At 36.6% G+C, this 256,133-nt stretch overlaps 1 protein-coding gene, 2 long non-coding RNA genes and 1 other non-coding gene across 5 annotated transcripts; 2 read left to right on the top strand and 2 right to left on the bottom strand.

The window, feature by feature from the left end:
* The first annotated feature begins 25,381 nt into the window (after positions 1-25,381).
* On the top strand, positions 25,382-39,561 carry LOC118646244. Its single transcript, XR_004963779.1, has 2 exons — positions 25,382-30,449; positions 37,714-39,561. It is a non-coding gene; the product is annotated as an uncharacterized LOC118646244 (long non-coding RNA).
* LOC118646243 lies at positions 39,092-84,956 on the bottom strand. Its single transcript, XR_004963778.1, has 3 exons — positions 84,446-84,956; positions 71,079-71,307; positions 39,092-40,075 (listed from the first exon to the last, which is right to left on the bottom strand). It is a non-coding gene; the product is annotated as an uncharacterized LOC118646243 (long non-coding RNA).
* A 139-nt stretch (positions 84,957-85,095) lies between these two features.
* On the top strand, positions 85,096-230,399 carry LOC105831833. 2 transcript variants are annotated; one of them, XM_012672262.3, is made up of 6 exons: positions 85,096-85,836; positions 163,542-163,750; positions 168,066-168,201; positions 180,054-180,187; positions 213,843-214,044; positions 216,633-216,806. In XM_012672262.3, exons 1-6 carry the CDS (start codon positions 85,782-85,784, stop codon positions 216,701-216,703), a joined length of 807 nt encoding a protein of 268 aa, XP_012527716.1. In that variant the 5' UTR covers positions 85,096-85,781; the 3' UTR covers positions 216,704-216,806. The 2 variants fall into 2 exon arrangements, with proteins under 2 accessions (XP_012527716.1, XP_012527715.1); XM_012672261.3 differs by lacking the exon at positions 216,633-216,806 and adding an exon at positions 224,714-230,399 and having other exon boundaries at positions 85,099-85,836.
* Positions 199,521-199,715, bottom strand: LOC114254477. Its single transcript, XR_003625862.1, has one exon. It is a non-coding gene; the product is annotated as a U2 spliceosomal RNA (small nuclear RNA).
* Positions 230,400-256,133: the final 25,734 nt, after the last annotated feature.

Raw genomic sequence — 256,133 nt, 5'->3', positions numbered from 1 at the left:
TGTATTAATAATTTGTACAGAAACTACTATACAGTAAAAATTATTTACTTGTTCTTAGTGCAAAAAGTTTTTCCTCTACAGGAAAAAATAGCTGTAATAATGTAAAGCACAATTTATCCCTTACATGTTTTTCCCATCTATTTACTAAACTTTATAATTAAACGTTATTTTTTGTTACAGCTAATTAACAGCTACTTGTTAAAATTATACTGTTTTATATTGCATATTTCTTAATGTTTTTATAGTTAATACAAGCTTGTTATTTGCTTGCTATCTATATAATTATCATTTTTAAGCATTTATAAATTAAATATTTATTAATAAAAGATATATAATTTGTTATGATAACAAAATATATGATGATAAAATATATTTAAAATATTTCGTAATAACACAGTCAAATCTCAACTTTAATATAACATTACTCTGACTATAGCTTTGGATGTGTTAGTATAGATGTGACATTTTCAGTTCTAACTTTCTAATTCCTTTAGGACCCTTATTTCTGGTAAACAATTTACCAGTTGATCTTCCATCCAATTGCCGGTATTAATTATTCCAGCAGCTTTCATGTCCATTATTCTCAGACAGAGAAACGGAGAATACATTTGCTGAGAAAGAGGAACAGAAAATGAGTACTAATAGAAGAATAAGAGAGAAGACTAGAGTTATTACTTCTCGGAGCATAGTACGATTTCAATAACGAGTCTTTACTACCCTACATTCTAATATAGCCAGACTACGATCAGAAAGACAAGCGCTTTTCCATAATATTCTAAGGTCTGTGACATATATCTTTACCAAGTTCATTTACGTTTTGTCCCCTTCAACCTGACTAGATTGTGTTTATTAATATCCTTTCAATTACGCTCGAGCAGGAAGAACGCGTTCAAGCAACTGGGATTATTTGAGATCCTTTTAGCAAAAGAAATCGTACGCTGAATATTGTCTTGAAACTATGAGTTTTGTATAATTTTCCACTTGTTTAAATGGAGAATAAGGAAGTATAATGAAGTAAATCATTTTCAGATGATAATCTTTAATTTAAATATAATGATTTAACACGCTGAAAATTTGTTTCATTTTTATATCTAATTAAAAATCAAAGAATTAATTAAGATAGAAAGAGATTATTATAAGATTTTATAATAACCCATTTGACAATAGATCTTTGTAATCTATGATCATTGTATTGCAGGTAGTCCTACTGTAATAATGCATATAATACAGAAAGATTATACTAGAAAAAATGCATAATTTTTAAAAAATATTTTAATTTTTATTATAGATTCTAATTATTAATAAAATCAGTAAGCATCTTAACAATCTATCTCTACATAGTAAAGTCAAATAAATGTCATATCTATTACTCCAAAAATAAAATATAATGACTACATGAATAGCATTTTCTTCTGACAATGAGTTCGAATTAAATAGGACTCTATTCCGAACAAAACACTTTCTCACACTAATACGAATGGCTTCTCGATATAACTTTCAATAAAAGTTTCGAGGATTATCCTCCGACTTAAGAACGTCGCCAAAGTTCTCCGTAATGCGAGCATATTGACTACGACGTATGAGAATAATCACATGAAAGTACAAGCGAATGAAAATCTGTCGTAACAATTTCACTGATTTATCGCAACTGGTTAACTTTTATATTGTAAGTCATGCTAATAAATATATATTTATGTACAAAATTTGATTTAATTCGTAATTCTGCTTTCTCATTTTGCTATTAAGTATTACAAACACGGTTTTACATGGTAAAGAAAAGATTAAACCTTTAAATTAATAAGAGAATTATGTTCGAACCAAAATATTCGATGTAATAATAGAACAATTCTGTAAAATCTTTTTAATTTTTAGAGTGTGTAATACTTTAAAATGTGACACTTACATCGTTACTTAAAAATGAACATCACATGTATAACATAAAATTTTATTTCTACTTTTTGTATTTTTACTGTATTTCTATTGTAAAAATTCCTTGTATTTTACCACGCAATCGTGACATATGCAGCCACGTGCGAATGCGTAAAGTATGCGTGTGATTCGATATAGCTGTGACAATACTGTTAGATGTTTGCATGGAGATTACACCAAGAAGAAGCAGAGAAAATACGAAGATACACCTCGTCCTCTTGCATCGCCCACGTAGACGTAATAAGATACTACCTTCTTATACACAGCGCGACATCACATAAGTAACGCTACGGGGAACACGTCGCTGCCGTGCGACGTTAAACGTTATAACCGTACTTTGTAACAATACTTCGTCGTAGGGATAATGGCGCTACGCTGCCGTACAAAGTTGTCCCGATTCTATGAGACGCAATCCACGTTCGAGCAATCTCGCAAGAATCTGTACGACGCGTTATCCAATGGCGAAGTGGTTACGGCGTTGTGCCTTATTCCCGTAAAGTTTCAGCGTTCTTTTATTATTTATAACGTTATATTGTTGCTACACAAAATAGGAAAGCAAATAGTATAACGCAAGGTAATCTCACGGACAGCAAAATGAAGACATATATCTGATGTAACATATGAAGAGAATAACACACTATTTTTAACGTTCGGTTGATATTTTACGCCTAACATTTTGTCTGCAATCTAGATCAAAATTAGCAAGATATATTTTTATTTTCAAATAACAAGCATCTATAATAATTTTATAACATTCGTTTCCTCTTTCTTTGACGTGTTAAAATAATATATTCTTGCAAATAAAAAATTATATTAACTTATAAAATATCAAATAAGGTAATCAAGTTTAATATAAAGTTAAAATTTGGAGTATTCTTGGAGCGAAAAATAGAAACTTAATTTTACTTTAAAAATCTATTTAAAAATATGTATAAATAAATAAAACAATAGAGTTATAACAAAAACAATTAAAAACAAGTAACGACAAAATAAATTTTTGGGAAAACAGCGATATTCCTGTTTTGTGTTTCAATGTACAAATGCGACAACAATGTTTGTGATTTCTGACAGTGACGAAAAACAATTTTTTAATAGTTAAAGACCAAAAGTATTCCGTTTAAACTTATCCGCACGTACGGTATAAGAAAGATAAAAAATTTCCTACGACTACTTCTGCGTTTTATGCTAAAATATACAAATGTAAAGGCAATGTTTATATTACTACGTTCAAATGCTTTGCTTTTAAATGGAACACATACTTCCCGACTGTGACTATTAGCAAACTATTATTTTTTTATAGTTAGGAATCACAGACATTATTATTACATTTAGACATTTAGATGCATTATTTCCTTAAGAATTTTATTTTTTATCACTTATTTACTGATTTTCAATTGATTTTTTTTTTGATTACACAACATCGTCGCGTGTATGTATTACTGTGAATATATATATATATATATATATATATATATATACTATAAACAAGATCTGCGTATGCGCGCGCGCGTGCAGTGGAATATTTTGAGCTCTTTGCGCTAGGAAATGGAACGTTTCCTTCTCTTGAAACGTTATATTGCAAACTTTACGTGAAAGCATATAATGTACTGCCAATTCAAGACATTTATTCCAAGTACGAAATCCCACTTTCTTGAAAACGTCACATCAATTGTCATATACGCACTTTATATGTATGCAAGATGTGCGTAGATTTACTTCGAAATTACTCGATACAAGCAAAAATTAATACAAACTGCTTTTATCAAATTCTTAATGCTGCTGTTTTTCTACATCCACTTATAATGCAAAATAAAAATTAATAATAACTTTTATTTTATTTTTTCTCTTCTAAATTTAATTAACACAAGAGAATCTTGTTATTCCTTCTTGGGACAACATTAAACACCAACATTAAAGCTCTTTCAAAGGAAAATACACACAAATGGCTTTTTATATAATGGTAGCACTTATTTGTGCGTTGTTGGCAAGCGACAGGATGAAATGTGCGAGTTCGCAAGGTTTTGAAGTCCCGGTACGGCAACCGTATAGCGGAAACGCTGTCGCCGAAAAACGATTGTGTTAACACTCAAAGCAGAGAAGAGGAACAAACGTTTATCATAAGTTATGACGTGCGAAGATTAGAATTTGTGAGATGCTAAAGATATTTCTATTCCCAATTTTAACGTGAGAGGAGAGGATGCTGAGAGAATGTGATTCAGAAACACGACAAAATTATTACAATTAGATTTCAACAGCTAAATATAATAAAATTGATCAATTGTGTATATGTGATAAAGAAATTGTTACAATCAGTTTACTAAAAAGATAATGAAGCTATATTAATATATTATTATTGCTTAAAATTATTTATTATATATTTTGAATTTACAATATGTGTATATATATTTTATAATGCAATATACATTTACCGCGAACTGAGTAATTAGTTGTCGAGTTAATTACAGTAAAGCATCAGCTCTTGAAGCACAAACTTCGAGACAAAGTTCTAAAGGAGTCACGTGAGGTCGACAGGACAAGTTAAGGAAACTATTCATCGCAACCGTTTAACCACGCGCGTGGAGAAACCGTCATAAATAATTATCAGCTTATTTAGCTATAGTAAAGACGCGAGAGAAAGAGAGAAAGAGAGAGAGAGAGAAAACATTTCTTGCAGCGTTGTGCGATCGCGCCGACATAGGCAAACGGTGTAACCTACTTGAAAAGTTCCGCGGTATAAGCAGGACCATTTTTCAAGTTTTCCATTGGGAGGGGTGTGCTCGAGCCGTAACATTTTGCAACTCGCAACTCGTGTGGCTCTTCAACTGTAAGCGAGATGGAGCGGGTAGAGGTGGCATCCCGGGGATGAACGAAACGCGTCGAAGCGTGAACGAGGAAATTGATGCGAGGTGAACACCGAGGAATATCGAAGCGGAGAAAAGTTTAAAGAATGCCGCGAGACAAAAAGGCAGCGGTCCAGAGTCCAGGTAGCGATTCGATAAGGGGCGAATCTCGAGGAGAAATTATTTTACCCACCAACACGTGAAGATGAAGTTACGCGAACACTCGGAACGAAGTTCTTCGTTGAAATCAAATTTAATTGATGGAGTGTAATGCTCACGTAAATGACTTGTGAGAGTACGTACTCAATTACACACTCTCTGTAAGAGCGCTACCTATTTCTGATTATTAATCGGAATCATTAACCGGATTTACGCAAAGTTTCATAAGAGAGTCATTTACCTACGAACTTGCGGCTAATTTCCAGTCATCCGTAAGGCGAAAGAGTGGATTCGTAACGTTAGTGTCTTGTCCCAGCACGTTAGCGTCGAACAGGTTTGCCGCGCTAAAATCGTGAGCCTGCTAATCCCGGATGAAAGTAAATCCGAAGTAGAAAGCGACATATTGACGGCATTAAATTTAACGAAAATAAGATGCTCTGCAACGGTGGTCTCAGACACGATGACGGCGACAGCGTTACAACATCACGACGCATCCAGATAGGTATCGGAAAATGTCTTGAGTGATGTCCCCGACGGTACCATACGTCATTTGAGACAATCTGCCGTAGCGAGGTTTCCTCATCCGTTACCTTCGATCCTGATTAGTTTTCAGCCTCTCGCGAGTATCGTCGTTGATCTACGTCGGTGCAGGCTTTGAACGGAGCTACGCAGGCTGAGATGGGTAGATCGCGTTCTATTCGCCGCAGTCAATAAATTATGGCTGTTCCAGAGAATACGTCCTTGTCCTTCGAACGTATATTGAATGGACTAGGCATAAGCTGCCAGTTCGTGCAGCTACGGATCGTAATCCATAAAAGATACTTCCACAAAGATCTCTTGGATTATCCCAGATATCTAAAATTATAACCTGCTTCTTATGCGATTGATTAAAGCATTAAAATATTTTTACCTTACACCATTTATTAATTCATTAGTTTACGATTTTATAAACTCTTTTTATACCATGTATTTTAAAAATAAAGTAAATAAATCTGCTAAAATTGTTAAGGAACCTCGGTAATAAAGATATGTTAAAAATAATATTCAAAAATTATGAAGAGTTACATTAATGCACAATTTGTAAGGTTTTTTATAAATATATTTAACTAACTCATTGTTTACACTCTGTTGCAGAAAAAATGCATCATTTTTATATAATGTTACTATGTCGCTTTTTTAATAGTGCTTGAAATTTATAATAGCTCGATGGTGTATGCGATCATGTTTGCTATCGCCTCTCTTTCCCCTCCCTCCGTCAAGTCCTCGTTAAACTCAAAGTTCAGCTTGCTAAATGTCATGCATTACATTTCCATTATTAAAACGTCGCTTCGCAAAAATAAATTGTGCGTTGCGTGTGTTCCGGAGACTGCGTTGAGTGTGCTCTCGGCCAAAATATCCGGGACGGACATTCAGGAAATGAATAAACGCACAATAGCTTGTGTCGGCGCAAAAAAGACGCGATCTGATTTATCGCGCGGCGCCCATTTTAAGCGTGTCCAGCGATACCGACGTCATTTAACATTTTGATTAATGCATAACGTTACATCTTTTTATCATTTACGAGGGCACATGCGAAAACGGCGATGTCATTCTGTTCGCGCGCTACCGAATGAAAATGTCAATCGGCACTGCTCGTCGAATGGAGTTCTGATGAAATTGCTCCGCGCGCGCGTGAGAAATTTATATTCCAGTCCTAGCAAAATGTGTCAGTGAGTAGCGGCAAAAACGGCAGACGTTATGCTAATCGCGGTAATTGGGTTCGGTTAAAATGAGGTAACTATTCTCGATAAATACATTAACATTTATACAATGAATCGCTACTTCCGTGATACATGAATCGCAGGTGTGCATATAATTATGATCGCGTACAGGTGCGAACAAAAACATTTCGAGGGAGGACAATACAATAAACTGCAACTGTCAGCGATTGATTTGTTTACAGTCAATGTGAGCATCTCGATTCTGGATGGTTTAGAATACACGGGCCGTGTAAATTTTATATGGTTTCAATTTATTTTCGTCATTTTGCAGCCGTATATCTAGTGACGAAACGCAATCCGCGTTGTAAATGGAAATATACAATAGGCATCCACTATTTGTTTCACTCAAACGAATGTCATTGAGAGCTCTTCTGACATTAACGTATATGGTGAACCACCGATAAATAAATGTTTATTGTACACGTTAACACTGAACTGGTTGCATGACTAATATAGGTGTACTTAACAGGTATGACACGAAACTGTTCAATTACTAATACACAAATGATAGTGACGCATAGAGAAAGCTTATAGAATTAACTAAATAGTTTGGAGTAACGTATAATACTTTTTATTTGAAATAAACAATTAAGTTGTTAAGAAACGTATAAGAAACCTATGACATATAAAAAAATTCTTTATAGCTATTAAATATTTCTTGCATAATTAATATAACATGAGACACTGTCAAATTTTATCATTTATATTAAATACATGTCGATACATATATTTTATTGTTATCTGTAATAAATAAAGAATATCTTATTTAAAATCTTAATGTTTGAACCGCATCTAAAGAAAATTTCTGCTCGACGATATTGTTACATAACGTTGTCTGGGTGTGAGCATTTATAATTCATTTATAAGTTTTTTATCGTATAGTAATTAATCACATATATGTGATAAAGTTTTTTATCACATAGTAATTAATGTAAATTGTAAGTATACTTTATTAACCGCTTATATATGATTATTTATTACGATCAAGTTTGTCCAAAATCTATAGTTTCCGTAGTAACATTATTTATCAAAGAGAACAAAAACAGGAATTCAAAAAGAATTTTATTATACGCATAAAATATTGTTTAAAAAAATTATTGCAAATTTTAAGTAAAATATATAAAATGTATACACTTAATATTTTACTAATTTTATAAAATAATATTATAATAAAAAGGAAAAAATGATTGAGAAGAATATGTTAATATATTTTAAAAAGATTCGCGAATATTAAACCGCCTCAACAATTAGCGAGTCCACTGTGGTTTTGATTATGTTCTACAGGAGAACTTCTATATTGGGCCGTAAAAGACCGCCAACGTAAACTGAGATAATGGGCAGACTTGGTCCACTTAAAGTGCCAGAACTTACGCGCGTTTGTGCGGACAAGTATTATGGCACGGCTCGTAACACTTGCAGCCAAAAGGTTCAAATATAATCCAATTTATACGTGTACCATATTACCATCGTCCCAATAGTATGATTGAGTAACAGGTAACGCAACGAGAGTACATATATTGTCATATGTGACTAGTGCACGGAAAGAACGAGAAAAGACGATAATATATTTTCAAATTTTCAATAATAGTTTACTAATCTTAATAATGAACTTGATAATAAGCTCACTAATAACTGCGTATAAAGTACAACACAGTTTTTTACAACAAATCTGCGTGTTCTCTATTTATAATGATTAAACAATTATATCATAATAAATTTTTCATGGAAGTACAAATTTGACCGATGAAAAATCGATAACGAGTGACATTTTGGCAGAAAAAGATGCGAAAATGCGAATACGATTGTTGGCTCGCATCCATTTTTATCGAAGGATACTGGAGCCAAAGATCGTATAAGAAATCACAGTCGCATCAGCAGAATTCAAAAACGAAAGTGGATGATTACTTCCGAAACATTGCGCTATTTTTTTAATCTTTCTTTTTACTCTCCAATTTCTGAGCTGAGTAATTTAAATTATTTTCTTACAAAAAATTGTGATTGTTAAATACGTTTACCGTATTATTGTCGTTAATTCTGTATATGTTATTTGCAGAAAAAGAAGACATTTTAATTTAAAAAAACCAATATATTTCTCGATTAACTTTTTATCGAAGAACATACAAATAATACGAATGAACGTGATGTCAGATTATCTTAGAAAAGTTTTTATATGAGAGGAATAACATTTAATTTTCTACAAAATTTTGGGGAAAAACAAATTAAAATTTAAGTCATATTTGATCGCAATCAAATTGATCTATATTTCATAATTATTTGAAAGAAACTTTTTTTATAATATATGACTCTAATATTTTTATAAGATCTGTTAGATTATTTTACGCTGGAGTGGAAAGAAAACGAGATAGAGCATAATGGTCACGCGTGGCACAAAAGCACGCTGAATCGCATAAAGGAATTTCCCTCACCGCTCTATTCGTCGAAAATACGCAATGTCTTTTATTCCTAAGTTTCACAATCGTGGAAGTTGCGCGAGAAACAGTCGAGTCTGCCAAAATTTAAAGTGGTTCCAAAACGCGGCATTGTACAAAACACAACGGGGCAATTCGCTTCCGCATGGGACCGACTGACTGTCTGCGACGCTAAAAAGGATAGTCCGCGATTCAACCGATTCGCCTCGACGTAGGAAGTCGATGCGCACTTTTTGCCAGTGAGAAACTTCTCTTCGTAAGTACTCGTTTTCTGAGTGATACGCAGAGCGTACTACATCTAACAAGTGACAGCTTCAATCCCCACTACGTGTGTGCCCACTACAGAGTTCTTCCTTTGAAACGCGAGTAAGTTTAAACCGGTGACAAAGGAAATACGAGAAAGGCCGAGTTTCAGAAAATATACGAGACTGCAATTTTTGATCGATACAACGTAAAAATAGCATGAGTCACTAGTTTTTATATTAATATAGTGCGCTCTTGAACACATAGTGCCAAAAATTGAAGATATACGTTGAAACAAAAACTCTACGTAATTATAAAAGCCATAAATGTATACCATCAAAAAAAGTACTTAAAAAAAGAATTCTCCTTTTTTACTTTAATATAATTATTCACACGCACGCTACATGATGATTAAAAAAATGTTTTATTGGTACTAGAAAATGGTTCTTAATACATCTACGTTTATAATTTGAATAAAATATATTAAAGCATTTTTTCTAGATTAAAAATTTTTTTTCAACTTTGACACTCTTTCATCATTTTGAAAATAAAGCACAACGTTAAAACATAACGTTTATAGAATTCTTTCTTCTTAAATAAGCCAAGCATTTTACTTTTTAATTAAAATATTTCTCAAATACTTTTGAAAAATTTTGGTGTTACTTATATATGGATCACACCCTATCAGTGTGTAATTTAAAATGTAATCTTTCAGTATCTTGAATTTAGAGGTATTAGTCGACTCCACGATTAAAAGTGTTGACATTCCTACTGTATTGAAATCTTTTGTTAATATTTTATTTTTAATATTTAATGACGATTTAAAAAAAGATTAATTGCTACTGACAATTGCATAACAATTTCTCAAAAAATGAAAAGCAAAAACTAAACGTAATTACAAGGTTACATTAATTTATCTACAAAAACAATCAGCTACGCGTATAGAAAAGATAAATAGAACGACTTTTTTCCTAAACTAGTTAGCTCGAGACATTGCTTTTCTTTACTAACCGCAGTCCGAGTTAATTTTCTCATTCACCTCGTCCGGCAATTACAATTCCATCTAGTTATTTTTCAGAGCCAGACATTCGCGCTGCTCCGCACGTTTGGGATCGCTTCGGGTACGACTTTAATTTGTTCGTTACATGGATAATTAGCAGAGGCAACGCGCCGTGACCAGGCTGAGCCAGAAATTTTGCAAACGTAATTATTTTAGCTAATGCCCCGGGTATTTTTTAAATAGCAGCACGTTCCTAATATCGAGTACATTAAGTCGTATATCTCGAAGAGCGAAAAACACCGCGAAAAATACATCAATTTGTCTAGCGGAATTTCGTGGTTGGCATCCCGTGAAAAGCATAAAACTGCACGGCGCTTACACAGTGGCAGCAGGAAGACGGCTGCTCCTCACGTTCCTAATAATAATAATAAGAGAGCTGGGCGAACGGGACGAACAAAAGTGCAGGAGGAAACGCGACCTACGTGGCACGTTGATGCTCGATCGTTACTTATGCTCGGCATTTTGCCAGTGGCAATGAAAAACATCTCGGAATAGCGTTACTTGCATCCAAGGAAAATGACGAGGCGCGGATGTGTATACGAATCGCTATTGTAGCTCGTAAGTTATTCGTGCACGCGTCATTCAGTACACAGTTCAGCACGATCGATCGTTGAATATGACCGCGCACATCCATAGGCGTCATTGTGCCGCCAATTGATTGCTCAAATCGATAAATTCCGACTGAGATTACTCGTTCGGCGTTACGGCCGAACTTTTCGTACAAGTGGATCGATTCGCGTATTATTATCGGCCAGTGAACGTTCCCATACGCTCCCGGAAACCGCACGTTGGACGTCGCCTGCCAAGTTGCAGATTCATTTGCGCTAGCAAAAAATCACGGAAATATTTCTCTCTCTCCTTGTCTATTCATACGCCACATTTGGACGCGGGCTGAATAAATCTGGTTTCTTTTTCGAGCAAACGATTTTTCAGCCAAACCGAACAATACGTGGGGTGCGATGGAAAAAAAAAACTGCCGCGTGCAATTGCGTAGCGATGAATTTCCGATTTATTCGTGGCTCTACCATTTTGATCTTTACATCACCGCTTGCATCGCTATTTGCGACGGAATACGTCGACATTCCTGTAGAACAAATATTATGTATGCATAGAGAAGTAGTCGAGACGTAGACGTGGAATCTATCAAAACAACATTTGTCGCGTATATATTCAGAAAAAATAATATTGACAATTCCCGAACGAAAGGCGTGGCCACAAATACCGAGTGGGTTAATGCCAGTTTTACGATTTCTGTACAAAAGACACGAATGTTTCATTGTGGCAGAAAGGGAATCGCACACCTAGCATGGGGATATGAACAACCGAACGACCAACATCACCGTCAAAGAAACATAAAACTCAGCCACGATGTCACTCGTTTAATGAGTTAGAGGAGGGCGAGGTCGGAATTTCGTGGGTGAGCATCCGTCGCCGTTTGCGGCCGCCACAGAGTCGATGCGCATACGGTACCTTTTTTTTGTCGATGGATCGTAAAAGCTTGGATATCACATAGAGCCGACCAACTGACCTGGATGTTCGGATAGTGTTGTAAAGGGATGTCACGTTTCGTTCATAATACGTGTCTTTTCCGCGATTTTTGTACGTTAAATTCTTCAACGTACAATTATACAGGCACCGTTTTATTACACACATACACACACACACACACTCACACACACACACACGCGCGCGCACGCAGAATATTTTATATATATCTGTATCTTAAATCAAATTTTCCAATAGAGAACATGTTGTTAGCACTTTGCGATAAATTATGCGAAAATAATATTGAGTGCTATGTGATACAACATCATGATGCTTGTACTGGTAGATACATCGGCTTTAAATCTTTCCATAAAACGCACGCATCGTTTACCGTGTAATTGGTGCCTCCTCTAATTTTATAAATGCATCAAATTATTAGTTAAATTTGCAAACTTCATCATCTACATTCAAAGTTGAGCAGTAATTTCATTATTGACGTGCTAGCTCAACGATGCTAATAATTGACTCGTGCTACATATTTGGTTTTTCTGTAATTTCTAAAATGTATAAAACAGATTTCGTTAAACGGAGATTTTACGAAGCACAGTGTACTTTGAACCTACGACGAAACTAAGCTAATAATATTTTCCGATGCTAAATTCAAACGGAATCGTGGAGCGTCAGACTCGTAAATAATTGTTTTCTACCGGTATAATTTACGTCTCGTCAAACATACAGCTGCGCGCTGTACAGTTATTTGTATTATGCGAAACATCAAATAGAATTTCTGTTTTAATTAATATCCAGTACACAAACAACTAAGAATTAATTATAAAATATTATGCAATGATCGGATAAATAAAATATCTCTAGTAATTAATTTTTGTAATTAATATATTGAACGGATAATAATCAATCGAAAATTAAGTTTCATTTTAGCAGAATTCAAAATTGACAAATCACTAAAGCATATTTTAAATCATAATTTAGTAGTAAAAGTAAAAATATTAGTGAAACAGTAAAAGAAGAATGTTTTAAAAACCACAATAAAATTATGCTAAAATTGATTAAAAATAAAATTAATAAATGCTATAAAATAATTAATTGTATGAGTAATGAATAAATGACATTGATTTATATAATAGTGACTTTTTTGCTTAAAAATTCTTTATTGGAAGAAATTATAAAATAATTGTTTTCAATAATCAGTGCAGTCTTATCCTGTACAAATACTTAACGCTTCTAATATGTTATCAAAATGAAAATAATATCTTTGAATTATCTTTATGTTACGATACATCAATCTCGATGAGGACATCGTTGCGACAGAAGTTCCTCTCTTTCGGGTTGAAACTGTGCCCGTAGAAATTCTGTGTTACGCAAGCGACGTCCATTAATGAAAATCGATTACCCATCAGGACTAGTGCTTACACCAACGCGCGTCAAAAGCGCGTGTACACACACCACCTCGTCGCACTAGCCGGCCTGTTGGCGGCGATGGCTGCAGGTTGCTCAGCTTATACACCTTGATTCCAGAGATTCAAGGGAACACATTAGCTCAACTAAAAGACGTGTACGTATCTCTGGATAAATGCGCTCGATTACTATTACGTAATTACAATGACGTTAATAACAAATGAGCATATTAATCCGAAATTAACGAGCAACGATAATGAATGTTAACCAGCGTATTTTAATCATTCGTTTATTACAAATAAATTATTATCAAGTATATTTACTTATTTTAATTCTTCATAATATAATTATGATAGTCTTCACATAGTTTAAATCTATTATTAATTAATTTATCATAAAGTTAATTATTTTGATTTCTGTAATGTACATAAATGCATCTACATACGTTATAAGCTTAAAATATTAAGAAAATTTTATAAAATATATAATTTATATTATACATATAACTATTTATTTGAATAAAGCATTTTTCTATCAGTATAGGAGATTGAAGAATTCTAATAATTGCTTATAGAATTATGGATGAAATTAACGTTAAAATATACTTCAAAATTTCAAAATGTGAGAAATGTCTTATAACAAGTGTCAGTTGTTGTACATTGAAATATCAGCGCCACTGCATAATTACAGGTCATTAAATAAATTTATGTTTTTAAATAAATTTTTTTAAATAAGAAAATTCTTGTACAGATAAAATCTATAAAACAGTATATACGTCATGTGTAGTGTGTATGTCATGTGTACAAGGATATACTTTTTTATGTACAAGTTATAACAAGTTTGCAGAGAAAGGCAGCATTTTTACTCAGTTTTTACTCAGTTGGCTAAATTCTTATTGGCAGGGTGAGTTTTCCCAGAAGGGTTACACGGTACGAAGGCGCGCTGAGCGGCAAGTTTCACATTGAGCTATAAAATTCTCTAGAACGGCGTAAGGGTGAGGGCGGAAAAATCAATTAGACTGCCTTCGACAGCCACGTCGCCATGATTCAAGAAACCGATAAATCTCGGCTCAGCGACATCAGCACCTCGACTGAAGTCTTGAGCATCTCGCGCTTCCACGTTCTTTTCCTTATCCTTTTCCTTTTCAACCTTGATTCTCAAGTGCAACGAGCATCTAATGAAGGTAAAATCGAGATACTTTATTGATGCTTCATAATTCTTAAACAAAAGGTAAGCCAAAATTAATTTGAAACAGACGAGAAAAGAAAAAAAAAAAAAAATTCATGTAAAATTTATTATATACATTATATACATTATAAACATATTTTTTAAGATAGCTTAGTACAAAAAAATGTTATAACTTCTCTTCTTTTGATATTGAATAATGTGAAAGACTATAATGATTGTAATGTTTTTTAAAAAACTTTTTCTTAATAATAAAAGAAAATCCTTTATTGTTTTTAAAATATAATTTTACATTTTTTTAATAGACTTTATTTAATGGGAATAATTCTTCAGAATTATAATTTTCAATAAATATTGTCAAGATTCAAATCTTATTTACAATTGTAAATCATTATATTTACCACAATCAATATATATCTAGTTCATTGCCAATAGTAGTTTATATATAAATGCGCTGTGTAGTGAATAATTCTTAAAAAGAATTTTAGGATCTTAGAATCGAATCTATAGAATCTATATAAATCGCAATCACAATGTCGGCGGCGACTTTACCTATACGTAGATATCGTCGGTGCACGACATAGTAGGTGCAGATAAGAAATTACTACCATATACCGAATTGAAAAGGTATCCCATGTTCCCTGAATGGATTCTTACCAAGAATATGTCACCATATTTCTCGTTCTCTGAGCGGTACCACGCGAAAACGGATAGATGCATTATAACGATTATAAAGAGGCAATTTACAAGCTATAGGTTTTTACAAAATTTTATTTTTTGCTATAAAAGTCTTATATATTTTAGTGTGTACGTTTGTATTTTATAAATGCATGTCCTTCCTGTTTTATATGTATATCCAAAAGTCTCTTCTTATACATTAAAAAATTATAATTTATTAATGTTACAAAAAGACGTTATTTAATTATGTTTGTATATTATCAAGTTTATTTTTAATTTAAAAATACGTAAAATATACCCGAATATATACAGTATTGATAATATTCAATATTATCTTCTACAAAGATTCTATCTTTCAAGAAGAAAAGTTAATAATTCAGAAAGCTTTCGAGTACTAATTGAAAGACAATTGTGGAGCACTTCGACTTCCTGACGTGGCTAGCATGAAGCAATTCTATTATAAGTCACAAACTCAGATAAAAGTAAAAATATATACCGACGGAATTATATCTTATGGAACTTGTAAGAACATGAGGTGAAACATTTTGTACCAAGAAAAGCAATCTTTCTCGTTATATATAAATTAGAACAATTTCCGTTATGCTTAATTTTTTTATTGTAGATAAAATGTATCTGTATTACACATAAAACACAAAGTAAATTTAATAAATAAATTGCTTCAGTTATGTATATAATAATAACTATATTTATATGTTATAGTTAATAATTAACTATATATAGAAACAATTTTTTTTATCAGAAATATATGTAAAATACTTTTATCTCTTATCTAATATACTTTGTTTAATTTTTAATAAAGAGTTTAAATAAATAAATATATTAATTATTGAAATAAATCTGAAAGTGAACTATATTTTTTAATTTCAATAAATATAGATTGTTCGAAAATAGTACTCTGAATTCAAAAAAAAATTGTGAACGAAGTTTCTATCAAGTTCAAAAACGAAAGTATAGCGAGTGTCTAGTGAGTGAACTTCCTACTTCATCTTTAGGGACTTTGTTTCGAAAGAGGAGACGGGAAAGCTAAGTAAAGGACCGATTAAATCAATATACCAGAAGTCTATGTTGCGTGCTTGAGTATGTTCTTCGTTCCTTCATTTTCATCGCTTTCACCTTTCATAGCTCTCCAGAGAAAAGGCACTAAGGATTAATTGCGTAACTTTGTTTTCATTACAGAAGATCTCATGTCGATGTCTCGCTTGGAAATATCAAAAATTATACAAAATAAAATAAACAATATGTCATGTATTGGTGACATTTTTTAATAAAATAAATGCAGCATCTAAATTATTCTTTGAATATTTATTATTGCTTTAATTGTGCTATCTGATTTAGGTACTATCTGATAGTTTTAACAAAATTATAATCGTAGATACAAATCGCTATTGCGATGCGGTTTTTACTTTTAACTTGATTATAAAGTATAGATAAAATTTTTACTCTTTCTATTAACTAATTAAAATAAAATTACTGAAAATACTGATTTATTAACAAAAAATTAAAAAATGTAATGTTTTAATGATATTAATTATTAAAAATAAAGTTTAAATGTATACAAATGTTATTAATTAGACAAAGTGCTTTTTGGTGCAAACATATATGTATATGAAATATTTTATGCTCTTTTCTCTTCCGTTTTCTTTCTCAATTGTTTTATTAAAATATACTTCATATATATTTTTCTACTTTGAACATGTGCTTACAATTACTTCATTTTATTCCGTGTGCCGAGGATTGCAGTCAATTTCGAAATAAGCTCGCACCCGCCACCTACTATCACGCATGAATCGGCAGCTAATAGTTTAATGCTTCCTCGATTTCGCGCTCCATCGTGCCTGTCTACCAGAGAGAAACCTAATGTAACTAAGGAAGTCTGGTAAAGTTTACGTTGCAGGTAAACCTTATGAAAATTCCTTTTAGAAATAGTTAGGTAGGTCGTTTTTTTCTTTTATTCTCATATTGTTTAAGAAAAGAGCAAAAAAATTACTTTTAAAACATATCAAGTATTAATCATCTAAATGTGGAATCTCAAAATGTAAATTGGATTTCAATTATGCAGGCTATTTCCATGTATGCATTTTAATAATAAGTTATATATACAAGTTTTCGAAGTTACATTAAATGATTAAATGTTAAAATTTCAAATTTAAAGACGGTAACTTTAATATAGCGCAAAATTCATAATAAACAGTTTGCATTAATTTTATTTCGTGCATCTTTATGTATTATGGTTTTTGCATTTGTTGAAGCAAATTAAAATTAGAATTACACATTTTTTTAAATAACATTGTAAATGTAACAAAATTTTACAATAAATATATTGTTTAATTTTTATTGTACAGGCAAGTAAATAATCTAAATAGTTAATTAATTAAATACTAAAGTAATTACTTTTATTGCTGTTTGTTCCTGACACTCGGTACATATAGTATTTAAATCCAAAAATGAGAAAACTGAATGTATGATGTATTGGAGAGTTGCAAGCTGACCGAGTTTTGTCAGATATAATTTTCCAATTTGTTTCAATAATGCAATTATTCTCTATATGTATTGCATTTATGCAGGAATTTACGCTGAAATGTTATATGATTTGATCCTTGTATTAAACATAAAAAAATGTCTGGCATTACAATAGTACGCGTCGTAGCAGCGTGCATATCTCGCTTTTTTCACTGCAAATAAATTTCATGGCACAGTCAGCAAGTTTCGCGTTAAGCATTTTTCCATTGTGGGCACCAAACGAAATAAAATACACGCAGCTTCATACAACATGCGGTTGTGCCGACTTATACTGTAACATGCCGTTTGCAAGTCAGAAATACATTCACAATATTCAGACAGGAGAAAAAAGGTCATTTAACCATAAAAAAGATAAAGCCACATGATAATGATTTTTATATAAAATTTGTATTTATAATAAACTTTTACAAATGATATCGAGAGATACATTACAAATATTATCGTTTATTGCGCGACGGATAATAATGAATGTACTATATAAAAATACATAAAATTATAAAGCGGCTTTTTCATGGGACGCTATTGACAAACTTATAAGTTTATCAGTATACAATTATCATTTTATACAATTTACTAACGATATACGAGATATATTGAAACTTAACATTTGCCATCAGACTCCAATTTGTCATGAATTAAAAACTCTTTGGTGTTCTTAAAATAAAATTATGTAAGTAATTGTCAATTTGTTGTATTTTTAAAATATATCAACATTAGGCTCTCTACTTGCAGTATAACTTTTTTGGAGCGAACAGAAAAGAATGCGGTTTCAGAGTTTCGGGACAATCATTTAATTAATTGAAGCGAGAAGTCCAATCGCACGCTAAAATCAAATAGGAGACATGTGAAACGGAAAGAGATGCGAATAAATTCGTTTCAGAGCAAGAGCGGTATGACAAATTTAGATCCGCTGAACGCATTCGTCATTCCATGCGATCGCTTTAATTACCCCGACAGTCGTTAATAAAAACCAACATGCACTCATCTATCAACTCTTTCCGTCTTTACTCACAAAACTAAACAACAAAGCGCTTTTTCAATTATTATTCGATTCGATGAACTTTGATTACTATATTTCGCAACGTTTTTAATTGCATGCATCGCAAGACACTTTCTTTTTTTCTTTCTTTCTATCTTTTTCTATCCTTGTGAGTTTTTTCTCTTATTCTATATTGTTTTATAATTTCAAAAAAATTTTAAATAATTTCTTATTTGTAAAAGTAGAGCAAAATTAAAATTAAAAAAGAAAGAGGAAATGCGACATATTTAAATTAATATTTAAATAATGTTTCTTTGATTTTTTTGTTGAATCTGCACAGCATTAAATATCTCGTAAATATAATAAGACTATTCAAAAAATTATATACAATTCTTTTTATGTGTTGCACTATGAAAGATTTTTCATAGAGAGAGAAAAGTATCCCGCTACAGGATTTTCAGATATTCCTAGACTTGAAAAGTTTACGTAAAACGTTTGTTAAATCATAGTAATTTACTACGTAAGATGTCGTCCAAGGAAGTCTATAAGTATTATCATAAAATATCGGCATCTGCTTTCGACCCGCCCTTGTCTGTGGTAATAGAGTATAATATGCTCATCCCTCTTTACATCGGCAATAAATCTGACCACCACATTTAATGACCCTCGTAATTTAATATATCTATCTAATTCTACGGGAGATCTACCAATTACCATGGGACAATACTCCACTTGGACGCATAAATCTCATCGATAATGCTAAAGGATAAAGCAAGACTTATCTGGCGATAACTCACTTCGTATTGTATTACGTTTCATGACGTATTCCGCTAATCTAATACCGCTAGTGTCGCCATATCGATAACTTTTGAACGCTCAAGCGTCCAAGATTTTCCAGAAATTTCTGAATCTTCGAAATTAATTGAAATATTATCATCCCGTTCTCAATTGCACTAGAAACTTTAGACTACTGATCCTTGCGAAGTCGATGAAACTATCGCTTCCAAACTCCAAGCAGCTGTAAGTCAAACCGGAAGGCGACGAATCGGATTGAGAGAGAAATAGGAAGTAGAAGCTCCTCGATAATTAGCCGTCCTACAGAGGAGCCACGTTTAGCGAGGCCGTGCCGTTTCTTAATTATATCTTTGATAATCGCCCGTGTTGCGTGACACCAAGGGCCGCAACAAAAGATAGAATTAATTAGGATAGTACGATCGTCGGTTCGGTGAAATCCCGCTGGCAACGGTCCAGTAAACAAGTAGGTATTGATTCAGATGGCGGAAATACGAGCGGGCGCGCATAGCTGGCGAAAGGGTGAGGAGGATCAAGGGTGGAACTCGGCTCGCATTAACCAGCTGTCGTGCGTATTTATCCGTAAATTTATATCTTCGCGCATATGTGCCGCCATTTAAACACAGTGGCCGGCGCGATGAAAGTTGAACGCGTGAAATACAACGGATGCGCCTCGCAATGTGTCAATTAGTATTCAATTTATGACTACCGCCGAGAGCAACGGGCCGCGCGGATTCCACCATCGTTGCCACTCCCGGTATTGCTGTTCGTTTGTCGACACCACGTCCGCAACCTGGGCCCTTCCGAAATAACGATAGACCAGAACAGTTACGCTCGAAATGAATATCGGCGACCGAACGCGATGAAAGGTAAATACAAGAATTCGGCGTGGCCTGTGTGTATCCTCATGTATTCAATGTATACGTCAATCTCGATGAACGACATATCCCAACAATGCGAATTTGACAACGCGTATACGATATTTGGTATAACGACGTTTCTTTTCAAAATGACGAATGCACTCTTCTTTTTATCTCACTTTTTACCTCATAATGTTTATAAGAGACAAGAGACAATACAAATACATAATTTGAATCTCTTGGGTTTATTCAATAAATTTACTTAAAAATTATGATTATTAAGGAAATAAAGACATAAGACAAATGATTGTGTTAAAATTTAAAATCAACAATATTGCATGTGTATTTTCGCGAAGTAGTAAGCGAGATAACATCTGAATTATAACGTTCCATTTTCTACTTTGAAAGTCGATCTTGTAGCGACTGTTCTGTACCAGCAGTATTCTACATTTTCAAACTTTCGCGTGCTACGTGCGAAAGTACGTCATAACGGTGCAAATTCCGACTGTAATCGTCTAGAAAACTGCCTCTACCTCGTTACAATAGAAATAAAAGCGATCGAGTTTTATTTAGGAATATGTGTAAAAAGTTCTCTATTATTCAACGAAAGGAAAAATTGCAGAGCAATAAAGATACGTCAACTTTATTTCATCTTGTTTTAGTAGATATCTGTATTAAATTTGTTAACGATATATAAGTGGTTAAACAAAGAGTGTACACAAAAAAGAAAAAGTTTTAAAATATACTAATATTAAGATTTTAAAAGTAAAAAAAAATTAAACAGTTTGAGGAAATTATAAATATTTTACACTAGTCTATATAATAATATAAAAATGTCAACATATGTAATTAAGAGATGTATGAAACATCAAAGGTAACTCATTTAAAGATATAATTCTCTCAGAATTTACACATTATACGTATTCTAAACTGAAATTATCTTTATTACATGGAAAAAACATCATAGTTAAACTAACAAGTTATATTTACTTAAACAAATTTTGATAGAGAAGTGAACAGAATTTCAGGTTATGATAATCAAATATTTTGATATGCAGCTAGAATTTTTAGATGTGATAACTATAAGGATTTAGTTAACACTTTCCGGTGGATCTACCAAACTTCTAATATACAGCAGTATGTAGCATTGTCACACATCAGATAATGTTTCATTTCTCATAATAAGAAAATTACACAGAGTGGAATATAAGGTGCAGCATTACGAGAAATTTTTTACTTATATTCTAATAAAATAATTCTTCTTGCGAGACCCTAAAATTAGGATTCAAAGACGAAAATAAATAAGAAATATGTTTCGACAGTTTTTAGTCTTGCACATAAAAATTAATTCGGGAATTTGATAATTCCTATAAGATTCTTATATTATTCTGATCCATACGTTTCAAACAGATATATGAATTTAATCTATCAGATTATCAATTAATAAAATTATATTTTTTCCAGAATCAAAATTTATGTAATTAAATTTATCTAATTATGTAAGCAAAATACAAGTAACCAAATTTGTCCGGTTATTTCGATGAAAATTATGGATTCACATTTCACCAAATCAGTTAGGTTATTACATCCATATTTCATATTAATATAACTAAATGTTTTCAGTGTATCTGTATATTTTTCTATTCAAAAGTAACAAATATATATTGAAGGGTAGCAAAATGCACACTAATATTTTTAGCAAATTTTTCTTCATGTAAATGTATTTAAAGAGTTTATTAATTTATACAGCTTACTGTCGGGATTAAACTAGTGTGCCTCTGCTATATCACAAGATCCATCTCTTTGTATCATTAAAAGTGCATTTAGAAAAGGATGTAGACTACGCACTCCGCAGGATTTCTTCCTGCCGCTAGGAGAGCATTTTCTTGGTGGCGCCCGGAATTGCTGTAGTGCGATGCGAGCTCATCCTGTACGACATCCTTCCATCCCCATCCTCTCGCCGTCTTAGACAGCGCGTTCACGCTCGGGGGGCTTTTCTTGCTCTCTGTAGAGGATACTCTGAGGACAATGTTGCCGACGTTAGTTCGTTTAAGAGAGTTTCTCGAGTTTGCGGGACCAGTTCGCAACGCTATACCAGCCGCGCTAAATTTCTCCAATGGCTCGCGACGTACACGCTCTACGTCTGCTCCGTATTTTCTGAAATTTTCTTCCTTTTAGCGACTTGGACTCTGACCAAACTTCATCCCCGTAGTCGGAGCACAGCCTAACTTCCGGCTCAAGGAGACGAATGATCCCGGCCTCGTTTCTACCGTCTGCCTCGCCACGATCAACCCATCCTTCCCCTGCTACACGAGCGACTCTCCTCCTCTACCATTTCCAGTCCGACTCTCGACTTCCGCCCTTCTGCTTTTTCACCCTTGGTCGGGTGACCCGCCGTCGTTTCTCTGTCCTCATACCCCTCCTTATCGAACCCCACCACCCTAGTCGAAGTTACTTATAAGTTATGTTTTCGAGTGAACTTTGCTGGCACCGCGGAATTTCGAAACTTTGATATTCAATAACTCTGCCTCCGCGCACGGAATCCTCATTTTTCGCTCTTTCAACGGAAAAAGGCCACGTCCGTTCGTACCGGCGTTTCCATCTTACTCCTTCATCCTACGTTCGCACAAACCCCCGCTCGGTCCGATTCTCACGGTTTCTACGACCATCACTGCCCCCCCCCCCCTCTCCAGTTTCTGACGTTAAGGCTGGATATCCAATCCTTGTGAGACGTTCTATCGCGCTTTCTCGGACACGAGCTCGCGAAGAAATTAAATTTCGTCGGAGTGAAATTCCATCCAGTCGAACGCCCGTTGCCGGGCATTGTGACTTGCTCTCGCCCTTCGTCAACATGGCGCACCGTCCACAATAGTTCGTCAGCATTCGCGGGCGCCGGGAGACCACGGCAAAAGACATTTTCTTTCTCCTTCCGTGAGCGAAGTAAGGAGTCCCACAATCGCGCGGTATTAGCGATGTAAAAGGTCCCGTTCGCCCCCGCGGAGTTTCCCATCGGAATGGAGGATAGTTTGGCGAACGTTTCGCGTCGCATTTATGATCAGTGGTAAACGCGAACAAACGTTAGAGGAAGGGCAGTACGTTATGACATACGGATCTGTCGCTTGACCGTTGTACTTCATCGAGTATCCTCGCCTTTACCCTCCAAAACGCACCTTCTACTTTCGCTTACGCGACTCTTCCTTTCTTTTATCGCATATACATTCAGTCTCATCAACTTCTACTATGTTTGATGATCACAAAGTAAGTTTTCGAAGGAAATAGTGAGATTAGACATAGTCATTGCAACGGCACCTCTCTTATCTTTTTCCAATAATTTTGTCAGCATTGGCGGTGAACACCGTTGAAGAATAATTGCTTTACCTGCGGCGAAGTAACTAATGGTATCTAAGAGTGATCGACCTCTTGAACGTTAATGAGTCTGAAACTTGCGGTACTATTACTTAGCGAAAAGGTACTTGCAAGGTTGCTGAGAACTGCAATCGGTCTTAGACTAATAATTCGATTTTTCCTTATTCCTCCTTTTTTTTATTTTTTTCCCATAAACATGAATAAATTTAAGCTAAACATGGGCCAAATTGCTTCCTATACGTTACAACTTCTTAACTCTTCCGAATATGTACTTTAATGGCTTTCGATTTTCTAATCATTTGTATCACGATCATTGTGATGCTTGATGCTGTGTAACAAATGAATTAGCTACTTGACTTGTCGAGAGTCAAAAAGGACCAAGGCGCACCCCTCACAAAACGACGAGGATTCACAGTTAATGACACAGAGGAAGATAGGTTGAGGTCGCAGTGGAATGGAATGTGAGAAAAGAGGAGGTAGACGGAGACCCCAATTATCCATGTAATCTCGACCTGCGAGACAGTACCTCCGAGATATAAGTTTCCTTTTTTTTCCTCAATGAGACGGGGTTAAATATAGGGCGGTAGTCCGCTCGTCTCGTGGGATGTTCCAAAAGAGAGCTGTATTAATGTTAAGTCTTATCGAATCGCGCTGCCTCTCCCTTTTTTATTCATTGTACCTCTTCCGTTCTTCTCTCTCGCACTCTTCATTTCTTCTCTTTTCTCGCGCTCTACTGTATCTCTTAGCATAGCAGATCCTACCGGAGAATTACCCTTTCTTCTTCATGAGACAAATCTGAGCCTTATCGATTTTCCTCTTCTGAACATAATTCAGAGTTAATTATCATAATGACTGTAACTAAAATCAAAGAATTAGTAATCTGTTCGAATAATGTAATTTCATACGTGTGGATCCAAGAACTATTATAAATTCAGGTATGCTTAAATATATTTTAAGATAAAAAGAGATTTTAGCACAAAAATAAATAAAAATTATAAGTTAAGAAAAACATAAAAGTAAAATTAGTAATTTATTTGCTAATATTAAATTTATTGCATTTAATTTATATTACAGCACAATAAATTGTCGCATTAATTAGCCTTTAATTGTATAATTGTTATATGTAATGCCTAAATGTTTATATTCCTATTTTGATTGCTGGACAAGATATATCATTTAGTAATTTAGATTAGTAAAATAATTACGTAAATATCCATTTAAGCAATAATGAAGTATAATAAGTTGCTTGCTACCTAATATAATGCAATGGGATTGTCGCACGGGTAATTTGACCGATTAATTCAAAACAGAATGTAACTAGGAATGCATAAACGTTGAATACATATTTTATATAAATTACAGTTAATACATGCAACGTTTGTTGTTATGAGCTCCAAGCTTTTCGTTAGTTTGTAATTCGTATAATAGCCCCGTTTTATTATTATAATTTATGCCGAACATTATAATCTAATATAATGTTACATATGTGTTTATTTACTGTAATTTCCAGATCAACCATACATTTTTTAACTTGCAAATTTTTTAATTTTGATTAAATTAAAGATTTTAATATTACGTAAATTATGCATCATATTTAATAGAATAAAAAGTGTAACATTCTTATTATAATACAAATATTATATACAAAAAATATGTTTTATACAAAATTCAATATGTGTGCGTATTAAAAAAAAACTTATAACTTTTACAACAGAAAACAAATTTTAATCTATTTGTTATTTACGTTCTGTAACAAGTGTGCATCGCATTCAGAGAGTGCAGATTTGCATTTTTTACACGTAGAAAAAATCGTGTATGGCAGTACAATTGAGAATAATGTTTTATAATATAAGTGATGTACGTTTCAGCATGTACATGTGACAATAAACGCAGGGTACAAAATTATGCAGCTGAGTCTCCTAAGGACATGAAGAAGGTGGATGACATTCATTTAAAGATTAAAAAAGATGGCTGTCAGAGAGAGCAGAGATTAAACCATGTAACTCTTCAAAGACTCCAAGTTACTTTGGCCTCATGATTTTAATTACACGCGGAAATGAGAAACGAAGAAGAATTGGACAGAGCGGACGGTATTGTAACTCACTGAGAGAAAGAGAGACGTCCCGCCGAGAAAAATACCTTTATTTATCGCGCTTAAGAGAGAAAGAATAGTGAAGTAAGTAAACAAGCGGAAAAACAGAATTAATAAGTTATAACAGAAAAGCACAAAGTATAAGGAATAGTACATGTATAAAAGTAAGATTTTATATTATTACATAGTTGCTCTGATAATCTTTATAGCTAAATTTAATTATTGAAATATTATTACACAACAATTATATTAATTCAAATATGCTACATTTTATTATTATTGTAATTAACTTATTAATTATCATACATTGTATAGTATATCTTTCTCTCAATAAATATGCTAAAATAATATATAATATATAATCGTATAATAAAATAAATTCATAGAAATGAATAATAGAATTTTACGGAGATACTTGATAACAGACCCCTTTTTTTAATATACATCTAATATATAATTAATTTTATACTTTTATATTAAAATATTTTATAAAGATTACACAATAAGTTTTATGTTGCAATAAAATATTAAATTCTATATTTACGAGATCTATGAATTAATTCACTTTCGGCAAGCAACTCGCAATACATTCTAGAACACTATTTCTCTTGCACGAAGCGTTTATTCAAATAATAGCGAATTGCCGCGCCATAAACTCTTGCCGCGGTGCGTTTCGTTACATTCCGCCGCATCCCGTCGTTCATCACCAAGCGTATGCCTACCTACCTAAATATAGGGAAGAAATTTTCCGTGCACATACATGCGAAATTAACTTCCGGTTGGGTCGAGCCGGAATTAATCACCCGCAGCGACAACGATTGGACTGCTCATAATTAAACTTTTCACTAAGAAGACAAACACCGTATTGGCTCCGATATGCTTAAAGAATCAGTGTTTCAGTATTATTGAATCGACGAAGGAAACGGACACAAGCACCAGAGTGATACGAAAGGTTCTCAATAGTCACGATTGTTCAGCGAGACAATCTAGCGATTGAATGAATTCGGTCAAATTAATTTTCAAACGATTGAAACAGATGGCAAATCTTATTAAGTGTTAAATGCAACTGGAAAAACGCGCGCGAGTGTATGTGTGTGTGTATGTGTGTGTATGTGTGTACACATAATACATATATGTTTTAAGAAAAACAACGATGAAGAAACAAAAAAAGAAGAAAGACGTACATACTTTCCCGCGCGATGTGAACTCGTCAAAGTGCCAAATCCCCGCGGATAGAGAGAGAGAGAGAGAGAGAGACCAAAGTCCCGTATACGCTGCGAATGTAGTCGATCAATGGGAACAACGCGTCGCGTTCGTCGACGACGTGATCGAGTCCTTCTTGGCTCCGTTTCCCTACCTTCATGTCCTCTCGAAATCGGCTGTCTCCTTGCGACGATGGTGGAAGGCAACCTCTCTCTCTTGATTTGCATATCCGTAGACTACCTACGATTCTATACCTACAACTCCTATATCGATACATCTCGATTCCGCGACGATGTCGCCGCTGATGTATCTATTTAAATTCATTGTTCACAAATTGACACATTTTTTAATTTCATAAATTTTATAAATAAATATGATCTTTATCTTAGAGAAATCAATAATGATAATCGAGATTGATACATTTATACTTCGAAATTCAATTCGAACCAATAATTTCAAACTATCCGATTTCGTAGAATTTAATGTAATATAATCTTGTTATAAATATACGAACATAAAAGTATGGCTTCTCACGTATTAATTAGCTTAATCATTTCTATAAATTCTTCAATTAATTAAATTAATTGTTCTCATATAAACCAGACATCAAACATTGCAAAATCTCGGATTTTTGATTGGTCAGTGATCAATCATGAATGTGCTCGTTATACTTCATCTGTCCTCCGATTGAATGATGTTTGCTGCGTCGACCAAAACATTAACAAAGCGCACGTTTCTTTCAGGCGATTCCAAAGAAGTATCAGACAGAAGTGAAACTTCAGTAGTTTTCAAATCGTGCTTCTCACTGCTGATATTGAACCGACGAAGAAATGTGTCCTGAGAGAAACGTGTTCTAATGTGCTGCGTATCATGACATACACCGTTCCATTAGATTCAAGCCATACTATTTAACAATCAATCACGAAACACTTAAACATAATGCTGTGTGCATGCAGAGCAGCTGTATTCATTTCTTTAAGTTAATAGCGCGCTATGTTTCCATTCACGCTGTAACTATTACATTCCTTTCCGCAATGTTTCTCGGTATCTTTACTTCCTTCTCACTTCCGATATCGTAACATGTTTTCCTTCATTCGAGTCTTTTCCCTATCTGAGAAAGCAACTTCGTTAGTTCGTCTAAAACGAGTGAAGGACACTGTCTACGTGAAACGTAATTTCCCAAGAAAATGGGGGAGAAAAGTGCCGAAAGTGAGATGAAAGATGCGGAGAATTTCCAGACTGTAGCATTTACGTATCTTACTTATGTATCTCGTCTTCGACAATACGGTTTAGGAATTTAAGTGCACTCCGCACTAAAACTCGCCACTCATGAATGCCGGTCGGTGCAACTAAGGGGAATGCAAATTGTTATGTAAAACACAATTTTCAGAGAACCCTCGTTCACATTGCGTTTTACATTAACTTAAAAGAGTGGTCTTGGAAAACTTTTGCTACAGGTAGAAAGACTAACGAATTACCGGCATGTTCAGCATAATATTATATGCTCCTGTGCTGCTTTTACATATTTAAAAATAGAAAAGAAGATAAAAAAATTAAACAGCCAATATTTGGAGAATGGCTAAGTATGACTAATAAATATCACATACCATGTAAATAATAATTTGCGCTAATCTTGTACCTTTTTATTTGAATTAACTGTATATTACATTGTATGAAGAAATGTCATATACATATCAATACATATAGTTTAAATTTGTTCATTATTAAATGACTTTTATTTTTCTTGTTCTAAAATCGATAACAATTTAATATTATAATTTATAATTGGGCATTAATAAGATATTTGTATATATTATTTTATAAATTTGTTTTGTCCATCAGTATCATGTTTATTAATCTCTGTAAGATCAATCTTGAATAATAAAATCTATTGAATGCCAGACAATCTATAATCGGATATCATTAATGCGTATAATAATTGATGTCATGAAATGAATAATTTATATTATGGAATGCAAGTTATATTTGTTTTATTATATGATACATATATATTATAATTAACAAGGAAATTAATACAGCAAAAGATAATATCTATTCAAATCTAATATAAATAGAAAATAATAGATGATTAAAAGATTAATTTTAAAATATATGTGAAATCTAAACAAAAAGAATATGAAATAATTTTCTTAATATATAAGCTTAATAAAATATACAATTAATAGAAAGAAGATATGCAAATACCTCACGTTTAGTCATAAATTCACATATAAGAGACAAAGGTGTGAATTAAATTAAAAACACACATAAATTAGAAGTGTCTATTGTACTGTATATCTTTGTTAAATCTATAAATCTTTGTTACAATATGAAAATCTTTAATATCGGAATTTTGAAGAGTAATTACACATCGGTGTTGAATCGTAATTACAATTTTAATTGGATTTTAACTAGTCACGAGAGACAAGATGCTTTCAAAGAGAAGAAAGATGACATAAATTCACTGTGCCACGCAGATATATAAAATATAATGGACTTTAAATACGATGAGATGCACTCTGTGATATCGGAAACAATAGAACTTTGGAAAGCTACGTGACAGTCCTTATATTTATACTATTTATATATTATTTCGAATTATGCGATAGATAGTATGATGGAATAAGAAACAGCATATATGATTTCAAATCCGATCAATATACCTCTTACTTCTTTGATAAATTACTATTACGAAGACGATATTTCATATACGTTAAATTTAAAAGGACATGGGAATATAAATATAAAAATTGCACAGATGTTGAAATCATCACACAAATTGTCCCTGTCACTTTTCCTTTCTCTAAATTCTTTCTCTTTTTGCTCTCGTAAATATCGTATTTTAATATACATTATACACACATTACTTCTTACTATCGCATTATACTTTCGCATTCAATTAACTTACACAGATTTAAGAAAACACGTGGCCATGTAGCAACCACGCGAATCTGGTGTCTCGGAAAAGTTGTCGAGAGAAATAACAATGCAAACCCGCGGCAGTAGATGCACATAGCAAGTGGCCGTACCGTTTTCCACAAGAGGAAAGCTCACTCTCTTTCTCTCTTTCTCTCTTGACTCAGACGGCTCAGAGGGCTCACCGGACCATTGTAAGAGCAACGAACCGACCAAACCGGGAGTAAAGACGCCAGGCGCCTACTTGCTACTGCGATCCCACCAATCATTTGTGCATTCAAGCAGCTACCCGGAAACCCAGTGGTTCCCCGTCGGTCCGCACGACCGATCTAATTCACCCGGCGGAGCAATCGAGCGATATTATTATTTCGGTGCCATCGCCGGAACATCGGGTCGACGCTTCGAGGAATGTAATCATTGGCCTGGGTGCTTTCTGCTTGAGACGAGAATGCGTGCCGTCGGCAAACAGAAAGCTTCGCCGAGTTGGCATTTTAGTCTTGCACGAGCGTCGCCTTGGTAAGTTGCTTCAAATTTTAGAAAATTGAAAGAATCAGTGAAACTCTTGTATCCATGTTCATAGCAAAAAAAATGTAATTAGAAAATATTAGACGCAAACAATTGCCTTGCGTTACTTTGAGGTCAAGATGTTAAAGTGAGAACTGATTATTTAATTCTAACATATTTGTATAAAAGTAACACGATACGACTCTTGTTTAATTCCCTCGCTATTACTTATCAAAAACATTTCGACATACCTTCGTATTGTATTTGTAACAAATTTCGTGCTGCTGTTGATGCCAAGTCACGAGTTACAAGAATACATGACCATATGACACTTGAACCTGACATACGTACGCGCACAACTAGACTCATACAATCCTATGACATGCCGTGTGCATAATGCACGCGAAGAGAAAGCCCAAGATGACGAATGAGTCGAGGTGAAGAACTGCAATCTTTCAGCAAGTAATGCATCACGCTGTAATAATTCATCGGGATAGCACTTACAAGCAAAATACGGAGCGACCTCATCGCTGTAATGCTAGAAAACGCAATGTTATTCACTGATCCGTTACTGTTACTATCTGAGAGACACCGCTATAGAAATGATTATATGTATGACTTGGGATAATCTTGAGATTTTAATGCAAAATTTCCATTATCATAATATTTAAAAAATAATTGAATGTCATTTAGAAGTTGAGAAAAGATGCCACAGAGGTCGACAGATTATATATCGACAAATGATATATAATCTGTAAAAAAAAAAGCTATTTTTTACAATAATTATGGAAAACAATTATTTCTTACGAAATAAATCATTTCTATCCATAGGCAGAAAAGAATAAATTATTACAAAAAAATAGCATTATATCCCAACATTTTACACGACAGACAAAGAATAACGTTGCAAATTTTAAATTAATGCTATTGATATTCATTTAAGAGATTATGAAATTATTTTCTTTTACAATTCAATATCCTCTATTGCATATTAAAAAATATTGTAAAACATACAAAGGATACTGTGGATTTTAAGTGTCATTTAAAATAAAATCAAGATAGTATTTGTTCAACTTGCTTTGATAAATTCAAATTTTTTTAAATTAAAGAAGATGGCTATTGTTATAAATACAAATTATTTAAATAAAACGTATAATTAACACAATTTATACAGAAAAATTATTAAAAAATGCTACTTTACTCGTCATAGCATCTTTTCTTCTAACTTACCTAATAACAAGTAATGAGCAACAACGTTTGTAGTAATTGTTTCTTTTTAATTAAACATATCTAAAAGGTACAAGCATAGTGATTTACCATTAATTTAAGATAACTTCTTACAATAATTATTCCGATACAAAAAAAAAACAAGAAATTATGAATAAACTTCTTAATCATAACATTTTTCTTCATCATAACTCGCGGTAATTTTGTACAAAAATCGCTCACGACGTTGAAACCTGAACGTCCATTTATATCCGTAAGCCGGCCTTTCACTACGTATTTTTTTTCTCGCAACATTTTCCATTTGCTTTCATTCGCTTTTCGCGTAATTAAAACCGCGTTCAAGCGCGTCGATCATGCAGCGCCGTTTGCGAGAGACGGCAAACATATCCAGACGCCGAAGCGTTCCAACGATTCCAGGCGTCCCGATTGCACGCCAGGCGTGTATGAATTAGATCGACGCGAATTCCCGGCTTCATTCTCGCGACGAATCCACCTCGTCGCCGTCCCCGCGTTCCCGCCGTTAGAAAGTGGAGCGGGGACTTTATTTTAATAATTGAGCGAACTGTCTATCGCTCGCCCCAACTTCTCGGCGCCCCAACCCGCCGACTTTACGACCTCTTCATCGTGGATTGTGGACGAGGACGAGGGAAGTCAACCGAGGGATAACCGCGCGTGGATCGATTTGCTCGATCGATCCATCCAGGTCTGGATCAGCCGACGTAACGCTGACAAATGTTGTCGCGCGAAAGTATTACCGGTGAATAGTGATAAATTCCCGCAAGTGCCGTCGTCGTGAGCGGCACTCAAAAGGTCGAGACTTCATTACGAAAGTTTAAACGTTAAAAGTTCGACCGACCAGTTCAGCCGCGCGATGATTTCCGTCGCTGGCACTTTGCGTCATCATTATGCGCGGATTTATTTGACAAATTTGTCGTGCTGTCGCCTACGTCGGTGGATGACGCTCTTTTAAGAGGCAACAGCAAGATATGACTAAATCGAGTAAAGACGCGCGCTCTCGTCCCATGCAGGAAAAGCATATTGCCTTACTAAAAATAACTGTGCCCCTCAATACACACCACACAAAACACAATGAAGCTGTTTGCAGGCGCGAGAAAATTAAATCCAATCAGCGAATTTTACAACTATACCTCCGATCGTTAATTCAGAATTCACATAGCAGAGTTCCACCGCAACGCATGTCGCTTTCCTGCCAGAAATTCGATTGTTTCAAAAATTTACAATATCACTGGGAGGAAAGATAATATACGGGTATGAGATTCTTTTAAAAGCTATCGTTTAATCTACGAAATTGTAAAATCGTTGCATAACTCGGGGCTATAAAATGGCAAAATATTTTATACGAGATAATTTGGCACTGCTATTTAATCGAATGTGTGAACACAATCTACATAACTTTAAAAATAGCAGAACAATATTAAAAAATAGCATTAAGTATCTTAACATATACGTGTGTTTACGGAAAATTTTTCCGTATTGATACAATTTTAAAACCGTTTTCGATTTTCTTCTATTTATATTGTCTTGTTTGTACATACGAAAAACGATTATTTGTTATAGGTTATTCGTTAGTGGTTCAAAGATTCAATTAAATTGTTTCCGAATAAAATTGCAAATTGATTTTTAATTTGTGACATGGGACAAAACAGTTAATTTAAACATTGATAAGTTTTATAATTTTATATATTTGACTATGTTAAATTAATTATTTATTTAGTTAAATTATTTATTTATATTTATTCTCAATTTTTAGATATTATATACCACATCCACAAGTCGTACTTTTGTTATCTCATTACATTATGATTGTACAGCTTTGCTCCAGATTACAATCAATTTCTTTTCTTTTTTTAATTATATGTCACAATGGTATACATTTATATTATACCTCAATTTCGTTGTCAAGCACTGAAGATGACTTAAAAGAAAGTCGAAACGTTTACAACACATGTATTCAGTTTAATTAAATTATAACACAACGGGAAATTATTAAATTGTCGTTGTTTTTGTGCACCGATAACCACGCTGAATTCTCATGGCTCTATTTTTTTGCACATTAAATTTTAAAATTGCAAAAAATGTTTGTTAAGATCAAAAAGTGTTGTATAGGCAAATTTACGCAAATAAACGCAAAAAATCGTGAAAGTCAATAGACAAGCCAAACATAACCATTACATAGATTAATGTAATTATTTATATTGATTTTTATCAATTATTTCAAGATAAATTAAAGTTAAATTCTCAATGTATTCAAAATGTATCATGATCGCGAATCATAATGATACGGGGAGAAAAAAAAACATTTATTTATTCTGTCTATTTACAATGAATAAATTATGGTATTTCTGAGCCGATAAACGGCAAACCTACTCCGTTATAACTGCCGAAAAATGACCGCTTTTTATACGTTTTATCCGCTATAAATAACGGCATACAAATACAAGAGAACTCATGTGCATGGACAATATATATAAATTTCCGAATCGGCTGTTCTACCATTGAAATTTCATGGATTTGTGGGATCTTTTCAATCATTCTTGTATAGTGTTAGCAGCCATGAAAGGGTCAGATATGTGCAATTCGTGTAACAGCGTTGGAATCGTTTAAATCGAGGACAGAGAACGGACAAGTCATGCTGGGCATTACAACTGTTCAATGGACAATAGCCATGTTTCCAGTGGTTACTATATGGATTCGCGGAATATCGTATAATTAACATTCGACCGCGTCATTAAGCCCAACACTGGGGCGTTTCAACCACCGCGAGGCGCTAAAGCGATGCTTTACGTTTACGACGGGCGTTGCATGTGTCGTGGCATGAAAGTTAACGACCTAACACATGATATTGCATGATCGGCTTACCGTAGTTTCGATATAAAGATAAATATATAAAATAGCATAACACAGCTTAAAAAGAAAAATTTTTAACACGTATATCGTCTATATTTATTTTTACCCGTGATGCACATAACACAATGTAAAGAGAATGCAGAATAAATATAAACCTTTCTTTTCTAATTGTATAACGAGGAAGAATTATTGAATATGTATATCACTTAAGTTATTTTTTTACCATATTTCCAGTTTGATGCTTGAAATAAACAATGAAAATATAAAGACATCAAAATAAAACTTAAATTTATTTTTGGCAATTGACACATTTTCATTTATCTGAATTATTAGTTTTACTAGTTATACATTAATATCATTTAATCAAATTGTAACGATACGAATTAATAAACTTTGAATTTTACTTTAATATTGATTTAATTATATTTGATTTAATTATTTATTTTATAATAATTGTAAATATGTAAATAATTTTATAATTCATATAAATGATTGTAAAATATTCTACAATGTATTTTTGTTTATAAAAATATCAAATCTTAAAATAAAATTGCATGATTATATTATTATCCTAATTAATACATAAATTTTTTTTCAAAAATTAACTTTAGTTATATTAACCTTTTTTAAATTTGTTAGCACACACTAAACAACATATAACTCTTTAAATTTGTGTCTATATTATTAATGTCTCATTTATTTTATATTATTGTCACTATATAATATTGATTATTAAATTAAATTACCTATTAAATGAAAATGTAAAATTAAGTATTAAAAATATTTAATTTTGACAAGTGATACGCATTCAACAATTCATTCCTACATTACATTTCCTACATCATACATAAAATCAGATTTGAATAAATTAATTGAACAATATTTTCTATGTATAATGTTACTGTAATTTATACATTCTGATAATGTTTCTCCATGGAAACTAGAATTAATTAACTCTGATCGTTTCTAATCATTTTGAAAATGACTATTTACTTGTACTACATTCGGAATTTGCAAAGCGGCTACACAATTCATTCATTATATCTATCTGCCTCTAAAATGTGCATTTACATATTTCGACTAGTTAATACCCAAAGGCCATTTTACCAAATGAAATTATACCACGATCTCGTGGAAAAGAGAAGGGAGAAGCGGGAGGGAGGGAAAAGGTCGGTTGTTGGTCGCAAAACATGCAATCTCGAGGTCAGACTGTAAATCTGCCGGAAAATTTCGAAATTGAAAGCTTATCGATTTTGCATGACATTGCCAGGAATTACACCGATGAAATCGCCCGACGTGGGGGCGACCCTAATGCATGCCCGTGCACACCAACGAGTGGCTTTTTCGTGCCGCTTGCGTATTGTTATCGCACCGCATAAAACGGCTGCGCGCGACTACTACTCGTCGTCGCTCGGATCCCAGGACTGACAAATGGGCCGCGAGTCACGCGGAATGACAAATCGAAGCTCCAGATTCCAACGGATGAGGCGAAATTACGCGCCGACCGACAGCTCCTTCCGGAACCGCGGCGCAATACTTCTCCGTCGGAGTAAGCCGTTTGGGCAGACGCGAAATTACTGCTATGGAATCTATCTTATCATTTTGTGCATACGTTGTTTCCCCACGACATATTACGCGCGCGCTAACCCAGGTAGCACAAACACTTTCTGCGAACATTCTATAAATATTTGTCAAGAATATTAAAATATTTTTAAAATGTTAAAAAATGTTTCATGAGTCTACACAGAAAATAAGAGCAAAATGTGTATCTTGTATATTTTATACACATATAATAAAAACAATTGTAATATATAAAATTGAAATTTATATATAATATATTTAAATATACGTGATATAATATTTATGAAACACACACACACACACACACACACATATGTATATACATATAAATTGTCAAATTATATTTTTATTATATATGTATAATAAGATATACTTTCATATTCTTATTTTTCAATTACTTCATTAATATATGTAAGATTTATGTAATGTTCCGTAAGAAAAATGTGAATATTACTTAAATATCAGAGTTACTGCAATAATTATCATACAAAATATTAACTTTTTATATACTATGTTCAATTGTTTACACATGGTATACACTGTATACACACAAAGCGACATTTATTGTTTAAAATTTTATACACGATTCCGTTTTCTATTTCCGAACATGCTCTCTCTAAAAATGCGCATTTTTAGGTCAACGAAAAAAAATATAAAATGTTTCAAAATGGAATTTTTTAATTTATTATTCATATATTCGTCACGTTTTTATTCGCACAATTTAATTTATTTTAAATACAAGATAGTTGAGTTATTTATCGTAAAATGCAGAAAATTATCTTATTACTGTTAACAAAAGTTGGACACAGGTATACTACATAGAGACCTATTTTTTAAACATAAGAGAATTTATTGAATTAATATTAAATCAAAGAGTAATTTTTTTTCTAAAAACAGTTACCAAAAAATTTTGGACAATACAAACAAATGTCAAGTATATTTAATTACAAAAAAAAAATATTTCTGAGGGTATTTTTAAAGAACTCGCATTTGAAATGACATAGGTAGATTGTTGAGAAGATCCCCGATAGTAATTAAAATGTTTCTAGTTTCTAATTCGCAATTTTTCTAATTTTCAATGTTTCAGAAGTTGCATTTATTCTGCCAATAAGCAGTGTATGTGCTGGCACATGCTAAAAGCATATCTTTTTATCCGTGTTCGCAATCCGCTCTTATCGGCTTTAACGGTATTTGATTTTATCCACACACAAATACAGCGTCACGTATTATTATATATTTTAAAATTAGTGTGTGCGTGTGGACACAGTTATTTATTATTTGTCCTTAAAAAACCCGTAAAATCGATTCCTACTAAATACATATATATCGTATAAATAATTTATCCATTTGCTCATTTACTAAGACTGTAACTATTGTCGGAAACTGTCAATTCCCTTTTTTTTTTAAAGAATGAAACACGTTTCCTTTGCCATAAATATCATTCCAGAGCCTTTGCTGCTTAACAACGCGTTAAAAATAAAACACGGAAATGCTCTCTGTTGTCGTCGTAATTCGTTGTCATGCATAAAACCTACGGAGCGTCGGCTTCCGTCGCCGAGCCCTCGGTTTTACCTCCTTACGCAATGAATCTTGGTTATAGGCTTAGGTTTTAAAGGGGCGAACCAGAGGTGTCGAGAATCACGGTGGTCGCCGCCGCGGTAAGCTGCGTCCACCGAGAAAGAGAAGAGCCACCGCGGGTGAAGGAGGAGGAGGGAGAGGAGCAGAAGAGAGACTGGAGAACAGCAGCTGTGAGAGCTTGCAGGAAAGCGGGGGAGGGAAGGAGAGGAGAGAGAGAGAGAGAGCAGCCTCAAAACGTGTCCCTTTCGGCTTCCGCTCGGATAGAGTCTCGGAACTCGGCAAGTAAGGTAGGTGGCCGAAGTAACTTATCGCCTAATAAATTCCAGCCATTAGACTGCGGGTAGTAATGGATGTACCATTTGCACCCTCCAGTACGCCTCGCGGTAGAGTAGATGGGTAGGTAACGACGCGCGCGGGAGGAAAAGCGGACCCGCTGCCACTGCCGCGCGCGCGAGCTGTGTCGCTTCGTGGCTGCCGGCTAGACGAATCCGTAATATCGATTTAAAGTTCGGCGCTACTCGAGCACGATGAGAACGGGGTCTGGCCGAGGACTCGATTAGGGATCGCGCTTACTTAATCCCGGCGTCATCCGGAATCGGACCGAAGAGATGACGGCGGAGTGTGCATGCTCATTCGCGCGATAAGAGCGGCGACTTGGGGAAATTTCCGGAAATTGTGGGGGACAACGATGAGAGTCGATCGTTTCCTATCTCTCATTCCGCCAGAAACCTGGTCCGCGATGAGTAAGTGACCGACGAGTCGATTAAGAACGCTATCATCAAATGTGACACGCAGTAGGCAACGGTAAGCACGGGAGATCGATTGCTTACTCGACACTAATAAAAAATATCGTCTTGATCTTACCAAGTTTAGAGGACACTCATCGATGTCGTCATAGGTCCCGATCGTAACTATGAAAGGCTCTTGAAAAAGTTACGCCACGAACGACCTTCGTAAAAGTATGATATAGATGAAAAAACTTCTCAGCTAATGATGCGATCTTCTTCGAATCCGGGTTGGGTTAAGAAGTGGAAAGTAGACGAGTATAGTCAGCCACGAACTTCGCGGATGATTTAGTTTAGGATTTGTGAACTTCCCAATGGATGCCGGTGGTTGTTAATTGCTATGTTTAATAAACTGTGTACTGAATACACTTTGAACTTCCAAACATATTAATCTGAAATTAATTTGTAGATTTAAATTCAGTTTGACTTGCTGATGCTGTTTAAACCATCAAATAAAGCGTAACACGTTTATCCGTTTTATTTTATCTTATAGCTTTATGCTTTCTTCTTTTTTGAGAAAAATTATTGGAAGCAAGCATTTTATTTTATTAGTACATATCATGTACAATTAGGAATTATTAAATTATGAGAAATCTTTTTTTTCTTTCTTTTTCCTGAAAAATATCGAGCTACGCACTGTGAGACATTTTGCAATTTCATCCGTCTTTCAAATAATATAATCATACAAATCAGTCCATTAAAATAGTATCATTAAAATAATGTAAATGGCGCAGCTTACAGGACAGTTTGAGCAAACCGTATAATAACGATACTACGCAATTAGCTTAATTAAAGTAAGGTTCTTTTGAAGGAACGGTCCTCTTGATAGGATATTATCAACGGGAACAATAGAAATATAGTAATGAGCGTAACACTTTGACAAGAGCCGCGCAATTTTGTGTAAATGAGCGTTTAATAATTGGCGTGTAATCGCAAATGCTGTTAAACGCGTGTTAGTAAATCCAGACGATCACAAACGACGACGTCTTTCCTCGCCTAACACCCGCGGATACGTTTGAGGTAACCTAACGGAATAGCGCCGGACAATGGGCCATTGAAACAGTAAAAGAGTGAAAAGAAAAAAAGAATTTTCAACGACAAGCGTTCTCACGCACGTGACCAAACCATTTTATGTTCGTTTCTACGGACTTTGGTTTTACTAGAATTTTCGATTCTTTGAAACGATCATACGACGGAATTTAACTATGATACCGGCATTGAAATTTATTTGTCTCTGTTACTTGCTGACTGGTTTAATATGTTTTTTGCAATGAAAAAATAAATTGCTCAGAATTCTCTTTAAAATCAATAAAAATATCAAGAATCTTTATATTTATAACTGTAATAAATATCGAAGTCCATAATTTACAAAAAAAGAAAAACTATATAAGTGAGCTTCTAACTTATTTGTGAATATGCACATAAATTGTACGTACGATAGCGTGATGGTCATTTGATTGGACAGTGATCTATATACCTTTAGGTCATGTTAATCGTGTTCGTCATGTTTTATTGTATCACTTGCCACTGATGGACCGTACAACCATTCCATCAATCTGTCCGAGCAATAGACAGCTTACGATCGTTCATTCGTAACGCCTAGAATAAAACAGTCGAACTTTCTGTGGAATCTTATCGTTTTTCGACCGTCTACACCAACGCTTCGCCAGTACCAAAAGGACTACACAAATTAATTTTTTATTGGGAAATTATGTTTTAACATAATTTCTTAATGTTTAAATTATTTGGGTAATCGCATCAATACTGATATTAATCATTGCTTTATATTTACTAAATTAAAAGTCGGCATTATATCATTAGGCTCCAGTAACGAAACAATGTTTTTGTCTTCAGGTTCCTTCGTATGACAATATCCACGCAATCCATTATTGCGACATTTAATCAACTAGCGCTGTATGACAAATACAAATAGTAACTACTGTACTCAGTACAATGGACAGTAGTTATGACGCATTGGCGGTTCCCGATTCAGTTGTTTGTTTACTGCCGCAAATCTACTACAATACAGAGTCGAAATAGCGCGCAATACTTTAAAGAACTATCCGATACACATGTAGAGACGTGTTCGCGTTAGGCTCTCCTCGCAGTATTTTCTCGTCGTACGTGCCAATAGCCGAACTCGTGTGTGGGCGTGCAAAATCGTCAGGGTATGCGCGTATACGTATGCACGAAGGGAATAGCGTACGTACATGTATACACACATAACGTCGAGTTGGATTTTACGGTACGGGTTTTACGGTTATATTTATTGCGCCTGGCTTCTACGGGAAACGCTCGCGGAACGCTTTCCCTGGGAGCGATCGCGACGTAAGTAGTCGATAAAGCAATTCTCAATGAGCGCGGGGAAACCCGCGTACAGCGGCGTTATATCCGCGCCTGCCGACGTGCAAAGCTCCTCCTAGGGGGAAGCCGGGAACCGGAAACAGGCGCGAGCTGCGCCGGCACCGGCGCGATTGGAAACACGACGAATAATTCCATTATGTCGTCGCGGCGGCGGCGACGACAACGACGGCATCGGCGACGACGACGACGACGACGACGACGACGACGACGACGACGACGACGACGACGACGACGACGACGACGACGACGGTAACGATAAGCCTCTTCTTCCCAATTTGTCGCGCGCAACGTTAAGGGGAAACGTCGCCCGCACTCCGTGGACTATCGTAAATCGTATCAGTGTCGATCGATTGCCTACCGCACGCGGATCCCCCAACCGCCGCGTTTTGTGTGCTTCGCGGAGCATTCTGCGCAAACATTCTACACAGCCCCCGTGGGGGTCCCCAGAGTTGTATAGCTTCGCGCACTTCGGAAGGCCGCCTGGCGCAACATCACGTTTCCTTTGTATGTGCCGGTTATGTACCGACCATTTGAACAACAATGGTCTATACGCGAGAACTATCTAAATTGTCATTTTGTACGTGACCGCGACGTAGACACGCAATAAAATGTAATCGCTTCACCCGCAGCTCACCGTGGACGCGTAGACGACGGACGAGCCAGGCGGACGAAATATATTTTGGAGCTACGTATCTCTGGACGCATCACTTTACTTTTTGAAGTTATCAGATTTATTTCTTTTTTAACAAAGTTTTTTACGGTGCTCACTTTTATATCTCGTAGTAAAAAAAAAAGAGGGTTTTGCCGATGTAGGTGGATTTCTAAGTGCCGCAACCAAAATTTATTGCAAATTTTTCTATATCTCGTTAGAATATGGATTGTCACATGTAGAGTTAGCAGCAAAGTTTTAGCAACATCTTCTGCAAAATTTAAATCCTATGTATTGCCAAGCAAATATGATTAGCTTTGACATGGATAGGCGCCCAGGAAAACTTTCTTTCTGTGTTTCACAGTTCAGATATATAAATTCTGCCTCCGTGATTTATTAATTAAGTGTAACACATAAGCAACATCACAGCATTTGCTGTATCATTTATCTATCTCTATATTTCTCACACTCGGATGACTTTTGCTGTAATTGCAACATCACTTTTCAGTGCGCTTTGTTATATATTGTTGGGATACGTGTCCGTATCATTACATGAAGCGTAGACTGATACATTTTAAATCATTTCAGCGTTGGTTTGCAGCAAAGTTCTTTATCGAAGGCGGAACCGCTGAAATAATTGGAATATCGCGCGGGCTAATAAAAGCAGTTTCCGACGCCCTTTATCCCGGGTCCTTGCCGATGGTTCACAATCGCCGGAATGTAGGGCGATCGTTAGAATTTATAGTTGCGTAAATCACTAAGCGGGTTATCCAAAGAAACGGACGTTTGCGATGCGCACAGACGCGGCGGTATGCCGCTACGAAAAATTTAAAATATCTCTGACATTACAGATCATTCCTCTCACTCTCTTCTCTTTTATCCCTCCGTTATCCTAGCACTGATATATGACAATTTATATAACCTTTGTATTTTTTTTTTATATATCAGATTCTAACGTACCAACTTTCTATCCATGGTGACGTTAATAGAATTCACATCGTCACAAATATCAGTCTTTTGGCTATTATCGCTTACACGTTTATCATATCAATTATCGTAATTCTTAATTCTTTACGTATTACAAACTCTAAATTTTTATTTAATCAAAATTACATATAATATTCTTTCTGGCAAAGTTTATATTATAGATCTGGCAAACTTCAATATTAATTAATTCTATACGTTTGTCTTGATTTTAATTTTCACAAGAAAAGAACTTATTTGCTACTATTAAATAAACTTTCTATAATATCTAAGATAATATTAAAATTGAATAAATTTATTTAGTAACAAATTATTATAAGAGAGGTTAAATTTGTACATTCAAATGACTTATTGCTACGTTTTTTTGTCATAGTTTCTTCCAGCTGTATAGCATTCAAATCGAAACTATATCAACGTGTAAAATCTGGTTTAAATTTTATCGCCAGTGCGGATAGAGGCAGCACGGTAATTCGCTGCCAAGTATCTCGTAGCAGTAGTTGGGCTGATACAGCGGTAATTTCGTAATTTGTACGCCTCTCGTGTGAGCCGCGCGCGTGTTCGCTTCGAAAATCAAGGGAAACCACCAGGGATCACCTGTGTGTCCCAGTTTCTATTCTCTCGGTCCGGTAAGCTCTTCGTGGCTCCACCACAGAGTTCCTGAAAGCGCAGGCACCTCGAAGACTCGCCGCCCCTTCGAGCTGGATAAGTGGGTATTAGGCGAGTCGAGGGGCGAACAATAACGCGGATCGGTTAACTTAATAATGGACATTAGGGCGTTATATCGGAGGACGAGGGGACGAGGTTGAAACTTGCCCGCCGTGATGTGGGTGATTTGCTTCGAAGATTTTCCCGAAAGCACTTCGAGAAGTCGAGCTTCTCTGAGACCACGAAGACCTAATGGCTCCCGCAGGTGTAGTGAACCATTTGCAACTATCTTCAAATTTACAGAATGCTTGACAAAGAACTGTCATCTCCATTTAATACGCAAATATCACAGCGTATGAATAATTGATGGAGGATTATGTCGTTCATGCTTTGTTAAAAAATTATAATTTAAAAAAGATTGCAATATAAATATGAATTTAATTCTATATTTTCAACTTTATCGCATGGGTTTCCGACTTTCCACACAAAGTGAGCTTTATCCTCATTTCCTCTGCTTACGGGGCGAAACAACGTCCACGCTTGTATTGTTCCACTCAGAAGAGTGACCTTGATAACGTATGTAAAGGCCATTGACCTTTGAAAGGGTTGACCTTTTATATGAATATTTGCCGTATATTTTTAAACAGAATTATTTTATCAAGTAAATATTGTTTTAAGTACGTGCAAAATTGGATTTGGCATTTTGCATGAAATGAAAACCATTTCACTGTACTCGATCGCACAGATTATTTGACGAATTTGCCGAATTACATTGTGCCTGCTAATGCACATGTGCAATTTAATATCTCTGCTATCACTTTTATTGAAAAATCACTCTAAAACACTCTTCCTTTAGATAAAATGAGAATTTCTTGTACCTATCGTTAAAAAATGCTAATTAAATTTTTAAATGTTTTTAAAACTTTTTATATTAAAACGAGAAAATTATATATATATATATATACACACATGTCTAATTTTAACCATTAACACACTAAAAACATGTATAACATTAATTATATTAACCTTTATAGTATAATGTGAAAGATAGTACTTTAATATAGTATTCGATCACTTTTTAAATTATGTAAAGTGGTTTAAAAAAGTTTAAAAAATTCATACTTTTACGTTTCTAGAACAAATGTTTGTTGCACTTTATTTTATTAAAAAAAAAAAATAAAGTAGTGTAATTTAATTATCTTTCAAATTTTGAGAAATTTTCATGGAACTTAATTAGACATATATTTATGTTTTTGTACTATAAGAGTTAAATTTGTAAAAAAGCTTATTGATTCTAATATATCCTTCTAAAGTAAAATAATTATTATATCTGTAAAATAATTATTATATTCTTTTTAAAAGATAACTTTTTACCGATGCATAAAAAGAAAAATCTGATAATTGCCCAATATAATTCACGTCATAATTACAAGCAACAACATGTAACACGACCCGAAGGACCGCAGTTTATTACGTGTCAGCAGTATATAATTGTTGCGAGATGAACAGAGGATTGGTTTACGTGGCGAGTGGCAAAATCAATGGGATACGTCGAAGCGCGTGTGCGGGGCCTCGCACGATTCACGAGATAAAACCAGCATAATTAACGCGGCGTCGGCGCGTCGGTGATAACGCAATCCGTGGTACCCATTGACGAAGCGGAACGGACCGGGTGGAAGGAACGCAATCAGCTTAATTCAAGTTTCATTAATATAATGCGTGCGGGCTCGCATCGGCCCTCATAATGAGGTAAGTGCGCGCTGCGGTAGTCACGCGACACGCGTCGCCCCGTTGTACATTTGGTCGCGTGACAGGCAGACAGTCCCTGATAAACCGGAAGCCGGGTTTCAGACGGGGCGAGCTGCTTTGCATGCCAGCGATAACGCTTTTTGCCCATTAACGTGATTAAACGTCGCGCAAGATTGCCGCACGGTCTTTTTCAAACTCCGCTCCCCCGTCGAGGGATGACGATGAAGTCGCACCCTCTCCCACCCCCCCTGCGTCGACGCGTTGCGTAAAACGTCGGTCCAATGACAGAGAAATATATATTCTTTGCTCCAACGTTAAAAGGTTAATGTCATACCCTCGCTCCGTTTAATTACAGTACACACTAACGTATCCCCGTGTACGCGACGTACACGCGATTTAGATTTTCATCTGTGATTGCGCATTATGACGATGTCGCTAAAATATTTAAGACTTGCCTCGTGTAATAATTGATGTGGTCGTCCAGATGCATTATGCGTTCTCATTTTCTTTGTATTATTTAAAATAGTAAAGCCTAGGAAAATGAAAACATAACGAAGGAAGATATTATATGATGTACTAATGCGTCTAAGACGTTTCTTTGTTATTCAGATTTTAAAACATATTTCCATAATTATGTCTTATACAAAAATTATGATAAAATTACCCCAGGTATAAGAAATTAATCAGAAGGGATGTTTATGCCCTAAAAGTGTCTGCATGTCGTACTCTTTGACATGCAGGTGTTTATTAATAACAAACTTGCGTTGTGACACATAGGAAATGACATTACTCGTTTGTCAAAACACTATAAAATATCACGGAAATTATAGTAGCGTATATTGTGGAATGTAATATTTTATTATGGCTATTGAGATACATCTGTATAAAATTAACAATTAGTTTTCATGTATTTTAATAGCAAATTCGCATCAAGTGTATGTATCAAGTATCCTGATATCGACATAAATCTGTAGAAGCAATCACAAATTCTGTACGTAATAATAAGTATGATTTCTGCGACAGAAATAAATGTATGTGTTCCAAAAATTCAATGTAAATTATGTATGAGTAAGATATGGTTGGGTTAAATATTAACGGCAAACGATTTTTCAGATATTTACGTTATCTCGACAGTTCTGACAGCAGACCGATAAGGCGCACTTATAGGCGCGCCAAGTCCGTAAATGATTGAATGAACTAGATAATTTTGATAACGTTTGTGCGTGTCGAGAACCATACAATTGAACAATGTCCTCAAATATTGACGTTCGCCTATTTTATGTAAAACTGATAGCTGAAATCCTATTTTGTTTCCTTTGATAAGTGTCACAGATTCGAAGAAAATCCCTCACGTCGACATTGATAAAATTAGATTCAACGCTCCGTGAGAGTAGATTATAAAATTCGATGTTAATCTTTTGATAATCCTGTGTAATATGTGGTACAATTATCACCCTGAACCCTGTCACCTCTGTCTGATCTCCTCCGTCAATGTCCGCCACGCTGACGAAAAGGGATGTCGACCCCGTGATAGGCTTAGGAGCTGACCGTTCACGATAAGCACATCCCCATGCACGGCGCCTTGCCCTTGCGGAGTCGTCCCAGGACTCCGTTCTAGAAATTTCATTTCCTGGATATATCTCCGGAGACAGATCGATCGTTCCGGAAATCCCCGTACAAGCTGCGAGAGATTCACTTTGACACGTCTAGCGGAATCGGTGTGGACCGCGTGAACCTTTATCCCTTTCCTTATAACCGCTCCCGATTTCAATCCCGAGAGCTCCTTTTCCTCACGTGTTATTCTCAGAAAAGGGACGGCGCGCGAAAAGGATGAAACACCGTGAAAATCGCACTTTATACTTATTTATCGAATTGTCAGGAAATACTAACATTTAAAAAATCCTACGTGATCATATACAAAATAAAAAACGAACAGATTTAATCATTTTTAATGATTGTCTTAATATGTGTATTTGACATTTAAAAAACTGTAAGTATATGCAAAGAAATTAAATTAAATGTTAAAAAGAAGTGATGTTTTTTAAAACAATATTTAATTATTAAAAAAAAAATTATATAATACATTTGAATTGCTTGAATTATTTTCTTAATTCATTGATACGGTGAGTAAGATTTGCAAATATTTAACATAATAATTCATTAATGCTACAGAGCTTTATGAAGATGCAATTTACATCAATTCACGAAATTCTTCGCTGCTATTGTTCCCGCCAAGTCGGGACAAGGGTTCCCTAGAGTGTCCTTTCCACTCTTCCGCCATTTCCACCCACAGTAGATGTTTGTGGTTTGTTAGAAAGACGTAACAAATAAGGTAATCTTCCACACATATAGTCGGCTTGTTCAGGCTGGGTGCCGCGTTGACTCTAAAATAGCGCAGTCGGAAACCCTCCTTTTCCGTTTTATTCCTCTTTCATCCGTGAAGGAAGGACAAAGAAAGAGAGAGAGAGAGAGATTGTCGAGAAAAAAGAAAAAATTTTGCTTGGAAGGCTTCCGAGGCTATCTTTACAGTAGTATATGTATGTACATGCATATAGAATAAATCGCACACGTATATAGAATAGCGTGGGTGTGTATGTTTATCTCTGTACATGTATATGAAAAAGAAAAAGCACATGACATGGTGGCTAAAAGATGGAATCGTGGCCGTGAATGAAAGTGTGACTTTTAAGACTACCTTTTCGATAGTATGTATAATATGTATGTTGTACATACGTGTCTAGGATAAAGTAGACGTATAGGACTAGGATATGTATGTGAATGAAGAGCAGAAGAAAAACACACAATATGAAAATCGATAAAAGTATGATTGCTATTATAAATGAGAACTGAGTTCTGTGGCAATTTCTATGACGATGTGCGCGCGCGCGCGCGCGCGCGTGTGCGTGTGTGTCATATGTACATCCAATTATAATACATCGAAGAATATACGTGAATAAATAACATGGATGTGAAAAAAACGATGTAAGAGCTCACGCAAAACAGCGACTGAGGAATGGAACGTGGAAAGGAAGGAAGATGTACGAGACACGAAGGAGAAATGAAAATGAAAAGAGGAAAGAGACGAAACTGCAGAAGATGTAGGAAAAGAAGCGGCTTCACGCATGCAAGACGGTGGCTTTACGTGGCTGGAAAGCATAAGACATCCGACGGCTGTATTTTGAATTTCTTCATTATTGGTTCGTGTACGCGTCAAATTATAAGCGAAGTTGTTTATGCGGGAATATAAGTGCGCACTTTTATTAAATTCAAATACGTCTTCATGCTTGAATTATCGTCTAATAAAAGTTGTGCTCGAAAGAAAAATTATTTTCTATTTATTCAACAGTCATAAGATTAACGTTTTATTCACGATTTTCTCAACGTTCCGCTTTTTTCTTCTCCATTTCTGAAGAGAATATTTAGATATTATATTTCCATATTTCTCTCACAATTTATATATTTATTTATATTTGTTTCATTTTAAACTGTTGCTTTATGATAGTAAACAGAGCAATAATTACAATGTACAAAGAAAAAAACCTGTATGGTTATATTAATTTGAAAGCAAAATGTTAAGATTTAGTAAAAACATGTAGAAAACACGCGTATTTATTTAATACAAGCTTATCATTATTGTGATAAACAATTATTTTCATTCTGCTTTTTTTAAATTAATGTATTTATCAGAATTGTGTAATAAATAAAATGAAATTGCATTTCTAAATATTAATAAAAATTACAAAGAAAATTATTTATATTATAATTTGTGCACTATTGCATACGAAGATAATATAAGGTAATTAATATTTTTAATATTTACATTAAGTAATTTTTTAGTATATAATAATAAATAATTATAAACAGATTAAAAAAATTAAAATACAAATAAAAGATAATAGTACACTTTGATTTTATTATTCTAAAAATAGCTATTACATTAACAACTACATTTATATATTTTATAAAAGAACTGTGACATTAAATCAATAAATTCACTACCTAGATTTTGCAAAAAAAAGTATAAATGTAATAACTTGTATTGCTTGTTATATATGAAAATTTCTTTAATAATAATTCAATTGTTAAAAGAATTTTTTATAATTACGACGAAATACATCATATTTCAAATCTGATAAATTTATTATATTTAATACAGAATTATTAATACGAAAGATAGCTTTCTAAATATTACTTTTCTTTCATAATAATTTAACGAACTGACGGTTACGAGCTTGACAGACATTTCTTAAGATGCCTCATCAAAGCTCAACGAAGATATTGAGTTTCAAAACGTTACAGGCTACCGCACCACAGAAAGTAATTTCATCGTTTGCTCTTAAATTAATTACGGAACTAAAATTTTCGCGGAACCTTTGAATCTACTCGTTAACCACTCGTCCCACATAAACGCTAAATCTTAAATGTTTAAAAAAAGGCTTGAAACTTGACAGATTAAAATAGCAATATAATCAATACTTTCTGAGAAATAAAATCTGTAATTTTTTTATGTTACAAAATAAAATAAAAAATTATTTTACCATATAATAAAAAACTATTAACCGTTAATTATTCTTACTCCCATATACCCTCATAAATGTAAAGTTTGCAAGTTATAAAGTTTACAAATTTAATTTAAAAAATTCTGTCTTAATGTCTATTTAAATTCAAAGTAACGATTTTATCTATATTATTGAACAAGCGGCAAAATAAACATTTCACCATCAATGTGTGCCGTATAAAGTTTCAACGCATATTATTGGACAATACCGGCAATTTCTCTGCGACATTTTCATTCAAGCAAATTAATAATATGCACAAATACATTTGCGCGCGGAATCGGTCCTCAAAACATGGACGCGGAAATCTCATCGAAATTCTCACGTATACATTTGTTTTAGTCACATTTTGTACGCACATATGTACGTATATGTATTCAACCTATACACAAGTGAGAATTATTGATCGAAAAATAATCGCACGTTCAACGATTCGTGCATACTAGCCTCGAAACAATTATTTCGTTATGCCTTTGTGCGCTTTGTAAACAGTCGTTAGAAATCCCGCAGTCAAGCCCGCTATGTGCGAATTTCCTCGCTGAAGTGAGAACACAGCGGGACCGAATGGTGAGATGTCCCCAAGTGTGTAACGCTATCCCCCTGAACTAATGTGTCTATACATGGGTCGAGTGCCAGACAAGTCTCGGTTATCATCCTTTGCTAAAGAGGGTCGATGCGGTGTCTGCGGTATCACGAATTTAAGCGGGAACCCTGTATTTCGACAACGTTTCCGTCAAACATAGTGTCACGCGGGAACTAAAGTTGAGAACAAGATATATGAACTCTAAACCATTACGTTTATATGCCGATTTCTTTTACGAAAAGATAACAGTTTGGTGTCTGCAAAATTATTTTGTCTCCTTCAAATAATAATGCATTTTGATTGAAAATAAATTAAGTTTTGATCCGCAAAAACTGAAACATGACTTTCTTTATTGAAAATTGTACTGATATTTAAATCTTTATTTCGAATTTATCTTAATGGTATTCTATATAAGTATTCGCATTAGTATTTTATATTAGTATCATTCGACAAATACGAAGACATGCAAATTTGTTTGCTTTCTTAAGCACAATTAAAAGAACAAGTAAAAACAAAGATCGGCATACTAAATACTTGAATTTGTCAGACTATTCACTCTTCTTCAGTTTATAAGATGAAACAGTTTATAGTATAATTACATTATTTCATAGGATATTGCATTAAACAGCGCTCATGACAATCTTCATAGTTATACATAATATAATTGCGTAGCTCGTTGAAACGGCGTGTGTCACGCGAGGTAAACGCCACATTGCACTGTGTGGGTTGCTTGCTCTGTAAAATTAAATTTTCTGCATGGGCTAGAATAAACTCCTAGCAAGTACCAAGTCTTGTCAATAATGTTTTGAGAGAATTAATATTTACCATGTATTTACCTTAAAAATAAATAAACATCTGTTTTGTGAAACACTTTAATCGAGAATAAGTTACCTTACGGGTGAAAATTATTTGTAGAGAGGTGTGTGAGAGAAAGAGAGAGAGAGAGAGAGAGAGAGAGAGAGAGAGAGAGAGAGAGAGAGAGGGAGAGAGAGAGAGAACACAAGATATTTTACGAGCAGTGAAAAATATTGTTTCAGCTACCCGCTATAATGGAAGAATTTTTCGCTCGCGTAAAAAATTTTCTTCATTAAGATACACTAACACACTAATACTTTAATATTAATGTAACAAGGTACTTCGTAAATTTTTACTCGATAAAGTAATATATTTTATGCATAGTTGCTTGCCCCTAGAACGCAACCTCAAGGATTCGATAGTTTAGATTTATCGAAAAGCGATCGGTCCGACGCTTAACCATAGGCGTGATGCCGAGCAGCGGGTGATGCCCGGTTGATGAGAATTTTTATTGAAATTTTGTAAGGCAGCACATCCAGAGCGCTCCTGAATTGATCCCCGCGTGTGCCTTATAATCCCGAATCGCACCGAAAAATTGTATTTCCATCCGCCATGTGCCGCGCGGCCCTCTGCTAGCGCGCTCAACTTCGCCGAGACTCTCATTTCCATACAAGAATACGAGTCACAATATACATATTTCACGCGAGGAATTCCGACATCGGCACCGGTAAGCCGATACTGCCGAGTGAGTGAATGTATTCAAATGGTTGCATTGACTAGAGATGCAATTCTCACTTGTGTGGCGTAAAAGAAAAAAAGTGACGCTAGTAAATATGCCCCAAGTTTCACGAACAAAAATTTCGGATATATGACAATATAAATTGTACATATAAAGATATAATTTTATCACGACGTGACATTTATAATAGCTACCTAATGTATACTTAATGCTACATTTTTGAAAATATAGTTAATTATATTTAACTCATTAACTAAAATTATATACTTGCGACTAGTTTCCGCGGAAGTGTAAAGTTCGAAAGGGAGTTCATGAAAGATATATCTCGATGGTTTAAGATATTATTATTGATTATTATTATTTATATAGAAGTAATCGTAGGGATTATAAGCCTTCGCTTGATATCCATTTTTGAATAATTTTGAAGAGTTAACTTTAACAGCTAAGAATTTAATTTGATTATTAAAGAGTTTAATCTCACTGAGTGATGAAAATAGATTTATATAAGTAACTCAATGCAAATTTATTCAGAGATATTTTTTATAGCGTACTAATTTTACTTAATCTTTAAGTTAAGAATTACTATCATGTTTAAACATACGTGTCTAGAACTTGAAGCGTAAATTCATCAACAGAATCAGCAACAAACTTTTAAGAAGTCGACAATGTACCAATCGCAGTTAAATCAGGGTCCATTTTCCAAGTGGAAGTTCCGATTCACTTCAATTGAAACTACCGTGAAGAACCATTTCGATCAGAAAGTTCTAACTGCTCTTCAGTAGATCGCAGAAACATTGACATCGTTAGGCAATGACTTCCGCGTCCACCGTAGTTCGAAAATCGTTAACTCAGAGGAATTTACGAACGAATCGCGCGAGCTGCCGTGAAACCGACACGCTTCTTCTGTTTCTGACGATGACTTTCGTTTCTCTATGATGCGAGTTTACCTCCCCCAGCAAAAACTTGCACGAAACTTTGGTGACGTCTTAAATCACTCAAATTGTCTATCAAGAAAGCGCGTCTCAAACTTAGTTAAAAGCAAAACTTTGTATAAATTTATAATATCAGGACGTGTTTTTTGGTTAAACACTATATAAGATCTGTAATTATTTAATAGCAGGCTGAGCTCTTATTTTAATTAAAAAGATGTTACAACTATATAGAAGAATAGACTATATTAAAATTAAATAAAAAGATTACTTTACTAAGAAAATTATATTTTGTTTATTAAATAAAGCATATTTACCTTTATTTACGCTACAAAAAAAAATATATATATATGGATGTCTACAAAGTATCTATCTACATTGCTTAATAAATAACTAAATAACAGATTCTTTTTACATCCTATTTTCTTGAAAAAATCTTTTCCCTCTTGCATAATTTATTATTACAATCTATAATTTACGTCAAGCAAGCTGTAATTAGAACAGTCCCTCCCCCCTAATAATGCGCAATTCAATTATCAGAGAGTAACTGATACCCCGCGGTAGCGGGTACTTCGTTTCACCATGATAATATACAATTCAGGCAGTTCCCCACCAGAAAACGAAGAGCGAGCGTGTCCACTCTTTCGATTATCTCCGGAAATAATTAGCGCGGTCGATCAGCGGCGTCCGCTCACCGGGCGAGAAACAAGTAAACCTATAAAAATACCATTAACCGGGTGGCGCAAGTGCAACGGTTCGCACACTGCGACTGGGAAAATGAGACGCTGGCAAAAAAGGGGTGGAGACGGACGGTCGTGAAAGAGGATGGACGGGAACAAGATAGGAGTGGAGAAAGGAGAGGATAGAAGGTAAAGGGGCAAGGTCCGTTAATGAATTTCGAAGCTGGGAAGCGCTCCGTTCCCTATATCCTGGAGACTCTCATTACGTGAGAAGCTTTAAGAATTCCTGGTACTCGTAATTCACTGCGATTCTGGAAGGCCGAAAGGTTGCTGGAACAGTGGCGTATCCGCGACGCCATTAGAATGCTCGTTCGCCCTCCCAATGTCTTCCCAAGCACGGTGATAATCCACTAATTCAACGTGCAAAGCGATGTCGTTCGGGTTCGTTCTCGCTTTATCGAGCTGGCGAATTCTCGCGTATCCGCGCCTTCACAATGAACGCGCCTGGATAATTTCGAAACAATGAACTTTATAAGGGTTTTAAAGTATCCCTTTTTTCCTAGGATACGAAAATTGGAATGCGAGCGATTAAGCGAAACTTCGTGATTCGCTGAATTGACGCATTAGTCAAGTATTGACGGCCACATAATTTATGTAAATTTATGTAAATTAATCAATTAAATTTTTCCCCGCAAAGAATGAGCCGATTGTCAAAAGTGCGAATCTTTGTTAATAGAAATTATATATTTAATTTATTTCTCGGATTTATTTCACCCTTTCATATCTAAAATGTAACTATAAATCGTCATTTCATCAAAATTGGGAATATAATAATTATTGACAAAAATGTACTGATTATTATGCATCATTAGCGTATTAATTTTTTATTGATTTCAAAACAGAAAACAAGATTTGTAATATTATAATTTAAATTTAAAATGGAAAATACTTTATATATTTGCAATTTAAATTATTATATATTATATAAATATTTTTATTGCTTGAGACATATATTCGGTGCATGACAAATAAGTTAAGCAAATGTAGAACAAAGCTGCAACTTTCACTTACAATATGAGCGTATTTAAACAATGTCCTCGTAAAATAGCCCATCAACTTGCATTTATGTTCAATCGCCAAGATGCACTTTATGCATATACATGTAATTGTATATTACAATATTACACCCCGTAGATAATGCAATGATAATTTCGGCACGCGCATCACGGTGTCACTGGGAGATAAAGCGATCACACTCGCAAACGAGCCGCGAAATTTCGTTTCACGTTTGGCCTGTCGCGATCTAAACGCAGAGCGATTTGTACGCATACGCAGGGTGCGGGAAGACAATACGTGCTGTGCACGATGCGCCAATTCTCATGCGAGTGAACGACAATCGAACGCTTCGTAAAAGTGCCAGGAACTCATAACGAAGCACCGATTGTAAGGTAAATATTATTCCGGAACTCCGTTCGATCTTCCACTTCGTCCCTTTCCTATCTACGCGCAAGCGAATGGGAATATTTCTATAGGTATGCAACTCAACCCATCATTGTTGATCATACATGTATGCAAACTGGCGCGTTTATATGTACTCGTGCTGCTTTCATAATTTTAATGCACGTAAATAGACTCCACCGTTCGACGGACATACCTCATTGCCGTAAGTCTTTGCGTTAAAATTGCATCTCTTGCCATGGCAACGTCTACATATACGAAAATACGCGAAAAAAATTGCATTTATATATGCGAAGAAATTAAGTATTGTTATGTAGAAAATTATTCGAAGTCAACCTTTGTTATAATATGTTAGCGATAAGAACAATAAGAAAATTTGATGAAAACTAAAAATTTCTAAGGTGACAAATAATAATTGTAATCAAAGTAACAATTAAAATAGTCACGCACCGCTCAAATAAGTTCTCAGTATTTTAGTTAGATTATAATACATATAAAATTCTTGCTTCCAATTGATATAATAAAATTGTTCACTACTTAGAATGAAAACTACTAATGATATACGATTTCCAATAAAGAGGGATACGTGTATATAAGAGATAGGTACACGTATATTTCTACCGCAATATACGGCAATGAATTAAAACAGGTTCAAACATTTCTACTCCGACCGAAACCAAATAAAGTAGTTTGAGTATTTACGTAGCAAACACTTCTTTTCTGAGGATCTTGTTGCTTTCTACAATAGAAATGTCCATACGATATTCTCTATGTTCTTGGGTTTCCTTTATTTTCACGATCTTCTCCTTTTCGCTGTCATTTATATGTGAATGCGTTAAAGTCGACGGAGTCACAACTCTGTCGCGAGTCCAATTTTAGTCATAAAAGAAGTTCTTCCTGAAGCATATAATAAACATTGTCCTTATCTTCCTTCCTGTTTCCCTCTGCCTTTATTTCCTGTTTTTTCTCCCTTTTTATCTGTATCTCTTTCCTGTTCCCTTCATAAATAATGTCCTAACGTTGCATCTTTTCGGAAAGAGAGAGAAGAAGAAAGGGATAGAAACATAAAAATAAGCTGAATATTTAGTGAACAAATACATCTACGCCCGTTGTGGTTTATGAATGTCGGCTGACATGATTCCTCTCAAGAATTCTGCTGCCTCTCCCTTTTCTGCCCCGGGCACCGGTGAGAACGGTCGAATGGACGTGCTCGGCCCCGATTCGTTATTAGGACGATAATTGATGTCTCCGAGAGAAGGAAATTTCTTGGGCATCTCTACCCTTTTGGTTTATGGAGACTGCTGTTAGAATAAACGATGCCCCGTGAATCCCACAACACGCAAACGTGAGTTGTTTATTAAGATAACTTATGCTTATATCTAGTATATTATTATGGAAGGAAACGCTATATTGATACATTTTCACGTTGGAAAGTAGTTACACTTTTTACTCTTAGCTCTCTTTTCTTAATAAAAATAATAATAGTTTTTAAACTTGTAAAAAATTATTGTTGTTACTTTATTGTATGAAAGGTGTACGTATCACATGAAATTAATTTATTCTGTAAAAATATTGGTCTACATTGGCCAAAGATATTTTAAATCGAATTTTATGTTTTATATTATAAAACTGAACAGAACATACATAACTACAAATGAATATCGCGAAAAAACATTACAATATCTGTCTCGGATTTTTTTCTTCCACGGAAAGTTATTATTATTTAACTGCGCGTTTCAAGAAATGCGCTCTTGCATGAATTTTATAGGTAAATGTAAAGTATTTTTCTCTAAGGGATAAGAAATCTTTAAGATGTACGATAAAACTGGAAATTGGCTTGAAAATTCGATTGTGGGCTTAAAACATACTATATTGGAAAACATCGATTTATAAAAATTGCATAAAAATGAAGTGAGTATGGGTCATATTTTCCAATACTCTTTTCTTGAAGAGATTTTTTATTTATTTTACGCTACTTTTAGAGCTAAATTGATTGTATATATTATAAGAGATACATTATTGTAACTTGTTCATTTATGTACAAAAAATATTGTATATAATTTTTTAAATTATATATCTATAACATGTACAAAGAAGATATGAAAATCTTGCGTGTATATTTAAAAAAGCTTATATTTAACAATGTGACACGCACACATACCAAATTTTTAAAATAAATTTTTTATTTAATCTATAAAATTTTAGGGAAATTAAATTTTTTCGAAGATGTTTTGCATTAAAAAAATTTGTTTACAGAATGTTTTTTTAGAATAAATATTCAAATTGACATGTTTGGTATTGCAACTAACATATTACTACATTATTATCAACTTTTTTCTGATAGCTATTGAGAAAGTAATGTAATTAATTTAATGTATAATTAGTAATGCGATCGCATTTCAGAAGTTGAAGGAAGTAAAGCGATGCGAAGATCGTATTTCGCGTACCATCGCGTTATTATTCTATCTCGTAATCAGTCGCTATTCTACCTTGAAATATGCACACGCAGATATCCACGGCCTTGTATCTGCGATCAGTTAGAAGCTGTTGCGATAGCGAATTCAGTATTTAGCATATCCTCAACCGATGAATATTCCGGTATGTTGTAATGGAGTATACACGCGACGGGGCTTCATCCTCTCTTATTATAGCTACAGTGCTATGCCGTTTTCACCCCCGCTATCCGCGGGATTTACTAATACCGATCCTAGACACCGCGCTAGATATTCCGTACATTTCAATTCGCGTAATTATCGCTTTTGAATGTGCGTCGCACAAGCCTCGGCGAAGTTCCTACTTACGCGAATTATTACGAAGCTTTTGCGTCTCATATGTTACTACATTCGCATATTCCAATCCGCATATTTCGTATCGACAATTCCATATGCGAGAAATTACGCATTAGCCGGTGGTGCATTTACACAACTTGCAGTAACTTGCCGTACTTAAGGCTGCATACATACATTTCGATATCCAATAGTAGCTTGATTTTGATGTAAGTATATTTAAAAGATTTTCCGAAAAAGATACGGGATTATAATAAAATAAAAGCAGCATTAATATCTTTGTCGAATTAAAATATTTAAAACACACACACACACACACACACACATAGATTTAACCAATAGTGTGTGTGTGATCTCATGATTGATCGCAAATTCAACACGAGTTCGTGCGAGAAGCGCACTTCTCATCGTGACACGGGCGAAAATCTCCCGGTCCACTTTGTCCGAAAGAGCAGCCTCCGACTCGGAAGCAACAAATTGCCTCGTCTAACATAACAAACAGGTTGCGGAGCCGGCGTGTCGGGGTGTTACTGTCGCCATGGGACAAAAAATTATCACTTCAAGTAGCAATTCCACAACTGCACTGCATCATGTCATATATATATATATATATATATATATATATATATATAGAGAGAGAGAGAGAGAGAGAGAGGGGGGGGGGACATACAGAGACATAATACACGTACGATGTGACGGAACATTGGTGTGCTCGCGTTTGCCAGCGACATGTGTATTGTATCTCGTGGACCGACTCGATGCGCGTTGCACGTCAGCAATGGCCATTTGTCGTCGGAGGGAGAGGGGGCTTGGAACGGACGATTCGCTTAACATCGAGTCAACAGCAGATAAAACCAGGATCGATTGACATCGTATAAATGGCCGATCGGAGTTCAATCTCGCGTAACCTCACATTAGCTTTTTGCTTCTAACGAAGGGTAACCGTCCTATCTTCTCAGGAAGGCGCGCCGCGTCCTCTCGGTCGCGAGCTCATTTATTTTTTCTTCTTTCCCGTTCTCCCGGTTTCTCTTTGAGGGCGCTAAAAAGAAGGGCGAGGGAGGAATCGCTGAGCACAATCACAGAGTTTTGCTGAAAAGGAAAGGCACGCCGACGTCTACAACGAGAAAAGGAACGACGTCGAGAGTTACGATCATTACAAACAGTATACCATAAATATTCAAGGCAAGAAGCGTCATCGAAAAATCGAGAGACGGAACGTTCCTGCTTCTCAAGAGGCAAAAGCTCGGTCTTTCCCGACTGAACCCATGAATAATGAAAGAGAGCGACTTGTTTCGATAAACGCTTACTTTCTTCAGTGAGGATAATTTTTTAAGACTCAGATGGCGAGAACAAAACTTAAGAATTGTTTTTTAAAGTAAAGCTTGTTCCTCGCAACGGAATTCTTGATTTTGAAAAATAAAAGTTTATGACTGAAACTACTCCCAAGATGAGCAATCTAATCGCCAACACTCTATTTCCTAATAAGGCAAACGCGACATTTGTTTGTTCTGAATCGTTAAATTCTTAATCATGTTGTTTTATCGTTGTGATAAATTATATACATTAATGAGAAAGTCATAGAAAAGATTATCATAGATATATTTCAACTAAAAAGAATAACACGAAGCATATGCACAAATGACAATATTATGTCGTATGACTAGCTTGTCAAATAACTCACACATTCCGGTAATGTGTCAATTATTGAAATCTGAATATATATCTACATTTAACTAGTGCATACAACAAATGCGTTATGTATACACAGAAATCCATAATATTTAATCAGTATAAAAATATCTTTTTCGCATATATCCTTTAACATTATTCGACAAAACGCAATTTGCAATCAATAGAAAACAATTCGAAACAAAAATTTTTAACTGAATCTTTAAACCCAGCTACTTCTGGCTATTCTCCGTAGATATTATAGAAATAATAAATTGTTATATCGTAAATGAGACTCAGTCTCGAGATATCACAAAAGCTCGTAGAAAGCACCCTTTCTCGGTAGAAGCCGACTGGATGACGCGATAAAAGGAATAAAAGAGACTATCAGCTTTAGCCTTATCCTTTCTTCAAAGTAGTACGCGATACAGCGGTCTGTCTTTATTACTAAAAGAAAAACACATCCGTGATGACCTGTGAATACGAAGTATTTTATCGCGATCTGTTAGTAAAACTGCTTAACTTGTTTCATACAGATAGCGTAGGATCCACGGTGTAGACGAAGCGGAACACATACGGCGTAACAAATTCCGCACTCGTTTCAACCACTTGCGATTGCTGAAAGGACGGCGAAGATGCCACGGAAGTGACACTCCCGTCCTTGTTTTATCTCTCGTATGGTTACGTAGCTATTTCCGCGTGCGCGAGACGCTGTCTACTTCCAACTAGGAGTTGTATGCGCGTATCGCATTTATGTTGAGAATAGGATACAGCTTTCTCGAAAAACGACGTTCGAAATAACATCTTGGCACGAGTGCGAACGCTTGAAAATCGACTTACGATTGAGAGCTACACGATTTCTTCACGCTTACGTAAGAAAGCCATACTTTATAGTTAGCCGCACGGGGTATCTTCTCGAAAATCAAAACAAGCGCTTGATAAAAAACCAAGAATACATATTATTTCATATTATTTTATATTAGCATGTCCCTTATACGATACTTTAATAATGTAAAATAGCAATTTAATTAGAGCGGAAAATTTCAATATAAAAATTACAAACGCACTGATTTTCGAATAAACAACTAAAATTTACCTTTCTTGTGGCCTTTTTATATGACAGTTTACAAGTTGGCAAGTAGATTAGTAGTAATGACAAATTGCTTATAGGTAAATTTCTTTTAAATTTCGTATAAATTTCTTTTGAACATTTTTAATTGAAATAGAAATTAATCATTATTTTAGACGACACTAACGAGAAAGAATCTATAAAGAAAATGTTTGACAGTTTACATTAATTCGTAACGCAAGCAACGGAATATGTAGAGTATATTCATTTTAGTAGCGCGTTAAATATCTTATAGTGATGTGAAATAGCTACTAGAACTTGGAGTCCTTTGCGGTACATACGTAGCGTGTCGTTGGGTAAACATGGTCACCGCGTTAACCATTCGCACGGCAAACTTCAAACGGACCGGCAGCGTTACCGTACGTATTATTATTATTCCTCGAAACACGATCGCGACGAGTGCCAAGAGAAAACGCAATTATTTCCTTCGAACAGTTAACGATTATCGTTCCTCGTGATTAATTCCCACGGATAACAATTCGTAAGCGCAATTCGAGGCGACGGGTACTTATCGAAGCAGACATTTCGCGCAATTTATCCGTTTGAGGTAGAAATCCGAAGCAATAGAGAATGAGAACTGTAATCTACAGTTTGTAATCTACAGTCGTAATATCCACGGGCGGTAGTTATTGCTTTAGCGACACTCGAATTCGAATTTATCCCGCGTCGAAACGTATCATGCTTCGGATATTTCGCCGATTTAACCCTCCATTGTCATCCATTGTGCGAGGCAAACTTTCGGTTTACATTTTTTTTTTAATTGCACAGATGTAACACAGAAATTGACTCTAAAACTTCTGGCTTTTTATTCACAACTTTCTAGAGTATTTGTTGATATTGTTTTCTCAATTTCGTTTCGTTTTTCGTTAAGGACTTGAAAGTGTTAACGTGTGATGTATCTCAGCGCGGTACTCATGGCGAGAACAAATACGTGCAATCAACGCGACTCGCGCTGTTATCCAACTTTACCGATTCACTGCAATAGATCGATGAATCGGTCGATACTTCACCCTTTTACAAGACTGTATTTACGCTACACAGACTGTGTTTTTTTTTTACTATTTTTATTTCTTCTATTAATCTATTTTTTCTTTGTTTTTTTTATTTTCCCTTTTTTCCCTATATTTCTCTCTCTCTCTCTCTCTCTCTCTCTCTCTCTCTCTCTCTCTCTCTATATATATATATATATATATATATATATATATATATATATATATATATAAGTATAATTCAGCAAACTATGTAGCAACGTCACACTAATACGCATACGAGAGCACTATGTCTATCGTTCTCGCGTTTATGTGTCTATTGTTCTCAACTTCAAAACACAAAGTGTAAGATTCGTCATGATTCAAATAACGATAAGCCGTTCATTAACTTGTCTTAAGATATATAAAGAACAAAGTATAAGGTATATATTTATTTTGCGCTGCATATATAAATATTCCGTAGCAACGGTGACGATTGATATTGAAATACCGACGCAAAGCTCATCATGTTTACGCAAGATCACCAACCTGCCATTCGTACGCCTAGACTTCGAGTAGCATCACATTACCCCTTGAGACCCGACCGCGACAAGTGGCTAAGAGAATACGCGATTATTCCCTACGAGCATTTATCAATTATTAGCTCGTGCTTTAATTAACTGCTCGTAAACATATCGTGACAGATTTGTCGAAGCAAATGTCTGATGAGAATTCGTAATGGAAATCGAACCGATGGGAGATGGGGCTTGCAAATTATTTCATTACAGTGTACAGTATCATTTTACAATTATACAATATTCGTGAAGTAATCATTTCTTATAAATTTCGATTTAATATTATATATCTTGTATCGTACATTAGGTTTTTCCTGTTTGTAAATGTTTTTATACAAATTGGACAACACATAAAAGAACAGAAATTTTCGAATTGTATGTGCAATCCAAGTAATGGAAAATTGTGACATATTTCTGCTTTAATAATACATACATTTTTTAATAATACATATATTTCGCGTTATTTGTACTCAAAATGTTGCGCATGCATTCTGATTATTCTGATTATGTATTTCCGACCGATTTGATCACGTTTTAATTAATCATTAATTTGATTTTATTAATTATTATCACATTATACACGAGAAAAAATGATTGCGATTATCATAATTTAACTATAATTCATAGTCATTTTTTATGTTATATATTTATAATTGTTTTAACCATGCAAATTAGTTATTATTATTACATAAATAATAAGCAAATATTAAAAAATAATGATATTTATTATAATTATAATTTATTGTATTAATAACATATTAATAATTAACAAGAAAAATTTTTTTTATTTATTGGTTTATAATACTAAAGATTTGGTGTATTTATTTTCGTCGGAAAAGGGAATAGACTTTAAATTGATTTCAAAATATCTACTTGCCTTTTTTTCGATACATCGTTTTGGGCAAAGGTTGTACATGTCAAACATGATAGAAAAAGTTCAGATGGGAGCGATTGACGAATTTCAATTTCAGCATGTTGATTCCGTTACATAGCCAGGGAATGAAAACGCGTGGGTACGTTACCACGATATCGCGTCCAACCAGATGGACGCATCGATGAGAGAAGAGAATCAAATTTGTGATAGGAAAAGTAGCTTTCTCTACGATAATATTTTAGCGTTCTTTTTCTCTTTATTCTTACTCGGCAAACTTTTCCGTCATCCCACTGCAAAGACTTTAATGCTCTCAGTATTAGGAGGAATATCACTTGGTGACCCTCGGCAAGGATGAGCGTGCGCGAAATCGAGAACGTGTGATCGAATGAAGACGCTAAGCAGATCAAATAAAATATGGAATACGCTTCCGCATTTTCTCTATTCCATTTTCTTATTTCCGTGCTCGTTTAAAACTCTAGGTTCTTTCTTCCCCTTTCTTATCTTATTCAAGATTTAGATTTCATACTCAAAATTGAAGACGTGACAAGTAAATACTGTAGGGTCACATTTTTTAAAAACCTTTTTCCTTATTGAAAATTTTTTAATCCAGAAATACACAATATATTTATACTAGTTCAATGTGTTTCTGAAATTACATGAAATATTAAAATTAATGTTAATTTTAATTATTAAAATTATATAACTTATATTTGAAATCATTTTTAATTAATATAATTTACCTCGGTACACTTCACAAAATATAAGATGCATTATTCACATTATTTTCCCGTATGTAACGTACCATTATTTTTAAAAATGAATCATAACCTTTTAGCTGGTAACGCGCTACAATACTTTAATTAACGTGTGTCTTCTTTTTAAAGAAGCTGCGATAGTATAATAATGGCTAAAAGCATTACATGGCTTCGCTTGGAACATAGTTTGCTGCAAAAGCCCGTCAAAAAATAGAATGACAATGTGTTCCTTGCATTAATGTCTAACAAAATAATCTCATTATATTCGAACAAAAAGGTGCTATTATTATTGTATGACCGATAATCTTTTTTACTTACGAAAATATAATGCTATACAACTCATTATTTTCAACACGTTATGCTCTAAAACATTTTGCCTGAATATATTTATCTGAAACACACGATAAATGAATTAAATGATTCTGTTTTTATAAATAATATTTACTCTCTCATTACATTTCTTCTTAATTTTAACGAAATATTATTTATTTTATTTATCTATAAAAGAATAGCTTGCATACATTAAGAAACCATTAACGAATACTCTACTCTACATATCAATATGTCGGAAGGAACGCAAAATTACTATTTATTTCTAAAGCTGAGGGACAAGAAATCTTTCCTGATATTAAAAGAATTTTATATCCCATTAATTTATATTCACATTTGCTGTGTCATATTATAATTTTTCATGAATTGTATAGTGAGGTAAAAAGAAAACATTGATGATTTTGTATTAGCTTTTAAATTATTACTAAGAAAATAGAGTGTGTTATACACATGAGAAAATGCCGATACAAAACCAAACACGGATCATTTACGTTCGAGATATTCTCACATTTCCTGATGGCATTAGTTAAATTTCTTTAATGTGTAATGCGTAATTTATATGAAATATATGCACAAAATTGAAGCTTTACCTAACTTGTCAGAGGACGTTTTTAACGAGTCACCATGCAAATCATACATATCGTTCACCCGGCTACGCGCTGCCATTTGGAAGTTTGCCGCCTCTCGTTAAATATTTCGGCGGCTGTCGAAAAAACGCCGCTTTGAGAAAGTTGAAGTAAACGACGTGGAGTGAGGTCGCTTTGGGGTTACAAGCAAAACGGATGGAAAAAGTTTCGCTTCAGAGCTGAGCGTCTGATTAACGGGAAATATGTCGCGGTTGCGAATCGTCGTTAGGAACGAAAACCAATTAAACGTGGAAGGTAGACTTTACCTAATTTGTCACTTTATGAAAGAGATAGAGAGGAATGCATTGAAGGCTTTGAATTATAATCTATATAAAGACTATTTTAATTATGTCTAATTAATTAAAGATAATAAATGCTTTATCACAATTCATCAGTTAACATTGTATTACATGAAACGTATCCAGCATAAATCTATTATATATCAAATCTATCAAGAGATAAGGTAGGATTTTGTGTCTCCATTTAATTTTGGATGTATCTTCAAAGATAGAATTATCGATAATGTAAAAATAGCATCGTGCATTGTTTAATTTTAATCGCAGATGAAGTATTTATAAATCACAGATTTAATTGTATCAGATATCTTTTATAGCAAAAATATTTTAATAAACTAGAAATTTATGACTTCCGCTGTTTACATTACGCTCTTGAAAGTATAGATACACGACATTATAAATATGGAAGCTTAATAACAGTAAAATTAACATTTATAATGGTTAAAAAGAATTATGTAACTTTTTTGAATATTTATGTAAATTATTTATAATAAAATGAGTTATAGAAAATTACAGAAAGGCACTGAAACGGATAAAAAATGAATTGAATAAATATGCGAATAGAAATGAATATAGCAATCCGTTGAACAGATCGCCGTATCTTTTTCAAAATTTGCTAATTAATTGATCTAATATAATTAATGCAAAAAGTTGTTTATCATTTTGTTGAAAATAATAAAATGATTTCATTTATTAAAATTTTCCCTATCGATCATAGTATGTCATTTTAATTGTCTTATCTTCTCTCCCATACGGATGATGAACGATGACAGTAAAGTTCATCCTAAACTATGTCCAAAACTGAAAGTAGGTGATAGCTTCTTGACAACTCAATAAGAACACATTAATCATTAAATATTCTATATCACTGATCAAATTCGGTTTCACACAGTTAACAAGTTCGAAATGTTACTTTAAGTAAGGAATACGTATCTCACAATTGATTATTTCGTTACTAGATGATACAAGGAATTAAATAACATAAGTACCATTAAAAAATTAATTACACAATTGTCATTTATATAATAATTCCTGTTTCACATTTTAATTAATTATAGTAATAAAATATTTTATATCGTGAATTCTTACAAAAACTAAATAATCTTGGTATCGTTACATGTCCGGTTATTGGGACATCTACCTTACAGACATATCAACAAATGCATGAGAGCATGATGTGTTTCGTGTACATGACGACAGACACTCAACACGATAATAGCGGGGGATCTTTGAATAATTAAACTTTGCGTCTCGGCAAACTCTAGATGCTTTCACTGCGTATGAACATCTCTTTACAGTGCCAAAGTTAGACGACGAATGCTCAAAGTCAGTTGTCGTCAAAGAGGCTCTCGCCCGTCTGCACAACGGAAGTAAGAACGGAAAAGTCTTTCGGGGCAAAAGGCGAGGTCGTGTTTACATATTCATGCGATAACGACACGCATCGCTGCGATCATTTATACGCGCGTTTACGGCGTGGCATCGCCCGAGGAGGGAGAGTCCGCGCATAAAATTCTGCAAAATCCCGCGCGTTACACGCGTGTGACCGCGTAATTAAAAGAGCGCATTGTGCGGCGTTATGCGGAAAATTGCCAAGAAAAATATTACTTTATCATTGAAATATCTGTTAAGCATACGGCGCCCTCCGACCTTTTTTACTCTCCCTCGCGGCGGCGAAAAGGCTTTATTTGATTCCTCCCGGCACCGCCGGGCTTAACAGCGCCATTGAATTTCTGTCCTTCCATAAAGCAATCGCACGAATGGTTATCTGCAGAAAAATATTGCGCGGCATAGTGTATTGCATTAGCGCGACTATAAACGTCTATTCGGATCCGCGCGGCAGTTCGAGTTAGAATTATTGCTTAAAACACAAACACTGTTACGATAAACCTCTTCCTTTATAACGCGAGCTCGTTTGTTTGCTCAGCTGTTACAAGGCAACTTCGAAAATTAAAAGATGCTCAACTAACGATAATCGAGTCGCGAGTGCATCGGTGTTTCGTATTGTCGCCATAGCGTCGACTACATCCGCGTAAGTGCCCACAGGTGCGCGCGGCCGTCGGAACGGGAGAAGTTGGCCGACAGGTAGATTGCATAGGGGCAATTTTGCGAATCCGGCAATAAAACGCGGGTGAACGTATCTCGCCGTTCGCGTAGCGCGCGATTATTATTTGCATCGGGCTTAAATACAAACCGGTGGCCAGCACGAAAATGGCATTGTTTGCAACGCGACGCGCAAATCGGCTCTCATTTAGAATTTCCATTATGTCACATTATTCCACCGAATAAATAGCTGCGACTGCGCGGAGCACACAGGTGAGGCACTTCAATACGCGATATTCCACTCTAATATATCGCGCGGCGTAATTACGTAAATGTCAATTACGATGGGTGTATTTAGCGCAGTTGTCGCTAGACTTTTGTCAAAATGATGTTTAATTAGTCCATAGGTGATGCTTTTGGTTGATCATATGGCACTATTGATATTGATTGTTTATGCTAGTTAGGGTAATTCGTAAATCACGCGCGTAGTGTGCCAGAAAAGAGATGCATCGGTTACGAGCTGTCATCATTTAATTTACCACGCAATGTGTTTACCTTACATTTAGAAATAATTAGCGCAAAACCTGTATAAACAAGACAATAACCGTTTACAATGCAGTAAAATAAAAATATACTTTCTATTAAGTAAAGTTGAACAAATCCACAAAATTGAAAACATGACATTTTGCAAATTTCACATAAAATTAAACAAAAGAAAAGCTTTTTTCGTTGTAATCTGTAACGCATGAGTTTTTTTTTACGAGATAAAAAAATGCAAAAATTGTCTCTTTAATGATTTGGAATATGACATTTTCAAATAATGTCCTTTATTTCTTTGACATTGACTTTGATTATATTTCGCTTAAAAAATTGTACGGTAATAATAGATGTTACCGTGGAACCGTTTGTAACGTACGTTATAAATAAAAAAAAGGATAAACATTCGAACGCAAATCGAAGCTTTATACCACAGCTACGTTGCGCATCTCTCGATCTTCGTTACATACATTTTATGCGGACAATCGATTCGCAGTAGACTTTCCATTAGATGCGCGAGATATTTTCACGAGTGCACGGAGAGGTATGTTAAAAGATTTATTTTCGAAAAAAAAAAAAAAGGATTACAACCGTCCGCAGAAAAAAAACCCCGTAGCGTCACCTGAGCCACGCGAGAAAATCGATAGCGCTATGTTAACAGAATAACGTTGCGAATCGTTGACGAAAGACTTCGCGCCGTTTCGAAGTACAGAAAACGCTGACAAAGCAGGACAAAACGGATCACGTCGGTTCACTTTTGAAACTCGAGCGTGGCTTTCACTCAAGTGACCCTCGCGCATCGAGAAGCCCGCAGGCATCGGGTGACGTCCCGAAACGGCATTTTCGCCTTTAAACGACACAAACCGCGTGCTAGTTGGAAGTCGACCGGTGTTAATTTCAAATGTGTTCATATATTTCGGCCTTTCGCTTCACAGTCCATAATTAGTCGGAACTATTTACGAGCGCCGACATTTAAAGCACGGCAACTGGGCCACTTGGTGCAAAAGTTATTCAAATCTACTGCGCAGTGAAAATTGAAACGTACACAATAAACTTACACAATACAATACTCGATACATTCGATAGCTTTTAATTTTAATGTACAATACTCTATGGCCCATATTCTCAACTCATTTTCATCGACAAATATGTTTTTAATCCTAGAATGGTATCGCTACTAAATAATATATATAGGTATTGACACGTAAATTTTACATTCGAGGAAATATGCCTCTCTTAATTAATGTAATACAATTTTCACACATTTCACATTTTTATTGATAAAATATTTATACTCCAGAGCTTTATAAATACAAGGGACCTAATTATTAACATTTAACATGGCAGGGTAGACTCTCTGCTTACTAGCATGGTATAGTTTAGCTCAGAAATGGCGCTTCTTAGAATGAATTAGGGTTGGTGAAGAAATAGAATATGAGGGTTGTATGTAAAATTTACATACATTACTATTCTAGGATTAAGTACATATTTACGTTATATATACATTGAGAAAAAAAGTTGTTAATTTGACTAAATTTTTCAACTGGGTTAATTTTTTTTAATTCAAATATTTATGTATTTCAGTCAAGTATATAAATATATAAATATTTGAATTCAAGTCAAGTACTTGATGTATTTGAATTAAATAAATAATACTTTAACTGAAACGATTTTATCCAGTTGAAAAATTTATTTAAGTTAACATTTTTTTCTCAGTGTACTATAATATAAATCTCAAAAATAAATGTACGCATTCATCGATAAAGGTGAGTTGAGAACATGGACCTATGAAGAGAGACATAGACTTATAAAATTCCTACAAATTTTTTTTTTCCGAGACCACTTCATTTATCAACGTATTATAGTAATGCACACATGCACGAGATAGTTTATATCCCGCAGTTTGTTATGTTGTTATTGTAGACATAGAGACATTTTCATTAACAAGGTCCAACTGGATGCATGAAAAGGCTAATGCGTGAAAGAGAGTCTCATCAGATCTAACGCAAATGAGCACGACGCGTCGCGAACAAAGCGGCTGACCATAACGATGTCATTGTGCAGCGCGTCTCTATGACGCGTGTACAACACCTCGTTGCAGATTCGGGTGCGGAAAAAATCAACGGAAATCTCATTTCGTACGTCGAGAACGCTTCGCATCGCGCGGAGTGTGTACCTAAACGAGACCCGCGCGAAATCCTTCGGGAACAGCGTGACTCGGATGCACCGATCCCGCGTCGTTCTTTACCCTTGGTGAGTCGAAACGAAGTTTACCGAGTGGTCCCCGAAACTTCGAAAGCCTCTTCGAGGTTTTCCCGTATCGAGCGAATACGCGAATTCTCCGCTTTCGGAGGAAAAACGTCTGAGTGGCACGCGATTACGTGCGCACCAAACGATCCTCATCGACTCCGCGCGAAAATGAGACGTCTCAAGTAACCGATAAATGAGAGTAATTTCAGATCTGAGCAGCTGCAAGTCAGCGCACAAAAAAATGTTCGATTGTCGTTCATCTTCTAACGCTGTCAATAAGAATAAAAAATTTTAAGTAACGTTAAATTAAAGTAACGTTAAATCTAATTTTCTCTTTAAAAATCTATATATTTAATAATTAGCTATTTGGCATTTAATTAACGCGAATAAATAAGGGGAGCTTGTTTCTGTGTATAGTTAGTAGCAGAGAGAAAACAAATACGAAGAAATATATTAATTATATAATTATATTAGTATATACATAATGTATATTTAAAATTCGAGATACAAAAATTACGAAGAATTCTGTAGCCTTATAAATATAATATAAAAAGTGTTATCACTTTCTCTCCCAGTTTTGTAGTATTTTAACATATATTTCTTTTATTATAATCCGGATTAGTAAATTATATATGTGCAACTACAAATTAGGTAATCCTCCGCGTAATCAGCCGGGACAGCGTCGCGGTTTCCACATGACTAAGAGTTTAACTCCCCTGATAGGAGTTAGTTAAGATAGAGAACCTGAATATCGCCAACCTAAGATCTGGCGTAAACGTATCTAAGTTATAAATTATGTAGGGAAATCTGAGTAATCTGCTGCATATTTTAGATACGCTACTGTGATATTCATATGCAAAGTTTATCTTTATTTGTATGTACATTTGTGTGTATGAAAAAATGCGTATTCTGACCAAAAGAGGAACATAATATGTAGCTTTTTGCAAAATTTATCTGGATAATTAGATGTCAACGTTATTAAAAGTTCTGTTCTATAAAAGAAGCACCTTTATGTGTGTGTATGTGTGCGCATAGAATGAACGGTAATTGAATGTTTAGGACTCAATTACGGCGGTCTCCCTTTACGGTGTAGGAAAATTTAATGGGTACATATTTCAATTTATATAGCCTGCAAATGTGCAGAACGACGTAACTGAAAGTTAGCACGCTATTAATGCGATAATAATCATTCTTGCACGCAATTAATTGCATAAATGTTATTCTTGTAACTGACTTTAAGATAAAATGTAAAATATATTCCAAATATTTTTATAATCATGTGCATGTTTTGTTAGACTTCTGAAGATGTCTACAAATATGCATATTGCGAAATAAAATATATCACCCTCTAAAGCGGAATTAACGTATTATTTACTGAGAGATGGCAATCACTGATGATCACAGTTTAGATATAACAAATACAAATTATTAAGATTTTGCCGATTCCAATTTAAAAAATATACTTACGGTGAATATATTACATAGATAATGTTAGTATGACTATCTTTCTTATGATATAAATAAAAATATTAATATTACAATAAACTTTCCGATGTATACATAAATAATGATATAAATTATGTATACAAGTTAGTGAACTGATATATAATATAAACAGATAAGTTTTATTTTCTTACCCGTTCCTTTGTAAAATAAACGTTGATGGCTTCAGAGATTCATATTCTCAGCAATCTGTGTATTCCTTCTCATAACGTCCGAGAGCTCTTTGAGAGCGGAGTATGTGGAATTTGTGCTGATTACAGATGTGCGTTTGACCGGTGTTAAATATCCGCTGTATGTGCACATTTCAAAGCAAGGCATATAATTAATATGCTTATATCCGTGGGCTGCGCAAACAAATTTTGTCTGAAAGAATAAATATAATTATTTGATTGAGTCTTTAATCTGAAATCATCATCCTTATAAATTAATAGTATGTACATATACTTGCAGAGACATTTAATATTGATTATTAAATACTTTACAAATTAACTTAAAAATGTATATAGATTATTTAGTCTCGTTTAGCTAATTTCTTTTTAAGAAAAAATTTAATTTACTATAATAAAATAGATACTGAAAAATAGCAAAGTGTAGTCATTAAATATTTTGTTGAAAAGAATTTACATTAACTCAAAGATTTTATTAAATTTTTTTAATATAATGGTTTGGTATTTTTAACGTTTTTGCATATTTACTGTATCTTGTAATTAAAAAATTTTTTTTAATTACTATCAATTTATAATTGATAGTATATTTATATGGCAAAATTTAGAAAAAAATAAGTTAGCTAACTTTAACAATAAAAGTGATAAATGCATTAGAAGTTGCACTGTCACGTCACAGATTTTTATTATTTTTATTTTATATACTTTCTATAGTCAATTAAACTAAGTAAAGACCAAAGTTCGACGTTTCTGTCAATACTTTTTGCCGAAGTGAAAGTTGGAAAAAGTGAAGAAAATGCTTCGAAATTTAGTTGGAGCACGAATAACTTGGAACTGATTTCAGCTAACACTCAAGCGTCCTTTCATAATTCTTAAGAGCATCATTAAAGCAATACATTAAAATTTTTTTCTTACTCGTAATTTTCCGTTATAAACTCGCTTTTAACATGTACACAATTTTTAATTACATACATTGCAATATAAAAATTTAAAAAAGAAGAATAAGAAAACGTTATTAATATTTACCAATTATTACACGTTATTAAAACGTTATAAATATTTATAAAATAGTAATTTATTCAGAATAGTTGGTATAAGTAATAATGAAGTAATAATATTGTGAAAAATCATATATTTAACGTAGGAAAAAACCAAGTAAAAAGATACTATTTAATTGAAAATAAAAATAGGTGTCGAAAGAAACAAAATACAAAACGATACGTCGTTAATATTATAAAATATTTTCAACGATGAGATACGTATATAGTAATTTTCTGGCACACTGTCAAAAACGTTTTATCTCAGTGAGCCTCTCGAGACTCGCGACGGAGGCCCTAATAGTCACAAAATGCTGCGCATTTGCGGGTGTGCGGCAAACGACGAAAAAATCGATCGAAATCTTATTTCGAAAGCGCCCTCATTTCATGAAAATACGTGTATTAGAGTCCGCTGCGAGTCCACTGGGAATATTGTGATTCGGATTCAACGATCTCGCACACTTTTTCCGTACGTGTGTGACGAAATGAAGTTTGCGGAACAGTCCCCCCAGACTTTCAGACTCTCGCAGCTTCCAGCGTACGCTCGTGGGACGCTTCACGGTTTCCCGTTGTAAGGAAAACCGCCGGGCTAGCTACATTCGGGCGGAAGGAGCGATCCAAATAAATGTCGACTTAACTTCGACGTAAAATCGAAATCCCAAAGTTGAGGCACCCTGGGAGTGATTGCGATAGTACATTTCCGGCATCTCCGAGCGTATCGAATAGCGCTACGTGGGTGACGAGGTTCAAAGAACTTTCGCACACGGATAGTCAATGAGTTCATGAATCGAAGATTCAAACACGTCTAACATAAAATACAAACTTTAAGAAACACGAAACAACACAATCAGATGTAATATTAGTAAGATACAATAAAATGCTGGCGTTACTTGATTTTACAGTGTTAATAGAAAGATTCATGAAGTTGTTTGCGCATAAAATTTCGTACTAGAAGGAAATTAAAAATTAATAATTTAATCTTTGAAATGCTTCGTATTCTTAACAATGGCATATGTAAATTTTAAACGGTTTAGAAATGTATGATATAAAAGTTAAAAAATTGTATAAAAGTACTTTGCATTCTTTTTCTGCAATAATATTACCGATTGACAGCAAAAATTTCCTATTTAATAGAATATTCCACAAGATGAGATTGCATTGCATTAGCAGTAGACGTAACTTCGCAGCGAATAAGCTTATAGTACCTCATAATACCGAAGAAAGTCATTCGTTAACTCTAGTTTCGATATTCATGAGATTCCTGTTGCTCGTTGATTAGTTTTTCCGTCACTGGACGGTTCTGAAAGCTTTCTTTACTTTTTCGTAAAGTTACTCCCGCTGGTGCAACTTCCGTTTTATGACTAATAAAAATGAAGTAAGACTTTTAATTATTTTTCTTATTAATTAGCACGGTAATGAATATTATTACGTATTATGAATACGAATATTCATTATGTTATATTTATCTCTCTTACGCTAGAGAAAAATATTAACGCAAAACTTATCATCACGCTGCTCCTTTGTGCGGCTAAGAGTATAATTTTTAACGTGTGGAAATTGAATCGGTAAGGAGGATTCTAGCGTAATAAATACTTTGTAAGCTATCCGGCACAAAAACAATGCGATTTGAGTTATCTTTGTGTAAGTCATTCCGCAAGTAAATGTAAGGAAAGCAAGCGAAACAAGGAAAGCGACCGTGACGAGCGAACGGAACGAGAGAAAATGAAGTAAAAGGGTTTATGACCAACGTTATTCCTCGTTCCTCCTCCCCATTTACAGAGCGGCAGCAAATTGGCCGGGCATTTTGTCGGCTTGCCGCAGAATGTACGGCTCCGCCGACGCATTTCAGTCCCTCGGCAGGGTACCTTCGACACGCGGGAGGGCCGCCGCGTCTCCGTGGTGCCCTGCCAAATTGAAAAAATTACACTTTCGCGACCACGTTTCGACGGTGGGCGGCACGGCGACGGAAATGAGAGTGAAGAGCTTGAAATTGATGTAACGGCGGTGGCTCGAAACGACTCGCGTTTCGTTGCGTCTAGTTGCTTTATAGCTCGTAAAACAAAAAAAAAGAGAGAGAGAGAGGGAGAGCCGACGCACCGACCCCGCAGTGCGCGGACTTCCCATGAGAATGAATGCATCAGCAGCACGGCACGTAGGAAGGAAACAGGATGGGTTAATTGTACGTAGTGGTCTCCATCGTAATTACCCAACGTGACTGTGTCGGCAATTGATGAGTGTCGGAAAAATAGGATGAGCACGGAATGTCGTAACAAAAGGATAGCAAATAGTGCACGGGTAGAACGGGTATCGGAGTAAATAAATATGTGCTATTGATTCTCGGATAACGAAGCGCACAAAGTGGCAAAGCAAAATGATTTTCATACATAGCGCGAAAAGATCGCGCGTGACCGATACAACGCGATAATATCTGATTTTCCCGCTTGTTTTTCGCGACACGAAGTTTTTTGTGCGCGCGCGCGCAAAAATCATAAAAAACACGATGTAATACGCGACCCTTTTATCCATTTACATCACCCGTAAGTTGATTATGTTTTATTTAACAACGCCGCGCGACAATTTCGCGTCTGAGAGGAACGGTGGCATAAAAAAAAAAAAAAAAAACGAGGATTTGGCGCATCGCCCGTAAAAATTTGTTCCTGTAAAATCTAATCTGGCTTCGAACAGTTTGGATGGTTGAAAACATTTTCCGCCATATAGGAGGGAATGATAACGAATAAGGTACGCTTTTTGCGGCACCTGCTGCACTACGTTCGAAACATCCGGCGCGAGTTACGTTAGTCATGCCCCTTTTTTTTTTCACCCCGAGAGTAATGGAAAGTCAATCGTTACGTCACGGCTGAATCGCGAAACTCTTTCGTGCCGCCGATTCCTTCGAACGTTTCGCGAACAGTAATCGATAAAAAAAAAAACGTGGCCTCTTTTAAGAAGAACAGGCAGATTGATCGGTATGGTATCGGACTATCGAGTCGATGCAAGGGTAATGAGAATTTGCAATGAATGATTCAACTGCCCGATTAGAGATGTTTCCCCTCGATAAGAAATTTTCCATTAACTACTTTATTTGATGAATTATATAATTCCATTTCCGGCATTTAACTTGTTGAAATTTAATGGTGTAATCTACGCAGAATTTGTTACTGTACATTATCAATTATAGCACAAATAAGATGTTACAGAAATATGCTAAATATAAAGAAAAAAAATATGCGCTATTTTTCTGTTGAAAATTATGAAAAATCGATAAATTATTGTACGTAATAGTATAATATTTGCATTATCGTGCATTAATTGCGCGAAATTTTTTCTGTATTAATTACTTTAGTGTTTTTAAACGTTAGTAATTGTCGGCGAAAAAGGAAAAGCTGTTTTTAAGAAGAATATACTGTGCAGCACAAATCCAAGTATCGATTCGATGCGAGAATAATGAGAATTGGTAACAAAAAAATTAAATGCCCGGCTTAAAGATGTTTTCTATCGTTAACGAACTTTCCATTAACTCTTTTAAGTATGTAATTAATTATGTAAGATTCATTTATTCGGCATTTACTGAACTTCTTCTAAGTTAACAGTGTGTTGGTGAAAGAAGAATCCGTAATTGAAAGAAACTGCGATAGTTCTACTATATATCAAATACATAGATAATAGACAATCTTAGAAATACATTCAACTGAATAAAATGATAAGTAAACCGTACATTTCAATGCCAGCCGTGTCGCGAATTAAAACTTACTAAGAATCTTGCAGAATTTTCCACTCAGAATTATTATTCGCATAAATAACGAAACTCTGATTATTAGTCGTCATCAACGTTTCTGTTGTAAAGTAAAATGATAAGACGCTATTTAATAATATTTCCTTTTGTGCTCTCTCTCTCTCTCTCCCTCTCTCTCTCTCTCTCTCTCTCTCTCTCTCTTCCTACTATCCTGTTATTATTATGTACATTCCTTGTGCATTATATCCCAATTGATTCTATTTTGCTTTGTTTTCAAACAGTAGAAACTCTTATTTTAATGCATACTGCGTTTATCTCCATCGGTGAGTAACCGTTTTTGTAGAAGCTCTGTCGGAGCATCGCGATAACTGGAGAAATTATCCCCAGGCGCCAAGCTAGCCAAGCTTTTCGAACGCCGCCGTTTCGGCCGTGTTTCAGATTCAGTCCTGGATAAAGTGTCCATTCATTCTCGCGAAACCAGCTCCGGGAAATACGTAAGGGATGAAAAAAAAAGGAGGGAATAGCGAGAGAGAAACACATCTGCGCGCGTGAGTAGCGATCGCAAAAGGTCCATAGTTCCTTATCGGCGTGCGTGTCCTTTTGATATTTCTAGGATAGGAGGTTTCTCTCTCCTGTGGCCGATATTTACGGAGCAAAACGACGAATTCATGATACATTTCCTGATTTTTATCGTCGATCGCAATTTACGAGATAGAGAAAATGAGAACGGGTAATTTTCACGTTATGGACCCGACAACGTAAACAGTAAGCTCTCCGCGAGCGTCGTCGTCACGGGTACGTTTACATGACCAATGTACACATCGTACACACGTGGAATACACGGCGACCGACAAATATAATCTTGACCTCTTTCTGCATTCTCAACATTACGCCATGGTTATTTATCTAGAATCCACAATCCGAACTGAATCCAGAAACACCGGGAAATTCTGAAGATAACTTGGAAAAATCCAGAAACGCGAGACACCTGGGATTTGAGCTACCAAGTTGGGGAGAATCCAACCTTTTATCCTACGAGATCAACGTAGTCCGCTATAATATCTTGTTGCGTGAATTTTTCATATATAACCGCAATTACATGATATCTCTATGTCGTAAGAAGTAAATCTTCTTCTTCAACATATGCTTATTGCTTATGCAAACTTCCACAAAGTTTTATCATGTTTTACGTATTTGTCTGTATGCATACATATTTAAAAATAATTTTGTTGGACTATCAAAATAATTGTTAGTGTTGTTCAAGCATGATATGAACAAAATAACTTTTTACTAACCAAAAACAAAAATAGGAAATTTTCAAATGTTCTAGAATGTTTCCTCCGACAGTTCTAGTGTAAAAAAATAGCTTTTCGTTAGTCGTTACATTTCGAATAAAGAATTTGATTATTAAATCTCTCCCAAATGCAGGAAATTAATATTCTTTACGTTCTCTCTTGACCACGCAAAGATTGGACGTGCGTATTAACCGATCCACCATCAATTCGGTTTCAGTACGAGAACATCGACGCGAGAGCAAAACGCATGAAATGCACTTTGCATTATGAACACCAAGAAATTGTTCTTATACGCCGAGAGCATTGATCTCCGCGGCAGATATAGCAAACGGCAATAGCGTAATGGGCTGTTGATTTAAGGACGCAATTAAGTAAAGTGGAGGGCCCCCGCAGGAGCTAAATGTTTCCAGTAAGTGTTCCGGGTGTTTTCGCGCGTACGCTAATTATCCTCCTCCCGCGGCCCACATTTCTTTTTTTTTTTTTATCGCGCCGACGGCTCGGATCGATTCTCGAACGAGCGTTTCACGAATGCGTTTCCATCCGCGCGCGGTGTTCCGCAGCATATGACGGGCAGCTTTCCTGCGGGCTATACACTTTTCCGCTTCGAGAGAACGACGTAGGGATTTCTCGCCCTGGTTATACTCATTTTATCGGCGGCATCGACCGAGCGAGCATCAAGTTTCCCTATTATTACTCGTCCGATTTAAACGCGAGAAAGTATACGTCGACGAAGGAGAGAGACGGAGAGCTCGAAACGGCCGACAGGCAGTCAAAAGAACGGATAAGAAACGACGGGGTTAAAGCGGGGTCGCAAATGGGGATGGCGGACGGTCGTCCGAAGCCTTTTTTCCGGTTTATACGTAGATATGTGGAGGCAGCAACACGTCGCTCGTTGTACGCCGCGAATACCGGCCTTGCGCGATTAATCACTGCCATCCGCGCGCATGGTCCGACACGGGAAAAGGTACATGAAAGCTGCGTAGGGAGAAAGTCGGGTCGCGAAGAAAAGTAAAAGAACGAAGATGGGGAGATGGGAGACAGGAGGACGTGGTAGGAGCAGCCGGGCTTGAGTGTGTTTCGACTCCTGTTTCTGTACTGTTCTGTCGCTTCGAGCGAGAGATGCTTCATTGTCGAACGGGACTACGGGCGTATTTTCGCGTCGATCGATCGATCCGATACACCGTGGGCATTTATCGGTTTGTCAAGAGATAGAGAGAGAGAAAGAGAGAGAGAGAGAGAGAGAGAGAGAGAGAGAGAGAGAAAGAGAGAAAAACATAGAAAACTACGTCGTTCAAGTTGTCTCTCAATTGTTCCTTTATAGTCGTGTCGTTTTATATCAAGTAGTTTAACTTACGACTAAACCTACAGTCCACGACCATGAGATGCGCGAAATTTACGCCACTGAAGAAGGGAGATAAAGTCCTTCGTTTATTAACGTAATGATAAGAGAAAGAACGTATGAGAGAAAATCGAGAGAGAGAGAGAGAGAGAGAGAGACAGAGGAAGAAACAGCGTGGAAGGCGACTGACTGTAAAAGCGTGACGAAACAATTTTCGGAATGAGACGCGAGACGATAAATCGCCGCTGCGGCGCGCAAGGGAAGACCATAGCGAGAAAACGGTCTCCTCGAGCATTTGTTATTCTGGTGTCGTGCGCGCAGTATGTCTATAAAGCTGCGTACGTCGGGCTTGAAACGCCACTTTCAAAACTGTCGTCACGACTTCCGCCCCCTCCCCCCTTAACGTCAGAAATTTGCACGCGGCCGTCGCGACGCTTTCGATGTCTCCCCTTTTTGCTTAGGAACTCGAGTTTTCGGGCCGTCGTTAAACGGTGCTGAAGAATCGTCCGTTGTACTTTTTCCAGATATGATGTACGACGCGATAAGAAATTCTCTACGCTCGATAAATCGTCTTTAGAGATCGAGCTGGAAATATTTTATTATCGCAAATGTTTTAAAGGGTGAAAACAGTCCACTTTGTCAAGACGTCAATTTTTTAATATTTTCCTTTTTATTCTATTAATTTTGGAATTATTGATATCTTTCGTTCATGTGTTATAATTAATACATTTAATTATATAAAATTTATAAAATTTATAAAATCCGCTTATATTTATTTTGGGAAATATTGATTTACACATTATTATATGAAGTTTTTTTTTCTCGTATGTAAAGCAGAATATTTTAAATATTAATAACAGAATATACATCGACATATGAAAACACAACTAATTGAAAGGTCAAGCCTTATTTGATTGTAACTGAATCTTGTGTGATTTTATATATTTTTAAATTCATCAAATTTTCGATCTTGAAACACAGTTAAGCTGAATAAGAACAGTAATATTTCGATATTAAATTAATTAACTTAATAATAATGATGCGTGCTAAAACAAGCATTTGTTTACCGCAAATAAATGTAAAGAATTGTTTCGCGAAAAATAAATTTTTAAAAAATTGCATAGTTGTAATTAACTAGGAAAGAAAAATCGGGAATACGTCGACAACCCTGTCTGCCGAATTAGTTGTTTGCTCTGATTATTCGTCCTGCTAATATTTTTTCTAAAACAAAATATAGAAATAATGCATCGTGTTATTCTCTTTTTTTCCCCCGTGAGCGAGATTGCGGATGAAGATGACGGACGCACGTCCAATATTTACTCTCGCAGAAACGTAACCGTTTAAACCGCATATTTTTAATCCAACCGGGGAAACTCCCGAGTGAACTTAGTCGAGCTTTTTTTTTCCGTCGGCGCATACCGTGTTTATCAATTCTCCATAAACAGCAAAGTTTTCCGCCGGTTCCCTTGTGGCATTTGGCGAAGTTTGGCGAAAGATCTCGCGGCCGCGATACAATCTCTTTCGCGTCGCGCCGCCGCCGCCGTTCGCGGCGCGGCGTCGAGGGCAAAACAAAACGTCGGCTGAAAGCCAGGCGTTCATAAAATACATCGCGCGTAAAAGGGCGGACGCGGGAGGCCGGGGGAGAAGGGGAAAAACAAAAGCTTCGATGGCCGCAGAAGAGTGCGTGTGGCACGTCATCCAATATTTCTGACGGGACGATGTGCGTTGCGGTTTTTTGCATATCTTTCCTCTCCTCCGACCGACTCCATTTCCGATATCTCTCTCGGCGCGGTGCGGTTTGGGCAAAGCGCATAACTTTCATTCCTCCCTCCCGGTTCCCCGTAGGTAACGCATACATTTTAGTCCCGGGAACCAACAACGGGGACACACACCTAGGTTCGCGGCACTCTCAGCCGCAGCGTTTCAGGAATGGGACTGTTAGATGGATCAATGCGTTGCTCGTTCTTCACCGGGAAAAGATAAAGGAAATGTGTTTTTATGCGTTGTTAGACAAATATCTGCACATAAAATATAAACGCATTTTGTAACCGTTATATTTGTGCGATATCGTTTCTTGGATTCGTTAGGAACACGTGAACGTACAAAGCGCGTGTCTAATTAAAAGTAAAACGCGAAGAAATATAAAATGAAAACAGTTCCAACGGTGTACGTATTATAAATGTACAGTAGGACGCTCATGTAGGACGTATCTCTCTGTGACTTCTTCTAACTTCCTCGAGTTTTTTTTTTTTTTCCGTGCCCGAGTTAGCGCCGCGCCCGTTGCCCGGTACCCCCAGCCCTGCGCTTCGTGTGTGTGCGCGCGCGCCCCTTCCCCCTGGAGGTAAAGAACGATATATAGAAAGAAGAAATAACTCCGCGCGATAATTCAGGGGTCTCAACCCTCCCGCCTAGCGCCTCGGTGTTTCCTGTCCTCGTGAGAGTAATGCCGGCGGGCCCGGGCACGACCGAAAAAAGCGTCCTGTTTTCCTCCCTCGCCTTTCGCTTCTTCTTTTTCTCCTCGCTCGTGCTATCCTATTAAAGTGCGATCTCGCGAATCTCAACGGCTCGGCTCGGCGTTTAGCTCAACCTCGGCGCGACTTTCGGCCGAGCCGTCGTCGCGTCGCGCTGCCGTGCGCCCGTCACTCTGAATGAGGATGAAGGGCTGTTTTATATGGTCATAAGGAGGGTGGCGATACGGATAAACGACGCGGCGGTAACGAATGATGTCTTCGTGATATTCCAACCGTCTTCTCTCTCTCTCTCTCTCTCTCCCTTCCTTCTTTCCTTTTTCCTTTACACCCTCCCATTGCGCCCATCCCTTTGCATCTCACCGTCTTCCTTTTGCCCGCTCTTCTTTCGCAGCCGTTTCCGGGGTCAAGATTCACGAGACGAGGGAGCAGAGCCCCGGAGACGGGGTAGGCGAGAAAAGAAAAGCGACAAAGGGGAAGGCACAGGGTGCGCGCGGCCGGGAAAGATAAATCGCGGGCGTGGATGTACCGCCATAAAGAGCGTGCTGACCGGTCCATGACGCTCCCGCGGCGACTTCCATGTTTAAGCAGCAAATCGTGCATCGGTGATTCATGAATGCGCGGTGCCAAGTGCCTTTTGATACCTACGCTACTCACAGCGGTGGAGACGAATAGGTTTCTTATTCCGTCGTCCGGGGGAAGCTGAACCTGTGTGCGAAACGCGGATCAGGCTTCGACACGCTTTCACAGCCACCGGCGTTTTTACGCGACTTTTACGTTTTGACGTATAGAGATAAGAGAATATTGCCTCACCTTCTCCTTAACTTTTATACGGTTATTCTCTGAAATCTTTGCGCGATCAACGACCGCCGGGCGGTCTCTAAGCGATCCGGGAACTTTGCGTGATATCTGTATAGCCGCACGGAAATTCGCGCACGCGTAAATCCGAATAGAATTATCCGCTCTAATCTAAAGCCTTACACAGCGAACTTCAGAATCCCATCGCGCGCAAGACATCCGGCGAAAGTTTGACTGCATCTAAGAATAGTCGCGCCCCCAATTAATCTCGAAGTACATTTTAGACGTTCGCACTTCATTAAACGTGTAATCGCTCGATTAATGAGATGTACGAGATACCGCAGCGTGAATTGCGGCTAAGTTTCGCAGGGGTAATAGAGCTGTTAATCCTGAAAGTGATGTAAGCTGAGTTTCGAAGCGCGAATCAAGATGCGGCGTTATTGATGATATACTTATTTTAATGAAATTTCCAACATTTATTCGACCGCATGTTCAAAATAAACGATTCAATTTAATATTGTATACTGTATAATTTATTTTCGCGACATCTATTTCCGGAAATCTTCAAAAAAATTTAGCTATCGTTAAGGGACAAACAATCACTAAGGTATTAAAGTTATATTTTACTTTTTACATCGATGATAAATTGATAAATTAATATCAAGGCGATGAACAATTTACAGAATAATCAATTTCTCTAATATTGTGTTGAAATTCTGTCAAAGTTGATGCATGTCTTTAATGTTTCTCGAAGTAACGCGTTTCAATTGATCGAAAAAATGAAATGTTTGAGAGATGAGCCTCGTAACGCTTTAGCTCGTACTGTATTGTATGTTGAAATATCTGTTCATTTCTAACTAAAATTGCCAGAATAGCACAAAGGCGAGCAATATTGGAATTCAATAATATACCTTTATATGTACGGCATCTTATTCATTTTATCACATCCTTTAATAGTATATTACATATTATCGAAATTATCCCTTTATACACGACATGTAACAAATGAATCCTTTTGTGTGTGTGTATTTATTATAATCCGCCAGCAGTGCGTTTGATGTACTTGTTACAAAGCATTTTCAATGGCATCGGTAAAATTAGGTCACTCGGTCTATGATCTATGGCTTCCAGCATGAGATACATTATGCCGATCTGGTTCGCTTCCCGCGAATATCGTGCTTTGGTGTTTTCGAAACGAGACCCTGCGCAAGCGATCAGCATACGTCATTACGCACGTTCGTGGCGCCTGCGGGCAACGCAATCCGCGCTGCGAGGATCAATTCCGGGAAACAGGTAGCAACGTATGTAGATGTACGTTTCCGCGACGTATTTCGCCAAGTTCGACGCGTGATGACAGATGCAAAATAAACTGCATTTTTTTTTTTTTTTTTTTCATATGGAATTAGAACAATGAAAGACGTTGGTGATTTTTAACCATTTCGCTGCGACCAAATTGAGAGCTCTATCGCATTTTAATTTTCTTCCATCATGCAATAAATTGGAAATAAATCGAATTGCGTAAATATGAACATTCTCTTAACGCAAAAGAAAAAGTTGGTTAATTGTAAGGTGAGTAAAAAGTATCGAACAGATGGAATGCTATTTTGAAAACAAGATATTCGAGAAGAAAAAAGTAAAGTTGTAAGATTTCAGTAAAAATGTATATGAAATGATAATCTCATCTTTATCTCTATTGACACACGCATAAAAGATGTATCTGATTGAGTTATTTCCACACAGTAACCTTAGATAATATTAATGCAGACAATACCTAAACTTTGTCTTAACTAATATCTCAAAAAATATTTACAATTAAACTAAAAGAATTTCATTGCAGACTTTTGAAAAAAGTCTTGATATTAGATGGAAGATACCGATTAAAAAGTTGCATAAAAAATTTTTAAGTAGATCTAAAGAGCTTCATATCTGCGTCCAAAATCTAAGTGAGTATCAAGCATTATTTATACGAAGCAACTTTTATTCGTTTTTGTGTTTTGGAAATATAAATAATCTATATACATGGTTACGCATAATTATTATTAAATTCATAGTGTAGAAATATTGCAACATGAAATATGATATGTTCAAAACAGTAATATTCGAAATATAGAATCAAAATTGTTGTTTTCAAAATTGTAAAATACATATACCTTAAACTTAAATAATTGTTGATAAATATTATTTAGAAATTTTATTCCAATAAAATTACTCCATTATGATCCGTCTGCAATAGATGTAAGCCTTAAGCTGTTAAGAAATGAATTAAACATAATTAATTATTTGCCTCAAATTTGACAGTAATTGATCGATTAATTATGTACGGCTTAAGGACTTAGGGCCTTCACGCATGAATTGAATCACACATAACCATAACAGTAAGATTTCGACCAATCACGTACTTGATTCATCCGGTTACGGCAGGCAGGTTACGGTTACGGTCGACGCGTCGAAACCTTACGTTATGGTTATGTCAATTTGTGTGTGAAGGCCCTTACCACATCTTACACGGATCATTATGTATCAAGTTACCGCAATTATGAAAATTTCGTCAATTCAAGATGCCATTGTAGTGTGATATTACACAATGTGCCTCTCGGGAAAGGCATCTTTCTTATGTAATTCGAGGACACATATTTTCATAAATCGAGATTTGTGTGATCAACTTACGTGCTCGAGAGAGGAACGAAGAGATGGCGCCCTGCAAATTCCACGCAAGGATGTGCGATCCGACAATTGGCCGTAATGCCGGCCGAATGACGGCACGTGTAACAAACCGTATTCATTCCGCAAAAGAGAAAAAAAAAAAGGGTAAACTTCCGGCCGACGGACAAATTGAATCCAAAGATCTCGGGATTGCCGGCAAGCAGGCAGCCACCTCTACCGCGGTACGGGAGAGAGGTGCGGAATAAAATCGCGCACTTTCGGTGGAAGAGTGGGAGGGGGTGGCACAGTGGAGTCTGTCCTCGTGTGTGCGTGGCCGCGGGAGTCGTGGAGCGAGAAGCGAGCGTCAAGGAGGGAAGACGAGAAAACGAGGAACGCGCGCGCGTAACTTCCCGATGTGGAAGCGGGATAAACACCGCGCGCGAAGGAGCGAAGCGCGCGCGTCGTTGTCGGCCACGGCGGCTGGCAGGCGAGGGAACGGGGGAACGCGGGCCGGCTGGCGAGGGAACGGGGGGAACGCGGGCCGTAGGCGGGGGAACGGGCGGAAGCGGGACGAGATCGCCGGCGCGCGGGTGGTGGGGATAAAAGGGCGGTCGGCGCAGGCGCGACTCGCGGCGGTACGGCTTCGCGCGGCGACGCTCAGTCTCGTCCGTCGCAATCCAGTGCAGATATACGTGCAATTACCCTGTCAACAGTGCTTAAAATCTCACCGGTTCGTGTGCCGCTCTTGGTGACCGTGCACGGGTTGTGACGCGCACGCGGTGTGATCGATAATCCTCTCGACGACGAGCCGCCGTCGATCGTCGACGCGTCGTGTGGCAGGAGGGGGGAACGACGGAAGGAGCAGCGAAAAAAGAGAGGAGCCCGTTGGGGGGGCGACCGGGAAAAGTTTTTCGCGAGGACACGCGGCACGCGCGAGGTAAATTGCGACGCGCCTACGGCGATTCGAATTCGACCGTTGTCGCGTCTGAACATCGGCGCGAAGTTTGTCGTGAATCGACGTCTCTCTCTCTCTCTCTCTCGGACGGCGAAGGGTCCCGTCCCGCGGCGCGCGTCAGGTCAGTCCGGCTGCAGCGCGCGACACGGGCGGTAACGTTTCGGGGACGTCGTCGTCGTACTCGTCGTTGCGTCCCGGTGCGCTCGAGGAAGAGGAAGCAGCAGCGTGCCACGTTACCCGCGGGCAGATGTGGTGCCGGGTTAGTTTCGCATGGTTCCGTTCACGCGTTCACCTGACTGCCTAACCCGCGAGTGGTGATATCTCTTCCCAAGTGTGTCTCTGTGTGAGTCCGGCGAGCCCCCGAGTCACCATTGGCCGAAGGAGTTCTCCGTACGCGCCGTCGAGATGAAGATGTACCACCTGTGGCTAGAGGCGGTCGTCGCTCTCCTGGCGATAACAGGTAAGCTTGCCTGGCGCGTGCCACCTGCGCGCACTTGCGACGAGGAGGTGCCCCCGCTTGGGCTCGGCCGAATCGTCGGAAAAACATCCGCGTCTCGCTCGTAGGAGCTTTCGCCTCTCGCGAAATCGGATGAATCGCGGTGAGCGGGCGAACGAGCGTGTCGTTGCGTATTTGTCCGTGTTGTCCTATAATTACGTAAGAGAGCCTCGCGGAATCCTTTGTCGCCCCCGTAATTGCGCCATTTTGATCGTGCGTTTCCGCGGGAAACGGAGTCGTAAGTGCAGCTCCAGTGCGACGTCAGAATGAAGAAGTATTGTCCATAAAAATGGCGCTTTTTTTAAATGGCTTTGAAAACTATGAATCGTCAGGATGTTCACTACCGGGAATCCTGAAATACAGAAAAATTTATTTCTTACCCCTGAAAATCGCATTTTGATAAAATTTTATTGGCGCTGCTCTGCAAAAGTTGTTGGGAATTTTAGTTTTAAATTTTATCTCCCCTTTTTTTTGACAAAATTGTTTCTCCGATGATCGATTAGCGATAAATGTGACATACATATCCGCATATTTTCTGTTGCTCGCGACTTTTTATTTTTTATTTAAAAAATTCGTGGCAATACCTCGTTCTCTGAATTGGCATTGTGTGTCTAATCGAATTCGATACTTCCTATCAACTGAATCCGTGTGTTGCTGACGGATCGTGTTGTACGCCATATTTAATACAAATCATTTCCTTTTAATACCTTCTCAAATTCATTCGTATTTGAAACGCGCCTTTTCTTCGTGACTATATGAATAGAATATATTAAAGACGATATAATAAAGCACGCTTACTTGAAAGCTGTAAAATTTTTTAATCTTAGCTCCAATTGCGAATGAAATTCCCGGAAAGTCGGGCAATTCTTAAGGAATTTCTTTTACAAAATTTGAGTAAACTCGTTGCTCGCTTATTCGTTCGCGTGAAACTACATTATAAGAGTGCTCATTGTCATGGAGACATAATAAATACTTTGTATCTCGCTTTTGGGGCGGCAGTTCGCCAAGAAGAGTCGCGGTGCCTCGCACATCCAGCCGGTTAGAACTGAGAAACGGGGGAGAGGGAGCGCGATTAATGCGCGTGTAAAGTGCGGGGAAAGTCTCCACCTCGTAAAATAAGCTCCCCGTTGGATACGTCGTCGCGTTTCGACGCTCATCGCGCCGCAGGACGCCGCGGGCGAAGACAGCAGCAGCCGCGGGCTGGACCACGCGGAAACTACCCCGTGTTGTTCGTATATCCCGCAAACAACACGTTTTTCGTGTGCCAGGATGTTTAGTGCCGGGTGGGAAAAACCGGGAAAACACGGAATTTTCGGAAAATTTATTTGTTATCCTTGAAATTCGCGGATTTTAATGAGATTTTATTGGTATTTAGGAAAGTTTTTGAGAATTTTAAATTTAAATTTTATCTTTTTTTTTTACGAAATTGTTTCTTTGATTATTTTTTCATGCAAATGCAAAATCGATGAGCAATAAATAAATATGGTATGCACATCCATATGTACATTGTCACGTGCCCCGTGGATTTTTATAAAAACAATTAGTGACAATACATTGTTTTAAATTGGCGTTCTGCGTTTAATTATCCTTTTGTACTTTCAGTGAGATAAATTCGTGTATTGCGGACAAATAGTTATGTACCATATTTAATTTCTATTCAGCATATTCTATTTTATATATATATTTTTTTAGTTTAATATTCGAAACTTACATGGTTTCGCTTTGTGACTGTATGAATAAGGAGAGAGAACATTGAAAAATATAATAAACTTATAAAGTTGAAATAAAACAAATTTTCTAATTTTACCTGGAATTCCAAGTATAATTCCTGGAATATTCAGGAATACTCGGAGAATTCCTTTAGAAAATTTAACTAAATTACGTACTGTTCTTTTGCAACGGGTTTCGTTTCATTATCAATGTCTACACTGAAAAAAAAATTTATTAATAGCTATCAAATGAGTGAAATGGCAATTAAATTTGATTAATATAAATAAAAATCATTTTACTTTTTTAAATATTTAGTAAATATTACTTTTGATTATTTTACATTACATTACAAGTTACGATGTAGACGTGTTGTTACCGTTCCACGCGAGTTTGCGTCTTTCATCGCGTTAATAGGATTAGCAAAATTACACTTAGGTCTACCTGTCTAATCTTATATTTTATGTCTAGTTTCATACTTGGAAAAAATCGATTGCTTATAGCAACAATTACGAGGTCATTTGAATCGCGGTCGAACAAAAGTTAAACTCTGCTCTCGAAAATGATTTTCTTTTTTGAAAAAGAGCATGCCAATTAGAGCAACTTGCGAGAAAGAATTGATCTTTCGCGCTGCGGCACGTAAAGCTAGAGCTTTTTTGGTTTACCGGCAAACGAGATGTAAATTTGCTGCAATTACGATATATTGTTTGTACCTTCGGTAACAATCGTTGCACGCAACTGGCATGAGATAACGATGGCACAAATTGGTAGCACGAAGTCTAAATCGATTGTTTTTTTGAAGTTTTCCGGTAGCAATCCAGTTTACATATATAGTCTTTTATCAATGAAATATGTATATGTTACTTTGTCGCACTTGCGTCCATAGCGCATTTTACGTACAAAATTTTTTTAATTACTAGGATTAATATCACCGGCTCTAAGGAAAACTTAGAATATTCTTTCGCAATTATTATATCTTGTGATTATTTTTCTTTTAAAGGATTATATTCTGTATGCATAATAGGTAGAGAAATAGTTCTTGTTTTTTTCTATTTTTGAATTGAATTTTTTAGAATAATAAATATTTATGATTTATATATGAAATAATAAAATAAATAGAAATAATATTAATTTGAAATGAGAAATATGTCAATGAGTAATATATATTAACAAGTAGTAAAAGTAAGTCTCTGCAATTTAAAATTATTTAATCGGGCACGAAAAGAAGCACGGAAGAATTTCTATTTTATGATTACTAATTAAAATGTATTAAAGATGAAAGAGAGATGCAGTAGCACCCTACAGTCTTGCAAATTTTTTTAACGCGTTTTTCCTCTTTGTTGCACGTAATTTTTTATTCATGCCCGAAAATGTATATCATCGGCGAATTCGCGTCGATAATTCAGACATTTTGGTTTTCGCGCTGAAGAAGGGTTCTTGCCGTAAAGAGAGAGCATTTAATCGATGGCTCAATTTCGAGCGTTTAATTAAGGGTCTGCATCGTGCTTAATTCAATGTCTCTATCGTCGCGCCGCGGACGATTTCTAGACGCTATCGGTGGTACCTCGTTTCTCTTTGCGTGGAAATTCAAATTCGCACGGCGATCCCTGCACCCTCCATGGCGGCCCCTTTTCGCGCGCCACTCACAGTAGCTTGATTACAGTCGCGAAACTCCATTGTCACTCTCGCGCAAACTCATTTGATTTCTCTCGACGCTTTTTCGACGATTGCCGTGTTTGCCGGGAAGGAGGCGAGAACGAAGGGATCGAAAACGGGGAACACAAGAGTGAATGTTCGGAAGAATCGACGAATCCATAGATTTGCCATTTTTATAGAATAATGTAATAGTCGGATTTTTATGGATCAGCCTGCTAATTTAATAGTCTGATCTCTTTGCTGCGAAAGCAAATTCTATATTCAACATTCGATCGATGTAAGGATCATGAGTAAGCTTCAATGACTTATATAACTTTGAAATACTATGACACATACGCACACACATTTATTTCTTTTATCTTAATTTTGAAAAATACGTAATATTATTGTGGCTTATTTTATAATTGTTGAGATAAAAAAGAAATGGATATATATTTTGATCTAATTTTGATAAGTAAAATCTGCATTACGTTCCGTAAGATAATTTCTTTCACGACATTAAAAACTTTACGTGTTTTATAATTTTACTTTTAATATTGCACAATTACGGAAAAATAGCAGAAAAGTGAAAGCAATATTTGTTATTATCAGAAAAAGAGGACAATTTTTATTTAAAAACTTTATATACACGTACATGTATATTGAACTGAATTTTTCCTCGATAGTCTTATTTCTTATGTGTCATACATATCGTATGTTTTTATCTAACACATATATTGTACATGTTTTTATCTAATTTGTTCTTACTCGTCTTTATTTATGTAAGTATTACATTTTCCCTTTTTAAGAAAATATTTTGTTAAACACTTTTTTTATATATTTACTTTATTTATAACATGCACATGCTATAGATGTCGCATATAGTCTTACAGACTGTGCTGCATTTACAGCGTGCATGTTAAATAAAGTAATTCGTTTAAATTTACGTTGGAAGTAAGAGTAATTCTCGGCTTGCACAATTACCGAGTTAAAAAACTATCCGCGAGCTGAAAACGGATGAAAATCCGTAAACTGCCGCGCGCTCAACAAAGGATCGCCAACATTTAATGTGAGAGAATTGCGCTTGTACTCGTTCCGCGCGAATTTATTTACACGCCTAGCTGTCGCGAACGCATTAGCCGCCCGAATCGAGAACTACGTGTATGGAGTTTAATTACAATTTTGATGAGGGCGGCGTTAAGCCAGGAATATCACGACCGAGTGCTTCGCACTAGACACGCGCACACGCAGCAGACTGATCTGCCGAGACACGGTTGCGCCACTAGGCGGTTTACAGTTGACGCTCTCGCGTAAGACAGGTGGCTTAATTAATTATAGACGTGGAACGAGCTCTGGTGGATTTTTATCCTACTATCGAGACCGTCAACTAAGCGCGGATACGCCACGATGTCAGAACGATCTGGAGCGTATATAAGCGAATTTTGGTTCTTACCTTCCGAAAACTTTACGTGGCTTTACTTAGGCTTAGCTCTGCTGCGCCTCGGGAACTGTCTTTAGTACCGACAGTTGTTTGAAGCCAGTCTACGCCGGTGTATCGGAAGTGAAATTGCCGCTGTCGTGAGTAGTTATAATTGCGAGACTGCGTTTGTGCGAAATGGGCCACGAGCGACCAGGAATATTATTCGCGGAGAGACGAGTGGAAGTTTTAGCGCTGGAAAAGGCAAGCCGGGGATGCAAACTTTATCGCAATCGCGAATATCTCAAAGAGTCCGACGTATAATTTAATTTTTTAATTAGGCAGTGAGGGAGTTACGTGGAGAATATTTCCAGTTGACGTAATGCGAAATTGTTAGCTGCTTCCGTTAGTTTGTTAGTTGAAATAATATTAATAATTATTGAAATTTTTTTTATGCACGCTACGATCGTCCTCGCGGTTCGCTTATCTTAATTTGATTATTGATGATATTCTGTTCCGCTGTGGATATGGGCATTTTAATAGTAATGCATCCCACACATTATTACTAGGCTAGGTAATATTGATGTTAATCGTCAGGTACTGCGTAATAGCAACCATTATCTGATAAGTACCTGCACTAGTTTTGTGTTTGTGTGCTATACTCTCATAAATTTTTGTCGCTATAATATTACATTTCAATTAAAAAGTTACAGATAAATATTTAAAAATTTAGACACGGTTTTGAAAAGTAGTAAAATATTTTTTATTCTCGGAGATTTTTTTATTTTATTGTATTACATTATTCTTTTACATTTTCACATTATGATATTATGCTATGTTGCTGTGTCTTGTTATTACATCGTGCTGTATTTACGGTTTGCATTTACATTTATAAAGTTTTAATTTATATCAAGAATTACGGCAAGATGCTATTTTCCTGTATGATTGTTACATTATGGATTCTCTGTCATTTCTTGTCCTCTCGCGTTCTATGATAATATCATTCTTGCTTGGTTCCGCGACTTGGTATATTAATCTTAACCATTGTAACTATGATGTTCGGTGATTATCCACATTAACTTGGTCCGTGGCCAATTGTGTTTTGCAATTAGTCGACAAGAGGTTTCTGTTACTCACGAGATTTCTTAATTGATTATGTTTAATTACATTTAGGGCAAAATATGAAACGCATGATATAACTGTCAAAATAGTTAAAAACTCCATATCAATTCTCTTTTCTCTTAAATTTGTTTTCTTTATTATCATCGTATTTACTGTCGTAAAGTCTGTATTATGTTGAGAATACAGGGATTCTAATAATACAAACGGTGTTCCGTCCTAGCTGTTCCGTGCGTGTCGTATGATGATAACATCGTTGCTGTCAGACTCGCTAATATTAATCTTAATCATTGGCTTCTGTGGCAGTAACTACCGTGTCCGGTGATTATCCATATTAGCTTAGTTTGTCATGTACCATTTGTATTTGGCGAACGTCGTACCTATACGTAAATTAGTGCGTTGTGTTAAATCCATATAAATATCTCTTCTGAATGGATGTTTAAAATGTCGGTCAAAATTTTCATTTAATTGCCAATACATACATGCTGCATAATGCAACATCAATGTTCTTTTATTCATCTCACATTTATCGCATTTTTAAAAGTTTAATTAAGCAGATCGTGATATACTTTACTTTTTTTCACCGTTTCCTATTTCGTTTTTATACGCATGTTCGTCGGTTATCCATATCTGTTAGAAGAACATGTAAAGGCAAGAAATATTTACAAAAGAGTAAAATTTTGCTACTTATACGTATGAAAAATATTCTACATTTGTATAAACCGAAGCAGTGAAATTACATTAATTAAAATGAAAACTTCTGAAACCTGTTTATAATGAAAACTTTTTAATTTGTAATTTTTCCATTTTCAATTATTAGCTGTATTAATATTTTTAATATGTATAATTTTTTTAGATTTTATTTCTAGTTATTATTGATTATATTATTGAAAATTCTACGTATATCAGTGAAATTTACGAAATGTATATTATCTTTTAATTTGATATGTTATTATAAAAATTGATACAAAAAAAAAAATTCTCTAGCCGATGCTTTTCACGACTGTATTATAAGCTCCACATTTTTCCATCAACCCGAAACTTTCGGAATGCTATTAATTGTTTTTTCTAGTCGGGTACCAACCGTAATGAACTTTATAATCCCCTGTGCTCGAATAAGGACGCGTATAAACTTTGTTTTAAATACTTTGCTTGCAAAAAGAATCCCAAGGTTGCTTTATCATCAAAACTCGGTTTCGGCTTACTGGTTAAGTATATTGCGGCGCGACATTTTTAGAGAAACAGTTTAATAATAAAATAAAACGATTAGTATTTTTAACAAATCCGTTTATGATTGTAACTATTAATTTATATATAGCATTACATTTTTACCATAAGAAATATGAACGTTTTATTGCCAAAGATATATACGAAATGATTTAATTCTGTAAATTAAAAAGATTTATTTTTCGCTTGTGTGTGTGTGTGTGTGTGTGTAAAAGTTAAAGTTGGAAGAAAGAGAGAAAGAGTATTATTCTTCACATAAATCTAATCATAAATCAGTTGAAATAATTTATGCATCTAATCAAGAATAAAGGACGATAGCTTTATTTCTTTTGTTGTCTTCACTGTTTTTATGGAAATATTTGGTCTGTTCTTTTTAGCTGCACAATAAGTTAAAGACAAATATATTTTTTCTCATTTTAACTTATTGCACTTGCACTAGTGTAAGCAGTGCAGTGGAAAAGAACAGGCCAATTGTCTACATCTTCTCTTTAAATGAATCATGCAGAATTCTGCAATTGAAATGAATCAAAAGTGAATCGTGTTGAGCCGCTTTAACACACGAGATTACCTTTTCATCGAGGGTATACAAAGCTCGCGCGAGATCGGAATCGCATAGTCAGGCGGTTTTAATTGGAATACGTTCGCCGATATCAGGATACCGCGGGCGCAGTTTACGCAAAAATTGCCGTTTACCCTAAAACCGATCTCGGCTCGATCCCTCCCGGAAACTGCAGCGCAGTCCGGCACTTCCGAGAGACTTCCGCGATATCCGTACAATGTCAATCTTTGATCGTAAAAGTATAAGTTATCTCGTTAAACTCCGGAGAATATTCTCCAATAACTAGAAAACTCCTCTTTGAAACTCGTAGAGCCGAGGACTGCTTTCCTGCTCGAGATTAAGGGCGGCGGCTTTTTGTAACTGGGACGGGGCGAGCGTTCGTTCCACCTGGCTATCCGACCAGTTGAAAGAAATGCTTTCGCACGCACTCCTACCTTCCACCTACATACATACACGTACATACATACACCTTGAAGGGCGAAGGGGGAAACGGGAGAGGTTTCAGTGGTGTCACTGCCTTTCGAGTGGTGGGCAGTGCGACCGTCTACCGGAACCCCGGATGGCTGTAATTTCATCTCGCATTAGCCGAGAAAAGACCCCACGGGATATGGTGAATACATCTTATGGTTCGCGGTTTCTTTTACGCGGCGTTACTCGTTCTCCCAAAGTGGGAGAAAAAACGAGGAAGCTTTGAATGAACTTTACATTTCCCTCGCTCATATTTCCATTGTGGCGTAATTGCGCGTCTCGCCCGCAGCACTGTAATGATCGCGATGGTAACGTCATGAGGTTTTTTTTACAAATGTACAAGAAATACAAGGTGTCAGGTTAAAAAGGCTCTAGGTATATGGCAACTTAAGATCATGCGCGGATCACATATCTTAATCTGTATAAATATTGATTCGATATTAAATATCATTCGCTAAAGACTATTAGAGACGGATAATAATATCATTATACTTCGTATTTAGTATCAGAAAACACTGAGAGAAATCGATCGTCCACGTGACTTTCAGAAACAATCATATTTCGAGAGAAATCTTCTAAATTTGAAAATAATTATTTTATGTGGCTCCTCTCGAGTCTAGACACTCTCGTTTTGCACAACCGCAAAAAAAAAAAAAACTATCGTAGACAGATACCGTACGACGTGCACGAGAAAACAAAGGGTTTGTCAATTTTCGTCTTTATTCCTGAGGGAGAGGCCTCGACGTGTAGGGGAGGATGCAGCGGCAAAGGGAAGAGAAGAGGAGAAAGAGGTTGGTGGAGAAGAAACACGGAACTGCAATGAGTCTTTGGAGACTCGTGCCAGGTAAACGTCTTGGGTCTGTCGAAGCTCCGAAGCGAAAAGAGACACTCGGCGGGAAGAATCGAGGTTTTATATAGATACACGGCGATTTATCTCTCTAACGGCCGATTGACAAGAATTCTCGTTATCGCGAACAAACCGTTTTGGTGAGAGCCTATCGAAAGCTGTGGAATGAAAAGTTAGACGATGCTTGTTAGCTTTTAACAATTTACGATATCATATTACACATTTTCAAGAGCGCGCTTAATTTGATACTTGATATATAATCTTCGGCACATGTTTGGTGTACGAGTTGGAGAGTATCAATGCCAGATAGTCATTATTACAATAGCGTACGCTCAACATTAAAATTTTTCATTTTTAACGCCAGTGAATATCTTTATAAACATAATTATATATTAATCGTTATTTTTATATTATATTAATATATTATAATGTATTACATTTGCTTTTTATATAATATTCTTTCAAACCTTAAGCACGATAATAATTAATGGCAGACGTCTCTATTTCTTGCTAAATGTAGGAAACATTTAATGATACGTAAGCAACAACAAACAATAAGTATCACATAACGCTCGTGGTTACATTATGACTTTAATGCCAAGATGAGTAAAGATTAACAGAACTTACGAACTCGTATCGCGCTCGCAGACGTAATGCTGTTGGCTAGTAGCCGAAGTTACCGTTGCTAACCCCGGCGAAGTACAGGAGTCTCATTTACAATTCAGTAAGCTTTGTAATATTCGTATACGGCATAATGGATTCAGCTCGAAGTAGTCGCGCTATCGTTACCGGGAGCGTGTCATGCACACGCCTACTAAAATTAACACAGAGGTACTTATAATTTATACCGCATGGGCTGCAATTGCAGACGGAGGCATAACAAACGGCTGGGATCTTTAACAAGATACACGAAACACTCTTTTTGGACATTTATGCACTTGAGTTTTTATCCGCCGCTAATATATTCTCAATTACCGTACATAAGTTGAAGACGAATATTGTCATAATCGGTCGCGTCTCCAACTTTTCGCGCGCATGAGCAAAAAGTTTTTTTTTTTCCCTAAGACAACTTTTGAAACTTTTAAATGACTTCGCGGTTCTTCTCGTTTCACGTTAAATTACCCATGATTTCAGAGATGTTTGCGCGCATAAATTTACCCGGTTGCACTGACTTGGCAAACCATGCGCGTACACGTAGTTTAGAATGGTAACAGTTTTCATATTACAGATCTCAAAAAGAATAACGAAGTAATAACTAGAATAACATGTCATTCCACGAATGCAACAACAGCTCGAGTATATTTTATATTATCTTCTATTTCTTAAACAATAAGCTCTTTTTATGTTAATGATGAACTATTAACATTTATGTCGTCAATTTTTGTATTTCTACAAGTTTAATATGAATTTATAATGACTTTTAATCAAGGATTGAACCATTAAGCTATTTGTATTATAAGTAAGAAAGTTGGAGAGTTACGGAGAATATGGAGATTATAGTTATAATACAGTCTCCCGTCCGAGAAAAATGTTCATGCTGAGGTATTCTAAGTTTCTGCGAGCGTGTCAGACGAAATGCGCGTCGAGTGCGCGCAAGTGGAACCAAGAGGATTGTAAAGAGACGAGTGTGAGACCGTGGAAAAAGAAAGATCCCGCGTGTAATTTTAGCGACGTGCGTAAACGTAAAGAGATGGCATACGCCGAGAGAGGGTGAAGATGGTTTAATAATATACACGACCGTCCAGCTGGCGCGAATGCGATAATAAACGGTGTGACGTATACGAGTGCGAGCGCTGATACGACGCGGGGTGGAGTGATGTGATTATTATCGTTGCAATCGTCGCGAGGGAAATGCGAGATGAATGCGGTTGTCGCTCCGTACGGGACACAGGGATATCGTAAAAGAAATACAAGGGTGATCCCTTCCTGCATCCCCGACGCGTATAGAATTCTCGTGAAAAACATTTCTAATCGACGGAATTATGTGGAGGTAGAGAATCTGCCATCCTTCATATTCGTTGATCATTCGAGACGCAAAAAGATAATTTGACGAACATGCAAATATCTATCTTCCAAAAGAAATTTTACACAGCTGCAATCGGATTAAAAAGAAATATGTTTAATATTTACCTGTTACCGGCTAGCATTTGATCTTATCTGACTGTACGAATCGCGAGATTTTCTCGATATTACGTTGCTCGATCTTCGATGAGGACCTGCGAAATACACACGTTCCTATCTCCGTCCGAGACATCGCGCATGCAAATATTGCGGCGATGTGACGCATATGTGCTAGGATATTTCGTCGCGAGGTTAGGGCTGTTGCGTGTGTGTATGTGTGTGTCTGTGTGTGCGTGCGTGTCCTGCAAAAATATTCCGCGCGCGAGACTTCAAGCCTCGGTACTTTATTGCCTCGCTGCGGTTCGTCCTAAGAATACAGTAGACGGACGCTGCGCACCGCGAAATGGCTCAAGATTCGTGGCGGCAAGAGAAACGCGCGGCATTACTGCAAAATAATATGTATCCCGGCCCGGTTTTCTTTATCGTTGCGAGAATTCGTCGTTCACTTCCGAGCGTCGTCGTGCCGCGCTACTTCCAGAGATACATAGTTGCATAATTCTGCGGAAAGAATGGAGAATGCAGGAAGCTGGCGAATATATCAAGACGGTTATTGATAACACCTGGAAGGTGCTAACTTTTCATGTTACGTATTGTTCTAAGTTAACAAATATTCCATGTCGTAAGTTAGAAGCGATTGCAAGTATAGAGTTCTTCATTTGGAATAAGAATCGGAGAGGCAAATCGACGACAGAATTTTCTCTTCACGGTGCAATTGTTGATGCGCTTTAATTTTACAGATTATTAATTTGAAAAGTTACTCTATATAAAAGTCGAATCACACATTATATTGAATGTTATGAAAAGATTGATGAAAATTTGAAATTATAGGTGAAGGAAAAGTGCAATGCAGATAGGAAGATTAATAGGATTATAGAATAGAATTGTAAATATTTCGTATAAATTTAATGTAAAAATTTCTAAAATAATCTGCATTAATGTTGCCTTTGTTGCACGAACGTTCTTTGTTTGTCGAGATACTTTTGGATGATATTGCTCGCGACGCGCGTGCATGTGGTTCTCTCGTTAGGGAACACGTCGACGTTGTTGGGTGTCGTTGAATTTCAAGGCGAGGCAAGAGATTCTGGCGCGGAGTATGCGGCAGGGTGAGCGCAGATTTCCTTTTTTTTTTTTTTACTGCGGAATAACTGCGAGAGAAATGTCGTGGTTGCTGCGGCAAAGCACGCAACCTCGACCCTAACGTTATCAAAATTCCAACTGTCTCGCTTTTCTCTCTGATACCCATCCCCGTGTACTCTCTCATATTCTCCCTTTCTCTCCTGTATCTGCTGATACTCCACTACGAAACGTCTCTACGAGCGAGAAGCATTTCCCATGGCACTCCACAAATAGAAAGGTCGGGCAAGGGAGAGACTTTGTGCATAATTCGGCAAGAAATCCCATGAGATGGAGGAAACTGTTCGAGTAACGCGAGGTTTTCTTACCGTGCATGTGCTTTAATTAATCCCCTTTCAATTAGGCGCCACGCCCTTCTTCATGCTATGACGAAGTCCCAAAGGTACGGAAGCTAACGCCTCGCTTTGCAGTTAGCACTTTCCCGAAGACGTGTAGATTCGAACAATCATGTCTGATTATCAGTCTGATTATCATTTTTTTGTTTGAACGACGAATGTTGCAGTTTCTACGAATATATTTAAATGCATCTGCAGAACTTAAGATATTAGCGTTGTGGAGAATTAATATATCGCAGTAACATTAATATTACTGATAGTTTTGGAGAACTATACTGTCGTGCAATGAATATATTAATTGCCAACGGTAGACATGCTTGTGCAGAACAATGTACTGCTACTCTTGCTTCGCGTTATTACGGGTGATATTAAGAGAACTTACAATCTCATCGTATGAGAAGAGATTCTTGCGATGTATAACACTCATGACATATATTTGAGATTCGATTATTATGCAGCGCGTAAAATGACATTTACTCTGCGTAAATGGAATTCTAAATCTTACGTAGAGAATAGATATCATTTCCTTTAAAATTTGAACACATACCCCAACGTAGAATTGATATTTGAACAGATTTCTTAATTCCTTTTAGAATAAAATATTAAGAATTCACAATCTGATTCATATCATTGTGTTAAAAAATTGTATTTTTATATATAAAATTTCTATTTTCTTTAAAATATATTCTATTTTAATTTTTAAATGAGTATTTGTATTAATTAAAAATTTAATATTGGAAGTTACAAACTTGCAAAGAATCGTAATGTTAATTATTACAATATCTTTTGTACATTATATATACGGAAGGAGAGGGAGAGAGAAAGAGGAAAGAAGAGATAGAGTAATCTCTTCATTAAAAGAATTTGAGGTGTCGATATTCGTAATTCTGCGATTTTGCAATGTAGGCGGTCTTCCTTGTCATGCGCAAATGTTTTCAGTATAAGTACAGAATATCAGATGTGTATTAAACTTACAATGTCATGTCTTAATTATGGATTCTTGGAGTTAACTATGGTTTAACGAAAACTTTATGGAAGGCAATTATTAGTCTTAACTTCTCAATTTTCGACATTGAATTTCTTGGCAATTAGGCGTTGAATTAAATTTGTGTTTAACTTAAATACACTTGAAATTAACTAAAGAATGAGACTTTGCTATGTATTAACACACTAATTGAAAAAAAAAGCTTGAATTATTTGTAATTTAGAATTAATGTTTGAATAATGGTTATTCTTTATAGTTTTAAATGAAAAATTCTTTACTGTGGAATATTATATCTATTATACATATAATGGAAAATTTTACGTATTCTACATCATATCGAATGTATATTCTATATTTTTGACTATAATGAATTTGGATTCTCTACATATTTGACAATTCTCTACATTTCATATATTGAACATCCATCAATTAGTGTATAAACGCACAAATATTTATTCAAATATTACGGTTTAATAGTCATAAAATCAAATTAATTAATATTTGCTCGCGAATTTGTTATTGAAGCAACGGGTGTGATAATTTCAACACGTTTTAATAAAATTAAAGTGCTGACATTTTTAATTATTTTTTCAAGCACATTGCCTGTACGTAAAGTTGACGGAAAATGTTGGTTTTTCGGAAAAGTAATCGAATGAAAAATGTTGATCCATCTCTCGAGAAATGTCTCGAAACTTTTCACATTTCGCAACTTTTTCCGCGAAATATATCATTGAGAATATTTGAATTTTGCGTCGAATTTGTATGAGAAAATAATTCGCGTATGTCATTAATCATCGTGGCTCATATTTTCAACATAAGCAATAATAAATGATATGCGTAGTCGGATTTAACGTCGATTACTAAAAGTTACTAGTGTGAATTTTGTGAAATTTTGTTAATAAGTTTCGTATTGCACTCGCGTATTAGGAACTGTTTTGTCGATATTCCGTAGCGCGAAGAACAGTGAGAACACATTTCAATCCTCGAGAGGGCACCTGCGATATAGAGAAATGGAATCCGTGCGGATAATCACTGATGTAGAAATAACTACACATGACTTGACAATTACTAGAATAAACCGCGATATTTGTAAACGTCAGTACATATGTCGGAACTTTTGCTACCGTCGTATCATAAAAGCAGCAATTTCTTGATTGCCGCGAATCTCATGCGAGACGTAATTTCGCGACTGCTACTCTACGATTACCTTAATTGGGGAATTTTTATTTATTTAAGAAAAAAGTGAAGATAGACACACGCTTACCTGATAGGTAAATTTATCAAGAAGTTGGAACAACCGACCCTAGGATATGAAGTCTGTCTATATTTTATATTGCGAAATAAGAGAAAACTCGAACTTAACATTCCAGAAAATTACCTTAATTAACGATTTATTTTGTGATTACAAATTGATCTCAGATCGATTAATATTAACCGTGCGCAACACACTTAATTCGCGACTCGAGAACGAACTGATGTATCTTTCGAAGTATCTCGAAGCTCTTCTCGCGCAAAGGGTGGATTTCAAGTAATTATCTATCCCTACGGTGTCGTGATGGTTAAGTCCGCGTATCCCCCGTGTAATTATCAGCTCTTTGCGAAGACAGGCGGTGTTTCGCAAGTATTTCGCCGTGTTTTCTTTAGCATTAATACCGTCTGTACGTTTATCTATTGTAAATGATTATATTGAATGCTTTCCTCACGTGATAGCCTATGGTAACATAGCTATCCACTGGAGTAGTACCCCAACTCCGTGTACTAAAATTCAATGCTAACTAATTGCTCACTTATAGTCGCGTACGGTGACTTAATTGCTCTACCGGGGAATCTTCGAGATGTTGCAAAGTGCCGCGTAGTAGTTGAATGCTGAAAATTTAGGTAGTTACAAGCAAACCGTGTAATATACGCAACCACTGCATGGCTGCTCCGAGACTGATACTTCGATCGCTCCCAGTTGAGAGCATAAATTCGCGACTGGAAATTTTACTCGCGCAGGGTAATTGAGCGCAGTTATGCGAGGGAGACTCAACCTATATGCAAATTTGAATCAGATACACTTTTATTCTCTCTCCGTTATTTGTCAGTGATATAAAGTTATTAGTTTGTAAATGCGCGTACGGATCGCATAGGGTTTTTTTTATTATTTTTGATGCAATATTGTTTGACGAGCACGTTATTTTTTTATATTCTTTTTTCAAGCGATTGCAATGAAGAATTTACAGAACTTTTTTATCTGATTTTTTTTTACTTTGCGTTCTTGCTGCGTACTTTTGCATTTTGTTTTTATTTTACTGATTACAAAGAACAGAATACAAGAATGAGATCTATGTTTGACTAACGAGTCAGTTCTCAGATATCTGATAAATGCGAACCCTGATGAGATGAATTGATGTTTGTTTTAACTTTACTTAGTTGTTTTAGAGTACGTCGACTGTAGAACAGGCAGGCGCGTTGTGTGCGCTTGCGATGCGTGGGGGCGAATATTTGCTAATAAGAGCGTCCACTTTCGTGGGCGCCAGTGTCCGCTCTGTCATCGACCGCTCTTTAATAATCCTCGCAGATATGTGTTTCACGTATATCGCTAGCAAGATGCGAAGTAATTAAATGGACTTCGACGCATTCGCGAAGTAATTAAAGGTAACTATAAAGGAATATTTTCTGCGAATCGCGAACGGACCGGAGAAGGTATTGATTCTTTGACATCCCGCGCGACATCGACGAAGTAATAAAATTAATTCGGGCACCCCTCGACACGATTAACTACCAATTAATTTTAACGCAACACCTGCATCTATTTGAGCAATTATTTTACGTAATGGGCGCGCTTCCTTCTTTATGCGCGGTAATAGCGCTTCCGAGTGAAACACGGAGGCAATTAAATCCGGTTAACAAACTAACAATTAAACAGTACTCTACATTCACATATACGTATAAGCATTGAATGCCGTTTCGGCTTCTATTTGTTATTCCGGAACATATAATGATACTTGGTGTGCGATGCTTTACACGCGTCCGCGCGCGCTCGTCCTCGATCTGGGTTATAAATTTGTTTTCCAGATGTTTCTTGCGTCCAAACATAGAAGCACGGGATACATTGTGGGGTTGTACTGCAAATAGGAGATGTTGATTTACGTATGCTTTTTATAGTACATCATATTTATTGTTTATATTTTATATTATATTTATAAATATGTAAAATAAATATAAAATTCAAAATATTGGCTTTTATTAATTGTGTCAATATTTTAGCTTTTTTTAGTATCTTTGAGTGTAATATTTTTAAACTATCAAATATAAATTATTCTATTTTGTAATATTTACAATTAGTTTTAAAATATATTTAACTTTTCTTAATTGTAGTTTACAATAATTTAATAGTTTATATACTTATAACAATCACTTAAGGCAGAAAACTTTTAGAAAAATTATAGATTTTATAATATAATATTATAACAAAATTAATCTTTTACATGTTTTAACAGAAATTTAGATTAAAAAATCGTGATTTTTATTAAAAAAATTTTTTTATTTGTGTATCTACGAACATATAAATTTGTTGTATAAACAAATACGTAGCGAATGTTTTCGTTAAATGGGTACAATCGAATAACGTAAAGGTAGCTTAACTTCTCGTTTTTTATATCAAATTCATTGAAACAAAGTTTATACGCATTGAGATACAGCTGTTCAAAATTCCTCTATAACAACGAGCTTGCTTCGTTGTTATATATCTATATAGACCGACACAAGCAGGAAAAACACTTCCTACTGTGCATCTAGCGGCTGGTACCAATTACGCAACGGATTATGGGACGGATATTGGGAGCACGATCCGTTTGACCAAGAACGTTTCACGGCCGAGATCCAACAGATGCGCCGGCATCAAAGCTCACCGTTCTCGCTTGGTCTGGCGTAGCATACGACCGCGAAATAATTCAGATCCTGTCAAAAAAATACGACGGATGTGAAATAACGTGAGAGCCGACGTCGTTATGTCAGACACAGCAGCTATCAATGTGATTAATGGCCAATGAACATCAACAAATTCGCAAAACTATCGGATAATGTTATTCCCGGGTTATTTTAGATGAGATATATTAGATAAAATGTTCACTTATGATATGTGCAATATAAATTTATTTAAAGTTTATGTTTAAATTTTGTTTTCCATGAAAAATGATTACGTAGATTAGTGTTTTACGCATGCCACATTTATCTGTTAGAACTTTATGTCCTGGCGTTGTTGTACAATCCGTCACGCGGATGATGTATGTACTTGAGTTTGCCCTTATCTCTTGAGCAGTCACTTGTAAAATACTAGCAGGTGACACGTGATAACGGATGCGACTTCGTTCTTTCGGTCTCACATATCTATCGTGAGGTCGAGCAAAAAGGTGTTAGATTAAAAGAAACGGCGGCGGCAGCTGCAAAGAATCGATCGTGGGAGGGGTTGTGTCGGACGCTCGATCGTCTCGGGAATAATTCATACGTCCCTTGTGAAATTTTTGAAGGAAACATTACGTGCCCCCCGGTCTCGGGCCGTCTCACCCTCTTTGCAAGCGGGTAATTGATTTTCCTTGCTGCCTTAACACCCACGATTCAACGCGAACTTTTTACACTTCGCCACAGCTTTTGGCATCGATCCGGACACGCTTCGCGAGTCAGACAGTTTAAAGTAGCAGCAATATTCGTTCGACTTTGCCTAAGAGAAAGAAAGAGGGAGAAGCATTATTGCCGTGCTAAGGCAAACCTTTTAAGACCGGATGCTAAGAGAAATATATGCAGATTACAAAGCACTTATAAGTTATTTAAAACATCCATCATATATTTTTCCATTTAAATATTCATAATCTAGCAAAAATATTGTGGTCTGTATACAGTTTTACTATTTTTCAAAAAATTAAAATTTTTTTTACAATTTAAGCTTTTTATTGTTTAATGACTTAAATTACTTAAAAAATAACAAGCGAGTATGATACTTTCCTCTTTTTTAGTTTTATGCTTGAAACAAGGAAAGAATTAATCCACATTTCCGTAGCGAAGTGATTTAAAGAGTCTAGCACTTTAAAAGTGCTGAAAAGTAGATAAAGAGATTGGGGAAGAGAATACAAAGTATGATGAGGTTGACCATCCTAGAGCGATAAAATGCCAAGCTGGAATAATGAAAAGAAATAATTTTAAAAAATTGAAAGAATTAAAGGGAGAGATTGTATCGCGATCTTCATCCCTGCCACTCTAGGCGGATAGATTCGCGGATATTCTCGTGAGTGCTACGCAGGATTCGTCTGCGTGACGAGGTGGATGATAAAGTATGCAAATACGCGCGAGATGGGCGGAGACACGAGAAAGAGAGAAAGGAACGAACGCGAGGTGAGATTACGGATATGACAACGGCACGCGGGTTGGGAGGGAGGAGTAGGAGGGGAGAAAGCAGAGACGAAAGCTGGGAAATAGCGGGTGGTGTAAATCCAATTTGCGCGACATCGGGGGTTACAGCGTTTCATTCATTAGCCCTTATTAGGCTACATTATGCAAAAATGAGTCAACTCGCGCAACCAGCCGGAAATTAGGAGCGTAACCCTTTCGCCCGAGAGCCTCTTCGTCAGGGTTGAGCAGAAGCGCTCGTGCGCGGATATGAACGGCAAGCCGATGAGATTATTGTTCCCCGAAGTATACTCGACGCGGAACGTCGCTAGAATTTTTTGTGGGCTCGCCGTACGGCTCTATAGAAATTTCTCCCCTTAGAAAAAAATTACAATTATATAAAATTTATATGATTTTATTCATAATTGTATGTAAGGATATATCATTAAATTTATATTTGTTATATATTTGTATAGCTATGTTATAACGTTTTTTGAATAAATCATAAGCGCCAGTAAGTGATTAACAATAGGATAAAAATAACTATCACTTACTAATATCGTTCATAATTAAATACTACATCATTGATGTACATTAGAGCGCGCGCACGCTTCTTAGTTCGATTAATTAATGCGTCTATTTTGCACAACGGTTTTCATTATTGCGCTATAATAACGCTTGAATTGCAAAGAGGTTACTTAAGTATGGTGTACATCCGGCACGCCGGATATCAGGAGTATTTCATCTTATTATCTCTCATGAAAGATTCGCGCACTGGCGTCGTACGGGCGTGTTTTATTTCGCGATCTCTGGCGCCGACGCCATTTAACATCAGCGAGAAAGCACCATCCATCAGCCATAACCAAGGTATCCCCGCAGAGTCAATTGTGTTTTGCAAAACGCATTAACCGCGAGTTCAGATCGATGCCCGCTCGTTACAACATCGATGACATCGCGTTTGTACATGTAAGCGTGACGTATGTTTTTTTTTTTTTTTTTGTTTCCGTCGCGAGGAAATATCGCGCAAAAGACTTTCGATATTTCGCACAGATAGCGAGGCCGAACTCGATACATGTCCAGCGACACATACGTTGAATTGAAAAACCCTATGCGAACGCGGATTCTGTTACGACTGGGAAAACTAAGAGGTCGAAATAAATATCCTGAATTCTAGTGAATATTAAAAATTGTACAATTGTTAATATTGTAAATGGAATATATTTCATCACTATTTATGTGAGATATAAGGGAGTCTATACAAAAGGAAAAATAATTAGGTTTAAAAATAAGTAAAACGAGTTTGCAAAAATTTTCGAATTATCGAATAGCACGTGTTGCATTTAGATTTAAATGGAATAGACTGAAAAAGCTGGTACTATGAGTTTGCAAAAATTTTCACGCCGCAATCGGATTTCAAATTTAAGCCCCGAGACTTGCGGATTATTTTGCGCGATGTTGTATAAAGATTAGATTCGTGCTATCTAAGTTCCTCGCCGCCTTTTCGCTAAGACTTCATTACGAGCTTTTTCCGCTTTCTCGCACTTCGTTCTCATTTTCGAATGCGTCCTTCTTGCCGCTTTGGCTCGTTTACTTCGCAGCCAATGACCTGCAGAAAAGTAATTAAAGTAAACATGCTTCCCGCGTACACCGCTAAAGAAACGCGCCCGCGGTAAATGCGCTTCTTCCATTTCGCATCCGATCGATACATCCCGTTACCATCCGACGGCGTCGAAATTCGTGTTCGGCTCTTAAGTAAGAGGTTGTTCCTCGAAGGTATTTGGAAAAAGGAATCGTTTTACTATGCTATGTTGTTTCGCCACTTCATTGCCCTTGCAATCTGGAAAGAGGCACCGTCAGAATACGGATGCCGGAATACGACGCCGTTCAATGTTAAGGGAAACAATAGTAATGTACGTAGCAGCCGAGTTCTTGTTGGACGGAAGTTCATTTAATTAAGAAGGGACAGCCGCGTCTTGTCTAGAGTAGAAACAGCTGTTATTGTATGAATAATTTCTCTGTCATAGCGGTTTAATATTCGTATTCTTGTCGGACATGTTTTCGTGAAGCATTCGAAATATCTGCCTTGGTTGATAATTAAAAGAGCGAATTCTATCGAAAACATTCCATCGAACGAATCATTATGACAGAACGATCTTGTATAAAATAAGGGAACCCGCGCACGATGAATGATACTTGTTAAGAAGACCATATATCCCACTAACATTATTTTCCTTTCTTTTTCTTTATCCCTCGATAGATACGGCATACTCAATCAAAGACGGACAAAGAAGTGGATCTAGAGTAACAGATTTTATCTGAAAACGTGGTATGGATTAGATAGACATTCATCTCCAATATTGTCCAATATTGATAAAATGAAAGCGAATATTGAAAGAAATAAAAGAAAATTTGTTTTATTTTATGCCTAAGTTTGCCCGAGATTATGAATCATTTTCTTATGCTCTTAACCGTAAGAATATAAGCCAGATAGTTTTTCTTGGCTAATAAATTTATATCCACTAGTAAAAATCAGTTTTTTCTTCCTAAGTTTGTCTGAATTCTATTTTAACAAATTGGCGATACAATAGCGAAGCTATTTAAATTTGACAATTAAAATGCCGCGACGTAATGTTTTCTTGTTTTCGCAAAATAATTTATATTTTTGTTGAAATAGGTAAGTGAGAAAACAGCGTAGGGATAATATCTATTTTTGCGGAGAAACAAACGACCGAAAGAGCGCGACGGCTAGATATATGGATACAGAAATGCAATATTCGTTGATATTTCCTTTTTTGCACAAAATAGCGGAATAGATTTTTGATCACTCCAGATGACGCGTTCTCAGTTTTCTTCGAGCACGCCCTAGCCCGTTTATTAGTATGTTCTTCTGGGCAAGCACGAGCGGGAATGATTTAACGGTCCGGTCGTAAAAACATACGGTTTACATAAGTACGTCGTTGTCATTCGCGCCGGGGTGGAGGCGCAGAATCTTTTTAGATCTCTCCGGGGCTGCTCTCTCTCGGTTACAAGTGGCCTCTCGTTAAGGTTTCTTGTTAACGCTGAACGAGATAGAAATCTCAGGATACGGGCGCGTATGTGAGGGTAATCTTCGTTGAAGCGAGCTAAACTGCGGAATGTAATTTGTATACCGAGCACTTAACCGTCGCGATATAAATTTAACAAACAGCCGCTTGTTCCTAGGAAATTTCGTTTCATTGGCGCTTTATTTTTATACTATTTTATCTCTTGTTTTACGGGGAATTATATCTCCTTGCGACGAGATTGTTTTATTTTATTAATGGCTCATAGCTAACAGAAGCGTCACTGACGCGTTAAAGTGTAACAGAAATATCTTGTTATATATCTTAAAAATGCAGTGAAGCAAAACAAGATTAAAAGTTATGTAACATAACAATAACAATAATTGACAAAGGATCGAAAGTTACATTTATATTTTAAATATGAGATTTATTATTGTTAGATTATTATTATTCTTTCTAATTATTTTACAGTGTAATTGATAGAGCGGTTATAAAGTCTGGTTAATGTGTCATTAGAGAGAAAGTCGGAACATAGATTCGACATATTTCAAAAATATCCTTTTCCTGCGCGAACCTTTTGTCTTTGTGTTGCTAATGACACATGATACATACCCTTGAGAACTTTTTCTAACTCACATTTTTACGTCTGAAGCTTCTTTCAATGAAGGGTTAAGCCTGTGAGCTATGGCTAGCATAAAAGCTGCATATGTTAATACCGCTGTACATTTTTCAAGCATGACCATTGGTTGTACATCGCGAAAAGAAGGTAATGGGTGAATATCTCTCAAGCTTTTCAAAATATCAAATAATGTCTTTTTAGACAGTCGCGTTTTTTATAAAAATGTGAACGCACTTGCGTACATGCTTGTATATTCTCTGTAGCAATAAAATCACTAAACCGATTAAAATAGACATGCATGTTTGAAGTGATGGGAAAGAGAAGTCCATATATTTTTTAAATCTCTTTTAATCTCTTATTACATTAATAAAAATTCTTTAGTGAAAATATTCAGTGAAAATGACATTTTTGTATGTATTCAGAGCATATTATAAAATACATGATTTTTAAAATCTTACTTTCTTTAAATTCAAAATTCACCATTTAAATTAGTTAAGTTCAGTTCTATGTATATTAAATAATACTATAAGCTTTAAAGATTTGGTTTCAAAAAATCACTGTTTATTTGCGGAATATATATTTTTCTCATAATAATTGTATACGTGTATAACGTTTAATTTTTATATTTATTTGTTTCTACTTTTTTTCAATATACTAAATATTTGTTGGGCTTGTATAAATTCAACGATAAAGCTTACGTATGCAATAACGTCGTAAAAAATGATTAGCGTGTTCACAAGTATACGTATAAGAGTTATAAGGATGTCCGACCGTAAAATCGCATTAAAAAGCGGCACCCTGAACGCGTTAAAGCGATTTAAAAAGTTATTGGGTAAGCTGCCAAAAACTCTACTTTTGCGATCGGCACAATGTATATTTTTTATATTGTAAGTCTTTGCAGACTTTGCATTTTGTGACGTTATGTCACTTATAAACCTAGACAAATTTCTGGTTGAATCCGACGAGTATAGTTGCCAACATGCGATTTCTTAAATCGTTTGTATATATATATATATATGTTTTATTTCTACATATTACTTCAGTTTTAATATTTTATTATATATATATTTTATTATATATTTTTTATATATAATAGAAAAATTTAGATGACAGTTATATGTGCAGTTTTAAACTTTATCTCTCATCTTGACAATCTGTAATACTTTCGTAAATACATTTTTTTCGCAAGCAGCTTCCAATATCTTTCATGCTGATACTATAATTTCTATTCTCTCTAATTGTAAGAATTAATATACGCAATGTTATTAATTGTGTGCATTGAAAAGACGGCTGTGTCGCTATATGTCTAGTGATTATTCAGGCGCCAAGAGGCAGGCAATAGACGCGCGACGCGCATTTGTCTACACTTAAGATTACTACAAATCAGTTCCCGACCTCGTCAATGGCGTCTAAAAATATCGGCTGTCCCTTCGGTAGCTGTGGCAAAGTGCTCACACACGTTGGCCTCGTCGTCTTTACGTGCCGGCATAAATACGTCGACAGGATTTGTGAGAGCACGAGCGTTTTTAGGTAGCCCGAGTGTTCTCGGGGCGCGCCCGCATTCTTCCTTATTTCTCCTTGCACGAAGAATTTGGGGTTGAAATAATTGACACAGCAGCACTGAGAAAACATGTAAGCGACACGACCACACGTCTTCTTTTTTCTCTTTACGACCTTACACTCGTGTACAAATCAATTTGCGGCCTCGTTAACGTAACTACTAAGCCAACAGTTTCGCAGCTGCCATAAATTCCTTCGGCCATTAAGACGGACGAAAAATTAAAAACGAAATCAATATAGTCTGGTACTCTCGTGCAACGCGCTTTAATCAGCACTCGTGTGATGAACGTGAGCGCATTTCTATTGTAAATGATTATTTCTCTTTTTATAGCATTTAAAATCTCGAGTCAAATTCATATAAATGCTATTTATTTAACTTTAACAAGAGTACAAAAATATCTGTATAATTTATGTTTTTGTTTCTTAATTTCTATATAAGGGATTGTTACATATTTCCTAGATTAACACAGATCTTTATTATAATTGAAAACTTGAGAGCAACGTGCTAAGTCACACAAGCGCTTTCATTAATGATTTATGGTCTTTTTTTTCTTTCTTAAGAAAGACCATGAATTATTAATGACATCTTTCTATTCTTCTTCGCAGCTTTGAAATGTACTTTAGTGCGGCACTCGTATACAGAAATCATATTTCCGGTCAGCACTAAAAGTGAATCGTATTAATCTATATTAGTAGTCCAACGTGGTTTGGAAAAGGATCAGGCTGATGTATTAAACCGTCGACGTCGAAACGCGTGACAATGGCGCTTTGTGGGACGACAAGGAGCCAATTATCTCCAGCAATTTCATTGCTGCTATGTATTCCGCGCACGTCATAGCAAAATACTCGGCGTGCAGGTCGCGCGCAATTACGATCTCGACGCCAACGCGACACGTTTTTGCCGGAAGGTCTCGAGCGTGGTCTCCAAGATGGCCACGGAATACCTTTGGGAATCCGCCGTGGACCCTCCGCTTGCCTCCGTAAGCTTTTTGGACCGCTCAACGTGGGCGGTCGTGGAACGAGATAGAAATAGAGAGCGACAAATCAAGCGCTAATTGCATCCGCGTCGCGCCGCAGCCGGCGCTGAACCGCACAAGTACGACGATTACCGACTTATCGCTCTGTGACGAAGGGAGAATCCCTTTGGGGATCGATCGACGGGAGACGACGGAAGACTAATACACCAAATCTCGAAGGATTATATCAGGTGTACAAGACGTTAGTACGCCTCCTGGTGCGCTACGGGCAGGTTGGAAATTTCGATCACTCATTAACGGGGGACCCTTCTCCGCCGCGGTGTCGTCTCGGCATACCCGCGCTAATTACACTTTCATAGTTGGGCCTGGGAACGCCTGGCAACGACCGATAGATACCGCGCCGCCGCCGCGCCGATTAGCTCCTGGCCGACTTTTCTCGTTGGAGGCGCCACGCCGCCATGGTATCGCCGCAGCGCCTTGCTTCGGATCATTAATTATTCCTTTGGATCTTTATTACTGGCGTAACGCGTCTTGGCGCGAGTTAGTTTAGCCATGGATATACGGCATATTACGTACAACGTACGTAAACTAGTTCGGTTTCGTTCGCTTGCAATGGGAGAACGTTGTGCGTACATCGCGGATATTTATAGAGATGTTAATGAAACACCGATGTGCTACACGTTCGCAGTATTGATATTCCCGTTCTGACTCCAAGTATGCTTCATGAGTGTGCTTCAAATCTTATCTCTTAAAATTATTATTTGCCGATAGCGGAGAGAAAGGTCAATCAAATGGAAATCAACATGCTTTTAAAGAGGCCTACTGAAAATATATAAAAGAACTTTTAGATTTATATTTAGCCATAAAATATGTGCTCTTGAACCTTTGACACAATTATATAAATTTTAAATGTATGTATAAGAGTCGGTATTTAATCTGAATTTGAAGTTAACTTTAAACTTCTGCTGTTCGCAGTAAAGTAATAGTCATTTTTCTATTGTCTCTCCATCAATCTTCTAATTGTCCTACTCATAGAAATCGTATGTATAAATTTGAGAGATATAAAGTAATAATAAAAGTAACTTCTAAATTATATACTAATTACCAAAACCACGTAACTACCTTAAGCTATATATAATTATAGAGAAAGAGAAAAGAGTGAAATTAAATTATTGAAAAAAGTAACTGTAAATAATGAGTTACTTCCTAATTATGATACCTTTCTATATGATATATGAATTTATTTTCAAGAAATCGATAGTAATCAAATTGCTAGCCGGCTTACCCATTTGCACGTATCAGCTTGCTCGAAGGTATATCTTGACTGCGATCTTGACATCCTTGTACGAAACTATCCATCATGCATTACGTTGTGGTTCTTGAGCATTCAACTTCCGTTTATGCCATAGTCAGAACATTGATCGAATGATCGAAAGGGAAAGGTCTGATCAAACGTCTCGGTTAAGGTTTGATGTGTATCGATGGGATTCGAAGATGTTAACATCATAAAAGAAATTTTGCATCTTGCAACGGGACGAAGTTAAGTGCATATAAAAAATTTTTTAATATTTAAAACGTAGTTTATCAAACTTTTGTAAGCAATAATCAAATGATAGAGTTAATTTCTGATTTTTGAACGATGCCGTAATTTATTTTTCATTTATTTTACTTGAATTATCGAAAAGCCACGTACCTCTGTGATACAATGTTTTATTTGCAAACGTATATAAATGTATATATGTACGTATATGTATAGCGATTAACGTAGCATCTCTCATCTTCTATTTTACGTTAAATATTTCGATTTTAATTCTGGGTCCAATTAGGATCGAAATAACGTTTCGAGTGGAATAGCTGCTTATCAAAATCGGATTTAATCGCGCTTTGGAACGATCCATGTCATTTCAATTGAAAATGATATAAAATTCAAGCTTCCAATGGATGCCGTATTAAAAGGAGAGAAAGGATAGCGAATTTACAGCGTATTGTTAGATAAAAATCATTTCTTCCCTACCAATCGTGAACGTACGTTGTTCTATTGACGTTAGACATATACGTGGTTCGACGGTAAACATGATAACCACACGATTGTACAGGGCGTTCCCTCTTGCGCCTCGTTTCCCACCGATCCGTTTGCTCGTCTCAGATTTCGTTATCTGATATTTTATTGTTCCTTTGTAATGCGGATGCTTACCACGGGGTTCAACGAAGGTTGAATATCTTCGCCTTTCGACATTTTATGCCCTCCCACGTTTCGTTGATATTATTCATGAATACTAACGATATCGAGGTGAGTCATTAAAACATTCGTGTTGCATCTTTTTAATATTGATATCTCTTTGGATGACACTCGAGAAAAAGTATCGAAATTAAATATTAAAAATAGATTAGATTCATTTTTATCAATTAATTTATATTTTTATTTTTATGCAATTAGAAATTTATTTGTTAGATGTATCAACATCTAAAAGTGTTGATATTTCCTTCTTTGAAATTGAGTGGATATTCATCGACGTTACATCATTATTGTCACGCATGCAGAATTTGCACGCCCGGTCGGTCGCATCGGCGCTGTTTTTGAGCTGCTCGTTAACGCGGTGAAATTATTTGCGGGAATCCGGATACGCGCGATTTCCATCTCACTGTATTTGAACATGAATTTATGTCCCGTCACGAGGTTTCACAATATCGAGACGACGGAGCGCGTAATTAGGTTATTATTATTGGTGCTCGTTTCGGATCTGTGCGCCCACACAAATGGTTACCGAACATACGATGTCGAAATATTCTAGCGCGGCATACGCGTGCATGCCCGTTACGCGTCGCTGTTTATCACCGTTTATGCATTTTTCATTATCCGATTCGATCCGATAAGCATCTGTGTATCCCGTTATTGAAAATGTCCGTCACGGACACAGCTTCTCGTTTACGAACGGCGCAGCACGCTTAAGAATTTTCTCGCTGATGTTGTGAGCTTGGTGCAAACACGTGTTAATCTTAGACACGCTTTGCCACCCGCGTGTTCAGAATAAATTAGTTTCCCGCGTTAATGCGCGCAGTCAATTCACGAGAGGACTTTACGGTGATTTTGAATACGCGACGGGTTCTTCTCGGGGATGAGGCGGGAAGGGGATTCGTTTGAGCGTGATAAACGATTCAAATTGCAAACGAGTTGAATGTATGCAATATGTGCTATCCTCTTTTCTCCGTTTCCTTCCGTGCGCCATACGTGCGGAAAATTCTAATCCGTGTCAGGAGCTTTTACGAGCTTCTCGCGCTTGGCCTTACAAATTTTACCGATGACATATGGAGAAATACACGTTAGTACGTAAAATATATGGATAACCCCGTACGAGTGGCTGATACTTCCAACAGATAAATCGATCGAAGATGTATATGAAACTTTCTTTGTAATAATAAGTGAAGCTATATGTTGTAAAAAGCAAGAATTTATGAATGTAACCTGGAAAAAATATGTTTCTTATTTAGATGCACGCGGATGTCGTGTATTTTACAATATACATATATCTCACGGTAAAGTTAATGGAAAATATATACGACCTATGGGCATAGAAGCGATAAATCGTACACTTGACTTAACATTAATATCTATGATATATGGCTGCAAATTTTTAATCTCCCGGTCACCATAGGAAGTTTTACGTAATCTTATCGGCAAGCACATAAAACAGGAGTAAGCAACAATTCAAGATAATAATTTTCCCACTAATTTAAATCTCGCGCGCACCAGGCATTAATAAAGGATATACAGATGCAAGTTTCAACAATTTATTTTGAAATTTAAAATATATATTCCGTGTCGTGTTGGCAACATTAATATATTTTATAACATCGTATGTTTATTATATTTCATTGATCTGAATATTTCTCATTAAAATGTATGTTACGGTATCGATGATCAAATGGTCTCGTTTGTAACGGACCCATTCCGTAATAATCCAACGGGCAACAAGCGTAGAATTAATGTGCAGGGATACGGCTCTTTTTGGCTATTGACATTATGGTCGTCTATGATTTCACCTAATTATCCCTGAATCAAATATAAACACATTGCATGCTCCGTTTACTCGTGCAAATCCGCGAGCCATAATTTTACGCCGGCAATTTCGGGGCACGCGCTTGGTCGATCTACAGCAGGACCGATACATCGGTTAACCTTTATAGATAATCCAATTAAATTGCAGCTCACGGCGGATATCCAGGTAAAATCGCGCGGGCAATTAATTCCTGGATACGTTCGATATTTATCTGCACGCGAGAGGGCGTCGAAAGGTGATCAACGACCGGGAACTCTCGAAGCGATAGGGTAACAATGTTTTTTCCTGCCGCTTTTCTCTCTTCCTGTGACCTCGGGTTTCGATTTCCATTCCTTATTTTACTGTCGTCCTCTCCCTTCACTCCTCCCATCCTGGCGGGTAGGTACATTCTACAGCTTCGGTGTGAATATACGATGCGGCCGGTGTACGCGTATGTACGGATCTAGAGCCTGGTAACGATTACACGAACAAAAAGGCGGTGCAGCTGTGGCGATGGCAGCGGTAGTGGACCCGGCAACCCGGAAGTGAGTCCGTTCCTCTCGCTTGATTAATTAAAACCAGGGCCGCGTATTCCCGAGGAATCGAATGTTGGCACACGTGGCCGGATCGACGAGGGAAGCAAAAGTGCGCGGCCGTTCGGTTTTCCGTGCGGTAGCGCGGCACAATTTGTCGAACGAGAAAAGGGTTTCCCGAAATTTCCTCGGGCGATTTTCCAGGGACCAGGGAAAATCCACTGTATCCATGTGATCGAAAGAATCTCTGTCCGGCCGTGTGGCAATACTTTTTTTTTCCTCTTTTATTTTTAAGCAGCGTGCACATCAGCGATCGATTTGAACATGCGGCGCGACACAAATGATTTATTAAATAAAATTTGTACACGTGTAATTTAATAAGGCGATTTAAGCTATTATAGATAAAAATCGATTAATTAAATACGAATTATTTTAAGTAAAGGCATTCATGTTTACGACTTGTTTTTTGTCGTTTGTTGCTTGTGTATGTGGCCTTACACAAGAACGAAACATCCGGTCTATATAGTTACGGAATTGCGACAATCCTCGTAGAGACAGACTTTCGTTAAGGGTGAAGGACCCTTCTGGCGTAGGCGTCATCCGCACCCTTGTCATCCAAACCCCTGGCCCTTGATGAAAATTCTTGCTTAGGGAAACGTCAGATTACTCTGCGTTGAATGAGACGTAATTGAATCGATTATTCTAATAAAGTCTGATTTATATTCTTCGGGCATAGTGGGAAAATGGAAATATGATCTTCTTGCGAATCGGAATTAACTGATCAGATTAGTAGTTAATTGATTTTGTATTATCGAAGAGATGACTTTGACGACAACAAACTTTTGTCGAAGTAGATAATTTTTTCATAATGATTGTAATATGTAAATACACTTATAATATTTATAAAAAAGCATTTATTCTACGAAATGTTATACATTTTATAAATATCTTATCAATTTTAAGTAAAAATAAGAATGTATTCTACTACGAAATCTTCATATAAAGAAAAAATATCTTGAGATAATAAATCTTCGTAAATAGGCAGTGAAATTTGTTATCGTTTTGTCATTTATTGCAAAAGAATCATAAAACTGCGCTCTGCAGTGTCGGCGAATAATATCCAATTGATCGAACAGCAAATCTGCTTAGCATTTTTTTTCTACCTACACACGTATTACGGATTCTGCTAAGTTTAAAATGAACAGAATGAGCTTGTATATAATAAGAAGGTTCCTCTCGTGCTACGTATTGCACAAGAAAATGTGAGTCAATCGGATTTTCCGTTTTACACATACGCATATATACATATGTTCATGATAGCAAGTTGAAAGAATCAACTCTGCTGCATGTCAGAATATGTTGTTATCTTCATCTCAGGATGTTCTATAATCAGTGGTTGGCAAAAATTTGATTGGAGATTATAACATCTTTCCCAGCTGCAACGATAGCTATGTTAAATAGCTTTGTTAAATATGTAATTTGAATAAATTTTGTTGAAATACAGTCCGTTTGTAATAAACTCAAGAACAACTTATTAAAGTTACTTGTTTACATCTTCAGGAAATAGTTAAATAAATAAGAAGTTAAACTGGTTTACGTTAAAATTATTGATCGTGAAAATTTCAATTATTTCTAGCTATTTGCGGTGCCACACGATACTTTCGGAGTCAACCGCGTCTTTTATGGAATATATATTTTATACGACATAAGCTCATAAACAGAATTTTGTAGGACCTTGCCCATGGGACAAAGTTTCCGTTAAGCACGCGAAAGAAGACGGTCTTAGAGAGAACTCTATTTCTGACGCCCGAGGGGGAGAGGGAAACTGTAAGTCAGGCGGGTAGAGAGCGTTGGTGATAAGATTAGGCCAGTTTTCCACCCTCCCGTGGCGTCATACATATTCGATACCATTCGAGGCGGGCGAGAAGGAACACCTGGGAGTTCGCGGATCTCGGTGGCGCCTGCAGGCAATTTCAATGTCGATCTCTGTCGTTGCGTTTTATTCCTTTCGTGGGGTAAAACTAATTATTTCCCTTTGCCTGACGATCCCGGATAGTGGTTGCTAGATTTTTCGGGGAATATCTATGAGCTTTCCTCTTCGTTTCTCAAATATTTCGCGTACGAGACGTGGGTAGCGTATCTTATCCTATCTTGCCCTTGTCTCAGATGCGGAAACTATATGAGACGAATATATATTTGGTATTATATCTGCACGAGTGACGGAATAGATGATAATTTACATGTGGCAAATTATTAGTTAATTGTATTTCAACGAAATAAAAGTTCCCAGTGTGACACATAGTAAATAGGGTAAGTGTACCTATTAGTGCCTTTATATTTAAAGAAGTTATAAAAGAATTTGCATAATTAAAAATAGAACATTTTCTTTTGCATTATATACATAAATAGTTAAACTAAATTTTTTAAAATTTATTCTTTCTATTTAATTGTGTTAATTTTTTTTATAACTTCTTTAAATACAAAGGCACACAAATAGGTACAGGCATACTAATAGGGACATTTACCTTATCGCGTTATCGTAAAAATATGAAAAAGAATGAAAAGAAGAAAGAGCGTTGTTAGAACACTCATGTATTATTTCTTGTAACACACGCTACTCGGTTGCAATGAACGATAAAGAAGATAATCAGGTAATTGTGTTCATCCAGTGTCATATCGCCATTTCTGCTTCAATGCACTCTTTCTATCTAAAGCTCGTAGCAGTGATAGAAAAAAGTGGTGAACTCCAAGTAATCTTCCACTTAGTGTTTTATTAGTTTCTTTTTAGTATTTTGTTAGTTCTGTTATTAATAAGTGACATCTTTTCGGTAAAATAACATAGATTTTTTTTCTTTCGGCGAACGGTCTTTTATTCTTTTGTGCCGTGCGTGAAAATGACAGACCTGTACGCGAGAAAATCGATTTCCATCGTATAACAAACTCCTATCTCTTGTCAACGACTTTTTCTCTTGTTACTGATTACAGAGCCTTTTGCTAACGTCGTGGTAGTGCACTATCGTTGTTCAATTTTCCGGAAAATATCTGTGAGGTTCCTTGCCTTGTTTTTCGCGCGGGTGTGTTTTTGTGTTTTGCTTCTGCTTCGCTTGAAATATATTGAGAGCGCACAACTACGGGTCGAGTATTCCATTTATTCTTACAGAACGTATGACACTGATACTACTGAAAAGTCAATTTTCAATTCAGCGTTTGCCAAGTAGCGGCTGAGTTCTTTTCTCTTGTTGTCGCGTTCTTTCTTTGTCGTTCAGGCACCAAGATTGACGCACCAATATTATTTTACACTTGTATAAATTTAGTAATATCTTATTATTGAGGGATTATGAGATACGAAATATTATATTTATGATTAATATAATTCTAATTACATTTTTTACATTTTTAAGTAAAAATATTCTACATAGTTTGAATTTTTTATATATACACGGTAACATAATAATTTATTATGATGCAAAGTTGTAATCTGATACTTAATTAATAACGTTATCATTAATAATAATTTATTTAATAATGTAACATTAATAACATTTGCTTACATAGCTAACAAATAATATATTTATATTTACGGTCTTCCGCGCCACCGTATAGATCGATTAAACGTTCGCCGGTTATTCTACATTTACGCCACATGCAATTTATTCGTCACGTCGGATAGAGCGCAGCAATTAAGTACTTTCGTCAAATGCAATATGCTAAACAGTCCGCGGTTGAAAATGCAGGACTTCATACCACATTTGTGACTGTTCGTAGCCTCATGTATAATCCTTATCCGTGAGTTTATGAGCGTGGTAAATTTCTTTCGACGTACGCAACGCTTTAAAACCGTGAACGGTCGCGTTGTGTTGCTGACATTTTTATAAGATGTCTGCATTTGAGGTGTAGTGCATTATTTTTCAATAGCCTCGGAGAAAATACGATAAAGTGACGATGTGAGGATAAAGGTACGAATAAGAAAACAAGTAAAATTTTCAGAAATCTGTTTACATTTTTTATCAGAATCTCTTTTATATCTCTTTATTATGCTCTTGCTTAAAGTTTCAATTTTATCCCTTCGAGAAAACAAAAATAGAAAGACTTTACCCAAGATAAAAGTTTATTTCGGGATGTAGGACAATTTGTTATTCTTAGATTGTTTTTCTCTCTTTCTCTCTCTCTCTCTCTTTTAAACTTTGAAAAATTATTTTATATTCTTTCGAGTAATTCGAAAAAATAATTTCCATTTCTGAAACGGAATTTTTTAAATTTTATTTTTAATTGTGTAAACATGTGTCATGAACTTACTAAATTATTTTTGTATTTCTCTTTTTGACAAAGTGTATTCACATATTTGTACTATCTATTTATTTCTGTTATATATATTTGAAAGAAAAGTTTATTCTTTGCTGCATTTCATGGACAATCTTGTACTTTTTTTACCGCAAAGTGTCTGAATTTTTTATAAACTTTTTTATTAAAATAAAAAATTGCAAACACAACAGTGTAAAGACGTAGATTTTATATCTTAAACCACATATTTAAATCAAATGCATGTAATTTATGCTTTAAAATAAGATAAAAAAAGAATGCTTCAAAAGAACAAAAAGCATAAACTAGTGTTTATATCATCATATCCGCATTATTTCGTTTTTTTCGCTACACTACGAGTTGATTTAGAGCTTTACTAAACCATGAAACATTTCCTCTCATTCGAGTTGTTCGCACCCTTCAACGAGATCACGCAAGGGTCTGAGCCGCCGCAGGATGTGCTCACGGCCCCTTTGTGTCGCGCTTATCTGTAGGAAGGATGTGTTAAGGAGATATAATCATGGCAAATTGATTGAGATTGATAAAGAGAAATTCGAGCATTATGAATATATGTATGGCATGTAGATTAAGGGATAACCTGCATGATAAATTTGCAAGAACTATTCAAGTGAGAAATATGAACCATTTTTTAAATAAGAAATTTAGAATTATTAGAAAATTACTCTTGTACAAGGAAATTAATCGTTTTAAATACGTGACAATAATGTCAGAAATTATTTTTTTTTATGTTAGGTTTTTTATTATTTTATTATTAGTTATTGTAAATTTCGAAGTTAATACATGTAATTTCACGCGTATTGCATCACTATAGTTCCTGAGGCATCACACGATAATGATATCGGTATACATGGATAAGGCGTACAAGCGCTTTAGTCGAGCTATCTACAAAACGGTCCACTGACGCTTTTGACGTGACCTATATGTCGTGTAACGACGTTCTAATGTTCCTAAATTCATCGGTGAGAGGTCCTTATGTTCTCATAAATTTATTAAACAAATTATTACGTACTTTATGAAACAAATGGTATAACATACCATTTAATAATAAAACGGGAACGATGTTAAAATATTAATTTTTATTAATTTTATTTAATTGTGTGTATTACAAAATATCAGTTTTCTCTTGCAATATCTATTAAATTAATTTTTATTTGTCTATGCTATAGTTATAGGAAGAGATAATATTTTTTACAAAATAATTCCATTAATGCAAAAAACGCTGCATACTTTTATTATGGTACTTTTATCTACTGCTACCTGTTATTAAAGTACACTGTATTAAAGAAGCGCATTTTGCTATCCTTGACATGATCACATGATTTTTTGGTGTCATAAAAAGAACGCGCGATGTTTATATATATCGCAATAATCGGCTTACAGGTGAGCCAATTATTGTCGTTACTGCTTGGTAGCGTGAGATATACGTCGATTAATTAGTGCGCGATCACGCGGTAATGTGAAATTTTAATCTCACACCTTTGACGCGGAAAACACTCTAATGTGGTGGAATTGCGAATAACGTCGATTTTATCAATATTAATCGCAAATCACATCGGCCCTTTAAAGCCATTTGGACAAAGATTTAATATTTCATGCCAATTTAAGCACGCTGATGTGCGTACAATATTACGTGCGGAGGAGCACGATTAAACCATCACTAATCGGGCCTTTTCGAGTGTGTTTTCAATGGATATATTGCTCCATAAATTTCTATTTCACGTTACCATAGAACCGTGTGATGTGATATGAGGTGTCTGAATGTAAAAGATTATAAATAATGACCGTGTGAACCAGAATTGCAAAATGTAAATAAACATACATACCGTCTGACAATTAATATTAATTTATGTAATTGAGTGATTTATCATATTTTTTAATAAATTTTATAAATTTATAAATGTAAATGTATAAACTTTTACAATGATATAACAAATGCTGTTCGTGTTCAACATGATTTATCGAGTATATTTGTTATTTAAAGAAAGAATCTCCTCCCCCCCTTTTTTTTAAAGAAAAATATGGACATTTTATGAACGTCAAATTTTTATTTCATAGAGATTTTATTTCTAAAATTTTTCATACGATAAATCATAAATTTAATGAGATACTAAAGGGCGGAAGTATAAAGGCATCTGTAACAAGATACGATACACACAGAACTACCATTTTTATCAGTTAAGCTCGCTGTTTATTTCGACGGATTTTCTGGAGAACTAAATTCCGAGTGATGTATTCCACGCTTGTTATCCGGAAATTTAAAAAATTCGGAAACTAAGCTCGCATGAGCGCATACATCGCTATTTTAATAATAGTCGATCGCTCGTCTGATAGTTGGACTGTGACTCGTTGCAATCGTCAGCGGATCTGTATGCGGTATGTAGAAAACCCTCGGAATTGCTGATCAATAAGTATAACTTTCGGACAACGCGAATATTTGATCGAACCGGTATGGCACCTGACGTCCCCTCGGGATATCGAGTGGCAGAGATTCGAACTCCACAAACATCGTAGCCGTTGAAACATATTCGAAGGTAAACTCCCATTCAAGCTCATATCCGGGATCCGTAGCTTCTTCTCGCACTTAAGACAACAAAAAAATTGCGATATTTTTTTTAGCGATATTTCACAAAAATGCCGTAGCATTGTCACGGTCACGTCTGAAACGCGAAATTGCCACTTCTATCCGCTGGTTGTCCAGCATGCGTCAAACTTCGGATTGTGTGTCAGGAAGAATCGATTTACGGTCGCGCGCGAGGGTATCGATCCACATCTGCGCGTTTCTCTTTGGCGCACAATTTCAGTTGAAACTTTTCAATTTCCTCCACGTGTGCACTGACGACTTTTCCCATCCGGGCTGCGCCAGTCATCCTTCAATGCCTATGTGCTATGCCAAGAGACCATATGCAGATTTCGGACGAGCTACGTGGACGATCCGGCTGATATTTCAACCTCATGATCTATTCATAAAACTCAGAGTTCTTTTAACCCTCTCGCTTTCTCTCTTTTTCTTCTCCGACGTATGCGAGGCTACGTTGGATTTTTGTGTCTCCAAAAGCTTGAATACCATTATGCCACATCGTTATCTATGAAATCTTGAACATCTTTTTACCAGATTTTATTCGCTCAAGAGATAATTAATATTAGCTGTTATTTAACCGTTGAATTCACGAAAGTATTATGAATTCGAAAGATAATAAGATAAACTACTTTTTTATAACGGAATAATTGCCCCGGTTCGATAAAGAGTAAATGTCTGATCTGAACTTGTAATTTCTCGAAGACGCTGAGTAGAAAATACTGCTCAGGAAGGATGTTTACAGTGGAAGTTTTACGCGTTCATTGTCCGACAAATGCAACTTTTCAAAGAGTAGTGCAAAGCGGAAGATATATTAATCGTTTGCTAATCATTGAGTACAATATTACCTAAACGTTGAAAAAATTAATGTATTTATTATTTATGATAAGTATATGTAAAAAAGTACAGTGAAAAAAAATTCAATATATCCAATGAGATATGTAGTTGCAGGCTGCCAACTACAGATATACTCAATACAATAATATATGCTATTGCAGTATTAACATTGTACTTGCATTAACAGTAAATATTGTATCGAGTATTTTATGTAGTTGGCAGCCCGCAATTACACATGTTATTAGCTATATTACTTTTTTTCTGTGTACATTATTTTTATTTTTATCAATTGCAAGGTTTTAACTATGTTTAAAATGTCTCATAAATATTTTCTTGTATATATAAAAATGTCATAGAACATTATTTTTGAGACAGTTATATCTTTCGGTGTTGAAAACAAATATAAATTACAAAGAATAAAAAATTATGGAAGAGTAGATTTAATCAATTTAATAAGTTGAAAAGTAATAATACTGTATATTGCAGTTAGAGTTATTATGATTTTTTTAAATACCACTTTGACCTCGATTTATTATAATTCGATAACAGTGAATGCGCGAGAAAAGAACATCAGTTTCCCGGTGCGTTGCAAATTGTACTGAACGAAACGGAAATTCTTTGTTACATAGACTAAGGTAATTTTCTGCGCTGCAGAAGAGACGGGTATGTACTTTAATGTGCACAAAGGATCAGGTCTGCCGAATCGTAAAAACGTCGCGAGTACTCTTTATATTTTTTACATTCGTTTCTATTATTCTTCGGAGGGCAAGCTTTCAGTGCGCTAAGTCATCGATATCACATCACCGTGAATCATATCGTGCATTAAAAAAAAAAGTACATCAGACCTCTCAATCACTTCGGCGATCGCCATCAATCACTGCCGTCACATTTCTGTGTATATTCCGTGCCAGGATGTAATACGTCGAGTGACATCGTCAGCTTCAGGCATTATCACGATCACAGAAAGAGTTTTCCCCAGCATTGCATTACATGAAAATGCACGAATGTTTCGTAGATTTTTGTTGTTTAACTTTTCTTCGGATTTTCTCGAGCGACAGAATTTTCGACTCGTAAGAACTATTAATCTTCCTCTGTCATAATTTTAGTTTTGTACAGATATGGAATAATTTCGGTTTCTTAATTTTTTTTTGTAAGAATTCTGTAGAATTTGATCTTTTTCAGTTAATAAATGAGTAATGCTTATATTACTCTTTATGATGCTATTTTCTTGAATGTTTCTATTATTTAGATATTTGAATAGATATATGAATTAGATATTTCGAATATAAATATAAATTTATGTTGCATATACATATTTGAATTTCTTTGTTACGTTGTACTGTATTATATGCGGCTGAACTATTGTTTTTTAAATAATTTTTAATTATTAGCAACTATATTGCCTATTATTTTATATAATATAGTAAAATAATTAATTAAAAACGTTTATAAATTTTTAGTTTGAAATCTTATTTTTGGGGAATGAAAATTTACTCTACATGCCCATTTAGGTCATGTACTAAAGGGAAAGCACTCACCCATAGATTAATAAAATTAAAAAGATTATGAGTGTGTATGAATATTATATGAACATTAATATTTATAAGAGATGCAAGAAAATTAAAAGAAAAATAAAACGGACGCAACGATGATGTCACCGATATCAACAGTCATAATCTTTATTTTTTATTGTGTAACACATAAATTTAAATGTGTTTTTATTACTGCTAATATAATTTTTTATTATTTGATAGTAAATTATTTTATATTTTTACTATATTATTTTACTATATTATTTTGTGATTACAAACCATAGCTATGAAATATTTTTAGTCATAGAAAAATTTTGAAGGTTGAAGATTGAAAGAAACATTGTGTTGATAACATTTTGTAAGAATAATTGTAAGCATACCAAGAAAGAAATATATATACGTGGAGAATCAATCTTTCAAGATTCACATCACTGTTGTTCGTTCATCCGTATCGCAAACGACGAGCGGTGTTTTACAACGCGCATTATTAAAGTTTGCGGCTTACGATATCGCTTGCATTTCCCGCTATTTTGGTTGCCTCATGAGCCATTTGCCGTAAGCCGTATTAAGGATTTATCTACCTATCTAATATATCTCTCCCTCGTTCTCGCTAGTGATAGACGACAGGGTAGATTCCGCCGTGGCGGAGACGACCTGCTCCGATCGATCGAGGAACGAAAATTTGAAAAAACGCCAGCGTCGACGAAGCGCCGCGGCGCGCTTAATATTCTTCCAGGAAGGACTGCGACGTACCCTGGACCGGTAGAGGGTTTTTGCCCCGGGACATTCGTCAGATCGTTTCGTATTACTCGTACACCCGTCTCTTGTAGAAGGCAGGAGCGATGGGGATGCGGGGCGTTCTCTCTCGAGGAACGATTCGTGAGAGAAACGAAGGCGATTCGGTGGGGGTAGACGAATGGCTGTTTATCGCCGCCGAAAATATTCCGGTTATCCGGCTTCTTTCTATGGAGAAACGTAACTCACGAAAGCGCGTTTCGAACGAGAGTACTGTTCGACATGGATGCGAATTTTTATGTGAAAAAAAATATACACAGTTAAAATGCGATCGTATTAAGATATTTTAATTTTATACTAGCTTTTTATTATTATGTCACCAATTTTTAATCGAAACTTACGTGAGAGGTAACTTTGTCGTGAAAAAATTTATGAGAGAAAATAACGATGTTTCCCTTTAAAACTCGATTCAGCTCGAAATTTACTACGTAGGGTCACTCACTGCATTAGTCGCTCAATAGGTGATTATTTAAGAAAAGTATTAAAATAATAAGACTTTAAAATAATAAATTAAAAATTAATTGGTACTTTTTAGATGTAATTTTCATACAAATTTGCTTAAAATGGCATACACACACACACACACACACACACGCGCGCGCGCGCGCGCGCGCACGCGCGCACGCACATATTTTTTATTAAAAGTGAGCTGAATTATTGCGGACAAATCATTATATACCATTTATATCTTATACTAATTATTATTTGTTATTTTTATTCAATACTTTCTCAAATTTAATATCCCACAGTTTTTCTTTGTAATTGTATGATTAAGAGAAACATTTAAAAAGATATAAAAAATAAATTAATTTTAAGCTGTATTTAAAAATTCTTTAATCTCTTCTGGAATTTTAAATAAAATTCCGGACTCCGAAACTCTCAAGGAATTTTTTTTAAAAAGTATGAGTAAACACTCTGTACTTTACAAAATGTTTATTTAAAAATTACCGACTTGTATTATTATTTGAAATTATACTTAATTGTTTTGTAAAGATTTTGAATCTTTAATTTTGTAAATACTAAAATAATTTCTTTTTATATAAATACTAGCTATGCCCTGCCACGCGTTGCAGTGGCTCTCTATTCTTATGCTACGTTTTTTTCAAATTTTCTCTGCTTTTGTTGTTTAACTTTCAAGAGCCTTGCTTTACTATTGCTCTTTTTATTTTATTTTTGAATAAGCATTTATCTATCTTTAATAAATCTAATATTCATTTATTCACGTACTTCTAACTTTTTTTTCTAAAAGCTGCCATGGATTTAGAAATCCATTCAAAAGACTGTTTTAAATAAGTTCCTTTTTCTCAATAAAATAACAGCCATTTTCATTTTTCTTATTACCTTAATTTAAACACAATAGAAACATTCTTTGCCTCTCCCCGTCTCTCCCGGTCGCTCCCCGTTTCTCTCCGTCTCTCCCGGTCTCTCCCCGTCTCTCCCCGTCTCTCCCGGTCTCTCCCGGTCTCTCCTGTCTCTCCCGGTCTCACCCCGTCCCTCCCGGTCTCTCCCCGTCTCTCCCGGTCTCTCCCCGTCCCTCCCGGTCTCTCCCCGTCTCTCCCGGTCTCTCCCGGTTTCTACTCGTCTCTTCCCGTCTCTACTCATCTCTACCCGTCTCTTCCCGTCTCTCCTGGTCTCTTCCGGTCAATATAATTATTTCGAAATTATTTAATTTAAAACGATTTAATTTAAAATAATTAATATCATATTTATAATTATTTCGAAATTAGTATTTGATTTTACCTTTTTTAATATCCTATATTTGTCCTTTAATATAAACATTTTTCTCAAATTCTTTATTATTTAAATTTACCAATCAAGCATTTATCTATCTTTAATAAATCTAATATTTATTTATTCACATACTTCTAACTTACTTCATTTATTTATTGCCTTTGGCATTGTATTCAATTAATTTGTTTCCCGGTATATCCAAAATCAAACTCCATAAGAACACTCCTATTTTCGAATGCAACATTGTGTCAAAATTTCAAATCCTGCCATTGATTCTAAATTGTCATATACACGCTAAAAGAAACATTCTCAAATTAAAGGCTTGCATTTATGAAACGACCAGTAATAAATCTAATATTCATTTATTTGCGTACTTCTAACTAAATTCAATACAACGTTGTGTCAAAATTAAAAAAAAATATCATTTAAAAAATACTGTTTAAAATTAAATTATGGCCATCATTTTTGAAACACGGTATTTCTAAATCAGACTCCATAAGAACACTCTCGGTTACGAATGCAACATTGTGTCAAAATTTTAAAGCAATCGGTGAAAATCTTACGGAAATCTTAAATGAGGAACATTTACATTTTTATTTATATAGATAAAACTTCTGTAAGTTTTATTTTAAAAAAGAAATTATATTATGTAATGATTTTAATTAAATAAAAAATAATATTTTAGCAATAAAACAATGAAGTTACAATGTTAAAATACTGTTTTATAATATGCTGTAAATATATTGCGCGAACTAAAGTTATATATATCGAATTTCGATAGGCTAGATTTCGATAGCCCTCTCCCCCTCTCCTCTCCTAAATCAATATATACCGGATCAACTTCCGAAGCTGCTTTTCCCGAAAGTAAAACCTCGGAAAAAAACTTTATTCTGTATTTTCAACTTGTTTTTAAAAGAAGCCGGCTTCTTTTCAACGACTGTCGGCTCAGTCTGTATTTGAAAAGTTCTGATTGACGTTGGAAAAACATTCAAAGATGGGATATATGAAACGAAATGGAGGAAATGTCGCGTAATCCAAGCTAGTTTTATTGGCGGATTAAAAAATTTTCAATTTTTTATTAATGTTTAATTTTGTATCAACACTCATTTCGTTTTCGCTCATTTTAACTTGTCTAACTTATTTTGCTATAGTTTAACGAATGAATGACAATGAGAAATTGAATCTCTAAATTAAACGTACTTACTGATTCACAGTCATTCACATTTCTCAATTTATTCTGCTAATTCTTTTAATCAATAAGAAACATATTTTTATAGAATATGAATACCTAGTCAAAGAAATGTGTGAACTATTGAATATTTATTTTATGAGTTAAATAAATGGTATATAAATTAATGACGAAATCTTATTTTTATTTGATTTTATTTTAAATGAAATTTTAGTTGCAATTTTTGGTTAAAAAATTCTTAAAATTAAATGTTATAGGGATGTAAAAATTGATAAATCTAATCCATAAATAAAGAAAACAATAAAATTTAATTAAGACATTCCTTCTTAATTATTATATTTCTTGTACTCTAATGTGATTCATTATTTAGTCATTATATTTTATAAAAACATTATTCTGATTGTTAATAAGTAATAGCGAATATTAATAGTTCGGAAAAGTAGCATAAGCAAAAAGTTGAGAGAGGAATTTTAGATAAATTGAATATACGAGACATCGTTCAAAATCATTCGTCCGAAAATTACCTCGTAGGAAATATATTGCAGATACGACTAATTCTTCCACAATGTGGAACTAGAATTTTTTTCTGAGGGAGAAATTGCCGTACATTAGCCGAATTCGATTTAACGGATCGTCTCCCTTCTGTTTCCGGCCGCGAACAAAATCCCCGAAAATCCTCGGCGGAAAGTTGAGCACGATGGGACTGGAAAAATCGAAAAGTCGCAGTGGGGTTAGAAAAAAAAAAAGAGAAATGCACGTTACATGCCCTTTCGTAAACACGGCACCCGTTCTCTTCCTTTCTTTTCCATTCCGTCGCGCTGATTCTCCCTCGCGCGCATAGTCATTCGTAGCTCACCCTCTGTCCACCTACTTCCTGCAGTCTCAACATTACCCCTTGCTCGCTCTTTCGTTCTCTATTCCGAGAGTACTTTTTCCCAATATAGAAATAGATCTCGTATAGGGGCGTGGCGGTGCGCGATACGTCGTGCGGGAAGAGAAATTGTCCTTTCGTAACAACCACCCAACGCCACCGGTCACCACGTTGCGCACACATGCATACTCTACGTGCATATCTGCCGTCGTCTTCGCCACCGCGATCCCCTAGATTCTTTTCTATCGAGAGAAATTTTCTTGTTCGATTTGTTGGCGTGGAATAGACAATGAAATTTTCTATTTATAGTCGCAGCACGTCAATTCGAGGCCCCGAGTGGCCTTTCATTTTGTGACACAGTGGTGTAGAATACCGATATTCTCACTTGCGCCCGTCCGCTTTTATTCCACTAAGATCTATACACTCGCAATAGTTTTCGTCGAAATTTTTCTCGTTTCAGTCCCATATTTATCTTCCAAGTGTAGTATTCGACATAGTAATAGGGAACTATAGCAAATAAAGAAGTCGTTTGTCGTGAACGTATTGTCTGGTCGCATTCTCAGGCGAGCAACGGGGACTTAGACATTTGTCTTCTCGAATTACATCCCTTTTCGGACTTGTCCCATTATGCATTGTATTTGCTGGAAAACAGCAAGTACCTAAATCGAACCAATATCTCTCTTTCTCTCTCTTTCTCCTTCTCTTTCTCTCTCTCTCTCTATATATATATATAAAATTACAATAATAATAGTAATAATAACAATAGATATTATTTAGAATGATAAATTATAGTGTACGTAAGACATTTAGTTAGGTAATGTTTATTGCTAATTCTTAAAGAACACAGTATTTTATTGAAAGGATTTTGTATTCAAGATGTTATTTCGAAATTATTCAAAAACTTATTTAAGTATTGACTTAAATAAAATATCAAAGCTGTACAAATAAAAACAGAAATTATATAAAGAATGAAATTGTTTGACATTAGCATTATTATTTGCTAAGAGAATTTGTAATTACACAATTAATTACACAATTATTTATTAAGCTTCTAAAAACAGAATTTGAACAGAGCTATTCAAATATATTTTTTATTACTTTTAATTTATTACCTGTAAATCATTAGAAAATTTTATTTTATAATTAATTTTAATATTTTATACACGATTTAATTTCATCTTTTGATAAAATGTAGATGATTGAAATGTAATTATAAAAATATTTAAATACTTTTAGTTAGAATACAAATATAAATTATTAAATGATACTATATCAGAATATTTTTTATTACCAGATTAATATATTTGAATTAAAAAATTACATAAAATATAAGTATATAGATGTATAAAATATGTACTTATTTTTACTTATTTACATTGCTCTAAAGTTCTGCGATTATTTTTACATTTTTATTACATTTTTCTCGCATCGGTATTTAAAAAATATAAGCATTTAATTGACTTTTTAGCTTTAATTTTATAATATCTTTTTAGCAGTGAAAACTAACAAAGTCGAAAATTTTATTCGTCCGGGAAAATCGTTCTAACTGCTGAGCGTGGAATGCAAGTACTGGAACAAAGAAGAAATAAATCCGATAAGCCCTCTGTGGTTTAAATGCGTGCGGGTTCTTATATATGAAAGCGACCCTTTACCTCTATGGCCACACGTATCGTAACCGGAATAACTTTGCGCGACTCTCGAAGAGTAGGTACCGTTTGTAAGTATTTAGGCTTTAGCGTTCGTCTTTTTTTATACTTTTCTGACTTCTATACAATGTTGTAGAGAATCAGTCCCCCCCCCCCCCCCAAGAAGCGTAAGCCGGTACATACGTTCCAACTTTGCTTTCCAGAACTTAGTTTCCGTTTATGTGAAACGAAACTTGCGACTTTTGTAGATTACGATCTTATTATCTCTCCATTTAAATTTTATTTTATGAATTCTGGTATGTTATTGTATTTAAGTATATCAATCTTTCATTTTTTTGTTGACTTTTGCTATTAATATGAAATGTGGACAGTTTGTTCAAAGAATTACATAGAATTATGGAAAGATATAAATACGATGGAAAGATAAAAAGCTAGACAGCTTAAGTTGCATGAAAAATCGTTAAGCCAGACTGAAAATCTAACGTTTGCGCTAAGCTGAAGGTGTGAATATACAGGCGAATACTTTTGAACGGCAGAAGAGACGAAATAAAAGGAGGGATCGTATTTCTGAGCTGATCTAAGATTACGATGCGAAGGAGAGAGAGAAGATACACCGTTGGCAAGTATTCGCATCAAAAATCCTCACTTCCATGCTGAGGAGCGCGAGGAAAAGCTAACTGCTTACCTCTCGAACGATGCGGTTTTCCCACGGGTTACTTTCTTATAAAAGACCAATAAAACGAAAATACATATATACAGAGCATAAAGAGTTTGTTTAAAACGATTATCGTGAATCGTAGATTCAACGATTAAAGCATTAAGAACAACAAATCTAAAGTAATTTTTACATCTACATTATTTGATTTTATTTAAATTAAATGATGCAAATAAAATACTAGCAATGTAATTAAAATATCTTTAGACTATGAAAGTTTTTAAAATTTATTATCTAAAATTGTTAATTTGATAACACATAAGATACATCTAAAGATATATTTTCCATTATTAATTATTTTTGAAGATTTCTTATGCAATTGAAAACGACACTAGTAAGTGTACGAAAATATAAAAAAATAGCTTTTGTGTAATATCATGCACATAATTTTATTTTCGTATGAAGAGTAATAAGTAACGTGTTATGTTTGTTCTAAATTGAATACAGAAAAGAGAGAGAGAGAGAGAGAAAGAAAATTAATAAGCGTGCCGAGGCGGATCTTCCTGGCCAATTAAGTTATATGTACTTTTTGTCTCCATTACATAATCGCGCGCTGCACGTCAAACGGAGATAGGGGGAAACCGTCTCTTACTCGTCACTTCCTCTCATTGTGAGTCATAATGCAGTCATAATAAACATTGGTTGGATCTACGGCCGAAGACCGTGGCATGGCGCCTAGATGTCAGATCTTAAACGACTATTACATTCCAAAGAGCAGGGCGGGCAGGGGTCCCGGCTGTCGTGCCCAGAGTTCACGAAGGTCTGATGGCACTGTGGATCCCTCGATATTTGTTTGACGTACCCCGAGGTTGTATCTTCAAAGGGTCAAGCACGAACGCGCTCACGCTATCTGCTCCCCCTTCTCGCTCTGCTCACTTTACGTATGGATCCATATGGTACAGAATGTATAAATAACGCGCTCCGTTCTATTGTGGGATAAGTAAACCCCGAAAACGTATGGAGATAGACAAAGAGAGGAGCCAAGCTGACAAAGGGCGGAGACGGATGCGGAGGGACGAGAAACAGCGAAAAATGTATGTGTATGAGAGAAAGAGAGAGAGAGAGAGAGAGAGAGAGAGAGAGAGAGAGAGAGAGAGAGAGAGAGAGAGAGAGAGAGAGAGCTGGAAAATGGTAGCTGAAGAAAAGCACACTTCGGTATGCTTGACACGATGGCAGAAATGAGAAGGAAAACGTGATACCACGTGCGGCGAAAATTGGCGGAGACTGCAGACTATAGCGAACGTCGGAAAATAAAAGCGGCAGAACGCTATGTGCTTGTTAAGAGCCGCCGCCTATTTTGAAACGGTATTTCTCGCGGAGGAGGAAGCTTGAGCGATGAAGGTAGATTAATAGCTGAAATCGCGAATCTAGACGTGATAGATATTTACCGTTTGTTTTTCCTTCAAAGAACTTTCCAAGAACTACCGAAGAGCTATAATTTTTTTTTGCACTCGTATAAATCATTAGATATCCAAGGCATAAAAGGGACAAAAATAATTACATTAACGATCGTCTTTATAGAATCGAAGTGGACCAATGATTTAACGTGAAGATTTTATTCCGATTCGTAACAAAATGCCTACATGCGCTACATTGTCGATTGTAAGGCGATCATTTACACCGGTTATTACGTCATCTATATATCATCGCATCCGCATTCTTGCCAAGAGTCACTGCACGAGGTTAAAGAGAACTTATGGATATTAGCACTGAGAAGATGATATGAATATGCTGGCGGTATCCAGTGTCGTAAATCAACGATGAAACCGTACGGCTAGGAAAGCCCGTTCGCAGTACTCGCACTTTATCATCGCAGATGACGAAGACAGAAACGATCTGCACATCAGAAAGAATTAACGTTGACAGTCTTCCCCGCCGCTCCCCTGACCCGGATTGTCTCTGCCAACTCCTCGAGACGCGAGATTATGAATTAATTATCGCTTATCACCATCGCGAGCGTGGATCCTCCAATGACAAGCAGAACCCCTGTCTCGGCTTAATCATCGTAGTTGGAGAAGGGAAGAGGAGGGTTGCTGAATATATAAATTGATTGTCGCATTTTTTCTCCTCGGTGCTTTATTTAGAAGATTTATGCAGTGAGGTACACGAGATTATACATCTACAAGAAATAAGATAAACATTCGCGCGCGAATGCATCAAATACATTTTTATCAGTAATTCGCGCAAGCGTGACAAATGATCGACGATTCTCATAACTACTACACAGCTAGTAACGGCGTTCATTTACGTTCGTAGAGTTTTTCTTCTTTATAAGAAGAATTTTCAAGCAGTCTTATTTTACTTGTACAGAGAAAGAATACCTCATTTTCATTATATATCCTGCTTCGCGTACAGTTTTTTTAATTGGAATGTTTCAAAGGACATAATTTTTTAGCGATACATTACGTTTCACTGAACAATGACGTTAATCACTGATGATGAAAAGTGCGAATGTACTCGGTGTATTCATTAAATATGACCTATTTCTATTACGTGACACGTGAACGCATCTATCACGGATATGTACACATTTTTCTCCGGCATTTCTGGCATGCAAATTTCAATTTCGAACATCGTGTCCCGGAGCATAACGGATGACTGGTATTTTAAGAAGTTAGGTATCTTCACCCTGAAATTATAGTCGTGAAGAATGTCCCCGTAATACGATCAGCTGCTCCGTATGACAGTGCCATTTTTCTGCCGGCCGATTGCAGGTCACGTATACGTCGCTGCTATGCAACGCAAGTCACTTCCCTATATATACATATCGCACGTACATTTTTGGCACAGGTTCGGGAGATTCACCCCGCGTTCGCAAAGAGACACGTACGCACGCCATCGCAAGTTACTTCTTTCTGACATCTATCCCTGATTCTCGGGAGCATACATTTCCTTGTAGCGGACAAATTTCACCGTGATTTGCATTCTTTAAGCTTTAAGTGTAGAAAGACGCTCGCGCAAACTTTTAATTATAATGCCTTGCAACAGGGGAAGAGTGTGACTTTATCTTGTGACTTTATCTTCACAGACTAAAATAATTCAGCGCCATTTCTGAAAACACGATAGGTTTTTATTTCAATACAGTCGATTTTATTTTAAAAAATAAATTTGATTATTTTGATATTCAAAATATTATGTAAAATATTTTACAATGTGATAATTGGTATTGTAAAAACATGCGCTGTTGTATTATAACCGAATAGAGCGAAATTACAAAACAAACTCATTATACACATTTCGTTATGGTCATCCATCTATGCCATTAATTACTATTGATATATTGATCATCAATTATGTCGCTTCACTCGTAACGAGCCATTATTAGATCCAATGTGAAATTGCAAACAGTAAAATGACTATGTAACTTGTACTGTCGATTGTGAAACGCTGTTTCGGAGCTGAATCCAGAGTACATTCGTATCGCATCGCGTACGTCGAAAATTCATCTTGCCAAGTGAGTTGCATAGGTCGAATTGCGTGGCGGTGTATTCTTGTGTTTCGATAACAACGCGCCTACTGCTCGCTCACACAGACGCTGTTGAATAAAATAGTCGATCGCGTGGCGGCGTACGGAACAGCTTTCGAGCGTGCCATAAAAGCAGCCTCATATACCATGCAAATGCGAATCTTATGCACCGTGTACATATCCAGCATTCTCTTTTCGAGAGAAAGAAGGATAGAGAGAGAGAGAGAGGGAGAGAGGGAGAGAATGAGCGAAAATACGTTAAACTACGCAACTACGCGCGGTCGGGCCGTTGCCACTCGCTGATGGAAGCGTTGACGCCAATTCGAAGAGCATTTGTTCGTGCCGCGTGTTGACATTGCATTAGTCCTGGAACAATTACTCGCGTATCGATCATTGGGTCGGGCGTAATTGGTCGCGATGTGGTTCGCCGACCTATCGGGCACTTAACTGCTATGCACGAAATACATTGCAGAGCCGGCTCAAAAACCGATTTTCGGTCGATAAATCGCCGCGCGAAGCCGCGCGCAACCTCCTCCTACCCCTTCTCCCCCCGCTCGTCTACGAACGAAAATCGAGGTTGCTTCATTAATGGTATCGTCCAGCTAATTACGTAAGAGTACGCGAGGCGTGGAATTATGGAGGCAGTATCTCGTTTCCATCCCATCGATATTTTTGTGCTCTGATGCTTTCTCCTCTCTCCTTCCTCCACCTTTCCTCTCCTTCCGTTCTCGTTCTTATAGTCTTGATGTAACTAATAATTACACTTCATTGGAAAGTCCATGATAAAGTAAGCGTATCAACGTACGGACATATCGTTATTACATAGTGCCTATTATTTATGCTATTCTCGCGATATTCTCATCAATACGCGTCATTTATTCATTGTAGAATGCTTCGCAATTTTACGATATTTTCACGTCGAATCGTAGAAAGCGTTATAAATTTATTCTATTTGAGCTTAAAAAAAAAAAGCTTATTACGATGTCTCGTGGCTTGTATTATTTCTGCAATCCAAATAGTCGACACACATAACAGGAATCGAAGATACTTATGCGATAAAGCAGAGATCAGCCTTTAAAGCTTGTTAATACATGAAATCAGTAATATATAATGGGATACACGCATAGGCTGTTTTACATCCGTTCCGTCCCGCAAAATCCATTTAGTACAATGCGAACGATTTAATGCAACCTACGTGAAGGTTTAACGAGTGAAAATGCTCGAAACCATGCCAATGGTATCATCCGTTTTCGTAATTGTGCACAACCCCCTCCGGTACTAATGATGAGGATTACCAATGATTCAACTCTCGCTTGTGACACGCTACATTAAATTGCGCGGGACTGTCGATACTGTGTCTAGTAACGGTGATCATTTCTCATAGTTATCGAAAATGTCACTGTAATTAATATCTTCAGTAGAAACATATAGGATATTATATTGATTGGCACAAATCATTAAGCACCCCGTTAACAATACAATTCAATATTCGCCAATTACCGCAATGTCATATGGCTTTAATCACTTCCCTGAAATCTGTCGATCGAAAGAAGCCAAATCATTGTTTTTATAGTATGCACATACAAAATCAGTTTTTTTTTTAATTTTTAATACACGTACGAACCATACATGAAAAATGTGAATAATTTATTGTTTTTAATAATTTATTGCTTTGATGTTTAATTTGATAGAAGCGAATAATATGCAATAATATGTAATTGATTTAAAATAAATTCAAGAATTTGAAGTACGAAGAATGAATGTGTTCATATATGCATGTATTAATACGAACATAACATCATATTCATATTTAATAAATATATGGATACTTGTTACATCTATATTAATAGTACATATGTGTGGAGTAGTTTCCAATTAGAAGCAAAAATGCTTTGTATTAAATATTATGAAACGTGATTATGATATGTAAACTTATTTCTCCTTTTTATTTATATTGATTAAAGTAAAATGTTATTATATTTTAATTTGTTATTAATTTGTTATTAATTAAAACGTAATTTATTATTTTTAAATGTTTGAACAAGTTTTGATCGAAAATTAACGTCATCTAATAGTTCAGGAAAGATGTCAAGTCGATACAAATTTCCTAACGAGACATAAGTACTCTTATTTTTTTATTTATTTCAATTTTATTAAGTTGAAAACATTACGCGAAATTGAAAAGAAATCTATAGATCAGAAATATCGAATTAAATGCCTCGTTATAACACTTATCGCTTTACTCTTAGTTCGTACAAAAGTGACCTCGTAAAATTGAGCGTGTAAACTGAGTTTTAACGAGGAATCCTAACTAAGTTTATCATGGTCCCTGCACGTTCTTCCTCGTTCTGCTCTTGCGTATTTGCGTCCAGCTGTGTCTACGGTCGTACTTTAAGTACGCAATAAAAAACATCCTCGTAATGGCAACGGCCCCTAGTGTTTGTTTTAATGCAGCTAGCAGCCAGAGCGACAAAGGTCGATGACGTTCGTGTTTAAAGTTTGCTTCTTTATCTCTATTTGTCCGAAGTAGTCAACAAAATTATTCATACATTTCTCCTCATTAAACATTAAGTACTGCATTAGTACGCGCTAAGCTAATGGAAATTGGATCTCTCGGAAATGTAAGAAGATAAATATTTAATCGATACTTTTCTTTCTAGATTTCAATACTTCTTTCCTATTGCGTTATCGTTTACGATTATGTACATTTTCGGCGCCTTCTTCAGACTAAGTATTCCTGAGATTTACGATTATCGAAAGACTTGTCGTTGTTATTGTCAAATTTATAATTTCCAGCTTGTAGAAGCGTTGCACGCAGTACAAATAATTAAAAGTTTTCGCTGTAATTTGGAATGTTCTACTCAAATGTCTCAAAGCTTACCAGCTATATTACTTCGTAGTGGAGTTTACAGGAGAGAAATTTCACGCTTGCGCGTTATAGAATGCAGTCAATTGTGGTAGTGGAAACTTTTACTGAGAAATTTCTCTCTTAGTGGTGTATTAATGCCGGAAGTTCGAAAAGTTGGTTTCACATGAATTTATTTCCGTCACAGATGAAGAGCCTCTTTTTTTCCGAATATGAAGTAATGAGAAGCTTCCACATTCTCTTTGGCACTGTCCGCCTTCCGAGATTCTGATGAAAGACAAAAGACGCTTGTCAATGCAATCGTATGTCTTGCTACTGAGGCATTTCATCGCTGTTTAAAGACTCTAAAGTGTGAACTACAAAGGAGAATAGAAACCTATAAGAGGATAGAAACCATATATGTCAAAGCCGAACAAATGTACTCTGCATTATGTGATGAAGTATAATGTTATATATCTTTCGAGAGAAGTATGAAGTATTATGAAAGCTACATATTATAATACTAGAAATATTTTTACACTCTGAAAAAAGTTTTGCAATAGTAAGTGTTGAATAAAACAATGCCAATTAAATATTTGGTACATAATATAACAATTTTTTTAATATTTAGTAAGTACAACCATCAAGTTTAAGAAATTTATTAAATATTTGGAGAAATAAAATTATTTTTGAGTGTGGTGTAGCTAAATATTTAATTAGCATTATTTTATTCAACATTTGGTAGCTATTGCTAAACTCTTCAGTGCATTATGAGGAAGAACGTTGTAATTTAAATCGCGGTTTCTTGCTATATTACCAATTCTGCAATAAGATATTGCAGACTGACAAGTCATTTATAGCACGCGCAACCGTGCAGGCCCGTCAGGGAAATCGAGTCGATAACGTGGAAGAGGCACCAATAACGGAAGCAGGCGGAAGAACGTGCGGCGAACGTAGTGATTCACTTGGCGAATTTCCGTCGTGCCGAAGAAACGTCGACATCGAGACGGGTACCGCGCTGTAATTAGAGGCGAGCCCGGGCTTCGCCATGCCGGAAGAAAGGTCGATCTTGAAGCGGCCGTCTCGTTGAAACTTTCGTGACTGCTCATAGCTCGCGCGGCCATTGAAGCCGATGGGGGTGCCGAGGCAGCAGCGGGGGAGGTAAGCTTCCGCTTCGGTGAATTTATCAGGGCCGAGACTTCGTTACTGTCGTTATATAGTTCCACCACGATCCCGACAATTTTACTCGCGTGGGAGATACATCGCAGTGGTACAGCGTGGAAAAACTCGGGCTGTGAGAACGAGGTAAAGCAAACGAGTTCTGCAGTAACGGGGAAGGGAGGGAGACAGGAATAACATCCCTTTTATTTGGAGGATTGTTAGTTCTGTTAAAATTCTTGTTTCCGTTGAGGCCTTTGTCCAATCTCTTTGTAATTTTTTCGCATTAATTCGATCGAGGAACAATTTTGCTCTGCGCTGAGTCAATTAATGAATACGCTGAGACTTCTAAAGATTTATAATGGATTTAAATTAACACATTTGTAAACTATTTGCGAATGTACGAGATTGGTGTACGTGTATGTGTGTGTAAATGTTATGAATTTTTTTCTTAGCTTTTTTTATGTAAAACATTTGTAAATTTCTTTTAAGATTATCTTCGAATAAACCATGTGATAAATCATCTAATGGATAAATGATTGTGTCTGCGCACAAGACATAATAGATGTGTAGACGTTACATAATTTACCACATAGTTTTTCCAGAAAATAGAACCGGCCCTTAGTGATAGAGAAAAGTGATATTTTTATATAAATAAAAAGTCTTTTTTATAGCGAAGTCTTTAAAAAAGTCTTAAACCTTAATTATTTTATATTGCATTGATTCTACAAGGCATAGAGGCGGTAATATTCGAGTAAATTTTCTTCTTATATAAGCTTCGTCTATTGTTTTACTAGCTTCGTGCATCTTCGGAAAAGGAAGTGGAAGCTCCGCCACGGCGCGCACCTTTTCCTATCACATCCATAAATCACTTGTTTTTCACCCCGACAAAATCCCGCTCCCGATAATTAGCTCGTAACTTATAACCGCGCAATATCGTAAAGGCCATCGGAGAGGGTTATTAGTAACAAAGTTATTAGATTCGCGCGCGGAGAATGTTTCGTCACATTTTAGACCGGCTGGCTTGGCGTCTCAACTTTTTATGCAAAAACTCGCTATATTAAAATAACACTAGTTTCCTTACACCCGAAATAAGCTGTACATAATATAATTTTCTTATAACATTTCTCCTATTAAAATATCTATAAAACTTTCAAAATTTGCACAGTTTTGCTATATAAGTGCGAAAATATTTCCTTATTTTACAAATACATATTTTGTCATTCTCTAATCTTAATTCATCAAACTTGTTCAATTTTTATCTGTAATTTTGACAGTGCGATATCAAATAAATGCATATATCATTTTTATATTAGTAATAAATAGAATCTTGAAAAAAAGGTACATAACTCGATATTAGCAAGAAGCAAACTAGATTTCGGTTTATTTCACGAAGTTCTCTATTATGTGGATTTAATCGGTCCCTTCGACGTTGTAGGTTTCGGCTTGACTGCAGATTCCCCATTTCGCTTTTCCTCTTATCCTAGCAGGGTTCTGTTCGGCTTGCTATCTTCGGTGTCTCGTAAATTTGCTTTGCACCATACACTCGATCGAGGTTCATGCTTGCAGGATGGACGTTTGCATGCATGGCTGAGCTTACAAGCGAGATGTCCAAGTGCGCGTAACATGATACTGCAGTTCTTCCTGTAAGACGAATTTAAATGATATCTACGCCTTTGATATATGTATAATTAACTATACGTACTTACCTATACATTAATATACAATATTAAATAAGAAAATTATATTGCGTGCGAGATGATATTTTAATGATACAAGTTAGTCAATGAATCTTTTATTACGGTAAAAGAATAATTTATATTTTTTAAAAAATATTAAGGATTGTGACATTATCAAATTACTTATTTACGCACATAGTATTTATAATTACTGAATAAAAATAATATAGTTTACTTAATATTATTTTCACATCTTTTGCTGCAAAATTACTAACGCTGCCGTCAAACATAGCTCAAAAACAATTTGCGGATTGCAAATAGTTGGGAGTACATTCCAGACATGGTTTACTCCTGCAATATTTCGCGTATATATTTTCTAGACCATGATGTTGCAAACGTCATCTCGTTGAGTGAAGTTATTTTGTTGGAATTTGCGCTATTTATATAGTTTTACGTCTGAAAATGTTGAAAATATCGTACACGTAAATGGACAAGATAATTGTTCGTAGAAGAAATACAGTGTAAATTTTCGAAAAAATGGAATATTTCACGTCAATAAGATGATAAATGAATATATTTTCTATTAATGTCAATATTTTCAGAAACATACACGCTTATATGTTGCATTGTTAAAAATGAATGACTGACTACAGACTGTTAAACTGACAGATTGGCCAAGTTTCTGTAAATATTGTATTTCCAAATACAGAGACGTGTTTTTTTTATATTTTGCCCGGAAAAAAAATATACCGACTATTTATTTAACAATAGTTCGAAACGACTGCAAAAAATTGATTAATCACTCACTTAGAATGAAAAAGTCTTTTGATACCAAACTGAAAAGATTGTTTGTGAATAGTACGCTCTTTCTACTGTGACGCATTTGCAAATCGCATAAAATGAAACGTTTTCTGTACTTTATTTTAATTATAATTTAGTCTATGTGTTCATCGTAACACAATATTTCGTTGTGAGTGACTTATAAATAGAAATTTTATTTCGCCAATGAAGACCATACTTTACACTCTTTACAGTATATGGATTCATATTTATATTTAGATTATTACCGAGATATAGATAGCTATGATCGGAATTAAGCTAAAATGTTATACAGGGTGATTTCTAAGTAAGTATTAAAGATTGAACTGTATATTCTTTGGATTCTCTATATACATATATGTCCGTATTTTCTTTTCAACTTTAACATACTTTTATTTTGAAAATAAAGTAGATCAGGATATATGTTTTTTATAGGAACATATTCTTCCTAAGATTCAAGGAATATCCCGTTTAATTTTTTGTATTTAGGAATCATTTTATGTATACCTTAATTATATTTTTAGTGCTGTGCCAATTTCGATTTATTTGGTAAATAAGAAAACTTTAGCTTACATAACAGTGTTGCGGCAGTTTTTCAATACAATTTATTATACTCGAGCGCTGAATACAATATTTAAAGTGGAGAAAACATTACTGATTCACCTTCAATTATATTAGATTATTTAAATGGAATTTTATGAAGCTTTTCGAAATAGATGATAAACTTTTTAATAAGATTTTCTTATCTTAAACGTCTAATAAAAATCCGAACGTGTGCAATAAAAATCTGAAATATACAAATACTCTAAGTAATATCAATTATTTATTCACATCTAATGTAACTTACGAATACAATTTCGTATTTTAATGTAACTTACGAATACAATTTCGAATTTTATTCTCTATTTAAACAGAAATTTGTTTACCAAATTTGCTTTATCTGGATGATGATCAGAAGTAAATCGTATAAATCTGCCTTTAGAGGCAGAATGCACGTTCTGTGTATTCTGCATATATCTACACATTTTCCTGCCGCGGGCAACGCTATTCTTGTTTTCTCTCTCTCTCTCTCCTCTCTCCTCTCTCTCTCTCTCTCTCTCTCTCTCTCTCTCTCTCTCTCTCTCTCTCTCTCTCTCTCTCTCTCTCTCTCTCTCTCTCTCTCTCTTTCTCTCTCTCTCTCCACCCTCTCTCCACCCTCACCACCTATCTCACTTCTTCCTACAGTCGCCCTTTCGGTTTTACGCGTGTCCGTTAATTGCTGCATTTTGCTTACAGGATCAGATTATTGTGACAGCTGTCGAGTGCAGCGCTTGCGTGGCGCTTTCGTGTCCGCTAGTGCATCTCCCTGAATGTAATTCGTGAACCGAGCTATTCGCGGCGGTTTCGAGGGTTCGCATTCGTAATCGAACGGGGTTGGCACACCTCTTTATCGGAACTGACTGACCTATTTCGTCTCTAACTATATTTACAAACGATTAGTTCGTTTGCGTGATTGCATTTTGTCAATTTAAATACATTTTAACGATTTATATACGTTATCGTGCTTTTAAGCTACGAAGGTATGATGCGTACATGACACATATCGTAAATCCGCTTAATACTTTTATTGAAAAATCGATAGATCATATTTTTAACTGATTGAAAGAAAAGAAACAAACCGACATTATTTAAGATGTTTAAGTCATATAAAATTTATACGATTAAAAATGCTGTAACTTTTCTATTTGTTTACCAATCTTATTTTAAGAGAATGTAATTTTGCTGAAGAGAAAATTATCGTTATACTTTTTCAAAATTATTTGTAGCACAAAATAAAAAATAATTATCGCATTTTTAGTCAAATATTATTAAATTAATTTATGCATTACCATATCGGAAGTTTCCTGTTACATATTCTCGAGCGTGAAGCATCGGGCAACACGAGACTCGCATTTAAAGATACACGGTACTGTGAACGCCCCGTGGCTGCTTGCTTGCCGCGACATTTGAATTTTTGATTTAGCAGGCTTGAAAAATATACTTGTTAAAATGCCCATACATATGTATGATTTGTCGTTTAATGCAGAAATATTTCACAGTTTCGATTACGTATGCGCGCGTCACGTACATACATGCACTCTGTCCGTCCGAAGTGTCGCGTCCCTTGACGACGACCGTTCTCGTTAATAAATTGGTGTGTTTCGCACGCGGAATTACGTTATAGTGACAGCTGTCTATGTGGCGAAGGATGTCACATATCCTACGAGAGTAATCGTTTCCCAATTCTTTGAGGCGAGATTGTAGATTTGTGATGTGTAGCACCGCTGCATTTCAGCCGAGAAGAGATACTGGAAAATCGAAATGCAATGTACACATTATTAATGCGAAAATTTTGTATTTTATTACGATTTGTTTATGACAATTTCTATTAACATATCCGTGCCTTTGAATTTAATATTGCAAATACTATAATTTGTATAATTTTTTGAATAAAAAATTAATTTATTTCTCTCCTGGGACGGTGTTAAAAATGACACCGACTTACAACATAGTAAACGTGACAGAGTTAAACGTTTATTCGACGTGACGCATGAAAATTTACATTGTCGTTGAGGTGAGGAAATAACCTATTCGTTCTAATGTTGGCTCGTTCAGTAACATTTTATGTCAATTAACATCATGAATTTGTATCTGTTAATTACGTTATTATAACGAGCTTCACGGAGAATATGTACGTTCACCCGAGGGAACCCAGTAATAATGGTAACAGTAAATCTATTTATAATCTGACACAAATCCCCAAAGAATTGCTGAAAATGCTACAATTGCTAACAATATCAACGATATTCGGAAGCAACGGGCACACAATTATGAGCACACGAGGATAAAACAACATGTAATAATACAAATGACGAAGGGTTTACTTCATGATAACCAACTTCTCTCTTCCGGGAAAATTATCGTTATGAAATAAAATCAAGAAGAGAGCGCGCTCGGTTGTATTTACGTTTAAATTATGCATGATATCTAAATTTTAATCGCGGTTTATCAAGTTTCCGCGTAACGATATAATGTCACGTTGCTTGCGCCGTTAAAGATTTTCAGAATGCAGCGCGCAATTTATCTCACGGTGCAGCTCGCGAGATGTTAAACGGCAGTTTTTTAACACCGCGGCCGCCGACTCTCCATTCGTGAGAGCGCTGTAGAAAACTCCGTCCCAGGGTGTTTGCGTAACGTTGAACCAGCGGGCCCTCCATTCGTCGCGCAGGGATAAAGTCGCGATTCTCGGAAACGTGCGAGTTTGCTGGGGGTGAATGTTCCCCTTTCCCCTTTCTCCCTCCCTCCCCTTTTCTTCGAGATCGCGCACACACGGAAGGAGGCAACCGAGCGTGCACGAATCGATGAATACCCGGTGCACTCTCGATTCGCCCCGACGACGGAGTGACGAGAAGAAACCGGAAAATGGCGGTGAGTCATGTCGCTACCGTTCCACCGCGGGCGCAACCATTCATTCCCCCCGATTCGTACCTACACATCCAACCGTACCAACATCCAATGGGCTCGCATAGAATTCCGTAAGCACCCATCGAGCTGATGCGGTAGACCTATCTGTTTGCATAGTGCCGGTGGAAAGGGGGGTGAGAGACAGCAACAGTGATCGTAGGGCAGACGGCGAAAAGTGAATTGCATGATTGTTATCTCTTTTTTCCCTCCCCTCTCTTTCAAACCTATCCTCCCTCGATTAAATTCAGCGTACGCAGCGGGCTTTTAAACTTTCGAAACCGCGCGAGAACCATGGCATCGCATTTGAAACCGATGCGATATGGAAGCGGCAACAATTCTCCATCTCTGAAGGGACGGGAGATTTGATGGAGTCTCTTGCTTGGAGGGACGGGAAATTCGCCATTCGCGAAATACAAACGTATTATGTACAGAAATTTCGGGAGCTGTTCAGTATTGCGAACGGCGAGGATCAGCCATCTTCCTTTCCAGATATAAATTGTTCATTCTCTCTCTCTCTCTCTCTCTCTCTCTCTCTCTCTCTCTCTCTCTCTCTCTCTCTCTCTCTCTCTCTTTTCCCCCTTTTTTTCTCTCTTTTAGTGGAACTACTCGCGTGAAAGGAAGTTAATTTTTGCGCCGCAACGTCGCGTCGATTCAGCGTTTACTGGCGTCGCGCGAGAGCATCTAAAATGCCATTGTAGGTACAATATTCACTGCCTCGAAGAGTAGGGACATATATGGGTCGCATCGTGAATTGCATCGATGTCACACGATAATGGCTACTGCGGATGCACCGCGACGACGACGCACGAACGGCGGAAAATGAATAATCCAATGAACACATCAGTGTGGCACGAAGTTTCGTGATTTATGAGAAACGCGTTGTCTGTTCTGCAATACAGCGAATCCGCATTCTGTTGATTAAACTTGATTTCGCGTAACAACATGCTATTGTAATTGACCGTATCTCACCAACACTTGTCATAGATTTTTTTCAAATTACATATAGTATGCGTATATAAGATTTGTATTTTTCAATGCATTAACTTCTCTGTCGTATATCATTGATATTGCATTTTTTTTTTTGCAAATAACTTTACATTTTCTAATACAATACGAGACAAAAAGGAAAGTATCTTTATACATACCTACGCACAAGTGATAACACAAATTCGATTTATTTCTAATTCTAGTTTGTATTGCTTCTCCATGCTCATTATCCGTCTGCCCTGATTATCGTTGCGCTGTCTGATTTACCATGAAATCGAATCACCGCCGCGCGCCGTTGTTGCTGAAAGCCTCTGGTCTTAATGTTTCGTGCTGCTGAATTAATGAACGACATTGTATCGTGTTCAGAAATGTGTTCAAACTCGGGCGTCGGTGTTATCCGATCTTTTGCTCCTCGGTTACGGTTCAAAGTATATAATCAAGGATAGGGTAGTATATAGACAGTAATCTTCCAGACGCGATCTTGGAGATATACTCTATGTGTCGGGAGAAGACGTGATCGGTTTGCGATTTACAGACGATTCCCAGATATCGGGCAGATGTGCGAGCGACATGTCTTGATTATCCGAATGTCGATTAAATAAACGATCGATATCTGACTAATACATTTACTTGCTATACGACTCTGCCGAGAAAAGGTTTTATACGACATCGCTACTCTCGGAGTGCCCATCATAAATATCTTATAAGCGATATTGTTTGGATTAATACTCCTCTCTCAATATTTCAATGTTCTAGTACTATAGCCATTTAAGGGAGAAATGTAAACTGCGATCAACACGCATACATGTTAACTAAAAATTTATTATAAATAATAAATCTCATCTTATAAATTTAATTTATGTATTTCTATAAAGGTATATTTAGTAAATTCCATTTCATAAAAATATAAATTAGAAATAAAAAGACAAAAATTTATGGAATGACTTATAGAAGGAATCTATATTTGTATTTGACGTTAAATTGAATCAGATCTGAATAAATTAGAAAATAATAATACAAATGGAATTTAAGGATAATGCCCCGAGATGATAAATTACTAAGCGTTAAGAAAGAAATTTATTTTATTATTCGTCTTGCATGAGAGAGATGCAGTGCAGAACATAAAGTAATCATATCGTGAGGCTTTTTTTCTGTGCTTCTTATTGATCTGGCTTCTTCGATTCTCATTCCCGTTAGCTCTGCTTTCAGCAGAAATTCTATTGTCCCGCTTGTCAGAGACATTCGGGGTATTATTGTCCTCGACTTTCCGGAAATCACACGACTCATCTCGAGCAGAAGCATCTTTTGGAACTAGCGATAGTTGGCAGGTAATTAATCGCTTTCTTTAACATCTGGCGCATTACAAGATTGTCACGTTGCAAAATGACAGTTTCATATTTTCGCGTACATTTTACGCTAAATCTGATTATTCATTTTTATATATTTTACTGATTTATTTTATGTATTAAACTTAATACAAGGAAACTGGAGAGAATGTAAATATAATGTTTGTAACAAAATTAAATAGGAAATCTTAAGAATTATAAAATAATTTAGCGACGAGCATCACAATTCACTTGTAAAAGAGACATGTTATATCCGTTCTAAAGGATTTATATTACATCTGAAAAACGTTATTGTGTTCTGATGTATCGTAATTTCTTTTGTCTTCTATGATATTCATTTTTATTCTTAAATTCAGGATGATAGACCAATGTAGATAACATAAACGATGACATTTTATGCAGCATCTTATTCGTATTGCCAAGTATTCGGTTGCATTCTTTGTAGATGTATCATTATTCTCTCGCATAATAAACTCATTCAATGGGTGAAGGGGGAAGGAGGAGAATATGATCAAAATGTCTGCGGTTTCTATTTCTCGTTCCCGAAGTACATTGTGTTGGCAAGAGATCAAGTTACAGCACATAGCCACAGTAACCTTCTCCATTGCCATTATCGTGCTCGAATCCACTGAGATGTAAGGAATGTCGAGTAATTATGTCGAGTAATTTTTAACAGAAGTTATCACGGCTATTCCTAATTACTTTGTCAAATCTCTTGCTTGAAAGCTTTATTTTTTAACAAAATACTGTCGCTATAATATGTCATAACAAAATTTACAAAGGTGGGCATTGACTTGAAAGCAGATATTCTATTTTCTATGTTGACATTATCTGTTGTGCGTCAAATAATAATTATTTTTTTAAATATTAGTATTGAAATATTAATGCTTGTAAATAGGAGGACAAATATATATATGATGGTAGCATAAAAATAAATGTCACAACGTTTGAAAAGTTTGCGAGTTTCTCTCTACCACAAAGCACGCAAAATTGTTAAACTGTACTTTTAAAGCGATTTAAAATTTAACCTTGACGTGTACATACCGTGACACTATTCATTATTACGCATATATATCGCAGAAACCACCACGACGGTTATAGCAACGTGCAACGGTATAACGAACGACCAAAGCTCCGATTTCACGTTTCATATTACACTCCATTTGGCGTACTTTCTATTACTATTACAGCGTAGGCTCTCTTGGCACGATAAAACCGCAAACGATTCGATCAGGTTCGTTACCGCAATGCGATATAGTTTCCCACAATTGCTCGCTAACCGCCGCCGAAATTACTGACTCTCGGCCATGAAGAGCTCACTTGTCTTTCTGTCGTCTACAAAAGGCCTGACACAATATCGGTCCTGAACTCGCGAGCGCCAAAACTTCCTAAAGCCCCGCATTATGTAGTGTCTTCCTCTGTGCTCACACACATACACATACGCAAACTCGAGTGCACCGTCTGGCCGTTCTTTCTCTCTTCCGGGGAAATTCCATCATCGCCCTTGTCAGAGACAATTGGAGTATTATCGTGCTTCCTCGACAACATCCGGAAACTCGGTGAATCGACGCGGCAAGAAACCTCTCAGAAAGACGTCGATAACCCTACGTCACCGTTAATAAAGGATCACCTCGGCCGCCAGCTCCGGTCCTTGTCGCGATAGCCGTCGTCGTCATAGTAGCGCCATACGGTTCTCGTTTGATAAACGGCCAGGTACTTCCAATTGTCGATACTTAATCAAACTTATTATATCGGGCAATCCGGACTTTCGGTTCCTCGTTCAGCTTGAGCGTCTAATCGCGAAACTTTCAAGTTTTTTCCCGGGGACAGCTGCTCTTTCCAGCAAGGCCTGAAGAAAAACAGCTGTCTAGCTCGGGTGATGTATCTGCCGTTTACGAGGATTTTTGCGAGCGTTCTGCCGATATCAGGATAACGCTAACTCGAGGACCTCGCGAATTCACGAATCTCCACTCTGTGAGTGGCTGCAGCAATATCAATCTGAACGAGCGATGTGAAAACGAAAATTGCTTCGATCGGGTGATGAGAGAACTATATTGCAATGTGCGACATTTAGAAAAGTTAAGAGAGAGTAAAAATGAGAGTGAGCTGCTCTTTCAGCTTTTTGACAAATCAGATTATTTAAATATAATAGAAATGGCTTATATGAAAATTGAATGTTTTAACAGACGTTTTTATATTTTTACAACTTTTTTATTTCTGCTCTTCACTTTATCATGATAAAGATGTAAAAATTTACACGAAATTTTTTGTTTTGTATATTTTGTAAGATTTAGCGTTACACCTGTATATTAAACAGTCAATTTCTACTTAGCTATGTAGAATTTGCCATAGATTTCGTAAGAAAATTCGGACACAGGCGGCCACTTGAGGTAGCGAGAGAATGAAAAGCAGAAAGAGAACAATGCAGGGTTTCCCTCGAAATCGGAAGTGCAGCGAGGAATTCCGAGCTCTAGTTGCAATATACATGGCGCACCGATAAAAATGTCCGAATACTCGCGATGGCGCCCGCGTCGTACATAGACACCCATACACTCAAACGAACAACAACGCACGCCCTATATACATGGGGCGAACCGTTTGTTAGCCGACAGAGCTGAAGAACGTTACATCACTCGGCTGGATAAGCCGGTACAGCGGAATATACTTGAGATTAGGAGCGCGATAATTTACTGCCAAGCTCTTTTCTTCGTGGGCGCGTCCGCCGCGCCGTTCCACCACGTCGTATCCGACGCTCGATTTCTGCACGTAGCGCAACGCGCGGCCCGGCGGCGGCGGCGGCGGCGTCTCGATGCGAGGGAGAAAAAACTCAATTAAGAGGACAAACGGCGGAGGTCGGCGGTAGAAAAACCATGAAAAATGCTTTGGGGGCCGGCGGACGGCGCGCCCGATGATGCCAAGGACCTGGTTCCGCATCGAGCCGGGTTTCCGTCTCCCTTGCATTTCGGGGACTGGATGCACTATCCACGGCCAACTCACCGACAAGCGAAGCCGCGTCGCTGTGTACGTGCGGAAGTCACCCCCGGTAATACAGAGGGAAGGCGAACGAGAGCGTCGGGGCGACTGCATCTAGCGTCGGCCGATCATAAGAAAACACAATAGTTTCGCAGTAGTTTAAAAGCGGGCACCGGCGAACGAAGTCGCGAAAATCAGGGAAAGGAAGGGGGACAGGGGGGGAGGAGGAGAAGATAGGGGTTGTCGTTCCGCTCTCCGTTTCGCCCCGGAATTGTAATCGCAGACTTGAGTGCAGCGATGGGATCCGTTTCCGCCCTTCCACCCCCTTGTTCGTATCGCAACGCGGAATCATAAAGGCATTAAAAGGTAATACGGAATCTCTGCGAGTCCCAAGTTTGTACTTTTTACATTTCCGATGCCGAAAACGCTTTTATGATGAGGATCAATCCGAGCAACTTTTTCTTTTTATTACTTTACAATATATTGTAAGGTGATATATCAAACATTAATGTGCAATATTAATCTAATTAATATAGTCGGCATCAATCTATATGGTAAATATACGTAATGCTGCTCAATTAAATATAACGTGGATATATGCGGATTAAAAAAAAAATTGAGTTAATTCTCGTTGATTATTCTAAAATTAATTTTGTACATAACATAAAGCTAAATTTAATTCATGCGCTTTAGGTAGACTAAAAATTATTTAAAAATAGAACCTGCACTTCTGCGTACTAATTATAATAAGCACACATAATTCTGGAAACAATCTATTACAAAACGTAATTGCTCATTTAATTTAAAACTGTATTATTAATGAGCTCAATACTGCCAGAATCCTCTCTACGGTTAGTAAAAGTATCATCAATCATTAAATGCCTGTAATTAATAAAGCTATCGTTATCGTAATTGATTTTGCCGAACGATTCGAATCGTATCTATATAGGGCAGTGGTGGCAATAGCGTGAATTCGTTTCAACGTGCATCGCATTTCTCGCTATCTCTATCAACAATTTACTGGCGTAAATTGTTGCATAGATATTGCTACAACTCACGTCTGCAGTCCGTAATGCTGGCTGGTCTTCCGTCATATGCATAACTCCTGACGGATGCACCGCTGCATCGCTTCGGGGTGCATTACAGAAGCCGGGTATCTATCTAGTAATAACCAAGTGTTTGTTTAAGATGGTGAATGTAATACATTGACTGGGCTCTAATGTACGACGTTCTCACTCTCTCTCTCTCCTTTCCCATCTCTATGTTAGAATATTACCTGATATTAACATATTTAGTATGTCATAAATTTCAAATAAATAAAGGGCTATAAATGTCTGCCGTATTGTCAAAGTAAACTCATTAATTATCGGTCGATCGTTGGTCGATTATTTGGACAGATATATCGGAACAATTATATATCGGAGGGCGGAAGACCAGTTGCAGTTTCGATGCATAGCGCTTCCATAATTCTCTTCCGTTTTGGAGGTGGAGGGGGGATAGCACACAAACGTTGTATTCTCAACCGTGGACGTTAAAAAAAACCGCTCGAAGAAACGAGTTATAATTTATGATCGTGGAATCCGTCTTTTGTGAATTGCAATATTACTCATCGATCAAAGTCTCGTCATTCCGCGCTCTCCATACAATGACTCAATTTCTTTTACCAATCTAATAACATTCCCTTTTCTCGTATGATGAATAGTTATCTCGTACGAAAATGTTCCCATTCTATTTTTGCTCGTTTCCTAGCTGTTTCGCTGTATTTCCCGCAGAGAAAAGCGCGTATCATTTGTATATGTATGTAAGATGAATGTTTAATATCAATTCACGTAACATCGCTCTTTGAAATTATATCTCGCTTGTTATCGCATATAAAAGAAATCTTTGACACGCCTGGCTATGTGCATCACGCTTCAGCGATTTTGCATCGTACTCTTCAGTATAGCATAAAAATCCCGTGTACGTGGCATAGATAATAATGTCCAACAGGTTTGAAAGCCTTTCGTGCAGGCTCTTTTCGCGCTTTGCAAGGCATGGCGAGCGCTTTTTTCGGCGACGCAGATCCGAATGAAATCGATTCGAACGAGATTTCTCGTTTCACGTTCGAGGTGACACATACACATATATACACATCGAGCAAATCGTCCCGTGCTCGGTTGTCACGAGGCTCTGTAACGAGAATCGTGGGCGCGCGCGCGCGCCAGCGTGTTGTACAAGAATGAAGCGACGTGTAGCCGAGAGCGTTTCTATCTCTTCCTTGTGTACATTATGTTCGCCCGAGTAAACCGAAATTCAAGAAACTACAAAGCCCGTGCATCGCGCGCATTCCGAACGGATTCACAATACACAGTTATGCACACGCTCTCGGGCTCGTCTTTCTCCCCCGCTGCGTCGCCGTCGCCCGTTGATCGAGCGACTTCCGGCGAGCGGCGTCCCCACGGCGACGCTCATGCGATTTTTCATAGCGATACCGGCGGATTATCGAGCGGTCGATACATCACCAGCTAATAGCTGGCATCGTGATGCTCGCATTAATAGCTCGTAGACGAGAGACGGGGAAACTCTTCTCTCTTGGTACTCGTATCGTCGAGCCGGTCGTCGGAGGGTCGTTGCTCGTTCGGCCCGTTTTACGACGAACAGTGGCCCACGTATGCGCGTTTATACGCCGGAAAAATAGCGTGTTCTCGGCGCCACGGTATTACGTTGGAAGATGAGCGGCAAAGAGGGAGGAGGAGAGAGAGAGAGAAATGGGGGAAAGGGAAAAACAAGAGAGTGCATATGCATTTTTCAAGTGCGCTTATACGCATGCAACGGCGGCACTCATTAAGACTCGTTCGCCAAACGGCCGCGCCGCAGCAGATTACGACGCCGCGATACTGCGGAGTACGTGTGGGCAAGGGACAGCGAGATGTGTGTGTGTGCCTTCTCTACATTCGCGTTTCCCGTTTACGTTTTTGCATTCGGCGAATTTACGCTGAATTACCGGCGGCGTGTTTAATTCAGTGTTCGCGGTCTTATCGAGATTGCCGCCGCGCCGAGATTCAATCATGCGTCGCGCGGGACTGCGATTTTGTGCTACGCGCCGCGCCCTCCGATCATTTTGCACGAATCGACGCTCTAATATTCCAATATTTGAATATCCCGACTGCGCGTGTTATTCTCGAATATGTTTATATATGAGAGAATACAGGATAAATTGTTACCTGATTTACATGACTATTTTCCGATTATACCGATAGTTGCGGTTAATTTACTCTTCGGATACACTCGCGCGTTATCCGCATACATTATCTGTATCTTTTTCGGATAATGTCAGATCATTTCAAGTAACTTCATGGATAACATTAACTGTAATAAAAAACTGTAATATAGATCTAACTGTAATAGATGCCTGATGTTTTCAGAACAGAACAGTTTCATATAAATGTTATAATTTACTGTCTATTTCAATTTACAGATGAGAAAATTTTTCGGATGAAAATTTGAGAATATATCTATATTTTATTTACATTAAATTTTAGCCGTTCTCTATTTATTCTCTTTTTACACCAACTGGTTTATTTTTGGAGCATATTAATGTATACCGTTGCCGATAAACTCAATAGTTGACGTAGGGTAAACTGTACATATTGATCGAATATCAAATTCCCACTTGCGCACTATCTCGTTATCAGCATATCGCATGTGTAATGGACTGTTATAAATGTTGCTGACAAACAACGTTGCATAGGTAACTTTTTTTTGCTTACGTACATATATGCACAGTCTTTTTTAATTCCTGTAAAAAAAAAATTACTGTGTTGTGATATAAAAGTTCGTAGAGATTATTCTGCTTAATCATGAAGATTAGGAAATGAAAACTAGAAATTACTTTATTGCTTAATCATGAAGATTAGAAGTGAAAACTAGAAATTAGAGTGATAAATTTTTTTTTTAATATTTCTGAAAATACTTTTCCGTAATTGTCTCGATGAAAAGAGACACTTTCGTTTTATTACGTCGGTCCAGAATATTAGATACATCGTAGTATCCGATAAACCGCGACGTGTAATACTTTAGTTGAGAACTCTTTTTCACATCCGATTTCGCTATTCGCCAGCTGGTCGTAACCATCAACTTATCTTTTACATTTATAATTAAGCATTTTATTTCCGCGCAATGTTCGCTGTAAGCCAGGCTGTAAAAATATCTGGCTACGACTTCGTTGCATGAGCACACGGAAATCGGGTACTTACGTTTTACGGCTACATCGTGTCATTTTCCCGGTTTTCTTCGTCCCCAAGGATTTTTGTCTCGTCTCGAGGGCAGTAAAACCATAATTCTATATGGTGGCTTCACGTTTTTTTTTTCTCGTTTTGCCGTTGTCACGCATGGCGGACCGCGAGAGCGTTTCGCTTTATTCGGGCTCAATGATGAAGTTATACGTTTCCCTGCTTTCACGCAATTACGATATTTTCTCGGGATTTGACATCCGACTGGCTGCGCAGCCAGTCGCTGCTACATTTTCATTTGGCCGCGCTGTTGTGTGCTTTCACGCCACAATATGTGCACACACGCTCGATACAGCTTTGCGCTCCATCTGTCTCTTTTTTTTTCCTCTCTTTTTGACCCCATTTTTTAACATGCCCCGCATTCAGCTCTAATGTCATCCAGATTTTAGGTGAGATTATATATTACGTTGTCTTTTCGATATTATGTATGCTGATATGCATTTATGCATCGGACGCAAGTACGATTGCATTCGTTTATGCGCGATCATTAACATTTACTCAAACCCAATATTGAGAACATGAATCAAATGAAGCGATAGAATATAAGAACGATATGACTGATTTGTCGTAAGTTTTATATTTGTATCATTTTGCATCTAGATATACGTTATTTAGACATTAGCAATTGTCATGTATTGAACTGTGAAATCAAATGTTTATTTTATGTCAGCAAAATTTAATATTTAGTATAATTATACAGAAAGAAAGATTTTGTTGAAATAAAAACTAAATTAGATACAGATCTGAAAATACTTTTTGTTGGATTATCAAAATACATAACTGTATAGGATAGTCAAACTGATTGCTAGAATATTAAAATTGTCATTATGCATAAACATTCTTATACAAACAATTCTTACTATTTTGGTAGTCCAATCAAATTATTTTAGGTCTTTATCCGGTTAAATTTTTACATATTTCAACAAAACGTTGTAACATATTCATCGCCTGCACACATACACACATATCTGTATTTAATATTTAAATTGCATAGTATATTTCTCAACAAATTAATTTCAATTTTTTTTTAACTTTATATAGTAAAGTGTACATTCGAACATGTTTTTTCAAACTGTCGCTTGTATTATTTCAAGAAATATAAAAAAAAATACAAAGTATACAGGAATAATCAACCGCAGACAACCTTTTGTAGTCAGTATCATGTAAAAGAGTACATTTAGCTAGTCAGAATTATACTTAGACGTATACGCATATATGGTAATTGGCTGTCGCGGGACTACTTTAGATAATTACAAACTCTCGTAATTGAAGCGAAGCGACGTGCATTCATGAATAAAATGTCAACCTCCTCGGCTGATGTGTGTCGTTTAATATAACCCTCTTATTTATGTCATTATAAGTAACGATTAAGTTTGCGCGCATCTTTCATCATTACGTAGACGTAAAGTTCCATTTCCATTCATCCGGTTTAATATCCTCTTATTTTTGTTTGCGCGGAAGTGCAATTTGTCCCACCCAGTAATAACTTCTCAGATTGCCGACAGTCCGCCCGGGTTTCACCAATTTCCGCTTTTCTAGCGAATGCAGTTCCCTATTCTCAAATTTCTTCGTGCTTCATTGCGATCTGCCGTCTGTCAGCGTTTTTAACAAACGGCCGCCAGTCGCCGAAAGTCAGATTCGAATTATTCTCGAAAAACTGGAAGCATTCTGTATCATTATCGGGTAGTTGCAACTTTTTATCGCACACAATGCTGAAGCGACATCAGCCAAATTTCTCGGTATAGAGTTCTCTCTCGTAGATTTAATATTTATTTCAACAATTGTGTAATATACATCTACAATTACACATATATTAAAAGATAAATGTAAAATTATAAACTCTGCACTAAAAGTTTTATAAATTTTTGCGTATGAAAAAATATATATGTAATTTTGAAATATTATATTAATATACAAAGTCCAGAAATATCCAAAGATATCAAGATATCATAGAAAGAAAATTCTCGATAAATTAAGTAAAATAGTTGTTTATACATTTTTATTTACAAGCAATGGTTTTTGAGATGTAAGCTTAAAACTGTCAATTATAAATGTTTAGTTGCATGTCTGTGAATCGCGTGCATGCAGTATTAATAATTGCATGATAGATCACTGTCTAAACGTAATCTCTATAATGATTATAGTTTTAAACCCTTATATCTCAAAGTCTTGCTTGAAATAAAAATTTACAAACTGTTTTATTTATTTTTTCAAGAATTTTCTTAAAATAATTTTTTATTTTGCGAATTTCTACATATATTTTAGTGCATATTTTAATAATATACTTCTAAAGTTATGTAGAATGTATTTTTTACGCATAAAATATCACAATTTTAAATAAAATTAATGTAGCTTTTCTTTTTTATTTTTAAATGTATTCGAGAATATATTATCTCTGAAATCTGATTCCCTGATATCGCTATTGAGAAATCAGTAAATGGTTATGAAACGAGTTGACTGGTTGGCTCGGGTGCTGGCGAAAAATCGTGAATTTTCTACGTGTATCGCCCACCGCTTCGATCAAACTGCCAAACTTTGCGTAATAACTCAGAAAAATTCGTTAACTTGCCGCGCGTACGAACGTTACATATATACTGCGCGAAAATGTCGATTCGCCTCCGATACTAAATTTGTTTGTTATTTTCGTTTGATTCACTGCGGTTTATCGAATTGCTTCACTACTCCCTGAAGTCGAAACTTTCTCCCTGAATCTCTTTACCATGCAGTGACAATACGTACGGCTAGATATGACGTAATCGCAAAGGGATCGCGTTTTGCAGAGTATTTATCCTCAAGCGAATCTTTCACAATAAAGTATGTGGAAACATCCGTTAATGTTTATAACAAATGAATACTTATATTAAAAATTATTATGTATGGTAGTAGTAGCCGCGGACTAAAAAAAATTTCAGAAAATTATACTATTAGTATATGACAGTTTGATGAACAGTAAAATTTTTTATAATTTTTTGCTTAAGAAAAACGCTTATTGTTTTATATTGTTCACGCTTATTGTTTTATATTGTTTATAGTAATTGTTCATATTAAATTTTCCGTGTATATGTGTAGGTACATTGCAAAATATTCTTTTTCAAATAATTTTTTCATAATATAGTTAGAACATAGCTTGCCTTAAGTAACACAAGGAATTTTTATTGCCAGCCTTTTACAAATTTATACGTGCTATTCCGTTTTATTGCTTGCTGCGATGCTGATCGAAGATTGTCTTACCAGTTTTATCGCACGTTTTTATTGGTACGTCGATTGTTCCGAACAATTAGAAACGCACAGCTGTCGCGTTTATTACATAACATCCAATGTGCGATGAGACTTTGGATGTGCAGAATGCAAGTAAAGATATGTCGCAGTTTGCAAGGGTAGCATACGGAAACCGACAACAAAATACGCTCTCTGTGCAGCGTGCTTCAGCATTGTTCAACTTTAAAGCAGGTGAAAGATACAAGAGGAAAACGAGAGAAGCTATGCGGCCATTCCTTTCTCTCGCTAAACCTGACATTTCTCGTTTATCTACATTAATGTATAAAGAAACGACCGATTACTGTGACCGCACGTACTGTGACTGACATATGTTTGTATTTCTCTGAGATTACCAACATTCCAACATTTCATTACACACTTACATAGCAACACGCATATGAATGAAAAATATTCATATGTGTCGTTGAAAAACAGAACCGCTGTCTTTATTTCTTTTTTATTTCTTTTATTTGGCACTTGTCGCATTTCTTAATGAATTAAAATTTTTCTTCTGCTTTTCTCTTTTTATATTGAGAGTTCCATCTTATGAAAAGAAACTATAATAAATATCAATAAAGCGTTTTTTATGAAAGTACTAGGGACATATAGAATAACCCCGGTATACATGCTGCATCAAAAATTAATTTAAAAAGGGACAGCAGAAATTTGTTTATGATAGCTAAGTTTTAACTATATACAACTGACATTTAACTACATAAAAATTCTTACTGTTTTTCTCCGTGTATCACATTACACATTATTTACTATATTTAAAATAAATAAACTATATTAATAAAACTTTTTATTGTATTACACTATTATGTTGTAAATATACCAGAGTTACTCTACTTTAAATATTAGAATGATCTTGTTTTAGTTTAAATGTAATTATAAAATAAATTGCGTAATACAAATTTGCTATTATAACAACTTTGGTAACAGATCTCATTATGGAATATGGTGTATACTGAATGCAATCATTTAAATTTATTTAATTATGTGTTTTATGTTGAATAATTAGTATGAAATTATAGAAGTGCTATTATATTTTTATTATTTTTTATATAAATTTATAAAAATTATTGTATTATTAGAAATATTGTTAAATTGTGTCTAAATTTGGAGTTTTTGCTTACTGATAGAATATCTTCTACTCTTTATTATCTTACACATTGAGAAAGAAAAAGTAATTTCAAAAAATAGGTCCTGATTGTAGAGAGAAATTTTATTTGTATTGAAAAGGTGAATCTGCTACGTCGCATGTGTCGTACCCCTTTGATTTCTATAGTACGCGTAATGTGTCGCGAAGTGCATCTTGCGCGTGACGAAGTGTCTCGTGGATTTGGCTGCATGCCTGGGCAACGGAAAAGAGACACAAGGGAAAAGAGCGTACACGGGACTTTGCAATTCTGATCGCAGTCGTTCGCAGTTACTGGTGGGACTTAATTTGCCCGGGGCGCATTCGTGGGTGTACAGACGCGGCGGATCCGCCCGCGACGGAAACGCTCGGGAATCGCACTGAAATTGTATTGGGATGGTCGGTGCATCCAGTTCGTATTGGACTGTCTGTACCGCAAAACTCATTGCCGAAGCCGTCGAAACGGCTTTCGCAAATCGCGTCGATCGTATTTAACGAAAATGGTTTTACTCGCGTTGATTGCACTGTTTAATACCCCCGTGCGAAAAATATCATAGATTTCGCTTTTAAACGATATTCCCTGGGATAATCTTTCCGTTTGGTTAAATCAACGTAATTTTATTGCAATCAAATCTGTTTGCAACAGCCGGAAAAATCAATGTTACTTTGTAAAATGTGAGATGGACGCGTAACTTCCCCCAATATTTTGATCAACGCTCATGTAACCAGATTTTTTAAATCAACTAAAAAACCAGTTTTGATGGAACGCTGATAAATCGTAACTGATACGAACGTTTCGAGCGTTAGTAACGAATAATCTTTAATCGATATTAATGCGAACCGGTATTTCTCATGTAAATACATCAAACTAAATATCTATCAAGTTGTTTGCTATTAATTGGGCGTTTATTTATATTTTGTTTGCTTATTGTATCATGTACTCTATTGATATTTTCAACAAACATGAATTTGCGATTGCTGAAATCTGAAGTTGATTGTATTAGCATTACTTTGAATAACAATAGATAATAGTTCAAGAGATATAAATATGCATAGTGATGCAGAGTATGAACTTGTTCTTAACTCGACTAGTTATAACAAAAATTAAATTGGTCATTGAGAGAATACGTTAATATAATAATAATAGTCTTTCTTTTCTTCTTAATTTATTCTAAATTTGTAATATTTTAATGACGGCATTCGGTTTTATCATTAGGCATTCTTACGCAACTGTATAGACTAAAGATTAATCTTTATACAGATGGTAATTATCGCTATTTATATGAAGTTTTAATACAAAATTATCACTATTTATACGGAATTTTGACATTAAAAGCTAAGTGTATTCAAATTCACATTTCTCTTCGTTACGCTGCTCTCGATGCGATGGATCCCTGACTTTCTTTACTCGCAACACAGGGAAGACGAGTTGTTAAAACTTTGTTATAAATTTCAAAGTTGAGGAAAGTGGGAAAGCGATGGGATGATGGCGGCGAGCGAAAAGAACAAACGCGACTATCTCTCATCAGAAAGAAAGTCTACTTGCTAATTATTGGGAGAAAATAGAAATTAAGCTATAGATTTATTGCTCATGTAGTGGCTATCATTAATGTGCAAAAGCTCTTTAGTTTTAATGTAAATCCATTATATATATATATATATATATATATATATATATTTATTTTTTTTTTTTAATGTAAATCTTATATATATAATAGATTTACATTAAAACTAAAGACCTTTTGCACATTATGATATATATATATATACACATACATCTGCGTTTGTGTTGTTTCATGAAAATATCATTACTCGTAATTTCGTGATGCATTTACGGCTGGTTATTTAAATGTTTCTTTCATTCAATTCATTCGGTTTATCAAAAGTTTATTTTAAGTTATTTTTTCCTCGTAATTTAAAAATTATAAATACTAAATTTCTGTACAGCCGACATATAATGGGCTGACTTTATTTACTTCATAAAACATACCGTCATGGTATTGGCTTCTACCTTTTGCTAAAACGAGTGCCTTTATAAAAGTATAAAAATCCATCGTCCCAATTGACGCCGGCGAGCAAGGTAATTTCGTGTTGCGTGGTGCATTTCCTTCTTTTAAAGAAAATTGCTGAAACGTTAAGTGTTTCGTTAAATTAACTTTCTTTACGAATAATTAGTTGTAAGTGGCGCTACCGAGCATAGAAACTAACTTGAGAGAGAGGGGTCTTGAGAGTTTAAATGTAGATATGTCGGACAGTACAGCACGAAAACTAAGACAAGGGGAACGAAAGACGCGAGTATTGCATCGTTTAAAAGAAGTCCCTAGAAACTTAGAACTAGCATCACGTCGGTCCACATTTTTCAAGATGCCTTTCAAACGAAAATTAAGCAGGAAAAAGCTTTCTCTCAACTTCTGAGTCTTATTCGTAGTAAACGTGGAAATACGCACTTTTTTGTTATCAAGGAACTTAACTGACACTTCTCGGAACTGTATGAAAAACGCTTTGTTGTGTGCGACACGACGTTATAAAATTGTTTACGAGATGATTCAGAGGAGTCTCGTTATAAGATTCTTTACAAGTGTCTAATTGATCTATCTTGGTACTCTAATAATTTATAATTATGTACAAGTTAGAATGATAATTTTTTACATAAAAGAAATTGTGTGGAAAATATATGTATATGATAGGAATTAATTGAAAATGAATAATTAATTTGACGTTTGACGCATTTTGATAATTTAAACATTTTGTATGTTTATTTTAGCTTTATGATAACAATATTTTTACCATTAATGTGTTATGTTAACAATATGTTTTTTACGTATTTGTTACTATGTTTGCTCTTATTATATGGCCTGATTCACGTGGCGCCGTCTGTTTCTTTCTCATTTCTGAGGACTTGATGTAACATGTGCACAATATTAAACGTAGTCTTTTCTTATTTGAGTAGACTTATTCCGCATATAAGTCACTCGAATAAAAGAATTATTTATTTACTTAATCTACTTACGTACCGAACGTAATTGTGAATACTTTATAAGTTGTGTAACATTAAGTTTACATGAAATGAAAAAATATTGAAATATTTGAGAAAAGTATAATATCTAATGTAATTATACGTTTTTTAATTTTTTATTTTTATTATTTATGAACCACGTGATGGAAGAAATAAATAATAAAATGTATATAATTATATAAAATGCATTACAACATACAAATATTTATTAATTTTTTTACATTTTATAATAATGAAATATAGAAGATATATTAAAAAATAAATTTACTGAAATAAACAATAATTATAATTATAATAATATAAAACATTTAGATAATAAATTTTTGTACAATTCATTTATATATTCATTTTTTCACGAGAGTTATTTCTTCCAATTTGCGGTAAATGCGTAAAATGCGTGCAAATGAGATATAGAATTCACTTTGGAGAGACATACAAAAAATATTTTAATGTATCAGATGACGGAACTGTAATCACGAATCAAGTTTGAAAGCACGTTTTTCCACGTTTTCATAATAGTTTTATATCCAATACGTGATATACGAATACAGTAATATTTATAGACAGGTTAACATGTTGTGTAATTCAAATAGACTGGATGTGACGAAAGATTTACACGGTTCGTCGATGGTGTAAACACGTTTCCGTGCGGGTGTGAAAACGTGCATCGCAATAGATACAAAGTGCCACATTTCCTAAAATATTATGTACAGCGCAGCATATGTTCCTGATGCTTCTCTGAGGTGGGAAGTAACCCCGCAGTTTTGTTCCTATTCGCGGCTTGTAGACCATACCCATTTCCGTGTAGCCCGGAGGTACTACGTAATAAGAGCTTCATTCTGCACCAAGGAGTCGCAGAACGAATCCTCCCCCCTCTTCTGTCCCCTCTCTCCTCTCTCACACTCTGTTTTAATACGGACGCCATCCAACGTTCGGCTTCCTTGCGGCTTAATAGGTCGAATTGTCGATAATCCTCGCATAACGGAGTTTCAGCAAAAAACACCGCGCTCGTTCGAGCACGAGGGTTAGTTTGCAGAGCATCTCGTATGGGTTACGCGAAAATGGTTGGGATCCGAGATGGGGGCTGGGTTTTAATATATGTATGCAAGTACGTGGCCGCGTGGACGTGAGAGCTCGCGCGTGCGTGTGTGTTTGCGGTTGCATGGATAGTTGCGAGAGAGGTTGAGAGGGGAGGATGAGGGAAATTGTCATTCGGCGGAATTGCAATTTCTCGCTGACGCGTGCTGTGCAACCTCTCGCGCGACGAGTAAAAGCGAACTAATGATGCGCACTAGACTTAATGCCCTGTGTTCCTGTTCTCATTTTCCTGAAAGGTGCGAACTGCCTGCGGGAGGTCAGCCTAGAGGTGGTTCCGGAGGTGGTGCAACGTGGCGAGAAGGTGATTCTGCGATGCCATTATGATTTGGAGAATGCGCCACTCTACTCCCTCAAGTGGTACCGGGGCAGGCATGAGTTCTACCGATTCTCGCCCACCGAGGAGCCATCTACCAAGATCTTCAACATTTCCGGAATTTATGTTGACGTAAGTTACTGAACCAGATCTATCATATTTTAAATTCGTTGAAATTTAGTGGTCGATATATTTTTAGTATTGTAATTTCAATAATAATACATGCGTAATGAAAATAAAATTAAAAAAGTTAAAATTTTAAATTAAAACAAGTTACCTTTAAGCGTAACACATTTTCGTTACAACTCTTGCATAATGATTGCAAAGAGTTAATTTCATCTATACTTTATAATATTTTTTTAATGTTTGTATGTTTATATTTTTAATTATCTTTCTTAATAATTAATAGTGTTTGCAGAAGCTACATTGTTTGAGTATAATTCTTCGTTAAAATAAATTTAACGAATTTTTCGTTCACAAAAAATTTTTTAATTGAAAATATGAATAGAATTCATTAATATGAAAATGTTAATAAAATGAACGAGTTCATGAATTCCAAATGGCAAATATTTGGCATTTAATAAAATATAGAATGAGTCATTTCTGTATATTAATACATTAGCATACACTTACCAAAATGTAAATTGAAAGTGGATCGATAAGCAGCAATTTTCGTATACCGAAAATGTGATAAAATAAAGTAACGTAATCTAAATAATGAGAATATGTAGGAAAGAAGAAATTTGATATCAATATACTTATAAAAAATGTATTTATAAAAGCTATAATAATTAATAAGTAATTAAATATAGAATATTTTTTACTTTTATGTTTTTATGAAATTTTATTATTTTTTTATTACTTTATTAATTAATTTTACTAATTGTGTGTGTGTATGTATGTGTGCTGCACGCGCGCGTATGTAAAATTAAAATTTTTATGTAATGATATTGTTTAATAATATTTCCTATATTTTCATTGGCAAATTTTCTATTAAAGGATGACTTTAACTAAGCATAATATTTTCTTATTGGTTAAAAAATTAAATCTACTATAAAGCAACTAATAAAATGTAAAAGAATTTACCGGAAAGCATAATTATATTTAAATATATTTAGTATCACTGTGCTTTTTGTGTTCACGTGTTGCTAAATTGTTAATCTTTTTTTTTATCGCGGTTTTTCTTTAACATCTGCATTTCTATTCCTTTAAGGTAGTGTGAACATGTACATCGTTATAAAGAGGGATCCATCCAAAATCTTAACGATCAGCCACGGGTTGCCAACCTGGCGGGGAGAGGAAGGGGACATTTGTTAATTGGAACACTTTTATATATGCCCCAATAGGTCACACATGAAATTGCGACTACCTTTTTTTAGCTAGATCGCGCAAATCGGCGAACAACGAGATATGCGGTTTTATCGTATCATCGTAACGTGAACCGCAGGTTGCAGGGTGCCGCCTCGTTAACAGCACCCTTGACCGCTGTAATCGCCGTAAAACAGTCGGGTCTACGGCGCTTTTATCATCGCTCGAACATTTCCGTAGGCTGTTACACGCGTTGGGCGCGATGGTTTGCGGGGTGGCGCGGTAACCGCCAATCGGGCCACACTGCCTGCACACACGCTGCGCCAAAAACAAGCCCCTCGGTACCGTTGTATTCCGGTATAGCCGAATGAACGACCTGACAAACCGTGACAACGCGCCGCACGTTCCCGTTTACGTTTATCGTTTCGAAACACGGTACACGCGCGGCCGGCTCTCCGGTGACGAACGGGAAGTAATGCACCGCGCCGTGAGGGGTATAAAACTTCCGATTTCAAAAAATACATCCCCTTTTCCACCTTTCCGTGTTTGTTTCCCTCCAGAGGAAAGGTTGCGAAAAAATTGTTTTGTTACTTGGCTTGTTTTCAGACTGATATTTAATTTGCGCGTATCCTGCCCGGATAGCTATATCGGAAATACGTTTGGCAGAATTTTGATGCGTGCTTTGTTTCCGTGGTTGTTAATATCGTAATACTTCAGTTGTGTTATACTAGATATGTTTTATTTAATAGAGCTTTTATATTGGCGAATAAATCGTTAGCACGCTCGCAACGACGCGTGTCCCAATCGGGCTGGGAAAAAAATGATTTTCACTTCGTTGTTTTTCACCGTGGTACTAGATCGTTTATGCGATTACGAACGTGAATTATCTTGTTATTACATCGCGTACTCTACCATCACGCGGAAACTTTTCGTATAACGAATTTTATTCTATACGCAAGTAAAAGGGAGTTATTGTTGGGATTCCGCACGTACGCGGAAATTCTGCGTATATGTTGAAAGTGCTAAACATCGAGTTAACCAATTCGACTCAGCGTTTGCGGAGTCAAAGCGAACGAAGCATTTACACGAGTCAACAAAGCGCCGCTCAGGCAGGTGTTGTAACACGGGATATTATGCGGTATGATAAAGGCGTGCTTACGATGAAATATAAGTATATTAATGTATTTAACGTGTTTCGTCGGATTGCACGCATCGAGCTTCGTAAAACCATTCCGTTCTTTGTAGCTGAATTAACGTACATTTGCTGTGTTTCAAATGATATGGATGTATATTTGAAGTTTGACAAAAACGAGATAAAAAGTTTCATTGCAGTCCAGCGCAGCGATAAAGAACGAGTCTAATAGTATCATTGATTTTCATATATTTTCACGTTAAAGCGAAATTGAATGTCGACCATCAGAAATTCTGTGACGGTAAAGATAATAGGCGAGTGGGTTAGCAAGCAAAAAGACTCGACGCATGACCTGCGATCCATTATTCCGCAATGTCGTGACCGAAGACGCAATGATTCGTTCCCAATATCTATTTGTGATTCTCGACCAAACCAAGTACTGACGCTCGTTCGAGAAGTGTAGATATCACGTTTCCGGAATATTGACGTCGCAGCCATTCTAGCAGGAATTCAAACAAGTATCGGACAACGTAACGGTCTATTAAAAAAAAAGACAGTCTATCGCAATAGACATGTTACCGCACGATCGAATTTTTCGAGATATAAAAGTAGCCGCAAATAATGATTTCGTGTCAAATACCTATGCCCTTTAAAACTACGAATAGAACGAGAACCTTAAAATAGTAATCGATAGTGAATTATTATTAGCTTCGAAAGTAAGAATTGTATTTTGTGAAGATCATAGGATTTTATTTCTGTAGAAACACGCATACGAAAAGAACAGAAAGTACAGTTATATTTTACGATATTTTGATCGAGTAATTTTAGCAGTTTATTAATTTTTCATGCAGTTGGTAGTACTTTTCCGACCGAAATTGATGTCTCGCGCGAGATTGTTATCTTGGACATTAGTAGTCTGTGAATGATGGATTCATACGCCACACAAATATTTAGTATCACGCGCGAGAGTATCGGTGTCATCGTTAGTAAGGGGAGGACGACAAGACGCTACATGTCGGAGATTATTCCCTAGATAGCGCCGAGTGAGAGTGCTATGGTTTCATATTTATTCCTCCCGCGCGGCGTTCTGGGCTTTTGTCCCTGGTTCTGTAAAGTCAGCCTGGGAACTCCGCACCTTCGCCCACATAAATCAACGAAGAGAGAGCTCACTTGCCTTTCACGCTCCTTTCCCGCTTGTCAAAGAGCTTGCAATTCACCTCTTTTTCTCGCTCCGGCGCGGACTCGCTTGCTGATGCTTCTTGCTCTATCATTATTTAATCACAGTTAATTATGCACGCTTTGTTTTGCCTATTCCGATTAAATCTTTCTTTACTCGGCCTCTATAGCCATCGCGTCGCTTCACCTTTACTTCCGCTACTAGCTTGGCTTTCTGGACCACTTTAGTCGCGAGTGTCGGATAATTTTCTGATAAGGCGATTGTTCTCTCAAATAGTTAAAGCATTCTTCGACGCAACCAAAGAGCTAGGATATTCATGGAGTATTTGCCAAAATAAAGAACTCTGCATTATTTTAAAAGTTTTAATTTTATATTTATGAAAAATCTAAAAAAAGAGACGCAATAAACTTACATATAAAATTGGAGCAAATTGGAGCGATTTTATTGTATGAGATTTAAAATAATACGAGACGAAGTTCAAACGTAATTAAATATAGACTTTTCCAAAATAAGTACCAGAGTTTAAATTAACGAAAACTGCAATTATTTTTGCACCAAAACTTAATATGTATCACACATTAATAAAATAACTACTTCAAGCCTGTCTTTATCAATACAATTAGTAATTATACACAGACATTGAATCATAAAACAAATACCTAATTTCTCTAACACATGTTAACGTCTTTTGCGACAAATGAGATTATATCGAATCACGTTACCCGCATGTAAATGACATTGTGACTTCGCTGCAGCGTAATAACCTAGGCTACCGCGCCTGATACGCAGATACTTCCATTCTATACACCTTATGTGGACGTGTGTTTCAGCTCGACAACTCGAACAAGAGCCAGGTAACGCTTCGCAATGTCGACTTTGGCCTCTCGGGTACATTCATCTGCGAAGTTACGGCAGACGCGCCGACCTTCTCCACGGCCTCCGCCTTCAAGAATCTCACCGTAGTATGTAAGTACATGCCCTACGGTATTACCCGGTATCACGAAACTCCGCACATGCACAAGGCAGACTGCCAGTCTTCCGTTATCCAGGACCATAGTTTTACGCACGAGCGAATTAGGCGAGTGCTTTGAAAGTCAAAAGCTTTTTTTTTTTATTACATCACATCAGGTAATTCAAACATATGAGATGGTTGCTCAATTATAATAATTCTAATTCTTCCTCGAGATATCTTTGAATGAATGTACATGCGAAGATATATAATTAAACTTTTAGTAATAATGGAGAAACTAATTTTTCTTATAAAGTATTAAAGTCACAAATTGCGACTTGCAATATGGCCTTGTGATGAGCAATTAAAAATTACGCAATTGTCTCGCGAATCTTATATAATATTTTTTTTTTTAACTCAAGTTTCTTAATTCTGATTGTATACGCGTATGCATTTGCAGCAAACTAAAGCAGCGGTAACATTTTTCATCTCAATTGAGTAAGCTAAAAAGCTTCGGTGTAATGTTCCAGTTTCTGTGTGAATATGATAATTTTATAAAATTACGAGCGATACATAATTAGAGCTGGCATAAATGCTTTCATATATTTTCTTTAAACCGCGTATTTTTACGTGAAAATTCTTTTCAAAGCAGTTGACCTGTAAAAATGCTTCATTTATTCAACTATTATAAAAATGAGATTTTACTCCGTTTTGTATGTTTTTTTCCCCGAACTGAAATAGATGAAGAAATAGTTGCAGTATTTTTAATGATATACTTTCTAATTTATAAATTTTAACAACTATCATCTTTTATTTTTATTTGTAACAATCCAAATTAAAATATATTAAATTTTTAGAAAATTTGATTTCTCTTATTGTACCATTCTACTGTTTGAATTGATATGTTTAATAAATTAATGTGTAAAAAATACTGCAAAATTTGTCTAAAATTTTAGTACATTACGAAGATACTAAGCTTTTTTCGTTCTCTTACTTCAATATAACTTTACTTTTGAAGAATAGTAATATGGCAAATATATAAAATCATTACGACAAAGAACAATTGTAAACTGTTTTAAATAATTGTATTTTTTATTATAGAATAGCAATATTTTGTTGACATTATTTTTGCTAATCCCTTTATCGTTATAATTTTATTTATGTGCAATGCAACGTCGTAAGCTGAAGTACTCAAAAGTACTCAAAGAAATATATTCCTGTGGCGCAGCTGGCAATGAAAGTTTTCTCATCATTGTTATTAATTCTGTTTGATCCGTCTATATTTAATCTGATCTATGTGTTGTCCTTTTTGTCGCTGAATTGATATCAGCTTGTTTATTTAATGCAGTATATATTTGATTTAACAGTATTTTGATCAACATATATTGTGTAATTTGTAATTTTTTGTAGAATTATAAATAATGATATTTCTGAGATATTAAAATATATTGAAAAGAGATACTTATTCCTAAAGTATCAAAAGGCATTGTATTGAGATAAACTTATTTATATTTGATTATAAATTTGGCATATTTCAAAAATTCAAATTTAGGACAATATGACGATAAATCGTAGTTGGCAAAATTCCATTTCAGAGATTCATGTACGTTTCGCTGAATTAGAAGTTTTGTCGTTCATTAAGGAAATTAGTTAATCATTCTAGCGTCATCAGCATGGATGTAATTTATCGCATGAAATTTAAAAGTTAAACTCGCGTAATTAAAAGTATGTCGCTTTGCATTCCATTGATAATCGTGTCACAAACTCGATAAAGTGAATTTCAAATCACTCATTTAATACGTGTAAGTGATGGATTCCATAATGCATATTAATCAAGTTGTTTATCATACGGTGTATGAATGTTACAAAATATTACATATTAAAATATGATAAAAATATAATTATACGGATATTTATAAAATTATTTATATCAACTAAGTGAAAGCGTGTCTTTTAGTCTGATGAATAATTGACACTGCTGAAAAGAAATTATTATAAGAAATATAAGATATAGTTAATGAATACAATATTGTTTTGATCAACTTTTTGGGGATTGTATTTTCGAATTTATCTATTAGATGAGAGTTCAGTTATTAAAAAATAAATGATTTGATTTACGAACATCTGAGAATTCATATAGCTAAAGCTAGCAGCCAAAGGCAGCAGCCAAACGCCGAGCATGATATAGGCGTTTCCAGGGGACACCATTCAATCAAACGTTAAAAATTCCCTGGTTATGAGATTTTCATCCGCGTTTGTTATTAATTGTTTTGTGGTTTTTAAAATTGTTAATTACGTTAGTCAGATAAATACAAGAAACACTGTCTTCATATTTCTACAAAAATATTTTTTGAAGGCTAGAACGACTTAATTAAGCGTATATGAAAATTTTTATGAAAATGCATTTTTGCAAAACAGTTGATTGCCAGAATAATGCAGCGATTTTTTTTTGTACAGTACATTACCGCTTTTTGCCGCACCCAGAGCCGACGACGAGGACGTAGAGGTTTCACGGTTCCAAACGATAAAAATTAATTTAAAAAATATTTATAACAATTAGGAAAATGCACGTCCTCTCGCGAATGATCGATCAGTCGATTGTACGTTACGGAAAGATATTTCCAGCCAAATTTGGAAAAATTCGTACAATGCGTTTAGGCGTGAGGCACAATAAACGATAAAAATTAATTCTTTTAATATTTATAACAATTAGGCAAATGCAGGTCATCTTGTGAATGATCGATCAGTCGATTGTGCGTTACTGAAAGATATTTCCAGCCAAATTTGGAGGAAATCGTACATTGCGTTTAGGCGTGAAACACACAAAACGATAATAATTAATTTTTTAAATATTTATAACAATTAGGAAAATGCACGTCATCTCGCGAATGATCGATCAGTCGATTGTGCGTTACTGAAAGATATTTCCGGCCAATTTTAGAGAAAATCGTACATTGCGTTTAGGCGTGAGGCACAATAAACGATAAAAGTTAATTTTTTAAATATTTATAACATTTAGGCAAATGCACGTCATCTCGCGAATGATTGATCAGTCGATTGTACGTTACTGAAAGATATTTCCAGCCAAATTTGGAGAAAATTGTACATTGCGTTTAGGCGTGAGGCACAGTAAACGATAAAAATTAATTTTTTAAATATTTATAACAATTAGGCAAATGCACGTCATCTCGCGAATGATCGATTAGTCGATTGTGCGTTACTGAAAGATATTTCCAGCCAAATTTGGAGGAAATCGTACATTGCGTTTAGGCGTGAGGCGCAAAAAGCAATAAAACTCAATTTTTTAAATATTTATAACAATTAGGCAAATGCACGTCATCTCGCGAATGATCTATCAGTCGATTGTACGTTACGGAAAGATATTTCCAGCCAAATTTGAAAGATATCGTATTTTGCATTTAGGCCTGAGGCGCGGAAAACAATAAAAATTAGTTTAAAAAATTATAACAATTGATAAATTACAAGTCTTGTCGCAAATGACCGATTATGTATTATAATGACTAAACTTTATGCAAATTTTTCAAAGTTTGTTAAAAATCTCATAACCAGGCAATTCTTAACGTTTGGTTGAATGGTGCCCCCTAAAAACGCCTATATGACGTTCGGCCATGGCCGCTCGACGTTTGGCTGCTGCTTTTGGCTGCTAACTTCAGCTACATTGGGAATTCTCACTTTAGTGTTTGCGTTATTGAATTTAAGGGACTCGCGATTTATTCAAGGTTGAGCAACCGTGAGATAGTAATTTCACCATATATCTGTCCATTGAGATCTTTAAATCTTCCTGCTATAGGTTACCAGCGTTGTCGGGACTACCAGATGCTTTTTACAATCTCTTTTTTTTGTAAACTTGTGGGAAATCGAAGATTTCACGATACGATGTAGCATTAAGGACGCGTGAATCGTGCATCGTGGAAACGTATTTTGCAAAGCAAAAATCGAGACTCTTGAAGTACAGTTAAAGAACTTTGACGCGTATATGTTTGCATATATAGTTACATCCTTTATACTACGCATAAAACTCGCAACGCATGAAACGTATTCTCTTGTTGGACTTTTTGTACGTTGCTACGCGTGCTGCATTGTTTGCTGTGACACTGTTGTGCTTGTTAAAAATAGTTACATAACAGAATATTACGGCAATGGCAAAGTTAAAATATAAAGAGATCCAAATTTCTCGGAACGTTTAATTCGGTTTAATTAGTGAATTTCTGAATTGCTAATCAAATGTATCCTGTTTATATTGCAGTTTCTACAGAGAAATTACATATTTGAAGTGAATGTCGCAAATTTGATATTGTTATTTAAATTAACTTTGTATGTGTTTCTTTTTCAAAATAATATTTAAGTAATGTTTTCATAAAATGCTTTAATATAATTAACTTTTTTAAATTTTAAATAGAAATATAGATGTCAGATTTATAAAAAGAACTTCTTACGTATTAAAATTATAGGACAAATAGAGCGACTGGTAAAAACCATATGACTTACTTTGATGTGGTTCAGAATCATTAGACACATTTTTTAATTGATATATCTTTTATTCTATTTTTTGTTAAATTATTTATTATGAAATAAATTCTAAACGTACAATTTTATTTACTATGTTGTAAAAATTTTATTTGCTATGTTGATTTACAAATATTTCTTGTATATATTTAGTTTTTCAAGTTAAAAAATAGCTGCATTTTTTGCGGCTGTATATATTCTGCTTTATTTAGCGGAAAATGATTCAATATTTTTATTATATTCAAGATTTTTATTTACCTACGTGCTGTATACTTGTTTTTTTCTATAGGTTGCAGGTTTAATAAACGTTGCATACGCAATTTTAATTTTTTTCGTGATATAACGAGAGTGTATATTAATTACAAAACAGTTATTGTGTATAAACGGGTTTTGTTCGATCCAATATTGTAATATTTTACGCGTTACTATATTATCATAATACAGTCGTATTATTATACTTGAAATTTATTTGTTTTTCAAAAAAAGCAAATACTTATAAAATACTTATAAAACTGTTTCTTCGTTTTATATGCGGAAAACGATTTTGCCACTATTTCTCCACGAATATTACGCGATGAAATCGAGCGACAAAATTGACGTACTTTTTTCTTATCGTGGCTAGGCGTGCTAGGAATTCAGGCGAAAAGTTATTTGAATAGAATTTATGTGTCGAAATTACGAAACTATTCTTGGAACATGTACTATCATCTCCTTTAGAAGGAGAAGAATTTATTTCGCAACTCTATATCGAGAGGATTCGATGAACGGTCTGTAACGTCTTAAAGTGCGACGGCACGATTCTGCGTAAGATGTTGGAAAAATGCTTGAATATCAGAAATTCTATGCTCCCTCGTCTCTCCTGCATCCTTTGCACAAAACGAAGGCAGAATGCCGAGTTCGACGGTACATTCAGCATTCTGTAACACTAATATGTCAATTGCATACAATTCGCGTTGAAATTAAAAATAATTTGCATCGCGCGAGACATTCGATGAAGGTAACCGTGTCATGCGATTTAGTCATTTATGTGCATAAGACTTGTGTAAATTTGAATTAGTATGAGTAACATTGTGCAGTGTCCCTTGATAGAGTGGCGTATAGTAATAGCAAAGTCGCATAAACTCGTGAACGGTATTACTGAATTACCTAACTATACGCGAGCATTGTACCGTAAGCGAACACATCATGAGTAGCACGGTGTGTACTCCATCACTTCATTATTTTATATCCGACGACCTCTATGCTATTTCTAGAAAGTATTCCATTAGAAAGAAAATTCTCCAGAAACCTCGTTAAGAATAAAACGTTGGGTCCTTTGAAATTACACAATTCAGACGAAGCAACTCATTTTTTTTATAATCACGTTATCTGATAGTTAGATGTATGTATATGATGTATAGATTGCCTCGAACATATGCTTTGTCCGAATAATTTTTGTAAGTATTTATTTAATTACTGTAACGAATTTCGAAACAATTTTTTGTTAATAATTAAGAGCGATATTATTTCTCGCGTAAATCTTTGAATTCTCAAGCTCTTAATATTTCTTAATAATTAAGTTTGTAAATTAAACTTTTGCTAAGTAAAATATACTTGAAATTAATTGCAGCATAAAAGAGAATATTTTTGTTTTTTTAATTAATTTTTCTAAATTTGCCTATTAATGTTATACGTTGTTTTATGAATTAGATTGCTAAATTTTAATAAAATTATTGTAGTAAATTACCAATTTTAATAAATTAAGTGAATCTACATATTGCATATATTTATGCTTATTTCATTTTATGTAAATTAATTTTGATATGTATACATTACTAAATGTATAATAATTATTGCGTAATTAACATTGTTCGTATTGGAACGTTGGAACACATGTTATATGTGCCGTACAAAAGTTATGATTATTATTGATATTTACTCTCTAGTTGATAGTCGTTGGTACATTTATACGCGCTTGTAACTTTCGCAAGTATTTCAAAGCTGTAAATATTTGAGGTTGCAATCAATTTTAGGAGTTGAATTTCTGGTCGTTAAATTTGAACGATTAATTCTTCAACATTGAACATTTAAATATCAATGCTGGAAAATAAAAAGTGTAAAAAATATATACAATTTCTATGAAAATAAATTGATTTTAATTTTGTCACAAAATAAATATAATTTGAGAGACCGAAATAGCTAAAATAGTAATAATGTACAATAAGAAGATTATTTTAATTAATAAGTTCGAGATCTTTGTGTTTTATATATTACACATACAAAATGTTTTGAATATAATAAATCCACTTTTATCGAGTTTCTTAACCAATCTTAATGTTTTATAATAAAAATTTGACTTTTTTATTATCTCTTAATTGTTTATAACGATAATTATTTCTTGGTGTAACGTGGAACACAGTAACAAGTGTAAAGTATACCATAGAACGTAATATTCCACTTAACACAAAATTGCAACATTTTTGGAAAATCTTGCATAATTTTATTCTATTCAAGGTGAGGTTACTTATCAAAAAAATTCCACATGTATGTTAATGATGAAATTTCTATGTATTTGCACTCTAATGCTCTTAGGAATGTAAAATAGATTCAGATCTTATAACGCTTGAGAATAGTAAACACTATATCGAAATCGCTTGTAATTCTGCTTAAGTACGTTCTTCTCAATGCACTGACAAATGCGTGACTAAACCGCGTTTTGTACAGATTCACTTCTGAATTTTCATTAAGTTTACTAGCAAGTAAATCTTGAAGATATTTTTACATGTCAAAACACTTATTAAAATATGTTATCATTGGAAAATATTTGGTTGTACTCTTATGTAAAAATTCTCTAGCAGTTCTTTCATCATAACATCGAATAAAATGTCCATTAGGAATTTACGTTGTTACAACATTGCATTACTGGCGCATAATACTTTTATTGGTTGTGCTTAATTAAATTTTTTCTCTTTATTACACAATAATGGTTTTTGTAAAAATTTTTTATAATTAAAGTAAATTTAAATATGAAATATATTTTATTTTACACATTATGTATGTTAAATGGATAATTTATTACATTGATAATTGTAAAGAATATTTATTATAATGTTACAAACAAATAATTAAAAATTTAGAAAATAGAATTTCTTTGATATAGAGAAAATTGAATAAAATATTATATGTATAAATTGATTTTGTAACACGTTTTAATTTTTACACTACCAAAAGTTATACTTGTTGCAATATTAATTAATTATCACATTTAAAAAGTATTTTCAAATAATATTGAAGCAAAAGTTTTGTGCCAATTAACTGTTATACGGATGTACTATTATTATTTTAATTGAAGAAATGTGTCACATTTAATTGGCAGTCTTTTCATTTACGGAAACATATGGATGGTAGTCATCAAAAATTTGTATATGTGGTAGTATGTCATTCCAACTTTGAAATTGACTTCCGATAAGCGGAGAACAAGATTGATGATCGAATGATGCGTGATGGCTATCGAAATTTCTGGCAACCGTTGGCCATTTCAATCTACAAAATTCAAGGATCAGTCATATCATCCAATATCCCAGCCATCAAACGCAGGCGAATACATTTTTATAAAATTCTTTGAAAATGTTTTACAGTGATAGCACATAAAAACGTTTGTAAATACATTATTTTCTAGTAGTACTTTGATTCAGTGAATTCTTTTGCGCGCAACGGGACGTTTTTAAATTTGTCTAAAAAATTTTTTTTATTTAGGATTACTTAAAATTTCGACTGCTTTGAAATTCTCTACATTCCAAAATAAGAATAGAGATGATCCTTATTTTTTATTTTTATACCAAGTATTTGACCACATATTTGTCACAAAATACTGTTTTATTTTATTGTAACTAATTAAATTGCAATTAAAAATGGAATTACGTTACTTGAATTTTTTTAACATTTATTTGTTAAACTATTATATATTGCTTATATTTACTTTCCGTATAAATATTTTCATATTGGAATTTCTTTCCTTTTAGTTTTTTAATTATTCCAACTTTATTACATTCCTAACTTTTTCTTTTTTCAGTAAGATACTTCAAGTTTTATTTTTCTTTTGTCTATTTCCGGATACTCCTCCGTCAAATATTTAAAGGTTTTCTCTTTTTCACCGAGTTGCTGTAAATGCATCACATTTATTTTTCAGCAAACAAGTCTTTGTAGAAAACTTGCCTCCATTGTTTTCTTTTTATTCTTTGTTTTAATTGTGGTGCATTACTGCCGCGCTACACGATTTCGATCAATATTTCCCGATCTATGATTAACGGGTTTTCGTACAAGATTGGTAGATAACTTGGAAGGAATATTCAACGTAATGGGGGCGAGGGAGGGATAATGATCTGCGAAGATTCCATTTCTACCACACAATCTCTCATCGATCACGATGGTGGCCCGCAATTCGTTACAATTGGCAAAGACATAATATCTGCGGATCATTTTCTTTATTAGCAATCTTCGAATCCAGACACAAGAATCTTCTCTGGCAAAGCGAAACTGTTCGCACTTCGAACAGGATATGAATTTTATATTTTACGATAACATCGCAAGATGCTCGTAGGATAAACGAATCTTGTTCTGGTGCAGTTTTCACATGCTCAAAGAAAAATTGTATCCGCACTTGAATTTTCTTGAACGTTACTTCCCTTCGTTTCTATCGATTTTCTCGTATCGTAACGGCATCGTGGTTAAAATTTGCACTGCAGTAGATCGCAGCAATAAATCGATATCGAAACTTAATCGAAATTTACTTGAATATAGGACACGGAAAACTCGGCGCAAAATAGACTATTTTATGTCACAGTGAAAGTTTTATCTCGTAATTCTCTCGCGATATCTGACAGTGGCGCATCGGTTATTTCTTCTTTCCTCTATTCTTTATATTTTTCATAAATGTTCAGGAAAAAGTCATAATTATGAATTTTTTTTGTAACGATAGATTTTGTAACAAAGTCTTGGTTAATAAAAAAAAGGTGAAAATTCCTCTCACATGATAATGTTCTGTAATTTTAGTTATATCATAATTCAGGAATATTCTTAATATTTATATTCAGATAACGTTTAATTTACTATAGGACAAAAGAAATTTTACATTTTACTTTTTCTAAACGACTCAGATTTTTATTTAATAATTTTTCTTTATACAACAGGATCCTATATTAAATATTAGTCATTCACGAATTCGTATTCGTGCATTGCGTGAATATATAATAGCGTTGCTTTGGCATTCTTGCTGTGCTTCTTATCGATTTTTGCACCTTGTTCGATACTATTCATTGACGCAACGTGGCAACGTAACCGGGATTCGATTAATCGTTCTATCGTTTCACGAGTCGTCGGTTTATCGTCGCCTCGAGCAGAGCTTAGGAGACTTCACGGTTATTCCTTTCACTTGACTTAGCAGCAATAGCTTCCGGTTTCATCTCAAGCACGTTGGCTTCAAGTGCTTCGCTGTATAAAGTACACATATACGAAACCCGTAGTTAAGAACGTGAGAGTAATCGAAAAGTCCAAGTTGAGAGGATACTATAACGCGCTATCGAAGTGAATCGATTGAAAATCTCAGAACATCTTTCATATTTATTTTAATGTTATTTTATTTAAAAAATCTAAACAGGCAGCAGCAAAAAATCATTAATGAAAATTGAGCTATGACATACAAAACTTATAACAAGTTCAATTTATCATGTGAACAAATCAGCCGCTTTTCCGTAACATTATAATTTTCTTAATATCGTCAAACTTGGGAGATATTTGCATTAAATAATTTTAAATGTCTAAATATGTGTATAATTATGTGAGAGATATTTGCAGATGTCAGACATGTGCATTTAATTTTCTCGTTTAATGAGTGCAGTTTATTTATTATGGGTATTATGGTTTATTATTTCTATTAAAACGTATACTGCCAAAGTCTACTTGATTTGATTTTCTCAATTATTCGAGGAATTAAATTCATCGTATATAGCACTGGGGCTCGATGAATGTCTGACTAAATACGCCATCAAAATTTGATAAACTTTCTAGCTATTTTAATTTGGGTTTAAGTTAGTTTGAATCTCGAAATCATTAATTAGCATACAGCGAAATGAACGTTGATGATTTCCCAGCAGCATTTGATGCTTGGAAATTAATCGTCAAAGTCAATATGTACTTTTCACATTAATTTGTTATATTTTAATTAAATAAACGTTATTGAAGTGATTTTTTTCAATATAATCTACATATAATATGGTCTTGTAATTTGCTGTGATTGTTTGCGACACATAATGAATACATTGTATATAATCGAGAGATGTAGTAGGTAAACAAATATTTTTCATGTAAACTAACGTTTATAAAAAATATTTTCCTGAGTTCACAGCGGGTATTTAATATCTTCGGTCGCTTTGGACCTTGATAAAGTTGAAGTGCCTTGTAAATTGACGGTCCGTTTTCAACACTTCGTCCAATTTCTCCAAAAGTATTTGTGCGTCGAACGAAATTGAAACGTGTAGTATATAATATCTATGCATTTGATGTTGCATTTATACATAAACATGGAATCAATAAATTTAAATAAACGTTATTAGAAATATGTAATACGTATATGCATTAAGTGTAATATTTACACATATAATATATAATTAAGAAATGCTCAAGAGATATTGAATTTTAAATAACTGATTTTTTAACAAATGCACTAAAGATAATTATTTTATGAATCGTTGAATTTTATTTTATGAAATATTGAATTTTTAAGAGATGCTTGTTGTATCAGACATATCTGATAAATACATTCGCAATTCTTCGGAAATTAGATTATTTTGACGTGTTACATTTCCTGTTTGAAATATCACGACGATTAGTGAATTTCCAATACAAAGTTTGCTTTATTACTTCACATAGGTCCGTTATCTGTGCGGTGGCAATAGCCGGTTCTATTCACGGACACTTCATTTTGCTGCAGAACAAACAAGCTTTTAATCACAGTTTCAGTTTGCAGCTATTGTCTTTGCAGTGCAACGCCCCGCGTTTACCCGATTCCCGCTACAAAATCAATATCTACGTACCGCGCTTAATATTTTTCCCCGGTTACGCGTTCGTAACTGCCTTCTGAGGATGGCGTCGGGATTACGCAATACACGTACCCCATTGTACTCTGCGGAAGCGCATAAAGCTGGCGACATAACGGGGTCTCCTCATTGGCGCTTGAATATTGGATAAGTTCGGCGGCGAGCACGGGGAAACGGAGCGATTACGGCGCCCGCCACCTCGTACTCGCTGTGCACGAGTTTCGACGACAATGACTATAAGAGAGACCCGCGAAATTATTATGTTTCAGTTCTGCCCCGTGAAGAGCCCGTTATCGTATCGGAACGCGATCGCTACGACCCAGGCGATATGTTGAGGGCAAATTGCAGCCTGCCGCCCTCGAAGCCGCCGGTTCACCTCTCATTCACGCTGAACAGCATGCCGGTAAGTGATGCCTATCGACACGATTGTCGTATTATCGAATCAGGGAGTGAGAGAACGTGTTAGCGATTCCAGCACATTATACTTGCGGTTGTATGCACAATAGATTAAAACTTGGCCTTTCCGGTGAAAAATACCGATGTAAATAAACGAGCGAAATTTAAACGGGTTACCGAATCTCTTAAGATAGAAAGTTAAATCCATTATTTATTATTGAACGATTTATTCTACGTAGCTAATTTGGAAATGTGATAATTTCCTATATTTGATTTTGCCGCCTCGACGTACCTGTTACGTACGGGCGTTACATCTCCATTCCTTTGGCTCGATAGGAAATTAGCCAAGTGTAAAAACACGCAAACGTTGAAATGTACACGTTAAAAAAATATTTGAAGTCCCGTGGTGGACTTTTCCTTCTTTTTTTTTTAACGGTCCATTTAACAGCTGCGCCCTTTTTAACTTTATACCACTCAATCGGAATCCGCTTTTCTCACATCTTCTCACTTGAAATGGGTCCTTTTATAAAAATTGTTAAATCGAAGACTATTTGCTCTTACCACCCCATGAAACTCGTAAGCCTCATTGAAAGTGCACAGGATTTCGATATCGATTTTCAATTTACGGAATGTATGTGTCTACATAGCTGCTATTATCATCGTCGCCAATGTTTATTGTAGTAGGAAACTCCTCTAACCGTTCGGAAAGGAGATCATTTCCGCACGTTACTATTTTCCCTTTATCGCCGAAATCACGCGCTCGAAATGGGTTCCATTTATTACCGGCTTTTAACTGATGTGCACGAAATTTGCATAGCCCTACTGCGATGGCACATTTTAGAGCTCAATTTAGTCGGAAATAATTCCGGCGCAAGAACGTTGAGGAATCCTGGTGAGCTCTACAGGGTGGCGGTGCATTGACAGACATTAAAGAGGTTAAGCAAACCCTTTGTCCCGCGAGAAATGTGCAGTAATATGCGTATCGTCTGTTTGGGCAATCCAGTTCTTATACCGAGATTGAGGTCCTGTACGGAATTAGAGCACGGATGATTAAACCTTACCCGGACGTCATCTCTGAAGGTAAAAGGTTTTATCAAACGCGTCCGCGGGATAAGAGAATTTGAATAATCGGATAATCCGTGCAAAAGCCGCCAGGAGCACCGAGCGAAATACTAATAACTGCAAGCAAAAATGTTGTCGAGTAACTTTTGTCGAGCGAAACGCGGCGGCACGGGCACAGCCTCCGGCGATGCATTACCCATAATCTCCGGGGATGACGTCGCGGGGATCTCATTAGCTGATACAGCTAAATGCAAAATGGAAATGCGGACCAGGCTTGATCGCCCGCGGAAATTCGAAATTCGCCATTGACTTTGATCGAGCAGGATTCCGCCGCTGAACGCGACACGTTGTGTCTCACTACGTTTCTATCGTTTCATCAAATCCTTGAAAAATTTCTGTTCTGCCAACGCATTTGTATTCTTAATTGTTACGCTTACGTACAAAGAAAGAAAATTTACATTTTCTAATGAAATTGATTAACAGAAACAGAAATGTGGGTCATTGTAAAATGTCTTGCCATATCTCAATCAAAATTATATCATAAATCAGATTTGTTTTCATGGAATTGCCATTAGACAAACATTCGATTATTCAATTAATAATTTAATTCTCTGAAGTTTTTTTTCTAATGCTGTTTAGGCGTACATTAAGTTACATGCTTGCTTTGCGTCATCATAATACATCTAATACAGATTTGTTCATCCAATTTGCTTTAGTCGATTCAATCGAGATAATCGAGATGATAGCGAATCATAAATTTCTTCGTAAAGTAGTAACGATATTATCTTTCGGGTACGCGGCGGTAAAAAGCCAGGAAAATACGAATCCGGAGAAATCAACCGCGAGTTTCATGGGACCTAGGAAATTAGTATCGCATATATATATATATATATATGTATATACACATAAGTGCGAGTAACGAAGGAGCAGCACCGAGAACGGCGAGGGGGTAATAACGAATTGCTCAGGTCAGAAGCAACCGGGTCTGCTGGCTTTTTACGGCTAACGTCTTGTCGAGAAACTCGTCGAATTTGCAGAGAACGTTTCTGAGAGCGTGGAAGATATCTTGTCGCGGAAACAACGGTTTCTTACGGTCGGGGCGTTGCCAGTACAAGTTTACTCGCGCTGGAAAAAGTAGTTTGCCCCCAGGAAAAACTTTTAGGTAGTTGATCTCTGGCTGACAAGATTTATCTTCCGATTTATTCGCCGAAAATCTTTTTAATTGTTATTTCAGTCGTTATTACCGCGTATAACTTTGAAATTTGTTAATAAAGTTTTCTGTTTATTTATACTTAATAAAGATACTAAATAAAAATAATTGTACAAATACATAATATCACATTTTGATTGTAATAGCGATAAATTATGTTTTTAATTTTTTATGTTACTGTTAATGCTTTTAATAAAAAAAGTGCGGCGGATTTAATTGTGTAATTTTTTTTTTAATTTTTATTTTGACATAATTGTAAAAATAATTATATTATGAGCATATTAAGACTCAATTTTAATATTTTCTTAAGTAATTCTATTTCACTTTTTTATTCAATAATTATATACTTTAACTCGTAAAATGCATATTTGTTGTGACATCCAATACGGACGTTAAAGACGTTATATTTGCAGCAAGATATCTCAAATAAAATGACAACAAGACTTCCTGTCGATAAGTGTAGTTTATTTGCAGATAAATTTAAATGGAAAAGTAGTTGTGATTGATACGCTGTTATACTTATTAATTTCCTGTTTTTTTATAATGCGAAATATTATACATAACAGCAAGGATATCTTCAATAAAACGGAAATTGATAAACGTTTTAATGATGACGTGACATATCGTAAAAGAGACAAACAATTCAACTCCGCGGCTTATAATTACGAATATATTATCATTAAATGAAACACCGTAACGCACTTGTATATCGCGTACAATAAATTTCCCTTAATTCTACTAATACTAAGCATACCGAAAGCGCTTGGAAACTTTTAATTGTAACAGCGTCACGCAACGTACTCATATTTTGTAGTAACTTTATTCCAATAGCCGTGACATTTACATCGCGTATATTCGCAGTTTTGGTATTTCTGAAGTTAATCTGCGCACCATCACAGGCACGAATAAATTTTGCGTAACTGACGCGTGCTCCTACGCAGATATCAATATGCAGTCGTTATCCTTTAATACCCCCATAGCCCGACATCGTAAGCGCTAGATCACGCGCTAGATCTCGCTTATCCTATTCTACATTCGCGATGTACATACACGTATGAGACAATAAGAACAGGGAGTATATTTGGGCATTCTTCGTTCAAATAATATAAACCGATATAACTTTGAAGAAACAAGAGATACGAAGAGTGCAAAAGAGGTACAAAATATGCTCTGTATCTACCTTACATTTATACCAACACTGATGCTTTCACTATATATTATTATGGTGATATTATATATTTATATAAAGAGGATTTATATCATATCTCATCAATTTGAGAAAGTTGCTGAATGTGTACTGGTCGCCTAAATCGAAATCATTCATGCGTGTATAATACACTAAGAAAAATAAATTCTTAATTTGACTAAACTTTTCAACTTAATTAAATTTGTTTAATTCAAATATTTATGTGCTTTAGTCAAATACATAAAGATTTGATTTAAAATTTAAATATTTTATGTATTTAAGTTAAATGAATGAATACTTAAAGAAATTTAATTGAATTGAAAAATTTAGTCAAATTAACAACTTTTTTTCTTAGTGTATAAATAACGATACGATGCGAATGGACCCACCATGATATTCGCCGATCGACCAAAATAAATAACCGCGCTAGCACTTTTACATTATGTTACAAAGGATAACTATCCGCGGCATTCATGCTATGCAAATAGCGACCGATCAATCCGTCACGTATATTGACTGGATCAACGATGATCGGTTCTTCATAAAAATTGGGAATAGCTCATATATATAAATCGTAGCTTCGAAAGGCCAGTATGCAAAATGTAACGGATTTTTTACAAATTTTATCCTGCGACTTTGCTTATTTGTAAGACAAAACTAACTTTCAATATCTTACATTCTCATGTATAATTCCAATCGGTTTTTAAGATAAATACTGATAGACAGGGTAACTTGGAAATTTTTGTAAATATATATTTTCGAAGAATACTGGATTCATAAAGAAAAACAACATATAGAAAATTATCACGAGTAAATCGTTGACTCTTTGCTTTCATATATATTTCACGCTTGTATTGTAAGTTTATCTTTTGTGCGTGTGAGTCTGAGTTTTTTTTTTCCCATTTATATATCAAACTAGACGAGATCAAATCTATGTCCTACATAGTATTTTATGTCATCGTATATTTTCTCTTATTCTTAACACTCATGTATATTTTTGCGCTTGTGTTTATATTTTTTTATAGAATATTTTACGTAATATTTGTACATATTTGTACAATTATAAAGTTATCTTATTTATATAAAATCTATTAAATTTCTCCTAAATACCACCATGTCAATATTATTATAATAAATGATATTAAAGCGTATCTTTTGCAGCATGTTGCTAAAAGGATCGTGATAAATTAATTTATTTGTTAAACATTATCGTAATAGGTACCTAAAACATTGAGCTACAATTTCCAACGTTTATTTGCGTACAAATCAGTACCAAATGTAGGAATTAAATAATATAAAATAATATAAGTAGTATTCAGCAACTTTATCCTATAACGATTTTAAAGTAGCTGAAGCAGTATATTTGAAAGGGACGAGTCAACTACATTATTAGCATATTAATTTTTCATATTTTAACGGAGCTTCGCAAGATCAGATATGTGTTGGTGCCATTCCTCTTCTTTAAATTTTAATCCTGGATTTATTTCGGCCAGAAATTTTTACGATTATGAAGGAATTTTCTCGCTTTATTTCTACCACATCGTTCTCTCCTTTACTCTTCACAACATCCATCGAGATTTACACAAACGTAAAGTACAATCTATCGGAATGCCATGTATTACTCGATAATATGGCAGGATTTATTATTTGAGTCAGATTTATTGTGGTTTTATGCGTTGCTCGACATATATATAACCGCGATACCTAGCCTGGCAATGGCAAATTGCGACCTCTCTGAAATATCTGTTTGATGCTTCGCGTTTTTACCTCACGATTCCGTTTTTAATGAATTTGTTGGATATTTTTCTGCGGGAGAATTAAAGTTCAGTCTTTCCGATTTTATGCTTGCCATGGATCAGTGCTTCAGCTTTCAACTTAAATCTGAGTCTTATCTGACGTGTTAATTTGCGCTTTTACATTTACAACTGAAATGGAACGGCAAACACTGATGTTATTAAAATGAAGTAGAACCGCGTTATAAAACAAGTTAAAAGAAAATCAGCTTTCAAGTAAGATTTTGTTCTATGATTATAGTTTTGCAAGAAAATATTTAACAAATAAACGTAGAAAAAAATTTACGTATGAATTAATTAATAAAGACTTTCAAGGACTTTTTAATAACTTTAAATTTGAAAATGATATTTATTAATTTTATTTTATTTTTTGGGGATTATATATCTTATTGCCTACACGATTGAAAATCTCAGTTAAACAATGAAGCTTGCATCTTTCCAGGCTATTTTTTTTTTCTTTAACCTTTTCAAAATATATACTATTCCAATTTGTTTGATTATTGAAGCAGGTACAGTTTGTTTGAGTATCACGATATATAATCGCGATGAACAATATTCTTTTTGTTATTCTTTTCGCAAGTCGGTTTTAGTCCCTTCAGTTAAGAGAAGTCGCGACTTGCTCGCGTCTTGATGGTAGCGTCACTAAACTTACTTCACCACGACGAAACTGAGTTTGGGGTTACCTGGGCAAACAGAATCTTCGACATCGCTTCCCGCTGTGTCCTTAATCAACTTATAAACCATGGTAACTTTTACCAATCAGAAACACATCCCGCGGGAAAGAAGATCAGGATCGCAGCTGTGCCGGGAGGGGGGGGTGGGAAGGGGAAGAGGAAGGGGATACAAAAACTTTATTGGATCGTAAGTCGCCACCTGAAGGTAAGCGAGCGTCGACCGTTGTCCGTGCACTTACGACGCCCCCAGAACGACAGCGAGTATTTTCTTTCTCTTGCTCCGTGAGACAGAAGCGCGACCGTGTTGTTTTTGTAATCTCGCGAGGTATTCGACAGATATTGTAAAACAGGATAGGAAGAACTTAAGGGGACACGTAGTAAAATAACTGCCGGTAGCACCAGCGAAAACATTATCTTAAACTCGCTGCTGGCGCGCGAGAGTCCGTTCTCTCTTTCTTCTTCAATCGCGACTGATATCGTTTAGTACCTTTTAGCGAACCATGGTATTCGAGTTTCATTGAAGTGATCTTCAACAAGCTGCGAACTTGATCCGCAGTTACAAACGAACGTTCAACGAATTAATGATACACGTTTATTGGCGCAGAAGAGCTTTCGAGTGCTTATCATTAAGTTGTTTTTATCACAAATAACGATACAATTGAATGTTTTCCAAAAGCTCATAAAGGGGAACATATGCAGATGATTGTTCGATTTAGGCATGTCTTCGCCCGTCTTAACACCGTGCATTTTGCTCTTTCAACTTGGTCGTTGGCCAATGCGACACTACTTTTGCATACATTTGAATATAAATCTGGCGCTGCGACGGAAAACAACGAAACATTAAAAAGTAGCGATATCCTCTTGCTACAACTTCTCCGCTTTCTCCGCAGAGTGTCGTCGACAACTTGAGCATTTTAAACTAAACTATGTGCATTTCATAATATCATTGTCATTTTAATACGCTCTTGGATTTACCCCACGTGTATTGCATATGTCCACAAACTTTTTTTTTTATATTAAGATTAATTGAATTTACGAGTAAGAACGAAAAATACTACCTCTCACTCATTTCGTTTGAAATTGATCGGAAATATTCTACCGCTGGTCCGGAATTTCCCGCGACACCATTAAATTTACTGCATCATAAACCATGACACCATGTATCGCCTGCAATTGCTGTGCGATGCATCAAAAGCTTCGTTCAAAGTCGGCACTTTGTTACCATTTACCATCATAGCACCTGCGTCCGCATGAAATTACTACAGAGCTCGAACTGTCAAAAATCCGTATATATTCACTATACATTAAATACGCAGTATTTTTTTATGGTTTTTGAACAATATCGTGTCCTCTTTACATGAAACTATTTTACGTGATTAATGTGTTAAAAATGTTGAATCCCTGATTGATTGAAAGCCTCGCGAATATGAAGTACAAAAACTGGTAAAAGAGATTGAGATCGATATTGTTAAAACTGTTATAACTATTTAATCTGGCACGATACGTTAAAATAACGTGGCATAACGAACACCTCTTTGGAGCTTTATACTCTGAAAAGCAATACGATTAAACGTGATCGTGAATTGCGATATTCCAACGGTAGTTCCTCATTCTCCGCGGCAAATAGACAGGTGTCTAAATGTGATAACGGAAGGATTTACCGCAACGAAAGTACGTCCTTCATTTCCACTATGGCCTCACGCTGGCCGGCACTGTCTACAAACACCGGCCCACTTTCCCGCATGGCTTCGGTGTAATGAAATGCATCGTTCTTTGAAGGTATAATCCGATGCAGATTAAAACCCCGGCCCGCCGTTCCTTCGCCCCCTACCGCCGTGAAACAAATTGCAGCACAACGCCGCGGGAAGAGGCAAGAGCGTCGAAGCTAATCTAACGCCCAGGCTCGTCATGGCTTTATATCGAGGAATAAACGAAGACGTCCTCGATGGGAACAAGCTGAAACTCGTCGTAGCTGCATTTTTAACCCTTCATGGTCGGACGTCGAGCACCACTCGGCGCTGAGCCTTATTGTGAAGTCAGTTTTAAGGGGATTGATATTCGACACGATGGCGCCAATATATCACAGTGCCTGCCTGCAACACGCAATCCATACTTTTTTACATACATGATTTATTTATAGACATACATATGTCCGGTTTTGAATTTTCGCGTGTGCGCGAATTGACAATTGATTATTCTATGCGACTGCGTAATGAGGCGAAATGCGAAAAAATGGCAGTGCATTGTAGTGGTTATGACTGAAACGGAACGTTTCGGGCGCCGTCTTATGATATCTGCAGCGCTTTCACTTGTAGTATACACGACAGCAGAAACGGAGAAATTGAGCGACAATCTTAGCCTTCCACCCGGAGCCATCAACTTCTTCCTTGTGCTCTTGCGGTAACGTACTACCTCTCGCACCCGCCGTTGCTCTTTCTATCCACGCACACACATATACAGATACACACGTCGGTCCATTCATTAAGTCTCGAGAACGTCCTCGCAATTTCTATAGGGTCGTCAGTAGACGTGTACACGACGTGCCGTTTGTTCTCCTCTGAAACTCGAGATGTCCTCCTCGGATAACACGATGAGACCGTGATGGCTAGTGCACACTGGCGCGATCACGACATGAGGTGATAAAGAGCGAGCGAGAGAGTGAGAGAGAGAGAGAGAGAGAGAGAGAGAGAGAGAGAGAGAGAGAGAGAGAGAGAGAGAGAGAATGCTATCCGAAAGATAATGAAAACCTCCGCAACCTACGACTACGAATGAGACGATTGTGAGCTTTTACCTGGTGCAAAGACCGTGGAATTTTTTTTCCTTTAGAAGATGTCTACTTTCTTATTTTAGTGAAGATTAAGACCTGACACATGAGAAGATCCAAGTATAGGACGCTAAGATTTGCATTGTCTTATTCATCATCACAATTTCTTTTTATTTATTCTTTTTTGATAATTTTATAAATTTATCACACAATAATTTATGTTTATATATTACAAGTTTTATTATATATTACAAAAATGTGTATATTTCTTTGTAATATGTAACAAACTAAAGTAAATGTCATTATATTTGAAACACACAGAGTAAAGTCACCGGGGTTAACTATAACGTTTTTATCGAAATATGTGCAGATTGATACCTTTTTTGTGCGTACATTTTCATAACATTTGCTTACTTCTACCGATAATAATGAATATTTTAACACAAACATTATTCAAAAAATAAAAAAGTTTGCTGTGCATTTTATTCACATAATCTGAAATTCGCAAATATGAAGTACTCTGGAATTGGGTAAAATTATTATAGGAATAAGTTGTGTGTGTATATGTATGTATGCAGAAGACTTTTTAAGATAATTTTCCGGGAGTGCCCAGAGTACTAGTCGTAAAAGCCTCTAAAGTTTTGAAACTATATGCACGTGATCTGTATGCGAAGTACTAAATTGTATCGGTTATTCCAAGATAGCCAAAGTTTCAAGAATTTATTACTAATAGATAAGATGAGATAATTCTGCCTCAATATAATTCAATCGTATAATTTTATCGTATAATTTCATTAGTCCATCAAAAAGTAAATTGTCTCTCCATTTTAATACTGAAGTATTAATCGGGTTTCAAAATTCAAAGATGTTAAAGCAATTCGCGCACATATTCTTCTCTATAGATACTTTTAAAATTTCTTTTTTTTGTTTAGAAAAATAGTTTCTAATTATATTATAATCGTATGCCATTATTATACGTTAATAGTGTTTAAGTGCATAAGTTAGATATTTTAGTAAATAACACTATCAATTTTGTTACGCTAGTGCACTTGTAATATTATAAGCAATGGAATAGAGAAATGAAATGCACTCTGGATATCATTAGCATGAAATTTATGACTTGCTACCAATCAATTAATGTTTTGTAAATGGTGCTACGGCGACGGCTGCGTAACATAGATATCACGCGAAAGTTATTGCTACAGGCTACGAATATATAACGGAAATTAGATACGCAGCGGATACTGAATCGTGATCAGTATATATCGTAAATATTGATGGAATCGGCGGAATATCGATCAGAAATTTAGATTCCGTAAATGTTATTTTCATGCAAATGGGCATTTGTACATCTTTATAATTGCAACCGATATTAGCATGCGTATTTTCCCGTTTGGAGATATTATTTGAGAAAAATATAAATTCATAGAAATAAATTTAAAAATAGAATTTATGTAAATTAAGCACAATAAAATGCTTTACGCAATTATGTGATTATTCCAACTGATAGTATATGACATCAACTATAATATAGATCATTCTAAAGTTTTTTGGCATTAAAAATGAAATGAAAGTCGAAATTTTGTTATTATAAAATTCTTGTTTATAATAACAAAAATTAAATTAATTTTAATAATTGAAACAAGATACAGAGAAGAGTATTTTTTTAATAAAAGAAATTCCATTTACAGAATATATTGAAAATTTTTATCATAGATTTAATTCTGTTTCATAGATTTAATAGACCTAATTTGTTATTACAAAAGAAAAGATGAAAGAAATTTTACCTAATGAAGAAATCACATTAGAACATTGAACAATTTATTTTAACTGAAAAAATTTAATGATCAAATTGCTTTGCTCTGCATTTACTAATATGTAATAAAATGCGTATAATGAACTAAAAAAGAGAATTTAATATATTTATTATTCGGTTACACACAAATTATGCATTCTAAATCTTATGTTACTGAAATAATACAAACAATCGTTATTTTCTACAGTACGCACAAGTATAGCGGAACTCTTTACACATTTGTTAGTAGCCAGTGAATATACAGAAAAGTAAAGTAAAAGACCAAGCAGATTGAGGGCAGAAAGGGATTAAAAAAGTTGGTTGCGTATTGTAAACACACCGCGCTTCAAAGGGTTAACATTTCTCATTTTCATGTATGAAAAGAACGAGTAACACGGTTTAACATCTTTTGTTTTCATGCACAAGAACATTCCTACGTTTATTTGTTTAAGTACGAAAACAGATAGTTTATGTAAAGCAGCTCTTCGCCTTTTTTATACATTCATATTCATACAGTCAGAATATATATTTATATGGATATATATTGAAATTGCAATTCTCATCTACATAACAATATATATAAACTCAATATCTTATATATATAAGATATTGACTATCTAACATGTAGATATATACTCAAATCATGTTCTACACTGTTGAAGCTGTTATCAAATCGCAAGATACCTGAGAGGTGAAAATTTCTGCAATTTACCTAGAAAACTAAAGCACAGAAAATAATAAAGAATCATATTTTTTGAAACAATAAATAAAGAATAAGGAATAAAAAATATGCGAGTTTAACGGACAAATAGAAAATTTATAATTAATTATTTCTCGTTTCTTCGACGTATTTGTATCATTGGTTTACACCATTTGTTTTATTTAGTTCTATTTACATATATTGTACTTATATTTATATAAACGTATGAAAGACTTTGCGAATCTCTCGATTGTGCGACGATTAATAAAAACGCAGAATTAATTCTTTTATACATCACCCATCATGCGCAATCGGCATGACCCAGATCTTCTTATATAGGAAATGAAAATTGAGTGCGGAAAGATGATTGAATCTCGATTTACATGGATCAAAGGGGATTCGCACATAAGTTATCGGGTCGTCCTTTGTACATCGTTGCACGGCGTTCGGTTCATCGACTTTCCTAGCCGACGACGGCGGCGGAGCTTGTTGACCGTGTAGATCGATAGATTCGTCCGATCTTGTATTCAACGTCCGCGATCTCGGCGTACATACGTGTTATACTCCGTGTCATAGCAGAGCATGCACACACACACACACACACACACACGCGCGACCATATCGCACGCGCGTTAGCGCGACGTCGCGCCGGCCCGACGGATGCTGGCGGTGTCGGGTTGCTATTACAATTTACACGCGGTTATATGCGCCGCCGAACGAAGCCCTGAGTCCTGCTAATTGTGGTTAAGTTTAATTCGCGCGGACGTGCAGCCTGGTGGGACACGGTCACCGTAGAATGGCGAGCGCTCCGGTTCTCGTTTGACGTTTCGCTGCCAGTGCCGTTCCGTTGCGGCGTTGCAGCCGGCGGTGTATCCGACGTTATACCGCTCTATATCACTGCGGGGTGCACACTGTATACACATATACACCCGTATAATTCCACGTCCGTCGATATCCGTCGGATTATCGGCCAATAACACCGAGGAAAACCATATCTAGCTTCGTGCGGCCTACCCTCGAGGCTTCGGCCCCGTCGACTTCCATTAAACGATCGTGATGAGGCAGAGAGAGAGAGAGAGAGAGGGAGGGTGAGAGACACGAGGTTAGATTACTAGAGATGAGAAGCGGATAATAAGAGAGAGGCGGAGAAAACGGATGTGAGAAAGAGATGGAGCGGCCACTTAACGAATCATCAATAAACAAGCAGGTACACTCGGCGTCACATCGTCACGATCGTCATCGCCGTCGTAATGGGAGCCGATAGATATGCACGCGCGGGGGCCCATTGTTTTCATCCAGGAAGGTCCTTTCGAAGAGACATCGACCCTGGACGGTCCCTCCCGGTTTGTCCCGTCTAACGGCCTTCTCATCTAAAACCACCGATTCTCCGCGCGCTCCGTTCTTCGCCGCTTCATCAATTCCCGGCACACCTCCTCCTGTCGTCCCCTATTCCCTGACCCGATCCCGGCCGGCCGCTTGTGTTCCGCACACGTTTCGCTCCCTTTCAATCTCCCTCGTTTCCATCCGCTCGTACACGCTCTTTCCCTCCGCCCGTGTTTCCGCATCCACTTCGTTCCTCGTCAACCCCGTGACCGAGCTTCAGACCTGCACAGTCTAATAAAGCGTCCCTTCGTAACGACGACGCGGCGCACACGCGCGTATACTTGACACGTGCACATCAATGTACGCAGACATACGGACACACACGCGCGCGCGCACACATTTGCAAAACCGCCAGTTTCGTTTCTCCTGTAGTGGTGCAGTGCATACGAGCGCGTGAGATGCTTGTCCACCTTTGCTGAAAGGAACTGTGTGCTACAGCCGACGGTAAATTGAAGCTGATACCGTACAGTCGATTCAAACGGCTGACGAGTTTATCGGAAAGCTTAGCCAGTCGCTGGGTGCTCTGCCGAGTTTAACCGAAATGCACCGTATCTACTCTCAGGTTGGTGACTGGCGGCTAATACTAGTTCGTCGTCCGAGTACCGAGCACAACATCCAGGAAGGCTTAAGACAGCTGTAGCGAGACAGTCGACGTAGTGAAGTTGCCCATATATAAAATAAATTGAATCAATTCAAGCGATCAGATTGCACGTTAATTGCTGAAACGTTTTGAATGTAGAAATTATTAACGAAGATTGAAATTTAGCATGTTGAGCACTATTTATACTGTATGCTATTTGACTGTATAAACATAAATTTATCATGCAGAATTGCGTTCTGTTTAACGCGCAAAGTTAGTTCTGCTGGCGCAATCTGAAAAATTTATCCGTATTCGCCGTGCGAACGAAGAATTATATGATGAAGTGCATCTGTAGATTACGTATTATAGGAAGGTCACACGGACAAAAATTCAGATTAATGTACACTCGGGAAATTTGCTCGGGCGGTAATATATTTATACGGAGGATTTTTAACTGCCGCATAAATCTTCGCTGCTTTCTCGCGTTAAAAAGTCCAAAGAAAGTCGGGGGGGGGGAGGGGGAGGGAGAAGTCGTCAGAATTACATCGAACACCCCGCACGAGCTCTTGCTTGAAATCGCGCGGAATTTATCCGGAGCCGAAGACGAGAATCCGAATCCCCGTTGCGCCCGGCGCTGTAACATTCTGATGTAAACCGTTCGCTTCGTTACACGAACGTAGAAGGCGTTCGGGCTATTGCGAATGCAGATTGTGCCGTTACGATCAACGTGGCGGGGGCGGGCACGAACGTGTGCCTGAACGATGCTCGTTGGAAGGATAATATTTTGTGGAGTTAAATTTAGCGAAGATTTTCGACTGCCGTATAATTTTCCAAGATGGCGAAGGGGTCACCGTTTCGCAGATTTCCCAAGCTCAGCAGAACATGCTGAATTTACTAGGAGTTGTGCTCACACATACACATACACACACATACAGACGACAAACTAATACCGACTTTAGCGTCGTCTTTGGCGTAACATAATCCTCTCTTCTCTCTCTCTCTCTCTCTCTCTCTCTCTCTCTCTCTCTCTCTCTCTCTCTCTCTCTCTCTCTCTCTCTCTCTCAGCTTATCCTTTGCTCAAGAAAGCTTACAGCTGGCGTCCCGCACTCTCAAAGCACGTGGACTTCTTTAATTTTCCGTTTCGAATAATATATTATTTCTTCGCTAGTAAGTCTCGCACGCGAAATATATCGAAAGTCGCATAATTAAGCATTCCTTCAAGAATACTCAATTTTGTCGCATTACGTGATTATTTCAACGTCATTAAAAATTGCTCGACTTTTTCTTCTTCACATTCTGCATCATAAGCGACAGTAGTTAATACGATTCATGAATACATCAAGTCAACGTAATATCGTGGTAACTGCGGATTGTCTCCGCCTGTTGCAGCGTACTGGTCATTATACTATGCATGCACTGCATGTAAATTATATCACGATCATCACATTAGCGTAGTTACGAGAGTCGATCAATTTCTCCACAGTTCAGTTTTGCGTCTCCTCCGTAACCTACATATGGAAGCTTTGAAAAGTTCACCGACTGAGTTTTTTTATGCTTTTGCTAATTAGATTATTACCTTATATTTATATTACGTGAATTCCTCGTTACATCCATGCTTGTTGTGAAATCACTAATATAAACACATTTTATAATTTACCATATTACCATTATCACAGAACTAACGCAAGAAAGTGTTATTGACATATGTATGAGGTATAATACGTTTCCAATTAAAGGGGATAATCGTATGTTTCGATAAACTCCGCGCGAGTCGATCGCAGTAAATAAACCCGACCGAAATAGCCTTCGCGCCCGAGTACTGATTGGCGCAATAACTGACTCTGCCACCAACTGCTGGCTCTACGCTTCGGTGTTTCCGTTATATGGAAAATGAATAAGTTGAAATTTTCGTGCGCTCCTCGGAGAGATCGTTGAAAGCATGCCGTGCAGAAATTGGGCTGCACCGCCGGCAAATCGGGTATCAAATAGGATGCAATAATTCGCATACGGGAGCATTAATTACCTCCATAAATCTGTACGTTAATGCACGGGCGCGTGGCTAATTGCGCGAAAGACCGTGCCGGTGTAACACGCGCTTCTGGCTCCCCGGAGTGGCCCCGAGGAATCTGACATTCACGAGGACCGCCGGGTATCTCGCTGTCGCGTCATACTGTGCGCCACGCGTGCATCCCATCCGACTCATTCGTCATGTCTCAAAAGGAAGGCTTTCGTGCATTGTTTCGTTCTCATGGCTCATCTTTGAATCAGCTTTATTTCCATTCTCTGTAACGCAACATTCCTTTCGCACGGCAATCAAACGGATACCGAATGAGTAGAGGGATGAACGCGGTGAACGTTGGTGGAAATGCGAAATGGTGGGAGAAGAACGGGGACGGATCGAAAGCGGAACGCGGAATAGTTAAGGAAGACAAGGCTTTTGTCTCGCAGTGTCTACTGTAAACCGACGATCTTATTGCAAGGAAGACCGGGGAAAGCTTTGAAGTCGCGAGACGGGAGACGAGGACACAGAAACTGGGTGGAAGGACGGAGGGCAGACGAATGAAGAAAAGGAGAGGTGGCTGAGCCCCTGAGAGCGTAACGCGAGATAGCGCGCGGCAAAGGAGGAGACCAACGAGAGAGACAAGGGCCCCCTCGGGGGCTCAATCGCCATGGAGTATAAAGCACCAGTGACACACACACCGACGAAAGATAGAACGTCGCTTAAGCCCCGTCGTGGCCAATGGCCCGGAATGCCTTTTCCGGTATCGGGCCAACGACGCGTTACACATCGCAACCGAGTTACACGTACTCGTAATTTTTCGAGGAAGGCTACGAGAAAGGGAGGAAGAGGGTTGGGACGGGGAGAAAGAAAAACGCGACTTCGGGAGAGGAATATCGAGACAGGAAAAGAAGAAACAGGAAGTCCGCGCGTGCTGTTGTTTCCCCTCTCTTCTGCGACGCGGTATATCGATCAAATCGATCTCGCTGTTCTTTCGCGCATCAGAATGTCACAAACGTATATCGGCTACGTAACATCTGCGACTGTTCGTTCTAGGTCGCACGCTAAATCGCGACGTGGTCACGTATAGGAATACCTTCGGCACCGAGTTCCGATGACGCAACGTGTCCTCCGTTTTTATTGTTTTAATATAAGTTTGGAACTCCCCGACTTTTGTTCTCAATATAGCATGCGCGCGCGCGCGCGCGTGTCTTACGTAATTTCAGGAAGGCGCACTCGAGCAACAAATCATTCTCGAATTATTAGAAGATATATCACATGGCATACTTTTGCTTAACAGATTAAACAGTTATTTCGCATGTGGCATATACATGGTAATCAATACGACATTTGTTTCTTATCGTTTATATATTTTCTTGTGTTAATTTTTATCTAGTTTTATAAACGTCGAGCTCTTTAAGCTGCTGTCTTCTGGCAATAGCTGCGCTACTATCACCTCGATCGAACCTCCAGATCTATCCTTTGCCATCGTCGTTGCCACCCTCGCCGTTGGTTAATACTTTACGCCTGCTGCATTTGAGGAGGAAAGAATTCCGGCTGGAAAAGTAGGTTACACCGGATGGGTCGCGATGACAAGCACCGTCGTATGATTCGCGGGCGACAGTTGGGCTATATCCCGGAGATGATGCACGGGAATACGTTTCCGCACACACTGTGACACGCGTATCCACATATCTATGATGGAGCGAATAATATCCACGGTGGGGAATGTGTGTCTGCCCGGAACGATGACGACATCCGGATCGATGGACATACACGGGAACCCAGAGTGGATAACCGCCCGCATCTGTGAAAATCCAAGTCTCCCTAGGATCTCGACGTAGGTTGCGAAAGAAAAGAACCGTTTGACGTATCGAAAAGATTAGGTGAAGTTTTCCCGGCTAAGAGCCGTATATGATATTATTTTTTGCCGGACATCGAGATCATTTGCTGCTTTCATTATCGTTATAGGAATCTCATCAGTTATACGTTTCCCATTTCGCTCGTTAAGCTTCGTCCATTTAATCGCGGCAAATCCAGTAAAGGTAGCAGTATAAAATCAGTCTTTTGTAGAATATAAATGCAAATTTAACTCTATGTGTACGTCGCGCACATACGCGGAATATTCCACGGGGTGTGGGAAATATCGATCGTATGTGTTCGTTCCTTACTCCATTCCGAATCTACCGACTCCATTCCATCGGATTCGCTGTCACGGTACGCGCGAACGAGGGTGCAAGCCATATTTCAGAAACGGAACAGTTCATGGTATTAATAACGATCGGACTGTGTCCGCGCGCAATGCCGCATTCCGCAATCAGCTTCAGGTTTCCGTGTCCGGCCAAAAGTGAGAGAGACGCCCTCGGCACTTTTCGCGATCCCATAAAGTTTAATCGCCGTTATTTCGCCGGGGTTATACGTATCGCGCCTCTGGGCGTACCCGCGACCCCCGGTGCAAATAGCTCGTGAGCCACCCGCTTTTAAATATCCCGTTCGTTCGACGCATCGCGTCGGGCATACCGATTTTTCTGCGATCGCGATGGTCATAGCCCGAGGCGAAGTTCGCGAAATCTGTGAGCTATAAATTTCACGGTAGCGCGTGACGGCGGCAAGCTCCCGGGCGCCATCGATACGAAAATTAATCGAACACCCGAGAATTGAAAGTAAACGACTCCTGGGGTGGAAGTGGATCATAAATAGAGCGGCGGAATGCATTAATATACCGCGGACGCGCGCGTCCACCTCGCGCGTTTACGACAGCCAATGGTAATAGCGACGATCGTTTGTCTGTTGCCGTGACGTCTCCGTTTTTATTGCCCCTTTATACTGTCTTGCCGTATTACAGTCCGTAAGAACTTTTCCTGCAACGAGAACAAAAAAATTGCGTACATTCGACGTTCTCGGGTAACTAGTGATTTATCGAAGAACGATGGATTCGTCGTATTGTGTTTACTGTTGCACATAGAGTTGTCTTTCAATCGTGTCGACAGTTCCAGCGTTTGCAGGCTATTGTGATGGAGTAATTAACGTACGTACGTGTAATCACAAACACGCAAGTATTCATTGCATACGTCAGTCTGATTTTATTCCTTCGAGCTGAAACTCGCGCAAGACGCCTCGGACTTATTTATCACTACTCCGCTGTGCCATAACTGTCTTCTTCATCTTATAAATGATGCCGTATAACGCGAAAGCTCCGTGACGTATCGGGAGACATATTTACTGAGACGAGTCCCATTCGGGCTATTTACTCGACGACTCTCGGCAGAAGCTACTAACAGACTAAGGTTGTTCTTACAAATGTTTGAATATGTTTCATGTAAAGAGATAAATCATGCACTGCTCTTCTTAAATGCAATCATTTAATTAATTCTTCTACATCGATATAAAGAAATTTTATGTTTAATTAAATGTAAATTTTAAATACATCTTATGTGATAATATTGATGATACGTCATATACAGTCTTTTTTAATTAGTTCGATTATATCTAACAAAGTTTTTAATTTCAGATTTAATTAAAATATTTTAGTATTAATTGTCTAGGCAATTACATTTTTTTTTAGTTTTAAACAAAGTAAAAATTGCTTTGAATTGATTGAAAAGCGAAATATAAAGGAATCAGTTAACTTTTTGATTATTTATTTACTGCATAAGACGATTAGTTTTTTGATGATAAAAAAATCATCATAATTCCCTTTATTAATTCTATAAATTTGCTTTAACGTTTGTGATTGAAATATAACGTCAGCAGTCTGAAACATTGTTTATATTTTTAGTAATTATTTCTTTGATTAATTGAATTCTACATTTAAACGGATAATAAACGGATGCTAACAGATTATAAACATTATTCGTGGAAAACACTCTTTATAAAATTATAATTTTGCTAAAAATTGTGCATAAATGTGTATATATATGTATATATATGTATGTGTGTATGTATAATAGATTATAAAAATATTTATCCCACAAGATTCCTTTTCTGCATGTTTCTTGGAAAATAAATTAATATCTAGTAAATAAGTTATCCTAAAATTATTATTTTTAATGTTGTATTACAAGAAAAATTCAGTAAAGTTAAATAATAGTTTAAAGATTAATTTAGAATATTATTGATAGCGCGAATGTATGTACATCATGGACTATGTCGGAATCGTTCTTCATAATCTGTAATATTTTTATTTTTGAAATAGATTATAGGGCTAAACCCGAAAACACTGCAATATCGGGTTAACCCGTAGCAAAGTTGGAGCAAGCCCCATACATTCGCCTTGGTCCAAAAATCAGTTTAATATTCTGAATCCCCTATGGGGATTGTATCAGATATTAAGCTGATAAGAACAGATACTACACATTTGATCTTAGCTCAATAGAGCCGAGAAGCGATAGAGCAGAGACATATTCTTTGCTTTATATTGCCTTTACGCTGAATTTTATGTACGGGAAAGAAACGCCACTATGTGGTAAACGCAGAAAGTATTTCGGGCATCCCCTCCATTATAAGTAGCTTTAAACCTACTTTTCTTTAAGGCCATCACACAATGCCAGGCAGCAGGCAATAGGAATAAGAAATAAAGAAAGAGAGAAAGAGAGAAGATCCTTTCTCTCTTTCTCTCTTTCATTATTCCTGTTCCTATTGCCTGTTGCCTGGCATTGTGTTTAGGCCCCCTTAGTATAGAGTTACTATATTTCAAAGTTTAAAATACTGGACATTTTTTCCATTGATAATAAAATCTAATCGGACTAAACGGAAATAATAATTAAGAAAATAGAATAGAACACAAAATTTAATAAGAAATTACTTATAATATTGTTTTCAAAATACTTTTAAAAATAATTTAGTTAAATAAAACACGCTACTATTTTTACATATTGTATCGTATTTTAATTTATAAAATATCTACCTTTTAAACCTGCTGCGATCGTAACAGAATTATAGATACAGAATATAATTCGAGGCAGAATTGATCTGTTTATAATTTTATGTCTCATATAATCTTCCTATGTACTGTACGAATACAATATACAATACAATATACGGTCACAGCTTAGCATAATACGAATGTTTCCATTAAATTGTTAATTTGTTTCAATTATAATTAAACGTTTTTTATTTTAATATTTTTGTTTTCAATTTTAATGATGAAATAGCAATAAAATAGTGAAAGATCTCTTAATCTCGCGCGTACAACGTGAGCGAGCAGCTGTTTGATCAAAGTGTACTGAAGACATTACGCTGCAAACACCACTTTGAAACTAGTTCGTTAAGTATTAACGCGACCGTAGATTAGTATATCGCTACATCCCGCATATCGCTGTGATCTCTCCGTGTCGTTGAGAAACTGATTTCCCGACCGGAATCTACGTCCTAGATATATACACCCTTCGCGAATCCAAATTTCGAGTGGCTCGCACTATCGAGCGGGGGAGGGGGGGGGGGGAGCCGCTTGTCGGGATGCACTTAAAGGTTTTTACGCGCGGCCGCCCGAAGCCTGTCCGTCAGAAAATGCGAATCCGTAACCCGACAGGGGGATCAAGGCGAAGAGTTCGTTTTCCGAGAGACCTCCGCCGCGAGAAGGAATCCCCCTTTCTCCCTCCTCCCTACGTATTCTAACGTACTTCTTCGCACCTGAAAGATATATCTTCGCAGATTCAGGGTTCTCGCAATCACGCCGGAGTATCTTGATTCGTATAAATCTCTGGTAACCCGCACGGGATTCGGCGGAACACGAGAGAGAGAGAAAGAGAAGGGGAGGGGGGGGGGAATCTTCCCCCTCGTGACACGCGTAATAGGGGAAAAGAGCCGCGGCGGGTCGGGTCTCCGAATACGGTGTAGGAGTACGACCGAACGGCGCCCATGAATTCAAAACAGGCTGAAAGATCCCGGGACCCCGCTGCCGCGGCTAACGCAATTATGCATGCCGACGTTCGCGTATTCTCTTTACTACCGCGCGATCTAAAGCGCGACGCACTGCGCGCACCGGCCGATTATACTTCACGTCCTCGCGAAAATCGTGTTTTATTGGCCGACCATAAAGTATGCACACCACAGCACTGGGGCTGTAAAAAGAAGATTGACGGTTCATAATGGACGCTGCTTTAATATTGAAACGCAAATTTCGCGACGCGACAAGGGAGATCGTTCGGACTGCAGCGAGGAAGTTACAGCTGAGTTTACAAACAAATTTCCCTTTGACAGTTATTTTAAAACCGGTCGAAAGTGAATACATCGAATTTATAGGTATGCTCGAAGAGAATGGCTTACGCGCATTTATACATACCAATTGTGAAACAACATTAATTTTCCTAAAAGAAATTGAGGCAAAACATTTTTTTAACTTCTTATTTTTAAAGCATTTTATTTAAAATAAAAAAGAAATTCAAGCTTTGCGATTCACATTGAAGCCAAAACTGGACTCTTTAAAAGACTAGCAAGAAAAAGCTCAACAACTCCTTTATACATTTTTTTTATTAATTTCAAAAGGATGGCAGTTTTTATTTTCTGAATTGTGCAAGCATTGTACAATCATTTAGGAAGACGCAAAGTTAATAAAGTAATTGGAGAAGGCGAACGGTACGTGTTTCATTTAAATCTTTCATCGAAATCTGTTACTGCGAACTGATCCTTGGTTACATCGGCGTGGAAGCAGCTGTTACTAAGTCTTGAAATCGTATACTGGGATCACCACCAACCGCAAGCTAAATCCTTTGAGGGATCAGAAGGACCTTATCCTATTGGAGTTGTTGACCTTTGTGACGCGATATGCCCCTCTTATTGGATACGGTGTCAGTAATTTCGACGTCGAGTAAAGTAAGTAATCAACATCGATGCGCGTAATGCTCTCTTGTTATGGATTAGTAACGCCCGATATCACTGCGCATATGGCTCTCTCGAATGCAAGTGACCATTTGAACGTAGTACTCCCTTCGGTAAATAGGATTTACATTAGATTGTGCTTGTTATCTAAATGGTGGCAATTTATTATTATTATCAACTAACAAGAAGAGCCTTCTCTTTACAATTTTTTCGTAAAAATTTTATAGAATTATCGAATCCTTATCACTAGTGTTATTTTCTATTATATTTTCCATTTGAGATTAATACACGAAAGAACGTTAGAAATTATAGCTTGACGTTTCAAGTATTTGTTATTACCATGTTTAATTCTTCGTTAATAACATCTTAATTTATTCATAAGCTTTTTTTACAACGCAAAAAATATGATTTAGCTAATTGTTTCCTAAATAATGTTGCCTTTGAAATAGGCAAATTTGTGAATTGAAATAATTAAAAATATAAAATTTTTAACTAACACTTATTTTCTTAATAACTTATTAAAGAGAAAAGGATTAAACATTTAATAATTAAAAACGTTTAGTTATTTTTTGATGTTTTAAATAGCGCTTAAAACTAAAACATTTTTAAGTATTTAAAAAAGAGAGATAGAATAAACACATTTTAATATTAAAATTAAACATTTTTTTAATTATAATCTATATTACTCTCATTTATTTCATATTTTGTCAAAATATTATATTAAATAAAAATATATAATTACACTGAGATTTAGGTGACTGGTACATATTAGTAACTTTTCTTTGCGTCGTTTCTTCATGCATTTTTGAAAATCAACTTGATTAAATTAAACATTTACTGTGAAAACGTTATTCCAAAGTTTTACAACAAAATTCATAAAAACTACGTGAGTAAAACTTATCGTTTAACGATTAATCTACCTGTGATTTCAAAGCAGAAAAAGAATGTGCTATGTAATGAAAGATTTGTGATTCTGTAATTCAGCCGGGTCGTGATCTCAATAAATTTTCCGGATGCAAATGACATGGCGGCGCATCGACGAGGATACGATCGCGAGCTGTTATAAATCCGTTCTTTGCGGATCGTACGTTCGTCAAACATGACGCGATAATACAATATCTGCTTAAATTCCGTTAGTCTTCCGTACTTGTACGGTACTCTTACGCAGCGCAATTTTCGCGAGAAGAGAAGGCAGGGAAGAGTGGCTCTCGAGTGGCTCACAACTCGGAAACGAGGAGTGCTGGCACTCCGTTGGCCGATATGGAAGCACATACTTTCTTCCCTTCCTTCTATCCTTTCGTCCGTTCATCCTCACTCTACGGTTGCTTTCTATACGCTCGCATATATAATTCCTGCAACTTTCATTACACAATCGCCGTTAGTATTCTCGCCCCGTACGAGATCGAGAGCCCCTACGATTCGGCGGCATGTCACGTCGTCCCTCCGTGTATCTGGTAAGCACTTAGGTTGTGTGTGTGTGTGCGTGCGTGCATTACATTGACTCTGTTAACGTGTTACGTCTTATTGATGCATGAAATGCCAGACATCATCACTTCTTCTAAAGGTACTCACTTGAATTATCTCGCAAAAATTAAATTCTATATTGGTGCGGAACGCTTTTCCTATATTACTTCTTTGTGAAATTATTAACAGACTATTGTTTTGTCATAATTTATATTAAATTTCAATATCAAATTTTAATGAAGCATTTATTACATATGTCCACAAATTACAAACGTCTAATTGTGCAAAATAAATTATTTTGGAAAATTAATTAATATTTTGATAAATAATAAATAATCTCATTTCACATTTACCTATTTATTTTTAATCTTGGGACTTGAAAACTTTTGTCGTAAGTCTATATTTTTCAATTTCATGTAACTTCGTCACTACTGATTTCTCGAAATTGCCGGAACCGTTGTTTTCTTGTTTGATCTGTGGTATCTGTTGTTGAAAGGGCATCCGGTGGGTCTAGGACATTCTGTATACTCTGCTAAATTGCATGAACAAGCTGAGTCCGAAGGACGGATATTACCACGAATATACCATAGTATCACACCTGAAATCGTAGTTCAGCGACGTATCGCTGTTTCCGTTACTATCTTTCTGTTCTACACATTTTCCATTGTGCTAAGAAATGTCAAGTGAAATCTCACTGCACTATATTATTACTATTACTTCTTCCCCTAGAAGATAACCCGGCTTATAAAGTTAAAAACTCGTAATCCAGAGATATTATGCTTAACCATAAGAGAGAGTAAGTGTTCTCTATGGAAACTCAGTTAATTAGTCAAGTTTGTGCAGATAGAGGCAAGAAAGTATATACAAGAGAATTTTGTAATTAAGATCCAGTTTATTCTACATTGTAATTTACGCTCGCTATTGCATATATATATTTTTCATTATATATTATCAATTATCAATACATCACGACAAAGCATAATCGCGTTGGGCTTTGCGCGTTGAGCTTAGCGCATTGGGCTTAGCGCTTGAGAGCCAACGTAAGATGTCGATCGTGCTCATCAGGCCGATTCTTCATCTCGCAATTGAGGCACGACGTCGCATCTGTTAACAGCAAGCAGCGACTGTCATTGCAGAATCATCGATCAGCGTATACACGAGAGACGCGACGTCCGAGAGAAACTGCAAACGTTTGCCCTGGACGTTCGGCCTGTTTCGAATGGCACCCCGTGCGCGTTCCGAGCTCATATTCACCGTGATTTATCGTATTCGCGTGTGCAACCGCATGTAGGCGCGTCACTCCGCGCAGTCGGTGGATCAGACCTGTCTCATAGATCATCGGCCGAACGTATGCGCCGAATAACACGGAAGTGAAATAAAACAGAGAGGCTCACTAGCTCGCTGAATGACTAAAAAAAAGGAGTGACCCGATCGGGGGAAAACGAAGATTCATTCTGATCGATTGACGTGTATGGTTAAAAAAGCGCCGAACGCAAACGCGTTGTTGAAGTTAATGCGCCAGCATACATCCATAGTTACGTATCCTCGATTCTTTTGTCTTCCGGTTGCAGTTTCCTTTCGATTCTAAGAAAGGCCATTTCTTTCTATTGAACAATGCCAGACGAAGTTTTATGACACTCAGCCTAACCGAGAACGCATTAAGTTTGCAAAAGTTAGTACAAAGTGTTACGAAAGACGAAACTTTCCAAATCGTAGAGTTTACAACCAAAAGTATAAAGAGCGGCGATTTTCTTTCAATATTGAGTAATGAACGTTTCCATATTGAGTAATACGATCAAAAAAGAAATGTTTAATTTTAAGATATTTAAATTAAAATGTTTTTTCTATTTTCGTTTTTGTAAATATTTGAAAATGTTTTTATTTGAAACGATCTTTAAATCTTAATGTTTTAAATCTTTAACAATTTTCAAAGATTTCAGTGTTTTAAATTTAAATACTATAAAATTAAAAATTTTTTAATATTTAAAAAACGGAGACAGAAAATACTTTAATATCTGAAATTTGAACATTTCTTTTTTAAATATAACGTTTCTGTTTGTCGCAAAGATGTGCAATATAGAAACAGAAATTTGAGTAAACATTCTGTGGACAGTCATGCAATATAATTTATGATTAAATCTTAGATGGATTTTACCTTAGCAAAATTTTTATTAAAGAGTATTCAATGTTGGAACTAAAAAATTATCGATATTATCGAAACGAACGACGTTTAATTAAGTGTTTTAAAACTTTCCCAAGGATTTGCATGCAGTTGAGACAAACTGCACATTTTTGGAAACTTTCGACATATCTGTGTACAACGTGGGCTCCGTGAAGTGCAAAAATATTACGCAAACTTTCAGGATACGATGAAAAGCAAGATCAAATGCAAAACACGTCAAACATGAAACGAATAACATGTACAGCACAGATACGCATGTATATGATGTAAATATATATTAACATACAAACGCGCGAATTTACTTTACGTGTTCGATGGCGAACACATACATATTAGCTGTTTACAGGTAGAATTTCGCTTTCATTATACGTTATTAGATATGCGTGAACGACAATGTCAATTACACTCTATTAGTCACTATTGTAAATCCACATTTATGTCTTGTTTTAATTACGCCACTTTGGTATCAAATTAAGTTATCAAATTATCAAGACTAGTTATATTGAAATAATAAACGCGTCCGCGCAATAATGTGAATGTACGTACCGTGCACTTTATCTCCTACCGTAGATTAAAAGACGCATCAGAGAACGCAGAAGCTGTATAAAGCATGTGCCATTCGCAAAATTGTTGAATCACAAGAAAATCAATGTCGCAACTTCCGTGGACAGTCGATTGATTCGCAAAGTATGCTTGAGTAAATTCCGCACGAAAAGAAGATTTCTCTCTCGAGCCGATTGTCGATGTTCGAGCTGTACCTTTTGATTTCTCCTCTCTGCCGGAAAACTACGATCTCTTTTTTGTCCTGCTTGCTTCTGAAAACGGCTTCTTTCCTTTCCTCTCTTTCTCCCCCCCCCCTAACCCCTCCGGTTGCTGGCATTTTCCTTGAGCTTGCGTCGCTTTCGATAGCAATAACGAGCGCGGACGGGAACAAAACTCCGATAGCAGTATCTCTTTACCAGTTCCTATCGTATCGTATGTACGCGGTGTCCTCCGCGAAATCTGCATCTAATTCAATCGCGTATCCATGCCAGGGCAGGATGGATGCTCTCTAGAGGCCGTGGAGGAGCAAACCCCGTATTTGCGGAGCCCGCTCGTTACGGACGGTCCACAGTCCGGACACGTCCGCCTATCCCGTGCCGCAGACAAGGAAGCTTGTAAAAGGATACCGGGGGAATCCTCTATAAGATCGATTCGGCTTTCGAGGCATTGCCTTTTGGCTTCTTTCTTCCGCTGTGCATTTTGCCACGAGCATCGTCCCACTCGTGTCGGACCAAACGACCCTTCCTCCCCTCGTCGATCCTCCGTTTGGTTCACTCGATACCAACCATCCCCCTGCAGCCCTCTAGCTCCCTCGCTGGCGATAAACGCCGCTTAAATACCAGTCGAATCTCGGCGCAATGTAGAAATCGTTCGAGGAACGCAAGAAAGCGGTCGAAGGGGAGAAATTGAACTGCTCATGGTATCCATGGCTACGTACATATACACCAATTTACACAGACGCACGCGTATACACATATACATTTCCGCATCTAGATCCGTGTGCAGCAGCTATCCGCACTACCATCGCGGTCAGGATTTGCATGCATGCTACGCCAAGATCTTTCCGAGGGAACTCGGCTCATCGTGTATCTAATACCGTCTCTTACGAAAGGAGGGAGATAGCCGCGTACGAAAATTTTGCTGCAAGATCGAAGATCACTTTGGAATTTCTGCAAAAAAATTTTGCATTGCCGCGCTTCATTACGAGTATATACTTCGAACGGACGCCCGTCTCGTTTACTTTTTTATCGGAAATCTCGTAGTTAATTTTCATTATGCGTTTCTTTATTATAATTCAAAACGGTTATTGCAGCGTACAAATTGTTACGATTAAAATAACAATATGGATTGTATTCTCGTCCAACACGAAATACTATATGCAAGCGCAAGAATTATTCCATATTTTTTTAAATCTTTGTATGCGAATTCTGATATTTTTTTAAAGTTATTGGAGGAAGACAATGCTTAAAATAATACTGTTAATATTGTATAATTCTCATCTAAGCGAGAAAAACTCACGGATGTTTTATACATTCGGAATGTTATAGATTTAATATAAGAGCACGCGCTGTTACCTCAGCGCGGAATTATTTCGAAGGTATGCCATTCAGGGAATTGCCGCTAATTAGAACGAATATATATACGTGATACAAAAGATCACGGGCCATTGTTCGGGAAAAGAAAGGGGAAGTAGCGCACCGCGGGCAGGAGACTCCCTCGTAATACCCCCATTTCGAGACGACGTTAAAGCCCCTGGCGTAAATGAGTCAACCTACGCGAGCGGTTGAGGGTTATATTTCATAAGCGAGTGGTTACACCGAAAACCGCGCGACACTTCAAAGGTGGCGCCCGGCAGAGACTTGTGAGGTTCGCGCAGAATAACCGAGGTCAAAAGTATCCCGTTCGCGCGTCACATCGCGCAGGCATGTTCACCCGCATAAATTTGAGGGACAACTCGTGTCTTGTCACCGTTTCGCATGGCTACGCCCTTAGGTGCGATGCGCGCTTTCCCTCCCCCCCCCCACCTCTCAAGCTGCAATGAATTTCGAGGTGCATTTAAGCACGCGCGACGCGGTATTGTGTGCTGTTGCTAGGCGTTGCGCAAGGTAGCGCTTGCGATGAGCTTGGGATGAGCCGCCCGCCATGCGTACACGCGGAGTGTGTGTATGTGGTGATGACACACCAGTGGCAATTGCGATAAGGATACTCATATTCTTGCGTCATCATCATGGTGCACCGTAAAACCGCATCGCTCGCCAACAGTCGTCGTCCGTACAACTGCACCGCCGCCGTCGTCAACATCTTCTCCATCATCTCGTGATCCTCTCCGTCAAAACTCTTTTTGATCACCGCGTAGCAAATTCCAAACACCGGACACTTTTATGATTTTAATTAAACGATATGCGGAGAATTTTAATCGATTTCCCTTTGTTTTCCTACTCTCGTCCAATATAAAATTGCGTAGTTCTCTTTTCAGTATTTATATCTTATAAAAGCTCTCGCGATTTATTCGTGATTAAAATACAAAGGAATTTGTAAGAATAAGTTCTTCCCGTGTAACGAATGAAATATATCCATTTGGGATAATTTTTTTTACAAAAATTTCATTTGTACACCGTGAATGTTTTTGTCTATTTTTCGCGTTGCTTCGGTCCCCATGGAGATGGTCATATTTCCTCGATACCAATCGGATCCCACGTTCGCGATATCAATCGAATATATTGGTTTTCAGATACATGCGCGCATCGATTCAACAAGTACTCCACACGTGCAATTAAATGTGCATTACTGCGAGATTTCATATCTCGCTCGCGTTTGCACCGTGCAGAGCTCTGTAATGGCCTGCTGCACAGCGGGTTTCCTGCTGTATTTCTGGTAATCTGCGCCTTGAATAGCAAGGAAAGAAAGAATTCCATTTTCAGATGACGAATAATGAAATTAGAAAATGCAAGTTGTTCCGCAAAAAAAGCTTCGAATCTACGATCCAATAGCATTTTCTCTCTTTTTCTCTCTCTCTCTCTCTCTCTCTCTCTCTCTCTCTCTCTCTCTCCTTTTCTCTCCATCTGATGAATGTAGAAATAATTTCTCTTCTGAGATTAAAAAGTGCGATCTAATTTAGAGATTAATATTGAAGATTAAAACATCTCGGTGTGAAATTAAGCTTCAGGAATAAATAAATGTATTCCTTAGTCAATTTTAAGTAACTTTTGCTTGAATGAAAATGTAATCTTGCTGAGAATATTTTCTTTGCTATAATAATCCGCTCATAATCTAAAAAGCAGCCAAAACATAATATTTTATGATTCTGATTTAGAGAAACATGTTCTCTAGATCAGAATCAGTGAAAACTCAACAAAATCAGTGGAAATACACTGACTTTCAGTGATGTACTTATAATTATTTACTAATTTTCAATCAGTGAAATAAATACACTGATCCTTCAGTGACTATACACTAATTCTGAAGTGAAAATTACTGAAAGACAGTGAACACTCACTGATTTTAACAGTTATAAGTATGCCACTGCGAAAGTGAGAGAAAATCAGTGAATATCCATTGATTAAGATTTAGAGAATGACGAAGCATTTAAAGTTTATTACAATAGGAGAAGCTGTTCTAAATGTATACCGATTATCTAGATTGTACCTTATCAAGAAATATATTTTTATTTAATATAAGCAACATTTAATATAACAAAATATGAAATAAATGATAAATTAGTAATTAATATAGATGAAAATTAAACAGATTAAATCTTGTTTTGTGTTAACAATACTTCAAAAATATTTTTAGGAAAAAAAAATTAGATAATAACTGATAGATAACAACTGATATTAATTTTTAATGAATTTATATAGCTGATAATAATGTAATCTTTTAATTTTATATTGAATTTTTATATTTTCAAAAGAAGTGAGAAATAAATAATGTTTACTGTGTCATTTCCATTTATTTGTTTACACAATAGTAAATTTTTCCGTGATAGTGTCTAAAGTATTCTAGATATATTGTTTTAATTCAGTCTCGAATTTCTCGCTTAATTACTTAACTTAGATTACGCATAGTGTTAGTTACATCTATCTTAACCTATGCAGGCTTTGCGGAGAATGTAGGAATTCTAGAGAATGCGGTTGAGCACGCGAAGTAAACATCGTTAGCGTTTCTATCTCTGCATTCTTGATATGTGAGATAACTTGTGTATTTGTTTTCTAAACCTTTTTTTTTAATTTAATAAATAATATACTTTATAATATTTATTTGCTGCAAATAGTTTTGTTTGTTAAAAATATTCAAACAAATTTATTTCTACAAAATACATATTTGAAAATTATAATTATGATAAATATGTCTATAAGATGTACTTTTATAAGAAGTAATGATGTAATAGGAAAAAACCGAATTAATAAGATTATTTTAAATATTAATATGACTTCTATATAATATAATAATAATAATAATAATAAAACATAATAAAGAATTAAAGGTTACAGAGTTTTGTTAATTACATTTAGAAAGAAGCAAATATAATGACAATGTTTGAACCTCTGTTTAATTTCTTAAGAAAACTTATTGCACTAAAATTTTACTTCGAGTTACATCAGAAAAAGATATTTACTATTGAGAATTAAAAATTTCTTTAAAAACTTAATAAAATCTTGATTGTTATAAGAACTTCAAATTTGCCAAAGAATTTTGAAATAAAAAGGTACCTAACATAAAAAAGTGCACCCATAAAACTTTTGATGAGAGTAGACAATTAAAAGATCGAAAAGAAAGTTTTGTGTTACAAACTTCCAAACCGTTCGCGTTTTGTAGAATCATGCTCGATTCAAGAACAAATTGAAATATCGTCTGTTTTTCAATTTTGCAGCGTGTGCAAGATTAAATTTTCTTTCAGACTCACATGAGGATATTATTAGATATTACATTGGAAAGATGGCGTCGCATCAAAGCTTTGATTACACCATGCGACGTAATATTAGGGTGGATCTTTTCTTCGATAAGACTGGTGCATTTAATGTCATAATAGAAAATTTCACGATCCGTTAGGTATTCTCAAACGTTCCTTTCTTATTTTTTTTAATTTTTCCATCGCGCGAGACACGAAAGTGTGCCGGTGGGAAAAGAGATATAGCCTTCCTTTGGACGCTTACAAAGAAAATCCGGGGTGCTTAAATATGACGTAGCGACCGCCTTCTCATAATCTGTATTCAACCGCTGTAATCACTTTCGCTTGCTTCTCTCCGAGATTGAATTTCACGGGTAGCTGTTTAAAAAGCGGAATTTATATTCGGCTAGACGCACTCTTAGCGCGCCGGGGGATAAGTATCAATGCTACTCGGCCATTAATCATTGGTCGAGATTCTTTTTTGCGCCTGCCGTCATATATCACACTGGATCGTGCGAATTGCATAATTCCACAGTTGAGAAAATGTGAAGTCAGCAACCAAGAGCACACTCCTGTAATATTTTTCTCCTGATATTGTTTGTTACAATTAGCGTTGCAACTTGACGTATCAAGCACAGACACATGAAAAAAATTTTGTAGAAGCATAATCTAAAATTTGAATAGATACAAATATAAAAATACTTTTATTGGACCGTGAAAATAATTTATATAAAATGTTCAAGCATGGTGAATGCAATACGTGCACAATGCTGTAAAAAATTTTGGCATTCTAACAACCAGCTCTAGCAACTTTTGACTTAGATAAATTATTTTAATAGTCCAACAAAATTATTTTCAGATTTGCATTTACCTAAATTTTTAGATACTTTAACAACTTTTTTTTTCAATACGTGTACTATACAATATATGCAAGATTTTATCTATTTTTCATTTATTCTTATTTAATTATTTATACTAATTTATTTGTAAGTTATTATCGTCTGTCAAGGATTATACAATAAAATAATTATATACTTTATGTATATTTAATTAAAAAGTTAACTTTACGACATAATGATGAAAGAATGGAAAATCTTGTCTTTTATACTCGCGATAATTCACCTTTGAAAAACTTCTTAGCAAAGTTAAATTAATTTCAAGTTTTAAAAAAGATCACGGATTATTATATTTTTCTATTATTATTCGTACATTGTAGTGGCTTCGTCACGAAGCTCATTCGTTTAGTTTTGTTAGGGTTTCGTTTGATTACTCGCGATTGGAAGTCATCTTTTGTGATTGATCCAATTTTGGTGATTGATTACTTTTCGAGAAGATAAATCGAAGAGATTTTTTGTTGTGCTTCTCTCATAATTATGTCTCTGTATTTGTATGAGTTCTTATTTTTTACTTACATTAAGTACATTAATAAGTCTGTCGTACCGAAAGATCCGCTGTTTTATTTCTATTGTTCAAGTATCTTCGAACATAGTGTTTGAGATTGAAATGTTAATACGCATTCTATGGTCTGTTGCCTCAGTAATCTATATAATACGAAATGTTCTATGTAATTTACTGTTGGTTCGACGCGAATGCTGTTAAACTTCGTAACAACTATCTTCTAGAAGCATGTTAGCATCAGGTGCGCATATAACGCATTGAATCGAGAATTATGTTATTACTGAGATTATTATCACTTAAGAAACTATTAAACATAAGATTGCTACGGGTTAACTGACATTTGAATAGAAAGTAAATAAATAAATTTAATAAATAAATAAAGTTATTAGTAATATATTGATATCAAATAATGCTTTTTTAATGAATAAGTAAATAAATTCTCAGGTGTAATTGTTTCAGCTTATTGCTGAATCGTTTTATAAATCATGGCTGACGTGTCTTCAGAAAATATTTACTTTTTCTGCATCGATTACAATTTTCTCTTTTTTTATTATTAATATGAAATATTTTACAAGAATTATGATTCGTAAAATATTGTGTAAAAAAAAATTTTTTAAACGTCTACAGTTCTATCGATCTTTTGCCACCTACATCGATGAAAGTTTAGGGAAACTTCTTACGATTCACTTACAAATCACTATCGTACGATTCACTCGAATAACTTACTTTCGACACTATCACGACTTCCGGGACAATAATGATCCATTAAGAAAGCCGGAACTCGGCCATTTCGGCCAATACTTTCGACAGGCTTGCTCTTTGCCGCTGCGGCTTGACGAGAAACGATTTCACGCAGGAAGAAAAAACTGGGTGGAGGGACATTAATCGGGAGAACACGGCGGTGGAAACGTTAGCGGGTCCTCTAACTTTCCATCGAAGTGGAAACCCTCGTCTTTTGGCGCGGGTTGAACGCGTCGGAATGACGAAAAGGCGGGGTGGGAGGGACAGGGCAAGAGTTCACCTCCTCCCGATTCCGGATGAACGGATTTCGTTGAAAGCAGATTTACATTTCCCCCCCTTTTCTCTCTCTCTCTCTCTCTCTCTTTCTCTTTTTCTTCGGTACTCTTACCTCATTCGCCTAACCTCTGGCGTTCACGAATTCCTTTTCTCGTTCGACGTTCACACGTTCTCCGACGACGGGCTCACGCTTGATTTGTCGCAGGTGGAGGCGACCGCGAGGCAACAGCGGACGAAGGACGACGAATGGGGGATGCAGTGGAGCGAGATCAGTCTTACCCTTCGACCGTTCCATTACACAAACGGCCGTTTGAACTTACGTTGCACCGCCCAGATACCCGGCATCTACTCAAGACAGAGCGAACTCCATCTCCTCTCGGGTATGCGCGAGCCCGTGCCTGAAAGAGGTAACTATAAAAATTCTATTTCTACTTTTACTGTAAAAATTATTTTATCCTAAAATTTATTGGTCTTAGCCGTGTCATAAATCGCTTCCTGTCTCAGATTCAACTTTAATTTGAATATTTCTCACGTATCTTTATATTCAACTCGGTCAAATCGAATGGCAAATAAATTATCGTTAAGGTAGAAGAAAATGTTTTTAATATTGCATTTAATTTATGATTCCAAAACTTTTCTAAACTTCTTTGAGTTTAATACTTAACATTTATATATTACATCACTATATTCAATTTGTGTGGCTAACTTAAATGATGATTCAAATTAAGCTTCGAACGTAGCGACTATTCAAGATTAGCGTACATTGGATCAAATCCGTTTAGTTCAAGTTAGATTATGTTCGGCTAGAATTAGATCAGGTATACAACATCGCAGTATATAACCTCACCAGCGAATTTCTATCATATTCTCTGCAACGTGTCGACAATTGTACCAAACTTATCGTTAGCAGCCATATTCAAGGAAAAAGTTATCGGGCGAGAGGGCGATAATAATAGGATGATTGCTTTTTCATGCTTTTCGTGATTCGCGACTTGATCTCGATGATTCTGCAATCAACCAACACACCCTCCGATTAATAGTCACTCAGGCTAACCCGAGCCGGGATTAGTCGGTCGGTCGCACGGACTAATAAATTCTGAGAGCGGGGTCCACCCACTCGAAATCGGTAAGGAAGCCTCCGGTGCACGCTGCGCTCGCTTTCCTGCACGCGACGTCGACGAGATTTAATTGAGCGGCCACGGGTATAACCTACGCTCCCATTACCTTCCGGCCGGCTGACCCGTCCTTTCACCCTTTGCTCGGTGCACCCGTCGTTCCAACTTTCGTCGCCGCGTATACGTGCCGAGTCGCTGGTGCGACTCCGATGATTTCACCGTTCCCCCTGTAGATCTCCCGCGTGGAGATATGAAATAATTTACAATAATCTAGATAGGTCGAAGATATAGATTTGCAGAATAGTAAACATGTTTTGAATTAAAAAAGAAAAAATCGTATTTCTAAAGTTGTTAACATTGCATAACTTCGTTTCTTTCCACTTTACTAATGATATATACATTTTTATATGAAATATACATTTAGAAATACAGTAATATAACATTTCTTTGTTTATATTTAATTCAATTATTAATTTTACTTGTTATCAGTATTACATTAATATAATTTATTTCTTAATATGATTTAAAAGATGGTGCAATTTAAGAAACTAGATTTCATAAAAGTATCAACTTATTCTTTATATTACAATTATGCAAATATATGCATCATGAATATATTCTGTGACATAAATATATTCTTCCTCTATAAATCTTTTTTTATAAAAATATAAAAATTTAATATAAAATTATATAATTACATTATATACATTAATTGATAAAAATTTAACATGTCTACGTGATTCTTTTAAAGTATCGTTAAAGTATTGTTAACACAAAACAAAATGTAATTTGTTAAATTTTTGTCTTTTTATTTTCCTCGTTTATTATATATTTTTATTATTAACAATTACTTTTATTAAATAAAAACATAAAATATTAATGCGATATTGACCGATTCAGCAAGTTTTCTCTGCTGAATATTATTCAAGTATGATATAATTTTGACAAGTTAAATTTTGTTACTACTGTATTTTTGCTATCCTGTTCCATGAACCGAGAACTATTTTAAAACCTAGCTTTGAACTTGCACCTGTGTGGGTGTGCGTGTATGTATCAATAGATTGCATTGATGCAATGTACGTTACCAGTGTCCCTATTGGGGACCCCAATTTTATGATCACATTCGTACTCCGCGGAATCGAAAAGTATCGTCCACCGATAATCTATATCCTGGTGTTTTGAATCTGGCTCTCCAATGGATTCTGCTCAAAATACGGGTGATTGGATACTTCCGTTCGCCCGACGGTTGGGAAAATACCTAGTGGATTTTTGCGTATTGTACAATTCGTCCTGGGAAAAACAGGACGAATACGTAAGCCCCATTGTACCCCATTTTTTGTGCATTGTATGTCTTGCTTATGATACGATATTCCCTGCTTTCAGAAAAAACATACAGCGCTGTACGTGAATCCTATTGTTTGCTATTATGTACCGTATTGTGTGTAGTTTATTGGCTAATAAATGCCATATTTTATTTTTCAACATTGCACGATCAGACTATATTTAAATTACTATTGCTGTAATCTGGTACACAAAGTCCAATCTTTTATTTTACGTTGATCATTTTGTTGTTTTTCTGAGTATTTTTTAAATACTTTATTTAAATATTTGAAATTTTCGAATTAGGTCAAAAATTTTATTAGTATTTATTTACACTATTTTATTTACACTATTAGGTTGTAATCCCGTTTTTATGCATTTGTATATTTTATATGGCAAGATAAAAATTAAATTATTTAAAAAAAATTTTTTTTAATTTGTTTAAATTATTTAGTTATTTTAAGGGGATTGGTGACAGTTGAAAATATCGAAAATTAGCTTGCGTTTTCTATTTTTTAGACGCTATTTTGTTAATTTTATTTTTATCTTAAATTTTTCAGATATAACCTCTAGAGGGAAGCCAAAGGAAAGGAAATGTTTTTGCGATTTCTTAAAATCTTTTTCCATTTGACTGGAATCGTGCTAAAACCGCAAATACAACATATTTTATATTTTACATTATAGAATAACATTAAAATTATTCATTATAGAATAACATTAAAATTATTCGTTCTATAATGATTTTGAGTAAATTTTTTTACTTTATAATGTTGTAATTAATACTGTAAAAAATAAAAAAGTTTTATATTCATCCGCGACTTTGTTTAACAATTAAACGCAAGATAATTTTCGATATCTTTAACCATCACCAGTCCTCTTAAGAACTATTGAAAAATTGTTAATATTTAAAATATTAACATGATTGCTAGACTAATGCGATTAAAGAATTCGTGAAACAAAAGACTTCAAATACTCGGTAGAAATTTCAAAGATTCAGTTTTCGTATGCAAGGAGATATAGAATATTTGCGCTCGATATCGTAATATAAAAGAGGAATGTTGCCCATAGACTTTTTAGTGATTTTCTTCCGCTGATGTGAACTGAAGTTTAATATGTGAAACGCGAGTGCAAAGTAGATGGATGACTTGAAGAAATGGTTGGCAGGTGTTGTCGTAGACCGGTGCGAAGAATGTTCATGAATTCGCCGACATAGTGGCGCCCCGGAAAACTTTTTATCATAAAGTCGAACAATACTGGCAAATGTGATATGTAACGCATGACGTGTGCCGCTTTAATGCATCGAACTGATAAACTCGCGTTATTTCGATATAGCCAATCAACTATGCAGTGGTAAACCAGAGTTATTCCGAGATAGGTAATCAACTATGCTGCGGTAAACCGAAATATCACACGTAATACGAAGCTGAAGTACACAACATTGCAATATTCATTGTTAACGGCATAGTGTCCACCTCTCGCCGTAAGTTACAATATTCACCCTCTCCCTACGATTCCCTTCTGCAAATATTTCACAGTAAGTTCGATTCTAGACGAGACGCGGATCCATTAGTCATCACGCGCTGATAAATTTCGTCGCCGACATCGATAAAACATTTTGACATACAATGTGGGGTAATCCCTTTCCCAGCTGTCGAAGTATGCGTACGTACATTCGCAATTTGTGAAAATAAAGGAAAGCCATTTGTACGAGAAACGAAATTAACGCGCGCGCATTCAATTCCGTATACGGGTTGACCAGTTGCCAGCAGCGTGAATTTAATAAATCGCAGAGGGGCGGGAGAGCGTGCATTGCGAAACATATAAAAATTTCGATTTTAGCACGTAGCGGCATTTATCAAAGGTTGTACGCGCGTGTTAGGTATGACGGTATCGTAATCACTTTTCTCTGCTAGGCCGTGTATTAGCCCCCTTGACATTTTTCGTTAAATGTTATTCGCATCTGTCGACCCTCTGTATTGTTAAGCTACCGAAGTTCGGTTCACCTCATATTTGTTTATTTTGAAAAGGCCGGTGGTCCGTGTTCCGGCGCGGAAGCGGTACGTTCATTTTATTTTCAATGACGTTTGCCCGATAACATTTAATAAGCGCCGGTCGCATGCAGCGTTCTATAAAAGACTGTGACATTTACAGAAAATAAAAGCGGCCACAAAAATGGTATTTTCCGCTACGCTCGTTTTTTTTTCCATCTCAATAGTTCGCATCGTTTATATAGAGTATCCGATTTATATATGTAGTCTCGATATCACACACCATGATAGAATGGCATTAAGCCTGCACAATGTTCTACTAATTTGATACGCTGTTTCATTGCAAATGTATTTTTTTTTTTTTTTTTTAATTATTTTTTAGTACAGTTAATAGCAGTCTGCTATTACACTACAATGTAGTTTTTATGTTCTTTGCATAAATTTTGATATTTCTAACTATACATTTATAACTTTATTATATACTTTATAACTATACATTTTGTAAATAACATTTAAATCAGATCAAATGATATACCTGATATACATGATATTTTTTTAAATTGAATATACAATTTTTAGCATTCAGTGATTTTTTTTTATACGTATTAGAATTCAATATATAACGTGAATTTCTTATTTGTTCATTGGCTGGTGCAGTGACGCTATCTATAAAACGTTGAAAATTTAATTTGATAAATTGATAACGCTGGTTTTACACTAACATTTTATATTTTTATTTTTCAATTGAGTAACACACATAGACATATAAAAAATGTATTGGGCTCTACAAATGCATTTGAAAAAGATAACGTGTAAAAAAACGAATGCAACAAAGGGTAATAAACATGATGTAAAAAGAAGGTGATTTATTCTCGAGAATGCGCAGTAGCAATCTTGCATTTTAACAATCACGTTTTGGTCAAAATGCTAAAAAACGAAATGACTACATGTACAGTTGGTTACTAAAAGGCAATACTTTTTTCGACATGTTTCGAAACGCAACTCTGCTCGTGGGGCGGTTGAGCGTAATTGTTTAGATCTATAAGTAAGAACCAATCGATCGGTGAACAAGCTGCGTTGCGAAACTTGTGAAAAAAAGTGTTGCAACCAACCAATTGTACATGTACCTATTAATCCATATAAGATTGTTTTCGTATTTATATTCTCGGATGCATTTTGACTCAAATGTGATGGGTTGCTTCATCGTTTACCTCCACTATTGCATACGCAATGATTTACCTGGTATTTTTACGTCATGATCAATAAATGAATCGTGTCATACTCTGTAATTAATGTTTACTTGTCCGAGGTTTGAGTTTGGAATGCCGTGCATATGAGGATAAAATTGTTGAAACGGAAAACACATTCGCTCCGAGATGATGTCACATAATGTCCTCGCGTGCATTATGCGAGATTGGCTCTTCCCCCGGGCGAGTTGGTTCTCGCATAGAAAAACTCACATCGTGTACGCGGAAGTTTAACATCGGGCTGCTGGGTCGGGAAGTCTCGTGGATTTCGATATACGCTCGTCCGACTTGCCAGTTTCCGCGCTCCACATGCGCCGAAGGTACAAAGCACGAAAGATTCGGTTCTCCCCGTTGGAGAAACTTGTTCGGGACAAGACGTCGCGTCGGTTCTCGCGACGAAACTTCGGTTCTTCTGTCTCGTCTCCCTTTCACCTCTTCGTCTCTTCCTCTTGGCTCGTCTCTTTCCTCCCTCTCCTCTATTTCGCATCTACCGTCTTCGCGAATTATCCGAGTCTTGGGATGCTAATCTCACGTGTATGACGGCGAACGAGGCAAGAAGAAAAGGATTTGAACGTCTTCGGGTTTAAGAGATCCGTCGTCTCGTCTGCAGTCAAACGATATGCCGCGATGTGTCCGTATAATATATTTTGCATTTGAATACGCACATAAAAATATATAAAGAGTACCTCGAAACACATTACAATTAAAAATGAATTTTTAACGTTTCTCCATAAATTATTTTTACTATATTGAATTAATTCATCCGTGTAATTAAATTGTTAACTTTTTACACGTGAATTGTTCTTTTCATAATTTAACGTTTATGGTTAATTCACAAAATCTTTTTAACTGTATTTTTTGAACGCATTTTTTACGCAGTTTATAACAATTTCTCGTTCATAAATACGTGAAAAGTCTGTAAGCTTTGACGCATCACGTTTCTCAACATAGTAAAGCTATTCTTATTATTTTAGCTTCTCGTGCCTGGTATTTAGGTCAATTGCCTGACTCCTGAAACACCCTCTATATATTTATAATATGTCGTATGTATAATTTCGCGCCAACCGAGTCCGGAAGCGTGGATCGTGGTAACGCGGGTATCCTGCGCTTGAAGAGTAGGTGTTATCAAGGCTTTGCATACTCGATTATCCGGCCCTTCTTGTTCCCATGTAAACTGCCAGGTGGAAAAAAAAACACACGCGACGCTCCCCGATCGACTAACATCCTGGAAAACGACGCTTATCGGCTTCTCGGCTTCGCGCGCAGTAGTCACAGCCACCTTTCTCGTCGGACAGATAGGGAAATATCGCACGCGAGCGGGGCACCTACGCGAAAGCCCAGGTGATTGATCACTGACACTCAGTATTATCATTATTGAAAGTGTCATGTAGATGATCGCTTCAAGACCGATTAGGATAAATCTTTCCACCTTAAGCAACCGCCCCTTTTGCAATATTTTAATCCAAATAATGCCCTTCGAGTGCCAACATTTTGAGGGAAATTTACAAGAAGGAAAATAATGCCCAAAGCCATTCTTTCAAGAGATCCGAGACCGTTCAAGAGATAAATCGTTTATCTGAATCATTACGAATCCGTAAAACTTCACCTTCAAAGCGGTTGAGCTTCGACTAATGGGCGATACCGCCAAAGAGACAGTCTGCGGGTGCTACGCGTCCAAATCTAAACAGCTAGTACACGGTTATAGGAAATTTTCCCTAGCTGTGCGTTAAATCGGGATTCTGTTCGCAAGTTGTGCACGAACCTATCTTCAGGTGTCTGAAATTTATTGGTTTACGTCGAACTTTACTGAGTTTCTGATTACTTGTGAATATCCGATTAGTTTCGAGCGCCGGAAAATAAATGGATTACCGTAAGACACGGAAAATGAGAGCTTTTCGATTAGAGCTTGTTCTTTGCGGAAATAAGTTTATTTACATTTCGAAACTTTATGCGATATATACGTTGTAAATAAAATGTTTTCCGTACAAATAATAATTTTATATGTTTTACTGTATAATATTGTTACAGTATATATATTAATTATTGTACCAACATTATTTTATAACTATCTCTTTGCGTATTATTTTCTTGATATAAATTAACATTCAGATTTACTTATTCTAGTCGGTTAAATTAATGACAATTGTGTAACACACATTTAAAATAAAAATAAAATTCCCAGAATTGTCACTAAATTAACATTTGTATTAATGACAATTTATTTTAATCAAGTATTCATTATTTTGAGAAACAAATAATTTGAAGATGTATTTAACTTACAATAATGTACCTCATTATTAGGAAACATTTATGAATAACGAGCAATCTCATAAATGAAATTTTGCTCGTTACCGTATGTATCTAACAAGAATAACTTTTGACAATTTTGCCGCTGCATTGCGTCGAGATTTTCATGCACACGAGTGATAAAGTATTTGTACAACTGAAACGTACCTCGGTTGTACTCTAAGTAAATCGTTTCCCCGAAACTTTCTGAGGACTCGTGTCACGAACTTACGAGCACCGGCTCATGAAGTTGCCTGAAGAGTTTTTACATCAAGAACCCTCTGAATTTCGTCGCGGCCTAGACTCCGCGCACTTTTCAGGCCGTGGCGAACGAGCCTTTCAATCCCTCTCAAAAGGCTCTTACCGAAAATCCATGAATGGTACCTCATAAGCTGTTCTTACGCACACGTCGCATCTATATACGCGCCACGCGAAAAATCCGACTTTGCGTTTGCGAAGTTTGCGAAAGTTTTTCCTCGCCCATCGAGCGACATACTTCGCACGCACATTTTATATAAATATTGTATATGCATATGAAACAATATATATTCCGTACAAGTCTATTCACCATTTATTTTATGCATGTTATATTCGTACGAAATTAATACAAAGGGAAAATGTGCATTACATCTTCACATCGGATTTCTCCGAGTATAAATTCTTTAGCAAACTTGGAACGGAATGGAAAATCAACTTTAAAATGTCAAACAGTCCGCAGTCGAGAGAAACGGTTTCGATGTCCATGGAATATTCTAGTATATCAGTATTTCGTAGGACATTTAAATATGCATAAAAAAAGTATTGCGTACGGCATAGCGTGGGATACCAACCGTCAGGGATGATCAGATTATATATTTTTTTTATGCGCGAGTGGAATATTCCAAAAGTAATATCAACGATCGCTATCGAGTCGCTATCTGGGATCCGGGCGTTCGCGATTTCGCCATCGTTGGCAAAACTCTCGTATATTTTGGGATAAATGTGATAGGAGCAGACTGAGGGAACCGGGATATACCGTAAACCCCGGCGATTGATAAGCGACCAAAGGATTTTGGCTCTTCTCAATTTTCGAACCTGTCGGGGCTATATTCCACTTTAGTTCCCTTTACCGCTCCTCGCGCACCGACGTCGCCGCCGTTACAGAAATTCGTTCTCTTCTGCGCCCGTAGTAATTTCATTTCGTTCACACCCGGTTTTCCGCGGGCGGCTGGTCGCTTGATTCGTACGTATTACTCCCTGGGCCGTGGTCGACAGAATTGTTTTTAGGAAATTGACTTTTCTACCCAACAGAAGGAACAATGCCCCGCGGAGGAAAATCCACTGACGTTCCACTTAATGGCGCCACCCCCCTCCCATCACGTCAGAGTTTCCATTCCGAAAGGGATTTCAACAGTTGACACGTCGCGCCCTGCCAGAGAGATTTAATCTCGACCAGGAAGAAAAATGTCATTTTATACGCGAAATCGCTCCACAATAATCTATACTTATATATGTTTTAACCTATTTTAAATAGTTTTTTATCATACAAAGTGCCGAACTAAAAAAGGAAGAGATCATAGCCATCCTTTTCCAAATCTTTTGATTGCAAATTGCTCTCAGGATTATTAAAAATAAAAATTACATTTATTTATAGATTTCTAAAGATTTGATTCTTCATTCGATGGTCTTGATTTCATCAACATCTTAAATAGAAGGGATAGATTCTCTGGATAGATTCTTTAAAAATACTTTATAATTATTTTTTCAAAAGCATTTTTGAAAAGTTTGTTTTCTAATTCATCGTTTTTTAATCCTTGGCGACGCATAGTTTATATCATTTATTCATAACATAGAATTATTTAAATAATTCGTCCATTCTTCTCTGAATTACATATAAAAAGCAAATGGATATTGTTACATTATCGTGTTAAATATACATACTACGGTGGTTGTACTAAAATGACAATAATATTCGTTGCGTGGTACTCGTATATCTGTCAACGTGTCAACATTAGAACCATGTCGATTGTCTATGTGCGTTTAGTTTTCACGCGTGTTATATTCATGATACCAATAATGTATGTACAAACCGAACTGAAATCAACTGATTATCGGCGACACATTTCTCGATGAATTTGATATCTATTTATCAGATTTCCTGCGCATTTCATCCAACGGAGACACGTGTCATTATCGTCGCTGTTATTGATTGTAGGCTTGTCGATTTTGAATGTTGCACAGCATAATGATGACATTTTAATGATACGAAATGTAATGCAGACCGTGTTTACCAATCAATAATTCGGTCACGCCAGGTACCGTCGTTCGGCTCATCTATCTCATTTTTTACAATGTACTCCGCGCGAATTTCCGCGTAAATCATTTAACGCAAAAAAACTCTTTGCAAAAAAAATGAATTAAGTTTCAACGAGGACGACACACCGATACGTGCCATCGTTTCGTGCAAATAGAGACCACGTAGCGCATATAAATTCTTCACTGCAAAGATCCTAGAAATTCGAATGTAGTGTAAAATTTCCGGTGAAATGTTCAACTTGGAAAAGCTTTCTTTTTTTTTATTGGATCTTTCATTTTACAATATGATGAATAATAAAAACCGTAATTCATTTTCAATGCATAGTTTTTAATTTTAGATTGTTATACGAGAAGTTCAAGAGAGTATTAAAAAAGTGATGATCTGTTAGATTGGATTAACTTTTTTAACTTTTATTTCAAAGTACTATTTTATTTCTAAATCTCAAAATGTTACAGAAAATGTTATTTCTTTTAAAATCTGCAATGTACATCATGCCATTTGTGATTTTTTTAAAATCATGTAGCGTTAATAACATTTTATTTTTAATAATAATATATAATATTTAAAAAAGCTCGATGTTGTAAAAAAATTCAAAGGATATTTAAAAAATGCATGATTCTATTTGTGATATATAAATATCTATTTTAAAACCACAATGCGGTTAACTTTTATATTTTAGTGTAATATTATAAATATTTTGAATATACACTTATGTAAAAATTTTGTTAAAAATCATTACGTGATAGTAAACATTCCAGAAATGGTGCTCGCCGTTTGACGGAATGACAGAGAAATGGTAATTTCTTTCTTAACATGTGTTGCAGTAACCTCAGAAAACGGAAGCGGAAGCGGCACGCACACCATGACGTTTGCGACAATACTCTGCCTGGGCACGCTCCATCTGCTTCTGAGATAGTCACGGCACGCCTGAGACCACGAAAGGGGAGTTCACGGGCGTCGCATGATAAATAGCATACTAGTCAGCGGGAAAAGGGGCTGGAGGAAGAGACGATGGAGGCTGGGTTTAAGGACCGCGTATGGACGGCGCAGAAACAAATAATATTGTTAAATCGATATATGACCGATATTTAAGTGTTTCCTTTTGTTTTCTCTTTGTGGAGTTAGGTTACGTTTTTTTCTCTCTCTCTGAACGGGTCAGGATCGCGACTTCTGCATGTTTCTCGTTTGCAGTCATTGACAGCAGCGCGGTGTTAATTTTCAACTGGTGAATCATTTCGAGCACTGCAACTGATAAACAAAATCAAAAGGACGCGACGTGTTTAAACATGTGATAGTTTTCTCGCGAGATCGTCGATTGTTACCGTTATATATTTTACAACCAGCGTCTTTTCTATAAGAGACGCTCATTATTTTATAAGATGCGCCGGTACGCACGGATTGTTTCTCGTTTGTCCTTTCGATGGTACACGAACGAGCAAGAGACGATGCGCGCGTTGCCGGTCAAGGGTTAAAGTGAGTCTCCGAACTGGACCGGCGGAGAGGTAGGTAGATAATCGGATAAAGGATCACCATAGCTAAATCCGCCGTTGGGTGACCCGTTGCGACGTGATTTATGCGAGGTGAAGAATCGAGAACGGAAAAGCGTAGCCAATTAGCTGCGTCCGATTACTACTGCGACGCTCAATTTGACGTTTGACAAGTAATGAACAAAAGGGATTTGTCGAGAGTAGAGTGACAGCGAGAGAGGAAGGGAAAAGATAGGACTTTGAAGTCGATAGCACGTATACGTCTATAGGTGCTTGTACAGCTCGTCTCTGAAAGATTTGCGATCCTTGCTGTGAGAAAAAGAGTGAGTGAGAGAGTGAGTATGAGAAAGAGAGAGAGAGAGAGTGTGTGTGTGTGTGTGTGTGTGTGTGTGTGATGTGTGTGCGCGCGAGAGTGAGAGAGACGTTCTCTTCTGCTACCACTGACGAAAAGAGAGTCAAGCCGTTAGAGATCGCACAAAGGAAGAGGCACGGATAAAGCGGTGCGAAAAGTTTTCGCATACCGGAGAGGGATAGAGAGCGCGGAACTCTCCCGTTTCGCGAAATCGTACTCCTCTCTCTCTCGTGCAACAACGCACTCGATGCGCCCTCGAATATCTCGCCGTTACACAATCGCCAAGGACGGTGATTCGAGTCCCATTCGTCCATTGTCCAAACGCTCCCGGGCTCGGGCGCGTAGGCGGATCAATGTCGCCGAATTTCGAAGCGAAGAGCTCTGAACACGCGCTCGCGGGATCAGACTACTGCTACAGACTGCTGCTGGCTCTACGGGTTTTTTTTTTCTTCTCTTTTTGTGCCAAGTTCTCTCGTTTTTCGCGTTCTACGTACGAAACCGTGAGAACAATGTAGTTACCGTTTGCCGCTCCCGCGAAAGAAGAACTCGGCCGAGTTATATGTACTTACGCCGATTGTTAGTGCCCGACTGCGTACGGTTCGCTCTCTAACGAGTTTGCTACTCGCTTATTTAATGACGCCGTGCCAAAGAGAGAAATACCTAGACCGCGGTCTGTTCTATCTTCCGTATTTTTTTTTTAAACGCGATTTTTAAGATGCGCGTCCCGTTCTCGCTCCGTTGCTTCAACAGTTTCTCTCTTGTTGAATTCCTTGAGAACGCAACGTTTGAACTGTACGACGCGCGTTTTACCAATTTCCAACTGCCGCGCCGCCGGATCCTTGTGTTAAGGCTATCTGCAGGTATACGACGTCGTCGAGCATATAAGCTGGAGAAAGGCCCCGTTTCGAGATCGATTTATCGAAGGAAATAGAGGAGGAACCGGCGCGTTGGAAGGAGCGGCACGAACGTTGCGTTTTTCATCCTCCCACCGCCCACCTTCTCTTTATTAAACGGACGATAAACCCTGTGGACGATTCCGCGCGTCTATAAGCTGGCTATATAACGCGCAGCTTGTTCCTTCATCCCGAACACAGAAATCGTCCGTATTAACCCATATCCCACCCTCGGATAGAACGTCTCTTCCCCTCTTCCTTCCGCTTTCGCTCCCCTCTCCGCGCGCACGCCACAGTATTTGGCACGCTCCGCGACCGCTTACAAATCTTTGGCGAAGTAATACGTATCGGCGTGAAACTGCACGGAAGGCATCGCGCGGAACCACGATCCTTATTTCTCGTACAAGCGGATTCGCCGATTCCTGCTTGGCAATGCTAAAATGCGCCAAATCGCAGGGATCGATGTCGGACGTGCTAATATTCCGCGCGGAAATCGGCACTGTCGATATTCTCGGGCGAAATACGTTTTTGAAAGTTGTAAAGTGTTAACTTATGGCGATAATCGTGAATGTTAAAAGTTTTAATTTAGAAGCAGAAGCGTCTAGGTACAATTTTTAAAAATTCGTGTTATTAAAGTTTTTTTTATAGATATGTTATCTTTTAAATTTATATAACTAGAAGAAGTATTACTTTGTAAATGAATGTGTCAAATACGCTAATGGATGTTTTTTTTTTAATTAAGCTTTACACGCGAATGGAGTATAGACAGGACATTTTTTTAAACAATCCTTGCGCTCTAAGTTCATTTTTGTAAGTGGATAGATAAGATAATTGATTGATAGTTTGCCGATATCTCTTTAAAGAAGTTACAACTTTTTAATGTAAGTTAGAAATAAGATGAATAGAAAAAAAATATTTTTGTTAAGTCGGATTTTAAATTCTATTTAAGTGTCTTTAGTTTTAAGTCTTTTACAAGTTGTCGTACTATTGTTTTTTGGGCATTACATTTTAGTTAATGTAAATACTTATTTTTACCGAGCATAATAAACTGTCGTATAAACTACCGTTTTTCTGCCAACAAATTGAGAACAATACCTCGTTTATACCAATATTTTCATTTGACTGTTTACTAACAATTTCTTAATATAAAAAAATATGTAATAATATTTTTGTCAATCTATACAATTTGTAACAGAATCTGTGCACGTTATGCAAACAAATATCAATTGGCCAAAATTTTTTAACTATGTGAAATTTGACAGGGATGAAATAACTTCGGACCTGAAATTTGCGTTTTATGTTTCTTCAGTAAATAATAAAAAAATCAGACAAAATTTAATTACCTGTAATTGATCAATATTATTAGAAATTAGTAAATATTAAATTATTTGAATAAAATTCTTCAAGTGAATTTATTCTTGAATTGAAACTTAATACATTATAACTCTTGAATACAGAAAATGCGAGAGGCATTTATTTCTTCACATTTCGCTACTATATACACGAATCCCGTCAATTATAAAATTCTTTCAACTTTTACTTCAGAAAGGTGCGCCCTTTTAATTACTTAAATATATCCGGTTTTATCAAGCGTAAAGTATACACCGCTGCTACGAACAACTGCGGTCTTATTTGCAGCGCGTTGAAAACAGTACCTCGTTAAATGCAGACGTTTTCATTCCCCTGGCAATTGCGCTCGCAATCAGATCGAAGAATTTCCACGAGCGCGCATAAATATATCCGCTTGTCGGTGCTCGCCCTCCGTTCTCCAACCTCTCGGCGTCACGGCGCGCCGAGGTGATACTGCCGTGCGCGCGCGCGCGTACACCTCCTAAAATTCATTGCCCGAGTACCGAGTCTATAGACGAAGCCCACAATTAACCCGAATCGAGATCTCTGCGCTTCTCCGCCGCTATACAGCTTTCGCCCGACTATGGGCGAAGTCTTAGAAGGAGCACGGTGAAACGCCCGTGCAAGAGCTCGGAAGTTTGTGCGCGCGCGCGCGCGCGGACAAGCAGATAGATCCAACCACTCTCCGTGAGATAGGGTGTACCGCACCAGGAAACCCCGGGAAGTCCCGGTATTTGTGTATCTACCCCTCCGAGTCCGTGTATAGCGCACGTGTGCGGCTGTTTGCATGTACGTGCCTCCTTGGCGGCGGTTACGCGCGGCGTCCGCTGGTACGCGCGCACGTCTGTACACCTCATCGAGGACAAGTACCTTCCTCACACAGACGCGACAAAGGAAACGACGTTTCAGCTAACTGAAACGTCGTCGCCGTAACAATCACCGTCGTCGGCTAGGCCATCCCTCGCGCGCCCCCTCCCCGACTCCCCCGGCTCTTCGCCCCCTCATCGTGTACCGTTTCGCTTTGCTTCTCTGTTTGTCCCCCCCGTTCCCCGGCACACACCTCCGGGGTCGCGCAAGCTCCGCTTCTGTCTGTCGGTCTGTATCCGTTGAGCCGATGCTGAGAGCCGGGGCTCTCTCTGCGGTGGAGGAGCGTCGAACCAACGCTTCTCGTGCGGCTGGCTGCTTACGGTACCTATACTCACGTGGTGCTTTACTCTCGGCATAGTGCGACTTCAGGATTGCCGTGGTTGATTCAAAATAAACTTTGTTTCGCCGCTCGCTGATATCCCACCCTGTGCCTCGCCCCTCGCCCCTCGCCTCACCTCACCTCACCTCGCCTTGCTTTGCTAGGTGGTTGGCGGGGCTTGTACAACCGCGAGGTATACGCGATCGCGCTCGTTGCTTACGAAGGCGTTCTTCACCCACTCCTGCTTTGCGCACCTGCTGGAAGTAGCGACATAATCATCGTAACTCGACACTCTCCCCCGCTCGTTTGTTAACGTTGCTATGGTGCTCGACGTACTTTCTCACGTTTCCAAATTAGATATATGCGCATTTGTACAATGGCAAATGTCATATCGGATTGTATCGATGTTGGCTGCTTCGTTTAAAATGTCAAGTAATCGAATTACTGTTGCATATGTTACTTTTAGCGTGCTCTTTAAAGTTTTTTTTAATACATAAGTTTGATATCCGGATAATGTCATCAATTTTCATTCACGCGAATCTTTAATCGTATTGTTGTGAGCCGGAAATTCGATCCTCTTGCCCGGTCCTCTAATTACTTGTCGTAATTAGTAACATTAAGATGAACTCCATTAATTTGATGCATGATTCGATCGTGTGGGACTTTTTGCTGAGTTAGTTATTGTATGATAATACATAAATACGAAGGAAATTGCATGCTTTCAGCCGAGATAGGGACAAGAAAAGCAAGAGCTCATCCTATGTTTCTCATGAATAATCTTTCACTTTACAAAGCATCTTTCCTCATCGATGTGATAATAGGTATTCATAACGTAGCTATATAGCATGCATCTATAAAATTATAATTTACGAATCATGTATGTGTAATATACTTTTAATTTCTGCGCAGCATGTATAGATGTATATAAAGATATAAAAACACATTCTGTTGTGTCAGAATAGATTTATTCTCAGACGATACATATTTCTTTTTATTTACATTTTGCATTTATAACTACAATCTCTTTTTATAAAAATAACTACTTCGAGCACAAGCAAACGTTGTAACAGTTTTATTTGTATATTTCTCAGTATTTTCTTTGATAAATAAAAATAAAAATATTTTACTGTATTTATATATCTCACTATTAATTTTATAATATCTTTTGAATTATCTGTTTTTCCAATATTGTCACAGTTCCTTAAGAAAAATGACAAAAACAAACTTTTCAATGTTAAAAAATTTTTATGTTATTGTAAATTTTTTTCAATTTTTTAATTGACATTATATATTATTATAAATGTAAAATATTGTTTCTATTCTCTTATTCACACTTTGAACGATTTTTTGGTACTTTTCATTGATTCGATTATTAATGTTAATAACAAGTAAGTGTTATCGAAGAAACAGTAGAAATAAAAAAATATAAACTGCGGAATCAATAGGAAAACTCCAGGGACAATAGAAAAAAAATAACGATCCCTTGTTTGCTTGTTTTGTTCGGTCGTGTGTCTTTCTATTCAGAGAGCAAAAAGAAGTGATGGAAAAAGTGCATTTTCATCAATAACCGGATATGACGGCGCTATTAATACGTGTAATACGCTTGTTTAAGGCAACAAATAGCTTTCGTTTATCGAGAGAGAAAGAGAATCCATTTTTCAAAATCTCCCCCGATCCCCCGCAATAGCTAGGAAACAATTTATAAGCCGTTTTCGTACGCTTTAGCGGACATTTTCGTGCGGCCACGGTGACAATACGGGTGTCTATTCAACGGGTAGGGGCGCGTATTATCTTTGATAAAATACGGTATTAGGTATAACAGGAACGGCCGGAATTGGGTCTCGTGCGCGCGATCTTCAGCGTCAGTACCGATTTACTAAGGCAGAGTAATGGAGCTCGGGGGTGCTTTATGCCCTCTTTACGCCGCTCGATCCGCTCCAGAACGACTCTGCAGATACTTCCCGCGCAACGATCCTCCCACCATGGCGTCCCTACCGCGGATTGATACTACGGAAAGCAAATGTTTGCCCATACTCGGGAGAAGAAGTCGACCTGAGAAACCTTGCCGTGCTTGAAACGTGGTACTTCATATGGTTTAACGAGAAACCCCCCATTCGCAGCGGTAGAGAAACGCGTTGACACGCGTCTCGCGGTACTGCGTTTTATTCAAGGAAATTTTGATCAGATTTTAAAATTTTTACTTGAAATGTTTACTTCAAATAAACGCACTGCATAGATCAAACACATTATTACTTATGAAACGAGAATAAAAAAAAAAGAAATACAAAAAAAATGCGAATGATTCATCAAATGTCATATATCGCATAGCTATGTAGTTTCGTTTATTCAATTTAGTTACGAAATTAATTTTATAATTTTTTAATAATCTTTTGGAATTGAGATTAACAAGTAGTACTTTGAAATTTGATAATTATAACTTTTATTTATTGTGATTTTAATTGAATATTACATTGAGAACCGCTAACTATTTAACAAGATAATGTATTTGATGTTAAGAGCTGTGAGAGTTCGCAATGTATGACGTCTTATGTAGTTTGAATAGGACTTAATACCGTGATATGCGAGAATGGCTCTTCAGTTGTTGTTACAATAGACTATACTTACTACGGACGGTACACGTGAAAGCTATTGTCGTTAGAGACGGGTTGCTTATGAAGTCTTCCGTTTAAATACATAAGATGGTCTGCTAAAATATATTATTCAATTTTGAATTATAAATTATAAAAATATTTAAATAGCAGACACCTTAAAGAAAGAATAGCTCTATTAAAGAAATGACAATATAAATATAACAGTTTTGTTTAAAATACTTATCTCTGTGATTTGTATTTTATAAATAATTTACGTAAAAAATTACTGTAAAGATCAACATTATAAGTATTTTTCGTAATATTTTTAATATTTTCCGGACATGTGTGTCTTTCTTTGTTAAAGAAAAAGAACTTTAGATATATCAGACCGAAACATAATGTAGAAAACTGACTCATATATTCTTTTTGTAACGATATTATTAACATGTCACGTAAACCGACCCTTACGTATCGTCTGTGTCACAAGTTAAACATTGCGTTTATAACACCTAGTTTTACCTAACTATAGGTAACCGTTATTACAAAATGGATGAACATAATTTTTATTTTCGTAATATTGTGTAATATTTTTGCCTTGCTCGAGTTACACGTTATTTATTTTTTCATGTTCCTTTTTTGTAACTGAAGATACAGTGCGCTGCGTGCAAAGAACGCGATATTATATCTGCACGATGTTAAAAGTTTCTATTATTTTCTATTTGCTATTTCACGTAATTCGAAAAAGCCTTAGCAGTATTAGATTATCTAGAAACCAAACGTGCCAACGCTTACGCGGACAAGAACCTGAGCTCATGATGGAACCATCGCACGATCTTCCCTTCTTTCTTGCCGTTACATGATACGAGCGTAAGTGGCGCCCAATGAAAATTGGCTCGTCCCGACATTATCGCTGATATCGTCGAAATTGATTCGCTCCGAAATTATCCTCGAGCGCGCTCAAGCGCCGCGGTTTAAAGCACCGTCTCAGACCCGCGCGGAAACGGCGTGGAACGTTTTCCTGTTCTTTTCGCGGTCGTAAATCGGGGGCGCGCGTTTCAACATGATCGCGCACCGAGAAGCACGTAGCCACGTTCCGATAACGAAATAGCAAAGTCGAACGAGCTGGCAGCTGCAGGACGGCAACCCGACACGCTCGCCAGGCTAAGTACCTTGCCTATGGAAATTTAACGTGGCACTTTGCCGGCGTGTTACATTTGTAATTCATCGGGTCGCCATGTGTTACAGACAGCTTCGACATACACGCTGTTTAATGGAATGAATTGATATTGATTGCAAAATAGACGATCCTCGAGGCGGGAATCCGGGATCCCAATTTCTACCGCATTCTCTGATATATGAACCATTATTGGATGTTTCGATGCAGAATTATCATTGTTACTTGTTCATTTACGTTTAGTATCCCAGGAGTTTTAATGACGACTACTAATTGACTTTGTAATGTTGATAATTCTAATTATCGCATAATGTATCTAATGATTATTGTTCCTGGATTTTGAAAAATTTTAAATTATAAGTATTACAAATATAATAGAACATTATTTTTAATGAAAAAGGCGTACTTTTAATATATTTTATTAATGTATATTCTCTGTATTTCTATATTTTATTTTTATATCGATTTTCATATATTAATCGTTGCAAAGCACGGTTTTTTTACTAATTCTTTCTCTCTGTGTGTATTTCAAAATTTTAAAAACATTATTCAAATATTCTCTTAAAAATGCAATGTTAATAATAAACGTAGTTTGTATCGATTTTTGCGTTCTGTAAACGGATTGCAAACATGAATAAAATAAAAATAAATTATATAGAAATATGGAAAATATTCTTTGCAATAAATAACGACGATTACATGTGCTCTCTCTCTCTCTCTCTCTCTCTCTCTCTCGTCATTTTCTTATGTTATTATGTTTTTAGAAAGCTTGCCCTAAAATTTTTTAATAAACGCTTTATCTCTCTCTCCCGTGTATTCCATAAGATCATTTCTCATTGCATCACCTCTCACGACTGCTCTCATCTTTCCTTCCTCGTTCCTCGCGCATCGTCTCTTCATTCATAATTGTTCAGGGTACCAAATGTGTGCGTTTATCACGCACGCTCGCACACCTTCGTGTTCGCACTCTGTGCACACGCTCCCGCACCCACACGTCGCGAGGGCACGCGGAAGAGAGGTAGAAACGTAATAGGTCTTCCTCCGAGGTCCTCTATGTAAATTTGCACATGCTCGTAGGATACCCGACCGTCCATACGTTCCCGCGCGATTGTGCGCGTCCACTTTCCCTCCTCTCCCCCAGACAAATTCCGAAAGAGCTCTCGGTTCCGCGCCACATCACCGCACGAACACGAACCACATGTACCTGGAGATATCCCGTAGTTTACCTCACGCTCGAAAAATCTCCGCTTCGGTGCCCATTCAAGCGTCCCCATGCCGCCGAGCCGATTCGAGGTGATTTTCGCAGCACGTACCCAACATACGGAGCGGGAACTCGTCGGCCAACCGAGCATCTCCCAAAGGTATCGGATGGCGCTCGTCCGTAATTGAAACGAATCTCCGCTAGTTAGACCTCTAGAAGGCAGCGCTCGTTGAGACGTCGAAAAAACCTGGGCCGCGCTCAAATTTACGAGCGAACTTAACACTCTGCCGTCTGGCACCGTTCAGAGGCGCTTATCGCTCGTCCTCCGGACGCTTTAGCGAAACTCGCCAATTTATACCGAGAACGACCTTAACTTGTAACTATTAACGTTGGCTACTTCGTGGTTACTGTCATCTAATGAACATTGAAGATCGGTGCCGTTGCGTTCCATTACTGACCTCGTTACTTTCCTCTGCAATTCGGTAAACTCTAATGGAAATCTAGCCACCTGCGTGTCATTTACCTTTACAATTATGTCTTTTATAACAATGGTTAGAGTAATAATATAAAAGTTATATTGTCAAAATATTTCAAATCAATTTAAATACATCGAACTTACAGTAGCAATACATTTACCAGATTTGCAAGCACGGATTTCCCGGTATTCAAAAACACAGTTTTTTTTCTATTGAAATGAAATTGATAAAGTTTCATATATATGCAATTTTATTCATTGTGAATTGTCCAAAATATTAAATCTACATATTGAATTAGAATTATTTCGCATAGTTGAATATTTACATTGTATTTATTGCGCAGAAAAAATAATTGCATTTTTATTAACGCGAAATACACAAAGTTTCAAGTAAATCAATTAAAGTCAATTAAATTCTATAAAAATTTAATTAGAAATTTAATTAAAATTTAAGATTAAGCAGATAAAAGAATCAACTAAAAGTACATTCTACTATGCAATGTTTATTAAAAATTCAGTTTTGTTACGTCTATTTTATTACACATGTAAGCGAGAGATGCATTCTGAACGCATTGACATGAAAAATGCCATAGCATTCAAGAGCATACGCGCGATCGGCCTATATTTAACGGTTACATGAATTACAATAGCATGCCTGTCATTTGCAGACCGACATCTGTTACAAATCTAATCAAACAGAAAGATGCCCACTAAGCTTATCCCAACAAGAGGCTTCATGAAGATGCAATTAACAGCTAGAATCTCATTGCGATGTCATAATTAACGTTGATTCTGGCTTACATAATACGATTCCCCGGCTTAGATCCGAAATGCAACAGACACATTAATACGAATGTACGCAGTCAGGCTGCATTAAATAGGCGCTGGATGATCATTCTATTTCCCCGCTAATTAAACGAGACGTATCTGATGTGGTGGAACCGATTACGCGGTATTCAACTCGCCCGTTATACATATTCCGTCGATATTACATTGACATGAATGATTAAAGGAGAGCTAAGGAAAGGAACAGGATCGGTATGAGTTTCGTCATAAGTGACCATTAGCGCAACATTAAGTAACATGTTCACTTCCGACATTACGATATGTCAATTTAATTGCGTTGATTTTAACGAGAGAGATTGTCAAGCGATTGTTAACAAGATATCAGACGGATAAATTCGAACGAAGTCGTTTTCCTCTTTTCAATCTCTGTTTGCTGATTAATTCGTCAGTTTAAATGTAACAGTTAATATAAGATATAGAAATAAATGTAATAATGAAATATATATATAGATCAGTAATTAAACGTAAAAGAATGGCAAAGCTTTGAAATGTTTTATTCGCATGGCTATAACATTTATAGTTAAAATAATTATACAGACTTGTTGGGAATTTATACGTATAAATTTATAATACCAAGTTATTTCTCCTTAGTAAGTTAACATACAAATTGCGCCGTGAAAAGAGACAGACATTTAAAATTAAATATGCAATGTAAAGAGGTATAATTTATTGTCACCAGTAATACACATAACTAACGAAAATAGACGTTTTTTGTCTTGACTGACAAATTATTAACAAATAATTTATCAGTTAAGTTGACAAAAAGACGTTTTATTATCTATTTTCGTTAAATATGCAATGTTACGAAAATTATGCAATTATTGTTGAAATATAGAAAGTAATTTTTCTAAAGAAAGTTAATGAAATTTTATAATACGGTTGTATTATTATTTTTACTTTATCATGTTTAATGCAAAACGCATTTCTATCCATCACAGTTATTACTTTATATTTATAGAGTTTATAATATAATATACTATAAATATCTCAGTTAAATATTTAAAATGACTATATAATGTATATGTGATAATTTCAACACAGCTTGCCTGATAATTTCATCTTAACGTGCTTCCGTATTAAAACCTAACGATTCAAAACTTCTGCAAGCGTGAAAGTCCTTTAAATTTTAGTGTGTATGCCTTCAAGCCAGGAGTAATAACTCAGTTTCGAATCTACCATGCGAATAAGATGAGAAGTAAGTTTGTAACTTTGGTTCAACACAGTCTGTAGGAGATTTTACGAGACACTAAACTCTTAACATAAAATTAAATTGACAAATATATTGAACAAGAAGCCGCATGCAGTTGATATCGCGCTATTAAATATCACAAACCATTCAAATATTTTAAAAAGGAAAATTTTTATCATTGTTATTCTGAATTTACAAACAAGTGAAAATGCGACGCTTATTAAGTTTAATTAATTTTCAGTATGTCTCAATAAGTAGCAAAATATAATGAACGTATTTCAAAGTAGAATGAAAGAGATATGCGTGTACATACAGCCGATGTTTTCAAGCTCGATAAAGCTTGAACCATCAGTAGACTCTGGCATACCGAGTTGCGACTGGAAAATTAGAAGACCCCCGCGACAGAGTCGAGCCAAGCCTTCCACCCCCTCCCTCTCTTGATCTTTAAAATTTCAGTTAGCCACACTGCCGCGCAAGTAATAGCCGGCGAAGCCGTATCCTAAATTGATTCCATTTCGACCTCCAGTATCTTATATCCGCAATCGATTTGGCGATAGTGAGATTCGCGAAATCACGTAATTCCGCAAGAAGAGCCTCCCCGGGTGTGCGACAGGCGATCCGATACTCCTGACTCGATGCAGGCGTTCGCGCACACACACACATTTATTACACGTATATATACACACAGCCACACGGTCGACACATCCCGCAGTGCGCGCGGAGGGTAGAACCGAAGTCGGTCTTCATCCCCTTCCACCCTCCCTCTCCCTCCGATCTTCGGGATCGTAACGATCGTATTTCGGCGACAGCGGGAGTCGGGGGCGGTAGAGTAGGTAGGGCGGCGGTATCGCGGTGGCGAGGATATATCGTCGCTACAACGAGCTTCGATCACCTCGAGAGCTTTCCTCAATGGCCTCCGACCGACGCCACGCTTCGCCGGCGGAACACGGTATAAATCGCCGGATCCCCATCTCCCTCTTCGCGATGCTTTCGCCTCTTAAGCCTCGGAGCGAAAGCGCGCGATCAAGTATCTCGTCGCCGTGGCGTTATCCCGCCGCTATCAAGAGACAGTGCCTACTTGCCCCGTGTCTCCTCCGCTCTCCGATTCCTCGGTATCGTCTTCAGATGGCTTTGATTTCCGCGCGCAAACGAGAACGAAATGACCGGGGGTGGGACGGAGGAAGGAAACGAGGGCCTTAGGAGGCTTCGTCGTTACGTGCCCAGCGTGAGCCGCGCTTTAATTAACCATAGATCAAAGCGGCGCTTAATGGAAGCGGACGATATCCGAGTGTCGGGGCAGAGCCCGTGGAAAAAAACAAGAAGGAGAAATCAAAAGCGAACTCGCCGGGCGGTCGGAGGGAATCGGCGCCGTTTGAAAAACTCGTGCGCGCCCGTGTGACTTTTTTCGGCCGAGTGACTTCCCGCGCATCGTCGAGGAGTCTCAATTACGTGTTCGCGCACGAGTTTGCGATTTCGAGCGGACGAGCGTACGTGAAGGGGAGAAAAAAAAAGGAGAAAAACAGACGCAAGAACGGCGCGATGCGCGTATCGCGCTTGTATGCAGGTGAAGCGTCGGGTTTAAACATTCGCGTGTGCCGACGCGTGATCTGATGCGATCAAACCGGCTCGCGCGGTTGCGCAAATCCGGTTGAGATTGTCCGCTTGTTGTAAAACAAAAAACCGTAAATCGTCGAGGATTCTTTCGTTGGTACGTAACAGAACGCGTAATATACTCTGATAGCTTTGCTTTGCGTTGGATTTTCACTGATACCTGTCTGCACTTTAGCGCCGCTGTTTTTCAGCAAATGACCGAAAAAACGATATCGGATATATCTTTCAAAGTCGGTCAGATGTAGTTTTAATAAAAATATTGCTTGCACAGTGATGTCTGAATTTTGATTTTTAACGTGTCTTCGTAAGTCTACAGTACAACAACAATAAGTTGTTATTTGTATATCCATACTACTGATTTATTTAAATTAGTTGGGATGTAGACAATACCCCAGATAATCGTTTATGTTATAAAGTTAATTAAGTATATGTAGTAAATATTCATATTATAAATTTGAAATAACATGGACTTTTGAATGTTTTTGAGGTTTAAATTAAAAAGTATTACAAAATATTCATATCTTTCTATTTATACAATACAAAAAGTTTGTATTTTTATGTATATGTTTATTTTCATTTTTATTGAAAAAAACTATATAATTTTTATGTTTATATATTATAATAAACAAATATAAAAATAACTTGTTTTTAATAATTTTGCAAGAGAAAACAAAATATAAATTTATATTCCAGCAATTTTGTTTTACTTTAAATTATTCAAAATGGATATTTATTTCATTTCTTTCTAATATAACTGCTTTACCTTTAAATTTCAATAAAATAAAAGCGTCTTATCAACTATTTTCTTAATTTTCTAGAAGTACTTTTCCTGATTTTTCACTGATTTTTTACAAGAAATATTTATTAAATCTGCATATAATATCCTTAGATCTCAATAAGTTAGTTGCAAGCCAATAATATAACATATATAATTAAAAGTCGCTTTTATTATTTGCGATGACTTTATACAAAAAGTAAAATGACTGTTTACCGGTTAGTCTTACATATTAGGTCTTTTCTCTTTATTTGTGTATTTCCTCGTTTTAAGAACCTTCATATACATACTTCATACAGATTTAGGATAAAATTAGACGCCGCAGCATTCTAATAATATCGCAAGTCGACATGAAAGATCGAAAAACCTCATGAAAATATCATTTGCCCGCACATGTGGCACGTGATTGGCTGTAATCTCTCATAACGCGAGGAACCGTCCATCGAATTCTCACCAAGTAGTACGACCGTAGAGCCACTCATCCTCCATACTTTAAGAACCAGTCTGCCATTTTATACGGCGGGACGAATTGTTTTTCACTGGCCGTAAAACGGGACGAGAGTAGCGCTACGCGAGGATCGTAAGGCTCTTCCGTTCGCGTGAAGTGTGGGGGTAGTCCCTTCTCGCAGAGAGACCGATAGTTTCCGCTGACGCATTTATTACTCGCGCGCTTCTTTCGCCATTCGAATCGAACTTTATCACCTTTCGGTCAAAAGTGACGTTCGGCGAAAAATTCCTTCGACTCGACAGGACATCCGGGCGTGTAAACGGGCACGAAACGAGACTTAGGAACAAGTGCCGTGGCGAGTGAGTGGTAATAGACCGATTGGAATTGTGCAGCGCGCGCAAAAAGGTATATATATCGAGATATTCGTGCGATCGTTTATCACCACCGAAAGCTATTTTATCTTTATGATACGTTAAGCGACTACCGATGCCGCGGTACACGAGAAACTTTAGCTACCCCCTCGACCCTCTCGGCCCCGTAGCCGCGCCGCGCAATGATCGAAAAGGAATAGATTTATGCCGGATATAGCACGAGCACCCGTTAACGCGAGGAAATACGATTCGATATATTCGCTCGTATATTCCCCGCGATATCCATTTCGCGTCTCAAATAGCGCAGTTATTTATGAAACGCGCATCCCAGTGGCGCGATGCTTATCGCTTTCTTTTTTCTCTCTCTCTCTCTCTCTCTCTCTCTCTCTCTCTTTTCGTCTGAAGTGTATATGCATGTGTTTCTCGGGGGCGTCTTTATCTTCGGACGCCGCGACTTCCGATGTGAAAAATTGACCACGACCGCGCGACGCGACGCGACGTCGTCGTCAACATCCGTCTTGCTTACGCTCTCCCTTCCCCGGCGGGAGAACGTCGCGAAAATCGTCGCGCGAACGCGTCCTGTCCTGTACGCTGTCATTCTCTCGTGCATTTCTCAGCATTAAACTCGCGCATTTACGCTGCCACACTCATTCATCCGTACCACCATCCATTTCTTCATGAAGCGGCCGCCCCTCGTCTCTCGTCGCGCCCGCGTTATTTCCATAACGCGGGTCCGATTCGCGAGGGCAGCTCGGACATTTCGCGCCGGAAACTGGGTTATATACACGTACCGCGGGTCACACTGCACCCCGTACCGACCCGATTAAATGTGGAAGAAACCCCTTCCGGAAATTTCAACGAGCCATCTCGCCTATAGTCGGAGACCAGTCCGACTCGCGTACTTTTCAGTATGCATTCGTCACCCTTCTCCTCGCGTCTCCACCTCGTCCCGACATTCTTCTCCGAAACGTTGCGCGTCTCTCTCTTCTCCGATGACAAGTCACTGGCGGGGTAAGGTATTGAAAAAGTTTCATCATCTCCGATAATTTTACCGCCCGTCTTCCTGACTCTTTCTTTTTTTCCCAGGGTCTTTCAGTTCCCCGAGCGAACAGGAAGTCCAACCCCCTGATCACCCCCCCCCTCCCCCAAACCAAGTTGGCCTGTTGGTCGCATCAGTTGGTGTATAAAACGCGAGCTGGCAGGTTGGAAGTATTATAATTGGAATGAAAGTGATTCCCGGAATAACAGCGGAGTTGCGCCACACTTTCCGTTCCTCCTCCACCGTGCGTCTGTCCGTAACAGATGATACGCCGCTGCTGAGAGGACGGGGGGAGGGGGGGAGGGGGAGAGGGAGGGAGAATGTCGGTACGTTACGTAAAATCACATTGTGTAGCATCCAGGTCAACAATATATACCCTTCCCCGATCGTAGAGAGCATAATGGAACATCGAATAAGTAGATGCACGCAGTGCCGCGAGGGTGACGCAGCCGCCCGGGGGCGTACACCGCGACCGGGATTTTATTTTGCAACGTCATTCGTCATGGATTATACACCCGAGTCTCGTTTCGCCCGGCGACTCTATTCGCCATCGCCATCACCATCACCATCACCGCCACCGCCGCAGCCGCCGTCGCCGCCATGCTTCCTCGTCATCTATCCCGGCGCGGCGGCTTCTGGATTAAGTGCTATATCCGCGAGGAGCCGCCCGGTTATTATTAATGCGGCAAATTACTCAGCGAATTCTCTCGCATATCTCGTCCTCCCTTGAGCTCCGTCTCCCGGGGTTCTCTCTTCCCTCTTGCTTCGCGCGCGCTTGAATGAATTTACAACGCTTCGAGAAAGGGGAAGAGATAGAGAAAGAGAGGAAAGGAAGGAGGCGGGAGGGGAGGGAGAGGGAGAAGGCGATCGGCCCCTGGGAGAAAACGTTCGCGAAGGAGGCGCGCGTTTCCGCTTTACCGCCCCCCCCCCCCCGGTCTCTCGCGCGCTATTCTATAGACTGCGGAGCCGTCTCCTCGCGCCGCCCGCCGTCACCCCATCGCTCAAACGATGACAAGTGATGCTGACTGATGTTCGCCGTGCAAGCGCGTGGCCCATCCACCACCAATCTCCATCCACCATCCGCGGGCTCGCTCATCCCCCTCGCACGAAACGCCTGTAATGGAGCGCGGTGGAAAAAAGTGACGGCCGAGTCCGTCACCGCCGCGTCGTTTCCGAAACCGAGAGACAGGCCAGAGAGACGATTATTAATTCCAGAAACGGGGGAGGGGGGAAACGCGTTCGGATGAGACAAGTACGGATAACGACGGAGACTCAAGCGCGCGATGGAAAACAGCGGGGAACAACACGTGAAAATAAGAGCGACGAGCGACACTTTTAGTCGCGCACGATCGCCGCGCGCGGAGTCCGAGTAAACAGGCGGCTGATGTTTTATGCAGCGTTACGGGTGCATTCTATCTCGAACGCGTGACAGATCTGTCCCGCACCCACGGAACTAACGATGTAAAGAACTTCCCGCGTCTCGCGTCTGAGCGAACGAAAGAAATCCAACGAAACGTCGACCTCGTACGGTTCGTACCGAGAATCATCCAGGGTTCACGCTGAAAATATATACTTTTTTTTTTTATTTTATTTCTTATTCGAAAATTGTTTAGCGTTTCTTAGAGAGATCTTCTCGCGTAATCATCCGCGAAAAATCTCACACTGTACAACATTTTCTTTTACGCGATAAATCAGACTCTCTGGTGAGATATCTACGGTAATCTGCAGAGAATAATGGAGATAGTGGCAAACGAGCTCACGTATTTAGGCATTTACTTTTTACGCGGCGCTCTCGCGAGAGACAAGATAAGGAAAATTTTCTTCTGATTTAAAACTTGGAAGCAATCTTGGAAAGTGCAATTTCTTCGGAAGGAATTGCAGCTATTAGAGTGGGGAACTTTGTACAAAAGTTCCGCCGTTTAGATTTAATTCCCGCTAACAGTATATCGCATTTATCGGCGGTAACTGCGCAACTTTTAACTCGTCTCGCTCATACGAAATTGACGAAGAGCACTAGACTGGCCGCTAGATGAGTAGTGCTGGTGACGTAAATCAGTGCGGCAGGAGTATTTTTTTTCTACGTGTAAGAATGTCGGTACACGGATGTTGCATAAAAATGCGTAAAATTAAAAAAAATAAGAGAAAGAGAGAGAGAAAGAGAGAGAATCCGCGAGTTGCGGGTTGCATTTTAAATATAACGAGGCCACAGAGGCGAACCAGAGGTTTGGTCGACGTTGAATCATTTTATCACTGCAGTGTCACAACGCGGGTAACGTTAAGCGACCGTTTGTTTTATCCATCGCGTTATTTTACGAGACGCCGAACCCGATTACGCGAAGCTTCGAATAAACGTAAAGTGCCGTTAGCCGCTCTCGTAATGTTCGTTCAAAATTAACTATCTATATATATTGTAGAATCTATCCCCTTGCTCGATTACTTTTTTATGAGTAGCGGAGCTATAGAGGAGGCTTTGCCGCGATGCAACGTTTGTGTACAGCGATTATGTTCAGCTAGCGTGCGATCTCTCGTTTTACCGGACATTAACCATTTCGGGTCGATATGCGAAATTTGAATGCACATCTTTATGCGCCACTTGCACCTCTGTTTTTCACCAACTTCATTTATTATACTCTCATAAAGTTCGAGTGTTTTTCAATCTCACGGACTTCGCTGTTTACATTCACATCCGGCGGCGCGATTTTTTCATCGGAATTTTAATGGCTGCTTTTTTTCCACGTTTGTTTGATTCCTTTCAAATGATCATTTTGTGGTGTTATTTTAAAAATGTTGCGATTCTGTTTGTTGTTGTTTTTAATTTAAAAAATGCACATGCGATAATGACGTTTAACAGAATCGATTCTTATATTTAATGCTTTCTTTGTAGGTAATTATTTTGAAAATTTATAGTTTTTTTCGCTAGAAAATATATAAAAATTTTTAATATAATTATAAAAAAGGATGAAAAATTGGTTTTGATTTTAAGTTATCAAACTCTAAATAACGTGTTTACGTTTAGGATATTTAGTAATTTTAATATTTCATATAAAAAATTAACTTATTTTTTCCTCGTGTATATTGTGAAAAATTGGTGCAAATTTTACGAAATTGTAATTTTTCATACATGTATCTAGTAGCAAAATATTGTAATCAATTAAACGTATTGCAGAGCAATATATTCCGCAATATCATTTTTAAAAAAGTTTAACTGCTTTTATTCATTCCAATTTTATGCGTGTGGCAAAATAAATAGAATGAATAGAAACAAAATGCAATTTTAATTTGCAACGCTATTGTTACTAGAGAGAAAGAATTGAATATAATTTGACACTAATAGATTTTCGGTAATAATTTAGAAAATAACACTATTTCGATCGTGGTAATAAAACAATAAAATTGTTAGCAGAATCTCACGTTACAACACACGATAAATTACGAACACGTGGAAAATCGCAAAACCGTGATATTGTATTTTTACCATCATAAATATATAACATTTTTATTTGAAAAGATCAAGCATACTTGTGACAAAACTTAATATAACATAAAATTTATTTTTTACAGTGTGACACAATGTAAAAATATTCTACAAGTATAACTTATTAACTATATAAATTGGATATTATTGCCAGTTTTTTACACAAATATATTTTATTCTTTTTTAAATTGCGTTTAAATTACATATTATCTTGTTGGTCGCTTAATCAAAGAAACAAAAGAAATGGAAGCAATTAGGTCGCTGATCAGAGCGGAATATTAATTAATCGGTGCATTCTGGGTAATCGCGGCGTGGCTACGTCAGGCTCAAAATGTGCAGCACGTGCGAATTGAACGCATCGATTTCGTTTGATTTGTGCGCCGGCTGTGTGTCCCGCAACATTCCCGCACGGCAAGCGATATCGAGATATTCCTAGGTGAAAAAAAGTTGCTGAAGTAGCGTGAAGTGCCCGATGCAACCGAACGGTAAAAATCGGACAACAGACCGTTTTCGCTGTACCACTTTCGTCGCGATGAGGAAATTCCTTAGCTGCGTCCACCTTCGAGTAGACGATATGTATGGCATGAAAGGGGGAGGCGGTACATCCGGCTTCTCGAGAATCTCAAGCGATTTTCCCTGGCCCATGCCGACCGTTTCCTCGTCGCAATATCGGAATTCAATTCTCTTTGCCGGAACTACGTGTACGACGCGTGTAATTCGTTTCGCGGCTCGTTCATCCGTGGAGCGCATTCACGATTGATCTATATTTCCGGCGCGATATGAATTAAATCTCAGAGACTCGTTTTATTAAGCCGCAGCGCGCTCGCTCGCAATCAGCAACCGGTAATTGATAGCGCGGCGAAATTAACGGGTTAAAGTCAGGATCTCTCCGGTCCGCGTTACGGATACGAAAAGTGCTCGTACAAGCGGAATTCGCAATTAAGACAGAATTTATAATTTCCAGACTCAAGTGTATAAGGAGAACACGATCGTGGCTGAATAATGTACATGTGTATATATATATATATATATATATATATATATATATATATATATACACACACATACATTATTTGGTTGTTAATTGTCGGCATCAATGACTGTGCGGAGGCACGCTGATTGATCGAGCGTATTTGACGACACGGCAATTTCGCGTTGGATGGGTAAATAAATTTAACGTGTAATGAACGACTCCCCTCTTTCCCTCTTTCTTCTGGTGACTCCTTCATGCTTGGATATTACCCTATTATCGAGGTTTATTCGGGCAATTCTCAGTCTCTTCGTTTATTCGTAAATTTTTTTTTTATTTTCCATGCATTAAACAACGTGATAATTAAACCAACGATGGAGATACGACTCAGCAAAAATTGATGTGGCCATTTATTCCGAGAAAAAAATATCCGCTATCAGACGATACATTTATTTCCTGGTACGTAACTCTCTCCTTATAATGCGCAAGACTACTGCATGGATATTGCAGAAAAAAAAAATAACGGTTTATCTCTGCAGATTGATAACGAATCGTTGGGTTTAATTATCCAACTATTTGGCGCAGTATATCTAAGGCATAGTTAATTCAGGATGGTTTGCCTCAACATTAGTGGCCGTGGAGGAATTTGATTCGCGCAACTGGCTGACTGGATCATGTCTACGGATTCGGATCTGATCCCCGGGCTAGCCTTAATTGAAGGATCTGGTTCGCGGATTTTGTTCCGGGTTCGGAGTCATGCATATCGGGGTGCAGTTTCGCTCCGGCGTACACTTGCGTATTCATAGGTGGCTTTGAGTTACACCTTGTTTTCTTTTAATTTCCAGTTTGTGGGAAAATTAATCTTTTATTTTAGCACCACCGTGAATTTCTCCGTCCGCGCACAATCAACGGCGTGATTTCGTTGATTCAACTTGTGTGTGTGTGTGTGTGTGTGTGTGTGTGTGTAAATGTGAATGTAACTCCCTTAGGTTCATCATGATGACGATAAAATGCGTTTTGAAAACTCGCGGAAGCTTCGTACTCTCTCGGCCGTCTCATCTATATATATATATATTTAGTTGGGATTTCAGGGCGCTTCCTAAGTCGATTACAGGGCAAAAGTATTACGTCGCAGCTACGGTGCGGTATAATGGTGCCCGTGCTCATAGCGCCAGCGAGAAACGCGACGGTATCGCCAGCACCCGGAGCCGTTATATGCATCCCCCGTAAATCAGCTTTGTCAGAAAGCGCGGAAAATATATATCAGTTTAACACGGTCCATCACCTTTAAGCCGAGCAACGAAGCGTCATCGGGGACGCGCTCGAGCCGATAGCTAGGCCAGGCATTAAATACGTCCGCGCGCGCACGTAATTCCGCCTCCTCCGTCGGCCGCGTATCGTATGCGAAATTACATTTCCAATAATCCCGGCGACGGCGGGCGGGGCGGCCGATCGCAAAACACGTTCCTTCGCGCAAATCTCCCGTTGCACTCACCGTTGTGCCGTTTTTCCGTCCGCATCTTCCACCCTTTAATCCCCCCACCCCTTGCTAGCCCCTCTTACCTCACCTTGCATACGTGTGCTCTTCCCTTTTTCGCCTTTGACACGTTCTAACGCGCGCACGTCCTCTTATACGCTCATCCGCGCCTCTATTTCTCGTGCATACCGCGGCCATGTGTCGCGATGTTAAATTCCAGGCGAAATTCGAGGCGAAAGCGCACCTGCCCGCACGGACGACATGATAGCGAGCTCTGCTCTCGAACCGTACGCACGTAATGCACGCCCGGAGTGTGTGGCGTGTTACGTCGTTATGTTGACATACGAGCGTTGCGTCTAGTCTAGATTGATAGTTTTTTGTTTTTTTGTTTTTTTTTTTTTTTTTTTTTTTTTTTTTTTTTTTTTTTTTTTTTTTTTGAGAAGGGGATATATTCTCAAAAAGCTCCTGTACACATTTTCCCAATTTTTTTCGAAAATTTTGTTAACTCTTTTTTCGGAAATGTACGGAAAAGCTTTTATATGTACATATATTTCCAATTTTCCTCAAATTCAATCGGTGTAACGTGCCTTTCCGTTGATATGGCGCAAGGAAAATTTCTTCCGTGTCAGAGAATAAGTTACCTCGACCTGAATAGAATAAAGCGGAACGCGTTTCAACATTTGAACACTGCATTTTGGATCGCAATGGTGACTTTTGAATATGTGGATCACGTATTGCGTGTATGTTATTTAATCGATAAATAAGTAAAACGAGATAGAACGTACTGTCATTAACATACATAAATGCATGTTCGAGAGTGCTTCTACCTCATTTATTGATGTGAATAACAATTACACATACCTGTCCGTGTATTGTAATAGAATTGGCGATTGGTACACACGTGAAATTTTGATTAGAAACATTAAAGCGATATATAACGTTTCTTCAGCGCGAAGAATTCAGATTGGCCGAGTAATTATTATAACTGCAGCGTTAATTGTCCATTGTTTTCATACCTTGTAGGAAATCGGTCGTAATTCTGTTTGGCGCAAAAAACACACAATTATCAATGCGTCGTTTGTATCATGTTTTATTATGCTTGCCGGCAATTTACAAAAATCGCTGCACGAAAAAGTACCGTCGAAATATCGGGCTTTTACGCTCTTGGCGGCCGTTCGGCCGTCATCAATCGTTAAACGGATTATTTAGCGCACGCATAACCATGAATCTGCACCGCTTATGCGGCTGCGGTTACCGAGGGTATAATAGCTGCGCCAACGCGGCCTGCCAATTACGGTAATCGATATTTAACGTTTACAGTCGAGACAAAAGCCAAACACCGTGCGGATTCCACGCCACGGCTCGATACGTAACTATACGCTTAAGATACGTGGACACGCGCATCCGCTTCCGCCCGAGATCTCGTCGTGAGAATGTTCGCGCGCGCGGCAGATTGTGCATATTTAGACGAATAATACGGTGCGATCGCATCACAGGGGATTACACAAATTCGGAAAGAAATATACGCGAGCGACGATACGGTAAACTATGTAACGAACAATTTTAACGTTTGATATATCCGTTTTATATTTGTATACTTTTTTTTATATAAACGACGCTCAGGACAAGACAACGAATATGTTAATGATATTTTAGAATTTCATCATTCCGTTAATTGTCATTATAACACGCAGGATTGGCATGCATTTTCATTAATTCGTTTTTAGAAATTTTTTTATAAAATAGAGAAGCAAAGCGCGAAGATTTAATATAATTAAATACACTTTTTTTATTTGGAAAAAAAATTTACACAAGGTTGATTAAATAATCGTGAATTGATTAAATAACACGTTACTTTTCAAATTTTAAATAATTAAATTTTAAAACTTTATAATGGCCTGGTGTGTTACACTTCTTGCATAGGAAGTCACGAAATCATTTAGCAGTAATGCTGTTAATGTTATTGATAATTAATACGTCACAATTGATTATTGAGACCGATGTGCAGTACAATTAACTACTTCGATCTCATATATATAATAGACTACGAATATCAGAATCCTGTCTCATTTAACTTTGATATCTCCGTACTCAGGCGGATGCATCAAATAATTAATACGAGAATCATTATACGCAGTAACATGACTACTAACCATCCAAATGTTCTTTTTGTACACTAAATGATTATGATAATTATTTATATATCTTTGATCTACAGTAGAAAGATGTGAATAAAAATTAGAATATAGAGATAAACAATTATTGTATTACATAAAAAATTATTTAACCAAATTTAATTTTTCAAGTATATTTTTTTCAAGTACTAATTAAAGTATTATAGTTTTGAAAACATGATTTTCTAAGACGGAAATAAGCATTATTTTTATTTCCATTTTTATAAAGAATTAACAAATTTTATTTAAATAACACTTCTCATATTCGATATATTACTTTCAACTTTTAATAATAATGCTAACTTTTAATTTATGCATTGAAGTTTTTATTATGTTAATATTCAGAATACGTCGCGTATGACGACGTACAAGGATAATTTTTTTTAAATTATCTATGCTAATAATTTTACAACGCACTGTTGTATAAAACTTATTGAAGTAAAAATCTATACTAGTAAGAATGACTATCTAATATAATATAACAATATTCTAATATAACATTCTATTATAAAATTTAAACCATGTTAAATATTTTATAAGCTACTTATCTTTTGGATAAAAGTAATATCAATTTTCTCAACGATGTGACGGTACACGATGTATATTTTGAGATCGGCCACACTTCATTCTATATTTGCAATATGAAATATCGAACTACCGCGATTTGCGAAGATTCACGTGTAACAATTTCGTTCTCTAAAAAGCTGTGCAAATTTATCTTGGCTAGTTCACATCGGACTGAATGAATACTTTCGCGCGCGATGTACGGATCCTGAAAGGCGATATGTAGAGATCGAACGTGCTTACACACAACTACGTGGTTTGACAAAACTATTTCCAATTTATAGCTGGCAGAAATGTGCAACCATCTACAACGAAGCTACTTGGAATATTACAATGGACGAAGTGATAGGCGATCGTAACTGTTTGCCAACGTACGATCGTGATGGTTTGATAACTTCAAATCGTAAAAGTTTCGTTGTTGCAAAAAGAGAAACTGAATTCATTCGGAAACATATTTCTTATATTTTATCGTGATAAAAGATATAGTCTGTAAATATGCCATTCGGAAATGCGATGTTTTTGGATGATAATCCGATATCTTTATAAAATATTTGGATAGCTATGCGATGTGATTCCAATCTCAAAGATTAATAACTTTACAGATTTCAAAAACTAGGAAATAATTGGTCTAATATAAATATAAAAGCCACAAACGAAATTATCAGCACTTTATGCATTTGAATATTGCTATTTCCGTTAATGCTGTCGTGTGAAGAAATAAGTGAATAAAAAAATCTTGCTGATGACACCTACGTTTGAAGTAAAAACGCAATCAATGAAATTTTTCGTACTCGTATTTCGATTAAAATGTAATGAGGACTATGCTGCAAGATTAATTCTTTGAACGCCGTGAAAAGTGCAGCAAACTGTAAAGCAGCACGATGCTTTTATACGCTAACTGTCCATTAACAAGCTATATCACCCACGATTAATTCAACCGTCCAAACTTTACAGACCGATCTAGCGGCAACACACACACACACACACACACACACACACACACACACACACAACGTAATAAAAATCTACTGAGGAAAATCTCCCCATACAATCTTACGATTCCCGAACGAGTAATAATAGACTATATCCTACGTGATCGAGATATCACAGAGAATAGCAATTAACGGTAATGCAACTGCAGTCAACAGTGATACAGATATGTTCACAATATCATGATGGTACCAGTATAATCCGGACAATTGCCATCGATCGGAAATGGTAGGAAATGCGACGTGAAATACGACGTTCGATTCGAAAACCCGGCGCTGTGCGAAAAAGGGTGAGGAAGGGCGTGTGCATTACGCGTTACGTTGCCACCACAAAAGGGCGACCGATCGAGCGTAAAGGATGTGTGACATTATGCAAGTGTGCCGGCGCAGAATCCGGCCGAGCGCTAGTCGAAAAATCCCGACGTGGCGATTTCTCCCATACAGGCCATCGCCGCCGCCACCGCCGGTGCCAAACAAGACTGACGTCGACGGCGAAGAGGGCGGGGGCGCAAGAGCGATATACTGCAAATACCTCGGCTCGGTGCATTTCGGGAGATACGGCCGTCGTCTGAATAGGAGACAAGCACGGACCAAGTTGGGGGTTGCTGGGTACCGAGGAGGAGAGGAAGAGGCCAAAGTTGGGAATCGAGGCTCGATGCGCTACGGAGACAGCATAGCCATCGGTCTTGCCGTGGTTTTCCAAGATCCTCGAGTTTATCTCCGTGAGTTTATCTTCGGGAACGCTCCCTCTATTTCTCTCTCTCTCTCTCTCTCTCTCTCCCGTTCGCGCGCGCGACGAGGAGGTGATCTAAGTTTCATCCGGAACCGGCGGGACGTCAGAATCCACGGATACTCTCCGTACGGGCTATCGGGGCTGGCGGTTATCTTTCAGTGGTGTCAAGAACCCTGGTCCGCGCCACATAGTCGATAACACCTCCCTTACGTATTTATACGTCGATGTAGCTTAACGCAAGCCGCTACATAAATATCAGCGCTCTGCAAAACATGCTGCCGCTGTCGGCGGACGTCGTGTCGGAAGACCGCCTGCGTTAAAAGACCTAGACCTCTTAATCGTGGCTGGACGTGCAACGATGTATCGTCTAAATTTCTCCGTTAAGACTAATGGCAAACGGGAATTACTTCGGAAAGGAACGTTATATTTCAATCTAACTTCTAAAATACTTTTTTTCCTTATGATTATGTGTGCTTTAGTATATTCTCTCGTCTCTGACGTCACTTTGCATCAGCCATTTTGCCGTCTTAAGTTCTCTGTTAACTCGACGTGTTCTCATTTACTGTTTATGTGATCTTTTATTTCATGAATATATACATATATAAAAAAAATTTCCTTTATTATTATATATTTTCTTTTGAAAGAGAAATTTCTTTTTTATGAAAATATTGTAATTGGAATAAACAAGTCTAAACTTATTGTTAATTCAATATATTTGCTTTTTATGTGCAAGAAGTAAATAACTTTGTAAAATGGATGAAGATAAAAAATATATACAGTTATTTATAACACAGGCGGAGACGCGAGTGTACGTACATGTGCATGTTGTGTGTACTATATATTGTAAAAAATTAACTTGAGCATAGTGGATTGTATCAATCCAGTATTATGACACTGTCACACATTTTCGATAATTTCATCTTTCTTTAAATAAAGCGCATGATAGAATTTGAGCATGTACTCTGTACTCTTTATCGATAAAAATGAAATTTCGTATCGCGAGTCACGTACGACCCAGTTATTCTCGATAAATATATTTTGAGCGTTCAGAAAAGCTTATCTGTCTCAAACTGATTTCTACAGTTTATATATGTTTCTCGACTTCACACATATTTTATTAAGCATACATATACGTAGATGCAATAGAGAGAGAAAAACACAATTTTTTACATAGTAAATATAAAAAAAGAAAAACGCCTGAGAGGAAGAAATACACCAAATAAAAACGAACAGAACATTATTAAATAAAAATGTAAACTTAAAAAAGATAATAAGGGATACTGAAATAGTGAAAAAAAAGAAAAAAAAAAGATAATTTGATGCAGGAAATACTGTCATTTGAAAAATGCAAAGACTTAACCTTTCTATATTCTAGATATCCGCGGTATCCTGTCCTATTTTTAAGCATGTCTAATTTTGAGAACATGCTTTATTTAACCATAGCCAAAAGTACCTTCCTTCTCCGAAAAGTTACTCTAATTTATGACCCAAGTCGGCGCAAGCATTGCAGCAATTCCGTTACCATCGAGTTCTCGACAGTGCCGTATCGACAGCGCGAGCATCGAAACGAAACTCGAAATGTCGAACGCAGCACGAGAGTTCCTTCGCGTAATACTTCCGGCTGACAGCGCGCAACCCGCCATTTTTTTCCCACGCTTTCCGAGCCCTTTGTTTTCTGTACTTGACGGTGTTTTTGCTCGTTTCACACGGAAATGCCGTTGCCGATGTCGCTCTCTCTTTTACTCTCTCTCTCTCTCTCTTTCTCTCTCTCGTCGCTTCAGATTATTGATCGTTCGTTCGGAAGATTCCTGCTAGCGGGGGTCACCGCTACTAGACTGCTCGTCTAGCAGTCTCGCAGGAAGTAGTGAGCGGATAGAGTTATTCCCGGGTAGAGAAGATCGGCCAGCGGACCTATCGATTGTACTTCGAAACTCTCATTGTCCACTCGTGGAGCTGTCCTGCCTGCTGACTGTTGCACACCGCAGCCGATCGGAAGATCTTCCGCCGCGAGGTCCTCATCGAGAGTCCTCGTGTTCGCAGATTTTTTTTTGTTGTTTTTTTTCCTCCCCAAAGCTTTCATCTGTTCGTTTCCGGCCGGCCTTTTCGCATCCTCGACGCGCACGACGCGCTGAAAAGTATTCAAGCGTCGAGCTCACTACAAATATTTTTCTTTCATGCGTATATGATTCTAGAAATGTTGAGTGTATTCATTGCACTCCACTAGAAAAATGCCGTTCAGAGAAATATAGAATGCCCTTTAACAGATAGATGTTATATCGCCGTAAAATATGCATGTATATATTAATGATATTTCGACGTTTGCCGCATTATATTTGTGAAGATCATGCGATTGTAAAAAGAAACAATAGCATCGAGAATAATGTTTGCGTTCACACACTACAACTGTTAATCAAAAGGATATTATAACAAATAATTAAGTAAATGCTCAAAAGTTTAAACTTGACAATTATAAAATATTCGTAAGAAACGTTTGAATTTAGTTTGTGCAATAAAGCGTCCAATGTATATTTTTTGTTGTAACGTACGATAGAAAAATACGATATATTTTTTCTGTTGATTACGATTAATTTATATAGTACATACATAAAATGCAAAGTTGAAATCTGTCTGTCGTATTTTGCATCGCGTTATTTGATTCTTTCATTTATCGGAAATTGTCTGTAAACGATGCATACAAAATGCATATAATAAAATTTTTATATTGCACTTTTTTATATATCTATTATATATCTATATACAAACTCTTTTGATCTGACCCCGTTCAAAACGGCAATTTCTTTATTTGATTTTGGAAAACAATCTTACTAATAACAATTTGTCTACTGCCGATTCAAAAAACACAAGAATTATAAAATGCTCTCATACACTAAAAAATGTCAACATATACATTTAAATGAATAAAATACACCAAAAACTATTAATAATTATGAATAAATTAAAAATTCTAAAAGAAAGAATGTTTTAGCAACTGCTAAGTATATTGACAATTTGCTCAGAAACTGATTGGTTTTTAAACTATCATTTTGGAGTAAAGAACGTTCTGATTATCGCGTCTTTGAAAGATGAAACAGTAGGGAACAACAGAAAAGAGAGCAATCTGTATCAGATGTATTCTAATCGTTGTTTCATGCACACTCTTGGAAATGTCAATTAGATATTTTATTTTACACGTCTTTTGCCAATTTGGAATAGCGATACGTATAACACACATGATACTTGTAACACCAGAAAGTTTTGCGAACTCCAACGCGGCATTAAAATCGATAATTGCCGCACATCGTTATCGTATACAGTAATTATGTAAACTGTCATGCGTTAATATGTCATCACGGCTGTCAGGGAAGCGGAAGGGAATGCAGAATGTGATTTGTACTGTATAGATATACATATATATATATATATATATATAAATATATTTATCGGTTTTACAAGTAAGATTATAAAATCGTATGTCCTAAGTAGTTATCGAGTGTCCGTTCTCGGTAGTCTTATGATTGTATAGCACATACAGAAGACAAAGATCCGTCGCTATGTTATATGCCGCCGTAGATAAACCGCGGTTTCGTGAAAGTTGCAACGATTTTTAACGATGTGATCCAACGACGCGTAAATGTGATGGCGTTGATGTGTAAAGTACCCAATTATTATCGCATATTTGACGACAAATTGAAGTCCATTTTTCCTTAATGAAAACTTTGATTACTCCTAAGAACCAGTTACATTTACTTTAATTTAATGACTTTAACATTCTTAAACAAATCTTAAATAAAGTCTCTGATAATCAAAATTTTCTTATCTGTATGAGATCAATCAAAATAAACTATACGTAATTATTTGCGATTCTAATCTAATGCGAATCTAATGTGTCTAAACATCTTAATTTTTGATCTTAAATATTTACCCGTAATATCAAATCGCATGTTTTCGTTAAGAGAAAAATAACTTTAATTTTGTCGCCATTAACGACATAAAAGAATCCGCCATTACAGATTTATCGGCGAGACGTAATAATTAATTTACGTAAAATATTGCGCCGATAATCGCAAATTTATTTTTCCATTGTCCCCTAATGACGCGCGTGCGGCAGGCTTAGTATTTCGTTATCACTTAACTTCGTCATTAAATAATAAAGTTAATCAGTGTTCGCGCGCGTGCGCATGCGTGGAAGCGTGTCGTTTTGATTGTTATAATCGTATCGTGATGCTGAGCCTGGATATTTACCCTGTCGACGGTTTATACGCAGGAACTTCCATATAAGCTTCGGATACACAACGGTACCTCGAATGCAAACTTCATGCGAAATGCTAACATGCATTCGGGTGCCATGTCATTGGATGCACGCACGCACATGGATACATACACACACCTCTATTCCTTGCGTTGTTCAAACTTGCGTCAGCTGCATTTTTTCGAATAAATCACGAAGAGCTCTCCCCATGTTCGGAGTGTGATTATTGCAGTTAACCCCTAAGTAAGGACTTATGTGTATACAATGAGAGGGAGACAGCCTACACTTGTCTCACGACGAATTGTAGCATGCACTTTGAACTCTTTATTATTCTCTTCAACAGTTGTAACATATTTTTTTATTACTTTATTATTTTGTTTTTTATTGTACTCGGTTTATATAAGGGATTATTATATTGTATCAAAATAATAATCTCTTTTTGTGACCGAATCTTTTGTATAATATATTTTATTAATTTTCAAGAAATATGGCAAATTTTCAAATATGTAACTCTAGCTCAAAAATTTGATCTCTCTCTTCTTTCAGAATCTAATATTTTAATGGAAATTTTCATAGAATGTTATTTGGTAAAGCTTGAAATTCTCAAGCGTGACACTAATTAGTA

Source organism: Monomorium pharaonis, chromosome 6, assembly GCF_013373865.1.
Source record: "Monomorium pharaonis isolate MP-MQ-018 chromosome 6, ASM1337386v2, whole genome shotgun sequence".
Lineage (NCBI taxonomy): Eukaryota > Metazoa > Arthropoda > Insecta > Hymenoptera > Formicidae > Monomorium > Monomorium pharaonis.
Note: the sequence above shows the minus strand (reverse complement) of the source record. Positions and strands in the feature narration are given on the sequence as shown.

Excerpts from the sequence above, each read along its gene's own strand:
- LOC105831833 (XM_012672261.3), top strand. The coding sequence starts at position 85,782 with ATGAAGATGTACCACCTGTGGCTAGAGGCGGTCGTCGCTCTCCTGGCG. Across the intron at positions 168,202-180,053 it reads CAAGAATCTCACCGTAGTAT|TTCTGCCCCGTGAAGAGCCC; the intron begins GTAAGTACATGC and ends ATTATGTTTCAG. Across the intron at positions 180,188-213,842 it reads TCACGCTGAACAGCATGCCG|GTGGAGGCGACCGCGAGGCA; the intron begins GTAAGTGATGCC and ends GATTTGTCGCAG.